The 288358-nt window shown below is 37.6% G+C and overlaps 15 protein-coding genes and 1 long non-coding RNA gene across 31 annotated transcripts; 13 read left to right on the top strand and 3 right to left on the bottom strand.

Annotated features, from left to right (window-relative positions):
• Nucleotides 1–12228: 12228 nt before the first annotated feature.
• ube2q1 (ubiquitin-conjugating enzyme E2Q family member 1) lies at nucleotides 12229–28806 on the bottom strand. 2 transcript variants are annotated; one of them, XM_027159295.2, is made up of 13 exons: nucleotides 28190–28806; nucleotides 25309–25413; nucleotides 23454–23576; nucleotides 23287–23343; nucleotides 22426–22581; nucleotides 19867–19951; nucleotides 19733–19793; nucleotides 19537–19627; nucleotides 18530–18588; nucleotides 18206–18254; nucleotides 17865–17960; nucleotides 16552–16618; nucleotides 12229–15291 (listed from the first exon to the last, which is right to left on the bottom strand). In XM_027159295.2, exons 1-13 carry the CDS (start codon nucleotides 28346–28348, stop codon nucleotides 15260–15262), a joined length of 1140 nt encoding a protein of 379 aa, XP_027015096.1. In that variant the 5' UTR covers nucleotides 28349–28806; the 3' UTR covers nucleotides 12229–15259. The 2 variants fall into 2 exon arrangements, with proteins under 2 accessions (XP_027015096.1, XP_027015097.1); XM_027159296.2 differs by having other exon boundaries at nucleotides 22441–22581.
• A 20304-nt stretch (nucleotides 28807–49110) lies between these two features.
• Nucleotides 49111–57763, top strand: chrnb4 (cholinergic receptor, nicotinic, beta 4 (neuronal)). The gene is made up of 6 exons (XM_027159224.2): nucleotides 49111–49432; nucleotides 51759–51904; nucleotides 52826–52870; nucleotides 53112–53221; nucleotides 54727–55780; nucleotides 56947–57763. Exons 1-6 carry the CDS (start codon nucleotides 49342–49344, stop codon nucleotides 57118–57120), a joined length of 1620 nt encoding a protein of 539 aa, XP_027015025.2. The 5' UTR covers nucleotides 49111–49341; the 3' UTR covers nucleotides 57121–57763.
• A 3423-nt stretch (nucleotides 57764–61186) lies between these two features.
• On the top strand, nucleotides 61187–72560 carry chrna3 (cholinergic receptor, nicotinic, alpha 3). Its single transcript, XM_027159253.2, has 6 exons — nucleotides 61187–61337; nucleotides 61865–62004; nucleotides 66485–66529; nucleotides 69174–69283; nucleotides 69410–70580; nucleotides 71673–72560. Exons 1-6 carry the CDS (start codon nucleotides 61268–61270, stop codon nucleotides 71799–71801), a joined length of 1665 nt encoding a protein of 554 aa, XP_027015054.2. The 5' UTR covers nucleotides 61187–61267; the 3' UTR covers nucleotides 71802–72560.
• A 2834-nt stretch (nucleotides 72561–75394) lies between these two features.
• LOC113650825 lies at nucleotides 75395–79556 on the top strand. Its single transcript, XM_027159385.2, has 11 exons — nucleotides 75395–75541; nucleotides 75628–75660; nucleotides 75775–76068; nucleotides 76206–76514; nucleotides 76664–76768; nucleotides 77320–77347; nucleotides 77441–77472; nucleotides 77604–77625; nucleotides 78228–78265; nucleotides 78393–78421; nucleotides 79279–79556. The coding sequence occupies exons 1-11, from the start codon at nucleotides 75517–75519 to the stop codon at nucleotides 79294–79296; spliced, it is 933 nt and encodes a 310-aa protein (XP_027015186.2). The 5' UTR covers nucleotides 75395–75516; the 3' UTR covers nucleotides 79297–79556.
• An 8780-nt stretch (nucleotides 79557–88336) lies between these two features.
• LOC113650780 lies at nucleotides 88337–90020 on the top strand. The gene is made up of 5 exons (XM_027159291.2): nucleotides 88337–88506; nucleotides 88613–88645; nucleotides 88916–89236; nucleotides 89322–89618; nucleotides 89777–90020. Exons 1-5 carry the CDS (start codon nucleotides 88491–88493, stop codon nucleotides 89920–89922), a joined length of 813 nt encoding a protein of 270 aa, XP_027015092.2. The 5' UTR covers nucleotides 88337–88490; the 3' UTR covers nucleotides 89923–90020.
• Nucleotides 90021–91488: 1468 nt separating this feature from the next.
• Nucleotides 91489–93582, top strand: LOC125146224 (basement membrane-specific heparan sulfate proteoglycan core protein-like). Its single transcript, XM_047822606.1, has 5 exons — nucleotides 91489–91766; nucleotides 91945–91977; nucleotides 92096–92422; nucleotides 92509–92805; nucleotides 93045–93582. The coding sequence occupies exons 1-5, from the start codon at nucleotides 91706–91708 to the stop codon at nucleotides 93344–93346; spliced, it is 1020 nt and encodes a 339-aa protein (XP_047678562.1). The 5' UTR covers nucleotides 91489–91705; the 3' UTR covers nucleotides 93347–93582.
• A 1575-nt stretch (nucleotides 93583–95157) lies between these two features.
• On the top strand, nucleotides 95158–97959 carry LOC125146221 (basement membrane-specific heparan sulfate proteoglycan core protein-like). The gene is made up of 6 exons (XM_047822588.1): nucleotides 95158–95421; nucleotides 95561–95593; nucleotides 95709–96035; nucleotides 96122–96418; nucleotides 96628–96927; nucleotides 97005–97959. The coding sequence occupies exons 1-6, from the start codon at nucleotides 95361–95363 to the stop codon at nucleotides 97130–97132; spliced, it is 1146 nt and encodes a 381-aa protein (XP_047678544.1). The 5' UTR covers nucleotides 95158–95360; the 3' UTR covers nucleotides 97133–97959.
• Nucleotides 97960–98700: 741 nt separating this feature from the next.
• On the top strand, nucleotides 98701–100727 carry LOC113650763. Its single transcript, XM_027159271.2, has 6 exons — nucleotides 98701–98977; nucleotides 99121–99153; nucleotides 99269–99595; nucleotides 99682–99978; nucleotides 100155–100454; nucleotides 100532–100727. Exons 1-6 carry the CDS (start codon nucleotides 98917–98919, stop codon nucleotides 100657–100659), a joined length of 1146 nt encoding a protein of 381 aa, XP_027015072.2. The 5' UTR covers nucleotides 98701–98916; the 3' UTR covers nucleotides 100660–100727.
• Nucleotides 100728–103065: 2338 nt separating this feature from the next.
• On the top strand, nucleotides 103066–104532 carry LOC113650764. The gene is made up of 5 exons (XM_027159272.2): nucleotides 103066–103216; nucleotides 103359–103391; nucleotides 103518–103832; nucleotides 103919–104215; nucleotides 104364–104532. The coding sequence occupies exons 1-5, from the start codon at nucleotides 103192–103194 to the stop codon at nucleotides 104507–104509; spliced, it is 816 nt and encodes a 271-aa protein (XP_027015073.2). The 5' UTR covers nucleotides 103066–103191; the 3' UTR covers nucleotides 104510–104532.
• Nucleotides 104533–105711: 1179 nt separating this feature from the next.
• Nucleotides 105712–106520, bottom strand: LOC125146216. The gene is made up of 2 exons (XR_007144723.1): nucleotides 106090–106520; nucleotides 105712–105883 (listed from the first exon to the last, which is right to left on the bottom strand). It is a non-coding gene; the product is annotated as an uncharacterized LOC125146216 (long non-coding RNA).
• Nucleotides 106521–107403: 883 nt separating this feature from the next.
• On the top strand, nucleotides 107404–115237 carry LOC113650820. 6 transcript variants are annotated; one of them, XM_047822174.1, is made up of 15 exons: nucleotides 107404–108185; nucleotides 108333–108365; nucleotides 108489–108803; nucleotides 108890–109192; nucleotides 109290–109397; nucleotides 111527–111551; nucleotides 111664–111707; nucleotides 112705–112735; nucleotides 112873–112949; nucleotides 113148–113178; nucleotides 113273–113349; nucleotides 113750–113792; nucleotides 113890–113954; nucleotides 114040–114070; nucleotides 114799–115237. In XM_047822174.1, the coding sequence occupies exons 1-15, from the start codon at nucleotides 108161–108163 to the stop codon at nucleotides 114842–114844; spliced, it is 1254 nt and encodes a 417-aa protein (XP_047678130.1). In that variant the 5' UTR covers nucleotides 107404–108160; the 3' UTR covers nucleotides 114845–115237. The 6 variants fall into 6 exon arrangements, with proteins under 6 accessions (XP_047678130.1, XP_027015183.2, XP_027015181.2 ...); XM_027159382.2 differs by having other exon boundaries at nucleotides 112693–112735; nucleotides 114829–115237; XM_027159381.2 differs by having other exon boundaries at nucleotides 107405–108185; nucleotides 112693–112735.
• Nucleotides 115238–116162: 925 nt separating this feature from the next.
• On the bottom strand, nucleotides 116163–184374 carry rec114 (REC114 meiotic recombination protein). Of its 6 annotated transcripts, none has more exons than XR_007144665.1 (9): nucleotides 184207–184374; nucleotides 180890–180979; nucleotides 179330–179413; nucleotides 178465–178638; nucleotides 175538–175609; nucleotides 175165–175347; nucleotides 168772–168849; nucleotides 168435–168571; nucleotides 116163–116414 (listed from the first exon to the last, which is right to left on the bottom strand). XR_007144665.1 is itself a non-coding variant. In XM_027159373.2 (7 exons), exons 1-6 carry the CDS (start codon nucleotides 184306–184308, stop codon nucleotides 175183–175185), a joined length of 687 nt encoding a protein of 228 aa, XP_027015174.1. In that variant the 5' UTR covers nucleotides 184309–184374; the 3' UTR covers nucleotides 116163–116414; nucleotides 175165–175182. The 6 variants fall into 6 exon arrangements, 4 of the variants coding, with proteins under 4 accessions (XP_027015174.1, XP_027015173.1, XP_027015172.1 ...); XR_007144666.1 differs by having other exon boundaries at nucleotides 168435–168495; XM_027159373.2 differs by lacking the exons at nucleotides 168435–168571; nucleotides 168772–168849.
• On the top strand, nucleotides 116235–129963 carry chrna5 (cholinergic receptor, nicotinic, alpha 5). Its single transcript, XM_047822172.1, has 8 exons — nucleotides 116235–116352; nucleotides 123643–123794; nucleotides 123958–124002; nucleotides 124544–124653; nucleotides 125710–125887; nucleotides 126148–126480; nucleotides 126686–127054; nucleotides 127918–129963. The coding sequence occupies exons 1-8, from the start codon at nucleotides 116286–116288 to the stop codon at nucleotides 128083–128085; spliced, it is 1422 nt and encodes a 473-aa protein (XP_047678128.1). The 5' UTR covers nucleotides 116235–116285; the 3' UTR covers nucleotides 128086–129963.
• On the top strand, nucleotides 130178–136121 carry ugt5f1 (UDP glucuronosyltransferase 5 family, polypeptide F1). 2 transcript variants are annotated; one of them, XM_047822171.1, is made up of 3 exons: nucleotides 130210–130321; nucleotides 130962–131054; nucleotides 133766–136121. In XM_047822171.1, exon 3 carries the CDS (start codon nucleotides 133787–133789, stop codon nucleotides 135371–135373), a length of 1587 nt encoding a protein of 528 aa, XP_047678127.1. In that variant the 5' UTR covers nucleotides 130210–130321; nucleotides 130962–131054; nucleotides 133766–133786; the 3' UTR covers nucleotides 135374–136121. The 2 variants fall into 2 exon arrangements, with proteins under 2 accessions (XP_047678126.1, XP_047678127.1); XM_047822170.1 differs by lacking the exon at nucleotides 130962–131054 and having other exon boundaries at nucleotides 130178–130321.
• Nucleotides 138518–173817, top strand: nptnb (neuroplastin b). Of its 4 annotated transcripts, none has more exons than XM_027159367.2 (9): nucleotides 138519–138913; nucleotides 151789–152136; nucleotides 155155–155338; nucleotides 157772–157866; nucleotides 162799–162935; nucleotides 164864–165137; nucleotides 171253–171262; nucleotides 171725–171794; nucleotides 173255–173817. In XM_027159367.2, exons 1-8 carry the CDS (start codon nucleotides 138835–138837, stop codon nucleotides 171783–171785), a joined length of 1188 nt encoding a protein of 395 aa, XP_027015168.2. In that variant the 5' UTR covers nucleotides 138519–138834; the 3' UTR covers nucleotides 171786–171794; nucleotides 173255–173817. The 4 variants fall into 4 exon arrangements, with proteins under 4 accessions (XP_047678131.1, XP_027015168.2, XP_027015166.2 ...); XM_027159365.2 differs by having other exon boundaries at nucleotides 171241–171262; XM_027159368.2 differs by lacking the exon at nucleotides 151789–152136 and having other exon boundaries at nucleotides 138521–138913; nucleotides 171241–171262.
• A 1711-nt stretch (nucleotides 184375–186085) lies between the features above and the next one.
• On the top strand, nucleotides 186086–282313 carry hcn4 (hyperpolarization activated cyclic nucleotide-gated potassium channel 4). The gene is made up of 9 exons (XM_027159254.2): nucleotides 186086–186354; nucleotides 186524–187210; nucleotides 221137–221560; nucleotides 235720–235881; nucleotides 237670–237888; nucleotides 263817–263963; nucleotides 265785–266025; nucleotides 274662–274826; nucleotides 279577–282313. Exons 2-9 carry the CDS (start codon nucleotides 186537–186539, stop codon nucleotides 281226–281228), a joined length of 3684 nt encoding a protein of 1227 aa, XP_027015055.2. The 5' UTR covers nucleotides 186086–186354; nucleotides 186524–186536; the 3' UTR covers nucleotides 281229–282313.
• The last annotated feature ends 6045 nt before the right edge of the window (nucleotides 282314–288358 follow it).

Genomic DNA, 288358 nt, shown 5'->3' with positions numbered 1-288358 from the left:
TATCACACCCATATGTGGATCTTTCCCAGTTGCCAAGAATTTCCCTTCACTGGGCCTAAAAGTATTCCAGCATAATAATGTACCAGCGCACAAACCAATCTCCATGAAAACATGGTTCATTAAGGTTGAGGTGGAAGAACTTGAGTGTCATACAAAGAACCATGAGTGTCCTACACAGGATCTCCTTGAACACCTTGTGATGAACTGAAACACTGACCCCAGACCTCCTCATAATCCCAACATTATTGTCTGATCTCACTAATACTCTCACTAACGACTGAGGGCTACTATAGGCTGACATGGGGGCAATACTATATTAATATCCATGGTTTTAAGATGGGATGTTCAGCAAGCATATACTGTATGGTCAGGTGTCCACAAATTACAAGGCATATATATATATATATATATGCAGGTAGAATGTAGGTCTGAATTGAAAAATAACCAAATTGGGAGAAGGTCAAAGATATTTTTAGATGTTACATTTCATTTCATAGCAAATCTGACATTATTGGTTTCCCAAACCCCAACAGCATTGTTCTATTTTATATGCAAACATCCTCAGCTGTAACTTGTGCAAGTGTTACAGTCCAAATCTTACAGCAGCAGATGGACAGGTTTAAATAGAATCTGCCAACAGCGAAAAAATTCATTGGCCATGATGGATAGACCATAAACATCCCCTGGGTTTTAATTTATTTCATAGTGTTTAATTTATCTGAGCCTTTACGAGCAGCTCACGGTGATTGGGATAATTAGCTGAGTGCTGGTTTACTCAGCTCAGGCTGATCCATGACACCTGCTGCCACATTACTTCCCTCCAGCACAGGTTTCAGGTGCTGTCTGTGAGCTGCCTTGGCATAAAACGCTTAGCTTTGTAAGCAGTGACAGCTTTTTGTTGTTATGAAGTGCGATGGGAATAAGCAAGGAACCTATCAGTGGTACATTCTGCCTGAAAGCATGTTCATCTTTCCAAATAACTACGAACATGATATGACATTTTTGCACATTTGCAATGATATGCATGCACCTATGTATTGCATTTACTCATTTGCATACCATTATATGAAATACTCATTCATTTCTGCTGACTTCATTCATTCAAATGCCTTCTAAATCTCCTCATTTTATCATTAATTGCAAGACTGTTAGGACCTCTCACCTCTTCTGGCTGAGTTTTCATCACTCGCAGAATGGAGGGTGTAAACATGAGACACATTTGAGATGTGTGAAGACTCCTGCTTTCTGAGAATGATATGACAGATTTGCATCTCAAAGGAAAGTGTAATGATAAGAACATGAACAATAAAGATTGAGTGAATGTGGAAATGCAGTTAGAAACTGGACGTGTCAGAGTGCCGCCCCCTGGTCTCGCTACAGTTCTGTAATTACCCACAATTCCCTGCAGGTTATGCTAATGACCATTGGACTATTAAGTAGGCTATCTATATGCACAGACTGTAATGGATTTGCTCATTATTTATTGTTAATGTGCAAATGCCCTATCGTGATGAGGGGAAACGAGATGGAGCTGAGTCTTATATGACAAGGAATGTGTGTGTGTGTGTGTGTGTGTGTGTGTGAGAGAGAGAGAGAGAGAGAGAGAGAGAGAATCATTGCTGGTGTGCACTGAGTCATGGCTATCATATCTAACTTTACCACCATTTGGGTTTAATGGAACAAAATACAATTAGAAGATAAAATGCAGTTAGGTCAAATGCCATTACAGCAACAGTACAAAAGACACTTGTTAGACATTACATCAATTTTAATACAAAATCTATGTTACATTGACAAGGGCATGCAGACCGGGTATTCATAAACATTTACATATATACATTTGGCAAACTCCCTTATCCAGAGCATCTAACATTCATTTCATTTATACATCTACGCAGTTGAAGGATAAAAGCCCAGCAATTGCAACTTGATGGTCTTGTGATTTGAACTCACAACCTTCTGATCCGCAGGCCAATTAACCAATCACATCATTAAATCTTCTTGGGGAAGTCTCGACATGCTTAACACATCTGAATTTGGACAGGTTCGAGTTTAGGCTTTGGCTGGGCCGTTCATAGACGTGTCCCAAATCCAGCCCAGCATTGTATAGGATGTTTGCTTTAGGTATTCTCTACATAGTTTGCTAAAAGTTGGTCCTTCATCCCAACCCAGTCTGATGTTGTGTGTACTCTGTAGCAGGTACTTATCCAAAACTTCACTGTATTTTGCAGCATTCATGCTTTCCAAATTTCAGTTGATGAGCAGTACCTGGTTTTGCCAGACAGGGTGCTTAGCCACTTTTTCTTCATGCTCTCAGTGTTAAGTGTCTATCATATCCTCAAGTATACTGGTTAGAGAGTCTGACTCGTAATCCTAAGCTTGTGGGCTCGAGTCTCGGGCCGGCCATGACTGAGGTGCCCTTGAGCAAGGCATCTAACCTCCCAACTGCTCCCTGGGCGCCACAGCATAAATGGCTGCCCACTGCTCCGGGTGTGTGTTCATGGTGTGTGTGTGTGTTCACACGTGTGTGTGTACTTTGGATGGGTTAAATGCAGAGAACGAATTCTGAAGATGGGTCACCGTACTTAGCCGCATGTCATGTCACTTTCATATGCCTTTGACTCTGAACCATAAAGGAAGAATTTTGCACTGATGCTCTGTTAGAGTGGCCATTGATCTCCTAGTGGTTTGAAAGTCAATGAAACAAGTTATTTACCGTTTTTAATCCAAACAGATTAAAAAAACTGAAATATGGAAGCAATATACTAAACAATAATGTAACAGAACAAGTTCATTAATATAAACTTTGTTGCCAGAAATACAGACAGAGCTGCTGTTATAGAGTTTAAGAGTTAAGTTTGATTGACATTTAAATGATTCCAAGCCATGTTTATGAAGCCCAAACTCCACCATCTCCAGTGGTCTGTAGAAGTGTGTCTATAAAATGATTGACAGAAGATGCATCCAAACACAATCACCTGGACCGCAAGTCATTTTCCAATTGGGGTTTTTTGGCATCATTTGTTGCTGTTTGTAGCATGTTCTACTGTACATACAGTATCTTTCAAGTTATTGGTACAATAACAAATAATAAATAAATAAAATAAATAAAATAAATAATAATAATAATAATAATAATAATAATAATACATTTTAAAAAAAATCAAGCACTACACCTGAATTCAACAGCACAGATTTTCATCCACAGCACGCTTGTCCTTTCTTTCGTCCTACACGCCCTCTACGACCCCCTCCCCCTTTTTTGTTTTTGCACCCTTTGTTGTAAATCCTGTGGTCTCGGTCTCACTAATGCCTCTCAGATTCCTGCCCATTTGGGCTGAAACCAGAGATGCATTGTGGGTAGCGTGCAGTCGTAAAATGAAAACATGATCCCCTTCCAAGTCTCTTGAGTCATGATAACAGCACAAACTCTGCCATCCAACCTACTTCCTTCAAAGTACCAGGTTGTGTGTGTGTGTGTGTGTGTGTGTGTTTATATGCAGGACACACATACTCGGTATCAATATTTGATCACAACTATACCACATCACTTCCATCCATTAACTATATTTGATTTCCACACAGAGGGCACATAAATGGGGAGGTTGAGTAGACGAGATAGAGGATGAGCAAGATGAAATGAGCACCATTAACACAATTATCAGTAAAACTAAGATGGAAGGAGGAAAAGCTCATTTCAGGAAAAAAAAAAGAGTTTAGGAGTAAACCTATGAGATACACAGAAACGTACTTGGGTGTCTTCTTCTTGTTCAATAACTGTCACACATTTGGAAAGAATGACTTCAGGTATAAAACCGTATTACTGTTAAAAAAAAGTAAATATTTCTTTTGCCATCTATCACATTGTTTAAGTCCATCTTTATTATTATTTATTATTATTATTATTATTTTTATAACCATCACAGCAGCCAGAAATGCAGCCGTTTGTCTGAAGAGCCACTCGAGTAAGAGATCTTCTTAAAACTTCTCAGTGCTCTAAACACACATTGAAATACAGATTGAGACCCCATTAATATTTACACTGACTGTGAAGCTGGAGAAATTGAATTGCCAACCTGGCCTTTTACAGTAATATATGCATCCTATCTTCTGCCCATGACACTGCTGCGCTCGGGGTGGCGAGCCGTGAATACATTTAAACCAAATTTATGAAAAAGCAACACGCTGAAATGACCGTGAAGGTCATTCTGTAAATGTTGCATCCTGCAATTACATGGCTGTGGAAGTGCTGATTTGTGTATTTGTACAGCAGCGAAATGAGGTTCCTTTGTGGAAAGCCACTTGTATTAAAAACCTCAGGCTGTAGTTAACTATTTGAGAGTGAGCACAATGTAGCAATTAGCCTCAATGAGCTAGGCTGGACTTGTTGTTTCTCTAAAATGCACTGTTCACTTTGGCACTTAAATTAGATTTTATTTTAGTCAAATGTTCGAATTTTTAATTGATTTAGCTGATAAAAATAAAATACAGCAATTTGATTCTAGTCCATTTAAACTACAGTTTTAGTCAATTAAAATGTTTTAGGATTTTTTTTTCCCCCCAGAAAGCGAACATGCTCATTCCAGACGTTTTAATTTCCTTCTAAACGGAACGACTGATCATTTCACAAATGCACATTACCATCACTGTTGTCTGGTCTGGTGGTGCAGTAGGTTTCATGGCTGTCTCACAGCTTTAGTGTCCAGGGTTTGATCCTTAGCTTTATGTTCTCTGTTTTCGAAGTTTCCTTTCCCCTCCATTTCGTGTGGTTTCTTCACACCGTCCAAAACATTCGCTTAGGCAGATTGGGTATAATAAATTGCCCAAGAGAGTGAATGAGTATGTGAATATATGAAAGCAAGGTGAATTCTCACACCTGCAGATTCACTTGAACAAGTCGTGTAGATTTTCTTGTCTATTTAACCATACATAGCTAACGCACTACATGGTGGAATGAAACTGTTGTTCTTCTGTAGCACCGTAGGCCCGAAGCACAAAGAGCTACAAATAACGTTTTAGCATAGATCGTTCTTGAAAGGATAAAAATCAGTAACTTTTTCATCTTTTTCTTTTTCCTAATTATACAGCATCATTTCACAATTCTCTACAAGTTATGCTAGTTTTAGCTAGCTAGAAACAGCAGGGCTTAAACGTTATATGAGGAATAAAACATGATGCTAACAGATTTTTTCTCTCGTGATGTACAACCGGTCACAAAGCTCTGTGCTTTTAAGACCTTCTCATGTCCGAGAACATAGTTACAGATTTAACTCTAGCTGCTACAAAGCACCGACAGTGGAACTCTTTCTTTAACTGCTAAACACCTCCTCACATATGAATAAAGTTTTAAAGTTTATCGTTTTATGTAGTGTGTTTCTGTTCATGGTGGAACATGGCATTACATTTAAGCAGGGATTTATTGTACAAGAGTGACTTTTTTTTTTTTGTCATAGACTTCAACACTGTTAAAATTAAAATGTAAACATTTGTCTGGAAATTTATGACCAGAATTCTCAAAGTTGAGGCCAGTTTAAAACTGAAATCCTGAGACTGTTTTCAGATTATTGTTAGCAAAACGAGACATTTTACTTCAAACTACTTCAACAGCACAGCCATCGCTAACAAACGCTCGGAAAGTTCCAGATTCTTGCCTCAGTCTAAACTGACTACACTGAGTATTCCCCTAAGACCTCCCCAACCTGATAGGACTCATAATGAATCTGTGCCCAGTTACTCAGAGCAGTAGGTCTGCTCTGAGACTATTGCTCCAAAGTAGATGAAGTGTAAGTCTGGGTAAATATATACAGCTGGTCTGGATGAGCGGAAAGCCGAACGGCACAGGATGCACAATCTGCTGGCTCGCATTCGAGTTTGTGTCACACACCCAAATTGAATTTGATGATATTTAATACACAAAGGCAAAACAGCAAGCAGGATCTGAGTCATCCCAGTCTGAGCCATCAAGTCCTCATTGCTGTAATAATACGACTGCTGATAGTGAACAGTGCAGCCCGCAGCAAAAGAGCTTGGATAAACGATCATGATTGGTCAGTGTGTGTTGAATTCGATTTAATTTATTTGTATAGTGCTTTTAACAATTCACATTGTTTCAAAGCAGCTTTAAATATATAAATAAATAAATGTAAACATTTAAACTTTAAAATTAAGTTACTATCATCTCTAACATTTATCTATAATGAACAAGCCTAAGGTGACTGTGCTGAGGAATATCTAACGGAGATGATATGAGGAAGAAACCTTGAGAGGAACCAGACTCAGACTCAGACGTGAACCTTGGCACTGAAGAATAAATAATTTAAATGTAAATAATGTTTTCTACATAAGTTTATATTCGAGTAGAATTGTGCAATCAAGAGCTCCTGAGGAATTACTAGGTCAGCGTAATTTCCAAGCTCACCACAGACCCAGCACTAATCCCTCCCTGCCGAAGTCTTCAAATGATCGCTGACGAAATCCCGACTGTGTTGACTAATCGTCTATAACACAAGGAAGTCACGTGTTTATCCACAGTTTTATTTCAATTGTTACAGGTTTAACAGCTTACACAAGACTCAAACACTACATGAACAGATTTAATAATTCATGTGATTGTAAAAGGATTGAAAAAAGGAACATTGTTCATCATGTTATTGGGAAAGAGTTTCCAGAGTTAGCATTGAAGTTTGTAAATTCAGAGTTTAAACTGTAACTTAAATTTAAAGTCTTTCTGAGGAAAAAAAACAGGGGGGAAAAAAAAAGAGAGATTGCCATGAAGCAACTGATACCAAGAACTTTTTTCCAAGACATTTCAAATATTAAAAAGACCTGTAAAAGTTGTTTCTTAATAAAAAGACACTTTTAGAATTCGCATTCTAAGAGGAATAAAACAATTTTTGCATTCTAAGAGGAATAAAACACTTCAAGGCATGCAGATATTTGGAAAATAAAGTGACTGTGTGGAGTGATCGGAGTTATTACCAGCAGGAAATGGATTTCCACTGGATATTTTCCACAGTGTAGTATTTGATTTTTAGCTACTTATCAGAGTTTATATTTATCGTATGTGAAACATCCACAAGACGAGTTAGTTCCTGTGACCACTTGTGTTATAGCAGCTACAGTCATTCCATCTCTAGTCTATTTTTTCCTGTCCTGAAATAATTAATAAAATAAAAAAATAAATAATAATAAAAAAGTTAGTGAGTCCTAACAAAGTCCTAACACTGGAGACTCCTTATAAAGTTGTTCACTGTGACAATGACAAGCTTCATAATCTGATTCTTAGTAGTCTTGGTTAACATGGACATGTTAACGCAATAATTCTAGCCTGCGGCATCGTCAGAGCTGCTGTTATGGAAAATGAATGACTCTTTTAGCGGTGCTGTGATATAATACAAAATAATCAGCTGTAAGGTTTCAGACCGTATCATACCATCCTGCCTTGGATTATTTTCCTATAACAGCACACCCAAAGTGTTTTATTCCTTACTTATGAAGCAGCAGAACCCCAAACTCAGTGGTATCTCTATTATATTTGTTTCTAGAATATTCTGGCATAATTGAAGCTCAGCTTACTCTTCAGTCTCTTAGGATTATATTATAAAAACCCCACACATGCTCAGAAATTAAGATGAATCTCAGGCATTTAATGAAGACTCTTTACTTTTCCTGCCAGTGGTCGATAACGGCCACCATCAGCACAACCGTCTCGGCCAGAGACAAGGCTGATCTCGATAATTAGCAATTAACCTCTTTATGCAGCTCTGCAGAGAGCCGTTCTAAACTCCCTTGACTCCGCCGACAGTGGCGATGCGCCATGTATGTCTGCCTTGCTTATAAGATTTGGGGCTCTGAAATATAATTAGCACGATCAATGTTTTATGATCTCAGATGTACTTTCATTGTCTCCACCGAGCCAGCGGCATCTACCGAGGGATTGATGCTTTCCTGCTTGCATTCCCCCCCAATCCAACATGCGCACAAAACACTCGGGGGCTTTTTGAAAGGAAAGACACTTGGTTGGAAATCTGGATAAGGGCTAGAAGTAATAAAAGCCTGATATTGGTTTTATAGGAACAGAAGATATAATAGGATTAGTAATAAGATGGCTAGGATTTTCCAATATATGGAATCTGGGGCAGTTGAATCAAGTATTTTATTCATTCAGCTGTAGAACTTGTTTATTTTGACAAGTCAGCATGAGCCTGAAATACACTGATTCATACACTCCTTTAAGTTGTTCATGGAAACTTTGAGTCAAGAATTCACTTACAGGATGTGGGAGGAAACTGGACAACCTGGAGGAGAAACACTTGGAAATAGGAAGGAAATGTGAAACACTCCAACTTGAGAAAGAGAAAACTATGGAGCTGGGAGGAAGCAACGGTTCTTGCTGCACCACTTAGAAATCAAGCTTGAACTCATAAATCCAGATCTAGACTTGTATTGAGCAAGACCGAGGCAAACATAGTGCGAAAAAGCTTCTAAGATTTGGAATATAGAAGAAATCTCGAGAGGAACCAGGTTTAAAAGGGAGGCAAACATCCGTCGCCTAAAAAGAGTTCCTCAAGAAATTGGATTTTCATTATTCTTTATATTATCCTGTTGTGCTATGTTTATGTTCTGTAAAGCTGCTTTGAGACGATGTCAATTGTAAAAAGCGCTATAAATATAAATACATTTGAATTGAATTTCAAAGTGACTTTACAAATCGGTCATAGGGTTAGAGAAACACACGATGTTTAGTATGAGAATAGTGTATTATCTTATAATGGTGAAATGTACATTCAAGTAGCTCCATTACAAAGGAGCACAGGGAGCCAGTGCACTGGTGCTACATAAAAATTTTACATTTTGGAAATTACATTTATCTAATTTATACAGCTGAGCAATTGAGGGTTAAAGGGCCTTGCTCAGGGGCCCAGGAGTAGCAGCTTGGTGGCCCTGGGTTTTGAACTACACCATGTCTCCACCCCATGTAGTAGGTAATGCTGCTGCTTTACAGCTCCAGGATCCCCGGGTTGTTTGGAACACTGTAGAACCTTCATAAAGGAACCATAGAGTCGGAGAGTGGATTCTCTTTTCTTTGAGTTTTTCACACCACTAGCTATGAATACTTAAACAATCACAACTGTTTATCTGTTAATAATTTTGAAACTCGTTTCCCGCTTCAGTAGTATGAGCTATTTTGTGTTGAGTCATGCATGACACAGAGGCTCTGGGACTGGGACTGGGTGGGGATTGAATACTGTAAGCCTTTTTTGCATAATGGTAATATTACTAAATTTGTTCATTTAGTAATATATCGCAGCATGTGTTACAGCATGAACACAAGTTGGCCAGTTGGTCGCTCAGTTGTTTCTCAGCCAGCTGTATGTTTCTGGGTCATTAGATCACACGAAGAAATGTGACACGTCAAACCGCACATGATACGAAGCATGTGTGAAGCATGGTAATACGGAAAAGCAAGCAGCCAGTGGAAGTGGACTATGCGTGTATTATTTGCAGAAAAGCAGTACAAAAAAAAATCTTTGTACTGTCATTTTAGTCAATTAGAAACAGAGAGCAGAATATACAGTATATAAACGAATCAGATGCTATACATATAATTACCATTAAACTCCAGCTGAGAGACTGAAATTGAAGCTCGAAGACGTTTTAATTAAAGAGTCAATGCTCTAGATGCCTGGTTAGAGTAAAGAGCAAGTATGTACACTCAGATCTGTAGTAGAAACCTTAAAGACGAGCTGTAAATGTTTTTCATCCTTGGTCTTATTGTGGAAAAATTAGACATGAAGATAGATTCATTGAATTCCACTTCATGAGGTGTTTGAGGACTATAACCTCCTAATCAATACACAATTGCTAGACTGTATCTGACCGTAGAAAGGACATTATTCATAATAACACTCTCTGGTGTTTATAACAGTTTATAATCACACCCTCCAGTGTCACCCAAATGAGGATGAGGTTCACTTGTGAGTCTGGTTCCTCTCAAGGTTTCTTCCTCTTCCGTCTAATGGAGATTTTTCCTCACCAAAGTCACCTCAGTCACCTCAAACGTAAATATAAGTCTAATATTAATCTTGAACTTTTGTATAATAATCTTTGTGTAATAAACTTTTTGTACTTTATTCCTTATGTTCTGTAAAGCTGCTTTGAGACGATTCCCATTGTTAAAAGTGCTATACATATACAATAAAATTGAATCGAATCATTCCTCTTTCTTGTGACATCATCTATCACAGCACAGTGACTTACCAACCTCTAAATTCTTTGTCTTCCTTTATCTGGACTAAGCGCTCGGTCCTGGTCAGGGTTATGGCGGATCATGAGAATGCTGGGTATCCCAGCTCATCACCGATCACCCAGAGGACAGAAGAAACCAGATAATCTGAAGGAAAGCCACATGAATATAGATAGAACATGAAAAACTCCACAGCCCCGGGACCAGGATTGAATTGGGAATACTGGAGCTGTAAACAAGGAAGCACTACCAGGTGTACCATCACCATATCATTTTCATAATCTCTGATGTTAAACCATATATACTATTATAAACCAGGCAATACTTACCAGTCAAATATACAATGTACAATTTCTTCTCAAAAAACAAACAAAACAAAAAACCCAAAGTAGAGCTAAAATAAAACTCAGTAAAAATTAAACAGATTTGATCCAGTTAACCTGTTAAGTATATTTGAGATGAATTCAGTTACCGTATGCATCCAAAAAAAAAAAAAAAAAAAAAAACAAGGAGAGGAAGCTTTCGAATGAAGGATATACAGGTGCTTCTTCATTCATCCATCTTCTACCACTTTATCCGAACTTCTCGGGTCATGGGGAGCCTGTGCCTATCTCAGGCGTCATCGGGCATCGAGGCAGGATACACACTGGATGGAGTGCCAACCCATCGCAGGGCACACACACACACACACACACATATTCACTCACACACTATGGACAATTTTCCAGAGCTGCCAATCAACCTACCATGCATGTCTTTGGACCGGGGGAGGAAACCGGAGTACCCGGAGGAAACCCCCGAGGCACGGGGAGAACATGCAAACTCCACACACACACAAGGCGGAGGGGGAAATCAAACCCCCAACCCTGGAGATGTGAGGCGAACGTGCTAACCACTAACAGGTGCTTCTTAATTTTTTAAAAGTTTTACTTTACTTTATTTAATTATTTTCACACAATGTAACCGTGTCGTGTAACCGCTCCACCTCTGTTATATAAATAAATTGCACAATAACAAGAACTAATAACACTGAATAAATCTTTTAATAAAACAATGCTTACATACAAAACTAATTAACGTCCCTAAAAACGTATGCAAGCTGGAGAGCAGGATCTTGTGTAAACTAGAAAAAACCACAAACCAATTAAAGTATGTTTAGAGGTGAAATAGTGTTTTAATTAAAAGATACTGCTGTGTGTAATCATGGTTATCACGGTCATGTACACAGAGGCGTCACAAGTTGCAGAAAAAAAATAAATAAAAAATGATGGTACTGCCGAAGCAATGCGGTCCGTTTCTTTTTCCTGCATCCTAATCTTGTTCCCACTGAGGGAAGAACTAAGAAAGAATGAGATGCAATTCCAGAAATGAGAAGTGCCCACAAGATGTTTTTTTTATACCCAAGGTTCTTTTAAATAAGACTTTACTGCCATCTAGTGGAGAAATATAAAAGACTCCAGAGAAATGGGGAAAAAAAATATTTCTTAAAATTCTTTATTCATAAACTTGATGCAAGTTTACAAATTGTATGTACAAGGTCAAAAATGACACGATGGAAAACAAAAAGCCAAAATAAAACCAATGCATGCTAACAGTGCATAACCCCCTCATTTCCCCTCCCCCTCCCACCCCCGACATAAACCAACCAGAACTGCTCCGAGTGTTAAAGTGAAGATTCAAAATCACAACACGACGTACACTTAAACGAAGATGATCCGATCTGTCTGGGCGCTTGGATACCTTTCTCCATATACTGTTAATGAGATATCAGGGATACGCTCAGCTAGTACGGTTAAATAACATGTCGCTGTAACGAAATGCCCTGTTCACCCGAGTGTGATTCCCTCAGCTTTTCTTTTTAAAATCTTGGAGTGCACAGATGAAGCTCAGACTCCGGTAGCACAGTTAACATGTTTTGAAGCAAATGAGAGAGATGTAGAGAAAAGAGTGTTTTTTTTGTTTGTTTGTTTTTTTTCTAAAAAAAAAAAAAAAAAAAAAAAAAAAAAAAGTCAGGTCCACCTAAAATCCAGCGGCTTGAGTTGTATCGAGGTTTTCTTTTTTCCCCCTCACATCACCTGCTGCTCTCAAGCTCGGTGACACACCCAACAAACAGGAGCCAACATGCCTGAGAGACTGCGGTGAGATGTTACAATCCAACCCACCATTCAACTCAAAAACATTGTGTAGAGCCAAACAAAACGTTTGCTTACTAAACAAGGCCTGGGCATCTGCTATTCCCGAGATCTTTTACGACACGGGTATTAAACTGATCTGGTGGAGACAAGTGTGTGAGCTGAACTTAAGGATGCGTTTAATTAAAAAAAAAAGACGTTAGAGAGGAACACTGGGAGAGAATCGGATTTAAAACGGGAAACGAAGCAGGACTGGAATACGTTATGTAAAGAGTCGGCTCTCTCTCGGATAGCAAAGATTGTGTGAGATGTAAAAGAAAAGTCTGCCCTGAATCAGGAAATGGGTTTAGATTAAAACACTTCAAGATTCAGGTGCTTGGTGGTGTATTTTTCTGAGTCCTGCCACTGGTTGTCTGCTGTGCGGATGTTTTTGCTAGTAGAGTTACAAAAGAATGGGAGGGAAACAAACCTCAAACAGGATGTTGGTCAGGTTATAAACCAAAAAAAAAAAAAAAACAGCTCATGTCCTTAACTCACCATATTCCAGCAAATTTCGAAAAGACCTTAATAAGATTTATATATTATAAAGATAAGATATATACTCCAGCCTAGAAATAGTGGAGGTTACAACACTGGTGCAAAACATTCGACTCACAGCTCCGGAACGTAGTGCAGCTCTACATAGGTGATGACGGGGTCACGGCAGAGACACGGCCTGAACGACTGCCGATCGGTTATCATTCTGAGCTCGACTGATGATGTTGAAAAGGTGGAGCTCTGGAAGCCGATCTGTCTGAGATGTGAAGGTGAGCCATCAGAACAGCGTTCTCGCCTAAAGCACCGCTGTGTCGCTCTCTTAAGAGAGTACAGATGCCTCGTGGGCCAAATCCCGCTACTTTCTTATCGGCAGGCAGCTGAACGGCATCGTGGGTTGGAAATAGTTTACAGAAGAGAAAACAATCCAACAGGTCAATGGGAAAAAAAAAATCCCTCAGAATTTAATTAGAATGAACATGTGACCTTCGAAAGGTGTCAGATTTATTATCAGAGAGCCAGGGTGGATTTTTCCTTAAATACACATTAATGACTTAAGGTTTTGGTATAAATAACCAACACTACACCCTTGCCTTCTCACCTTGCTGTGGAGATCATTCATTTTGCTCCCACCCCCCACTCCACCCCCCACCCCACCCTGCTTGCGCCATGTCTTGGTTTTTAAATTACATAAGCCACCGATCAACAGTAACAATGAGCTATTTAATGGTGCAAATAAAACCGAAACAGAAAAATAATACCAAAGGCATTTACATGGAGAAAGAGGAACAATGTCCAGGTGGATCACACGGTGATTTCTGGTAAGAAGAGACGCTAGTTTTAAACGACGTCCCTCTCGACACGTTTTGCTGGATGAGTAAAAAGAGTACTGATGTAAGAAGACAAAAAATTTCGCCCGACGATTCTGACGCCCGTCACGTTAGACAGAGCCTCCGGTTACGAATCGATCGGCTGCGTGTAGATTAGAAAGCTGAAGCTTAACGGGACGTTGTGAATTAGGTCAGTGACATTAAAAAGGATGTTTTTAAGGCAATAATGGTCATGTTACAGATTTCTTTCCCCCACAGGGATGGATCGGGGCATCATAAATATCTTTAGAAAAAAAAAAAAACAATTTAGATCATTTTGTGGCTTTCGTTAGTGAACTTTGTAGAATCTGCCTGACCGTTTAACACTTCTACCTTACTATGTGCCCGAGTTGACAGGGGAAAAAAAACAGATATATAACGTTTTACATAACGGTGTTGATGTAATAAACACAGCAGGAATCACACTGGTTAAAGAGGAATGGTCACAATTGCAGTTAATGACAGCGTAAGCCACACATCACTTCCGTTCTCACGAGGAGAAAACAAAACAAAACCCCCCCAAAAAAACAGCAGTAGTCATAATGTGTACATAAAACATGTTTAAGATATTCCTTTTGTCAACATGAGGATATCCATTAAGTAATTTATCCTTATTCTATTTGCAAGATAAATCTTCAGACGGACGTGCCGCGCTATGCAGGCATGTTTTGAAGCGATCTGGCCCGGTCTGAAATGCACAAGTTCTCTGCGATACATCTTTATAAGTTTTACTTACAGGCGGAAATTGATGACTTTACAGTGATCGAGTCCAATGGGCCTGGTCGGATTTTCATTGTGACCAGGAAAAAAAAAATCCCCAGAACAAGAAGATGGGGGTAATGATAGCATTTAGCCATCATCTCTATATATATTTAAAAAAAAAAAAAAGAAAAAAAAAAAAAAAGTGGATTCTTCATTACAAGTGTTGAACACTTTAGTCTCCTCCACCCAAATCTAGTCTCTCCATAGTTTCTTTTTCTCCATAAATGTTCACGTTTGAAGTGGTAGAGAAATAAAGGAGGTTTGGGCAAGTCGTGATATCCGAAAAGCCTGTTTTTGTGTAGTTAACGTGCCGGTGTTAATGTAGGGTGTCTCCGATCGTAGGACCGTCCATCCGTGAAGCGAGTGGTCACGGGCGCCACTCAAAGAAATATGCCGTTTTCAATTCTGCCAAACAAACAGCCAAAGAGAAAGCAGCGGAGAACTAGCGGGAGAGAATGAGCGGTGGCACGCAGTATAGCCAACATGGTAGAGGAATATGTTTTACCCGTTAACTCTCCAAACCACTCAGTTCAGAAGTCTATAATCCAGACATGGTGAATCTCCAACTAGCGAGACGATGAGAAGAAAAAACAAAAAGGAAAAACAAGGAGGTGGAAAAAAGAAAAAAAAAGGGGGAAAAAAAAAATCGATCTAAAAGAAGAACAGCTGTTGACTCCGTTACATTCTGTCCTTGTTTGAATGACCAGACGTCGTTCTTATCCATCTTCTTTGGGTGGTGTGTACCAGCCTGGAAGGATCAAAGTCACACACACACACACACACACACACAACATTGAGAAACCAAACAAACTGGTCTGGAAACTTTCACAAACAAAAGAGAAACATCAGAAAGTATCTATATCAAAACACGGGTGCTCTGTGACGCTTAACAAAATCTGGCACCGGCACGTCGTCCCGCATGTCGAGGTACAGGACCAAGCTACACTCTGAACTGACGCTATGCGTTTAGCCTTTTAGGCTAAATGGCTATTATTTACCTCCGGGCTAGACGGTGGACAGTCTTAAGTAGAATGTGAAGTGGAAAATAGACGTGATGACTGAACGTGAATCGCTACTACATTCAAAATGCTACCGACACAAAAGCATTACGTTTTAACAGAAAACACAGTGATCCTATTTTACAGCTGAGTTCGAAGATTCTTTTTAACTTGTGGATACAGATACCAAGAAACGTACCCTACTGAATTTAGGAGTCATACAATACATCCTTTGTGCTCTGTGTCCCTATGTGCAGGTAGCAGCCAGATTTAGGTTAGAAACGCCTCATCATTAATAGAATCATTAATAGAAGGCGAATGCCTGAGTGCAGAAGCATACGAGTCGGAGCTTCATTTACATATAAAAAAAAATGCTGACTAACTTGTTATACGCAGCACCTTGTGCTCGCTAAATATCCATGCTCTTCATTCAGGATGCTGTTTAAACACTATAAGTTGTATTAGCAGGTTACTTGGAAGTTTGTCTGATTGCGGCCATTGATTGTGAAATAAAGTCCTGATGGCCATCAGATCAGATTGTCTGTTCAGAAGCCAGGCTTTATGTAAGCCGTATCACGCCATCGCGTCATTTCTATTCATTTATTTTTGACAAACGTTGATTAATGAGCATGGAATGGGGCCTGTGCCCAATTTGTGCTTCAATGCATTGCTTAACTTTAAACTTGTAAGTAAACGTCACTGTAATTCAGCGCAGAGTAAAATGTGTATGTTTATTATTATAAAATACGGAAGCATTTACCTTCAAACAAAATAGTTTTCTAAAATGTGATCAAATGTAAAAGCACTCACTCACCTCACTCACTCCACCTACTCACTCACCCACCCACCCACCCACCCACCCACTCACTCACTCACTCACTCACTCACTCACTCACTCACTCACTCACTCACTCACTCACTCACTCACTCACTCACTCACTCACTCACTCACTCACTCACTCACTCACTCACTCACTCACTCACTCAAATAACACAAAAGCAATAGTTACCATTCTTTTCATGGATCTGCACCAGTGATTTATAAGACTGCTGTGCTCTGGCAAGATTGTATTGGTTCTAAGAGGAAAAACAGACAAGGATAAAAAAATAAATAAAAATTTGAACTGGAGAAACAGTGCGGAACAAAATATTCTTCGTGGCTTTAATTTTCAGTGCATGATGTTATAGGAAAATAATCAACAGTCTGATGCTGAGTTACTCTTAACATCCTGAAGACTGTTTTCCAATGATTTATTTTTCTTTAATAATTAAATTTGTTTTTTTAACTATTAAAGATCGTGTATTTTAATCACGTTAGTGCTTGTGATCACCTACGCTGTAGATTTAAACTGCTGTTCACTCACAAACCTCTCTTTCTCTCTCTCGCTATTAATAAAAAAGGCTTTTGACCATGTTACCAAGAAATCAGAAAGCACACAAGTCTTTTATCCTGAAGAACCTGGTGGCAGAAAACTGGTTACAGCTTGAACTCGGACTGTTTAAAGTGCCGAATACACAGACTGCTTCCTGAGATATTGATGAACATTGACTTACAGACAACTTCACTGTATAAAAAATGTTTTTATTTCCGAGCTAACTTTTTTTTTGTTTTTCTCATCATATTATTAGGACATTGTTACACAAAGTGTACATATTTCCCTTTATGCCACACTTATCCAGAATAATTTACATTTTATACAACTGAGCAATTGAGGGTTAAGGGCCTTGGCTCAGGGATTTGAACCTGCAACCTTCCAATTTCAACCTACACCACTAGGCTACCATATCCCCCAATCCCATAACGCACACATACACAGACAGGGGGGATGTCTTAGCTTAGTGGTTAAGGTGTTGGACTACTGATTTTAAGATTGTGAGTTCAAACCCACCAAGCTGCCAATGCTGGGCCCCTGAGCAAACACTTAGCCCTCAGTTGTATAAAATGAGATACAATCTAAGTCGCTCTGGATTAAGGCGACTCCTAAACGCAGTAAATGACCTACGCTCCATACAAGTATTAGTAAACTATAAAGTATTCATCCTCTAACCTGACTCAAAAGCACTTTGCCACCATCATTGTTGTCATCTAAAACTCAGAAAACCTTTTTTTATTAAAAACAAAAAAAAGAGAGAGAAATATCTAGCGGCTAAATGATGATAGTCTAATATCCGTAACTCCGTGCCTGGGAGATCCGGTCACTGTGAGCTGATTAATCAGCATTATCGAAAAGCTACTTTAACTTATTCCCATTAGCAGCTGAAATTGGGGGAAAGAGACAACAATCTGTATCCATTAAAATGTGTGTGGAGGAAATATAGCTACCTTATTGGCTCCAAACTGCACTCTGGCTTTGCCTTTGACTAAAGTGGCGTTAATCTGCATGATGACAGACTCGATGGAATAGGCACTGCTCCAGCCCTGTAGACGTGCGACAAACAATCAGTGCACATCCACATCTCAGATGAAATGTTGACACTATAAGGTTAAACAAACTGCTCGTCTCGTTAGGCGAATCTAGTCATTAAAAAGGTGAATGATCGGGTCTGTGAGAAAGGCCGTGATAACCTACTCAAACTCAGCTTAAGTAAAGAAAATGATGTTTTTTCCCCCCTCTCTGCGCAACAATGACAAATGACGCCAGAACTTGAAGGTATAAAACACACCTGCTTGGTGAGTAGTTCCATGCACAAGGCTCCTCCTCCAAGAACATAACTAAAGCAAACAGCAAAAACAATTATTCAGGAAGAAACTCATGCTTGGATTAACAAACAGTTTATAACTGTGCATGTTACACAACTACTAAATAATACGCACCGCATGTGACCTCGACCGGGATTATATTTTTAACGCACCGATTTATAATAGGTATCTATTGTGCCTTTAACGTCGAACTCAAAGACAGGAAAACCACACCTTTCCTTAACTTTACAGGTTATACAGAAACACCCATGCCTGCACAAGAGAAGGCAAAAATTCTAGTTACTCACCCTCCAGACAGCACAGGGGAAACTACTCGTACAAACGGTGGATCGAAGGGAAAGTTGTCCTGCCGGAAGGAAATACAAAACATAGTTACTTGTTTTTGTTCCCATCACTTCTACCATCATGAACTGGAACACACTGTAAACAAACAGCCATTGATTGACTGACTAGATGATACAATAATCGACAGAGGAATAAAACAATGCTGTAAGGAAATCTCGTGTCCTGAACCTCCCAGTGGTGGAAAACTCACTCACTCTTACACTGACACTGAAAACTCCTTCTATAGTTACTACATAAACGTCTCCTAACAAAAATCTTCGTTATAGCGACACATTTTGGTTTGTGGATGTATTATTATGCAGTGCAGTAGTAAGTAATATACAGTAGCTGCTGTTAAAGACAAGACATTAAAATGAACACCTTCTGGCCAAATAGAATAAATTCAACTGAAAATAAAGGATGAACTGAAGAACAATCGTGTAAAATGATTCGTGAACAATCGTGTAATTCATCACTATATTAAACATTTGCTGATACGTGTAGGCTATCACGTGCGTGAGCTCACATCGACCACAGCCGACTACTGTCGCAGTGACTGACTGACAGGAAAGGAAGCCCCTCCCACACGGAGAGCACGACCGATTCTGGTCTCTTTTACTCGGACAGCCGTGGCTTCACTGGAAATTATGATGAGAGGATGAAATGCTTTTCAGTTGCAACAATATCGCTTATATATATATATATTTTTTTTAAATAAATCAGCTAGAGAAACAAGTGAGTGAGATTTGTTGTGTAGAAGGATTTGGGTTCGATTACTTCAGGCTAGTGAATAATAAGCGATTCCGCCGCGGATAGAGAAAAAGCAAAGAAATGGCTCAGATGGTGAGTGGGTTGGAATCCTTGCAGTTTCATGTTGTTCTGTATTTGTTAGTGCTTTCTTCTCTCTGCACGTTCAGAGCCCACAGCGTACCGAGAGCTCTTGATGCCTACAGAGAAAAGAGAGACTCACTTTGTAGGAGAAATTGAGAAGGATGTAATCCATGCCCTCCTTCTCTTTCAGCACTTGAAGGTCACTGTGCAGAGGGCTGTCTGGATCAACTCTGCTCGGATAAAAAAACAAAAAAAAACCCACAACAATAAGGTGCTTGGTTCTCGTACTGAAACATGCAGAAAAGGAACTCCGAATGGACAGAGAAGATCCTTACGTTCTTAGCTTGACGTGCCACTCGTATAGGCTGTCGTTAACGAGCTCCACTGAATAAATTCCTGTAAGACGACAGCAAAACATGAGCCGTAGCTCTGCACTAATTAGTATGCGCACGTCTCATGAAGGACTTACCTGATTTATAACTTTGAGATCTGTAAATCTCACGGAGTTCCTTCATTAGACGATCTGAAGCTTGGACGGAGCCTGACACCGCTCCCTGCGACACAACACACAAACATGGACATAGTGCGGTTAGAGATGAAGAGAATCAACACGCAATTTACAAGTACAGAGAGAGGAACGTAGGTAACCAGCAAACCCAGAACTAAACCGGGTTTAATTTCAACAATGAAGATAATCTTAAGCCCTGCTGAGTGACTAGACATAATGTATGTGTTTAGACAAACCAGTTCTAGGTATGGCTAATGCTGAACATCGGCTCGATCGCTTCTAGTTCACAACGCTGCATCCCCACAACATGTTTTTAGGAGGTACACTTTAACATCAGGAGCATTATAAAGCAATTGGTAAACTTTGCAGGGAAATAAAAGCCTCTAACGGTTAAATGGGTTTTAGTCGAATAAGATTTGAATGATTACTTTTACCACCTGTGTACACACAGCCCCTAAAACCTCCAGTGGTTCAACTACCATTAGCACTTTAACTAGAATTACCGTTAGCAAGGAGTGTCGTGGCATCAGTTTCGAGTTCCAACTCTGTAAGCATGCACCTGTTCCTTAGTGAAGCGAGTGTGTCTATAAAACGACTGACGAGTCCGAATACAGATATTCCACACCAGATGTCAGATTTCCGAACTTGATCTAATCCAGTCACCCATATGAGGATGAGGTTCCCCTTTGAGTCTGGTTCCTCTCAAGGTTTCTTCCTTTACCATCTAAGGGAGTTTTTCCTTGCCACTGCTGCCTGAGTCACCTCAGACTTACTCATTGTAAAGCTGCTTTGAGACGATGTCAATTGTAAAAAGCGCAATACAAATAAACTTGAATTGAATTTTCGGTAATGTATTACACGGGTTCTGAGACTATGGCGTCAACTGTTTTGTTGTTGATCAGTTCACATTTTTGTACTAGTGAGAAATGAGACATATTGACTATTGCCCCTTTGAACTATTAACTAGTGGCCTAGATGTAAATCAGGGTGCCATTTTTCACCCTTTCTAATACACAGAAAAGACAAAACACATTATGCAAGAAATTTCATAGGTGATGTAAATGAGCCAAAATGTAGATGATAAGAGTCAGCCCCAGTCAAGGTTAATGTATGTCCAACACGTCTGGACATGAATTATAATCCAAGTGTAAGGAGGAGTGCATACAGCCTTCAGGATATTACAAAACCCCTACTGTCTCCTGTTTTCTTCCCCCACGAGAAGGCTATATAGGTTTTTAAGGTGCAGTATGAAATACTCACTCTGCTGTTCCTCTCTGCCACCAGGGCTTTTCTTTCCCAGTAAGCAAAAACATTGCAAACCAGAATCTTAGCACGCACACAAAAAAAAAAAAACAACCTTAGCAGATGCTGTTGGAGAAAACAGCAAGAAAACGATGTGGCAAACGTACGGTGTGACGGCCACTCTGTAATAAGCAGCTCTTTCATTTCCGTTTATTGGAAAAAGTCCACCGTCCTTCCTACCCACCTTCCCACCTTCATTTTTCTGCTTCACGAGACTGAGGCTTACTTTTCCTGCTCCATTTAGTTTGGTTGCTAAAATATGCAATACATTTAATTGCACTGTTTCTTCCTTTTCACACGCACGAAAAAAATAATAACATCATGCATATTTGCACTTATATTAACATTTAATGCACCAGATGCACACATTCACTCAAAACCCATCGTTTCAGTTTTGGTATTGAGGTCATTGAAATTGGTCTCATTTTAAATAAATCCACTGGTTCTCCTCCCCGGTTACAGCTTGCTAAAGAAACGAGTACAATACATTTTATTTAAGTTATTGATTTAAACATTTTCTACTTATACATTCTGTTAGCCAGACAGTTTTATGCCAGAGTGTTTTAAAATATCCAATGATCCAATCAGCTTCCTTTTGTCATAATTATAGTTTCCTTTTAACCCAAATTACAGGAATGGGTCACAGCTTATTTTTTATTTTTTGTTTCTAGCAGATTCTGCTGCAATCTATCTGGATGAATTACAGTTATAGCACTTGGCAGAAGCCCTTATCCAGATCGTGTACAAAAGTGCTTTCCCCCCATAAAGTGCAGGAGAAGGACCTGTGTGCTATGTCTCTTCGGCCTAATCCATGCTAACAAACCTGCAAATATTGCAAGGATACTAAAAATCTCAGTGAAATGTTTTAGCACTGCAACATGCAGCAAAAAAAATAAATAAGCTCAGTTTTAAAAGAATGACAAAGGGCACGTGTTCCAGTGCATGTTGGCACAGCCTGCAAAAAAAGTCTGCATTGTTAAATAAGGAAACAATTCAATACTGTTACAAAACTAAAAGTGCTAGTGCAGAATGATTAAGGAAAGCCCACTCTAGGTGTTTGCTTTGTCTGCTTTCGTACATTTAACGTTAACCCACCTACGGCAGACGCAGGCTCAGAATCACTCTGTGTCACTTTATTTGCTATAATGCATCACAAACATATAACAGCTTAGTTCTTATCCCCTGTGAACCCGCAAAGCATAAGAAAGGTCACCTTACCGAATGAGCACTTACGTTCAAGTGGTCCTGCCTCTGGTTCTTGCGGATTTTCTCGAGGATAGCCAGGTTCTCTTTCTCTATGCCGTCATCCTCGGACTTCTTCCCATCTACTGGCTCCTCCTCTTTCATCTCATAGTGATCCAGCTCCTCTATGTCCTGATGACAACACACACACACACACACACACCAAATCAGGGTTCATGTTTCACAGCAACGACATGTAACACCACATTCACCGTTGGGGAAAAAAATAAATAAAAATTTTTTCTGTAAAAACAATTTTAAGTTGTAAAACTTTGGAACCTTCAAGTGTGATAACATGCAATTATAGGAAAATAATCACCAATGTGTACGTGTGATTTAGATTTAGTGTGATTTACTTTCTCATTTCGTGGCACTAATCATTGAATGTTACCTCACCTTATACTGCGAATACTCCATAAAGAGGCAAAAACTGTTATAATAAAAGCAAAATTTATTTGCACAGGATTTGCTGTTAAATAAATCCTGAGAAATGCGACAACGCAACTCATGCTTCTGCTGTGACAACTATGAGAGACGTTAAAATGATCGAATGGCACAGAGACGGTGGTATCAAATTATTCATATACGATAATTATTAAGAGACACATTAGGTAAATCAGTCTTTTTTTTTTTTAAAGATCTCTAACAATTAGGTGGGTTTGACATTTGAATGATTCATGTCCATGGTGACAAAGCTCCGCCCACATGATTTATTTTGGAGTGTCTACAGGAAGCATAAAGAAACACACAACAAGCCTTCTGGGCTGAAAGGCTAAATGTTCAAGTGAGGATGTTTCTTTAAAATCGACTGACAGAAAAGAAAAAAAAGAACTGCACCTCTCCCATGTCTTCTTCCTCTTCCTCCTCTGAAGTTACTTCATCAATGGTACCATGCTGCATAAACAAAACAAAACAAACAAAAAAAGGAAAGAAAGAAAGACGACACTTAATAAAGACAAACCAGAACTACTTTAATGTCAGATATTTTTGTCAGGCCTGCGTACCTTTCTCTCTTGGTTGACAGGGCCAGCGGGGAGAGGTTGATCCAGCATCTCTACATCAGGATGCTGAGGTAGATTATACAGCCTACACAGGTCACAGATCAGCCTCTTCAACTGCTGCAGGAGCTGAAAGAAAGAACAAAAAAAAAAAAACACGATTGTTAGTCAAAAAAACTGTCCCTATGCCTTATGTACCAAATCACAAGCTGTCCAAAAATGAGAAACAAAAATGACCATCAAATCCTTTCAAGTCTTAACGAACCCTTGTGATATTTATTTTCTGAGCTCGTGGACAAATTATTCTTACCAGAGTAATGGAGCCGGAGTCACACAATCATAGCAAGCAGAATTTCCCTAATACACAGCGAGCATCAGCTCACACGAGAACATAAAATGGTCTCCACCAGGCAAACGCTAACTGGCTAAGATTATGACACGGAATAAACCTGGACTTGCCCGAAATAGCTGCCCTTTTGGGCCAAATTCAAAGTTTAAAAAATAAGCAAATAATGATAATAAAAAAATAATCCAATAAAAAGGTGGGGTTCTAAAATGCCCAGAAAAAAAAGTTATTACAGCAACATTTACCCTAACAGCAGAATTTGAATCTTTTATTCTTGTTTATTTCACACGCTATTTCTCAGAGCTTGCCTTCATACTGCGCGTTATGAATGTAGCCTCGGGAAACTCAGTACTGAAGAAGTTAGCAAATTTGTGGTTAGTCACAATGCCAAGTCGAGTTTTGGTTCGTTCCCGAACTTCACAAAATAATCAGAAAACCACAGACTATTGGAAAATACCTGGTTTTACAGGCAGTGTCCCAATTTACAGCACAGACGTCACGAAGAAAAGCAGAACTTCTCTCTGCTACTTTTTACATTTCACACTCGAGCTTCATTTGTCAATATTTACACGAGGCTGTGTGTAAATGTTGCATAACTACAAACTCGTGCCAGACTTACAAAAGTTACAGTAATGATGATTTTCTTTGTACTCGTGCGCTGATCCGTAAATCCTCAAGCGTGTTCTAGGCATAGCTGATTCACATTTACAGATGCCCATAAAAACCAATAAAAGCAAAGCTCACGGTGAAGGTGAGAACGACAAAATGGATGCAGCGATTCTTCCTAAATATGTCATGATAGAAATCTTCCAGTAACAAAGCTCAGCCACTGCAGCATGTTGGCTAGAAAAAGAACAAATGAATACTAAATTGTTTCACAGAATGCCGTTATTTGTGTCAAGGTTATCGAGGCACAGTTTACGTACGTTTATTCAAACTCGGAAGCTCTTGTCGGATACAAATGTTTGTTTTAAACTACTGGTTAAACCTGTAACACTGACCGCACAGGTTGTGGTTCTGAGACAGTAAATATGATTAGAATCTCATGATGACTAGCTTGTTGCTAATCTTATACAGTTGTTCACGGAGGAATCTATATGTACATAATTCCTAACCACATTCCTTGTGTACTTGATTGTGTAAATGGTTTATGAAAAAAAAAATTATTTGCATCCTGTTTGTTAATGACTTATCTGCAGGGTAAGAATGCAATGCGGCACGCATTCCCAATTTAAGCATTGGGGTCTCGGTGTTGGAAAATGTTCCTGCCGTGCTATTAAAGACTGAGAGTGGGCTATGAAGAAATCAATATTTGCACGGATATTTTTGTCGATCACGCCACCGTCGGGTTCACACGGCACCCGTGCCCTGTGAAAAATGCTGAGAAACTTCATTCTGCTGCCACGAGCCAAAAGGAAACGGCGAGGGTCTCGGACAAAAAGGAGAACGAGTAAATTTGCTAATCAAAATAATCCCAGCATCAATGAATTATTTTACAATAAAATAAGCACTTACCAGCGTGTTGCCTTTTCTTACATCCTCAAGGCGTTCCAAAATTTGGGTCAGACTTGGGTCATCGGAGTCCACAAACCATAATGGTGGCGTTGAAGGATAGGATTCCTACAAGACAGAAAAAGAAGAGTTATTGAAGTTAGTGTCATTTTTGATGTAGATCTGACCCAAAAAAACAAAAAAAAAAAACACCACCAACAACAATAAATAGAGCTGTGCGTTAAAGCTTTGTCCAGAAATTAAAACATCACAACCCGATAGCTAATGTCACATAATGGAAATACCTGACCAAGTGTCCTCAACCAACCATTCGGTATATGACAACCCCAGGTCATTAATAACCATTAATAACTCATTATTAACATCAAATGAGTTTCAATCAGTATTTATTTTGGAACAATCGACATCTATGTGACAGAAATTTGCTCAAAAAAAACACCAAAATGTGAAGATCTTTGCCTGCTGATATTCCTTATTTTTTCATTTCTTTAGTTGTCTGCCCAGATTCTCCTGATATCAAACTAACCAAACCATTGTTTTACTACAGTTAATGCCAGTATCCTGTCTATGAAAAACAGGGGGAAAATATAATAGTAATAAAAAAAGATACAAAAATCTCACACCATACTCCAAATATACTACGATGCAGCATGATTGACTTAATAAGCTGTGACTATTTGCAACTTCTGTCAGGCAAGTGTGAAGTTAAAATGTAAATGCGCTGTTAAATATAGCAGATGCGCTCACGTGTGATTTTTTCTCGAAGATTGTGTGTGTGTGTGTGTGCGCGCGCGTTTTATTTTTATAACATGATGACTAGATCTGATAAGAATCGGATCTCCCACATCTACAAACCAGAGAAAAGGTGTTCTCAGAGTTGTTCGAAGAGTAACTTTTCAGGAATCCTCAAGCATTTTATAACACTGACTAAGTCGAACGTTACTAACAGACAAAAAATAAAAAATCTTTAAATCGATTTATTATACCTCACTACGTTATTTATTCAGAAAACCCTGTGAGTCGGGTCTGTTACTGCCGTATGACAAGAATAAAACACCCAGGGGGTGGTGATGTAGGAAAATAATCAATAGTGGTGAGAAGCTACAGAAGTCACCACCCAGAAGTTACTTTCCAATAATACTGTTTACATCTTAAACAGCTCCTGTTATCGCTTATGTTATGGCAGCTATACGCAGTAGGAATCTAACGATGACATGACGTTAAAAAAAAAACCTGACAATATGCATCAGGAAAATGTGTGGTATCAATGTTCTAATCAATGTTCTAATACGGCAATTGGACTGGTTAATCACCAGATCCTCAAACTGAAGGAACAAACCATAAAGTTAAACTATACATAGGATAACGCTGGTCACATGACCGTGTGAAGAGTCTGTCAGATTCCCACCTCATTACAGATACAGGAATCACTTGTGATACGTTTATACAATTACACGACTATGTTACATGGTTTAAAAAAAGGGACATCTTGTAGTATTTAAACATCAGCACCCCCACATCAGCCTTTGTGATATATAGTGCTTAAGAAAGAGGCCAAGAAAACAGGTCATTTTAGCCAACTATAGGAACTCTTATTCTGTGAAAATGCTGGATCTTTTTTTAAATAAAATACCCAGGTCAGATGTTTAATCCATCACAATTTTAAAACACGTATAGATTTATTCATTTATTTTAAGATACAGTGAATCTGTATTGTTTTGCACTGTTGCAACTATGAGTCAGAAATAAAAATAAATAAATAACATGAAAAAAATTATCTTTTCAGTCATCGTTTTTCTTAATTCGTATTTTATGACAAATATATTAAATCAAATGGGGACTGAAATTCCTGCAATCTTTACGTTTTTGGTTTTACATCTCAAGGTTAAAAAGATCAACATTTTATCTCGTCGTGTTACAGAAAGCCTGAAAATCCTCTGCCTAAAACAAATAGTTTTACAAGGTGGAAACTGAACAGATTAACCCCGACTGTCACTGGATGCTTCTTACAAAAAAATAGTAATCCTTTCCGCAGGAAAAAACTTACAGAAACAACGATTACACTCATTTTAAACCGGTTTATGAAGCACAAACCCCTTTACACGCTGTTACTAGTTTAATCAAGAGCATTAACATAACCTGTGATTTGTCTTGTAGATACTTTCAGAGCAGGAACACATTGTGTTCAGTTTTTAGAATCAGAATCAGCTCTTTTATATATATATAAAAAAAATTGATAACATTAGCGTTGTCACCGTGTGTCATTCCGCTAAAACTCTACACACTGTGGTAACTAAAAAGAAAACAGCTAACAACTAGCTAGCTTAGCAAAGTCGCTCTGGTTAGCAACAACAAATATTGTCGAAAACTAGCGAAGTTGGCTGAACAGCTAATCGGCTCTTATTTACTTTGTCAAACAGCTAAATAAACCACGTTCACACTTCATCGACGTTTGTATGCTAATATGCCATACACGCTAGCTAGCTAACAATTTTTGTTTACTACGACGTTGCTAACGAAACGACACCTTTGAGATTGTTTGACATATTACTGTATGCCACGTCTACTTAAACACGAATACTTTAATTATTTAATCTTAATTACGGTCTGTTTTAAATCTACCGCTTTGACTTGCGCTTGAATTTTCCTTCGGGGATCAATAAAAGTATTAGCTAACGTTAGCTAACCTTTTAGTCTCTTAGCCTGAACGGCCGCCCTACAAACGGCTTGCTGTTCCATACGTAGTGCACTTCATAGGCAGCACGAGACGTTACGTGTAGCGATGTTAAGTGCGCCTAGAAAGGGAGTTTGAAGCGATTTGGGACGCGACCCAACTTTTCTTTTATACGCGAGCACCGTCGCGGACAAACATTGCGTTTCTTACCGTGATATTGCAGTGGATTATAAGCAGCTTTTCTCCGGTCACGTTAAACTGGCAGCTCAGCTCATCAGGCTTCCAGTCGATGATCCTGAAGCGTTCGTGGTTCGTGTCGAAAATGGACTCGAGAAACTTCAGCTCGGCCTTCAGTCCCGAAACCGACATCTTGCGCTCATCTCCGGATAAAAGCACAAGACAGGACCCTCTATATTCACGTATAGTCGAGTCCGAGGTGGATAAACGAGCAAGAGAGCAACAAATAAACGAAATATACGTTATTAAAGCAAACCTTTAGCTTGGGAGCTAACGACAGCTAACTTAGCTAGCAGGCTAATAACAACGCCTTCCTTTACTCGGTTCGTTCGGGGGTTTTTTCCGTCTGTTTTGTTGCTGTCAGAAGACCAACAAGCAACCAAATTAGCTTATACGGTATCCATAATGTGTCATCTAATCAATATCACCAGTTATTCACCTCCCCGTTGACTAGACTATGTAAAAATACAGACCTAAATACAGGGAACTATATATCTATCGCTGTGAATCGTGGCGCTAAACGGAAGAAGATTCTTTCTGGGGTTTAAAGATGACCGTTCGCCTCGTGAACGCGCATTCCCAGCATACTGTGCGCGTCCATAGCCAGCAAGAAGGCAGAGGGCGCGTCCCAAATCGCGCCCTGGTTGATACAGAGTGAGCTACGTAGGGGATGGAAGGCATTATTTCACTCCACGTGTAGTGCGCACAAGTAGGGAGGAAGGAGCCATTGTGGGGTCGAGCGAGTCGTTCTGGTTTATTCACTTTAATTGCGACAATTTGATTTTATGTATGACTTTCATCGATTGTTTACAGAGAATAATAAATACTACATGTAATAAATTTACTTTGACTAAATAAATAAATCAAATGTTAAATATCTTGTGTATTCTAGGTCTCTTAAAAAAATGCAATTTGTTTTAGTTCAGGCCCTTGAGGCCCCCAAATTGATGCATTTTTAAGCTGCTGCATCATTTATTTATTTGTTTGTTTGTTTGTTTGGATTTTCACTATATTTTCAGTACAGTAGTGAAACCAGCCAAAATCATTCTATTTACTGTTGAGTTGTTATTGTTGGTACCTGTTTGACTCTGTTATGGAATTGAATGAGTTCGGGAATAAATCTTGACTGACACTGATTGAATACATTTACATACTAAAGCTTTAAGAATTCCTTGTCTTAGGGTATTTCATACATTCCTATTTAGTACCCACTTTATCCTGGTCAGGGTCACGGTGGATCCTGAAAGCACTGGGACTGAAGCAGAAACACACCCTAGATGGGATTGCCAGTCCATCACATGGACAACTCGCTTCGCAATCATGGAACCATCCTCTAAACAAAAATGACTAGGTAGAACCGTAACCGTCTGTAAAAATTTCAAACACATGATCTCAGTGCAGGGGGATTTAGGTAGGTAGAAGGCCACTGCAGAAGGCCAAAGGGAGATGAGTAAAGGCTGAAATGGGAGCAGACAGGCGCGAGGAGGCTCACTGAAGCATGGCAAACTCAAAATGTAAACAGTCCCAGCATTCCCTGAGAAGTTAACCCCTTTACTGGCATGCATGTGTGAGTGTCTCACAATACAGGCCTGTCAGCCTGCACTTTGCCATGAAGGCAGTCCAGAGACTAAGCAGAGTGTTAGCTATATTTCACAGTGAGGAGGTGGAAATGAGTTGGGTTTTTACACAGTGGATATTATTAATCTGCAGACTATTTAAAAAATGAAATATATATATATATATATATATATATATATATATATATATATATATGTGTGTGTGTGTGTGTGTGTGTGTGTGTGTGTGTGTGTGTGTGTGTGTGTGTGTATTACAGACATCTGTATACTGCATAACTATCTGTATATCTGAACTATGCGTGTATTGTGTGTGAGTGTGTATATATATATATATATATATATATATATATATATATATATATATATATAGCTCAAAATCATGTTTGGCTCAGAGAGTTCACGTTAATTAATCATATTGAGAACTATTTACAGACCTAATCGGATATAAATATGAACATTTCTAAGCCGATTGTTAGACACTGCGATTGAGAGCCACAAGATGGCGTAAGAGACCACTATGATGTCATTTTGTTCTTTCAATCCGCTTTTGTCATTTATTTCACTTATTTTTTTCTCTCCCTCACGTTTCACATTTCTTATTAGGTCATATAACACACTGTAAAGTAACATTTATTTATTATTATAATATTACCAATATAATAAATAATAATTATAATATTATAATAATAATATTTATTGACTTTTATTAGTAACACGTATTATTGTATGAATTCCACTTTATTAGTAACACATGTGCATCTGCTTATTTATCCAATCAGTCAATCATATGTGCATAAAAGATGTAGATACGCTTAATGTTAAACAACAAAATGGGGGTAAAAATGTAATCTTAGTAATCTTTACCATTGGACGATGAGCTCCTTTAAGTATTTCTAAGACGGCTGATCTCTTGGGATTTTCATGCAGTCAGTCTCTAGTGTGTACACGGAATCATGTGGGTATAAACATCCAGTGAGTGGAGGAATGGTCTTATTGATGAGAGATGTCAAAGGAAAATGGCCAGGCTGTTAGTGGAGAAGTGACAGAGAGACATTAGTAATTCAAATAACTACACATTTACACTAGCCCTGCTGTGATCTGAAAAGTGTCTCAGTGCATCTCAAATCTTGAAGCGGACAGTCTAAAAATCTCTATGTGATATAAAAATATGTTATGATGCCATACTTTGATTTGTCATTTTCAAGTCAATGATGATGTCTGGCTTTACAATCCTTTTATTTTGCACAAGTGCACAATTACAGAATGTACACTGTTCAGTGCTATTTTGTGGCTAGAACAACTTACTTTATGTCTTTAGCTCATGGACCTGGAGAAACCTTGTTTCCATTTACTGTGTACTGTGTCATCTATATGTGGCTGTATAAAAGCGTCTTGATTTGACCTTTAAAGTGTCGTATTTTTAGTAAAGAAGCCTATGAACATTTCTGGGGTCATTTGAGGTCATTGTGATCCAAGACATCCACTAATATGAAGCACCAGTTTTACTAAGTGGGTGAAATGATGAAGCTCTTCAAATCAGTGACAAAATGTCTTCAAGATCAGACAAGACCAGTTGACTTGACTTCCGGCTATTAAACAGTGTGATGTCTTTTCCTGTTATGAAGGATGGCACTGAAAAAGCATACAGCCATGTTGAGGCCTCATAAATCTCTGACTGATAAATCTCACTTTAATCTCAGTTATCTACCAAAGCAGACTTTGTATGAGCTTTCTGGACAAATACTGTACACACTTCAGCTGCACATTAAAATAAACAATTATTATTCTTATGGATAAATCTCAAATTTACAATCATGAATTTTATGTCCTGAAATTTCATATTTGAACTCAACATAATGCAAAAATCACTGAATTACATGAAAGAAATCAAGGCAAAAATCACTAAATCATAGAGAAGTTATATGAATCGTGAGATAAAAATAAATGTTTATGTTAGAGTAAAGGAATCATGTGAAATAAAAAAAAAATCACATGTTAAAATGAAAGTATTGTGAAAATATATGAATTTAATAAAAATGTAATAAAAAAATTTAAAAGAAAAATAGTAAAACTAGATGATTCATTTAAAGCAAGCACACGTGAAAATCGATGAATTGTGTGAAAAAATATCAAGTATCATATGATTTTGCACTTGTAAAATTTGTGTGACTTTAATGAAAGGGTCAATCGCATTTGTGATCGTGCAAATCCTACAAAATGACATTATGGTCTATGATCCTGTGCATCCCCTTAAAAATAAAAGGTCCCAGATGTAACATTACTTTCTACAGGGTCTACAGGGTTATCAGGGAACTCTATGAAGGTGACAAGCTTCATGAATAATTCACACTGAAACCAAACAGAGCCTTCTGCCACGCACTGCATTACGGAGAGCTCCCTCCGGTTTGGTTTGACTGATTAAAAAAGCAATTTCCTAAAATGATTATTCTTTTCTGTACATTAAACTAATGAGCAAGCATATCCTGTTGTGAAAGACTGCCTTAATGCTCTGATTAGCACTACAGGGTGCCACATGGCTGTCCTTGATCAATTCTGAAGTGACAAACTCAGAGGGGAACAAAACACATGGTCAAGCAATCAAGGAAGGCCACTTCAGGCTCTCAGTATGGTTCGGACTCAAAAATATAAATTTTTTCTTATGTTGATATTTTAAAAATAAGTTCTTTTTCATGATAACCCAATATTTAAATGATATTAAATGGAAGGCAAACATTCACACATAGGGACCAAGAGGAAACCCATGCTTAGAATTGAACCCTGGATTTTGTAATTATTCATAAATATAGGACTGCTTCTCTTCTTTAATCGAATTCTCCAGATAAAAAGTAACGAAAGGCTCAGAAGGCAAAAAAGCCCCGAGGTCATTGACTGGATATTATTTGTTTTCACTGTGCGGAAGGTGGACGACATACTGTATATTTGAAGAAAAAAAAACCCCAGCAAAATGGATGGAGTGAAAATGATTTGGCCTTTATTGTCATCCCCCCTCCTCCTTTAATCCTTCCCTTACTGCCAAGGGTGCATCGGAGTGTACAAGATTAATGATAGGAAGAGGTCAGGGTATTGGTGGTGTCACTGCTGTAATATTTCAGAGTGAGCAGGTTCACATGAGCGGGTCACATGGAGAGAAATACAGCCTATTGGATTTGCGGCGTCTATTTAATATGGTAGAAAATGGCAACCGTAGTTTTGGGGTGCTGACAGTCCAGGACATCTTCTACTTGTGAAGTGCAGTGAATTCAGTGCAAAGTACATTCTGTTTATTTATCATCACTTCCGACTAAATAATCGTTCAGCGGAAAAACAATTCACAAACCCTGAAATTAAAGTAGAGTAAAGAAAATAAATCAAATCAAATAATTTATATATATATATATAGTTAGTTATAGTGATTCAAAGGTCCCATCCTCCATTTATTTCATTTGTTTATTTTTCATCTAGGTCTATACATTCTCCTCAACTGTCATTATTTTATACAATTTACCAATAATCACAATGTAAAATGTGATTTTTCTGGTGTAAATGGTGCAATCGAGAAAAAATGTATGATGAAAAAGAACTTATATTGATATTTAACAATATAACCTTGTATATAAAGGTGTTTATTTAATATTTTTGGAAGGCGTCTCTAGTATCAGAACTTTGTGAGCGGCAAATCAAATCAAATTAAAACGTTTTCTGACACAAGAAGGTCTTAAGAAATTAATTAATTCATTTCCATCTCAATGTAATGTAAATTAGTATGCATTGAAATCTGTTCAGATTCAATGACTCAAGCCTCCAATCAATGAAAATCAATCCCAAGGTTGACCTTCTACTCGATTGCTATAACATACTAATTTAATTTCAATAAAAACATACTGTGACCTTCTTTAGGTCATGTCCGCATGTAGCCATGGCAACCAGTCCACCTTACAGACTACGTACGTTCCTGTAATGTTTCTGAATGAAAAATATTGATTCACATGGAAGGTTTTCTCAAGAATTTTGCATAAACGTGTTTTTGTTTTATGACACTGCAAAGATTTCCCTTGATAATATTAGAAGCAGGTTTAGACTAGATTTTTAAAGTTCTTTGTGACAAACTTTGATGTTGGCTTGTCGGAGCAAGTATTCCCAGAGGCTGGTATGCTAGTGTGCCAATACTTTTGGAGGTGAGTGGATACGAGCATGAGACTCCACCCGAATACCCAAGTTGTAATTTACCTCATTGTGCTGAGTGTTTTGATATATCATATGTCCATTTTGTGGTACTTTTTTATTTGGGGGCGGGGCTGCATGTGATGTTACTTGATGTCATCAGAATACCTGTGAGGAAGTTCCCCTCATTGTTCTGAGTGTTTTGATATGACAATGTTATGGAAAGTTTTTTGATTTTGCATATTTGGGGGCGGGGCTGTGGGAAAATCAAAAGGCCAGTCGGTACACCAATTTAATCCTTTGTCCAGAGTATCACCCTAAAGAATCTGGCCGAGTTTGGTGTAGATAGCTCAAAAGCTTGACGAGTTATAAACCTCTAAAATGGTTGTCTTTTGCAAAAAATTCCAATTTGAGACCCGGTACCATAAGTACCGGTACTCGGATCGCTTAGAACGGTGGTGCATATGGCTCGAAAGCCCTAAGAGCAGCAATTAATACATTTTTGTCTATGAAAAATAAGCAAAACCGAATGTTGGCTTATACAATCTAAACAAGAACAGGAAAAGAGAAAAAGAGGAAAGTCAGACATTTTGGTCTGGGACCTCTATAGATGGCATATCAATGGATTAACAAAACATCTTCCATTATATTGATTTCTTCAATTCTACATGTGTTACATTTCTGTTAGTCTTAATAAAAAATCTAAAGAAATGAAAAAAGAAACTAATTATAACTAAGATACAGAATATAGGACTGTCATTTTTATGAAGTTCTTCTTGGATTAAATTCATGTATCTAATACAGATATAATTAAAGTGGAAAATGCACTTAACTGATGATTAAATGATCAGCATCAGCATGATGTGATGTGATGAGCTATTGTTAAGGTGATCATTATTTCTAGAAAGAGTATAACACTGGTGTAATGCCACAGTTGGAATTTGTAAGCAGTGCACAAAGAGGTCTTAGCTTGTATCGGCTAATTTCCCAGAGGCCAAGAGATAGAATTTGTGCCTGCTTGGTTGTGTTCATGTTCAACATTGAATGTCTTTGTTATGTCCCACCCCACAGTGGTGTTCATTGGGTTAAAGAAAAGAAAACACTCAGAGCTTTAAGAATTTTTACTTATTTACTTAGACTATTTACACATAGAAAGGTTCCAAAAAACAAATGTTTTTACCTTTAAAGTAAATGATGATTTCAAACCCAAGTTCCTGTTCATCAGTATATAAAATGAAGGCGTTATCTTCAACCACTAAAGTTCTGTGTAAGTTTATCCTAACAGAGGGAAATAGACGCGTCTCACACTGAAAGCCCACAGAGTCCTGACTCATTTTAGATCAGATGACCTGTAAAATAATTAACTTGTTTATACTGATCGAAAATTTCCAATAAGTGTTGCTCAAAAAAAACCTGTAAAACTTTATTAGTTAGTAATCTTCAATACTGATAAAAAAAATAAAATAAAAAAAAAGGCATCACAACTTGATGGTTAACCTTGGGTGGTGTATAAACACCCAAGATCCCCCCTACAAATCACAGCAAGCTTCATTCACATCTCCACTAAACCTGTCTGATTGAGTGACATTCCCAAAACGAATGTGCGAACTTTAAACCCAATTGTCTTCTGGGTCGTATTTTATGACAGTGGCATCCTCTTGTAGTTCGTCACCAGACAGCGTTCATGTCTTCTCTAATAAAAAGCCAGCCTGGGATTGCCATTGTTGATTTATCCGAGGCTGTTGTCCTCTCTATGTACAATACTGCTGCGGAAGATAACTGAAGCCGAGAAGCTCTTGCGTACTCTTAGGCGAATAGATCGAGCGACTGCATTTAGCTTCTACTGTTCTGCTTTATGATGCATAAAGAATCCATGCTTGAAATTAATGATTGTTTGCTGTACATAGCTGCTTTTTGTTGTTCAGCTCATAATCAAAGTCTGCTCTGAGCTGTAGAATAGCACAGTGGTCTGCGCCAGTGTTTGTGCTATTACAAGGTATTGAATTAGGTGTTAAAATCGAACATAATTTGTTATAATATCTTATTGTACATTACATTCTGTACATTATTGTGTAATAATATCAGCATGTAAGCTCATTGATATAAAACATTTCAGCTCTTTATAGAACAAAGACTCTTCTTGACCAACAGGAATGTAACCTGATGTGGTCTTCTGCTCCTGTAGTCCACCACCTCATAATGTATCTGGATGTGTTGTACATTCTGAGATACTTTTCTGATCACCACACACATACAGTAAATAGTGGTTATTTGAGCTAAATAAGCCTTCCTGTTATAGCAGTCTGGCCATTCTCTGCTGACCTCAAGGACACGGTTGCCTTCAGAACTGCTGCTAAAAGGATTATTTTTACTTGTTAAAAGCACTATACAAATAAATTTAAATTGAATTGACTTTAATCGTACTGCTGCTACACAATTGGCTGATTATATGCATGCAATATGTAACGGCATCCCAACAAAAGTGAACTTGGAATTTTTTTTTTAAATAGATTTTTCTAGCAAGGTAAAAACTGTTGTTTCCCAACTGCAAGCAAAAATCACTTATCGATTTCTCTCGACTTCACCAACCCCTGGCATTAAAATACTGTCTATGGATAATAGCCCAGCTATTATGACCATCTAATAACTTGGCTGAGCAGAGAACTGCGTAGTTCAGGAATTTCACACTATAGTCTAATGCCATTGCCTCTACAGGCTTAAGGTAATGGCGAGTTAAACCTACATCCCACACTGCCCAGAAATCATATATAAGCTGTCGGTTTGACACAAAGTCGATCTGTGTCATCATTCAGAATGAAAGAGGTATTCTTGCCAGCTTTTTATCTTGCGGTATGAACTTTTCCCTGGCTATTATAGATCTATAGCTTCATCAGATGTTTTATTGTTAGGTAAATGCTTAGTCGTACTCTTAACTTGCTGACTTTACTGATGTTTTTTAAAGTAGTTTATGTTCATGGACAGGATCCTTCCACAACTACACATCCACAACCCATCCGATCTTATATCAGTGATCAGTAGAAATGTATGCATGCTGAATGAATGTAGCAGAGATTTTGTTTTTGATGTATATAGAGGCAAAGATTTGCAAATGTGGCCTTTTTATATTTAACATAATACGTGTCAGGAAACAAGTGCTTCCCTGGCAACGCATTTCTGATATGGAGGGAAAAAAAATCATGGAAACATTTGGAAAAAGACTAGATGACTGAAATACAAAAATACAAACTCAAAACGGAAAACATGAAACCAGTAACCAAAAACAGGAGACAAATATGGGAGACAAAAGGCGGACACACAAAAACACACACATTTACAGCATTTAGCAGACACTTATCCACGAGACGGCAGGCATACTTCGGGGAAGTAATAATGTCCATCATGTCCAGTCAACTAGCTCATTACAGCTACAATTATGTTGCATTTCATTTTCAGACCCCCGTCGTCCATTTGTGAATTCCAAGACTAGAAATATCAACAAATCAAGACTTAAGATTGAGTCTTTGAGCAGGTCAAGGCCAAATTATGTTATGTCAGCGGGAGTCAAATTCAATACTGTAAATAATAAAAATTCATAAGAATTAAGCTCTTAATTTAACTGGCTGTTAATTTGAGCCAGTGACTGGGTTATGAGGCTATGCTTTCATGATAAATGAATCACTTCTAACTTTATGCATCTAACTTTATGCATTCTAAAAAGACAACACAAATTTACTAAAACAATAAAACAATATTTTATATCACATATAAACCATATATAGTGAGAAGAAGGGTCAAGACTGAGATAAGGTCAAGTACAAATGCCAAGAAAATAGTCTCCAGAAAGTCCAAATCAATAAAGAAAATATCCAGAAAACAGACTCCTATAGCACTACTATAAATAAATTACTATAAACATAATGTTTAAGATTTGAGGAGATAGTAATATTCAATAACGGATCGAATATATGATAGATACTATTATATGTAACCTCACTGTTTTTGAAAAATAACTTTTAATTACAGACTTGCAAGCAGATTTGATCCTTCTTGATTATGTTAAGAACTCAGACAAACGAGAGAGAGAGAGAGAGAGAGAGAGAGAGAGAGAGAGAGAGAGAGAGAGAGAGACAGAGAGAGAGAGAGAGAGATGCTATCTTATTTTTGTGCACTCCTTATTTTAAAGTCATAAGCTTATATATCCTTCTTTATTCCCTCCTAAACAAACAAAGGTGCTCATAATAATATTTATGAGCTTTCTACAGAAGTGGCTGTTCCTTAACCTAAATGACCCTCTTACGAAGAAGAGGCTTCCTATGTGCCAGACTGCACTAAATTACACCTCCTGTTGTACAGGTTCGTGACTTACTCCTAAGTATTATGAAGTCTACATTACTCATCAAGATGGATTACAGTGATTGTGTTTTACATTATGACTACTTAATACAAAAGGAAATGAAAAATGTAAAAGAGATTACAGAATTATGTTTTGAACACCATTAATAAACTTTTTGTTCATGACCAATAGCTAAACTTACATAGACAGCATACTAGGTTGACATTTCTGTGATATTTATATTTATACTCATGGGTAACAAGACACAATTAGACACAGATTCTATGCACAGGAAGTCAGGAAGGTTTACTGACCCTGGAAACTGTTGCCTAATAGAAAAAATGTTGGCTTTTTAAATGGGAAAATAAGCACACAGTACGCTCAGCGTTCCAGTCGTTAGTATTATTTAGAACAGTGCTAAGCACTGAGAAATATGGTGCCAGGCATGAGCATGCTAACTGTTGATGCTAATGCAAAGTATTTACATAGCTAGCACAAGTAAATTACTGAGAAATGACTTTATATTAGAAATATACACTGCACTTAAGCTTAATATCAACTGCTATGAGAATCAGAATCAGAATCAGGTTTGTTGGTCAAGTATGTTGACACACACAAGGAATTTGGTTCCAGCTGTTTGTGACTATGAAAAGTACAGTATAAAACATAACTAACACTATACTATACAAACTATACAAGACAATGCAGATGATGAGATACAATATGGACAGAATGAGTATTAATTAGGAATATAGAATATGACTGATCAGTTACTGTATGTACATAAAGTGTGGGAGTGCAAATAACAATATTGTGCAATATTATGCTTTAGTACAATATACAGCAGCAGTAGTGTGTGTGTGATATATACTGATGGTGTGATGACTGACAGTCCTGATAATGCAGTACTTATAGATATGAAGCAGGGAATATAATTATGGTGAGTTGTTGATCAGGGTGATTGTCTGGGGAAAGAAACTTTCTGTGTCTGGCAGTTTTTAGTAAACAAAGTTCTGTAGCACCTGCCAGAAGGGAGGAGCTGAAAGAGGTTGTGTCCAGGGTGTGAAGGGGCAGTGGTGATTTTTCCTGCCTGGTGGAGGAGTTGTTAATTCCATGAGTTCTGCCATAGTGAGAAACAACATGCTGTTAGAGCATGCTACAGTATTAGAATGTGATGCTGGCAGTAAATGTACATTCTAAAACAGTGAAATAACAGAAAGGTGAGATATTATTATGGATTTTCATGTGAACCCTATTTATTCATAGCATAATATTTAGCCTAGGGGTTGAACGATGGGAAAATACATTTGATTATGACTTCAAATTCAAAATACTCTAAGCCAAGACATACTCTGCATAATCATTATCTTCTAGAGAGCATTACCCACAATAGCTCTTAAATAATGCCATATAATGCTATCAGTGTGTTCATTATAGTTCTTCACATGCTAAACTGTCACTTTAATAGGAATATCAAAGGCTTGAAGAGCCCATGCAAAGTTATTTTTCAGTATGTTTGGCTTCACTTATTTTATTATACAGTATGTTTAAAGTAAAGCAAAACACCAATAAAATACACATCAGAGTTCAATGTCGTTTAATTCGAGGATTTTATATGACACTTAGAAAACATTTGGGAAAATCCTCTAATATAAAAGCTAAAGTTTTATACCCTTGTTTACTCATGCTTCGCCAAAAAGGCCCTCAAATTAATTAGTGCATGAAGACCGTTAAATGCATTTTGCATAAGTGGCATCTCCTACATTTTATACTAGAGGGTTATCATTTTAGGGCACCATGTAGTTTGAGCTGCATGGATCTCGAAGTGTAATAGAATAATGGACTGTGCTGGGGCTGCCTAATTGGATGATGGTTATCAGTACATCAGCAGCAGACACTGGGTTCTGCTTCTCTCCATCCTCTCTAACCATGTAAACAGCAGTCTAATCAAATCCTCTGCCAGAGTCTATTTACCTCACCAGCTAACGATAGCCATCAGATGTGTGTCTGTTTACATTCTGTGTGTGAGAGAGAGTTTCTTATAGGTTTAATACGAGTGAACCTATGAGAGTGCGGGTCTGACGCTAGCGTCACCTCTGCCAATCCATCAGTCACAAAGCTAATGCAGTTTATGGGGCCTGCCTGGGTCCTGACAAGCCGGCAATGAGGAAAGCAGCCTGGCTTAAATCAATTAGCTAAGAGGACAGAGGCAGCCTAAATCACGCATGGCTAAAGAGCCAGTTCAGTCAAGAGGAGATGAGAAGAAGATGGCTGTAGTGCTTAGTCAGGATAGTGCTGGCATTATTGGCAAAGGGGTGTGAAGATGAATCAGAAAGAGAAAGAGACAAAGAGAGAGAGAGAGGTAGAATACAAGAAGATAAAAACAGGGGAGAGTGAGATCCAATAAACTGACCACACTTATGTAAAATCGGTTTGGATGTGATATTAACAACAGTGTGATCTGCTGACACCAAATGGGGAAGGATTAAACAGTACACCTAGTGTGATGAGAAGTTGTGTGACTTTGCATCCCCACAACTGTCTGTGGTTTACATGATAGAGAGTGAAGTTTGCAAGAAAGTTATGCTTATGGTGTATAAAATCAATCTTTGCCATTGGCATTTTACTTTGTCTTAATTGGTCAGTGCCTCCTTCACAATAGTGGAAGTCACAATCACTTGTAAGCCAGTACAAAATACAGCTCTCCATGAAATGGTCTGTAAGTCACTGTGTTTATAATGGATTTTAACATCATTTGCCTCGCTATAGATTTCATACATTTTTGCAAATTGCACGTGATGCAAATGTGAAGATACAGTAAATGTACTTCCAATAGTCTGATTGAAATTATTTACTTGTACTTGTGTATCATCAAACACTGAAAGCATTAATTTCTCTTTTAGATTTTCAAACTTTGGTCAACAAATGTAGCAAAATACTGCAAGAAAGGAAGAAAGGAAGAAAGAAAGACATGTTGTTTGTCCTGAGAATCACAGTAGGACAATTTGCCACCTTTGCTTTAGGTAAAGAGTGAAGAGGAGGCCGTAAAGGTGAGGATGAGACTACATAGGTTTGGCCATCTGGAATCTGAAGGGTAGGCTGACTAATCCGGTTTAAATCATGGATGACTAAGAGAGAAAGATCCAAGATCTGCACCGAGAAGTGACAGGGCAGAGTAAAGAGATTAACATCTTGCAGCTTTGGATGAAGGTTAAAAACAATTTTATGTCAGAAAAGTTGAATTGACATTGCACAACCCAGCATGATCACACTAGAACTTCTAAGCAAAACAAGAAATTTCTACGAATTTCATTACATTCTCTAAATAAAGTTAATAAAATGATGAGGTCATGTTTGGTCAGCTAGTTAATGCATCCCCTGTAGTTAAATGACAGATTGTAGAACCTATTAACTAAAAGTTGTAGCACAGACACTTATCGGCTAATTAAATTTATGATTTTTTTTAATATTGTTGGCTTTTAGCGCTTTCATTTCATTAAGTAACACAGGCAAATGGACATTTTTTAATTCCAGGAAAAGGAATTCTGTGGACAACATCCAGATAATCAAGTCTTGTCATGGTGCCAAACCTACCCAAACCTACACAACTGTTAAGTAAAGAATTAAACATTACGGGGTGTGTTGTTATAAGAAAATAATCACTGAAGGTTTACAGTAATACTGCCTAGTGCAAAGTGGAGCTATTATCACCATCCTAAAAAGTATGACCAGTAAATGTGATATTCTTCTTACATCATAGCAATTTGTCAAAAATTATTTTTTCTTCAGTGCATATAAAACAAGTTAGTTCCTCTTTCAAGTAATCTCTAAAAAGCTTTAAAAGTTAATACCATAAAACGTTTTTTTCATGTTTCATGTCATGAAACCAGAAAGTGTAAAGTCCTCTGTCCCGAAGACTTACTGACTGTTCCACTGGACTAACACTAAAGACTACTACTTCCACACATTTTTTCTTTGTTAAATAACATGTTTATTAATCCATTATTATTAAGCATGGATTATAGTATAAGCAGCCACCTTAAGTCCCTGTGTAAGTTGCTATAAAAACAATAATGTATTTGAACGAACATGTTAATATAAACCTGAGATTTGCAGCTTGAATTATTTTCCGAGTTGATGTTACAGAAAAGTAATCGACACCTTCTGACCAATAAGATTTGAGAATTCAATAGTGCTGTGATAATATATCATTTCACACAACCCTAAAATAAAAGAAGAAAGAATACGAGAAAGTTACAAATGTACTCCAGAGCAAGGAATAGTATTAGAGTGCTCAGGTTCTCACTCTTATAACTAAGTGCCTTTCCTTAAGTGGAATATTTATCATTAATAGTAATGTATGTGTTACAAGAGCACCCCTCCCACTCACCCCCCAAAATCCCAAACAACCCACCCATTCACCATGATAAGGAAAAATCGATCAGCTTTTCTATTGTTATGTTAGATAAGATGTAATTGCATTTGTTCAGTGCCTTGAAATAGAGACCGGAGCCCATTATTTCTAACACAGCTCCATAGTTGTGGTTCATTATAACTAATAGTTTATCAGATTTATATATAAAGTCAATATATTCCATTTTAAAATGAAACCGTTGATGGTTTAATGAAGTAAAGATTAAATATCTCTTTTCTTTATTCACAAAATAAAAAAAACAGAACAAAATGGCAATCTGCAGGGTCCAAGCACGATCCGTTACGTAGAACACTGAAGAGTCCGTCGAAGTTACGAGTCTAGAATGTAAACATAGAAAGCATAAAGCATGAAAAACTTTTGCATTTACATTCCATGTAGGAAGCTTCTCGTTTCCATTAAACTGCACCCCAAGTATAAAATAGACATTTATTTTTTTCATGTGTATCCAAAAAGCCTTTTAAAAGTGTACTTGACACATTTATTACCACTACACCAAACTATCCTTAATGAATCGTAATTTCAAATAAAACCTTTATTGCAAGAATTAGAAATTCTAACTGCTAATATGAAGGAAACATTTTAATTAGAATGCCTACTAGGTGAGTCCTTAATGCATCATAGAAGCTTAGCAAAGACTTTTTTATTATATTTTATCAGTAGGCTAAGCAATAAAATGCTCCATAAAGTCACTGTGTTCAGCTCAGCGATTTTCATTATCATTTAGAGATGGCGATGCCTTATTATCATAAACCTCATAATGCATAATATACATTTAACCAAACACACAGAAGATTAAAGTAGGTTAGCAAATTTCCAGCCAGTATGACTCTTACTATTAAAAAGAATAAAAATGTAGAATTTACAGAACTAAGAACTTCACACAGATTAATGCTTGTATTAATACAAGTATGAAAAGTATACATAAAAAGAGTCCTCATTTTTGGTCATACTGTATCTTTCTGTGGTGATTAATGATTGATTAAGGTCTGTTTTGTGCAGTTATTGATCAGTTATTGAGTCATTGCGGACTTCGACTGTTTTTACTGAAGGTATAAACAGCTATTGAAGGCTACATAAATTCACATTAAGCTACTCAAAAGCCTATACGATTATGTTCCTCTGTAATCTGCAACTAAGGAAAGATTACAGCTGCTAGTTTAGTGTCATGTAAATATATCTGAATCATCACACACTCAATCCAGTTGTTAAATCATTTAAAATAAAAAGCCTTTATTTTGTCACATTTACATTACAGTGTAGTAAAATTATTTTCTTTACCTATACTAACTTGTTAGGAATTTATGGTCAAAGCACATAGTCAGCTATGATACTGTACATTGCGCCTAGAGCAGGTAGGGTTAAACGCCTTGCTGACGGGTCAAACTGGTGCAGCTTGGTGGTGATAGGGCTTGAACCCTAACTTCCTGATTAGTAATGCAGAAAATTAATCTTTGTGAATTAATTGTTGATTAATTGACAAGCCAAAGGGAAGACATGCAAAGCTGGGTTGGTTGCAGACCACATTGCAATGCCTTCCTTAATCAAGCATTCAAAGTGGCATTTCAAGCATGTTATGCCATAGGCTCAAGGCTCTTCCAGCCTGGAAAAAATTCTCTTCTAAGATTGGACTCCGTCAATCTTGTGTTTTTCCATTGTAACAAAATGTTCTTCTTGTGCCAAAAATATTGTCAAAAATGTATTGGTCTTATCCTTCCAGGGAACCTTTTTCCCCATGTGTGCTGAGTTTCCAACATGGCAAACTTGTGTTGATTTCATGTGTTTTTGTTTTGTTTGTTTGTTTGTTTGTTTCCAGTTTTGCCTTACAGCACTGAGATTTGAACTCATGTCCATCTAAACAGTAGTCCAGTACCTTAACATCTGACCTCCTTACCTGGTCACTCTTTGTGGACAGCCTCATCTAGATTAAGCTATGCTTGTTGTATGCTTTCCTTGTTTTAATAAATATTTTTAATGGTGCTCTATGGGCTGCTTGGAGTTTGCATTATTTTTTAATGAAATATTAAATTATTACAATCTTTTTGTAGCTTCATATTGTATTTTGAACAGTTTTCTGGTTTGATTCAGCAGTATGCTGAATTTTAAGATTTATTTTGACTCATCAGTAAGACATTTTCAAATTTGCTGCAGCTATTAAGAACCATCAACCTAAACAAAAATGTAATTTCCTGATTGTTTCCAACCTCAACTGTACTTTGAATGTGACATTTTTAAAAAACCTTTGTAAATCTTAGGCAAAATAGCTAATAACTATGTACACAATTTATCTGCAGTTTAGCGATTAGTTGAGAACAAGACTAACACTAACACTATGTATTTTCCCCCCTAACACAACACTAGTTTTGCCACATGTTAAGCATCTGAACATTCCTTTTTCCTTCACTGGTCACTCTGCAGCTACTCAGAGAACAATCAATACCTCACTACCATTTTCTGCTGCCTCTCAGCCATAAGAGCCAAGCACTTGAGCTAATGAACTGCCCGGCTGATATATCTGCCCTCGAACAGCATCACAGAATTACATCTCTGCCACAGTAGCAATTCTTTGATTTCTTTTTCTCCTCATAACCACCACAGGTAAAATGTACACTTGCACATTCATGCAATCTGCCAATCATGAAGTAACAAAATGCATAACGTTACTCAGATAGAGGTTCATTAATGTTCATATCAAAATTCAGAAATGAATGATGGTGCCAGATGATTTAAGTATTTCAGAAACTGCTGATCTCCTTAGAGGATCATGAGTAACCTTCATCTAGGGATGTACATGTATCAGCTCCAGTTAGATTCTGTGTCATGAGGATTCGGGCATTCAAAGAGAAACGCCAATTACAGTACAAGTGGCCTTAGAAGACAACAACCTCCTAATCAATACACAACTGTCGGACTGTATCCGGCCGTAGAAAGGACATTATTCATAATAACACGCTCCGGTGTTTATAACAGTTTATAATCACACCCTCCAATGTCATCCAAATGAGGATGAGGTTCACTTTTGAGTCTGGTTCCTCTCAAAGTTTCTTCCTCTTCCATCTAAGGGGGTTTTTCCCTACCACAGTCGACTGAGTCACCTCAGGCCTGCTCACTGGGGAAAAATACAAACATATTTAAATATATTTAAATATATATATTTATATATATTTATATATAATATTTAATACTAATCCTTAAATTTTGTCTAATATTAATCTTTGTATAAATACCTTTTTGTACTATATTTCTTATGTTCTGTAAAGTATGCCCAGTGATTGGCATTTCTATAGGCAGTAATGCCTAGCAAGATTCACCACCCTTTACCACCACGGTGAGCTGAAAAGCATCAAACACTAAACCTTCTGGAAGACCATATACCTATTTTCCTTTTTTCCACTGTTCATTCCCATTTCCATGTTTACTACATATGTATTTATTCGTATACACTATACAGTATATTTTGTATGTTTTGAATTAAAGCAAACACCAGATCATCTCATCTTGAACTCTACACTGGCAGGTAGATGTGCACATTCAGCAAATGTTCACTATGCATTGTAGTCTGAACACACATGACACTCCAGTCATTAGAAATCGATGTTTTCTTCGGGATGTAGAGCCGATGGTATACAGTCTGAGACAGTAAATCTGTGCCATTGACACGCACCAATTTACTCCAGGGTATGTCTTTAAATTGTGTGGCAATAAAAGATGGAGAGAGAAAGCAGGGTGTAAATACTAAAGAGTTAGAACCAGAGGCTGTGGAGGTTTCAACTTACATACATGGTTGTATACCATAACAGCTCACACATAAGTTTCTGATGTAAACCTTAGGGAATATGTTTCATCTTGTAAATGTATTGATGAATTTATTTAAATGAATATACAAATTAGGCTTTCAAGTGTAAATTGCTTATTTATTTAAAAACATTTAATGGTAATTATGTGAAAATCAGGGGTTTCATAACGATAATTTGAAAGAAAGCAATTAGAACCAATAAGCCTAGCTATACAAACAAGAAAAAAGTAATGGCCCCCTATAAATTGAGTTAATGTGTATCACTGGTAACTGTTCTTCTGCATTATTGGACATGTTTTGGTTAGGACATGCACTTTCATAATTTAGTCTTAATTTTGTAGTATTCAGCTTTCTGCAAGCATTTTGCCTTCTGTGCAGTTTTATATTCATTGTTAAATCTAAATCATTTGCATCATTATTGTGCTTGGTAAATTGCAGGTGATAGTCATTTATCACTTTACATGTGTCTACAAAGAAATTCAGTGTTAACAAAAGCTCTGTGAATCTATCTGGAGATTTAGTTTGGTGTGGTTAATAAACTAGCGAGAAATTGGCTCTGTGATTCAGAGATCATCCTGCTTGAGGAATGGCTTAACAAGAATGATGAAATTAGAAACACCGAGATTTAATTTTAAATCATACAACATAATATCAACCTACACAAACAACTTAAACTTTCCCAGCTTTCAGATAAACTCCAACAATTTCAAATCTATAAAATTTGCCTCAGGCAAATGCCTTGTATCCTGGTTTATGATAAATCCTCCATCCAAATCTGTCTCTGTAAGACTCTTGAAGATCACATGTGGTTGAACATTGATTAAATCTCTAATGTATATAATCCATTACAGGGTGGACTATGAGAGTGACCGAGTGTAAACCTGTAATTATCGGTCTTATATACAGGACAAATGGGGGAGGAGAGAAGTGAAACCGGAGATGGAGTGGGAGAGAGTAGACAATTAGCTGTGATTAGGTGAGTAGAGGCATGGAGAGAGAGAGAGAGAGAGAGAGTGAGAGTGGATCAGCTGGGTTGCTGTGTTGTCAGGGAAGGACACAAACTCTTATGATTATAGCTATAAGATAAATTGCCCAATTTATCTAATTCTAAGCTCATCTCTTACACATCATTTACTCTTGCAAGTGTACATTCAGTTTCTAAACATATACGTATCAAAGGTCTGTGATTTCAGCAAGCAGCAAAGAGATTTATCAGTTTTATAAAATTGTATGATTCCAAACATGTGGCCCGTACAGTCGGACATTTCTGCAATTTCATATGCACAATTGTTGGTCCTACTGGTAGTTAGTTCCCATTTACTAGTTGACACAAAAACAGAAGAAACCAACTAGTTTATGTTTGTTTGTTTGTTTGTATGTTTGTTTTTAAATAGGTCAGTTCAGCCATAAGACAGAAACTATAGTAAAATTTACGCTCATTAGGAAATAGAAAACTCTTTAGAAATCTTTGTAAGTTTTGGGTTTAGTATTAAATTAGTATTAATACTTTTAGTTTCAGATTCACAAAGACACAAATTTATCCCAATGTAAACAGGAAATGAAAACAATACTAAAACTCCTAAAAGTCGTTATTTATATCATGTAACCATACTAAAATCCTTTAAGTGAAAATTTTAATTATTCATTTTTACAAATTATAGTTAGAGAGAGAGTGAGAATGATTGAGTTAATTCAAGTTCTGTCTGTCTATCTATCTATCATTCAAGTCTGTCTGATAGATAGATAGATAGATAGATAGATAGATAGATAGATAGATAGATAGATAGATAGATAGATAGATAGATAGATAGAGAGAGAGAGAGAGAGAGAGAGAGAGAGAGAGAGAGAGAGAGAGAGAGAGAGAAACATAACTGACTCAGACCAAAGGTCAGATCAGTAGCAGTCCTGACCTCCCCTCCTGAGCTGTGACCTCTCCATCACCTCTCACAAAGTGTGAAACAGCTCTCTATACACTCAGAAGCTCAGTACTACCAGCCACAATAACTTCTAACTGGTGACATAATGACCCTGAGGAAACAGTGTGTTCGATAGATAGATAGATAGATAGATAGATAGATAGATAGATAGATAGATAGATAGATAGATAGATAGATAGATAGATAGATAGATAGATAGAAATAAAATGTTTAGCAAAGGTATTCAAAAAAGGGAACTGTGCAGAACAAGGGAAAAAGAAAAGAAAAGGGTACATTAAAAATATAAATAAGACCAAAAGAGCAGGAGAGCAGGAGACAAGCAGGAACGCAGGAGAAGAACAGAAGCTCAGGAAAAGAACAGGAGTGCAGGAGAAGAAAAGAAGCTCAGGAGAAGACCAGGAGCGCAGGAGAAGAACAGGAGCGCAGGAGAAGAACAGGAGCGGAGGAGAAGAACAGAAGCTCAGGAGAAGAACAGAAGCTCAGGAGAAGAACAGGAGCGGAGGAGAAGAACAGAAGCGCAGGAGAAGAACAGAAGCTCAGGAGAAGAACAGAAGCTCAGGAGAAGAACAGAAGCTCAGGAAAAGAACAGAAGCTCAGGAGAAGAACAGGAGCGGAGGAGAAGAACAGAAGCTCAGGAGAAGAACAGAAGCTCAGGAAAAGAACAGAAGCTCAGGAGAAGAACAGGAGCGGAGGAGAAGAACAGAAGCGCAGGAGTACATGAGTAGGAGAGGAGCGGAAAGGCAGGAGAGGCGCAGAAGAGCAAGTCTGCTGCTGTATATTAGTAGTGAAGGCAAAACCGCAGCTCCACACTGTGGATTTACACCGACAGAAAACAGCTGATCCGTCCGCTGAAGCGTCCCCGCTGCGTGTGAGCGCGTAATGGGAGTAAATGAACGGAGCGCGCACGGACAACGCGGCGTCGACAATGACACGGACCCTCGGCACCCTCCTTTACGCGTTTACCTTCGTCCATATCCAGAGTAAGTACAAATCCTCTCCATTCTCCAGTATATGTAGCAAAACTTTCCTGCAGACTTAAATAACTTCCGGTAGACATTCTGTAGGTAACGCTTCTCCAAGCTCATCTGTATATATCTGGAGTTCCTTCGGCATGTTACTACAGTATATTATGCAGCATGATATACGTTCATTTGAAGCTCTTGGTTTGTTCGTTCAGTCGTTATTTATTTCTAACAAGTGCATTACCCTGGTCACAGCACCATGTTGAATCTAAACCTAATCTGGAACCTATCACTATACAAATAGAGCATGGAAGTCACTGCAGATAAGTCTGTCTGCAAACTGTCTATGAGTTACTATACATTGCTGATAAAGACAACAATTTAGGGTAAATTGAAACACTGAAGATTCAGGACATCACTATTTCTCAGAGCAGACCTTGTACAAGTTCCAGCAGGACAATCAGATAATAATATATATTATCATATTATAATTATATATATATATATATATATATATATATATATATATATATATATATATATATATATATATATATATATATAGTGTGTGTGTGTGTGTGTGTGTGTGTGTGTGTGCGTGTGTGTGTGTGTGTGTGTGTGTGTGTGTGTGTGTGTGATCACAAGCACAATCATTTTAATCAATTTTTTTGCTACAAAAATACAGACAAAAAACGAAAATCAGTTTCAGGGTGTTAAATGTAACTCAATAATATCTTAGGCCTAATCACACTGACACGTCTGTTGATTATTCTCTTACATCAGCACACCCAGATCAGGTATTTATTTCTTACGTAAAAGCATATAAAATGGCCAGCCAATATGTTTCCAAACTATAGACTATAAAATCTAGACTATAAATGACAAGAAACAAACAGGTGTTAATTGACATTTTGGACTATTCAAAGATTTTGAACACTTTATACACTGCGATTTGGTAGGATGTGTTGTTAATCAGACAGATAAATTCAGCTTGTAACCAGGAAACCACCGGCTCTTACAAATTACACTGACACTTAAGACACTGACAATCTTTTGTAGATCAGTTTATTTTTAGGCTTATATTGTGTGTAGCACAAAAAGTCCCTGTGAATGTTCTGCACTAATATTAATCACCCATGATTAAGAACTTCTCATGCAAAGTTGTTGCTCAGCAATCATTGAGTGTACAATATATTGCTTATTGGCTCTTGTACCTGCTCACCATCTGTTCGAATCAAGGTTCTGCCACCCCACTACCTTGTTAATTAGTGTTGGATAAGTGTTCATTTGTCTGTGTTCTACAATTCCTGCAATCAGCAACACAAGGGCAAAGCTTTCAGTACTGCTCTGGTAACCACTAATTAATGCAATGTTATACAGAATCACAGCTTATTTGTATCAATTATCTACCCTTCATGCTTCAAGGCCAGAATCATCACGCAAATCATTAACAGTAGATTCAGAAGTAGACGAACATGGTATGCACAAACTTGAGCTTATCTGAAAACAGTGGTACAGTCAAGCCGTAAACATTACGACATTATGTACCTTCTCTTCTGATTTCTTCAGTGTTTGTGGTGTTCCTGTACTGTCATGAATTTTAAACATGGCTGACTGATTAAACATGGCTGACTGATTGTATATTCAGGAACAGGTCATTTGTTATATACTGTATAAGGCTGCAAAGTCAGCAGCGAGTCTCCTAGCAGAGTTATAAAACATGTTCCATGCTGCCGATGTCTAGACATAAAGAGGAGCAATGAGAGATTAAATCAGTGAAATGAAACGAATATTTATCAGACACCGAAAATGGCTCATGGAACTAAACTAAACAAAGGATCTCTTAAGTGAGATTATTGAACATATAAGTTAACATGAAGGAGCCATGAACTTCAAGATTAATAAAATATCTAAATCGAGCAACTATTGATGGTTTTAAAATAAATAAACTATCACAAAGACACCGAATTAACCAATGGTCACACTATTAAAGAGTAAAAAATCATTAACAAATAAATAATCTGAACACTTTACTGAATGCTTGTGGTTGTTACCTGGCAATCAAAATCAGAACTGAGATTAAAGCATCATTGTGCCAACATTTTCAACAAGAATCTTGAGTTTCATATGTTAAGTCATGGATTGAACAAACATTGCAAGTGTGCAAGTGTGTTTTGTTACCAATTTTACAAAATGCATGTTAGTCAACCACTATTAATATTGTACTACAAAAAAAGAAAAAATTGTAGAAATTAAAAGAAAAAAGTAGAAATTGGGCATTTGAATAATAACATTAAGAAGAAGAACAAGGTTAGTTTAGATTTTTGGTGTTTCTGCTTTCCAGGTGTAATCTGTGCAGACTCTGAAGAGCGTCTCATGAACTGGCTTCTGTCAAAAGAGCGTTATAACAACCTCATCAGGCCTGCTCTGAACAGAACCGAAAGAGTGACGGTGAGGCTGCAGGTCTCTCTGGCACAGCTCATCAGCGTGGTGAGGACAAGCTCTGCTCATAAAAAAAATAAATTATTAACATACTGATATTTTTTTTTTCATTTTAACCAAACACACTACATATTCCTACACTCCTTCACTTTTCTGTAAGACGTGCAGTGTGTATTGTCTCTCCTGTTCGTTTAAAGGAGCTATAACGTGAGCACCGAGATGAGTTTCCAGCTATGATATACATGTCCCATATCCATATACTTTTATGAGCCTGTTTCCCATCTGGTAATTGAATCTGTTGTTGCACATAAAGTTGGTTATTTGATTTGCATATCTCATTTATATTCACTCTTTAATTATAAAAACATCCAAACAGACAAACAAACAAATGAATAAACAAACAAACAAATAAACAAACAAACAAAAAAACACCCAGCTTAATATTTGGTGAAGCATCTAATGAACAGAAAGTAACACTGACAGTAAGACTCTTCTTAAAATGTCTAAGTAGAAACTTGGACACTTGGACTACTATCGCCGCTCAACTGGTCCCACCATCTCTCAGGGTAAGAGGTACTGTAGGTATACAGCAAGACTCTTTTCTGTTCTGGCACCGAGGTGGTGGAATGAACTTCCCCTAGATGTCTGAACAGCCGAGTCACTGGATGTTGCACTATTGTACGTCACTCTGGATAAAGACGTCTGCCAAATGCCATGATTGCAAATGTAAATGGAGGAACTTGAATTATTTATGCAAACGTAATTTGTCAAGCTTCTTTCATCCTTCATTTCCTGAAGGGTGACAATACTTTTAGAGTTACAGTATCTCTATATGTCAAGCCTACTCTAACTGTGGAATCCCACAATGCTTTAGTGTTAGAATTAAAATAAAAGGCTTCCTAGTAGAAAAATGTCAACAGTTAATTACTGATAATGAAATGATTTGAGGGTTTGTGTGTTTCCATACAGAACGAGAGGGAGCAAATCATGACGACAAACGTCTGGCTCACACAGGTAAGCATGAGTAGTCCATTATATGCCAATTATTAGCTAGTAATAAGCAACACGGCTTCGGTGTCCTTGCCATTGTACATGAATATATCCGTAGAAATGACCCTCCAATAGCGGAGCAGCAATCTGTCCCCCTCACTACCACTTATTAAAAGGATAATGAAGCGTGTAATTAAGTACCATCTGACTGCCAGGAAGCCATTATTTCAGACTGTAACACCAACTGTTTCTTTTCTTCTCTCAGAACTGGAATGATTACAGACTATCATGGGACCCATCTGAATATGAGGGAATCGACAAGCTCCGAATTCCCTCCAGACACATCTGGCTACCTGACATTGTATTATACAATAAGTAAGTTAAGCACATAGTATATTTTGGAGATAATTTAAACAAATCTCTGCATACTTAATACAGTAGCACAGCATTTTACAAAATATTTGTTTAAAAGTGTAGTGTGATGAATTATGGGTGAAATATTTTACTTAACAAATGCCTGCATTATATTTTGGATATTTATATTTATATTATATTTTATATTTATATTATATTTATATTTCTGTAAGAGATAAACTAGAACATGACATTGTTAGGAAATCAACAATAATGAACAATAACATTGATTGTCATCCTATAGCAGCATGTTTTGTAGTGTAGTAAACAACAGCAGTTTGCCAACAAAGTCTATTTTTTATTACGTTTTAAAGACTGGCATATCATACTTTTTATTCTATAGTAAACACTTATATTTACTGCATTGCAAAACAAGTTAGTTTGTGTTATCAAGTACAATATTTAATATAAAAATTGTCAACACACAGGCAAGATTGTGCTTATTAAAAGTTGATATTCGGTATTATTGTGCTCTTGCTCAGTTGATTTTGCTTTTGCACAACAATTTTTTGAAGAAGAAATTAATATCGAGTAAATGCTATTTCGGACAATATACGGCCGAGCGTTCTGTTTATTTTTGCTCCACTAGCGGAAATATATCAAATGAGCTACACTTGCTTTATAGTCCATCAGCTAGCGGATTAGCAAGCTGAATGATTCATACATTTTTGTTTGGGCACTTTCGGTAAAATCTGCGTCCCATCTTCCGTTTCATCCTCATTTGACAAGATTTTTATATTTAAATTCAAAATTACACAAGTGAGGCCAAGTGAAGTAATGCATCCGTTGAAACGTCCCACGTTCTACTCATCAAATTACTAGACTTGAACTAACTGCTTAATAATACAGCTATTAAATTAATTCAAATGAAAATGGAGCTTGCTCAAAAAAAAAAAAAAAAAAAAAAAAAAAAATTAAAAGCCTCCATTCTTAAACTTGTCCACTGTGAAAAACTTAATGGAACATTTTAAGATGTTACCAAATTCTAGAGACTCTTTCTATAAATGGTAAATTAATGTTTCTTTACAGGAAGCTTCATCATATCAAACAAATCAATGAATGATTTTATTTGGTTAAAAATAAATCTCTTTATTATTAGCCATAGATCATATTGATCAATGAATTTGAATGAATGAGCTTTAATATAAACATATGACTATTTCTCTTTTTGGTAAAAAAAAAAAAAACACCTTCTAGCCAATCAGAATCAAGAAGTTACCAGCAATGTGGTATACTATAATACATTGCCTGGTGTTATATTTAATAACTCTGAAAGAAATTATTCTATATTTCCATAGAAGTAGAATGATACTGCAAAAAAAAATATAATTTTTTCCCCCCTGAATTCCCTGTACAATTAAAAGACTACATGTCTCTTTAAAACCAAAAGAGATTGCAAAATAGTGAACCAAGCAAATAGATAATAATAATTTCTAAAATGATATTAGAACTTGTTTCTTTTCAAGCGCTGATGGCACGTATGAGGTGACAGTCTTCACCAACGCTATTGTGCTGTTCAACGGCAGCATCGCCTGGCTTCCTCCTGCCATCTACAAGAGCGCCTGCAAGATTGAGGTCAAGCACTTCCCCTTTGATCAGCAAAATTGCACACTAAAGTTCCGCTCCTGGACATACGACCACACAGAGATTGATCTTGTCCTAAAGTCTGGGGTGGCCAGTATGGACGATTTCACTCCTAGTGGAGAGTGGGACATTTTAGCTCTACCGGGAAGAAGAACAGTCAACCCTCAGGACCCGACTTACGTAGACCTGACGTACGATTTTATCATTAAGCGAAAACCTCTCTTCTACACCATCAACCTCATCATCCCCTGTGTTTTAATCACCTCACTGGCCATCCTAGTTTTCTACTTACCCTCAGATTGTGGTGAGAAGATGACCCTGTGCATCTCTGTTCTCCTGGCCCTCACAGTTTTCCTGTTATTGATCTCCAAAATTGTTCCTCCTACATCCCTGGATGTCCCTCTAATTGGCAAGTACCTGATGTTCACCATGGTGTTGGTGACGTTCTCCATTATCACAAGTGTATGTGTGCTCAACGTGCATCATCGATCCCCTAGTACTCACACCATGCCGAAATGGGTGAAGCTGGTCTTCCTGGACAAACTTCCCATGTTGCTTTTTATGCGAAGGCCTGAAGGGAACTCGTCCCGGCAGAGGCTACGTCAGCGGAGACATCTCAAAGATAAAAGAGCTCTGTTTGGGCTTAGAAGTCGAGCTCCCTGCAAGTTGGGAATGTCCTCATCCGCCTCGGTCTTGCTTGCTGCATCTTCAGCATCAGTTCTGTCTTCACCAGGGCACTTTTACAGCAAAGGAAGCAGCTTTTATAGAAAAGGTGATAAGCGCCCTACAGAGTTCCTGCCCAATGGCAACACCTTCAACCAGCGAGACATGAGAGGAGGTGGAGGACAATCAGACCTGGGTGCTGATGTTCAAGAAGCAGTGGATGGAGTTTGCTATGTAGCTGACCACATGATGGGAAATGACGATGACCAGAGTGTAAGTGATGACTTGAGTAACATCTGTATTCTTTTCTGTTAGAATGTGGAACTATATACGATTGGTTGGTGTACAGGATGAACTTGTCAGCAGGGGTTTTTAAGTGTTTTAGGTTCTGAGATAATGTTTAAAATATTTTAAGTCCCAGCAATGCCAGACAACCAATGTTGGGCTCTTGAGCATAACATTTAACTCACAAATATCGCTAAGTATAAATAAACAAACTAAGTATGAATAAACACAATGTATGTGTTCACTGATTTTAATTACATTTTTTACATTGAGTTTCTTTTGTCATTCTTTTGACAGCATTTTCTTATGTCTGTCAAGTCATTAGCTTTACAGAAAACGGACACAGATAGGCTTCGGTTTAACTATAAGAGAGCTGAAGTTGAGATGAGATGTAATGGAGAAACCATCTTTTGTCACAAATAAATCAGTTTAAGTGTAAAAGGCAGGCCTAGCTGACTAAAGTCACCAAGCATACAAGGGTAATAAAATTTTGCTTAAACGTCTTTTCACTCCGACATTACTCTGGGGCAGTGGTAGCTCAAGCAGTTAAGGCTCTGGGTTGTTGATTAGAGGATCAGGGTTCAAGCTGCCACTGTTGGGCCCTTGAGCAAGGCCCTTAACCCATTTTGCTCCAGGGGTAATGTATCATAGCTGACTCTGTGCTCTGACCCTAACCTCCAAAGTTGGGATATGTTAAGAAAGAATTTCACTGTGCTGTAATGTATATATCGTCGCTGTCCGGCAGAAACCTCCTATGTACAAATTTTGTCAATTTCATATTTCTCACATATCGATGCTATTGGTCAGTCCCCACGTGGGTCTGTTATTTTTACAAGTTAGTAACCAATCTAAAGTCTTGAAAATAGCTTGAGCGCAAATCTCTTAACTCCATTGGAGACTTCAACTGTCCACCTCTTCTTCACTTCATGGGGGAGCTTCGCGGCATATTTCTCCTCAAGAAGAGTCGCAAGGAATTTAGTGCAAGACAATCCACTGTAACGTGGACTAAACCATGTACATTGCAGATAAGATACGGCGTTTTTTTAATTTCCTGAAAAATAATGATTTTGGAGATACGAGGATTCCGCCCGACAGCGACGATATCACAAAATAAAGGCTTCTTCCTTGTCATATTCCTCCTGCTTTCTCAACAGGTTATTGAAGACTGGAAGTATGTTGCCATGGTGGTGGATCGGATGTTTCTGTGGATCTTTGTAATTGTGTGTGTGGTTGGGACATTGGGCCTTTTCCTTCAGCCTGTCTTCCAGAACCAGACAGTTCCTGTCCATCAGCCGAATGCTGAATCTTCTAGAAGGGATGGGATGTAAAGTATGTGTTGTTATGGGATGACAGACATCAGATTTAAAATTCCAAAAAATTGATATGTCATTTGTCATGATATTTGTAAGGTATTGAGAATGGACTTGTGGTATAATCAGCTATAAAGACAGTTTTCTGTTGAACTGAAGGTTAAATCAGATTGAATGCTGGATAGAAATGATAAAGCCTTTATAACAGATGGCTAAATGTCTTTAGGATTATAACAAAATAAAGTTAAAGACACTGTCACTGTTTATCTAAAAATATTACTTCAGTCTAATAAACCAGTGAATTAAAAATTTATCAGTTAATGTTTCATGGTTCATCTCTTTCTTTAGCTGTATCTGGACAATATGGTACTTTTACCTCAAATGTTCTATTATTATGTGGAATAATACAAATCTAATAAAAATTGATCTCCAATAGCAATGATCTGATTAAATGCTTCCCCCGGTTGTTGTGCATTTGTTTAGTCGTGTTAGATGGGAGGCTAAAATCCGATCTGTATCAATAACTCTACATTAAACTAATAAAGACTTACTGATGACAAAATAAGAATTATGTGGAGCAAATATGGAGTTAAAGACTGATAGAAGACAGCTGAGAGTCAGCTACATTTGTTTTTTTTTTGTTTTTTTTAAATGTTTCTGTAAATCCTGACTGGGTTTTTATGCCATGTCTTTTAAATGTCAAATGGAAAAGGTCAAGAGAAAAGTCCCTTACAAACCGAAAAAAAAAAATCATTACTTTTCGTCCTTTTGTGTGATTTGTGCTTTGACAGAATAGTGCGTGATTACTTGTAGTTTCCCTTTTTAAAGCATTTTATAGAAAAAAAGGAAAGAGTAAACCTCATCTATGTTCATTACACACCGGATTTCATATGTACCTACTCAATCACCGCTAATTACTCGTTAAGGATAAATCAGCAAAGATCCATGTTCGATCAAATCCAGGGGGTGAGTTACTCTGTGTAAGTATCTGACACAGCTGTCACTGACTGAAAGCAACCTGAATAAATCTACAGTTTGGGTTCAGCCCAAAGAAATCAGCCTCAAGCCTAATCTTTAGCTATTCATAGCAATCTGTGTATTTTTCATACAATTAATTAAATTAAATTCAAATTAATTTGTATAGCGCATTTAACAATGGACATTGTCTCCAAGCAGCTTTACGGAACATACGAAATAATACAAAAAAAATTAATATTATTCAAAGATCAATATAATACAAAAAAATATATATTACACTTAGAATTAAATTAAATTAATTAAAATATATATATATTAAATCCCAGATGAGCAAGTCTGAGGTGACGGAGGTGACTGTGGCGAGGAAAAACTCCCTTCGATGGAAGAGGAAGAAACCTTTAAAGGAACCAGACTCATAAGGGAACCTTATCCTCATTTTGGGTTGACATTGGAGGGTGTGATTATAAATATACCGTCCAACAATTGTGTATTGATGAGTAGGTTGTTGTCCTCAAAGACCAAATGTAGTTGGCATCTCCTCTCAGAATGTCTGAATACTTCATGAAGCTGAATCCTTTTAATCTTAATCTTTTATTGATGTATTTTATTCTTTTGAATGATAGATTCACACCAGACCAGGATTACTCTCACAGCTCACAGAGTATGTGATCCTGTTTGATCCTGAGATCTCAAAACATGTCCAGTAGAGGGATTGGTGATACTAAACAGCCCATAAGTGTGGCTGTGATGGATTTGCTTTGTACCGAACACTCCTATAGACTTCGAATGAAGGCTTTATAGAAGATGAATGAATAACACTGAGTGAAAAGTAAATTAACTTGACATTTATTCACATTTTCAAAGTCCACATAAATCATGCCAGGGTGCATTTTGTAATGTTATACATGTTTAATACAAATCCACTTCAGCCAATTTACTTTTGTGTGTTTAGCTAATGAGTTGGGCACGGTTTCATGCATAATTTATTATGCTTAATACAGCTTCTCTGAAAAAAATAAATGGTTATTGTGTACTGAAAGTACACTGACCAGAAGATCAGAATATATTCTACTGATCTTAAAAAAAAAGTGGCTCAAAGGAGTTTAAAGCAAATACACACATGTACAGCATGCCGTCACATACTACGCCCTCTGCTGGACACAAATAAGATATCTCTGCTTTGGTGTTTCAGAAAGTAATTCACATTAAGCTATTGTGCTGACAAGAGCATATTATATCAGTGTCAGCTTTTTGAAATACATTATTTTACACAATATCGCTTTAAGATTGTTGCAGTTCAAGTCACTGAACGTCTCTGCTCCAGCTATCGGTTCATTTTGCAGCTCATGCTTGAAGAAGAAAAGCCAGTTAAATGTTTTGCACGGCTTCTCGTGACGATCCTTTTATTGTCACATAAAAATATATAGGAAGCTACAGAACAGGATCATGAGATTATGAGCTGTGAACGTTTTGGTTCTAGATGTGGCATTTGACAGGAATATTTTTGTCTAAAATGGTTAACTCGTTCGTATTTAATCAGGCTAATATAAATTGACTTTATAGAAATGAGCATTCAGCATAAGTGAACCTATTAAAGAAAGACAGATCTCAAGTTGTGTGCAGTCAGCTGAACCCGGTCCAAGCTCTTGAAAAAGAGAAGAACCAATGTTTTTTTTTTAGCTGATTGGTGGAAATCTCTCTCTCTCTCGCTCTCCCCCCCCTCTCTCTCTCTCTCTTGCATTGACCAATCACTGAACACCATTGTTTCCAAACACTTGTATCTATCTATATTTTTATTTTTTATTCTATATACAATCAGCCATTACAGAAAAACTACAGCATTGTTCAACATAATCTTTGCCATGTACTGTATATACATTAACACTCAACAACTGTTAGAAACTACAGCTGCAATACTTTTACTCAATAAAAAATTAAGGGTTCAGGATGAGAAATTGTCGCAAAAGTAAATTAAATTAAGAATACCATTAGCCTTTTTTCACTTATTTCCATCAAATAATTAACTGGAAGCCAAGTATGACATTCCACAACATATTAAGTCATGGGTTGAGGTTTTATGGTTAATTAGTTTGTGGTCTCAGAATATTACCTCATGGCCTCGATATGCTGTATCAGTTTGTGTTAATGCTTGATTAAATAATATCTATCATGTCACCTCACCAACTCCCTGATACACAAACAATAAAGAATTTCGAAGTCATTTTCTTTTTTTTTATGTCGTTTTATCCAGCTGTCCATCACAGAAGCAATGCAATTTGTCCAATGAGTTTAAGTCTTAAGCATATGCAGTGCATTGCAACCTGTTGTTTATTAAGCTCACGTGTCTGTTTAGCAGTGTCGACAATTTCAATACTGTCAATAAGTGTTATGTAGTGATGAAGGATTTGCAGGTTATAAAACAGTTATTATAGATAGATAGATAGATAGATAGATAGATAGATAGATAGATAGATAGATAGATAGATAGATAGATAGATAGATAGATAGATAGATAGATAGATAGATAGATAGATAGATAGATGGATGGATGGATACGTAGATAAAAAAGCAAATAGTTTAACATATTAATTGGATGTGCACAGCATTTTTTTTTTGTTCATATGGAATTTTATCTATTTTTTATACTGTAGTAATGCACTCTTGTTTTTTTCTAAATATATATTTATGCCTTCCAAATGCTTTTAATCAGGTTAAAAATCTTGTAAAACCTAAAGAGAAAATTCCTCCCTCTAAGAAACTACCACAAATTTAAAGCTTTATTTAATGAAAATAACACCCATAATATTTTGTAACTAAAAGCTCCTCAATAAACATTTTAATCATTCCAAAAAAAAAGAAAGAAAGAAAGAAAGAAAGAAAGAAAAGAAAGAAAAAAGAGAATTCCAGTCAAATCTATTTTTTTATATGTATATAAATATTTGATTGGGAAGAAGTCCAAATTCCACTCTCCCTATATGATGCTAAATGTCCTCCTCTCTCTCTCTCTTTCTCTCTCTCTCTCAATTTTTCTCTCCCTCCCCCTTCCCTCTTTCCCCCACTCCTTATCTCTCTCCCTCTCCCTCCCTCTCCACTCAGTGCACACCGAGTGCTTCCTTCTTTCTCTCTTATATATTCTCCCTTTCAACAAGATTCATGGATTAACCTACCAGGACTTGTGTTGGATTTCATGATGAACACCACGATTTTTCTCGTCACCCCTGTGTGCTACTTTTTCCTTTTCTATTTCCTTTTCCACAGTGAGTATGGGGATTCATATGCTTTCCATTAGAAGATCCAGGGACTGTGCTACTTGTTGCTGTATAGGAGCATATTAAAATATAGCATGTCGATTATGTATAAAATATTTCAATGTTGTTTTGTTTGTTTGTTTATAAAATTCCATTTTATATCTGTCGGGAAGCGGCAGGGGAAATTGTGACTTACTCTTTCTATCTTTATGACCTACAACTTGTCAGTTTGTCAACCAGGCTTAACTGTAGAAGGAATAATCAGAAATATGTCTTTCCTCTGTCCTTGAGAGAGAAGCTGAATTACTGAGTGTACAGTAGAGGTAATTATGCAGTGTATGAATCTTTTTGGGATTTGTGACAATTATTTCCTGTTTCCTGTTGACTTGGCTGATGAAAAATATTTCAAACCAATCTGTTGAAGTGGCTTATATTTAATATTTCTCAGCAGATGGATTAAAAAAAAGATAAAAGATTAAGTCCTGATTACTGTGTTGTAAAATGTTTTAAAGCTAAAAATGTTGAACTTTTTACAGGAGGAATGTGTTCCGAAGCTGAGCATAAACTCTTCACTGTCATCTTTGCTAAATATAACCAGTACATCAGACCGGTGGAGAATGTCTCCGACCCAGTGATAGTCCAGTTTGAGGTGTCCATGTCCCAGCTAGTGAAAGTGGTAAGTATGTGAAAGGGAGAATACATTGACAAAGCAGTGTCTATTTTTATCCGGATTTTTTGTTTTAAAACTTGATTGCGATGTAAGTATGTGTTTTATAGCCTTATTTGCACAGTGTGGATTTAGTGAAGTGTGCAGAAAAAGGCTGGACTCTGTCACTAAGACGAATTATTCGGTGAGGAACTCATCTGGCAGAATGCTTTCATCAGACTAAATGGAAATACAATCAACTCTGATGTCTATGTAAATTGGAAGTGAAATAATTACCTGTGTCATGTGTTTGATATGTGTGTGTATCGTGCTTTCTGTGCTTGGTGTGTGCTCAGTGAGCTCAGTGTGTTTGTGTTTTCCTGTCCATCCGCTCGAATAGTTATGAAATTAGTCTGGGTCACAGGTTCCATCTTCAGATAGTAACACAGAATTGTGCTCTAAATTAGTTCTGCGGCTTTAACAGCCGGGTGCGAGCTGTCAGGTCTCTGAATGATTTGGCTGGATATCAACAAATCTGACACTGTCACTGGCTGTGTGATTGGCCAGGAGTAGACAGGAATTGTCAGCTTTTTTCTCAGCTCATTTCTTTCTTTCTTTCTTTCTTTCTTTCTTTCTTTCTTTCTTTCTTTCTTTCTTTCTTTCTTTCTTTCTTTCTTTCTTTCTTTCTTTCTTTCTTTCTTTCTTTCTCTCTCTCTCTCTGATTCTCCCTTTCTCCCTGTTTCTCCTCTCTCTCTCTCTCTCTCTCTCTCTCTCTCTCTCTCTCTCTCTCTCTCTTTCTCTCTCTTTGTCTCTCTCATCTCATCAGTAACTCTATCTATCTATCTATCTATCTATCTATCTATCTATCTATCTATCTATCTATCTATCTATCTATCTATCTATCTATCTATCTATCTATCTATCTATCTATCTATCTATCTATCTATCTAATAGTTTTTCATGTGTGTGGATATCTGTGGAGGAATGTGTCTGTATGTTAGATTGTTAGGGTGTGTGTTTGTGTGTCTGACTGTCTGTCTGTATATTAGTTTGCCAGTGTGTGTATATGTGTGTATTTAGGCTGTGTGTGTGTGTGTGTGTGTGTGTGTGTGTGTGTGTGTGTGTGTGTGTGTGTGTGTGTGTGTGTGTGTGTGTGTGTGTGTGTGTGTGTGTGTGTGTGTGTGTGTGTGTGTGTGTTAGTTTGCCAGGGTGTACACATAGGAGCAACAGACCAGTAACAGGACATGACGTGGAAAGCTAAACACACCAAAAAACATTGTCTGTCTGTCTGTCTGCCTGTCTGTCTCTCTGCCCGTCTGTCTGTCTGTCTGTCTGTCTGTCTGTCTGTCTGCCTGTCTGTCTCTCTGCCCGTCTGTCTGTCTGTCTGTCTGTCTGTCTGTCTGTCTGTCTGTCTGTCTGTCTGTCTGTCTGTCTGAATATTCTCTATAGAGCCACACAACAGTGTTACCTATTAAGAAATGCTTTCACATAAACTTCCATTAGAACACTAGAACCTTTCCAAAGAAGTACTGACAAACCTTTTTCACACAAATACACTTTTTTTATCTTTAATTTTTCCAATTGAAACATTTAAAAATTTCCCTCCTGGTTCAAGATTGACATTTTCTCAAAGAGAGCTTTATGTGTGTGTAATTTCAGCAAGTAATAATGTGCAGTTCTAATAAAGCACAATGTCGATGTCTCTCGGCTCAGCCATTTAAGTTCAGTATGCAATTATAAACAACGCTAATTATAAATTATTGGACATTCTTTAAATAAGACAGATTCAGGCGTGGTTGTGCATACAGCAGATACGAGAAAGATAAAGGTGAGCGAGAGAAAAACATGGTAAATTATTTGTGCCTAGTGCACAGAAAGTGAGTTTAAATGATGATGCAATGCTGGACACATCTCCAACTATTTCCCTAAGCTGTTCTGAGCTTAAATGTCATGACAAGCACTTTATGATGAATATTAGTGTTATTTCTCTCCACCAGTGACTGCATTCTAATCTCATGCACACAATTTCCTAGCTTAAATTTATGGCATTTTATTTTTTATTTTTTTTGCATATCTGAGAGTTCATTTCAGAAAATATTTTGTCCTCATTCCGGTAACCGAAATGTCCTCTCATAAATGTACCTCAGTAAAACAAGTATAGGAGAATACTGGGGAAATGACTTACCTCAGAGCCCCCCGTTCCTCAAAAGAAGGCAGCCTTATCTGAGATCAAGGTCGTGACTAGAATCTTCCTGTGAGAAACACTTCTGCTGTATGCCACTTAAATATATAATGCTATAGAGAAGATAGGATGGCAGTCACATTGGGAACAGGGGTTGGAGGTTTGAGGGTAAATACGGTACACAGGTGGCTATTCTAAAAGGGTAGCATTCATTCCATAGCTCTTGCATCGCTTCAGCTGTATGTTTAGTAAAAAACACCATCATCCATATTTTTTTAGAGTGATTGTTGTGAAATGTAACGTACAAACTCTATTGTTCTTAATAAAAAACAGACCAAAAACTCCAGTTTGGTTTAATTACAGTGACAAAGTGATAGGGCTCTGAATCGACACAAAGTGACACAAACATGCTGTTTTCCTTCACAGCATTTTGTTGTTGGTGGTGTTTTGGGGAGCTAAACTAATGCATGAGGCACAAGGTGATGAAGTGTTTTATATATTTAAAATATTGTTTTCAAAAGCAACTTGTTTCACAAATATTTCACATCATATGTGGGTTAAAGTGGGGGAAGTGTAAAGGAGGAAGTGTAGTTATTTAATAAATAAAAACATAGGCAAAATGAGCCTGTCGGATTGGCCAGGAGAAGGCAGGAATTGTCAGGTTTTTTCTTTCAGCTCATCTCTCTCTCTCTCTCTCTCTCTCTCTCTCTCTCTCTCTCTCTCTCTCTCTCTCTCTCTCTCTCTCTCTCTCTCATCAGTATATCCAACTATACTACTTTTTCTGCCTTCCAGTTGTCAACTGTCCATTGTATATGAAAACATCTATCTATCTATCTATCTATCTATCTATCTATCTATCTATCTATCTATCTATCTATCTATCTATCTATCTATCTATCTATCTATCTATCTATCTATCTATCTATCTATCTATCTATCTGTCTGTCTGTCTGTCTCACTTACTGTCTGTCTGTCTCACTTACTGTCTGTCTGTCTGTCTGTTTGTTTGCCTCTCGGCCTGCCTGTTGGTCTGTCTGTCTTTTGGTCTGCCTACCATCAAAAGAGCATATTCAGTATAAGACATAAGATAAGGTCTCTATGTGTCTGTACAAAAACATTGGCAAATTTCTGTGGTAGAGGAAGAATAAACCACATCAGGATTTATCCTACTTTATACCTTACTTATTACAATAATCTGTTTATAACTGATGTTTCCTCTGTGCTCAAAGTCTGATCGCTCCCATAAACACAATGAAACAGGACATGGATGGACTGATGATCTAGCACCAATCATACATGTGTGAATTTTCATTTCATACTATACAGGTTAAATAAAGAACAACATATTTTTTGCTCTTTTCGGTAATTAGCAATCTAACACATTAAATTAAGCTAATAGACATGACAAAAACATCATTTCCAATGACTACAGATTCTCCAGAGTGCATGAACATGTAAACAGACGGAAGTTTACATAAGGGATGAAGGGAAAGTAACATGGATTCAAATCTTTTTTGATATGTATGCCTTTCTCAGCCATCTTCTTCTCTCTGATCTGAGCTTTAGTGTCCCTACAGCAGCAGCTAGCATTTGGAGCCAACACATTTCACAGACTGCCCCAAGCTCCTGGTGTGCTGTGTTTAGTGCCTGCAGGCAAAAGGGCTCAGGTGGTCTTGGGTTCAGCTCTTTCCAACAAGGTCCATACCATCTGTGAGACATGGATGATGATTCCTCAGAATGATGTCTGGACACTGACCCTTTCTTCTTTTCATTAATTGATCCTGAGATGTATCAGGAACATTATTGCTATCCAATATTAGTTATTTGTCCTTATAAACAAATGCTCTGATGTTGCATAAAACGTTGGGTGGATGCTGAATAGACAAATGCAATCTGATCTGGACATATTTTATAGTAAATTAAAGCAGAACAGACTGGTTAGCAAAGACAAATTAGAGAATGTTCCAGATTAAATGAGTATGATGGCAATTGTGGGTGAGCAAAGTCATTGAGAATGTGCGCATGATGCTGAAGACACCTTGAGGTGTTTTTTTAACACCCACGCTGATACTTGCTTGCAAAAATATCTTCTTGTACAAAATATAGTGCAGCGTGACGAGATAATTCATTGTTAGCATGACACAACCATCAACCAGACTCAAATGATTCTTGATGCCATGATGTTTGATGTTGAATTTGTTACACATAAACATGTACCTGTTCTTGTATTGATGCATCCATATAATAATGCCTTATACTGCCTATAATTTCAGGAAATTGTATTTTTCATATCTTTTATCTGAGTTTCTTTCCTGTCTTTTTCCAAAGGATGAAGTTAACCAGATTATGGAGACAAATCTGTGGCTAAGACATGTAAGTTTTTGTTGTTGTTGTTTTTTAACATTAGCACAGATGCAGAATGGCTTATGTACAGTGATGATGTCTGAGAGTACGCTGCTGAATTAAAATGGATATGGCATGAAACCTATGTAACTTATTAATATAAACTAAATATAAGATCATATCTTATCTTATATAATGTAATATAAAATGAGATACATTCTTATGTACTTAATTTTATCATATGAGCAACTCTTTATTGTAGTAAGTACAAAGTAGTGACAAAGTAAACATCCATTGTAATTTTGAACTAATTACTCATTTATTGGCTGCCGAAACTCTCGGCGTTGGATATCGTAGGCCAATATTTCTAGCCAATTTTTAATTAATCGGCACAGGATTTGCAAGAGCTTTGGAAAATATGTTTTTTTTTGTCACATTTGTTGGAGATTTTCCCGGAGTATACAGTTTCAGTCCTCCCAAAGTATAAACAAATGAATTATTTTATCTCTGCAATTCTGAGATAAATTTAGGTGGCTTTCAGTGTGAGATGTGCGTTTTTACCTCTGATGGGATAACCTTAACGTCTTCAAATTTTAGATGTTTATGAAGAAGCACTTGTTCATAAACTCTCACAAGTCTCAGAGAGCAGAAATGAGTTTGATATCAACATTTACTTTAAAGATAGAAACATTTGTGTGAGAAAAATGAACCGTTTTTTTTTTTTCGATGAATATATTACCTGTAGTAGGTTCAGGCTTAATAATCCTTAAATGAGCTGCACCACTGTTTAAATGTTATTGTTTAAGGAACTGATTGATTGATTGACTGATTGATTGATTGACTGATTGATTGATTGATTGATTGATTGATTGATTGATTGATTGATTGATTGATTGATTGATTGGTTGATTGATTGATTGATTGATTGATTGATTGATTGATTGATTGATTGATTGATTGATTGGTTTGTTGACATTAAGGAATAACAGTGAAAGTGAAAATGCACAATCACATTAAAGGGAACTTGTTTATTTAATGAAGAAGAATTGTCTGAAAATCCAGAGCTATCCAAATGCCTAAAGGAGTGTATTCAATCTTCTATACAAAAAAAATACAAAATAAAAAAATTCACTGATCTAAAGCCATTACATCTCATTGTGCGACTGCTTCAATTACTTCATGAAGCTCTAGGGAATTCATTTCTGGTCTAAAACTTACAGTAACAAAAACAACAGTATCACTCCATTTAAACCTGACTGACTGAATACTGAACAAATAATTAAACAAATGTATAAATAAACACATGCATGAAAGTCATTACAGGCTATTCAATCAAAATTAAATGAATTTAGACAGGACTGAGATAAAGGAAGAGAAATATGCGAATAGACTGCCGTGTCATTAGAGCACTAATCAATTAGAGATGCTATGAACTGATTATCCTGATCTGTGTTTAGTTATCTGTTGTCCTCTCGTCAATGACAAAGCCTGTCTGTCAACCTGAAGGGAGACAAATAGGTCAGCGTCTGAGATATCACACAGGAAAGACAAGTGTACCGTCCTGTCATTGATCTGTGTGTGCTTAATAGTACACTAATTAGTGTTGTACATGTGGGCCATAACCTTAGAAGAGCCTTCAGGTCTGTGAGATAGTAAACAAGACGAATATGATAGTGTGGTTAATACAAATGAATCGACAAGCATCTTTTATTTGTTTTAGCTCATCTGAACACCACACAGTATTGTTACACACTTATATTGACTGTGAAATATAAAATATTACAGCACAGCATGTTTGAACATATATGCATTTTATTTATAAAGTTATACTATATTTATATAATCATATTCAGATTCATATAATGTATTATTTTTTTAATATAATTCCTCTATATATTTTTCCTCTGATCTGTACAGCTATTTCTATCTCATTTAATGAAATTAATTACATTTTTATTCTGAAATGGATGTTATACTGTGTACAGTTTCCCTGGATTATACTGTACAATACAAAAATGTTTCAAGCCAATTTTGAATTAAACAGTATATTAAAATATTTAGGAGTTTGCAAGTTGTTTTCAGTCTTCCTCTTTTTTTTTTCATAATTTTTGTAAATTGGACTGTGATCTGTAATTTCTATATAATTTCAACTATAAATATTTTTTATAGACAAATTTATTTAAAAAAAACATATATAATAAATGAATTATTTTATCTTTGCAAGTTTGATCTAAATTTACTTAGCATTCAGTGTGACATGTTTTTTACCTCTGCTCGGATAATCTTAGTCTCAAATTTGAGATAATTATGAACAAGCACTCAGAGAGCAGAAATGAGTTTGACATCACCATTTACTTTGAAGATGAAAAATTGAACCTTTTTTGTTTTCTATGTCTACAATTATGGACAATTCTAATAAATAGACGTCACTAATAAATTTTGAATTTGTTTGAAAACAGCAGCTCTGTCCGTAGTTCCATCTGTCATTCAAAACGGTTTATATTAATATGTTTCTGTTTACCAACAACTTACCACAGGGACAATGTACTTACCACAGGGACAATGTCTGTGTGCTAACCCCTGTCAGAATAAGACATTATGTTATCCTGTAATGTCAACGAACCTTTACCTGGATGAACGTACCTAAAATATCTAATATGTTCCTTTTTTACAGATATGGAATGACTACAAATTGAGGTGGAATCCCAAAGATTTTGGAGGTGTGGAGTTCATCCGTGTCCCGTCTAACAAGATTTGGAAGCCAGACATTATGTTATATAACAAGTAATGTGACAAAAGTTTTCAAGAATTATCTTAGATAGAATATTAGATAACAGAAAGGCTATGTGTACAAAAATAATTCAAAATTCAGAATGCTTTTGGTTCATCTGCATTTCTTCTGAATCACAGTGCAGTGGGAGATTTCCAGGTGGATGATAAGACCAAAGCTCTTCTACGCTACAACGGAGACGTGACATGGATTCCTCCTGCCATTTTCAAAAGCTCTTGCAAAATTGATGTCACCTACTTTCCCTTCGATTACCAGAACTGCACCATGAAGTTTGGCTCATGGACCTATGACAAGGCCAAGATTGATCTGGTGCTGATCGGTTCCACAATCAACCTGAAGGATTTCTGGGAGAGTGGCGAGTGGACGATTATCGATGCGCCAGGCTACAAGCATGACATCAAATACAACTGTTGTGAGGAGATCTACACTGACATCACCTACTCGCTCTATATCCGTCGACTGCCTCTTTTCTACACCATCAACATGATCATCCCGTGCCTGCTTATCTCATTCCTGACCGTCCTAGTGTTTTATCTTCCATCAGACTGTGGTGAAAAAGTGACCCTTTGCATCTCAGTTCTCCTCTCCCTCACTGTCTTCCTCTTGGTCATCACTGAAACCATTCCATCCACCTCACTAGTCATTCCACTCATTGGTGAGTACCTGCTCTTCACCATGATCTTCGTCACGCTTTCCATAGTCATCACGGTCTTTGTGCTTAATGTGCATTACCGTACACCAAAGACTCATACCATGCCACGTTGGGTGCGTCGTGTATTCCTTAGCCTCCTTCCCAAAATCATGTTTATGACCAGGCCTGAGCGAGACCTAGGAAAGCATAAAAGTTTTAGATCCCCTCATCCATCATGTTCCCTCCATTCTTCTTCTTCCTTCCCCCAGCATCTTAGTAAGCAACAGAGCCTTCCAGGCAGCCTTCCCCGACGCACTCAGCTCTTACTCAGCACCGAGCTAAACACTCTGAGTGAAGCTGTTAAGGCCAGCTCAAGCTTCTTGTGCAGAGATGAGAGATGTAGCTGCTACTTAAGGCAGCTCTCTACCAAATTGCCCACAGATGGACCTGGAGGGGCAGGAGTGGGCAGTTTTGGGGCAGTTAGTGGAGCAGGCATGATGATAGGTTGTGGAGCAAGAGGAAATAGCCCTTGTTCCAGCTCAGAGTCTCTGGAAGGGGGACTTTTGACTCTCTGCACACTCTCACCAGAAGTTCGGGAAGCTATTGAAAGCGTTAAGTACATTGCAGAGAATATGAGGCTACAAAATGAAGCCAAAGAGGTAAGATGTTTTTTTTATTCAGTTTGACTGTTAAATGAAAAACAATATGTAGAAAATGGTGGACTATCACAACATATATTGGGCTGTATTCAGAGAGTTATGTATGCATTGTGGTGAGCTGATCCAGCAAATATGAGCACCGTTATTCATATATGAAATATATGCAACATATAGTTAAAATATATGGAATATATAGCATATATTCTAGACCCCTATATGTCTGTTTAAACTCTTGCCACAGTATATATATATATATATATATATATATATATATATATATATATATATATATATATATATATATATATATATATATATATATATACTTTACATCATATTACATGCTTATAAAGTCTGCATCTTCTCTTCCTGATTTGTTTTTTAAGCAAGTAAAAAAAAATACTTGTGTTTAAATTAATTATAGACACTATTTGAAACATCCTGCCTCTGATACTTCCACTGCAAAAAAATCAGGCAAACACTGAGGTGTAAATTATATGATTTTTATAAACTGAAGCCTTGAAACATCTTTGAACAAAAGGAACTTGTAATTATTGCTGTAACTGAAGTTAAGTCACTGACTTGACTCTAAATGCAGCCGTTTGTGAGTGAACTCGTTAATATTCACTGAGCTGCTAGTTTTTTAGGTACGCCAACTAAATTTGTTGTTCATATATGCATAGAAACAGCTACATTCAGTAACTATATATATATATGTGTGTGTGTATATATATATATATATATATGTGTGTGTCCTGTATGGACAATTTACCAGATAAATGTTTGGTGAATATACAGTAGCTACCAAAATAAAGCAGGTGAACCTGATGAAAAAGCAAACTGAGTGCAGGATACGTTTCTGGACCGCAAACAGATGCCTGAAACTAGTGTCTGTCATTGCAGCTTCAAAGGAAATAAACACACATCCAATCATCCAGCAGAAATGGTTTCCTTTTTAATGTAAACATCACACTTTCCTTGATGCCTTCACATCCATTTTGGTGTGAGGATGAAATCCTCTTTGCTCTGCTGATCAGCCTTCTGAGGGGATTTTTCTAATTCATGTCTGTCGTCTCGCTCCATTTCTTCAAGGTCCAAGACGACTGGAAATATGTGGCCATGGTGATTGACAGAATATTTTTGTGGGTGTTTATCCTGGCGTGCATTCTGGGAACAGCAGGACTCTTTTTACAGCCTCTTCTAATGGTAGAAGACATGTGATCCTCCGTGATCAACCTTAAACAGACTTAAGAAATCTTGACTAAGTGGTATCGAGTGTAGTGCAATTTTAAAAACAGCAAAGCGAGGACGTCTATACATCACTCGGTCGTCCTTGTGCTTGTGCATAGCTTTTTTCTTTCTCAAGAAGACTTCTATGAAGCCAGTGGAAAACTCGATATATAGAAATGAGTCGAAAATATGTTTTTTTTTTCTTTTTTAAATTGAATTTTGATTTAAATGTTATCTATTGTGATGTGTATTGTTAAGCATCATTAAAGAATGGAGTTTCATGACTTCTTTCTGGAAAGAAAAAAAAATCTACAATTTATCAGACTTTTGATGCTGTAAGATGAGAATAACTGCAAATTCTGCCACATATTTGTCCAGACTTTGTGGACAGTGCCATCCAGTGGCATTATCAGGCATTATCAACCTGCAATGCATTACTGAGCTATGAATTATATTCATCTTGTATTATACATCACATTTTTTATTAAGACCTGACAACTGAATGAGGACATGGTTGCAGATTAATCTAAATCAAGATCCTTTGTGTTCCGTATGCTAGCACATAAAATGTCCTTTATTTCAAACAAATGACTTGAAGAGGAGTGAATTAAATGCCTTTAATGTAGTGAAGTGAAGTGACGTGACATACGACTAAGTACGGTGACCCATATTCAGAATTCGTTCTCTGCTTTTAACCCATCCAAAGTGCACACACACACAGCAGTAAACACACAAACCGTGAACACACACCCGAAGTGGGGGCGCCCAGGGAGCAGTTGGGGGGTTCGGTGCCTTGCTCATGGGCACCTCAGTTGTGGTATTGCCGGCCAGAGAATCGAACCCACAACCTTAGGGTTAGGAGTCAAACTCTCTAACCATTAGGCCATGATGTAAGTCAGGGGTGTTCAGTTTTATCCTCATAGGGCCAGTGTGAGTACTGGTTCCTCTGATCAAGCAGGAGCTACACCTCATTCCCAGTGGTTAATCAGATAAACTTGGCTTTAACTAGACTCGGGTGTTGTTTCTTCTTGGTTAGAATGAAAACCTGCATCTACACTGTCCCATTCTGTATAAGAATAAACACATCTGCTGTGGGTCATCTGTAAACTTTATATATTTCTTATTTAAAATCTCAAGTTATTTCTATCAAATCTCCTTTTTCCTGTAATATCTCTCAGAATTTCTTATCAATATATCACTATCACTTAAATCTAATATACGATTCAACTTTTAGTATCTTCAATAAAGAAAACTTTTCTTAGTACTGAGACAAGCTGTGTTTTTGTTGTTGTTGTTGTTGTTGTTGTTGTTGTTGTTGTTGTTTTGTCTTTTTTCCCCCCAGAAACTTCAAGAGTAAGAAAAAATTAGAAGATGATAACAGGAACTGACACGTTTCATGGATCTTCCATAACATTAAATATAACTGAAAACATAAACAATATGGAGTATTTCTCTTTATTAAATAATCTTAATAAATAAATAAAGGATGTTGTAGTAGTAAGTTTGAATCCCAGGACCACCAGGCTAACTAACCATCAATTGCTCAGTTGTATAAATGAGATAAATGTAAGTTGCTCTGGATATGATTTGTCATAAATGTAAAAGTAAATGTAAAACAAACAAACAAACAAACAAACAAACAAATAAATAATAATAATAATAATAATAATAATAATAATAATAATAATAATAATAATAATAATAATAATAATAATAATAATAATAATTGTAATTGTTTGTAGAATGCTGTGTCTATAAGATATAGACAACACTTCATGAAGTTCCAATAAAAAAATACTAATTACTTATTATTATTATGTACTTATTCCTTACATAATGTTATGTAACCAATCTTTATTCATAAAGCTTATAAGGATCATAACAGACTACTTTACCCTTGCTTGTAGCATGTAATGTGTGTATACGAACCGACAATCAGTTACTATTATTAAAAGATGTTATTTTTTTAATCATTATCCCATGCTAAATATCATTATGACAGTGGTGTGTGTCAGGAATGACTGGGATTATTCCCTGCATGGCCACTAGGGGGACATTCTGGCAGTTTTTGTGTGTCCTGTACCATTCAATTCAATTCAAGTTTATTTGTATTGCGCTTTTTACAATAGACATTGTCTCAAAGCAGCTTTACAGAACATAAACAATTGTAACATGTGCCTTTGTTTTTGTTTGTGTTCACGTGTGTTAGCCCTGCCCTTCCTCCCACACCTCTTCTTTCTGTTTTTTGTGTTTCTATTATTTCCTCCATTATTTAATCCTGTTGTATTGTGCTTTCTTTTGGCTGAGTCTCTTGTTTGTTGTCTTTGGTTTGTTGTCTTTGTTTTTTTTTGTTGTTGTTGTTTCCATGTTTTGTGTTTCCATGTTACTAGTGTTTGTAGTTTTGTGGTTTTCCCTCATTAAACCCCTTTTTTATGTTATCCCTGCACTTGGGTCTGTATTTTTCCATGAAGACACCTCTGACACATTCTGACACATTCTCTGACAGTATGACATTATAGTGGTGTCATTAATATTATGTCCCGACGTCCATCACAACACACACACACACACACACACACACACACACACACACACACACACACACACACACACACACACACACAAATAAATATATTTATTTACACAAAATATATATATATATATATATATATATATACACTGTGAAGTCTTACGAGCATTTTGGTGCTGATGGGAACAGCAGTACAGCTATAGGATCGCATTTAGATGATTAAAGCGTGTCTTGTAAGTAAAAGTAGAAGTAATGTGGTAGAAGGTACAGTGGTTACGAGTCTGTTGTGAAACACAAGCTTAGTGGGTTTGATTTTCAGCTCAAGGATCAATTTATTCAAGACTTTGAAAATATATGTTCAAATGTTGTGTTATCGTTACTCAGTTCAATCGCATGGAAACAATGTACGCAAGTTAGGCAGCAGATACTTTTTTCATTTTGAATCGAGCAAACGATCAGGATCTAACATAAGTCTTTGTGGTATACCACGCTGAGTCAGAATAAAAGTGAGCATGCTTTACATCAGGCAAAAAGTAAACTCACTCTTTTTCTGACAAACACACACACACACACACACACACACACACACACACACACACACACACACACACACACACACACACACAACCTATTTATACTGTTGTAAGAAGAAATAGAGTCTATTCGTTGTAGTCATTATAGCATTATAGACCTACAGTACAGAGACAAACAGGTGCATTAATATTTAGGCCGTTCACAGATAGCGCAATAATTTCAGCATTCCATGCTCTGCCCGAAAGACAAAGAACTGACAAACAGAATACACACAATTAGGCCATATTCTTTACCAAATACAAAATGAGGAAAATTATAAAATAAAGTCTGAATAGAAAACTTTAAATTTTCTCTAAAATGTATTTATTCAGTCCACATGTCTGATGAGAACCTTGAGTTTGTTCGATGAAGAGTAGAACAAAGTTAGCACAAATGTCTCAGTAAGAAAAAAATACATAAATGGAAAAACTCTTACATTATAAACACATTCGCTTGTACTGAATTATACTGAACCGTTTAACATTTCCTGCTCGTGTCTCAGTTATTTCAGTGACCTAAGGGTAACATTGCTTGCAGAGCAGAATTACCTTTTGCAATATCACCCCCTTGAACACACACAAACTGAACGCATCCTTCGCTACAATGCCTCAATTCGTCATTATGCTAAGTAAGTAACGCAGATATTTCTTTAGTACTGTTTTGATAAATTTAAGAATGAATAAATTACCTGCTTTTTTTTATTCTATTTAACAGTGATCTTGGTGATTTGGTTTTCTCAAAATCAAGGTATTGATTTATTTAAAGATTAATAAAGTACTTCAGCATTACAGTTACAGTTAAGCACGTGTATACAGTCAGTGTATTCATTTCAGGTTACAAATCTATGTCGTTCTTTTAAAGGTCGAGAAATCTATCCTGCAAAGATTTATTCAGATAAACACGAAGACAAACTGAAGTTCACATGCAGCATATTTGGGCTGAAGAACACACCACTGAACAACCAGTTCTATATTTACCTCTGTAGGAATGGTATTGCAACAGACATGAAATCGGGTTGTCAAGATGTTACGTTTTATATAGACGTCAATAGAAAGGACAACACAGGAAATTATAGTTGTGTCTTTTCAGTGCATAAGTATAACTTGGATCAAGTGATACAGAATGGCATAAATTTTATCCTCATTACTACAAATGGTAAGATTTTAAAAATTGCTTCATGTTCTGTTTTTTTTTTTGTTTTTTTTATCATATGATAGTTTACGATTAAATCCTGCTAATAATGCCTACAATTCATTTCCATTTTCTTTAATATATAACTGTATTCTGTTCAGATTCCTTCGTCCCGGCAGAGATAGCCTTGTCTCAGACGAACGTAATAACAGGATATGATGCTGAATTCCAGTGTACTTCTTTAAACTTACCTGATAGGATCCAGAAAGGCAACGTTTACGCCGTTCTGTATAAGAACAGCACTGTGATTCAGATGACTATTTGGGACATGACAAAGAACAAGGCAAGGTTTACTCTAAAAGAAGTCAGTATACAAGATGCTGGAACATACATCTGTTGTCTGATGTCAGAGCTTTTCCCTTTTCCTAAAAATGTACATGGTGTCAATGAAGTCATCCTTCATGTTACTGGTAAGATGCAGACACCAAACAAACTGAATTAATCCAAGAAAATCAATCCACCAATAATACGCCATTATATTCTAAATAAACGAACTGAAGTATTAGTCTATCTTATGTGTTATTAATTTATTGATGTTATTAATACTTTTTGTTTCCAGAGCAATTTAAAGAAACTCTGATAATAATTACTGGTGGTGCCGTGTCTGTGCTGCTGATTATTTTGTGTCTTGGACTTGTCTCTTTGAGAAAGTTTCAAAATCAAGGTCAGTTACAGTTTTGTGTATTAAAAGCATTGAAGACAAAAAGCTGTGGTCAGTATAAGATTAAAAACAATATATCTTATAATATCATATAATATAATATAATATAATATGGGTGCACGGTGGCTTAGTGGTTAGCACGTTTGCCTCACAACTCTAGGGTTGCGGGTTCGATTCTCGTCTCGGGGTTTCCTCCAGGTACTCTGGTTTCCTCCCCCTGGTCCAAAGATGTGCATGGTAGATTGATAGTTGATTGGCATCTCTGGAAAATTGTCCATATTGTGTGAGTGTGTGAGTGAATGAGAGTGTGTGTGTGCCCTGTGATGGGTTGGCACTCCTTCCAGGGTGTATCCTGCCTTGATGCCCGATGACGCCTGAGATTAGTAGTTCGGATAAGCGGTAGAAAATGAATGAATAATATAATATACTATAATATAATATACTATAATATACTATAATATAATATAATATAATATAATATAATATAATATAATATAATATAATATAATATAATAAACATGACTGACTTTTCTTATGCAATATATTTTTTTCAGTTGATTGCTTTAAAGGCCACAGTGAAAGGTTTGATACTCTTTAATTCAAAAAATACATTTATTGTGAATTTTGATATTTATTTATATCTATATTCACATTTGATGTTTCTGTTGAACACAGTTATGACCCAAGAGAGGCAGAGATGAACCAAGGTAATTTTTTTATCAGTTCATTTACAAAGTGAAATATGAAATATGAAATGCAGAAGTTGAAAATTTCTTCACTAATACTCTGTATGTAATACTGTCTTGAAATGATCGTTTATTTCCTTCACTACTAACAGATGAAGTGCAGACTGAAAACAGGTAAACTGATTTATTTATTTATTTATTTATTCATTTATTCATTCATTCCAGGTCTCAGTCATGACTCTAGAAACAAGGGAACTAGATAAAGCTAGATATCAGTTGTAAATGTTTAGTCACCCAAGGGTCAGCAGATACATGTGTGTCACTTCAGATCTCTGCTTTGGTTTACTGCTTGCTAGCTAAGAATAGCAAGGAATGAAATTCAGAGAATCATTTTTTTTTTGGGGTGTTCTTTGAAAAGTTAGTTCTTTGAACAGATCTGAGCACCCTACGTTTTCTATTTGAACGTTTTGTGATTGCAAAACTATGTCATCAAGTTTTACATAGCTACGTATTTAAGTCTTGCTGTCAATTTCTTTTTTCATCAAAGTCATTTGAAGAGCAAAAACAGTTGAGTTCAGAGACGGGCATCCACTATTTATCTGGAGTAAAAATATGCAGCTGGTAACAGGCCTTTCAATGACAAAATGCATGTCGAATACTTTAAATATCACTCCCTAGGAGCAATCCTGAAAATCTCCTGATGCATCTACACCTTTTTTAAGAGTGTACAGTATGTCTACAGCATTATAGTGTATATTTATTTACATCTGTTTCAGCTCTGGTACAGAATGGGATCAATCCTCCTCAAACAGTGGTGAGTCTTCTCTTCAGTAAGCTTTAATAATCAGATCTTTAATTGTTGCATCTTCATATGACCTTTGCTGTGAAGTTATGGAACAGATGAATGGTTTTTTTAAAGGTTTTTTTTTTGTCCCACACAGATAGTCCTTCATATGCGAACACTTACCAGGTAAGATTTTGTTTGTATATAGCTGTATATAGTTTTAATTATTTTCCCCCAAACAATTTAGGAAAAAAAAATATTGGACCACTTTCATCCTCATCTCTGCTACCTCCATCTCTGCTTCATGTCTTTTCCTCACTGCTACAGTCTCTAACCCATACAGCAGAGCTGCTCTCACTACCGTCTTCTACACCTTTCCTTTGATTCTTGCTGACAGTCGTCTGACACACGACACTCCTGACACTTTTCTCCACTGACTCTAACCTGCCTGTACTCGCCTCTTCACCTCTTTTCCACACTCCCCATCACACTGGACGGTTGACCCCAAACACATAGACTTTAAATCCAAGTCTCCGACTCTGACTCCGACTAATGTGCATCCTTGCCCCTACATCACACCCATCTCATCTCTGTTCATCATTCATCAATTATGCATCCCGACATGCAGCTGACAAAACAATTTGAATGCTATAAACAGATGGGTGACAAAGAGAAATAAAAGCTCTATGTTTTGTGTGGGCATTTATTAATTGTTCTGGCATGGTGTAGCTCCATGAAATGGCCGAAAGATGAAAGATAGAAAGGATGAGGATGAAAATGATGTTATATGATATGACCTTCACACTCACTGAAACTCAACCCAATTGAAGGGCACTGGGAAATTTTAGATTTTTTTTAGTGTCTTAGAGTTAAAATAAAATTAAATGACCCATTATAATCCATGCCAATGAGCATTTGAGCTCATCTGGTGGCTCGTGGTGGCCTAACAGCTTCCTATAGTTAGTTTCTAGCATGATAACAATAAGGATCTATCAAAGGTCCACTTGTGTGCATTCTGTATTCAGTATGCTGCTCTTTTCTAGGTGTGTGAAGAGCAATAACAACAATGGCTACACCGGAAACTGCAGAAACTTCAGGACTATTCTATACTCAAACCTGTTACAAACTAGTTAAATGTACAAATGTAGTTAAGTTTACTCTGCTTGGAAATACTGATCTTAGCAAAACGTCCTCAGGCTGGTAATTTCTAATACAAAGAAACCAACAAATTTTATAATGTTTCTTTTGTCCAATATAGTCTGCTTTTTTTTTTACTTTTAATAATGTAAATGTTAAATTGTTGGTGTTCAAAATAAATGAAACGTGCTGATGTTTGTGTCCATTTCTGTGTTGTTATTATATATATATATATGACAACATAATTTTAAGATTTATATTTACACTTAAATGACAATGGGCAATAGGGACACTAGAACTTATTTAGGTATCCAAAGTATGTTGTAGTACCAAACAAGGCTAATAAATTCCTAGGCAACGGTGTTAGGTTGGATAACCCTGTGAACACGTTATCTGCAGAATGCAACACATCGGGATGCTCTCTGTACTGTAGTAGGAAATAAATAAATAAATAAATAAATAAATAAATAAATAAATAAACAAACACTTCAAGCTGCCCATTTAGGACAGTTTGGTTATCTTGATCCATCTCTGAAATTATAAATACTGTGCACTTTTATCCAAAGAGGCAGTGATGTCTGGCCTGTAGCTGTCCTCTGAGATGTCCTCTAGGATGTCTTCTGAGATGTCCTCTGAGATGTCCTCTATGATATGGAGGCTATAAATGTAAAAAGTATGAGGATAAACAAATTTGGAAAATAGGTTTATTTCTAAAAATTCACAGTACTTCAGTGTAATGTTTTAACTGTAATGAATATAATAAAATGTGAATATATTTAGATGGTTTTATTAAAATTTTAAAAAAAATTTAATTTTAAATGAAGAATACAGCCATTTCAGCACATGGTATTTACTAATGTCAGACACAATGCAGAATAAGGAGAAGATTACATAAAGAAATTGTGATGCTGAAACGTGAGTTTTCTTGTGTCAGGAAATTACGCACAACCTCAATGAAGTCAACTGTCTCAGTACTCGTAAACTCATAAACCAAGACATCAATAACTGAAAGGTAGCAACATCACTGTAGGTATTTTAGGAACATGCTGTCGAAAAAAGCACATGCTTTGGTAAACTTTTGCTGAGAACAAACTCACAAAACACACAAACGTAGCAGTGAGAAAATCAACACAGGTCTCTGTTAACAAAAGCCATTATTTATGTCTGTACTTCTAAAAGTCACCAACAGCCCGTACCAAATTTCATGTGTGTGTAAAACCTGATTCTGATATGAGAAACACAAGTCTCTTTCTGGGACCAGCTCATGACATGTATCTACAGTATGGCTCATAAACAGATGAAAGTTAAGGCTTCTTGAAACTAGAAAGAAAAAAATCAAATGCCTGAATGCTTTTTCATTGTAATCACAGTTATGTAGTTTATTTTAATTAACATTATTTAAACTTTAGCAAAGATAGGTTTGTGGGTTTTTTCATTAAGTGTTTCTCCAAAAAAATAATAAATTGGCTATGAGTAGATTAGTAAAAAAGGCACTTGTGTGGAAAAATAAAATAATAAAATTTTATAAAACAAAAAATAGAAAGTAAATCAAATTCTTAAAAAAAATCTATAAAAGATAAGATCTATCTAAATGTAAAGCAGATATATATATATATATATATGTAAAGTAATCGATATATTGTTTAATTAATAGTACAATTAATAATGTAGGTACAATCTAAGGTTTATTGTAGTCGATTAAGAAGCAGAAACAAAGCGCTGGTAAGAGTCGTGTGCTGCTGCTGACATGGCCCGCAACCCGGAAGTGATGTTTCATATATTTTAAGACATTTTTTTTTCATTTATGTTCATGGCAAGGAGAACGTTTACAATGTTCAGCTAGAAGAGAAAGAGAAAGAGTGAGATACTTGTAAGGGAATGACTGTTAAGGCAGCTATAAGGTTGAACAGCATCTTGTACTTTCCACAACATTAAATCTAATTTGTGATGTGTTCTCTCAATAAATTAATCATTGAAATTATTTGTAAATCACTGACATAATCGAGGAATAAGACACTACAAATCATGTCGGAAGTACCGGAACTCGGATCGCTTAGAAAAGTAAGAGCAACAAAATTCAGACCAGGGTCTACAACATAATTTGGTGTATGTGGATTGAATGCTCTAGGAGGAGTAGCAATTAATAAAAAAGTGGTTAAGAATAATAATACTGTAATAAGGTTAAATAGGAAAACAGAATGTTGGCTTCTACAAAGCCAACATAAAAAAAGGCTAAGATCGGTTCAATGCGTGTCATCTTGCTGACGTCCAATGAGAAGAGTTGGGCTGGTTACAGCATAGTGACTACACTCATATAACAAGTGTACATATTAATGTGAAATTTTTGTGAGGTTTTTGAGCAATGATGGACAAGTTGTGCATTAATATCTGTGAGTACACTGCATTTAGGTATTTTTTAATTTACTCAATTTTTGATAGAGGGAAATTAAGTGTTAAACATTAAATGGTAACTTTTTTAAAATAGGCCATGTTTTATTGAGAATTCAGTTTGAATCATTTTAACTGAATGACTTTTGTGTCTATCTTTCTTTCTTTCAAGACATTACTTTAATGTTAACCTTATTGAGCTCTCCATCAGAAGGTACTTTATTTTATTTTCCTCAAAAATTACAAAGTTTGCATGAATTAAAAAAAATGTAATCTCAATTTCAAAAAAAAAAATAAAAATTGGCATGGATTTAACAATAACTCGCTTTTTAGTAATAATGGTCCTGACTGATAAAATAGCATTTTGCTTTATTTTAATAGGTGAGGCATTGGAAATTTTTCCGGCAGAAATTTTCGGAGCTTCCACTGCAAAAGCTGGTGAACATTTATTGTTAAAATGCAGCATTTCTCATATTCAGAGATCAGATCGATTAGTTCACATGTATTTGTGTAAAAATGGTGTTGGAGAGATATTAGAACTACTTGAAAATAAAGACGAGCACACCTTCACTCTGATTGATATTTCATTACAAGACTCAGGGAACTACAGCTGTGTTTACTCATTCACACGATATTATACAAAGAACGTTACAGGATCAGGAGAAAACTCCATCCATGTCCAAGTCACTGGTAAGAAATGTTTGACTTAGTCAGAATTTGTAGTTAAATAGAGTAATGCAATTGTAATGCAATAATAATATGATTAATAGTATTTGAACAATTAGATTAAATAATGAACAAAAGGTGTTTGTTTAATTCCCATGTTTTTTTTTAGTACAGAAATTTCATGTATGTACATGAGACTGTACAAAGGACTATTTTAATATTTTAGTTTTGATGATTATTATATTACAAGTAATACTGTAATTTTATTAAGTGCACATCCATTTATTGTTATAGATCCAAGAGATAAAGCTAAAACAGATGGTAAGGATGGCTATCACTTCTTTAGTCCAATGAAAAACTAAACTAATTCTGAATAAAACTCGACTGAGATCAGTTTCTGTTTTTGCAGATACTCTGTTGGAAAGAAATCTTGTACGATTAGTGTTCTCGGTTGGAGTGATCGTGTTCGCGTGTTTCGTCGTGGTGTTTGACTGCAAGACAAGAACACATGCTTCCAGAAAATTCACCAGCTCCGTCAAAACAGAGCATGAAATCGATGCGTAAGATTCAACATGTCTAGAGCGGGGTCAACACCCAGAAGGCTTATTCTTATGTATTATCTAGTATGTTTTTGTTGATGTACAGACAGGTGACAGTTTCAGGGCTGGAACTAAAAATCTTTTATGTGAATATTAAATAAAAAAATATATTCCTTTTGGTTAAACATTTTAAACAGAACAGAGGAAGTTGTTATATAATGTTATTGTTGATTAATAAATGAAAGAGGATATTTGTACAAACACACTGTATGTACCATCACTTTAGTTTTTTCCCTGTTTGTTTCTATCTGTGCATTGGAATAAATATAATGTGCTAAAAGTCTATTTATATTTCTATATGAAATTTAAGAACTAAGATCATTTATAAAGGCTTGAAATTTGCATCTATGATGAATATCTCCAGCTATATTTAGAGTGCAGAGACTTTTGACTCAGAGACACAAGATTCATTGAGTTTTCCAAAGTGTCTTTACTGAGATAGACAAAAGAGGAAATGTGAGAAAGAGCTATTTTGTGTAAGAAAACACCATGACCTTTACCTCATGAAAGCTTCAGCTAAATCGACTGCTTACTTCTGCAGGCCTACGAGTTATGTCTTATGCTAACTGTGGTCTCAAAAACAATGACAAAGGTGAATACAGAGACATCAAGGAAGAAATGTTTGGGTTGGTGAAACAAAGTTCATGAGGTGATAGCATGCCAATACGTTCAAAATGCATCTCAAAGTATCTACCTGGTCAAAGTCACAGTGGTTTTAATTAGGCTACATTTTTGTTTCCATTTTTTGGAGATAGGGTGAACTATTTTCAGTAAAATATAGTGTTACACTTCTAACTTGTAAAACTGAACCTGTCCTAAAACATTATCAATCTTTTAAAAATACAAATCATAAAACCAACCATGCATGTTATTATGTAATTTATATCCTCTACACTTTAAAACTCATTCGAAGCCCTGGTTAGTTTAACGTTTAGCGTGCCATCCTGTCATCATCCAATAAGAAGAGTTGGGTGTTACAGTGTGGAGACTTCACTGACAAACAGTGTACTGTATGTTAATATACACTAATGTGAAATTCATCCTGTGAAATTGTGACCAATGTGTTTTGAGAATTTCTTTTAAGGTTGCCAGTACTTGTTTTATTAGTCATTAATTTAATTAGTTTTTTTAAGTTCACCATTACCCATTTTGTTTTTGCAGTTCTCTTTTTTTTTTGAAAGATCAACATGAACTCTGGTGAAAATAACCATCACGATACCTGTGTGGTATTTCAGCTGCCTTAAATAACCTTTAACTGTCCGCTGGTAAAAGGTAAATAATGTATAAAAAAAAAGACATTTATTTTCAAATTGTGTACAAGAAAAATAACAACAAAAACACAAGACAAGCGTTTATAGGAAAGTGGTAAGTATTATAGGAAAGATTATTAAAAAATAGCCTATAACAATCTACAGGTCTGATCATTAACTGCCTGCAATATATGCCTTATATATATAGCTCTATATATATAAGGCATATATATAAAAAAGGTATATATATACCTTTTTTTTATCACTACAGGAATTACATGTATTATTTTTTTTAATTAACAGCATCAAACTGTATGTCCAGAAGTGTTTTTAAATGTATAACTTTTATAAAGGTTAAAAACTCAAACATGTCAGTTGAGTCTGTCAAAGTGTACAAATGAGCAGTAGCACTTCTGACGTTTAAACACTTCTTCCTTTTTTCTACACCTAACACTTCTTCGTCTTCTTCGAAGCATGTTGTGGACAGATGTATAGAGCACTACCGCCACCTACAAATGAGACGTGTCACTTTCCGAGCCATACACCTCATAAGCAGTGCAAATTAGCCAAAGTCTCTAGGCCTCAGTTTGAACCCAGAAGTGCTTTCTCCACTCAGGTGGCTTCCATCTTGTTAGCAGTGAAATCTACTCAGCCAGGGTAAAGCTCTCTGTCTCCGAGACACAGAGTGTGCTCGGCCTCATGTCGGCAGCAGACAGTGTTATCCCTTTGGGTCTGCTTCACATGAGGCCATTCCAGCTCTGGCTCAGAGGTGCAGGCTTTCATCCTCACAGACATCCCCTCAGGTTTATAAGGGTTAAGTGCCATGGGCTTCGTACCCTTCTTTTGTGGAAAAGACCCCAGTTCCTGGCCTTAGGTCCCACTCCAGCGTCATGTCACCATCACGGGACTCTTTCGACGGACGCTTTAAAGGCGCTTATTTCTTGGCACATAAATTGCCTGGAGTTGAGGGCTGTATTTCAAACATTGAAACACTTTCTCCCACACCTCAGGGGCTGCCATGTCTTAGTGCGGACAGACTGCACTCCGGTGGTGTCCTATATGAATCATCAGCTTCAGCTACCAGGGAGCTGAGGTGCTGAGGCCCCTTTGGGACTGGATGTCTTGGTATGGACATGGCCAAGGCTCTGTCTGCATGCCTTTTCCCCAGTAGCTCTCCTCCCGCATGTTCTAGCCGAGTCAACCTTCTCCTAGACTCACTCCTGAACGGCACTCCATGGGAGGTTGCCGTCAGGAAGTATCTCCTCTCTCAGGCAATCCTACACCCCCACCCCGAGTTGTGGAAGCTCTGGGACTGGCCCCTGAGGGGGACCACTTCTTAGAGGCAGGCCTCTCATCTGAGGTGACAGAGACTCTACTGAATGCTAGGGCTCCCTCCACTAGGATGCTGTATGCTCTGAAGTGAAGGCTTTTTTGCCTCTGGTGTGATGAACGATGTCCGGATCCAGTTCACTGCCTGGTCGGTACAGTGCTGGAATTCATGCAGTCTTGCTTTTCTCTGGGCCTATCCCCATCTACTTTAAAGGTGTATGTGGCTGCCATCACTGCAAACCACGGACCTGTCCTCGGGGCCTCCTTGGGTAGGCACCCTCTGGTCTCTTGCTTTCTGCGTGGTGTCAAACGGCTGAGGCCTTCTTGTAGACCACACCTTCCTTCCTGGGACATCTCTGTGGCCTTGCCTCTCGGCATCAGTGCTCACTCCACTAGGGTATCGCCTCATCCAGTGCCTTAGCCAGGGGAGTCTCCTTTGAAGATATTTGTGCTGCAGCGGATTGGTCCTCTACGCACAACTTTATCGGGTTCTATAACCTAGACATGGACCCCACTCCAGGGTCCGAGATCCTGCAGGGCCATTGATGTTCTTGTTGTAAAATATCTTAGTAGAAATAATTAAAATATTATTCCTTACAATACTATAACCAAAGTAAAGTATTAGGCCTTGCAAAATATTACAATTGCTGTCATAAGACATATGTAGGTGATATTGTAGGCCAAAGATGTTTATTGCAACCAGATTCGGGGCTGTCAGGCCTAGTCAGTCTGAGCACATTTGTAATAACAACTTGTTATGTAGAAGGGAAAAGACCATGGTTCCCAGACCTTAGCTCATAAATTGTTATGGAAAATGAAGAACACCATGGTTCTCCGACCTTGGTCCATAGCAATAACATGTTATGTAGAATGAAAAAAAAACAGTGGTCCACAGACCTAGGCCCTGAGAACTAAAGGGAGGAAAATCCATAAATGGGCACTTGGTGCTCATAAACATGTTGTGCAGACTGAAGAAGGCCCAGGTGTTTAGTCTAAGGTCATGAAAAATAAGGGGAGGAAAATCCATAAATGGGCATATGGGTGAAAGGTAATGGGAAATAAGGGGAAATTGGGTCAGTGTATTTAGAAAACATAGGAGGTAATGCTGGTAAATAAGGTGATATGGCACCTGGGCTCCTAGGAGCGCCAGGGTATATATTGAGAAGATATATGAGGTTTTTTTGGTTCTTCGGGGGCAAAGGTGTGTGTGCGCGGGTCAAGGTGGGTGTTTTTATTTTCGCAAGGATGTCGCGAGAGTTTTTGTTTCTTTTTTGATCGATTTGGCATGACATGCTCTTTTGGGGGTTTTAATTTGTTACTTTTAATTTGGCAATTTGTTACTTTTAATTTGGCAATTTGATACTTTTAATTTGGCAATTTGATACTTTTGTTTGATACAGTCTGTTCGTGCATGTGTGCACACAGACTTCCTCACAGAAGCATTCCCATAGCGTCAGCCCTGACACAGCGTCTCGTTCCCTTCTCAGGGAACCAGGTTACATACGTAACCTGGTGTAGTTTTCAAAAAATGGACATCAGTTCCAGACTGTGGATGCCCTTCGTGAAGCCATCATCACCATATGGAGCAATGTTCCCACCAGCTTCCTGGAAACAGTTGCAACAAGCATGCTGAAATGGTTGTATCTACACGAATGGTGGGGCTACTCACTACCGGGTCCTTTTTGATAGATAAACTTTTGATCAGCTGATTACCAGCCTGTTTGAGTTTAAATGCAGTTTTCAATAAATTGCCAATCTATGTTTTTTTTTGTCTCTTGCTACTTTTTTCTTTTGAAATTTTGAAAAAGTTCTTACAACCTGGTTATGATCCACCGGCGCAAAATGCAAATACTTGGAATGTTTCCCCCAGTGTTAAGATTTTGTTCAGTGTATATTCTATACTCTCTCTCTCTCTCTCTCTCTCTCTCTCTCTCTCTCTCTCTCTCTCTCTCTCTCTCTCTCTCTCTCTCTCTCACACTCACTCATTTTCTAACTTCTCGGGTCACGGGGAGCCTGTGCCTATCTCAGGCGTCATCGGGCATCAAGGCAGGATACACCCTGGACAGAGTGCCAACCCATCACAGGGCACACGCACACTCTCATTCACTCACGCAATATATTCTATACAATAATGCTTATTTTATTTGATAAATAAATAAATAAATAAATAAATAAATAAATAAATAAATAAATAAATAAATAAATAGTTCCCAAAAGGGATATTTAAAGCTGTCATCTCTTATTAGTGGCTCCCTGGTAGGGACTAGTTTAGTGGCAAAAATACTAATAAATCTGGTTAACAATCTTTTTGTAATTCATCAGGTCATCATTAAAATTCTACCTTTAGACAATCTAGTAACTTGCATAAAAACAGTGCACCAAAATTCAGCTCAAGTCCTGAAAAACAGTGAATTTAGCCATGCCAACTATGTATGACCATAAACAAACTTTTTGAATAAATTCGGTTCAAAGAATTCATTAACATGTGGTAGACATATTGTCAATAAATATCAATATGTTTTGAAAAATCCTAACATGTTAGCAAAATAGGTTTTGAATATCATGCAAATTAGCTAAAAGTAGGTGGAGTTAAACTTAAAGAGTGAAAAAACTTTAAAATGTTAACATATTTATTATTCAATTCTTAAACTGTATATGTCTACTGTATTTGAGTAACTTGTTACTTAGTTGTTTAAAATGTATTTTTTTAGTTTTTATATTGAACAAACTAACAAAAAGACCACTAGACCACTGGAAATTTCCTGTCAGCTTAAAGAACCTGACAAGTATCTGAGCGTAGTGACAGGATGTTGGATAGAGAGTCTTAGAGAGACGAGCCTTGTGCAGTGTACTGAACTACATCATTCCTGGCAAAATCAAATCAAAATGACGATCATCATATGTAAGTATGAATAATCTCTATGGAAGAGCTTGGGAGTGAGGAGAATAATATTATTTCCTGTATAAATCTTCTAACCAAGCTTTTGAATGTTGTTTTATTTTTTAAGTCCTTTTTTTGTTGCCTGCATCTCTTCAGGAAGGTAATGCAGTTTTCTAAGATTAAGTTTTATATATTGCATTTGAATACAATGCTGATTATGCACAAGTTTATGATGCAAAGTTTGCTTTTGTTCAGTTTGCAGTTTCCACTAATCCTCGTGTTTGTAATCTTGGTTACATTTACTGTCCTCTGATAAATTGCTTGCTGCTGCTCTTATTTGAATTAGTCCTACATGGACACTCCGATATCTTGTAGTTTTTCAAATACAGGTTAATCAAAGTTAATCCTGATCTTTGTTTTCCATAACTAGAAAGTCTGGGTCGTTTACATCCAGCATTTATTTACAATGGTGGATTGACCAAAGTGAACGAAGGCGAGAACATCACTTTTATGTGTTCAGCTGATAATATAACAGAAAGCACCAATTTAATAGAAATGTATCTCTTCAAAAATGGTGAGAGAGTCCAGAAAAAAGCTGTTGAAGCTAGAAGAAGAGACAATACAACATTTCCCCTTACCAGTCTTACTATAGAACATTCTGGATTGTACACATGTTTTTACTCTGAAGAGAAACCCGGTGTCATTAAGACAAAACAAACAGGACACAACTCCATCTCACTCGAGGTTTGGGGTAAGACACATTCCTGATTCTGTCATTCTCTTATTTTTCTCATATGTATGTGTATCTTTAATAATCGACATGCTTTGGTATTTAGGTAAAATATTACCAGCAAGGATTGAAAGTACAGAAACTTCAGTAAGAAAAGGAGAAACTCTGAAACTGACCTGCACCTTTACAAAAAGTCAAAACTGTGCTCAAGTCTACGTTTATCTCTGTGTCAATGGGATCGGAAACAGCGAGAAGCAGGTGAACTGTAACAACACGACCGTTTCCACAACATTTCACCTGATAGTCTCTGAAAACTCTGTGAACTACAGCTGTGTGTATTCAGTGTCTAACTACAATGTCAGTGAGGTGCGATATACAGGAGAAAACACCATCTTCGTCCATGGTAAGTGATTCCTCAGAATTTATAAAAAATAAAATAAAATAAAAAAAATACATATGTAAGATCAAAATTAAATAAAAAACATTAACCAATTTATGTATTTAAATATTGATTTAATATTTAATTTTATATATATATATATATATTGTTTGTTTTATCAGGGGGTGAATTCTCCCATATCATGGTGTTGAAGAGAAATCTTCTCAGGCTGATCTTCTCAGTTGGAGTGCTGATGCTTGCGTGCTTCATTATTATTTTTGATTTCAAGACACGTATTCGTTCAGAAGAACCAGAACTGCAGACCTAATGTCTGGAACGGTGCTTTTTCTGTTTTTTCTTTTTTCTTTGTTCTTTCTTTCATGTAAAAAAAATCAGTTCTATTAATAAACACTTATCTCAACTGAAGTTTTTGAGTAATAATTTTTTTTACAAAGATTAATTACCTGCAATTAGTAAACTAGCACCATAAACCTTTGACCAGAAGCTTTAAAGTTTTTGTTGGTGTTGTTAGTGTTTGTGGTACAACCTTAACATGGAACATTAACACCATAAGTTAAAGGAATTCCTCAGAAGAAACCTAAAGATTTAAGTTTTTTTAGGACTGAATGTGACCATAGTGTTGAGTTATACAGTAGAAATGAAAAGATTTATAATCACACACTTTGGTGCTATCCAGATGAGGATGAGTCCGGTTCTTTTCATGGTTTCTTCCTCATATTGTCTCAGGGAGTTTTTCCTCCCCGATGTCCCCTCTGACTTGCTCAATAAGGCTAAACCTACATTAACGTTTATAACTTTATTTATTTTTATGCAGAATTGTTCTATACCTGTAAAGCTGCCTTGTAAAGCTGTACACTATTCCTAATATTTTATTGAGTTTCTGCAGTACAGTTTAATAGAAAATGAACCTGAAAAGTGAAAGTGTATTTCTGTATTCTGTTTTATTATTATTTTTTTAAAAACAAGAAGTTGAACAAGACATTAATCAAGCATTATAGCATCAATTTGTTTAACGTTTCGTAAATATTTCTCACTATAATTAATATTTCTTGGGCAAACTCATCTGATGCCATAGACAACCACAGAAATAAAAAGAAACAGTAATATTTACAGTAATAAAGTCTCTCTTCCCTCTATCATGGACATGTACACCACATGCTGCATCCGCAAAGCTAACAGCATTGTGGATGACCCCACACACCCCTCACACACTCTTCACCCTCCTGCCGTCTGGAAAAAGGTCCCGAAGCATTCGGGCCCTCACGACCAGACTGTGTAACAGTTTCTTCCCACAAGCCATCAGACTCCTCAATAACTGAAACTGAACTGTACTGAGCACAACATACACACACATCATCTGTATGGACTGCACAGACCTACACCAAATACACTTCCATTATACATACATCAACATGTTTACATGCTGTTTACATACATCAAACTGTTTACATGTTGTTTTACACACTTTTTTGCTTTTTGCACACATTTCAGTCATTTTGCACATATTGTACAATATTTCAGTTGTTTGCTGTTTTGCACAATACTATACATTATCTCAGGGACCTGCTGCTATGAAACGTGTTCATTATAGTATTACTGCACGCAATATTGTTAAACACACAGTATTTACACTGGTCGGTCGGCACTGTTTCTGTTTATTGTCTTTTGTGTATTGTCTTTTTTGTATTTTATGTATTGCCTTGTAACTTTTTGTCTGCACTGTCTTTTGTCTTGCACTGTCTTGTCTGTCTTGTTCGTCTTGTCCTGCACTGTTTGCACCAGGTTGCACAGATGCACTTTTTGTGGCTAGGACTTACTTACAAGTCCTAGCCCTGTCTTTGTTTTATGTAGCACCACAATCATGGAGTAAAGTCTCATATCACTGTGTACTGGAACAGCAATATACAGTATGTTTGAAATGACAATAAAAGCTTCTTGGTTTGACTTGACTTGACTATGTAAAGAGTTCTACAGAGCTTGAATAGAGAACTGAGTTTGTGGGGCTACTGGAAGGCGTGGAAGTGGTTTAGGTACTGTAGAAGTTTGCAGTGTTCAGACCAACGTCAGTCTGGCACGTAAAAGACCCTCTGATGTGTGAGCATAAAAATATCTGTGTGGATTTCAAAATGAAGCCTGTTCTGATCGCAGTGTGTAAGTATAAATATATGTTGTTGTCGTTTTAACAACACAGATTGTGAATAAGATGAAAGGAAGACGAATATTTAACTTTTACTTTTAATCGAACTCACTACAATTTTCAATTTGGAAGTTAATTCTAAATTCATTCTGTGTGTTTTTTTGTTTGATTGTTTGTTTGTTTTGTTTTCAGTTTTTATCAGTTTGTCCACCTCTATTCGGGAAGGTAACATTCATTTTATCATTAGTTTGTTTGTTACTTTGTTGAAGAATTATTTTATTAATCATCACATTAATTAAGCTTATAATGTGAAATTACTAAGAAATCTTTGTTCCGTAACTAGAACGTCAGGGCCGTTTACATCCAGCGTATATTTACAATGGTGGAGTGACCAAAGTGAAGGAAAGTGAAAACATCATCTTTAAGTGCTCAACTTTTAATATAACAGTTAATAGAACAGAAAGCATAATCTCCATGTACCTCTTTAAAAATAATGAGAGAGTCAAGATGAAGGCTATTGAAGATACAAAAATAGACGACACAACATTTCTCCTTACAAATCTTACTGTAGAACATTCTGGATTGTACACATGTCTTTACTCTGAAGAGAACCTTAATGTCCTTAAGACAAATGCAACAGGACACAACTCTGTCTCACTCGAGGTTTGGGGTAGGACACATTCCTGATTCTGTCTTTACATTCTCTTAGATCATATTTATGTGCATCTTTAATAATCGACATGCTTTGGTATTTAGGTAAAATATTACCAGCGAGAATTGAAAGTACAGAAACTTCAGTAACAAAAGGAGAAACAATGAAACTGACCTGCACCTTTACAAAAATTCTAAACTGTGCTCAAGTCTACGTTTATCTCTGTGTCAATGGGATCGGAAACAGCAAGAAGCAGGTGAACTGTAGCAACAGGAACATTTCCACAACATTTCACCTTATATTCTCTGAAAACTCTGTGAACTACAGCTGTGTGTATTCAGTGTCTAACTACAATGTCAGTGAGGTGAGAAATACAGGAGAAAACAGCATCTTTGTCCATGGTAAGTGATTCCTCAGAATTTATAAAAAATAAAATAAAATACATATGTAAGATAAAAATGTATTAAAAATGTAACTTAAATGTGTTTAAAATATTGATTTAACATTGAATTATTATAGTAGTAGTAGTAGTAATAATAATAATAATAATAATAATAATAATAATAATAATAATAATAATAATAATAATAATAATAATAATAATAATAATAAATTGTTTATTTTTTGTTTGTTTTATCAGGAGGTGATTTTTCCCATATCATGCCAGCAAATATCATCCTAAGAAAAGTTGGGCAAAACCTCGACCTAAAATGTTCTATTCCCGGTTTAAAAGCAGAGTTCAAACAAATCCACATGTATCTGTGTAAAAATGGTGATGGTCTGAGAATGAAGCTACTGAGAGATAAAAATGAACACATCTTTATTTTGAATAAAGTCTCAGAAGAAGACTCAGGGATTTATAGCTGTGTGTACTCATTACAAAAACACAATCAAGACTTGTGCAATACGACACAATATAATCCAGGTTCATATCTATGGTGAGAGACTTATTACAAAACCTGTTCTTGTAAATGAATTCAGAACGAAGTTGGATTGTGATCATTCTGTCTTACAGGCCTGGTGTGGGAGAGAAATCTTCTCAGGCTGATCTTCTCAGTTGGAGTGCTGATGCTTGCGTGCTTCATTATTATTTTTGATTTCAAGACACGTATTCGTTCAGAAGAACCAGAACTGCAGACCTAATGTCTGGAACGGTGCTTTTTCTGTTTTTTCTTTTTTCTTTGTTCTTTCTTTCATGTAAAAAAATCAGTTCTATTAATAAACATTTATCTCAACTGAAGGTTTTGAGTAATCATTTTTTTACAAAGATTAATTACCTGCAATTAGTAAACTAGCACCATAAACCTTTGACCAGAAGCTTTAAAGTTTTTGTTGGTGTTGTTAGTGTTTGTGGTACAACCTTAACATGGAACATTAACACCATAAGTTAAAGGAATTCCTCAGAAGAAACCTAAAGATTTAAGTTTTTTTAGGACTGAATGTGACCATATAGTGTTGAGTTATACAGTAGAAATGAAAAGATTTATAATCACACACTTTGGTGCTATCCAGATGAGGATGAGTCCGGTTCTTTTCATGGTTTCTTCCTCATATTGTCTCAGGGAGTTTTTCCTCCCCGATGTCCCCTCTGACTTGCTCAATAAGGCTAAACCTACATTAACGTTTATAACTTTATTTATTTTTATGCAGAATTGTTCTATACCTGTAAAGCTGCCTTGTAAAGCTGTACACTATTCCTAATATTTTATTGAGTTTCTGCAGTACAGTTTAATAGAAAATAAACCTGAAAAGTGAAAGTGTATTTCTGTATTCTGTTTTATTATTATTTTTTTAAAAACAAGAAGTTGAACAAGACATTAATCAAGCATTATAGCATCAATTTGTTTAACGTTTCGTAAATATTTCTCACTATAATTAATATTTCTTGGGCAAACTCATCTGATGCCATAGACAACCACAGAAATAAAAAGAAACAGTAATATTTACAGTAATAAAGTCTCTCTTCCCTCTATCATGGACATGTACACCACATGCTGCATCCGCAAAGCTAACAGCATTGTGGATGACCCCACACACCCCTCACACACTCTTCACCCTCCTGCCGTCTGGAAAAAGGTACCGAAGCATTCGGGCCCTCACGACCAGACTGTGTAACAGTTTCTTCCCACAAGCCATCAGACTCCTCAATAACTGAAACTGAACTGTACTGAGCACAACATACACACACATCATCTGTATGGACTGCACAGGCCTACACCAAATACACTTCCAATATACATACATCAACATGTTTACATGCTGTTTACATACATCAACATGTTTACATGCTGTTTACATACATCAAACTGTTTACATGTTGTTTTACACACTTTTTTGCTTTTTGCACACATTTCAGTCGTTTTGCCCATATTGTACAATATTTCAGTTGTTTGCTGTTTTGCACAATACTATACATTATCTCAGGGACCTGCTGCTATGAAACGTGTTCATTATAGTATTACTGCACGCAATATTGTTAAACACACAGTATTTACACTGGTCGGTCGGCACTGTTTCTGTTTATTGTCTTTTGTGTATTGTCTTTTTTGTATTTTATGTATTGCCTTGTAACTTTTTGTCTGCACTGCCTTTTGTCCTGCACTGTCTTGTTTGTCTTGTTTGTCTTGTCCTGCACTGTTTGCACCAGGTTGCACCGATGCACTTTATATGGCTAGGACATACTTACTAAGTCCTAGCCCTGTCTTTGTTTTATGTAGCACCACAATCCTGGAGAAAAGTCTCATTTCACTGTGTACTGGAACAGCAATATACAGTATGTTTGAAATGACAATAAAAGCTTCTTGGTTTGACTTGACTTGACTATGTAAAGAGTTCTACAGAGCTTGAATAGAGAACTGAGTTTGTGGGGCTACTGGAAGGCGTGGAAGTGGTTTAGGTACTGTAGAAGTTTGCAGTGTTCAGACCAACGTCAGTCTGGCACGTAAAAGACCCTCTGATGTGTGAGCATAAAAATATCTGTGTGGATTTCAAAATGAAGCCTGTTCTGATCGCAGTGTGTAAGTATAAATATAATTTGTTGTCGTTTTTACAACACAGATTGTGAATAAGATAGTTAACTTTCACTACCATTTTCTATTTGGAAGTTAATCCTAAATTCATTCTGTGTGTTTGTTTGTTTGTTTGTTTTGTTTTCAGTTTTTATCAATTTGTCCACCTCTATTCAGGAAGGTAACATTCATTTTATCATTTGTTTGTTACTTTGTTGAAGAATTATTTTATTAATCATCACATTAATTAAGTTTATAATGTGAAATTACTAAAGAAATCTTTTTTCTGTAACTAGAACGTCAGGGCCGTTTACATCCAGCGTATATTTACAATGGTGGAGTGACCAAAGTGAAGGAAAGTGAAAACATCATCTTTAAGTGCTCAACTTTTAATATGACAGTTAATAGAACAGAAAGCATAATCTCCATGTACCTCTTTAAAAATAATGAGAGAGTCAAGATGAAGGCTATTGAAGATACAAAAATAGACGACACAACATTTCTCCTTACAAATCTTACTGTAGAACATTCTGGATTGTACACATGTCTTTACTCTGAAGAGAACCTTAATGTCCTTAAGACAAATGCAACAGGACACAACTCTGTCTCACTCGAGGTTTGGGGTAGGACACATTCCTGATTCTGTCTTTACATTCTCTTAGATCATATTTATGTGCATCTTTAATAATCGACATGCTTTGGTATTTAGGTAAAATATTACCAGCGAGAATTGAAAGTACAGAAACTTCAGTAACAAAAGGAGAAACTCTGAAACTGACCTGCACCTTTACAAAAATTCTAAACTGTGCTCAAGTCTACGTTTATCTCTGTGTCAATGGGATCGGAAACAGCAAGAAGCAGGTGAACTGTAGCAACAGGAACATTTCCACAACATTTCACCTTATAGTCTCTGAAAACTCTGTGAACTACAGCTGTGTGTATTCAGTGTCTAACTACAATGTCAGTGAGGTGAGAAATACAGGAGAAAACAGCATCTTTGTCCATGGTAAGTGATTCCTCAGAATTTATAAAAAATAAAATAAAATACATATGTAAGATAAAAATGTATTAAAAATGTAACTTAAATGTGTTTAAAATATTGATTTAACATTGAATTATTATAGTAGTAGTAGTAATAATAATAATAATAATAATAATAATAATAATAATAATAATAATAATAATAAATTGTTTATTTTTTGTTTGTTTTATCAGGAGGTGATTTTTCCCATATCATGCCAGCAAATATCATCCTAAGAAAAGTTGGGCAAAACCTCGACCTAAAATGTTCTATTCCCGGTTTAAAAGCAGAGTTCAAACAAATCCACATGTATCTGTGTAAAAATGGTGATGGTCTGAGAATGAAGCTACTGAGAGATAAAAATGAACACATCTTTATTTTGAATAAAGTCTCAGAAGAAGACTCAGGGATTTATAGCTGTGTGTACTCATTACAAAAACACAATCAAGACTTGTGCAATACGACACACAATCAAATCCAGGTTCATATCTATGGTGAGAGACTTATTACAAAACCTGTTCTTGTAAATGAATTCAGAACGAAGTTGGATTGTGATCATTCTGTCTTACAGGCCTGGTGTGGGAGAGAAATCTTCTCAGGCTGATCTTCTCAGTTGGAGTGCTGATGCTTGTGTGCTTCATTATTATTTTTGATTTCAAGACACGTAACAGTTCAGAAGAACCAGAACTGCAGACCTAATGTCTGGAACGGTGCTTTTTCTGTTTTTTCTTTTTTCTTTGTTCTTTCTTTCATGTAAAAAAATCAGTTCTATTAATAAACACTTATCTCAACTAAAGGTTTTGAGTAATAATTTTTTTACAAAGATTAATTACCTGCAATTAGTAAACTAGCACCATAAACCTTTGACCAGAAGCTTTAAAGTTTTTGTTGGTGTTGTTAGTGTTTGTGGTACAACCTTAACATGGAACATTAACACCATAAGTTAAAGGAATTCCTCAGAAGAAACCTAAAGATTTAAGTTTTTTTAGGACTGAATGTGACCATATAGTGTTGAGTTATACAGTAGAAATGAAAAGATTTATAATCACACACTTTGGTGCTATCCAGATGAGGATGAGTCCGGTTCTTTTCATGGTTTCTTCCTCATATTGTCTCAGGGAGTTTTTCCTCCCCGATGTCCCCTCTGACTTGCTCAATAAGGCTAAACCTACATTAACGTTTATAACTTTATTTATTTTTATGCAGAATTGTTCTATACCTGTAAAGCTGCCTTGTAAAGCTGTACACTATTCCTAATATTTTATTGAGTTTCTGCAGTACAGTTTAATAGAAAATAAACCTGAAAAGTGAAAGTGTATTTCTGTATTCTGTTTTATTATTATTTTTTTAAAAACAAGAAGTTGAACAAGACATTAATCAAGCATTATAGCATCAATTTGTTTAACGTTTCGTAAATATTTCTCACTATAATTAATATTTCTTGGGCAAACTCATCTGATGCCATAGACAACCACAGAAATAAAAAGAAACAGTAATATTTACAGTAATAAAGTCTCTCTTCCCTCTATCATGGACATGTACACCACATGCTGCATCCGCAAAGCTAACAGCATTGTGGATGACCCCACACACCCCTCACACACTCTTCACCCTCCTGCCGTCTGGAAAAAGGTACCGAAGCATTCGGGCCCTCACGACCAGACTGTGTAACAGTTTCTTCCCACAAGCCATCAGACTCCTCAATAACTGAAACTGAACTGTACTGAGCACAACATACACACACATCATCTGTATGGACTGCACAGGCCTACACCAAATACACTTCCAATATACATACATCAACATGTTTACATGCTGTTTACATACATCAAACTGTTTACATGTTGTTTTACACACTTTTTTGCTTTTTGCACACATTTCAGTCGTTTTGCCCATATTGTACAATATTTCAGTTGTTTGCTGTTTTGCACAATACTATACATTATCTCAGGGACCTGCTGCTATGAAACGTGTTCATTATAGTATTACTGCACGCAATATTGTTAAACACAAAGTATTTACACTGGTCGGTCGGCACTGTTTCTGTTTATTGTCTTTTGTGTATTGTCTTTTTTGTATTTTATGTATTGCCTTGTAACTTTTTGTCTGCACTGCCTTTTGTCCTGCACTGTCTTGTTTGTCTTGTTTGTCTTGTCCTGCACTGTTTGCACCAGGTTGCACCGATGCACTTTATATGGCTAGGACATACTTACTAAGTCCTAGCCCTGTCTTTGTTTTATGTAGCACCACAATCCTGGAGAAAAGTCTCATTTCACTGTGTACTGGAACAGCAATATACAGTATGTTTGAAATGACAATAAAAGCTTCTTGGTTTGACTTGACTTGACTATGTAAAGAGTTCTACAGAGCTTGAATAGAGAACTGAGTTTGTGGGGCTACTGGAAGGCGTGGAAGTGGTTTAGGTACTGTAGAAGTTTGCAGTGTTCAGACCAACGTCAGTCTGGCACGTAAAAGACCCTCTGATGTGTGAGCATAAAAATATCTGTGTGGATTTCAAAATGAAGCCTGTTCTGATCGCAGTGTGTAAGTATAAATATAATTTGTTGTCGTTTTTACAACACAGATTGTGAATAAGATAGTTAACTTTCACTACCATTTTCAATTTGGAAGTTAATCCTAAATTCATTCTGTGTGTTTGTTTGTTTGTTTGTTTGTTTTGTTTTCAGTTTTTATCAATTTGTCCACCTCTATTCAGGAAGGTAACATTCATTTTATCATTTGTTTGTTACTTTGTTGAAGAATTATTTTATTAATCATCACATTAATTAAGTTTATAATGTGAAATTACTAAAGAAATCTTTTTTCTGTAACTAGAACGTCAGGGCCGTTTACATCCAGCGTATATTTACAATGGTGGAGTGACCAAAGTGAAGGAAAGTGAAAACATCATCTTTAAGTGCTCAACTTTTAATATGACAGTTAATAGAACAGAAAGCATAATCTCCATGTACCTCTTTAAAAATAATGAGAGAGTCAAGATGAAGGCTATTGAAGATACAAAAATAGACGACACAACATTTCTCCTTACAAATCTTACTGTAGAACATTCTGGATTGTACACATGTCTTTACTCTGAAGAGAACCTTAATGTCCTTAAGACAAATGCAACAGGACACAACTCTGTCTCACTCGAGGTTTGGGGTAGGACACATTCCTGATTCTGTCTTTACATTCTCTTAGATCATATTTATGTGCATCTTTAATAATCGACATGCTTTGGTATTTAGGTAAAATATTACCAGCGAGGATTGAAAGTACAGAAACTTCAGTAACAAAAGGAGAAACAATGAAACTGATCTGCACCTTTACAAAAATTCTAAACTGTGCTCAAGTCTACGTTTATCTCTGTGTCAATGGGATCGGAAACAGCAAGAAGCAGGTGAACTGTAGCAACAGGAACATTTCCACAACATTTCACCTTATAGTCTCTGAAAACTCTGTGAACTACAGCTGTGTGTATTCAGTGTCTAACTACAATGTCAGTGAGGTGAGATATACAGGAGAAAACAACATCTTTGTCCATGGTAAGTGATTCCTCAGAATTTAAAAAAAATAAAATAAAATACATATGTAAGATAAAAATGTGTTAAAAATGTAACTTAAATGTGTTTAAAATATTGATTTAACATTGAATTATTATAGTAGTAGTAGTAGTAATAATAATAATAATAAATTGTTTATTTTTTGTTTGTTTTATCAGGAGGTGATTTTTCCCATATCATGCCAGCAAATATCATCCTAAGAAAAGTTGGGCAAAACCTCGAACTAAAATGTTCTATTCCCGGTTTAAAAGCAGAGTTCAAACAAATCCACATGTATCTGTGTAAAAATGGTGATGGTCTGAGAATGAAGCTACTGAGAGATAAAAATGAACACATCTTTATTTTGAATAAAGTCTCAGAAGAAGACTCAGGGATTTATAGCTGTGTGTACTCATTACAAAAACACAATCAAGACTTGTGCAATACGACACACAATCAAATCCAGGTTCATATCTATGGTGAGAGACTTATTACAAAACCTGTTCTTGTAAATGAATTCAGAACGAAGTTGGATTGTGATCATTCTGTCTTACAGGCCTGGTGTGGGAGAGAAATCTTCTCAGGCTGATCTTCTCAGTTGGAGTGCTGATGCTTGCGTGCTTCATTATTATTTTTGATTTCAAGACACGTAACAGTTCAGAAGAACCAGAACTGCAGACCTAATGTCTGGAACGGTGCTTTTTCTGTTTTTTCTTTTTTCTTTGTTCTTTCTTTCATGTAAAAAAATCAGTTCTATTAATAAACATTTATCTCAACTGAAGGTTTTGAGTAATCATTTTTTTACAAAGATTAATTACCTGCAATTAGTAAACTAGCACCATAAACCTTTGACCAGAAGCTTTAAAGTTTTTGTTGGTGTTGTTAGTGTTTGTGGTACAACCTTAACATGGAACATTAACACCATAAGTTAAAGGAATTCCTCAGAAGAAACCTAAAGATTTAAGTTTTTTTAGGACTGAATGTGACCATAGTGTTGAGTTAAACAGTAGAAATGAAAAGATTTATAATCACACACTTTGGTGTTATCCAGATGAGGATGAGTCCGGTTCTTCTCATGGTTTCTTCCTCATATTGTCTCAGGGAGTTTTTCCTCCCCGATGTCCCCTCTGACTTGCTCAATAAGGCTAAACCTACATTAAAGTTTTTAACTATATTTATTTTTATGCAGAATTGTTCTATACCTGTAAAGCTGCCTTGTAAAGCTGTACACTATTCCTAATATTTTATTGAGTTTCTGCAGTACAGTTTAATAGAAAATGAACCTGAAAAGTGAAAGTGTATTTCTGTATTCTGTTTTATTATTATTTTTTTAAAAACAAGAAGTTGAACAAGACATTAATCAAGCATTATAGCATCAATTTGTTTAACGTTTCGTAAATATTTCTCACTATAATTAATATTTCTTGGGCAAACTCATCTGATGCCATAGACAACCACAGAAATAATAAGAACCAGTAATATTTACAGTAATAAAGTCTCTCTTCCCTCTATCATGGACATGATGTAGATTAAAAACTCATGTAAATGTAGATTAAAAACTCATCTCTTCAGTCAGGCGTACACATAATACATCCCATAATATCATGCACCAGTACATCAGACCAGCGCATTTTCATGAACAGCAGATATGTTAATCCCTCTCCACTGCTTCTCTCTTTGTACCCATCCCGAGGCATCCAGACACTGTACCAGCTCCCAACGTCCTCTGTGGGACGAAGCCTTTGGACATCCACTGAGCCGAGGCCGACTCTAAGAATCCTGAGACATCTCCAGTTAGACTCTGTGGTACTCAGAAGATCAGAAGTCCTTGAACCTCACACCAATACAACATTTGTTTGACTGTATATTACAATCACACCCCCAGTGTCACCCATATGAGGATGGGTTCCCCCTTGAGTCCGGTTCCTCTCAAGGTTTCTTCCTTTACCAATTTAAGGGAGTTTTTCCTTGCCACTGCTGCCTGAGTCATCTCAGACTTGCTCATAGGGGAATAAATACATACACACTGTGAACTATATACATCTAATAATAATCTAGAATTTTTATTCTGTTAATTCTTATTTCTTTTATTATTCGTTATTTCCTTTATCATTAATTATGTTTACCTTCTGCTCTATGTTTATGTTCTGTAAAGCTGCTTTGAGACAATGTCTATTGTAAAAAGCGCTATACAAATAAACTTGAATTGAATTGAATTGAAAAATGGACATGTACACCACATGCTGCATCCGCAAAGCTAACAGCATTGTGGATGACCCCACACACCCCTCACACACTCTTCACCCTCCTGCCGTCTGGAAAAAGGTACGGAAGCATTCGGGCCCTCACGACCAGACTGTGTAACAGTTTCTTCCCACAAGCCATCAGACTCCTCAATAACTGAAACTGAACTGTACTGAGCACAACATACACACACATCATCTGTATGGACTGCACAGGCCTACACCAAATACACTTCCATTATACATACATCAACATGTTTACATGCTGTTTACATACATCAAACTGTTTACATGCTGTTTTGCACACTTTTTTGCTCTTTACACACACACTGTCCAACATTTCAGTCGTTTTGCACATATTGTACAATATTTCAGTTGTTTGCTGTTTTGCACAATACTATACATTATCTCAGGGACCTGCTGCTATGAAACTGTGTTCATTATAGTATTACTGCACGCAATATTGTTAAACACACAGTATTTACACTGGTCGGTCGGCACTGTTTCTGTTTATTGTCTTTTGTGTATTGTCTTTTTTGTATTTTATGTATTGTCTTGTAACTTTTTGTCTGCACTGTCTTTTGTCTTGCACTGTCTTGTTTGTCTTGTTTGTCTTGTCCTGCACTGTTTGCACCAGGTTGCACCGATGCACTTTATATGGCTAGGACTTACTTACAAGTCCTAGCCCTGTCTTTGTTTTATGTAGCACCACAATCCTGGAGAAAAGTCTCATTTCACAATGTACTGGAACAGCAATATACAGTATGTTTGAAATGACAATAAAAGCTTCTTGGTTTGACTTGACTTGACTATTTAAAGAGTTCTACAGAGCTTGAATAGAGAACTGAGTTTGTGGGGCTACAGGAAAGTGTGGAAGTGGTTTAGGTGGCAGTGTGCAGTGTTCAGACCGACGTCAGTCTGGCACGAAAAAGATGCTCTGTATGATCCTAAAAATATCTGTGTGGATTTCAAAATGAAGCCTGTTCTGATCGCAGTGTGTAAGTATAAATATAATTTGTTGTCGTTTTTACAACACAGATTGTGAATAAGATAGTTAACTTTCACTACCATTTTCTATTTGGAAGTTAATCCTAAATTCATTCTGTGTTTTTTTTGTTTGTTTGTTTGTTTTGTTTTCAGTTTTTATCAGTTTGTCCACCTCTTTTCAGGAAGGTAACATTCATTTTATCATTAGTTTTTTGTTACTTTGTTGAAGAATTATTTTATTAATCATCATATCTCTCTGAATTAAGTTTATAATGTGAAATTACTAAACAAATCTTTTTTTTCCGTAACTAGAAAGTCAGGGCCGTTTACATCCAGCGTATATTTACAATGGTGGAGTGACCAAAGTGAAGGAAAGTGAAAGCATCACCTTTAAGTGCTCAACTTTTAACATAACAGTAAATATAATAGAAATCCACATGTACCTCTTCAAAAATAGTGAGAGATTCATGATGAAGGATATTGAAAAAAAAGACGATACAACATTTCCCCTTACTAATCTTACTGTAGAACATTCTGGATTGTACACATGTCTTTACTCTGAAGAGAACCTTAATGTCCTTAAGACAAATGCAACAGGACACAACTCTGTCTCACTCGAGGTTTGGGGTAGGACACATTCCTGATTCTGTCTTTACATTCTCTTAGATCATATTTATGTGTATCTTTAATAATCGACATGCTTTGGTATTTAGGTAAAATATTACCAGCGAGGATTGAAAGTACAGAAACTTCAGTAAGAAAAGGAGAAACTCTGAAACTGACCTGCACCTTTACAAAAATTCTAAACTGTGCTCAAGTCTACGTTTATCTCTGTGTCAATGGGATCGGAAACAGCAAGAAGCAGGTGAACTGTAGCAACACGACCGTTTCCACAACATTTCACCTTATAGTCTCTGAAAACTCTGTGAACTACAGCTGTGTGTATTCAGTGTCTAACTACAATGTCAGTGAGGTGAGAAATACAGGAGAAAACAGCATCTTTGTCCATGGTAAGTGATTCCTCAGAATTTATAAAAAATAAAATAAAATACATATGTAAGATAAAAATGTAATAAAAAATGACCAAACTATGTATTTAAAATATTGATTTAATATTTAATGCATTTATTTTATTTATTTTTTTGTTTGTTTTATCAGTGGGTGATTTTTTTTATATCATGGTGTTGAAGAGAAATCTTCTCAGGCTGATCTTCTCAGTTGGAGTTCTGATGCTTGCGTGCTTCATTATTATTTTTGATTTCAAGACACGTATTCGTTCAGAAGAACCAGAACTGCAGACCTGATGTCTGGAACGGTGCTTTTTCTGTTTTTTCGTTTTTCTTTGTTCTTTCTTTCATGTAAAAAAATCAGTTCTATTAATAAACACTTCTCAACTAAAGGTTTTGAGTAATAATTTTTTTACAAAGATTAATTACCTGCAATTAGTAAACTAGCACCATAAACCTTTGACCAGAAGCTTTAAAGTTTTTGTTGGTGTTGTTAGTGTTTGTGGTACAACCTTAACATGGAACATTAACACCATAAGTTAAAGGAATTCCTCAGAAGAAACCTAAAGATTTAAGTTTTTTAAGAACTGAATGTGACCATAGTGTTGAGTTATACAGTAGAAATGAAATAATTTATAATCACACACTTTGGTGTTATCCAGATGAGGATGAGTCCGGTTCTTCTCATGGTTTCTTCCTCATATTGTCTCAGGGAGTTTTTCCTCCCCGATGTCCCCTCTGACTATAAGGCTAAATCTACATTAAGGTTTTTAACTTTAAAAATGTAAAAGTTTAAATTATTTTCATTCAGAATTTTTCTATACTTGTAAAGCTGCCTTGCAACAATATTCAATGTAAACAGATTTAATAAAGTTAAAAACAGGCTGAAATTTAAATACAATAAAATTAGTCAAAAATAGACAGAAGTCTGAAAACAGTACAACACAGACAATGAAAAAAACACACTAATCGAGATAAAAACCATGCTCAAACCATGAAATCAAAACAAAAGACTGTAGGGTGTAAATTGTGTGTGTGTGTGTGTGTGTGTGTGTGTGTGTGTGTGTGCATGTGTGTGTGTGTGTGTGCATGTGTGCATGTGTGTGTGCATGTGTGCATGTGTGCGTGCGTGTGCAGTCCCGTATTCGGCCCGCAAGGTGATTTGTTCTCAAGTAACCTAGTGTGAAAAACACATCTCTATAATAAATTTAGTTCAGTATGTCATGACACGAGTCTATTCCACTCAGCACAGAGCAGAAGCCACGTGATGTTAAGCGAATGGCACAAGAAGCCTCTCCTGTGATACATGATGACTAACAGGACATTTTTTCCTTCAGTTTTTTCACAAAAATTTTTTAGACACAATATTAACCCTATTCTACTACTCTAGCTCTACTTACTGTACAGTACACAAGCGAATCATCACTCTCACTCATGAATGACCTTAAAACGAGTAATCACACATCCCCCACAGCCCTGAACCTGCACCACTGTCTGTGTATATGTGACCTTTGATCCAAACTGGCCCAGTCTGACCCACTCCTCAACAGCACACACACTCAATGTGGATGATATTATCGTTTATTTTCTGCACACAGAGCAGTAAAAAGGAGAGAATAGTGAGTCTTTTCAGCCGGGATGCAGCTCCGTCCACAGCAGTTCTCTCTAACTCTGCTCTCAATATAACAAACAATTTACTCAATGTTGTATTTAACAAGACATAAAAATAAATCAAAATTCTGCAATGTCTTAAATTTAAATGTGATCGTATAGTGCATTTAACATTAATTATGAATATAAATCAAATTAGAACATTAGTACAGCATAACAGTTTCAATAAACATTTTCAAAACACAGGAAATACTATAAACAATTACCTGCACACAGAGCAGTAAAAAGGAGAGAGAATAGTGAGTCTTTTCAGCCGGGATGCAGCTCCGTCTACTCAAGAAAACATTGCACGCAGTTAGAGCACATGGGAAAATGGCGGACATTAGTGCATTCATGCAAACGGAAATAAAAGTATGAAAATTCCAAGAAACATATACAGAAAACACTCCAAAAATCAACCATTGCCCACTGTGTGCAATCTCTTACATGCATTGTCTAATATTCGAATATTAAACCAATATTTTATAACTCTTAGCACGGAGCTGCAAAAGAACCGACTCACCCACAGCAGTTCTCTCTAACTCTGCTGCAGATATTTCGAACTCAGCGCGCAATAGCGCCACCGGCGTGGCCAATAGGGTGCGCGATTACATTACAGCAGGATTTATTTAAAGAACCCTCTGTAATATTTATCCCGTTACATATAGACATGATTTCCCTGCTCCTGTGAAATCTAACAAATGTAATTTCTCTCATTAGAAAGCAACCTAAATGTTTGTCAATTATTGAGATGGCTGTTGTAGTTTAAATAGTCATGCTAAAATAATTTGACAAAAAATACCATGAAACCATGTTATTTTTCTTATCGTGAACATTTTTATTGTGTACACTTAAGTTTCTGTTAAAGTTTAATTCTAAATGAGTGTGATATGGCTCTCTGAGTTACACATTTGAATGTAGAAAATGTCTACTTAGGCGTCTTACAATGCACCGATGTTATGTAGTCCCAAAATATAACACAAGCATGTTAAACTGTAGGGAAAAAATCTTATTTACATCATAGGGGCCACTATATTGTAGTGTCATAACTCATACAGCACGCAATATCTCTCTGTTTATATCATGAACTGGCCCCATGACAAATTAATTGAATAGCCCTGGTGTAGTCCATGGTGGTCATGTTTTAGTGCCGGTGTGTTTGCTGGGAAATTACGTTTGTGGTTGAAAATAATGCAACAAAAAAAAGTTCAAGAAAAAGCATTCTTGCATTAAAGTTCAACATTCAACCTTTTTTCGATTCGCCAGGTATTTTCTAAGTTAATATAAATCGACAGAGATGTTTGAGATATAATGTTATTAATGTTTTGAGCAAAAGGCACATAGATAAAAGGGAAAGTGGATAGAATTGTTGAACTGAGATTAGGGTTAATAATGGATGTAGAGTACACTATGTGGTTAAACACATGACCATCACATCATGGGAATTTCCCATGAGGCATTGCTGCAAATCTGGAAGCACACAATTGTACATGATGTCTTTGAATGGTGTACATGTTCTACAATTTTCCTACAAACATGATCCATCATGACAGTGTACCTGTGCACAAAGCAAGCTCTATGATGACATGGTGTTGATGAAAAAGGCAAGGATTTATGTTGTTGTTGTTGTTGTTGTTGTTGTTGTCCAATTACTGTTGAAAATCTGCTATACAAGTGTTGCAGCATAAACATGGAGCTATAAAAGTGAAGGGTCTTATTTACAGAGATTTAAAACATTAATGCCCATCAACTTATATCATCATTTTACTTTTTTTTCTTTTCTTTTTTTTTTCTTAATGTATTTGGTGAATCTGGTTTTTAAACAATTTTTTCTTGAATGTTTTTTTCACACAGACTTTTATGTGTAAACTGTTCCTAATATTTTATTGAGTTTCTCTGCAGTACAGTTTCAAAGAAAATGGAACTGAAAAGTGAAAGTGTATTTCTGTATTCTGTTTTATTATTATTCGGTTTTATTTTTTTTTAAACAAGAAGTTGAACAAGAGATTAATCGAGCATTATAGCATCAATTTGTTTTACGTTTTTTAAATATTTCTCGCTATAATTAATATTTCTTGGGCAAACTCATCTGATACCATAGACAACCACAGAAGTAATAAGAAACAGTAATATTTATAGAGTTCTACAGAGCTTGAATTGAGAACTGAGTGTGTGTGAGGTTACTGGAAAGTGTGGAAGTGGTTTAGGTGGCAGTGTGCAGAGTTCAGACCGACGTCAGTCTGACATAAAAAAGACGCTCTGGTGTGTGATCATAAAAATATCTGTGTGGATTTCAAAATGAAGCCTGTTCTGATCGCAGTGTGTAAGTATAAATATACTTTGTTGTTGTTTTTACAACACAGATTGTTAATAAGATAGTTAACTTTCACTACCATTTTCAATTTGGAAGTTAATCCTAAATTCATTCTGTGTTTTTTTTTGTTTGTTTGTTTGTTTGTTCTGTTTTCAGTTTTTATCAATTTGTCCACCTCTATTCAGGAAGGTAACATTCATTTTATCATTAGTTTTTTGTTACTTTGTTGAAGAATTATTTTATTAATCATCATATCTCTCTGAATTAAGTTTATAATGTGAAATTACTAAGAAATCTTTTTTCCGTAACTAGAAAGTCAGGGCCGTTTACATCCAGCGTATATTTACAATGGTGGAGTGACCAAAGTGAAGGAAAGTGAAAGCATCACCTTTAAGTGCTCAACTTTTAATATAACAGTAAATATAACAGAAATCCACATGTACCTCTTCAAAAATAGTGAGAGATTCATGATGAAGGATATTGAAAAAAAAGACGATACAACATTTCCCCTTACTAATCTTACTGTAGAACATTCTGGATTGTACACATGTCTTTACTCTGAAAAGAAACTCAATGTCAGTAAGACAAATGCAACAGGACACAACTCTGTCTCACTCGACGTTTGGGGTAGGACACATTCCTGATTCTGTCTTTACATTCTCTTAGATCATATTTATGTGTATCTTTAATAATCGACATGCTTTGGTATTTAGGTAAAATATTACCAGCGAGAATTGAAAGTACAGAAACTTCAGTAACAAAAGGAGAAACAATGAAACTGACCTGCACCTTTACAAAAATTCAAAACTGTGCTCAAGTCTACGTTTATCTCTGTGTCAATGGGATCGGAAACAGCAAGAAGCAGGTGAACTGTAGCAACAGGAACATTTCCACAACATTTCACCTTATAGTCTCTGAAAACTCTGTGAACTACAGCTGTGTGTATTCAGTGTCTAACTACAATGTCAGTGAGGTGCGATATACAGGAGAAAACACCATCTTTGTTCAAGTACCTGGTAAGACAGATCTTATTTTCCCTGAGATATGACTGTGGTCTATTTCACACTATTAATTTTCTCTGTCGGTGAATGCTGTGTGATTTATATTCTACAGAAAAAGGTTTTGGTTTTTGGACTTTGATTATCGGTGTATCGGTTGCTGTGTCAGTGGTTCTGTTGGTTCTGTTGGGATTGTGCTACTGTCGAAACATTCTCTTTTTCAGTGAGTACATCATGAACGAGCTCTTCATTACAAACAAACATTTCATTTAACATTATTAACATTAAAAGTAATTTATTAAATCTGACTGAGGATAAATATTGAGTTCTGTGAAATGGTTAGTGTTGAACATGTTTCCCTCACAATTATTCATATTCAATTCAATTTAGTTGTATAGCGCTTTTAACACTTCACACTGTCTCAAAGCAGCTTTACAGGAGTACAGAAACAAAATCTAATTTTTAAGTTTAAAGTTTAAAATTAAGTTACTATTTATCTCTAGCATGTATGCATATTGAGCAAGCTTGAGGTGATGGTGGTGAGAAAAATCTCCCTTATGATAATGAGGAAGAAACCTTGAGAGGAACCAGACTCGGAAGAGAACCTCATACTCATTTGGGTAAAACTGGACAGGAAATAACATCAACGTAAATAATGTTCTTTCTACAACAGTTTGTAGTTGAGTGGAATTAAGCAACCAAGAGGTCCTGAGGAACTAACAGATCAGCATAATTTCCTAGCTCACCACAGACCCAGCACTAATTCTTTACTGCAGAAGTTTTCAAATGTTCAATGATGAAGACACGATTATAAAGCTGACCGAAACAACAGTAGTTCAGAACGCCGTCAATCCCCAGCAGAGTAAACACCAGGTGATGAGACTCCAACCAGTGATAGGGCTTCAGGATTGATTGATGAAGTGGATCCGGGAGAAGAAGCAATCAAACTAGGAACTCAGAACAGTGGGAGCTCAGGAGTGGCATGAGAGAGAGAGAGAGAGAGAGAGAGAGAGAGAGAGAGAGAGAGAGAGAGAGAGAGAGAGAGAGAATAATATTATCCATAATATTTTTATGTTCTGCTGCTTTTACTGCATTTGGTGCATCCAAATACAGAAAATGTAAACCTTTTTTGAAAAAAAAAAATAACAGTAAACAATATGAAGTTATTTTCATTTATTCATCAGCTATAAATATCTAAGTCATCCGTTATAAATGAGCAGTTACTGTATGAAGGTTTTTTTAGTGAGTGAACATATGGAGATTTACAACCAGGTCAATCATTGTCAGTATCATATCAATGCAGTGAAGCTACAGTATGTAAAAATAATGACGTATCTATTTTTGGGACGTTCACCAGCATGTGATGCTGTTATTCCACTTTAACTGTGGCTGCCTGAACTCGAGTCTCAGAGGCAGCACAAATTCTCTCTATTTTTGCCTCCAACTGTAAAGTGATGGCAAACAACCTTGACATAATGAGAGCTAAACAAATCTTTATATAATTATTTCTGATAATAATACATCTAAATTAAACAGCCAGTTAAGTTGTATTTAGTTAAGTGTGTGTACTGTAGCAGTGTGTGTATCAGTGAGGTGTACATGAACATTTAACTATATCAGATGTTTGTACATAACACAACATAACTTTCGCTTGCAATAATATTATCAAATGTGGTTATTCTAAAAATATCATTATAGTTTATTACATAAAAAATCTAATAGTAATTATATAAGCTAAACATAATTTCTACTGAAAGTGTTCTTTAAATTCAGAGAATTTTGCAATTAAATTTAGTCTATTATGAATTGTAATGGAATTTAATTAAATTTGATTTAAGAATTTCAATTTGGAAATTTGATTTAAATATTGGGATGCAACTTAAAGGATTTCCTGTGAGCAGTTACCTTACCACACATTAAGTACACTGATAAACTGATATTTAAATTTAGTTTACAATTGATTGAATTGGATTGAAATTTATTTCAGTTTGATTGAGAAATTCTTTTTAAACCTATTTGAGAAATCTTATTTTAATCAAAAGGAATTTTATTTGTATTTAGAAAATTTTTATTAAAACTTATAATGAAAAATGAAAATTTATTTGATTTTCAATTTTTTAAGTATTTTTTTGATTTTTTTAAAAAAAAATCATTTTTTTCATATTTATTTTAAAAAATATGGACGCAGCATTGCACATGATTTCATGTGAGCAATTAAAAACTACAGCTGTCTACTTGAAATTTTAGTCCTTTTATAATCTAATGAGATTTGGTACAAATTTTATTAGCATCCCACTCCTGCATTTTCCAATCTACTCAGTCATTAAGTCTTCCATCATTCTGCCTTTTCAGGGATGTGCCAAGATCCTGATGTAAGGTAAAACTATTTTAAATGGTTTTCAATCCTATACTGAGTTAAAGTGTTGTTTTATTAAACACATTATTGAATCAGTAAATAGGAATAAAACACTTTTCCTCTTTTCTCTCAGAAAAAATCCAAACAATGAGCATTTCTACCATGAGATCGCAACAGGTATTTCTCCCTGTTTTATCCACAACTATCACTTTTTCATTCTTATATCTAGGGATGTACCGATCCGATATTTTATCGACATTGTATCGACGCCGATCCAAGCATTTTGAGTGGATCGGGTATCGGTGGTGCGTGACCGATCCAAATCCGATACCCGTGGTCATGGGTATCGCACTTTTCAGAGCGCCGCCAGTCGAATCCTTTCCGCTTGAGGAATGCCCTAATATATTAAACTCCATTCCGCGTTTTACCTACAACATTGACCACGTGCCTGCTTCCTGAAATCCATGGGCGTCAGAACCATTATATGTGTGTGGGACAGGACACGCCCACTTTTTATTTGTTTCCGACGCCCATGTCCGTGGTGGTTGAATAATGTCAATTAACTAACTATTGCTTGAACTTATAAGAAAATTACACATATATTAAATTACATTAATGAAAATAAATATAATAAATATGTTGCACAACCGCCTGCGACAGACAGCAAGTTTAGCAGGCGTCCTTTCCATTTACCTCAGCGCGTTAAACATGTCACTCATTTGGGTGCAAGGTTTACTGTTCAATACAGTTTACATTGTGTTCCGAGTTCTAATATAAGATTCAGTTTAAAATATTGCCTTTTCTTCAGAAAATAATGTAATTTAATAATTGCAGTATATATGGTTTAGATTGTTATACCACTAACTGTTAAATGTTTGCTACTGCATTAATACTTTTTTTTAATTAAGGTTTCTTGTGTTTTAATTTTTCATTCAGTAATGGACATTTTTGTATTTCTTTGACAGAAACAAATAAATCTTAATAACTAAACGAGTTGTATACATTCTTTAGTTTTAAAGGTAGAAAAGAACACAGATATCGGATCGGTATCGGCCGATACTGGCAAACTCTGGTATCGGAATCGGAAGAGAAAAAATGGTATCGGTACATCCCTACTTATGTCATATGATTCCATACTCTCATATCTTTTTACACCTTTTAGACACTCCTGTAGATACATTCTACACTGTTGAAAATGGAGAGCTGTGAGTCTTTTTTTTCCCTAAACATCTTTCTTACAAATTTATATCATAAAATTAAAAAGCAAAATTTACAGAATAAAATTAAAAAGCAAAATGTATGTACAAATTGTGCTATTATTTATTTATTTATTTTTTATTAGACACTTTAGGGAAGGTCCGGTGGAAGATTTGGCTGACAACGTAAATAATCTATACAGCAAAGTACAAATGGTTGAAGGTAACAGCAGTTCATTCCATCCATCCATCTTCTACCGCTTACGCGACCCGACAGTTCAGTTCATTTCATTTTATTTTATATCAATGGTTCAAACAGGTATTTCTCCCTGTTTTATCCACCACTATCACTTTTTCATGCTTATATCATATTAATCCATACTCTCATATCTTTTTTTACACCTTTTATACACTCCTGTAGAAACACTCTGCATTGTTGAAAATGGAGTGCTGTGAGTCTTTTTTTTCCCCCTAAACATCTTTCTTACAAATTTACATCATAAAATTATGTATAAATTGTGCTATTATTATTTTTTTCTTTATTAGACACTTCAGTGAAGGTCCGGTGGAAGATTTGGCTGACAATGTAAATAATGCATACAGCACAGTACAAATGTTTGAAGGTAACAGCAGTTCATTTCATTTCATTTCATTTCATTTCAATGTTTCAAGTTTACAGAAATTTTAGATTAGATACCTATAAGGTAAGCAATAACTTTTTGGCCAACATGTCATAACTCTAACTGTATTATAAATGTATTATTTATGAGCGTGTTATAAATTTGCAAGTGTGAGTTCATGCTGGTATAAAAACAGGCTCATGCAAAGCAAACACATTTAAAGTAGGCAACTTACTTTCAAAACTTCGATCATTATTTACATTTGGAAAGTTCCTTGTATGCAAGCTCTGTAGATGAACTAATTATTCCAATTATCAAAAAGATCTTTGTGTACTTTAATATACCATAAACTAGTATTTACATCACTTGATTTAGTTATTTTTTATGACTTACTGTCTTCCAGTTCCTTCACAAGATGAACAACCTGCGGAGAAATTCGTGGACTCGTGAGTAATTTTCACTGACCCTTATGATTAACTTATTTTTTATTGTTGCTGTGTTTTTTTTAATTATCATTGTAATTCTCTGTAATGTTTCTAACAGAAATATAGATGCAGTCTGTTATGACACTGTAAAATCTCCATACGCTGCAATCCAGAAACGTAAAGGTAACGCAGGAGGTGATGGACATAATGTGCTTGTGCCTTGTAAAATATCGTCAGTGATGGCTGATTAAAACAGTCTTTCCTTCAGAAAAAACAGCAGATGAGCAGGCAATGCAAAGGTGAATGAAAACCTGAACACCAATGTGTATATAGCACTGATGGATTTTTTTCAAAATAATGTTAGAAATCCTTGTATTATGTACATTGCTTAACAATAGTTCAATATTATCTAATAATAATAATAATAATAATAATAATAATAATAATAATAATAATAATAATAATAATAATAATAATAATATATTTTAATTTCTTTATCAGCTAATTGGTTTATTTATTTATTTATTTTTATTTTTTTTATTTTTATTATTATTATTATTATTATTATTATTATTATTATTATTATTATTATTATTATTATTATTATTTCTAAATGTCACATAAATCTTGTGATTTTGCCCCTTAAATTTATTTAAAATTTACTTTTGGGATAAAAAAAAAGTGTAAAATCTGACACAAATCATATTTATGGAAACTACTGTATATATTTCATGGAAATAAGTGAATGTGACATTTTTTATATTTATGGGAGGAAAAACAACAGTCATTCTTAACACTTTTTACCATTAAATTCTAAAATCTTTGCAATATTAATAATAACTGAATGATTGTCTAGTCTGAGAAAGCTGACAGTCACATAGTTTAGGATGTTGATACTGTAGTATTTTAGACCAGTGTATACTTTTCACCCCTTTAACACATTGTCCTAAACAGAACAGAAAATGAAAAAGGGAAGACAGAATTTACTGTAGATGCCTGAGGTTTTTTTGTTGTTGCTTAATTTTAGCTTTAGTTATGAAACCAATGTGATCTGCAGAATGGAGAAGCACTGAGGTACAAAAGCCAGCAACCAAAACCACACAGGACATCAAACCGAAGACCAGTTAACCTTTCACACATACCCTTTTATAGTGAAAGCGTCTCTTTGTGAGAAATCGAGAAACGCTACGTTTCACATAAACAGGATGCATTATTCAAAACCACAACGTAGAGGAGTATTTTGTGTAGTAGATCTGTACTGAGTGCTGCTTTTTTTTAAGATTACACAGCAGATCATTGTTGTACCTCCCACCAAAGTACACCACCTTTAATATTTTATTCTGTAACTTTCATGATATAATTCATTTTTTCTTGGATTTCATGGCTTTGTAACTTATATAATTGACCATTAGACTAACTGAAATGTCATATGGAATAAAAAAGTCATTTGGATAAGGAAAACTTTACATTCTTCGTCTTTCATTCACTGCAAAAACGTCTTTCGTTCACTGCAAAAATATCTGAAATATAATCAATATAAGTATTTTATATTGTTTTCCTCTATAATATCCTCATCTGAAATTATTTAACATTTTTTCTCATTTTATTTCTATTAGCAGATCATCTGTTTATTTCAGAATAAAAGCATTGTTATCTGTCAGTAGAATAAAATCATGTAAAGCTTGAAATGAGCAGAAAATCATCACGGACGAATAGATAGATAGATAGATAGATAGATAGATAGATAGATAGATAGATAGATAGATAGATAGATAGATAGATAGATAGATAGATAGATAGATAGATAGATAGATAGATAGATAGATAGATAGATAGATAGATAGATAGATAGATAGATAGATAGATAGATAGATAGATAGATAGATAGATACTTTATAAAGCTTTATAAATTATACATTTCTCTTCATTTATATCCTAAGCACTAGGAATCACAGGCTAAAAAGAAAAAGAAACACTAGGCTAAGTGTTTGACCAAAAGGTGGCAGACTTTTTCCATATGACAGAAGGTCCTTAATCCTGATTGGCTGTCTGTTTGGCTTTGGGGGAGAAAAGACCCTTCGGGGGGAGATAAAAGAGCCTCTTTTGCAGAGTAGGAAGAGAAAGGAGAGAGGAGGAGGAGAATATCACAGCATGTATGTAATGTGTGTGAATGTGAAGCAGCAGGGAAACTCGGAACTACCAGGTGAGAGCGTGTGATGGGACGAGGAGGTGAGGAAACAGCAAATTTCTTTTTCAAAGTGCTTGTTATATGAGGAATGTAGGATGTTTCTGCACTTTCTTTGGAACTGAAATAGATTGGTGCGGTGATGTATTCACTTTATAGTAATATAGTAACATGCACTAAGAAATAATTAGAGTTGAGTTTCAAGATGTTGTATAAATTGTTTTATCATATAAAGTAATAATGTCATTTATAATAATAATGTAGTTGATCTTATTCAGTTGGGCAGATTAATAGCGTCACTGGAAGGCTGACGCTCTACAAGTGGTGACATGCTACGAGCTCAGATCTCATGTCCGGTTGTGCTCGCCTGCTTCTGTATCATCTGCTCCACCCTGGGTGAGTTCATGTCACATCGCTGAGATACGTTACCTTCTGTCTTGGTTCAACTGAAGAAGCGTCTGTAAAGGAACAAACATGAGACACGAGACAAGAATTTCACTTATCTTATACCCTGAGAAGAAAAACACTTGTTTCAACAAGTTTCAATCTTTACATACAAAAAAAAAATTCAAAACATAATTTAATTCTTAATTGTTTTTTTTTTAATATACACTTAAAACAAACAGGGAAAATAAGTGCTAGTTCAAGTGTTTCCAGAAGAAGTAGGTCTTCACCCATCATTTGAAGTCAGTGACTCAGCTGTTCGGACGTCTAGAGGAAGTTCATTCCACCACTTCGGTTCCAGACCAGAAATGAGTCTTGATATACAGTATACTTATCTCTTAGCCTGAGAGATGGAGGGACCAGTCGAACAGTGCTGGTAGATCTGAGGGAGTGAGGTGTAGTGTGAAGGAGTGAGGTGTAGTGTGAGGGAGTGAGGTGTAGTGTGAGGGAGTGAGGTGTAGTGTGAGGGAGTGAGGTGTAGTGTGAGGGAGTGAGGTGTAGTGTGAAGGAGTGAGTTGTAGTGTGAGGGAGTGAGGTGTAGTGTGAAGGAGTGAGGTGTAGTGTGAGGGAGTGAGGTGTAGTGTGAAGGAGTGAGGTGTAGTGTGAGGGAGTGAGGTGTAGTGTGAAGGAGTGAGGTGTAGTGTGAGGGAGTGAGGTGTAGTGTGAAGGAGTGAGGTGTAGTGTGAGGGAGTGACAAGAGCTTTGAGGTAAAAGGGAGCTGGTTCTTTGTAGGCAAGCATCAGTGGTTTAAATCCAGTAGAGGGAGCGCAGCAGCAGGGTGGTATGTGAGAACAGTGGGGTGGTAAATGAGAACAGTGGGGTGGTATGTGAGAACAGCGGGCAGGTATGTGAGAACAGCGGGGGGTATGTGAGAACAGCGGGGTGGTATGTGAGAACAGTGGGGTGGTATGTGAGAACAGCGGGGTGGTATGTGAGAACAGTGGGGTGTATGTGAGAACAGTGGGGTGGGTATGTGAGAACAGCGGGGTGGTATGTGAGAACAGTGGGGTGGTAAATGAGAACAGTGGGGTGGTAAATGAGAACAGTGGGGTGGTATGTGAGAACAGCGGGGTTGTATGTGAGAACAGTGGGGTGGTAAATGAGAACAGTGGGGTGGTATGTGAGAACAGTGGGGTGGTTTGTGATCACCGGGGGGGGGGTATGTGAGAACAGTGGGGTGGTAAATGAGAACAGCGGGGTGGTATGAGAACAGTGGGGTGGTATGTGAGAACAGTGGGGTGGTATGTGAGAACAGTGGGGTGGTATTTGAGAACAGTGGGGGGTATGTGAGAACAGTGGGGGGGTATGTGAGAACAGTGGGGTGGGTATGTGAGAACAGCGGGGTGGTATGTGAGAACAGTGGGGTGGTAAATGAAACAGTGGGGTGGTAAATGAGAACAGTGGGGTGGTAAATGAGAACAGTGGGGTGGTAAATGAGAACAGTGGGGTGGTATATGAGAACAGTGGGGTGGTATGTGAGAACAGAGGGGGGGTATATGAGAACAGTGGGGTGGTAAATGAGAACAGCGGGGTGGTATGAGAACAGTGGGGTGGTATGTGAGAACAGTGGGGTGGTATGTGAGAACAGTGGGGTGGTAAGTGAGAACAGTGGGGGGTATGTGAGAACAGTGGGGGGAGTGGTATGTGAGAACAGTGGGGTGGTATGTGAGAACAGTGGGGTGGTATGTGAGAACAGTGGGGTGGTATGTGAGAACAGTGGGGGGTATGTGAGAACAGCGGGGTGGTATGTGAGAACAGTGGGGTGGGTATGTGAGAACAGCGGGGTGGTATGTGAGAACAGTGGGGTGGTAAATGAAACAGTGGGGTGGTAAATGAGAACAGTGGGGTGGTAAATGAGAACAGTGGGGTGGTATGTGAGAACAGAGGGGTGGTATGTGAGAACAGAGGGGTGGTATGTGAGAACAGCGGGGGGTATGTGAGAACAGTGGGGTGTATGTGAGAACAGTGGGGTGGGTATGTGAGAACAGCGGGGTGGTATGTGAGAACAGTGGGGTGGTAAATGAGAACAGTGGGGTGGTAAATGAGAACAGTGGGGTGGTATGTGAGAACAGCGGGGTTGTATGTGAGAACAGTGGGGTGGTAAATGAGAACAGTGGGGTGGTATGTGAGAACAGTGGGGTGGTATGTGAGAACAGAGGGGGGGGGTATGTGAGAAAAGTGGGGTGGTAAATGAGAACAGCGGGGTGGTATGAGAACAGTGGGGTGGTATGTGAGAACAGTGGGGTGGTATGTGAGAACAGTGGGGTGGTATGTGAGAACAGTGGGGGGTATGTGAGAACAGTGGGGGGGGTATGTGAGAACAGTGGGGTGGGTATGTGAGAACAGCGGGGTGGTATGTGAGAACAGTGGGGTGGTAAATGAAACAGTGGGGTGGTAAATGAGAACAGTGGGGTGGTAAATGAGAACAGTGGGGTGGTAAATGAGAACAGTGGGGTGGTATATGAGAACAGTGGGGTGGTATGTGAGAACAGAGTGGGGGTATGAGAGAACAGAGGGGCGGTATATGAGAACAGAGGGGTGTTATGTGAGAACAGAGGGGGGTATGTGAGAACAGTGGGGTGGGTATGTGAGAACAGCGGGGGGTATGTGAGAACAGTGGGGTGGTATGTGAGAACAGTGGGGTGGGTATGTGAGAACAGCGGGGTGGTATGTGAGAACAGTGGGGTGGTAAATGAAACAGTGGGGTGGTAAATGAGAACAGTGGGGTGGTATATGAGAACAGTGGGGTGGTATGTGAGAACAGAGGGGGGGTATATGAGAACAGTGGGGTGGTATGTGAGAACAGAGGGGGGTATGTGAGAACAGCGGGGTGGGTATGTGAGAACAGCGGGGGGTATGTGAGAACAGTGGGGTGGTATGTGAGAACAGTGGGGTGGGTATGTGAGAACAGCGGGGTGGTATGTGAGAACAGTGGGGTGGTAATTGAAACAGTGGGGTGGTAATTGAGAACAGTGGGGTGGTATATGAGAACAGTGGGGTGGTATGTGAGAACAGGGGGGTGGTATATGAGAACAGTGGGGTGGTATGTGAGAACAGAGGGGGGTATGTGAGAACAGTTGGGTGGTATGTGAGAACAGTGGGGTGGGTATGTGAGAACAGCGGGGTGGTATGTGAGAACAGTGGGGTGGGTATGTGAGAACAGCGGGGTGGTATGTGAGAACAGTGGGGTGGTAAATGAAACAGTGGGGTGGTATGTGAGAACAGTGGGGGGGTATGTGAGAACAGTGGGGGGGGGGGGGTCTGTGAGACCAGTGGGGTGGTATGTGAGAACAGTGGGGTGGTATGTGAGAACAGTGGGGTGGTAAATGAGAACAGCGGGGTGGTATGTGAGAACAGTGGGGCGGTAAGTGAGAACAGCGGGGGGGGGTATGTGAGAACAGCGGGGGGGGTATGTGAGAACAGTGGGGGGGGGGTATGTGAGAACAGCGGGGGGGGGTATGTGAGAACAGTGGGGTGGTATGTGAGAACAGCGGGGGGGGGTATGTGAGAACAGTGGGGGGGTATGTGAGAACAGTGGGGGGGGGTATGTGAGAACAGTGGGGGGGTATGTGAGAACAGTGGGGGGGTATGTGAGAACAGTGGGGGGGTATGTGAGAACAGTGGGGGGGGTATGTGAGAACAGTGGGGGGGTATGTGAGAACAGTGGGGTGTCAGGTTGAAAACAAGTCATGCAGCTGCATTTTGGAACATTTGCAGAGGATGAATTGCGATGTACAATCATCAGCGCATTGCAAACTACACAAAGCCTTTCAAAACACACCATTTCACCCATTTCAGTATCAACCAGAAGATCATCTGTTCCTTTTTATGTCTGACTCCTTTCAAGGCTTTCTATCTTCCTCTTGGAGGGTTTTTCATGCCACTATCACATCTGGCTTTTTCATTATGGCTCCAAATCCACTTCCTGAAAAATTCTGCAAAGGGTCTTTGTGTCGGTGCCTGGTGTTAAAACAATGGATGCTAAACAAATACAATTAAACTGAACCAGAGTCGGTGTAACTACGTCATAGTAACATGAGCTTCGGCACACAGCTGCAAAGCAGAAGCAAAATTTTCAGTTCCATAAAATTTTTTAAAAATAAATAAATAAATAAATAAATAAATAAATAAATAAATAAATAAATAAATGGACCACAGTGCACCACTGTACAATGTAGTTTTGTAGCAACCTACAATCAAGGTTCAATTACTTAATATTTTAAGAGAAAATACCCAAAAGGCTGAGAGACGTTGGAGAACCTTTCCATTTTCTCCAACACTTTTATGGAGCTCTGAGATGTGTGAGCCTCTCAGAAACGTGTATATCAGCTATTTGTTTGTTTACTATGTAATCATTCTTACACAAATTCCATTAAATATTCCATAATGCTTCTGAATTAGATTCTTGGTAATATCACAAGCCTTATTAAATACTCGTTGAAGTGTTGTTACTGAATAGTGGAACCTCAAGGTGGAAGCAGTGACTCCGCTACGTGATGGCGGACACATCACACCGTCTTGTCTCACTTGTTTGTCATTGATTACTTTCCAGTTATAGCACAACCTGGAAATAATCAATGATTAGACAGTGTGATGCAACCAGACACCAAGCAGAGCTACTGTTCCAACAATAAAATATATTCACAAATGAGTTGCTTCTTAACATAGAATTCACTGAGTTGTACAGAATTTAGTCACTCATTACATACGGAAGTAAACAACGATCCTCCACCAAAACCAGATGTACAATTAGGGACAATGACTTTTCTGCCTTTAGTCTGTGTAATACCTCGGTTTTTGTTGCCCATAACATTTGCACAATTAGAGTCAAAAATATGATCGAACATCCCACTGTGTTATCAGATTTTAAATGTCACTTCCCCAGTTGTAGGTAAATGTCACCCCTCAGCCTACATTTCTTTCATAAAATGAAAAAAGCCTTGTCCAATGTACAGTATGTATAAGAAATGCTTGTAAACTTTTAGACAGAAATCAGTTGTATAATAACATTCAGTTTTGGTGGAAACTTAAATGCTATGTAGCCTGATTTCTTTATCATGGCTAATAGTGTGATAATATTTATATTACAAACAGTATATCATAGTTCTACATAATATAATATTGTTTAATTTTTTTTTTCATCTTGTTTAAAACAGAAATCTACTTTAATGGGGAAAAACATAACAATTAATTTTTATTCCTAATAGAAAAAAAAGAAAAGAAAAAAAAGATAATCCCTATCTGATAAAGTTAGGAATTAACAAAAATGTATGATTTTTTTTTGTAAATAAATAAATAAATAAAAAATCTTATACAATACATATACATATAAGTAACAATAAAAAAAAATACTTTCCACTAATAATCAAAGCCTCAAACATTGAAACTATTTTTCCAAATTTAAAAATCTTAATTTCACTCTTTGTAAATGAAATAGTGAGCACCAGAATGTTTTTTTCTTTTCTTTTCTTTCTTTGTTTTTTTTTTGTACAAGCAATATCATACGACAGCCGCTCATTAAACCATATCTAGACTTCCATCTATCATAAACCCTGCCTCATAACCAAATCTGTGCCTTCAGTAATGCACTTAATCTGACTAAATCTTGTTGAGCTTCCCACTGTAATTCATTGTGTAAGGGCAAAATTAGATTAGTGAGGACGCCACTAATGGAGGCTCTGGCTTTTTTTTTATCTCTGGCAGAGGAAAATTGGCCATATTAGTTCACAGTAACATGGATATATTTCCCATGTCCCCCTATAAAGTACAGCTGTTATTCTGCTTAGTCACGTTTTTACTGTTGTTTACCTTTGAAAGCTTTTTAAAGTCTGAACGTTTGCATTTGTGAAATTTTAGTTTATGATTACCAGGCAATGTAAAGAACAGTTCATGGAGGATAATTGCTGAGATACTAAAAGCTTGTGGGTAATTTGCATAATAGGGAGTTATTAAGCTTATGTTGAGTTTTAAATTCAAATACACTTGACATGATAGTCATGTTGTTTTGCCACAAATCCATACGCACCAATTCAAATCCAAAAGATTTTATAAATATTTTCCCCTTCTTTCTACAGCTAATTCTATATCTGTTGTACCTATTTGTATTCTAATTCTTTTTTTGACACGAAGAGTCCAAAAGCATTTTACTCTGTGTATAGCCGTGTTACTGTGTATAGTTGTGTAGGTGATGAGAAACATTTGAGTTTCATTTGATGAAGGAGTTATAAGAAAGGAACAATGAGAGGAATTAGATTCGAAAGGGAACCCATCATCATCATCATCATCATCATTTGGGAGACATCAGATAATGGGATTATTAAATCATTACAGACAGGAAAAGAAGGTGACTGATTCTGGACTAGTTTGGGAGACGGGCTTATAATCAGACGTTCGCTCATGAAGAAGAATTCGCTTTAAACTGTGTGTTGATGCTTCAATTCTAAATGTCACTTTTGTTCATGCAGGTTTCCAAACTCTTAGGGACTATTGTTTATTTTTTTAGCTTTATATATAATTTCACTGGATGTATGTGTATGTGATAAATAAAATTTGATTTGATTTGAATTTTTCTCTCATGTGGTGAAGATCTGAGCTTTTTGGATGCATGGTATGTCATCATACAGTACAAGAACGCCTGCGAACATTCTCGGTTTAACAGGATTTTATTCATGCAGGTTGGCACAAGATTTTATTCATGCAGGTTGGCACAAGATTTTATTCATGCAGGTTGGCACAAGATTTTATTCATGCAGGTTGGCATGTTTTATTCACGACATTCTCAGAGCAAGCACTCGCACCCCACAGTGAGCTAATTCCAGCCTTATGAAAGTCTGGATTTATATATCAGCACCATAATGACCCCTTCCTCTCCATCACAAGTATAGAAATAGTAGTTACAAAAGTATCGTGACAAGTTGAACCAATCACCTTTCTCAGCATGCATCACTCAGAGCTGCTAGCTTGATTCGGGTCGCAACATGTTGCGGTTTGAAGCAAGCCCTAGACTGCTGTTTTAAATAGGAGCTGGGATCAGTAGTCTAGACTTCTCTTGAGCTTGAAAACTGCTTTCACACTTCACCAAACAGTATAGTCTGTGCTTAAATGTTTCAAGAAATGCAAGTATGAAAACAGTATTCATGAAATTTTCAAATGAAGGGTGAGATTTTAAATCTCCAAGCAAAAACGTTTTGGTCATTATGTTGGGAAACATGCTCACAAATATACACCTTTTTTTTCTCTCAGCTTCCACCAAGATATCTTCGTATGCCAAATCTGAAGACAGGCTGTTGAATAATCTCTTTAAAAAATACCAGAAATGGGTGCGACCGGTGGAAAGACTGAATGGGACGGTGCGAGTCAAATTTGGATTGGCCATCTCTCAGCTGGTCGACGTGGTGAATACTGATTTACTTTGTAATGAAGATATTTTGTACTGTTTACTCATGGACAGGATTGCAGGAGATATTTTATCTCCAAAATGGTTTGTAGTATTGATTACTATATTGAGAATGTCAGCTGAAAAAGTGTAATTTAATATTTAAACACCTTCGTTCAAAGGATGAGAAGAACCAGCTGATGACCACCAATGTATGGATGAAGCAGGTAATGCTTTACATTAAATCTTTTCCAAACTCCAGGCACTATAATTCAGCTTGATGGAATTTTACCAGCAAGTCTCAATTTTAATGTTTTTGCTTTCCATCCTTATCCTCCTCCTCCTCTACCTCTTGTACGTCCGGCCCACATGTGCATTTTCCTGCCCTGACAGTTTTATGGGGATTGTATCTGGCCATTTCTGCTGGCGCTCCATTGTTCCCAGAGGGGTCAGGAGGTCGTAAGGATGCCTAGAGCAATTTCTTACAGGATTAGGAAAGAGAGGTTCTTTGGTTTATACATGGCTTAAGCGTTGATCCGTCAGAAAAGAGAAGCAGAATTAAAACGGGGGTGGAACTGTTTCTATCTGCTCTTGTAGCGCTCCAGCGAAGAACATCTCGGCATTGAGCTAGACGGTTTCCAGAAGTTATGACCCTCAGTAGACTGCATCAACAGATCGATAGAATAATAAAATCACCCTAAGCACTGATAACTGAAAGGTCCTCTCTTGTGAGTCTCAGACTGATCTAATATAATGTCTTGTGCTTAGGAATGGGTGGACACAAAGCTGCGATGGAACCCTAAGCACTACCAGGGTATCACGTATATCAGAGTGCCATCTGACTCCATATGGATTCCAGATATTGTGCTTTATGACAAGTATGTGCAATAGACTCACAATGAATTTGTGTCAAAATGTGCATAATTACAAAGAAATCGTGTGTATACACTTATAATATGCCACTGCAAGTGAATTTTGTGAGACAAAAATTGGCTTTTTACCAAAATATTTTTTACACTAATTGGACAAATTTTGAACTGTGAATTATTTTATAGCCACAAATCAGAACTGAAATCGCTCTAGTATTTGCCATGACAAATGTAACATAAGCCTAAACCATTCAACCATTCAACCATTCGGTCAGGTAATAAAGTTACGTTTATGTTTAAACGCTAATATAAAAGTGACATTTACCTAGACAGAGACACAGTTCAGTAAAGCTTGTAATTTTCATACTATGTGAACATTTTTCTTTTTCCAGGCTAGCACACATTTATTATTCAATCAATACTGTTTTTATTAAAGAAAGAAAAAAAAACAAAACAAAAAAAAACGGGTTGTTTTATCGACTGACCGATGACCTGTTACGTCTGCTGCCATTTTGTCTGGCATGTTTTCGTTATAATGTGCTGTCATGCGATATCAAATTACAGCTTCCAGATAAATCCAAGAAAGTCCAAGTAATAATTACGAGTCAGACAAATATATGAAAGTTTCTAGATTCTAGAAAGTTTCTGTAATAAGCTAATGATCCAAGGATGCTTTCACACCAGCAATCATCATGCTTTAAACATAATAACTTCATATTTCCTTCTTCATGGTGTTACTACATGATAAAGCTTGGGAAAGTAGGAAAGTTCAAAGAGGTTAAAAAGTACTAGGTTTAAATAAGGTATTAAATAATGCATGCTGTCGTAACTTTATAACCGTTTTTAAGTACATCACATTAAATACCTTATAACACTGGCTGCATTGACAGTGCAAACATAAGATTATTTGACTTAGGACTAATTAGGTAGCAGATATCTAGGTTAATAGTTATTATTAGCATTATTAGCATTATTATCTATACACTTTTCTGCAGTGAAGATAATTTGCAAGTCTGATCGAATGTCAATTAATGATGGAATAAATAATGAAACATGTTTTAATAGTGCAGACGGGCATTTTGAGGCCACGGCTACCAAAGCCATAGTGAAGCATGATGGCACCATCTCCTGGACACCACCCGCTAACTACAAATCAGCCTGCACTATTGACGTTACCTTCTTCCCCTTTGACCTTCAGAACTGCTCCATGAAGTTTGGCTCATGGACCTACGAAGGCTCACAGGTATTTTCATATATAAGTACGAGGTTATGGTAAGATGCAATGTGAAATTTATGAGTGAGATAAGATAATCCTTTATACGTCTCACAGTGGGGAACTTAGCGAGTTTACTGTTGCGATTTTTTACAGTTAGAATTGACTTGGAATTGAATTTTACTCTACAATATTCACACATGACAGAGCTGTAAATATCAGTGTTACCAAAATGTCTTATGAATGTAGATATAGTCAAGTAGTTAAATGAACTTATTCTTTACTTACAGGTGGACATACTCTTGGAGGATGTCCACGTGGACAAGCGAGACTACTTTGACAACGGTGAATGGGAGATTGTGAAAGCTACTGGAAGCCGTGGTTTGAGGATGGACATGACAGGCTTCTATCCCTTCATCACTTACTCTTTTATCATCCGGCGTCTTCCTCTGTTCTACACGCTCTTCCTTATCGTTCCCTGCATTGGTCTGTCCTTCTTGACTGTGCTGGTTTTCTACCTGCCCTCTAACTGTGGAGAGAAAATCGCTCTCTGTACTTCAGTTCTTGTCTCACTCACTGTGTTCCTCTTGGTGATAGAGGAGATCATCCCGTCATCCTCAAAGGTACTCTATGCTTCACATTCTAGGTTCAAGACCTGTCTAGAAGGTGGTATTTACGAGTTGAACGTGTAAGAATGCTACCACAAAGCCTTAGCCTAACCTTCACCCCCGTAACCTTTTTTGGATGGTACAAACTGGTACAAAGTTGTTACAAAATGTGACACCATGTTGTTTTGTTATATGTATATACTGAATTTTCTGTCCTTAGGTCATCCCACTGATCGGCGAGTATCTAGTCTTCACGATGATCTTTGTCACACTCTCCATCATCATCACAGTCTTTGCTATCAATATTCACCACCGTTCCTCCTCCACACATCACGACATGGCACCCTGGGTGCGCCGGGTCTTCCTGCACAGTCTCCCGAAGCTGCTTTGCATGCGCAGCCATGTGGACCGCTACGCAACAACAGGCGGTAATCATCGAGCTGGAGGTACAGCGGCGCTAAACTCTGGGAAGAGCTTAAAACAAGACAGCAGCCTTCTGCTAAACTCAGCAGCACACAACCTTCAAGCAGCACTGGACTCTATTCGATACATCACTCAGCATGTGGTAAAGGAGAATAAAGTCAGAGAGGTAAGAGGAGTGGCTCTCAGTGGGTTTCTCTTTCTGGGGAGTAAGTAATCTGTTGATGTGAGTGATGGCCCTTGTTGCGTACAGTAACATATTACTTTCCAACGTGTTCCAGGTTTTGTCTTCTTCCATTTGTGAGCTTGTTATCGAGAAAGATTGATGGCCTATAACTTGAAGCTAGTCAGTTAAGCGCATAAATAATTGCACAAATGAGTAGATTGCTATGTAGGGGGGTGGTCATTATACATCCTTAAGGAAATTTCTAAAGAAGAACATTCATATTCGTAAGAAAATATATTATTAAAGTCTGGTTAACGTGGGGGACACGGTAGCTTAGTGGTTAGCACATACGCCTCACACCTCCAGGGTTGGGGGTTCGATTCCCGCCTCCGCCTTGTGTGTGTGGAGTTTGCATGTTCTCCCCGTGCCTCGGGGGTTTCCTCCGGGTACTCCGGTTTCCTCCCCCGGTCCAAAGACATGCATGGTAGGTTGATTGGCATCTCTGGAAAATTGTCCGTAATGTGTGAATGAGTGTGTGTGTGTGCCCTGTGATGGGTTGGCACTCCGTCCAGGGTGTATCCTGCCTTGATGCCCTGATGACGCCTGAGGCACAGGCTCCCCGTGACCGAGGTAGTTCGGATAAGCGTTAGAAAATGAATGAATGAATGGTTAAAATCTTTATATTCTCTGTATGTTTAACATACAGAGGTGTGAGGTGAGTTATCTTGTATGATGGATTCATGCAGTTTTTTTATTTGGAACTTCACATACATGCCTTGTGTTTCTGATTCTAAAAAAGAGGTATGCCATTTGTGCATGTTAATTGACCCATTTTGTAAAAATCAACTTGTATTATCTCTTCACAGGTTGTTCAAGATTGGAATTTTGTGGCTCAAGTTCTAGACCGTGTCTTCCTGTGGGTCTTCTTGTCAGTATCTGTACTTGGTTCTGCTCTGCTATTCATACCTGTAATATACAAATGGGCTAAAATCGTTGTTCCAAATTATGGTGATAATTATGGTAACAACGGCTAAGCAGCCAAACTTACAATGGGGTGTATAGAACTCTTAATTTGTGAAAAAATGCGCAGGGATTTAAATATTTTGTCTTCTTTAGGACTGATTGATTGATTGATTGATTGATTGATTGATCCACATTATAATTAAACTATACCTAGCATTACACTGCCTTTCTTCAAAATGCAGCATCTACAGTATAAATAGTATTACAATTTTGGGAAATATTGCAATTAATAAAAAGATTTTTGCAATGTATTATTATTATTATTATTGATTTTAAGTACATAATTATTAAGTAATTAAATCATACTCAAATGCACAATTATATTTATTTAGTATATAAAAAAATGAATGATTTTTAATTTTATGATGTATTTCTTTTTTGTTTGTTAAACTAATTTCTGGTAAATGCTGTGTATTTGCTGATTTCTTTATTGAATTAAATTCTTTTGCGATGAAATTGAGATACTCAGTAACTAATTTCACTGTAATAGGCATTAGCCTCCATTTGAATAGGAGTTGCTGCAGAAAGGGTAAAACTGAGATAAAGATTAATCATAGTAGGTATTCTAGAAACTGTAAATATTAAATAGTTTAATTAGACAGGACATGGTGTAAAACCCCTTTTCAAGGCCATTTTTTTTTTGAAAACGAGGATGCTTACATTTCTTTGTGACGGGGGTTAAATTGAAAGAGATGGCTGAGGAAGGCAGGAAAGATGGCATCAATGTTTAAAAGAGGTTTCTTTAACTTTCCTGTTTCAGATGAGAATTCATAAATAATGTTTAGGTGAAAGACCAAAGACTGAACACCATTATCGCCAATAAGCAATCAATGAATACTTTGTTTTCATTGACCAATCACTGAACACCATATTCTTAATGAGCAATCAATGAATACTTTGTTTTCATTGACCAATCACTGAACACCATTATTCCCAATGACCAATCATTGAACACTATTGTTTTCAAAGACCAAACACTGAATGCCATTAATCCCAATGAGCAATCACTGAACATTATTTTCTTTGTTTACTTTGTTTTCAATAACCATTGACTCAACACCATTGTCCCCAATGACTAATCATTCAAATTTCCTACCTATGATTAATAAAGTTATATTTTATATGAATTTTAACCCTTTTTGTTCCATGTGACCAGTTTGTTCCTGATGTCATTTCACTAAACAGCATAGTACCCAGCAGCCAATCACATCAGTGTTACTTCCCAATGACCAATCACCGATCCCTGTTATTTTTCAGCAACCAATCACAGATCATCATAGTTTCCCAATTGCAATCGCATTGATTGATCATTGGGAAACTGTGATGATCTGTGATTGTTTGCTGAATATATACAGCAATAAAAATGACGTATTCCATCCAAATCCATTTATTTCATGACTGTTTCCTGACTCATCACTCCCACGGCTTCGTTTTGTCTGCATTCTTGATAGATTTTATAGTACATCGCACTCCTGTTTTTTTTTTTAAAATCCCGATAACGCCAAAGCCATCTGTGTCCAGGAGTCCAAGAGAGCAAAACCGTCCATGCTGTCTGAGTCACTCTTTCTTCTGTTAATCACAGCGACACTAGCCTTCATGGACATCTGTGTTTTCATGCATGCACAAGGACACATGTACGTTACACAGCCACATGATACAGCATGAGCAGCAGTTTGATATTTATTTTGTATATAGTATTTTGCAAACAGATCCATAAATACCATGAATAAATGATAGAGAAAATGACTGTCTGACTACTTTTAAATCATGTCTTCTTAAAACTCAATTCAATTAAATTAGCATTCTATGGTCAATTTTAAACTATTTAATGTCAATAACTGTTGTTTGTTGTATTGTTGTATTGACTTTATCATCACCACTGGACTGTACGGTGTCCTTGAGTGCCCTGAAAGGCGCCTTTAAATAAAATGTATTATTATCATTATCATTAATATTATTATACGCTTATTAGAAATCTAATTTTTATCAGAAACTAGTTCTTAATTGAAAACGTTTTAATATTTACATAATCATGACGATATATACATATGCAAATTAGTCTATTACGTAATCTAGCGACTTTTTTTTTTTTTTTTACCTAATTTCTCCTGAAAAGAGTTGTTGGTTTAAAGTAAACACCGCCTCCTCGGTCACGATACACACTTGATGAAAACACTGGACACAACAACAACACAACAGAGTCGGAACACACAACACAATAAGGACAAACTGACCTCGTCATAACAAGTAAGTAGTCTGTATTTAACAGAATATTACCAATACTAGACATCATTAACGCTGTTTTTCTGGGTTTAGCTTCTTACCTGGACTTCGACAGGCTTTGTCGTCTTAATAAAAGAAACGAACAGCCTTCTCGTTTTAAACATGCATTTTTATTAGTTATTTATAACGAGTCACTTTCTATGTTTAGCTCTCAATGTATATGCAAATACGGCAGGATTTAACAGAGAAACCCTGATTCAGGCGGTGTCTTCTGAATAGATCATAACAGACAGGGTTGCCAGGTCTCGACAAAAAATCCATAACTTCTATAATATTCTGAAAATATATATATATATATATATGTATATTTTTCTTTTATCAGTCTTTGTATATTTAAACACTTAACTCGTTGATGTTAGGGATATTATCCGATTTATATACATTTAGTTGTAATTTGCAGGAGACCATAAACCTTTAGCTGTTATAATGTCTGAATTTTGCAGACAAAGTGCACACCTGGCAACCCTCACTATACTCTGTAGAGTCAGAATGAATGCTCAGAGTTCCACATTTCCTCTCTGTGTTTCCTTCCATCTCCCACAAACATGTCTGTAAATGGCTTGCCACTGCTGAATAATTCCTATGTGTGAATCTGTGTGTGAAGTGTGTGCATGGTGACCTATGATGATTTGGCATCCCAGTCCCTGAACTCTACTCTAGGTACATCCTGATCCTCAACACTTTAAAGCTGTTAAAGGTGATTAATAATCTACTGCATTTAGATGTTAGATAGATGTTAATAATCTACTGCATTTAGATGTTAGATAGATGTTTGAAGTTGTGTTATTTCAGTCCTTCACACCTTCACAAAAGGGGTCATACAGTGGAAAAGGGTATGTGCAGTGCCAGGACATTTCTGTTTCTAGTTCCTATATATAAAACAGGAAGTGGTTCAGTCAACATGTTTCTGTTTATCTGCTGTTGTTGTTTTTTTTTTTTTTTCTGTCTCTCTCACTTTCATTGTTCGAAATTCTGGTGCTTATTCTTGTTAAACATAAATTGAGAATTTATTTTACATGAACAAACTACCACCAAATGTCAAACCAATGTCAGTTTACCTTGACAGTAAGCGAGGGCACTGCATCAGCACGAATCATATCAGAGGTGAAAATGCAGCGGAGATGAGACCACTGGGCAATATATATATATATATATATATATATATATATATATATATATATATATATATATATATATATATATATATATATACATTTTTTTTTTTACTAATGCCCAGGAGGGTCAGTATTAAAGTGTTTAAAACACCTACAACAACTGTCAATCATTCCAGTTTTATATGTCAATTGGCTCATCTGAAAAAAGGTGAGTGCTCTTCTGGCATATTTTTGATTGACAGCTCATCCTCATGTACTCTGGTATTAAAATGCAGAGCTGCTATTCAAAATGCATGAAGGTTTGAAGGTCTGGATATTTGCTTTAAAAACATCTCATGTACAAAGTTTCTTTATTTAGAAAAACCCCATGTAATAATGCTGCAACCGTCACCATGCCAACAAACAAAAGGACCGAATTCACCGAAATGATGAATCTATTGATCACCTCCAAGCCCACGGAGCATTTCAGTATCAGAGCTGACAGGCGCATTACTTTCTGGAAATGTCAGCCTCGCTGAGTGTGTGATCTGCTTCCTAATGGCAGTTGTGTCAGCAGTTAAAGTCAAATAGACTTTGCTTTTCTACAAACGCACATACAGGTCTGTGAAAAAGTGTATAGAGTTTTATATAAGGACTGAGACCACATTGCAAATCTGTGGGGGGGTTTTTTCATGTGAAGGTGGGAATACACAGAATATTTTGGAAATTTGAAATACTTCAAACAAATAAAAGTAAATATTTAATATGCATGTAATATGTAATCATTTCATGGTCTCTATCTTATTAGAAGCAAATGTGCGACATTAACTACGTGAACTGCTTTGTACAAAAGCCCAGATGTCTAATCTCTTCTGTTAAAGTGTGTGTTCAGTAGAAGTGTGATGGATTTGATCATGTGGAATACATCCTGGAAGAAATCCGTGGAATTAGTTCAGAACTTCTACCTACTATGTAATGAAAGTTGTATTAAATTAGAAAAGAATGCAAGATTTTTTTTTATTGACTGTATGCAAAAATTTGTTTGCAAAAATTCTTGTACCCCATATTTTTATTCATTAATTATTTTGAACATATGAAAGGATTTTCATATATATATATATATATATATATATATATATATATATATATATATATATATATATATATATATATATATATTACTAATTTCTCGAGTAAGCCGTATCACACCCAACACTGAGAACATTATCCTGGTCAGGTGGATGTAGAACCCATCCTAGGAACATCGGGACTATGAAAAAAGAAAGGAGCCAATCTATCGCACTCACACACACATACACACCACACGTATTCACACCTGGGTGCAATTTAAACTCACCAATCCACCTACTGCCATGTTTATGTGAGGTGTTAGGAAACTGGAGAACCTGTAGGACCAGAGCGGATAAATCAGAACGTCTAGAAAAAGCCTGTTCATAATAAACACTAAGGTAGACACAGGGGCTTAGAAGTAAAACATAAATAAAGCAAGGAAGCGAAAACAATAAGCTAGACTGAGCACTAGGAAGAAGAAAACAAAACAACGGAGGGACTAAGCACTAGAAATCAACAAACAGACGATTTCCCGAGGGACAGACGAGGACAGAATTTTAGGCAGGCTAGAGAAATTAATGAGAGCTCACGAGACAAGACGCAGGTGCAGAAATCAACCAGTGAGTGTGAACCCGGGCGAGGCTCGAGCTGAGGGGAAACCAGGAAGTGTGAAAACAAGATCATCTTGTTTTATGAATCATAAAGACTCACAAAAGCCCAGCTGTGGTTTTGCCTTCTTTATGTAATAGAGCAGACAGAAAGTCACCTTTTTAGTAATGAATTCGGAAACAAATATCTTTCTTTGTTTACGTTAAAATTCTGCTTCTTATGAACAAATGAAACTTTTTGACATGCTGTTTAATTCCAGTGTGTATGTTCAGAAGGAGTCCGTAGTGACGGTCCTTTGTAACAGACACCATCAGGACAGAAGGCTTTGTAGGCTTTGGTGTTTTTCCCCTATTTCTTTTTAACATGACAAGCTGCCATTTTTGTTTGTTTGTTTTTGTTTTATTACCTTCAAGAGAGAAAAAAAAGAACTTGTTTACTGGACGTCGACTTTAAACGGATAAAAAGTATATGGCCTCATTCTTTAAGAAATTGATTATTTTTAAAAATAAATAGCTTTTTGAAAATGGCTGTGGGATTAGATGACACTTTGGGACATGCAGTTATAGGAAAATATTTTTATTGGAATACTTGAAATTTATTTGGACTAAAACCTTATTTTGTCCTTCGTTTTCAGTTTTGAGAGATTGATACGACGATGACTAAAAAGACGTCTGCCGCCATTTGGAAAATCATCATCACCCTGACCTTGGCTGGCTCTATCCACTGCGGTAAGGTCCTGGTGTTCCCTCATGATGGCAGCCACTGGGTTAACATGAATATATTGATACAAGAGTTGCACAACCGAGGTCACAATGTCACGGTCATCAGAGCAGCTGACAGCTGGTACATCAAAGAGCAATCACCCTACTACCACTCCATAACCATCGACTTCTCAGTGGGGGTAGACAAAGCTTTCTTCCGCACCTTCGTCTCCAGGCAGCTAGAGGTTCGGCGAGAAGGAAAACCCTTTTGGACCAGAATCAGTCTGGACATGGAGATGTCAGCCATGTTTTCCGAAATGCACAGAAAGATGTGCGAAATGGTCATCTGTATAATCGAGGATCAAAAACTGATCAAGTCCATCAGAGAAACAGATTATGACGTGATGCTGACGGACCCTGCGAACGGCGGAGGAGTCGTGCTTGCGCATTTTCTGAACCTCCCGCTGGTTTTTAATGTCCGTTGGACAGTGCACGGAGAGGCGCATTTTGCGATCGCGCCCTCGCCTGCGTCGTTCGTTCCCTTTCCTTTATCCATGTTAACAGATAAGATGACGTTTTTTCAAAGGGTATATAACGTACTTTTCCATCTCAGACTCTACTTTTACAAGGGAATTGTAGGTCCTCATTACAGAGCTTTGTGTAAACGCTACTTTGGTCCAGATGTAGATTATTTTGAATTGTTCCAGGCAGCTGATATCTGGCTTATGAGAGTCGATTTCGTCTTTGAGTTCCCTCGCCCTACAATGCCCAACGTTGTTTACATGAGTTGCTTCCAATGCAAACCAGCGAAAGCCCTCCCTGATGATTTACAAGACTTTGCAGAAAGTTCCGGAGAGCACGGCATTGTCGTTGTGTCATTAGGAACGCTGATCGGAAAGCTCCCAGATGATATAACCAACGAAATGGCCGCCGCTCTCGCAAAGCTCCCTCAAAAAGTGATCTGGCGATACACAGGAAAGAAACCATCCACTCTCGGGAACAACACGTTACTTAGGGACTGGTTGCCACAGAACGATCTTCTCGGACATCCCAAGACGAAGCTTTTCGTGAGCCACGGCGGAACAAACGGGATTTTGGAAGCTATTTATCACGGTACTCCAATCGTTGGCCTACCTCTGGTTTTTGATCAACAAGACAATCTGTCGAGGATGAAAGGAAAAGGTGTAGCACAGGTCATAGATATAGCTACGCTAAATCAGAACATGTTTCTTGAGGCTATACAGGAGGTCATAAACGAGCCGACCTACGGTATAAACATGAAGAGGCTGTCCCGGCTTAGCAGAGACACACCCATAGAACCTCTGGACAACGCCATGTTCTGGATTGAGTTTGTTATGAGACACAGAGGTGCTGCTCATCTGCGGACCGAGTCATACAAAATGCCTTGGTATGCTTACCACAGTGTCGATGTTGTAGTGTTTTTGCTGTCAGTTGCATCAGGTACAGTCTTCTTAATCTTTGCTCTAGTCCAATACGTATGCTGCAGGTCATGTAGGAAGAAACGAGTAAAACAAGACTGATGATACACTGCCTAACACCTGATTTTCAGATCCCACCGTATACCAAAATGCACAGCCTACAATTTGTCAATCAGTACCTCATTTGATTAAGCGGTAAAAATCTACTCAGTCTTGTTTAAGTCAAGTGAAGAGATAAATAAACTAAGGAAACTTACTTATCTGAATTCAAGAATAAAATGATATTGGAATTAACTGTGTACATCTTTTTATTAGCAATTTTATGCCAAATCAGTATCAACGGGTCATGAGTGCTCAAGGCTCATTGGAGGCTAATGCAACATTGTTAGCTACCGTTTTCTAGCTGACTGACATTGGCGAATCCATCACTTAATCAAAGTGACATAGGTGTATGTAACAAATGTAAAGTACCAACTGAAATTATGCTGGTAAACTGCAGTCAGCATTTAAACTCAAAATGCTTCTCTAGCTGATTTGCATCTAGCTCTGGGCACCTGCATTAAGTTACCCAGAGAAGTGTGTTTATATGACCCGCTTGCTCTGTCGGTGGAACTCATTTACAAAGGAGTGAATGCCTAACTGTATCAAGCTGCTCCCAGTGTTAACTAAGGACATAGTCAATAAATTATGTGGAAATTTAGCCGCCGTTAGCTGATACCGTTATCCGATTGAACAATCACGATCGTCGTTGCTTGTCCGCCCATACGCTTCTTTTTTCTTTGTAATAAACTCTCTCAAGACTTAAAGATAATAAAAGCCATTCACACAAACAATAAACAATAAAAGTCTGTTTCCTGACTCTATTTTTTTCTACTTGCCTGTGATTACTGTAGCCATGACCAAGGTTGACTACTTTCTATTATTCTATTTTTTGATATAATGTTAGTGATATAATGATATCTGTTATATGATATGATTCATTCGGCAGCTTCTAGCATCTTTTTAAGCATGTATTAGCTCCTATCCAAAAATAGTGATATTTGGCAGCAAACTGAGACACAACGCCAAGCCTCTGTGAGAGAAGCATCAGCTGCAGAAGCATGGCATTCTCTTCACTCAGGCCGTCACTGCCAAGTACTGCAGGATGAGCCACACCACAGTGGGCATGAAGCTGGAGCCGGGCGTGTTCTGGAGAAAGGAAGCCTGGCAGCCCTGCATGAGCACATAGGCCATGATGTCTGGAATGCTGTGGGATGATGATGAATAAGACTAAGGAAAATGACTGGTTCCACACTGGACTGATTTGACACGTAAACTCCAGCTACATCGTATTCTCTCTCCAGACTTGTGAGAAGATGAAGCCGAAAGCCTGGGCCTTTAGAAGCTCGTTTCAGTTCATTTATCAACCAGGTTACATCGCTTTCTGCTTCCTATGCCAATCCCAAACTAATTGCATTAAAAGATGTTAAAAAACACAACAACAATAGCATCGCTTTGCAATGGACACATTTTCAGTTAAGTTCCTATTGGTAAGGTTGCCGTGTTAACCTCGTCCGTCTGTTGTCGTAGTGGGCGGAGCTTAACGTGAAGAGAAAAACATTTTGCATTTCCACTGAATGAGCAAACATTGCTGTATTACTGTAGTATAGAATGTACTGTATAATCATAAAGGTATGTAATAATATAGCATTTTAATACAGATTTCAAGAATGAAGGATATATATTGCATTGTAATTCATTTGTAATACATACAGTGGCAGCTGGTACAGAGTTGAAAGAGAGTCAAAGATGAAAAGACACTTTGTTTATGGCATTTACATCAGATTATCCGGAATCTTGGGCACCAGCAACACCACCTCCAATGGCTGCAGAGAAAAAAATACACAGAATGCACTGAAGACTTGAGGCTGATTTCCAGGAGTGAGCCTGGAGCCTAGACTTAAGCAGTTTATTAGTGATTTTTCAGCCCAGCTCACTAACACTTTATCAGCAGTGATCCAAAATGCACATGTCAAATACAGCAGCATATTCTGTGCATTATTTACTTTTGTTTCTTCACTTAGTTAACTAGGTTATATTTTAAAGAAATTTGCCACACGGTGTCCAAAGCAATCTGTACAAAATGATAAATAACAAACCTGTTCTGTTTAAAATGGCTGGTATTCAGCAGAAACACAGAGAGCGTAACGGAATTGGCGATATAATGATATAATAACTATCCTTAATCCTGATGGTTTCATTGTCAAGTTCATAAGAGAGCCTCACGTCTATCTAACACGACCAGCCGGCACTGAATGTTCACGATCAGGAGTACAATTTATTTCCATATGTACCACGGCCTGTTCGTTTTAACACACTGACATTTCTAACGTTTCCAACCAATCACGTGTAAAGGATTTAGCTTGGCAAAACATTACATAATTTATCATTGATCTGCAGGTATAATCATTACATTTTAATTCTTTTTAAGTTAATTAACTCTTCACTTCATCTGTCTCGTCACAGATTACATACCTTAAGGCCTTAATGCCTTAGTGACCCATTTTTACCCACATTAGCAAAGTGCGATATTTACGCTTGTCCACCAGGTGGCGTATTACGAATGTAAAAGCTATAATGCATGAAACAAGACTGACTGGGAGCCATGACAGGGGAATACTAACACGATTTGAACATATTTAATGTCATTTTCGCCTTCATAATTCACTCACAGCTCATTACACACATCTTTAAGGTCATCTGTAGAAGGCAGGGTGTGAGATGACACCCAAAATGTCCATGCAACATTCAATACAGCCCAAAATCTACAGAGTACAACAGGGTCACCTTGATCATGGGCCTGTATGGAAATCTCCACATCATCATTCGTGTAGAGATTTATTCTGTTTTTCAATGGAATACATTTCCGAGCAGTTTACACAGTATACATATAATATTTTTATTAAATGTAAACCATTTTTATTAAATGTGTCCATCAGTTTCACCTTTTTGTACACAAATGCAAAATAAGAATATTAGAAAAGCAATAGTTTGTTAAGTGAAAAGAAAAGAAAAGAAAAGAAAAGGAAAAAAAGCGACTATTGTGTGTAATTGAGATATAATCGAACCCAAGGCAGGCTGATTTGCGCGCAGGTCCTTGTGCGTAAAATGGGCGCAGAGTTTACGCGCTCAAATCACGCTGCGTGTTGAGTGGGACACACGCGCTCTCTCTCTCTCTTACACACACACACACACACACACACACACACACACACACACACACACACACACACACACACACACACACACACACACACACGCACTGACAGACTGACATCCGAAAGCTTTTCCTTCCACTGCAATGCCGTGAGTGACTCGATCTCAAATGGCTCGCTATCCGCTTCCATGCGCATCTTCCATCAGGAGCCGCATCGCTTGAATCCGGCGCTTATTTGGCTAATCGACGTTGGACCGGGTGTTTTTGGCCCTCATCTACGGTCGCATTTGCGCATCCTCATCCTCATCGGTGCCCTATAAGATCCGCTCACTTCATCCTCGACCCCTAAAAGATTATTTGCACAGAAATGTGTCCGTGTGCGACGATGCTGGCGACCGCTGTGTTTCTCGGAAATGTGATGCTACAATATGTGTCGTCTCAAAACGGTAAGGAATAAAAGGATGCTTTCCAGGAGGATAAAACAGTGCACATCTTATTCCTAGGCTCAATATGTAAAGGTTACTGTACCATCCTCTGTGGCTTCGAGCTCTGATTGCATACCCATATCATTCTTTTTGGATTTTTCTTTCCATTAGATCTTCATGCACTTTATTATTATTATTATTATTATTATTATTATTATTATTATTATTATAATTTTTTTCATCTTTAAATGAAGATCCGACTTATTGGGAATTAACTCATTATAGACAGTTAAACAGGGCCAGAGAGAAATCCCTATTCTGTGCACTATTATTTCCACTTTATACAGCTATGTGCACGAGCTAGTGGAACAAATGCCATGTTGTCTTAAATTAATTGCATTCGAGTGTGCATCAGTGGAATCGATTCGGAATCCCTGTTCTCCTTAATGCGTGTGTTTACACTGAGCCGCATTCGTTTGTGTGCATGTGCACTTAAGTTTATGGAGATTTTTTTTTCTCCCTCAACACACTAGTGTATTACTAGAGAACACTGTTCATGCTGGGATATTTCCTAAAATACTAAAGCAAATGGGATTAAATCTGGTTTTGTCTCTGTTCTTGTAAAAAAGATTGGCAGGATTGTTAGCAATACTGTATTTCAGGTGGTTTTTCCACAGATCGATGACCGTTAAACTGTTGGACAGTAGGAACTGTAGGATCTCCAGCATCTTCACCGAGCGTTAGTCAAAGGCAAAGTCTTTTATTTGTCGTTTGCACGGCTGACACGTGGAAAAACTGCAATTCTTGTAGGAGCTCCGCTAACAGATACTGGATATACACAAATACAAAAATTTCAATTGTATAGTATACTCTAAAAATAAAATAATAAATAAATAAATAAAAAGCAAAGTGTTAGTGTGAAAGCATGCCTGGATAAGAATGCTCAGCCATCAATTAACCAGCTGGGATCGATAAACCATGCTATAATTTGGGAATGAATTGAAATAATTTGCATAATATTTTTTTGTACATAACTTCATTTTATTTTTATTTGACTATTTCAAACTTCTCCTAAATGTATATATTGTGATCTGTTTTCATTTTATTACACATTATTGTCATTTGTGTGGCATCATTTTCTTCTTTTATTTTACCCTATGCTTTCCTATGACATTATTCCATTCCAACATGTCAGTTTTAAATGACTTAATCATACCACACTTTGAAGTCCCACATGTATGCTCTATAGATTTTGACATTAATATTATTTATTATAATTTATCAGAATAAATAAATTATTCTAATGTATTGTAACTATTCAGACTGTCTCAAGATGACTTACTTGAGCGTCTGGAGTGTTGCGATTGTAAAGCTGACCCGATCTGGTCTGTTACACATGAGCTGAGATATGCAGTGTGGGTAGAGTGATCCTATTACGCACCCTCGTGAATCGTACATGACATACAGTTTTAATTTCTATCCACGTTTCAGATTGTCATGCGTGTGTGTGTGTGTGTGTGTGTGTGTGTGTGTGGCAGCTGTGATGTTGGCTGTCTCATTCCTTCCCCACAAACGATTATCAACTGAGAGGCCTATTAATAAAACAGCTTTGCTGCAGAATTAAGCTGGTTGTAGAAAATGGTTTAATCAGCGTGTGTGGGGCGGGGGGAAGTCGTGTGAGGGCTGTTCCACTCGATGTGCGTGGACGGCCCTCAGAGGGCCAGATTCAGCAACAGATATCTGCAGGACTGTAAATAGCTTTGGTCCATCTCGCCGCATGTTTCTATTCTTAGAACAGAGACACGGGAGCGCAGGACTGTGGCTCCACAAATTTCTTCGGTGAAAGCGTGTCCATTAAATGTTAATAGACCGTGTTGCATGCCTTTCTGCCTGATCTTCAGCAAACAATGAATCTCAAAACATGAGGCCTGTGTGTCAGAAATAAAGGATTACTCCTATCCAAACTCTGGGTACTTAGTGTCACCTTGGGCTACGTCCATCAGTTTCCCTATTTTTATTTTTCTACACATTCACAAGCCTTACTGGAACATGGCTAAATATAACAGGATTTGACAATTTTTTCCCCCCAAAGCAACAACCTTGAAAGGAAAAAAAAGCATGTATGGCAGTGGCAAATTTACTATTTTATTTACAAATGTATTGCCAGGCTTAAATAAGATCGTACCTAGTGTTCCTGCTTGAGATTTACATCATTACTAAAGATAGGCATGATTTTCAGGGATGCCACTATTCGTATTTGCAGCTCAGGTGATTACAGGTCTCTGTGCCTAATCAGCGATGCACATCAATCTGAGTCGTCAGTCACGATCTGGGAACTGAATGCAGCAGGATTTTAAAATATCCTAAACCTTTCGCTTCTCGAAATGTACTCGCAGCTGTAGCGCTAAAGCCTGTGCGCCTTTGCGTTCATGCGATTATCCAATCGGCCGATCGTGTTGCATCATGGATGAAACCAGGCAGATGCAGGTCAGGATGCAAGATTTACCGAAAGCTGGATGGTTGTGTGTGTATGTATGTATGTATATATATATATATATATATATATATATATATATATATATATATATATATATTATATATATATATATATCACCTTTCGTGACTTTTTTAAATGTTCAATAAACTGTCCAGTTTATGAATCTGTGCACACTGTACCCTCAGAGTCCCGAGACCAGTGTAATGCTCTGCTCTTATAGCTCGTCCTCTTCAAGGTTCAATGTGCTTTTCTGCTCACCATGGTTGTAAAGAGTGGCTATTAGGGATGTGGTAGCCTAGTGGTTAAGGTGTTGAGCTACGAATCGGAAGGTCGTGAGTTCGATTCCTACATCCACCAATTGCTCAGTTGTATGAAAAAATGAGATAAGGGTCCCTCTGGAAAAGGGTGTCTGCTAAATGCTGCAAATGTAAATATTTGACTGATTATAGCGCTCAATCCAATCTGGCTGTTCTACTTTGCCCTCTGTTTTTTTTTTTCACACCATTTTGTCTAAACTCTAGATAACGTTTTACGTTATGTGTGAAAATCCCAGCAGATCATCAGTTTCTAAATTGCTCAAATCTGGCACCAACATCCAGCTCAGTCAGAGTGTCCGAGATGGCAATTATTTTTCCACGTTCTGAAGTTTGATCATTTTCTCAAGCTCTTGCTCTGTATCTGGGTGACTCTGAAGCATTGTGATGCAGCCACATTACTGGCTGATTAATTATAATAATTAAGATGAATCTTACCTAAATTTTACGTCTATATTAGATTTCTTTTACCAAATCAGACTAACCCGCACGATGCCGCTGGTAAAACCTTTGACTATTGCAGTATTGTTAGCTTTGCTGATAGCTAGATCAACCGTAATTCAATTTAGGCACGTCACATGACATGAAAGACAAATGGTATCATTTTGATGACACGTGGTTTGGCATCTAGCAAAAACCTGTAGCTTTTCTATAATCGGATTTAAAAGCGTGTTTCCACGAGCTCATGCAGATTTTAATTTCATTCTGTTCTCATTGCTTTCAGTGGGAGGTGGTGTGACTCAAATCCAGTGTAGAATTAAAGGAATAATGACACATTCTATCAGGAATTAAGCAACTGTAATTTTATCTGCAGGCAGAAATATCGCCAGGGTTAATTTTTAGTGTTGGTGAGCCTACGTATGGGAAGAAGAGAATTCCTTTCACAATTGTGTTCGTCTGGCCATTTGAAACTCGTACAGTAAGGATCAAATGCCACTGGAAATGAGAGTGTGTGGTACTGAAGCTCATGTCCATCAACAGAGTCGTCTTTATAACTCGATGGCTGGCCTTCCTACTGTAGGATGGAGGATGATTTGCTTTATGTTTGGGATTAGGCGGTCTAGTGGTTAAGGTGTTAAGCTACTGATCGGAAGGTTGTGAGTTTGAATCCCCGGTTGCCAGTGCTGGGCCCCTGTTCCTTAACCATAAAGCCCCTAAACACTCCATTGCTCAGTTGTATTAAAATGAGGTAAAGTCTCTCTGGATAAGGGCATGTGCCAAAATGCTGTAAATGTAAAATATAAATGGAGTGTCTCAGGAGTGTCTAAGATATTTGGTCTGCCCAGGTTGTTTATAGCTCAGGAAGTGACATCCCATAATCCTCGGAGGCACCTGAAAGCTAGTGGCTGTGAGCTGGCATGCAAACTAACCGACTGGGCTCGGACTCGAGATTTAACCCTTTAGTGCAGCTTCTAGTACGAGCGTATAATCATAAGCGGTGTTAACAGACACGCCTACGTTCCTTGTTAGTCCACCATGTACAGGTAGGTGTGCAGTGTGCATCTTTTCCCTACACAGTGTGTTAGTCATCCTCTAGCTCATCAGTGTCAGTTTCTGACCACAGCACTGCTGTAGTCTGGATATTTTGGGTTGGCAGACTGTTTCTCATCCCAGCGGTGACATTGAGGTGTTTAAAAATCCCATCATCACCGCTGTGCTGAGAGCGAGTGACACCTAAATAATACGTGGTTAGTGATGGTCACATCGTGCTCCCTTTCTATTGATCGCTGAAGAAAATGTGAGGGGTGATAAATTGTACGTAACACAGGCTCCGGTCAGGAACTGCGTACCTCGAAAGTGACATTAAAATCAAATGTATAGAGTAAACCGAGAACCTGGTGTTTCTAAAGTCTACTTTCTAAAGTCTTATACCAAAACAAATTGTTATAATTAACTAATGCAGGATACAGACGATTGTCTGCGTGGTCTGATACAGCATCCCATATCACGTGGGTCCGATCAAACCATTATTGGAGTAGTATAGTAAGGTTGGACAAATCAGTCAGTTATGGCTGAACGGTAATAGACGTATAACGGATAAAAGTTTAATGTTTTCCTTCAAAATTTGCAATGCATTTATTTCTTTTTTTGCTGAAAACTACTTGATTGATTGACTGATTGATTGATATATCCAGTCAATCAATAGGACAATGGGATGATGACATATTGCACACAATCTCACCAGTGCTATTATTATTATTATTATTATTATTATTATTATTATTATTATTATTATTATTATTATATAGGTTCTCTATACAAATATCAAACTGTCGCTCTGACATGAAACACAATAGTTTACCGGTCAGAAAACTGTCTTGATCTGTCTACATGTGAGCATCATAAAATAAAAAAATAACTGAGAAAAACAAACATTGGACTGCTGAGGAGTCCAGAGGGAGTCCAAAGGGAGTAATGGAGCCTGTGTTGCAAGAACATGATTTGGGTTTCAGTAATTCTGCCCACTGACAGGCAGCACGAGGGTTTGTGAAGCGATCTGCTGTTCTCAGGACAACTATTATTTCCTTCTGGGGTACAGTACGAGAGCGGAGCCCATGCCATGGCGTCTCAGATCTGACTCGTGGGGTACTGTATGCTGTCGGATCTTCGTACTCTCGATGGTCATTTGTTTCCATAACCGCATTGAAACGTTTCCAGTAGATCATTGAAATGTTCACTGACCAGGTGCACAAATTTTAGGCAATAATTGGCTCTGATGTGTCAAAATAGCCAACGGTCATCTCTCCAAGGCCTCAGTTTTCCTGAACACACAATAACAGGGCTATAATGTGTTGCTACTGCTACTTACACATGACTGAGTTTTGCATCTGTGTAATTTTGTTTGAGGCTTTTTCTCTTTTTGAGGTCTCGGATGCTATTTTTACTAATGGCAGGACAAGGTTATTCCCTTTGCTGTTCTTTTTCTTTAGACTACATCCATCTACATAAAAACCTCATCACACTAGCGACAAATGGAAGCCCAAGCCAGCTGGGGCCTGTCCTGATAAATCATTATTTTGTTTTGTTTTTATTTTTTTTCCAACGAAAATGGTGTTAACGGAGTAGTCTGTTCATCAGGCTGGGAACAGCTCGACACGCAGATGTCTCCATAGTAGGAATGTAATTCTAACTCTTATTAAAATACTCCAGACAAGGAACTAGGCTGAGTGAGCATTTTATCATACAGCTGTCTGGGCAGACTGAGTGTGTAGTTGCACGCTAAGGCCAAAGGTTTGTGGACAATCAGGCTCAGTTACTAGCATGACAATGCAGCTGTGCACAAAGCTCTTGCGTTCCATAAAGACATACAGTACAGTATGTGTGTTAAGTTTGGAGGTGAAGATCTTGATTGTCCTACACAGAGCCCTGGCTCTGACTCAACCCCACCAAACAAGCATTTGGATTGAACCCCCGATCTCCTCACCTGACCTCAGTGCCTGACCTTACTAATGCTCTTATGACTGAGTGATCACAAATCCGCCCAGCCACGCTCTAGCATGCAGCGGAAAGCCTAACCTGAACTGTGGAGGTTAACATAACAGCAAACGGGGAATGTATCTAGAATGCGATGTTCAAACAAACACATGGGTGAGATGGTCAGGTCTTCATGAATCTTTGGACATATAGTGAAGTTAAGTATAGTTAAGTTAGAGTTATAGTCCAGGGTCCGTATTCATGAAAGTGTAAAGAGTTTCTCCTAGTGACGAAATTCGAAAGAAATGACTTAGAAATGTAGGACGTTTGCCCTTGAAATTACAGAGAGGGTCCGAGTGAAGCTAAAAGTTTTTCATAAAACATCTCTTAAAGGAGCTCTTAAAGTCAAAAAGTGTTAGGAGTAGTGAGGAGGACTTAATAAGAGGATTAAGAGGTTCTTTATCAGAGGAGAAAATGACTGAAAGGTGAAGAGGGAGGAGAAACGTATTGTGTACAATATTAAATAATGATAGTGATATACAGATTATATCATGTTGGGATTAATTTTGTGACCAATCAGATACAACATATCCAACATCTTCATATATATATATATATATATATATATATATATATATATATATATATATATATATGTCATTTAGAGATACACTAACAAGAGCCGAAATGCCATAGCGACAAAAATGATATAATTGGTCTCTATGACATTTCTGCTCTGTGTCAGAGATGTTTACATTTATTACATTTATAACACACAGATGTTAGAACATCTCTAATAAGATCGGTCACAAGCGCAATCCCAACACGATATAGACTCAAATATCTTAACACAGAGACAGTGAAGGCTTATAATAGACCAGATTTTAAAAGCACTTCTGTATTATTTTTATTGGACAACCAATCACTGTCTTCAAAAGAATGTGTCTTACCTAGTAACAGGGTTAAGCCCCGCCTCCTCTTTAAGATGATAGTTTGTTGTATTTTCCTTGTTCAGAGTTGCTCTGAGATCACTGAGTGGTCCTGAATCACTCTTAAGATAAGATTACTAGTCAGAAATGTTTAAGCTAAATTAGGAGCTCCCGGAGATCATTCTTATTGGAGAGAAAGTTCTAAAAGTACTGTGTCAACGGATATCTACCTGTTCTGAACTTGTTACTGTAGACAAAATCCAGACAGTGTCTTCATTACAATCCGACAAATCTTACAAACTACAATGTTCTCGTTCTGTTCAATAGCGTTTAACGGAAACGTCAGGAATTACAGAACGATTTTAATCTAACTTAAAATTATATTTCAGTTATGGTTCAGTCTATAATTACAGTTCTGTCCCAGCGCTGTTGAATTCTCCATTCTGATTGGTTGATTCATTTTCCTATAACAGCGGATCGATCTGCAGGTAGATCTGCCTACACATGGAAAGCAGGTCAAAATAATATTTATTAATTATACATGATGAGTTATATTGTGATGATGTTCCCCAGTGCTGTTAAAGTTGTAAATGTGTACTGTCTGAAACTTTGAAGCTCTTGCTGAGAGTGCAGGAATTACTGTGGCGTTGGTAGAATCGAATAGAACTAGGGGCGAAAAGCTTTGAAATGTTCACAGGACGATAATCTAGTGTGGAAATATAAGCGTTTCACTGTATCGCTGTGCTAATCAATCATTTAACCCCTTCCATATACTGTATAAATCCTATAAATCCTTTCTGAAGCCTACAAAGGCTGAACGTATTTATACATGCAGCGTATTAGAAGTACAGGAAGAAGCTCCGCTGTTAGACCGTTTACATCTAAACAAAACACAATTTCAACACCAAGCAGCTAAAAGAACACGAAGAACGGTATAATAAAATATCACAGTGGTATAAGGATGAGAGCGCTCAAAAAAAACCAAAAAAACACCAATATAATAGTATCATTCATTCATTTATTTATTTATTTTCTACTGCTTATCCGAACTACCTCAGGCGTCATCGGGCATCGAGGCAGGATACACCCTGGACGGAGTGCCAACCCATTGCAGGGCACACACACACTCTCATTCACTCACAAAATCACACAATACAGACAATTTTTCCAGAGATGCCAATCAACCTACCATGCATGTCTTTGGACTGGGGGAGGAAACCGGAGTACCCGGAGGAAACCCCCGAGACACGGGGAGAACATGCAAACTCCACACACACAAGGCGGAGGCGGGAATCGAACCCCCAACCCTGGAGGTGTGAGGCAAACGTGCTAACCACTAAGCCACCGTGCCCCCCAATTTAATAGTAATATGGTTATATAAACTGCTATATATACTTATTCTAAGTACCAGAATCATTCAAATATACCTTGCGGTTTTTGAGATGTACTACATTTTAGATTGAGCATGTGGTTTTCAAGCAAGAGGCTCAAAAATAGGATTAGGGTTAAAAAGGATAAAAACACCCAACTTGTAGAACCGGAGACCAATGGCGTCAATGAAGACGCTGAGAAGAAGAGCCTAGAGTTTGTTGTTACTCAGTTAAAATATATACCCTTAAAATACGCCTCCAACATGTTTGAACCAACACCAGAATGTATTCGGCTCATCTCTCATGATCATTCCTACATTTAATGAGATTTAGATTTTTGAGCTATGGAGGAATGATTTGCTATTGATGGACTGACGGAAATCCCAGATGAGCTTAGAGTTCCCGAGCATGATCATGTAACATCAGTGTAACATCTCTGCATGACAAACAGGAAGGAAGGCTACTGAGGATAAATCATTTCAGACATTTCAGACATTTGACCTTGCTGTGCACATTGACCTTCTTATAAATCCCAAAATCTGATCAGTTCATCTGCAAAACCAAAGGAAACAAAATGAGCACATAGCTTTACAGTATAAAACTGTTCATCTTTTTACAGAGAGCTTTTCTTTATTCTTTTTTTTTAAGAAACACCTTTTGATAAAATGATAGCTGTACCCACGTTTGACGTACGTGACTCAAAGTGGGCTTTGGCTGAACACGTTTTTGGTGACATCACGCAACGTGTTTCGACTCAAATCTGCAGTAGATTTAATAAATCGCAAGCTTCTCCCGATATCTTAAAGTCGACTTGACTTCCGCAACCTCATTTCTTTTCTGTGCATCTGATAACTATTGAGTTTGAATAAGTTACAAAAAAAAAATGCCAGGAGTCACATGACAGGCAACAGTGTACAGTACCTTTGTTAGAGTTACGGTTGAGTTGCACTGCATTATGGGTATTTGTATTCAGTACACACATGTATACACCGCTGTCTCCGTGTCCAATTTTCCTGTAATTATTTTTTTCCTTTTCGTTACTTAGGTGTTAATAAGCAGCACGCACTTCGCTGAAATTGTTTGGTGTTGGATTTAATGAAGCTGAAGAGATGCACAGCGATTTGAAATAGTAAACCCTGTCTATGTGTACAAATGTTCCAGACAGCAGATAAGCTGACCAGTATATTATATATACTCTATGTATATATGTATATATATATAAGGTTTGAAGTCTGAGATGACTTGAACCCTTTTGACTGGTACACTATCGTTTCCATTCCACCGGCAGACTGGAAACCGACTTATGGGACATTTTCTATCAGTATAAACAAATAAATAGTTTTCTGGCTGTGAGTCTGATATAAAAATGATTCAGGACTCTTTGGCTTTTAGAGTCAAACGTTTGTTGCTCCTTCTGTTGGATGACCTACATACAGTAGCATATATATTTAGGAGCTTATGAAGAAGCACATGGAGCACCTCAGAAAGAAGAAATGAGTTGGATGTGATGGTTTTTACACCTGGTCACTTCATGCGTTTTCTGTGATCCGATAGCTATCCGATGGTAAAAAGACCAGGTCTAAATACGGTTTCAAAACATATATAAATCCGATCGCTCAAACCACTTCAGGAGGTGGTCTGGGACGCATTTCAGATGAAACTGGACAGGTGTAAATGAATGTGGTTGTTCAAGCCACATACGTCAGCGCTATACTCCTCCCAAACGGAAGTACGTCAATCGCGAGTCGTGCATCGCGCCAGAAACAAATATGTTTTCCCACCGGTGCTGGGTCCGATCTTTCACCCAGGCGTCTCATTGGGTCTTAAAATGCACTTCTGCCGCCAGCGAAAATGCAGCAAACAGTAAATGCTGTTTTTTTTGTAGCAACCGCATACACCAAAGCGTGTTCCATTTCAATTACCCCGGAAATGAGGTAAAATATATTTGCATATTGGGCGGGAGTAAATAGATCAGATTGATATTCGATTCGCCGAGACGCATTTATGTGGCCTAATGTAAATGGAACAGTTTTAACAAATCAGATAGCTATCGGATCAGAGACAACACATGAAGTGACCAGGTGTAAAAAGGCCCTTAGATGTGAAAACGTTTCTCTGGAACTTTTCTATAATGAATATATGGATACTAGTAAGCTGAGTAGAAACAGAAATATTTACGAAACATTACAAATTCTTAAAGCGCTGAAAAGTAAAGAGTGTCTACTTTCACATGAGCTTCATGTTAACCACCAGTGTGGAGTGAGACATGACAAAGACATTCAAGACTGAACATGGACACGACCAAACAGGCCTCTGGTAAAAAAAGAGTTAAACTGATCTCATCAGACTTAGATTAAAAAGCTCGACACAGAGAGACTCTTTTGAGCTGTTAGAGAAAATGACAGCATTCGATTAAATCACCATATCGGATCTTCACCGATGTTCAATACACTGATCTGATGCATCACACTGAGCAGCGACTAGCTCCAGATGACCCAGTGACTTTTTTATTACAGCTCATTCTGTTGGAAGGAAAAAAACTGGACAACCCCCCCCCCCCCAATTAATGCCAAAACATGACTGAAATCATAAGAAATAAAGATACTGTTTAAAATGGCAGCTATGCATTTATAGATTACGTCTAAATGCGAAAACTGTCATTGTGTCAAAATGTGGTGCTTTGGGGATAAATAAAATTTGTGATCGTTGTTAGCCAATCGTCGTGAGAGAGATATATATATACGAGGAATAAAACATGTTATTCTTTCTTTTAAAATGTAAAAAAAAACAAGTCCCAGCTCATTATTCAGACATTTATCTTCCAGCATGAATTATTCAGTATCTGCAGTGAACCTGATAGGAAATATATATAGTTATGAGTTCTAGAGTATGAGAAATGAAAGTCAGAACCCATCGATAGAGGTTATGATAGTGAAGAAAAATGACATCACGTACGTTTTCGACATTATTATGCTACAAATCTCGAATAAAAAAAAAAAATAATAATAAAAAAAAAATAATCTGTTTCATGCTTCAGTCAGATCAATATGATAATCAGGGAAAAGGAGAAAAGCAAAAAATTCTCAGGGGTCTAATGTTCTAACTAATGTTCTTGTGTGACTAAAATATCACTACACAACTACTGAGAAGCTCCACAGTGTGCAACAGACACGTCATATCTCCAAAAATAGAAAGCTTGGTTCTGGAATAATTTGCTCACTCTACGGTGGAGATATGAGTTTGTTACGTGCTCTCGTACAACATCGTTATACACTCGGGTCTTATCGTTAGGATCAGCGTATCAATGAGGAAAATTAAATTGTGGCTATGATGGATTTTTTTTTCTATTCAGTACTCCACTATTCCACTATGTCTGGACTTGATATAAGAGGTTTCATTTTTTTTATTTGATTTTTTTCAGGATCTAAATGATCCAAATGGTTTGTCTTCAAACAGGCTTCAAGATTAATCCGACATCACAACCTCACTAAGAACCAATGAGAACTTGCCCCCTTTATATATATATTTATATATATATATATATATGATTTACCTTTTCATTAGTAAAGCCCTGGATATCATATCACTAATCCCCATTTGGATCATTTTATTGAAGATATTATCTTGGTGTATAAAAGCTCACCTCTCCCTCCTGCAGGTTTCATGTTTCACTGTGTTATTTATCTGTTTACTTCCTGTTAACTGTACTGAAAATGAAATGAGCGATATTAAATGGTAGAAGGATGGGTATAATAATTATTTTGCGATTTCCAACGCTCCACTTTAGACGTTGGATGTATTTTGGCATCTTGATCTTTTTTTTTTTTCCGTGATATAGATCAAATGGTAAAATTCTACGTTTATCCAACGCCGTGTGATTCCGCCTATAATTCCTGGAGTGGAGTCCAGCAGTCGATACTGCTATAGATTATATTAAATAATTGAGCCTTTCTGCTTTATTTTTGCATCAGTGCTGGGAAAGCTTATTATCTCAGTTGAAAGCACTGAAAGCAATGTTCTAGCAAGCGAGACGAATCGCCAAAGTTACCAAGGGTCCATTAACTTGTTTTTTGTTTTTTTTCACTAATACATTCTCCTTTTTGATCTTTAATCATTGTCTTTTACTATAACCAAAATGTTTTTTTCCCACATATTTTTATAATTTTGGCCTTGCTGCTTATTGATTTGCTTTTGATCATTCTTCTTCTGTCTTTTTTAAACTGACCCATTTTCTTTTAATTTCCCCCCTGCATTCCTTGGCCTTTTCCATCCCTGCTCCCCGAACCCTGAACTTTACTCCTCTTTTGCCCCACCCCTTCCCCCCATCTCCCTTCCCCCATCTCCATCGCTTTGAAACCCTCTTCCTCTCCAGCTGGGTTTGTGAAGTCGCCCATGTCTGAGACAAAGCTCACGGGAGACACCTTTGAGCTGTACTGTGACGTGGTTGGTAACCCCACACCGGAGATCCAGTGGTGGTACGCTGAGATAAACCGCGCCGACTCCTTCAAGCAGCTGTGGGACGGCGCCCGGAAGCGGCGTGTCTCCATCGCCAACATCTACGGCACCAACGGCGTGAGCGTGCTGGGTGTCACACGCCTCACGCTCGAGGATTCCGGAACCTACGAATGCCGGGCCAGTAACGACCCGCGCCGCAACGACCTGCGCCAAAACCCTGCCATCACCTGGATCCGAGCTCAGGCCACCATTTCCGTGTTGCAGAGTGAGTGGTATACTTGTGCTGTAGTAGATAGATTACAAACTGTAGCTGTAGTTAATAGATCCAACTTCACCTTTATCCCTTAGCACATCCAAATGGCCCCCACATCAAGCCAAAAAACATAAAATGACACAAAAAAAGCAAGGAGAAATATTTGTTCTTTTTATAATGTTCTTGTGATTACTACAGTGAGTTAGATCTATTACTAGATCCTTGTGCTGCTGTCAATTCTGTTTTGGTTGCTTTTACTGTAAACTGTGATGCTATGTGGCATGAAAAAGTGCCCCACTACAGTCCCAACATCGAGCACAGATTTTTTATTTTTTTTTTGGTGGTGGTTAAAAATGTTGAGGCTTCTGTTAAAGTATAAAGTATCTTTCTGATTCTAGTTGACTCAAATGTTCCTATTGCCTTCTTTTAAACAGAATCTAAAGCTTCGCCCGTCTTGAACTGACAGTCACCCCCCAACCCCTTCTGAACCCCTTGAGCCTCTTGTTGTGGAAGACCACAAACCCAGACAAATGCCATAGTCTCTGTCTGCCCCTTTCTTCCTCATGCTGCCCTCCCTCACCTTACGAGCAGTCCACCCTGCATGTTCCCATGTCGCTTGCCTTGTCTAGTGTCTTTAATATACAATTGTTTTGTCATTAAATCAGCTTCATTTTTTAAAATTTTTTAGTTCGTTTGGATTTAGATGCTAGGATTCTTTCTTTCTTTCTTTCTTTCTTGCTAAATAGTCTTTTTCTTTAATATCCTTTCTGGGTTGCATAGATTTACTTCAAAGCCTGACATTATGTGCCCTGTCTGTAATACATAGGTCTTTTGGTGCTTTGAAGTCTTTAACATCTTTCTTTGTGCACTAGTACTGTGAGGAAACGGTGGGTAGCGAAAGAAGACGCAAGGAAGAGCCGCTGCTAGCTAAGACGATCTGTGCGGCGGCAAACGCGCTGTCACTACTCTTTCATTTGTAAATCTTAACAATATTTGGATACAGTGCTCCGCCTTGTGCCTTCTTTACAGTAAGTGTTTGCCTTCCAATCAGTAATGACATTATATCCTGAAGCTGCTTTCAAACACGGCGGCCATCACTGTTGGTCTGATTAATTGGTAGACGGCTCAGCTAACCGATCACTGAAGCAGCGGAAAATGCTGGTCAAGTTCATCTTTATCTCTTCGCTGCACTACAGGGAGCTTACAAAATGAGGAGTCCTCGTTCTTGCCTTCTCCCCCCCTCTCATGACAGCTAATACTCTGAAATCTTGAGAGACGTACTTAATAATGCGATCGGAGCAGCGCGCAAGTCCCATCACGCTGCCTGTACACTAACAAGAACTTCTAGTTCAAGCACCATCTCTAAATAATCTATATATAGCATATATGAGTGCAGGGAGTACCTCTAAAAAACATACTTTAAAAAAAAAAAAAAAACGAATGGGACGAAGAAAAAGGAAATATTCTGTCATTACTGAGAGTCAATGTTTTCATATTATATACATGTCATAAGCATTACAGTATGTCATGTATATAGCAGGCTATACATGCTGAAGTCATATGGAAAAGAATGTATAGTTTGTTCATGGGACGGCGTTCGAAATACATGCTGGTCTTGTCTTAGTTTCTTTGTACTTTCACTGTCAACGTGATGTAACCTTCCTGTCCGAACAAATCAGCTATCTTTTTCTAATCCCTGCTCCCATCAGTGCTCATCGAGGTGACACCGAGTCTTGAAGGAACATGGGGTCTGTTTTATTATGTACTTTTTATTGAGGCTACTGTTGAATAAATGTTTTGAAGTTTTCACAGTGGAGTCGTGGAGGAAGCAAAACCATCTCTCAGGGAAGTAATAGGATCAAAATTATCGATTTGCCATCGTCTCTTCCTCGGAGCAGGTGTCCTAGAAATGACCTTCTGATGAGGCTGCCGGATCGCATCAGCACGAGCGGCTTTGGCTGTCGCTATCGGATGAAGTAATCTGACTGGTTTTGTTTTGTATGCGTACGTAGGCTGATGGCTTGTGCTCGGTTACACGGGCTAAGATACGAGTAGGTGTTTTGATGCTACCCAGGAGGGATGGAGGAAGAGCGAAGAGGGGGGAGTAAGCGAGATTAAGAGAGAGAGTGAGAGAGACAGAAAGGGGAGGGCATAGACATAGAGACATAGAGACATAGATTCCCTTCAGCTATTGGGCATGCCAAACTCCAGCAGAAGGTGTTAGGATTGCTAATTGGAGTCACTCCTAATCCCCTCCCTTTTCCTCCAGAGCACAAGTGATCAAGGAGGTTTAATGTACAAGCGAGGAGAAGAAATTATGTCTCTCTCTCTCTCCCCTACTTCCTCTATCCTCCTTTGTCTTCCTTCTGGGTATTCTAGTTGCTATGGAAGGGCCGCCCCAGAATAACGAAGGAGGAGCTGGAGCCATACATGGGCACAGACAAAAGGACTGGTGTCAGCTTATTGAATTGAAATGCCAACTGATGCCTGAAGAGAGTATTTAAAGATACGGCTAAAGTAAAAATAAACAGTACTGGAATAGAATTGAATTTGATTCTATCATTCGGCTACGTTTCCCTGAAAGTGTTTTGGTTTTTTTTTGCCGTTTTATTATGAAACATTTAATGCATTATGACTAAAGGCTCCGGTATTAATTCAGAGGTGGCTCTTGCATGCAAAGTTTTCTCCTCATTGTATTATGTTCTTACGCCTGAAGGTAAGTGTAATCGCAGATAATGAAACAATAAGTCGTAGTGAATCGTGTTGGCTTTGCTTTAAAAGAATTTATGATTACAAATAAATAAATAAATAAATAAATAAATAAATAAATAAATAACATACAGGATGTAATCCTTCTCCGTTCCATTGAGTTTTTTTTTTTTTTTTATGTTTTAAAATGAAAGGTTTATTGCAGCTACCTGCACACACGGACCCTTTATCTGTGACGAAGATCACAGCCAGCAGTTACGAGTCTCGGATATTCATTTCTCACCTCTTTTGTAATAACTCGCAGGTTTGATTTCGTTTCAGAGCCAAAGATCAATGCTTCTGATCAGGAAGTTTTGCCGCCTAAAAAGCCACAGGAAAACAATCCCCCTGTTACCTTACAGTGTAACTTAACCACCGCTCACACTGCGCACCGGGAAAGCTTCTGGATGAAGAATGGTGAAGAAATCCCAAATTCGAGAAAAGGACTGAAAAACACAGAGCTTACGTGAGTTTGTTTGCGCCTGTATGCGTTGTTCATTTAACTGCAAATGTTTCCGTTTAGAAAATCGAACGTGATGCTAACCGTGTATCCGATATGAATGCTAATCCGGTAATGCTTCAACAGCAATTCAACATCGAATCTTTCATTTCAGTCAGCGAAATTCAGGGGTCAACACAAGTGGCAGTCCAAGTAAAGTTCTTCAGCTGACTGAACCTGGCTTTAAAAAATACTGTAGCCGGAGAACAGTTCTATTTCTGCAACTGCATTTTTTTTATTTTTTTTATTTCTTTATTTCTTTTTTTTTGTATACGTGACCCGTCGTGGCTTCTGTAGCAGATCCTTTGTTGTGGACATGTAACATGCTGTGAAAGAGTCCAAGAGTCCAAGTTCAGTGCTGGGGTCAAAACACGAGCAAAAACATGTCAAAACAACAAGAAAAATGATTTTGAAAGCAAGGAAAGTAAAGCTTAGAAGCTCGGATTCGACCGGTTAAGATTATGTGACGATTCCTGGACACAAGCAGACAAACTAGCACAGAAAAGAGGAACACAGTGAGGCAGAAAACGAATAAAAGGGCAGGTGTGGAAACAGGACTAGAACAGAAAGCTACTTTTTATCGCAGCCGATCGCGGGCGTTTATGCCCACATAATGGACTGGAGACATTGAAGTCATTGAAAAGATTTTGTAGAGATTTCCGTGTCATTCATTCTTTATTGTCGGATTAGTGAAGCGATGTTGTGGCTTGTACGAAAACAGAAACGTGTGAACAGATGTCCCACAAATGTCTCATCTGCTAATCAGACGTGCTAACGTGAAACACCACTGCGGATGAAGGAAAAACCCATAACCATAACCACTGAATATCGCTGCGATCTACTCAGTAATATCTAAGCACTGAAAGCTAACAGTCATTGAGATGATAGATGATGGATAGATACAGTATCCAGACTTCTCTAAACAGGGACTTTATCCTAGCTGGATCGTCTCAGAACTCTAAAGGGTTCTTCTGTTCTTCACTAGGTTCCTCTAAAGCAGGGGTGTCAAACTCAAAGTCACAGTGGGCCAAAATATTAAACTGAGATAAAGTCACGGGCCAAACTGAATATTTAGTGAAAAATGAATTGCAACTAATTTGTAATGTTCAACCTTTTTCATATGGAAACATATTTAGTTTTGCTTAAACACAGGATTTGGAACAACCAGAGCTTGTTATTACAAACACATAAGAAATTCAATTTGATATAAAAGACACATCAGTGGTGTTCATTTCACAAACTTTGACCATACACTTTTTGACAAACTCTCCCTCATTAAAGGGCCGGACAGATTTTGCTCTCTCTGCTCTACAGCAGCTTCACTTTTATTTTGCTTTCATGAACATAGTCTGCCGGGAAACCAGACTTTTTTCATCTCCTCTGCCTTCTGGAGCTTCTGCTTTACGTCCAGGTCCTTATACTTCTCATAATGTTTCGTTTCATAGTCTTCTTATATTATTTTCTTTCGTTACAGACACGTTAGCTCCGTTAGCACACAAGACAAACAGGTCTGTCCTTTATATCCGTGAACAGATAATCTGCCCCCCACCTGTCCTGTAAGCTCCTATTGTCCATCTTTCGTTTGGCCATTTTTGTGGAGGGTGGAATTAACGACTGTCAACGGAGAATGAGGGGAGCTTTCTGTTCGTGACTACACGTCCATACAGTGGCAAGGCATTCTGGGATTTGTAGTATTAGCGGAGCATGCGGCTAGTCTGCTGTAATGCGCATTTGATATGATCTCGCGGGCCAAATATAATTACACAAATTTGGCCGGCGGGCCAGAGTTTGACACCCCTGCACTAAAGGAATCAGTAAAGGACATACACACGATTTCCAAGCAAACTATTAACCTTCCATACACCCTATGAACAAAGCCCTTTTTTTCCAAGAGCGTCCGCTTTACGTGTAAAATGACGATATTTTAAATATATCCAAATATATATTACTGTGATGTAATAATCCTAATGAGGGTTTTTACTTAGCTCCCACCAATGCTGCAAGACCTTTTATAGCCAAATACAATCTCTGAGAGGAAATATCCTGTCAGATTGCATGCGAGTCATATTCTAGTGACAGTCATGCCTGGAGCAGACAGCATCATGCCAACAGCAATTCCACGGAGGCATCGCTTTGATTCTGCTACAGCTTTCCAACTACACTACTGTGGCAAAATAAACTTGTGCTTACTTCCATCGCAGACAGACTGTTCTATCTTCGTGCGTTGACTGCGATTAAAAAGAATTAAAAGAATCTCTATCCAAAGTGGTCGTAATTGTATGTGTAAACACATAACGGCTCTACTCTGGGGTATTGTATCATACCCCAGGAACAGGCTGGATAGTGCTATTTAAATCAACTTAAGATTGTTTAACCTTTTTATTCTTTTTTTTGTAACAGACTCCACAAACCGAGAGCGGAAGATTCCGGAGAGTATATGTGCGTCTACAGTTTTGACAAAGCCCCAAATGCCAACGCAACCATCGAAGTCAAAGGTAAGATATTTGTATACGTGAGTATGATGCTGTATATGTGAAGTAATACTCCTTTAAGTCTCTAATGGTGTTGATTAGTTTTCTAATATGTCGGATTCTAACGCATTATCAGTGAAAGAAATTCTACGTCAAAGCAATTTATAGTGTAATTGCTGATATGATGATGTTTTACATTATCGGCATTTATGCTGGCGACCTCATACAAAACGACTTACATTTGATTTATTTGTTTGTTTGTTTGTTTATTTATTTATTTATACTTTATTATACATTTTATTTTATTTATTATTACTCTTATTACTCAACTGAGCAGTTGAGGGTTCTGAGTGGTCCTGCGATTTAATCTGACAACTTTCTGATCAGTAGTCTGAAGTCTTAACCACGGCGCTGCCACTTCCCTGTGAGGAGGCTTTTCATTTTTAACAGGATTCGAACATCAGTGCTTTCTAACAGTCATAAGGAGAGCGGTACATTTTCTGGAACAGAAAATCCTACAGTACAGAGAGTTTTGTGGCAGGACAATCAACTGTTCTTGTCTTACTGACAGCGCCTATAACTGCAAAAATAACAGACACGTGGCAAAACGACAAGAAACGTGAACATGGAAGCAAAGAAAATAAGGCATAGACGATTGGATACAAACGCTAAGACTCTGCGACGATACCTTGGCACAAACAGACCAACTAATCAGAACACAACACAGAACAGGTGAACACAATCAGGAAGAAAATAGGGCAGAACCAGCAGCATGTTTTGTCTTATAGTTGGATTGACAGGTTGTGAGGTCGAACCTCAGGTCCACCGAGCTGCCTCTGAGCACCTTAAACCTCAACTGCTCAGTGTATAAAATAAAATGTCCCAAATGTGATGTAATGTCTTATTGACTTCAAGAAATAGAAGAAAATAATGCCGGTGACAGATGGACAGTTATATTTGCTATAAGTGATACCAGAAACTAACATCGTTATCCACAACATTAAACCTAACTCTAAAATAATTCAGTTGTATTTATTGCAGTTATTATAAAAGAATCAAATTTGGGGTGGGAACAACTCCACTTTTTGCTAGGCTGCGTTCCACCACCCCGTCGGGTTTTATCGCTAACTCTTACGAGTGATGAAATGACTGACGTTAATAGTATACTTTGCATCTCCAAAAACCAAACTGACAGAAATCTTTCCTTTATGTCGGCACATCGTGGCTGTCTGACACGGTCCGGTAGTGCAAGATAAGTCAATGCTCAGCACCTACAAATAACAGCATCGTGCCATAAAATGACAGCATCATAAAACAAAACATAAAAACCATTTGAAACAGTAGAGTGATTTCTACTGTAAATCAGCTCCGTAGCTCGACGTGTGGGAAAAAAAAAAAAAAAAAAAGCAAAAACCAGAGCTTTTCAGCACGGGAATAAATCCAGACAGTCACATAGAGAAAGCCTGACTGTGAGTGAAATAGTGCAGACATGGAGAGATCAAGTCTCATTAGTTTTCTCCACGGAGCAGATGAAAAGAGGTCTCTGGACAATGCCTGTCTTTCACAGTGAAGAGGGGTCGTTATAGTTTGAAATTCACAATGACACAAAGAGCTAATTTAGTTGGCGAATTTCACTTGTTTGGTAGTTTTCACTCAGCGTGACTTCATAGCCATGAATAAGAGTGATCATTTATTAGAACTATTCCTGTCTTGTTTATTGTATCTAGGACCGTTTATATTCGGCCGTCATTATGCCGTGTGATACAGTATTTTAAACGGCATAAAACATAGCTGTCTATATGTCGTTACACCTATAAGATCTAAAAGCGTGTTCGGAATATTACAAAGATTCAAACCAACAATCAAGTGAAGCGTTAACTACATGGTGCTCGTGCTGCTTTCCAGGCCAGCGCAGGCAGGAAGGAATCACCCCCCTGTAGCCACAGACCCGTGAAACACTCCTCACTTAAGCCAATTTGTTTTGACACCGCCGTCGTGCACACTGAGCATGCCCGGACTGTTCTGGCAGGCCTGTTTTAAACGTTGCTTGGTTGCATAATGCGATGATGCTGTTGTCCACTCAGCTCTGACTTTCCCACTCTCATCCTGTCATGTGACAGGACAGATGCACTGCACCGTGCGTCGCATTCCTTCTTTCGTGCTACATCTCCTTGCTAGAACAGATTCGACTGCGAAATACACAGTTTTTTTGGTACAAGTGACCAGCATGGGACTGAGTTCCAGCCAGTGGCAGCAAATGTTTACTGAAATCTAGTTTAAGCAAAGAAAGCAAAAAAATAAATAAATAAAACAAACGAGCTAATGAAATATGGTGCTTTATTTGTTAAGTTCTACGACATACTGATATTACAACTAAGATTTCTATTTGTCCTCTTACTGATCCTTCGATCTCCCCTTCATTCCGGATGAAATGAGTATATTTGTAAATATGTTTATCATTACTACCACTGCTAATACTATTATTACTATTTCTTATTTGGATTTTTCATTATTATTATTATTATTATTATTATTATTGCTATTTCTTTTGATATTGTCACCTTCCTCATACCCACATTTACATTTATTTATTTATTTATTTATTTATTCCCTTGGTTAAATTTACGTTATGTATTTTTTTGTCTTGTGTGATATTACTTATAATTATTATTATTTAAATCAATATATTTTCCTCTTTGATTTATGTGTGTATATATATGTATGTATACACACACACACACACACACACACACATGCACGTGTTTTGTTGGTCTTTTCTATTTGTATTTTGCATCTAATTAAAATAAAAAAATAAAAAAAGGTCTATGACATTAAATGTAATTATAAACATTAAAAGACAGCAATTCGTTTTCAATCTTAAAAAAAATTCAGGAAAAAACTGCAATCATTGTAAATCAGATTGTAAATAGGAATAAAACATGGTGTTATAGAAAAAAAGGATTAACCTCCAGGTATTAATGGCTTCAGTGCACCGACTTCTTGTTGATTATTTTCCAATGACTTTATGCCTTGTCATGTTTTATACCTCACTAACTTATTAATGAATTTCAGTATGCAGCATTGCGTTACACGTTCTCTTTACCCATTTTTATTTATTTATTTTTCCTGATAATCACTATCAGTGTATTTAAAACGATTCTGCATATTCTGTCTGCATCGTTTATTATTCGGCTTCTACTGCGTATCTCTAAGGAAACGAACAGGCAAGGAACAAAGTTTCTAAGCACACCCTGGCAGAATTTCCTTCGAGCTTTAAGGAGTTATTCTACATAATTCAAATGAGAATCGGTGTCAGTTATTTTATTCCGTTTGGTACGACTCAAAACGCTGAGAAAAGGAACTACATTGTGATATATTGTGATCTATCTTGCATAATAGAGCACAATTAAAGGTGAGGCCCTTATCAGAAGCTAAAAGCAGTCGAGTTAGAAAAATCAGGAAGGTAAGCTGTGCTCCTTTCTATCTTGCGCTCCACCCCCAGGCTCTCATGTCCTTGGCACCTCTCTCTCCAGCTCTCAGCTCTGAGGGAACAGATGGAGGCTTGTGTGCTGGGGTGGGATTAAGGCCTGTATCCAGTCCCAGCCGCTTCTAATGGCAAGAGTTTATTGTTCACAATGATAATCTGCTCCTACGTGCATTTTGTGCTAACAGTGAGAAAAAATTTTAAACACATTCCAGCATAATTCGATTTGGTGCGACGGCATAGTACGTCGATGTATTGAGTTGCTTTTGTTTTTTTTTGTTTTTTTGGCTATGCGTAATCTTCCAGTCATTATTGTGTCATCCTCTTAATTATTCGAGTTAAACTGCAAAACTAATTAGAAACATGCTTTCGTATTAATATTATGAAATTCATCCATATGGCTGGTTGTAAAAGTGTTGCTGATTTCTCTGTTCGTCGTTAGAAATTCATCATCGGCTTGTGAACGGATGCACTTGCCAACAGTATGTTCACTCGTTTTCCTTTTGGTATAGGTTACACCTTCTTCTTCTGGTAGGCAAAGACGAAAACAAAACGATGCGGATGAGGTTTCCCTTCAGATATCATGCAGAATGTGTATGTGTGCTGTTACCTATCTCTTTCTATCGGTGATCACAAGAGTAAAGGCCCACTTCCGTGAGGGATCAGGGTTTGGATGCAGGCCAGAATGACATTGAACAGCAGTGAAAGTCCTATCTGTTTAGAGAGGAGACGATTTACTCCCTGTCAGGGGAGAAGCGTGTGAGGATAATGCCCAACTAAGCTCCTACTCCATCCCCTCCCCACACACACACGCACATCCACACAATCCTCAGATGGCACGTGTGCACCACAATTACAGAGCGGTGATGTCGTCCGTGTCCCAGGTCACGCCTGGGCCGTCTTCCATGTTCGCGCTAATAAACACTCGCTCCAGGTCTCTTCCTGATCGTGCATAATTACATGGAAGAAACTATCATAATTTTAAAGATTAGCAAAAAGGAAAAGGCCGTTGTAGCTACCTGTCCATAATGGAGTAGTGTTTAAGAAGAGACTTTGTGGTCGATGGCCAAAACGGCAAACTCGACAGATTTTAAGCATCGGCAGTGTCTAATGCATAACTAGGCATCTAACTGGGAAGCTGATGACTCAGCACATCAGCTTGAAATGGTTCATGAGCAGGCATAGAGAACGCCGGAAAGCCTGCATTGAAGCAGGGATTTTATTTTATTTAGAACATGTAATTGGCTTCTTCTTTCGGGATTAAATTTCAGCCATGCATGCTGGCTTACCAAAGGAACTGTCGTATTTCAAACGTGTAAATAATTATTACGAATAAGATATTGCTTAATTAACGTTCCTACCCGTTATTTGAGAAATAAAACTGCCGCAATGCAAAATATAGATGCGATGAAATCTCTCTCTTTTTAATGAATGTACCAGCTTTTATATTGTGCTTTTTCTCTTCCATTCAGCGGCTCCTGAAATCGTCGGTCACAAGCGAAGCGAGAATAAAAAAGAAGGAGAAAGCGCTCTCTTGTACTGCAAATCTGTGGGATACCCACATCCCATCTGGACATGGCAGAAAAAAGTCAGCCAGGGATCATACGTAGTACGTAGCATGTTGTTTTCTCCTACTGGTATCTACATCGACTATATAATATAGTATAAGCAAAAGCTATGGATCTCTAAGGTGTACATTTTTTACTCGACGTTAAATACATATGTTGGCGTCCTTGTTACCTAGAATACAGATGATCTCTTTAAATATAAACATGGTATAACACAGATAGGTGCTAATTTACTGAACTATTTTTTTTGTGCAAACTTGACATCAAAAAATGAAGCTAGTTTACTTTATTTGGCTTGATGAATATACGGTTATTCTTATCTGAAGGCTTAAATGACACTAACCCATGGAACACTGTCTGAACTCTTTACTTGACATCCATCCATGGCCTTGGGGTAGTGGACATGCCCCGAAGTCAGTTCTCCCGTCAAAGTAATGCCAATCTTCTGCTGCACAGTTCAAGATAATATATCACACACTGGCAAACAGTGTTAGGGCTTTTAGCTTGGTCATGCTGCTGCAGACCAAACAGACTATGTGCCTGTCTGAACATGGAGAAAAGCTGCCAGCAGATAGTCAACAGACTAATGTGGACATTTCGGGGGTTGATGTTATCACATTACATCTGATGTACGGCAGCTCTCTCTCCACTCAAAGAACCCCCTTAGGAAGGCTTTCATTCTTCGGAATGATGATGAGTAAAGTAGAGCAATCTGCAGGGAGAAAACAGCACAGGGAAAATGGTCTCCAGTTGTTGATGTCCCCGTTGGCAACACATGTTCCTAGCCAATCCAATCTTGGAGTTGGCTTTCTCTCCAGGCATGACCCTGTGGTGAAGGAGTGGAGGCTCCAGCACTAATTGGTGGAACAAGTATTGGATTGTTTTGGCAGGCTTAACATAAATAAATTCACATCCGGGGAAAAAAAAACCTTATTCTATTATTACATTTCTTGAGAAAAGCGTATTTCTTGCCTTTCTTCAATTGGAGCTGCTGATCTCCAAATTGGAGAGGATGCATTAGGTGAGTTTGCCTCTCATACTAATGACCCCTGTAAAGGCTACTGGATTCCTTTCAACTCACAGAGATAACAATTTTCCTACAGTAGGCCAGGTGATTTAGCCCAACGTAGATTTGTAATACTTAGAAAGGGGGACCTTAGATTTAAAAGCTCGACATGTAATGCTGTGTCTGAAAGCTAAACTGTGGTGTCAAGTGGTATCTGGCTGCAGAACTTATTCGTCCTACTAGGCATCGAGGGGGAATTGCCAGAGGCTGACCTGTCCCTTATAGATTGGTGCTTGAGGGACATTGTTGCTCCCTATTTCAGCTTCTAACATCAGTGGACATAAAACATGTTTAGAGATAGAATTTCTCCCTGCTTACCTTTAGCAAACCATCTGGGGGGATTTCCATCCTCAATGGGATGTCAGTGGCAGACATTTGCACAGCAGCCTCTGGGGTTTCCCCACAAACCTCCGTGTGACCCTGTCTGTGGCTCCTTGCTACATGGACGTTGTGGAACTAGGACATTTTTCCCTTTTACATCTGGGCCATTTTAGCATCCGGATGTTTTTATCCTGTGTATGGCTCGCTCCATTATACTAATTGGATCAGGCAGGCATTAGGCCATTATTCTTCCTCCTTGGCTGCAGCTGTGCAGGGTTTGAATATATGCTCCGTATAATCCAAGATATACAGAGTGACTTGTCTAAAGGGGAATGTTAGGTTATGCACATAACCATTGTTCCCTGAAGGATAGGAAAAAGGCAAAACTCTAGCACAGCTCGACTGACGAGTGATGGCTGAAAGGAAAGGTGGCAAATGATTTGTGTTTTTAGCAGGATACTCAAAGCCATCCCATGGTATCCCATTCTATTTGTGTTATACCTTGTACCCGTCTTTTTGGAAACAGGGACTGTATGCTTATCCTTTAACATTTTCCTGAAGTACATTTCTTTCATTTCGTAGGACATTGACAACAGTACCGGACGCTTCTTCGTTCTGAACAAAGACAATTACACAGAACTGAATGTTATAAATCTTGACATTAGTACAGACCCTGGCGAGTATGTCTGCAGTGCCTCGAACGTCATTGGGTCTAAAGAATCCATTTCAATTCTGCGGGTGCGTAGTCACCTGGCTCCACTCTGGCCTTTACTCGGTGTGTTGGCAGAAATCCTCATCCTGGTGGTCATCATTGTGGTTTACGAGAAGCGCAAGAAGCCAGACGATGTCCAAGATGGTAAGTTATGCAAAATTTCTATTCTCCCTCAAAACTAGCCATTGATGTGATCGTATGCCATACATGGTGACACTGATGTTTCCGTTAAAATGTTTCCTACTTGGTTTTTATGTCCATTAACTTCATGACGATACGACGAGGAGCTGAACCTCAACTGTGGTGATTTATTACCCAATTAGTTTTAATGTCTACAACAGCCAGAAGATGTCTTATTGGAGTGTTTACAAGTTTGCTCTTGAAGCATTAACAGGACAGTGGCATTAATGAGTATTTATTGCGGACTTTTCTGGTGCCGATTCGGACTCTTGAAGCTTACGGAGCCTTTTTAATCTTGAAAGTACTCGAATGCTTGAGAGCATTAGTATCAATCTCATCATAGTGCATCTTAGTGAATACTGCAGCATCAACGCAACCTTGCAAAGTAAACTTGCACTACGTATTATCTCGGAGAGAGTTTCAGAACTCTGTACCCGCTAATCCCTTTCTAACAGATCTGTGAAAACACAAGGAGAAGGGGAACAGAAAAAACTAATCTCTGTAACAAGGACAGAGTCTATGATTCAGTGCCTCAATCATAGGACTATCCAAAAGCCAGTAGTCAGGCACAGATGCATGTTAATTTGACCTTTGGATCTACACATTAGGGCATCTCTGAGCCAGCGGTGGGCTGTACTTACCCTTTCAATGAGCTGAGTAATATAACAGAGATGGCAGATGGTTTATAACCTGTCCTTCATAATAGTATTAGTAAGCCGAAGCAGTTCATTAAAAAAAAAAAAAGAGTTGTAGTTCATTTCATTTGATGTACGTCTTTCTACACAGAATTATTGACATCTAAATGATCAGAATAAGAGTATATGGAAATATACGAATATGAATAATGCATGTAATAAGTGATATTCTGACCTTCTCAGATCAATTTTACACACAGAACATTCCTCGCTCCCTAGTAAGCTTTCTGTAAGGTTTAAATCCAGAAACTTCAACAAATCTCAGTGTTTGAATATATCTTGAAGCTCATGACCTTGTTGAATTATCCATCTATGACCAGGTCTTAACCTTCTGGCAGAGTAAATGAGATGCCACCAGTTCATGTACCACTTTCTGCAAATCAGTCCCGAATCATCAATGTGCCATGATTGGGGTATCTCCTCGGATACAGTCGCCCTTTTACACCCAACATGCTGAAGGTGTATAATGTTAGATTTTGGTCTTCTGCTCTCAGGAAGCTTCTTTCTTTTAGACCTTTCCTCTTGTTATGGGCTGATGTTGAATCGGCTAACCTGTACAATTTAGAAACTGCAATCTTTGGTGCAATCTTTGCCTTCCTCACCCTCTTCCTCACCTTGTCCCTCGTTTTAATATCAATGGGTAATTTATTTAAAGCACCAACATCCTGTTTTGACACTTATCCTTTGACTGAATCATAATAATTGAACGAAGATCTATATTTCAGCTGATTAAAACAGATTTAACTACAAATACATGTGAAAAATCTGTCGTTACAAGTGCAGTCTTGCAGTTTTGCTATTTCAAGCCTAACCGAGAGCTCAGTCACATCACATTAGCATGTTCCTGTAAGCCAAATCAACAGGATATATATATATATATAAGGTTTTGAAATACAAATGCAATAGTTCTGTAACAGCTGAAACTGTTAAAATGTTTTTGTTTTTTTTTTGTTTTTTGCTGCATTTGCTCTCTCCTACTAAGTTAACATTTCATCCTGGGATAACTTTAGTTCTGGTTATTTCTACTCGAAGGATCGCGGGTATTAAATGTTTAGTGTGGGAACGTTTCTGTTTTCACGGAAATGTCATCGCCAGAACACTGCACCGGATTACGGTATATATTTAATACTTTCATGACATTGTTCCATTCTTCTGATGAGATATTTCCTGCAACGGCACTTTTCATAAGTTTGTACGTCTCTTATTAGAGAACGCAATTAAAATCTGAACGATCATACATTATATACACTATTTAAACAAACTTTAATTCATTTTTGGTTAAAATTAAGGAAATTAATTCGCAGTTACGTGAGTAATCGAGTAATAATACCATAAAGTGAGTTTATGGTCATTCTTTTCTAATTACAGTTAGATTTGAGAGAATAGAATGGACGAATAAATAAATATCTAGCTGTTTGTGCTGACGGAGATTGCATTTGTCAGATCTTGAGGTCACAAATTGCCTTCAGCGAGGCTAAACAAGGCCAGTTGTTCTCCTCTGGCGGTTAACAGTGTGACAAATGAGTGTTGCAGGAAACAGGGGCCACAGCGATTTCGCTAGTTCAGATTCAACATGAGAGCATCCTTGTAAACGATGCTGCGGTAAACTGCATTTAAATTCAAGATTTTTTTCATTACCAGGCAAATCAAGCAACAAATAAAACTTGCAGGTTCATGGCCATATAAATATTTTCTGTATTTTTGCCAATTCTGTACACTGAACACTGGACACCTACACGACTTATAACGCCATAATAGTTTGCTTTACTAAACTTCTTGTCCTTAGTTATCAGGCAAATACGAGGTGTTCGGTAAAAACATTGTGCAACTACTGCGGTCTGTTGAAGGTGACTTTTTACATGACTATAAAACAATTCCACAAACATGTCCTCAGTATCTGTTTTGCACTTGAATCATCATTTTATTTTTCCTTGTGTGTCTCTATTCGATGCAATTCGATTTTATTTGTATAGCACTTTTAATAATGGACAATGGTCTCAAAGCAGCTTTACAGAACAGAAGAAATATAGTACAAAAAGGTGAAAATTAATATTCGACTTACATTTAAATGTGTTTGTATTTATCCCTAATGAACGAGTCTGAGGTGACTGAGGCGACTGTGGTGAGGAAAAACTCCCTGAGATGGAAGAGGAAGAAACCTTGAGAGGAACCAGACTCAAAAGAGAACCTCATTGAGGGTGTGATTATAAACTGTTATAAACACCGGAGAGTGTTATTATGAATCATGTCCTTTCTACCGTCAGTTGGACTTGAGTAACCGGGAGTTCCGGAGCAACTCATAAATGTTTTATGTTCAGTATTCGGTGACTATATCATTCCCGTAATAGCATTACTGTCCGCCTCACGCTACCAAATCCTTGTGTGCTTTCAGAGTCTTAACAAGTAAGCATGTATTTAATATAAAAAATAATAATAAAGATCAGTATATCTCTACTTATTCTGGCGTGAGATCTGAAACCGTAACTCAAACTAAGATGTGTGTAACCTTGGTGTTAATATCAGGATAAAATCATGCTCAGTACAACTTTGAAACAAATTGAATTACCTTGTTGTCTTTCTCTTCTCCATGTGGCACCATATTCATTGTTGGTGGTAAGTTTGAGAACCTGCATGTATGGAAAGTTTGCCTTCTTTCTGTCGTCCATTCATTCAAAGTGTTATTAACACTTCTTTATCTAATAACTGGGACAATAATAATCATTAACTTCAGATTCATTAATGAACTCTTTTTAACACATTGACCGAATAGAATATTTTGGAATTCCTATGATCTGTGTCTAATGTCTGAAATTGGTGTGATTTTATTTCGTTGTCATTTATTAGCTTCATTTTGGACTATTTAGAATGCATATGATGAGTACGCGGAAATGTTCAGCACATACGTTCGTTCGTCCATCCGTTTCAGTTCTGTGCTTTATCCTGATCAGGGTCCGGTAGATCCAGAGCCGATTCCAGGAGCACTGCGCATGAGGCAGGAATATACTAGTATGAGATACTAGTTAAATAACAAAGCATCATACACAAGCACACACACACATGCTTTCACACCAAAGGTCAGGTTTCTATTGCCAGTTGTTCTACATACAACCTAGAGGAAACAGGGAGAACATGCAAAACTCTGCACACAAGGGAGACCCTGGAGCTCTAAGTCTTTCCAGCAACAACAACAGCAATGAAAGGAAGAAGTAGATAAAAGATCAAATAAAAAGATAAAAGATAAATAAAAGATAAAGAAGAAGAAGATATTGCCACTCAAATCTATTGACAGTGATGAATTCTTTCTTAATTCGTTGCAAGTTGCAAGATAGATAGATAGATAGATAGATAGATAGATAGATAGATAGATAGATAGATAGATAGATAGATAGATAGATAGATAGATAGATAGATAGATAGATAGATAGATAGACACCTGAAAAAATTAAAAACTTCATTGCTCATCCATCAACAGTGTGTACAGTTTTAACAAAGCTCTATGCTCTGAACAGGATTTACCCAAGCAAGAACGCGAATGACGGATGGGGATAGATTAAGGCAGATTATATCCGAGATGAGAATGTAATACACTGCGTTCTGGTGGTGGCTCTCGCTGTCAACTTAGAAAGCTTTTTTTTTTTTTGTTTGGTTTTTGTTGTATATCTTATGCTTCTTAGCTGAATAGAACATTATATGACATAATATAAACATAAAAAAAAGTATATTGGGAAGTGGTGTTTTTAAGAATAGGAGCTTGACTGGATATTTCTCAGACCTATCATCCTGAGTTTAAAAAAAATTAAAATAAAAAAATACACCATATACCACATTTACACACAATATATCGCAATCTAAATACAAACACACACACATTAAGACCCCTCTAGCCGCTGTTTCAGATACCGTGTTTTCACTTAACCCTGTTCCAGAAAAATGAAATAGAAAATTCCAGAAATACAGTGAGCATTAATCATTTAGATTGTGCACCATCCTGAGTAAGATGATGAAAGCTTGTGGGACGTTAACCTTCCATTTGTCCGGTGTATCCACAGAGTATACTGTATGCTACCCAGCCTTCACAGCTCTCGCGGTACTGAAATGCTTATGTTCAAGTAACCCTTATTTTGCTTAATATGGGCCCCAAAGTGCAAGTGCTGATGCTTGTGAATCAGACGTCCCGAAGAAGCGTCCCAAAGGTGAAAAGTTTTGTGGGAAGGTGAAAAAATCTTGATTTCGTAGGGAAATTGAGGGAAAGTATGGTGAGGTTGCTACGGTAATCAGGAAAAAGTAATTTGTGCTACTGCTGCTGTCTCACAGTATTCACATTATATAGTGATCAGTACAATGTTAACTGGGGAGCTTGGAACATATCCCCACTGATACAGGGTCCTACTGTACGTACAGTATATAATCATAGAATGATGGGGGGGAGGGGGATGTAGGTAGAGGATAAAGCTCTGAAGCGGAATTCCGGATGAATTAGCTGATCAATCCATTTTGAGAACTGTCTGGACTTGGCGTAATTTTCTACTGAGCACGCTCGACTGACTGGCTTTTGTCCGAAACTTACTGAATTACAGAATTATCCCTGCAGGTTAGTTTTCACTTCCTTTCTCAGACTTGATTAAAGCCATGTTAGAAGTGACCTCAGTCGGCCGTGTTATTGATCAAAGTGAAGCTTACTCGCAGGTTACTCGAGATTAAGATCATGAGATAATAAAGTCATCGTGCATTGAAGTGCCCTTTGGCTTTAAAATCTTGCATGGGTTTGTTGGGAATGAGTGTATGAGTTATATCTAAAACAGCTTGACTGTGTGTCAGTTAATTGACTGGCAGCCATGTTGTTCCGTCTATAAATATGACCTTTTCGCCTGTTTGGTGGCTGTTGAATCAGGCTGCAGATGCATGCTGCTTTCACACACTCACACACCAACTAATCCTCCGTCTGTGTCTCAAAGCGTTATGCTATGTATACAGAAGTGTATGCTTGGTACTAGGTTCTTCTAATCATACGTGTTGAGAGACGTCAGCTGTGAAAGTCATAAGCTGAGTTTTATGCTGCTATCTTTTAGAATATATTTGATTCTTGCTCACAACTGAAGATATTTCCAAGCCCGAGACAAACTAAAAAAACTATATGATAAAAAGAGAATTACACGTCACTACGTAATAACGTCCTTTTATCCGTCTCATTCATCTCGTTTGATGTTAAACACACGGGACGAAAAAAGGCAGACAATGTAAACTCTTAAATAACCTACTTCGCAGTATAGAATAATAAAAGATAGGCTGAGAGCTTTTTTTTCTTCTAGTTATTAATTCATTTCCTTTATTTTATTTTCATATCTGTTCTCTGCTTTTTGTCTGGGATGAAGATGATGAACCAGCTGGATCCATGTAAGACCTGAGCTTTTCTAATTTCTATCTACGATAACAAATGCTTATAATAAATGCTTATCGAAGTTATCAGAAGTTGTTGAACAGACTGTACATGTTCAATGTGAATACATATTAAACCATGCAGTAAGCAGGAAACAAACATGTTAAACAAATCAAATTATTTAAGATTTTAATTGAAAGCATTTCTATTGAAACTATGCACACTTGGCATTTTCTCGGCCAGTTTTCCTTAAACTTTCCAAAGAAGCTGATATTCTTAACTGCTTCTCGGGAAGAAAAGAAGAAGCTACAAGAAACAAAAGACCTAATTCAGCCTTAAACGTCAGGAAATTTTTGAATGTGTAAATTATACAGTAAATCTAATGTGTTCATTTCGACTGGTGGTGTAATTGTAAGGTGCTCGGATTTTGTTGCCGTTCTATAATTCATCGTTTTCTTCCTTTTCTTTTTCTCTGACAGGAAAACCAATTCAACTAACAACCACAAAGACAAAAACCTGAGACAACGCAACACCAACTGAGCAAATAATGTGAGTGTTACTCAGACACGACCGTGCAGATGAAATGTTCTATGAAAGCGATGATTAAGAAAAACACAAGGGTTTTGATCGGGGTTTCATAAAGAACGTTGTGTCATTGCACAGTTTTTGACAAATACAATCACAGTGCATAGCTGGATGCTACAAACTAATACATGGAATATTACAGACATGAAAAAAATGAAAAATGTATTTATTTGTGATGGGCTAATTAAACAGGGCAACGTTTACAATCAAGGTCATAACTATATTCATCTATAATACATTCAGAATGTAAAGTATTCTTTATATATATATGTCTATGAATGCATTACACTCTATAGTAATGTCTATACAGTAATGTAATAAAACACATTAATAGTATAAGCGCACTGCCAATTTCACCACCAAGCTAAATGTGTTATACATGTGGCAACTGTTGCAATTCCGTGCTATTTATTTACCGTCTCTCTTTTTAGCGGCTTATTTTACGGAGTGAACATCTCTGAAGTGGGTTCTCGTAATCCCTTACGCCGTAGCAGTCGTTAACGCGCCAGTCCCTCTTTATTTAAACAGAAAATAAAAGAGACGTTAATAAGCTTATTCTTATATGATGTAATGTACTGCCTCAGACGTCCGTGTGTGTGGGCTGTTGCTACGGTACAGAATGGTCAATTCTGTGCTGTAATGGAAAACTAATCAACACCTACTGTGGTGTAACGAGCCGTATGCCACAGTGCAGCCGAATCCTTGAATCCGATTGGTCAGAAGGTGTGCGCTATTTTTGTGTGGCAGCTGAATCATAGACTGCATGTTAATATCAATGCACTTGTCCCATACGTTATTGTTCCTATACTAACAGCTCTTAAACAGGGACTTGTACAGCGAAGCTCCAGGAAAACTTAAGACTAATAATCAGTCTCGATTGTGAGCTTTGTGTTAAGTAACTTTTTTGTGTTTTGTAAAGTTTTCACAGAGACAGAAGAAGAAGAGGCTGGATAACTGAAAGACTCTTTATTACTGCTATAACAAACTTGCGATATTAAATCTACCTTTAAAACGGTAAAATGTGTGACGTGTTGTACAAGAATAAATAAACTATTGTGAAAGAACACACTCCAGACTGTGTGGTGTCGCATCACACCACTCCATTATGGACTCTTTCTGTATGACCGCACGTTCTGTCTTGTAGTCTTCGTTACACGATAAATAACAGAAACATCGCTATAAAGTGCAATGGATATGCATTAATAAATAGAAATGCATTAAAGCGTTTTAGGAACACGTTTTCACAGCAAGTGTTACCAAAACCCAAAGGACACATTCAGAATGAATACAAAATCTTCTAATTAATCTTATAACTGTTGAAAAACTGTCACATGTTGCTAAGGAACTATAATAAATAGATATAACAAGGGCAATAACGCACTACACGGTGTGCTTGTGTTAAACATTTGCTTGCTTTTCTACAGAATACTGACTGCACATCTTGACCGTATGAAGGTATCCAAGGAGAGCAGAAGTTCCTGGCTATTTCTAATAAAGCGTATCCTGCCTCACCTGGCCAACGAATCAGCAACAGCATATCACTGGCAGAAAAGTACAATAAGGACTGTCTTAAAGCATGCCTTATTCAGTCTAATGGTATGTGAGTATGTGTGAGCACAATTGATCCAACTCATTCAAAAGGTGTGCATATTCCTTTTACTCTTCTGTGCTGTTCTCTTTTTTTCCTTCCTTTTATCATGTCATCCTTCTGAGGCGAATCCTTTTGCATACTTGCATATCGTGTCGAATGCATGCAGTAACATAACCTAATAACATGCCATTTTTTTCTATTGATATCCTTTTGTGTGGTGTTGCTTCAGAGGATTACCCTAACTCTCTGTGTGTGTGTGTGTGCGGGTGTGCGCGCACGCGTGTGTATGCGTGTTTTTTTTTAAGAAATTCAAAGTGAGAAAAGAAAAAAAAAAGTCAGCTCCACTCATTGAGTTCTTTGTACAGTTCATCATCAGCTCATAAAAATTAAACAAAGGTGTTCTATGTAAAGCTGGACTGCAGGAGCCTAGCTGTGACTGGCAGAGCAGTATTTAATCACGGAGAACTGTCTATGTATTAAAGAATTTTAAAAGATGAATAAAGGTTATTTATTTTCTAGAATTACCTAGATGTCTTGTACAGGTTGAGCTGTAAGTGTTCAAATATTATAATAGCATATCTGTAAAAAGTGAAGAAGTTTTTTAATCCTCTATGTCCTCCGACCTTGTTTCTTTTTAGTCAGATATGAATCTTGTATAGCATGGCTATTATCCTATGCAATATGTATTCAAATAGAATTAATGGCAACTGTACGCTGGGCCGCATTCGTTTTGATGAGTTTCAGAGACTAAGCTTTAATGTTGTGGGATCATCGAGATGCAGGAACGACATAAATGCACTGCTGTAGTTGCATGACTACTTCTCTTAAAGAAAACGATGTATCAGTGTGTTGCAGTGCAACTGGACCAATAAGTAAAGATGGCACCTGCTGGAGCTAAAGCCATTACAATAATATGTGAGACCAACTGTTCTTTTTAAAATAAAGGCTCGAAAATATGAACCGCTGTGTCGTTTTGAATTGCTTGATTGATTTAAATGGTTGGTTAAAGGCAAAAGTCCACCCTGAAAGACATCACATTACGTCTTTACGAGATAACGGCTGACATTATCTCATTTTATACAACTGAGCATTGAGGGTTAAGGGCCTTGCTGAGGGGCCCAGCAGTGGCACCGTTGGTGCACCTGGGATTCAAACTCACAACCCTCCAATTTGTAGGCTAACACCTTAACCGCTCGGCCACCACAGCGGCAATAATCTTTAATAGGAAAAAAAAAGAAAAAAAAAGAAATCAAACTATGTGAAATATCTTCCTAAGAATCTTTTATTTATTAATGGAAAATCCAACTTGACAGTAGTAGAGATGTCGGTGCAAATGCTGGCCTTAAAGCCTTAGAATGCAGTACAATGCAGAGCTAGTTAAGGGACTAGTTAAGAATACTTAGAGTGCTTATCTAGCTAGTGATCTATGGACATGGTGATGCCATCGACGATGATCTTAATATGGAGGTTGGTCATTTGTGTAGAGAGTACATGAAGAAGAAAGAGAGAGAGAGAGAGAAAAAGATTATCATCAACAGATTTGAGGATAATGTAGGGTACCATTACCAGAACTGGAAAATAGACTGACATCAATAAAAGAAGTTTAAACTAAAAGAGTCAATACAAAATTTCATTACAACATGAATCTTGGACTCCGTTAAAGATGGCAAGTTTTTCAGAGTGGATTTTTCCTTTAATGTTCGTTTCATATGTCCAATAATGTAAATGCATGCTGTCACAAACCTTTATATGAGCTGTAACTCATTCTTGGATCAAGGCTTTTAGCTTGTTCTCCACCTCTTCTACGAAACTAGGGAAGCCAGAGTCGAGCAAACACAGGCGCAACAGAGCCTCCGTGTCACCTGGAGGCAGAGTGAAATGATGATATGCCAATGGCATGGACAGTCCACTCTCACCCAGGAAGTACTAAAGAAAAAAAAACAAAAAACACCTCTGTGAATGTGTGTAAAAATATAAATAAATAAAAAAATTACTTTGTGAAAGTGAGCTCAAGTAATATCTCCTTAAAACTGAATGAAAACTTATACAGTCATGTTCCTGGACACAGTATCTGTAATTGTCTTTTATCAATCAGTGGATGGATCTTCAGTGGTACCTGAGAAAGCTGCTTGATGGACAGAGATTCCTGGGTAACGTCACGGATCTCCTGCGGTGCCGCTACAGGAGTCTTAAGAGACACAGGGATATATGCGATCATTAGACTCTCAGGTTTCACACCAAAGAGATCAATAAAATCGTTACTAACTAAAAGTGCTCATCTTTTTTTCAAAACGACTTCGTTCTCTGTCTTGTTTCTGCCACCATATTGTAAGGGTGAATTTTGACGTGCAATACTTGCAAAAGATTTCACCATCCAGTTCAGTCAAATGAGTGCTCCAGCGTAACAGAATCTGCAAGAGCTTTCGTTCTTGTGTGAATGAGAATGTTCCTTCAGCACCATCTAGTGAAAACAAAGCTACACATATCTAGTCTCATCTTGTAGAACTGGTAAGCTGGAACCCTAAAGAGGTATAACCTGCATGGTTTAGTACACGACGAGGTACATTAAGTATTAAAGTGTGGAAACGTGTTTTTTTTTTAATGCCATGCTTGACATGCAGCGAGGCTTGTTTTAACAGTTCAACAGATCTACTTTGAAGCTAAACGTTCCCATTGAAACCACAATGAAATCTAATGACACTGAGGGAGGTAGAATGAGATACCATTGTATTCCGTTTAATTGAATCGCGCTGCTCTGAAGAGGAGGCTCCAGTTTATGGCTGTAATAAGGCTTAAGTGGTTTAGTTGTTATTAAATCTTTGATCTCTGCATACAGACTGCTGTTGGAAATGGAATCACATCCCACATGCCAGTCAATGGTCTTCCAAGCCACAGGTTCTCAAGTTCCATGCTAGGAACCCTTCGTCACATCGGATATCGCTGGAGCTGACAGTGTCTCCTCTGTGAGTGACAGCTGGAGAGCCAAGTCATTCTGTTTTACATATCACAGCTGAAACGGTTCATGCAACAATCTGAGTTCTTTTGCCTGAACATACGAATGAGGAACACACAGTATTCAAACGGCCATGTCTGTCCTTTTGTGCTTTTATTACTCTATGCCTTTAGGCATAGGTCAGCTTTAAGTACTAAACTATTTTAGAATTATCTTTAGCAAAAAGATTAGCACAAAGTCAAAAAGCATCCTAGAAAGAATACTACAACAGGTTAGGTTTATGTTATTAATTCCATGTTTTTACAGCTAGCCTTCGAATTAATCTATTTACTGCTGTTCTGTTTTGGTATTAAAATGCTTTCAAAAAGCTTAGAAAAAAATATACTGATGGACAAATATTCAAAGATGTTCGTTGCAAGGAGTACGGCATAACCTTAGACTGGACCAAAGCCTCACTATTCACCCATGTGTGACCTGCATCATCATCATCATCATCATCGATAGCCTCATTTCTCATCACACATGAACCACCAGAAACCTCAAAGCTGATTTAGAAACAATAAAATTACTCCCTACTGACAATATTCTATTATTATTAACTGTTTTGGATCAACTGCAATCATGATCCACTAACATTTTTCCAGCTTACTTGTTAATCACTGGTCTACAGGCACAGCTGTACAGTAAAAGGCAAAAATAACTGCTATTAGGTAGAAAGCTATAAGCATATTAGGGTGCACCGTGTCCTCCCAAAGTTAACAGAAAAGTAGTAATGTTAACGGCTGGTTAATTAGTCATGGCAATGTTTCTGTTGTTTTGGTGAAAACGACACATAAGACGCTTGCAAGAGACGACTGGTTTTATGCAAATGTGTCACTGGAGAGATTTGTCTGAATTGACTCATGCTTGGCATTCAGTTTGTACATTTAGTCATTATTTGTACAACAACTTGAAATTTTCAATTCAGTACTTAATGCTGAATATTCGGCACAATATCTGGTCCATCTCACTAAAAGTGGGTGTTTAAAATTCACCGCCAGCTTCGTGACATTGTTAATTCATTACGACAATAATGGGAAATTTATAGGAATAACCGCAGTGGCTGTCTGAATGCAAACATTAACACTGTTTGTACTGTTCATGATTCCAGATTATGCTGAAAGAAATAATAATGGGGGGAAAAAACATGATACCAATTGTACTAATTAGTACAATTTATAAAGCTGCAGCATAGAGATGCACACAGTATCATTGCCGACTCATCCTGTGTGTTGTTGCTTTGCAAACTGGATCTTTTTGCTCGGGGGAATGTTCTTATCTGTGAGCTGATCAGTTCAAAACATCGGATCAGTGTCATTGTGCTGAGAATAGGCCACAACTCACATAAAGCAAAAAAATGAATAATTAATTGGTCCCCAGTGGTCTGGTGATGCCACCGATATTGGACATAACTATTTTAGACATATCCACATCCACATGTGCTGTTTTATCCCCTTTGCTATTATAGCAACCTTCAATCTTCTGCGAAGGCTTTCCACTACATTTTGGAGCTTGGCTGTGTTGTTTTTTTTCTTTTTTTGCTCATTCAGCTATAAGACCATTTGTGAGGTCAGAACCTGGTGTTGATTCACGAGACCTGGACTGCAGTCTGCATTCCAGTTCATCCCAAAGGTGTTCAGTAGGGTTGAGGTCAGGGCTCTGTAAAGAGTTCTTCCGACCCGATTTGGCTATATGGTGTGTGTTTTGTGCGCAGGTAACTTGTCGTGCTGGAACACGTTCGGGGTCTTTGGTACCGGTGAAGGGAAATTGTACTGTTACTGCTTACAAAAACATCCTGTACAATAACGTGCTTCCAAATTTGCGGGAACAGTTTAAATGAAGCGCACATATGGATGTGGTGGTCAGGTGTCCACAAACACTTTGTGATATAATAAACATATGTTTTACATCCTTTTATCTGTGTGTGTGTGTGTGTGTGTGTGTGTGTGTGTGTGCGTGTGTGTGTGTGTGTGTGTGTGGAGAGAGACAGATAGAGATATATAGATATATACCCATATCTGTTTCTGCTTTTTGTTGTTCATGTATTGTACCTGCTGTTGCTGGATAGAGATTCCAGCGGTGTGAGTTGCAGATGAAGGCCCGGGCTGCTCCTGGGTGCCTACAGGCAGATATTCATTCAATCTCTCAACTGCCTTCCTGCATAAATCTACAGCTTCAGACCGGCTGCTGCCCTCAAACTGTACCCGTATCATACGACTCTCTTCCTGTGAAACACACACACACACATTTTTTCTTTTACTAACTGTTTGAGGACCTTTCACTAACATCATTATTAACAGAGCTTATTAATTTTATGCCTACATCTAAATCAATTCCTCAGTGACTCGTTGTGTTGTTTTAAATAAAAGCCGCAGCTTCTTTTAAAGTATTTACCAAGCAAAGGTCACCACAAGGTCAAAACTCTTAGGTATTCCTATCCATGATGGCACATTCAGTCTTCCACCCCCACCCCCCAACACAGACACGCACACACACACACACACAGTGTTTAACATGTACACTCTATACCATGCTTGCTCATGTAGGATTCTATTATATTCATTAGTCGTCCTGCATCAGTATTCATGTTTCTAGTTACAGACTTGCAGTTGGTGGAGAAAGATAATTGATTTAATAAACGAACCACAAACTTAAAGCCTACATCTTTGAGGCTTCAGCTCAAGGTCACAGAGGACAGATACTCCTTTACATTTGCATATTTTGATCCATCACAGCTAGGAATGAGAAGAAGGCAGATTCTGCTCCTGGGAAGATATACCTATCGTCTGTCATCTAACTCCTGTCTGCCTTGTTTAAATACTAATTATAGTTTGGTTTTGCAGCTAAACACAGCAATTTCAAAACACATATAAGCTCGTCAGTGAATTCGTGTTGTTTTGCTTTCCAATACCTCACCTTTAGTGTAAAATAGAAAAGCAGGCTGTCTGATTTCTGCTGGATCTTCAGAAAGCTCTGAGCGTTGAGAAGAGAGAAGCCTTCCTGCAAAAAAAAAAAAAACACAGAGGAAAACAATACCCAGTGTAACACAATGGCAAGAAAAGAGTGTCTGGAAGACTGAAAATGTGCCAATACTTAAGTCTCAGAAGTGTCTTTGTTCAACCATCCAAGTCATATCTTCAGTAGACAAGCCAGAATTACCAACAATTATTGTAATTATTGTAAAGCAATGTAAAACATTGTGAGGATTTACTGACTAAGATGAAATTCCTTAATATTCCTGCAGGGGGGTCTATTTCCATAAGATCCTCAACGGATTTTGTGGCTTGCTGGAAACAGGAATTTCCCCTTTGCCAGATGAAAAATCAGCTTCCCAAAAACAAACAAACAAACAAACAAACAAACAAAGAAAAAACCTATGTGCTCTGCTGCCAGAAAGCTCAAAAATTTGTGTTCAGAATCATAAAAATATTCATTACATATTTTGTAAAGCTTGTACCACTGGGCTTGTTTATCCAAAACAGGTTTTTCTGTAAACGTTGTGTATTATGCCTATACTATGTCTAGTATACACTAAAGTAAATAAAATAGCGCCCCTGTGAAGCTGGGGACATGATGATGAGGTCACTTGTCACTGAAAATCAATGCAAAGTCTTTCTACTTGAGTAACTTTTCCAGTTACAAAAATGGGGACATGGTAGCCTAGAGGTTATGCTGCCACTGCTGGGCCCCTGTGCAAGGCCCTTAACCCCTTTAATTGCATTACCCTAAATGGTTCAATGTTTTCCAGGACGACTCTGCCCCCATTCACAGAACAGGAGGGCTCTCTGTGCAGTTTAATGAGGATGAAAACAATATAAATTATATTTTATGACCTTCAGTCACCAGATTTCAACCTCTTCATAAGAACTGGCAGATTTTCAATACACTTGAAATAAACCTTCTTGCTAGGTATATTTATTTCTTTTTTTAAGACAGATATTCTGTGCATGCAAATCTAATCCAGATGACCCACTTGATAACTTCTTTCTCCACACACAAAATATTAGTCATGCCTCAAGAAAAAAGATTACAGGAGCATTTACTTGTGTGGATGGAGAAAAAAAAATTCCCTCTTTCTGCTCATACATTAAGATTATGGGTGCAATAAATCAGTGTCTGCTCTCGCTGGCTATCAAAGGACCCAGAGTTTTGTCCTGAATGCTCAAGTTGCCTTGTTTGGCACTACGACTCCTGAAAGAAAGAATTCTGTTCCGCTGCTAATTTCTCTTTGTTGTCCATGATTTCAGCTTATTGTTGTCACAGGAGCTCAGACACATGTGCCCTGGCAATCAGTGGGTTATACAGGCAATTTCTGTTCTGGCTAAAGAGAAACAGCACACTAAGCGGTTATAGTGTTTTCAACTCTATCTGCCTTGCACATACTGGATAAAATAAAATCCTGTAATAAGGAGCAAGTGCCCTGCTCCTTTATGTGCAGAATATGTAAATATGTAGAGCATCTCTTTAAGACCTTACCAATAGTTCCTGAGCCTGTGAGACAAGCAGATGACCAGATTCCAGGATCGTCAGCTCCAACGTGCCTTTGCTTTCACTGGACTCGAACACCTTTTAATAAATGCAAAAAAGTACCTTGTGTAAAAAATGATTTATGGTGTCACCCCCAGCTGTATTTAGCGGCTTGAGTAACTTATGAATATTTAAAACATGCAGATTTTCAAGCAATTACTTTTCAGGTTTGCCTTCGAATGCACTGTGGATGGCTGTATTTCCCATCTGGTAAGATTAGAAAGTCTTTACTTTTACATGCACCTAAAAAAGCTGACTATTTAACCAGTCTAATCTTATTGAAGATCTTTAAAATATTTTCTGCTATTGTAAGAATGTATTAAATAAAACTAACTGATGCAGATGTATGCCTAATTGTTTTCATAGCCTAATAATAAAATGGTATTAATAAAAGAAAAAAAAATACCTGGAACACAAAGCAGTAAAAGTTAGCAACCATATGGAAACTCCATTAGTTCTAAAGTTTTCAGCTTTTGGATGGTAAAGTCTTTAGTTTCCACGATTCAATGTTCTGCTCAGGTTGCAGTTTTTGTGGATTTTTTTGTGGACTAAACTACCCCTGGTAGTAACTCTGTTAATGTACATCATGGGTCTTCTAAAACTAATAGGCTATACGTGGATCACGGTACGAATGACCCATTTGAGCTGCTCTCTAACTTGTAATTCCTACTTAAAAAGTCTGAAGTTTTTAGAGAGCTCAAAGTTCTGACATCACTTCAACATGACAGCGTATAAAAAGAAGACGCAAAAATAAACGCCATTTCGTACTGTTTCTGTTTATATTTTAAGTTGCCAATACTGACAGATCATTAAAATGTTCGTTTGTATTCTGCAAGATTTTTTGATCAAATTCTATTTATTTTCAACACAGTGAATTATTAAGAGTGAATCGTCACATTCTCTGTAAATGCAAATTAAGCCTTAAGCACACTACTCTTTAATTCCTATTATTGTAGCCAGTGACAGAAGACAGAGGTTTTTCAGATGGCTGTGTTCACATCGACGCTCTAACGTGGGATACCGTATAGGAGGTTCCAAGTTCCCAGTATCATTCGGACGTTACTGCAGTGCATTGTGTGATTTAAGGAACCTTTTGTATATTTTGATATCTTGTAGTCATGATTTATATTATATAACAGTAACCGTTCCTTAATTACTATTGTACATTGAATAGAGTGTGGTTTTAGACGTACAGATTGTCTCATCATCATTCCACAGAGATATGTGGGCCAGTAATAAGTAGGGCTGAGCGATAAAACGATAACGATATGTATCGCAATAGACACTTGATAGATAACAATAAAAAATGTGTTCGATAAAACGTTCGATAATTTTTATTCTCCGTCGGAAGAAAACAGTGGTTGCGAAGCAAGTTTGGTTACATTAACAAAGGCACTCACTCTCTGGTAACCTAGCAACGTTGGGAGTGACACGCTAACAGCCAATCATGTAACAGTATCACGATTGGCTGCGCCATATCGTTGTCTCGTGCTGGTCTGCTGGATTCCTCTTCAGTAACTTATTCAGTAGAATAACTTGGAGTTACTTTTTCATATTTCTGCAAGTTTTATATATCAAACAATGTTACTGTAGTGTATCAGGTTTGTTTTTTATATTACAGATGTATCTCAGTCTACCTCAGTTTTATTTGTGTTTACAAAAAACTGCACATATTTTAAAACACTTTATTCATTAAAAGGTGAACAGCTAGTGAACATCCTTGCACTAAACTTGCACTAAATTCTCAGGTATCTCTATATTTATATTTAACACTTTGTACTATTTTATAACACTTTATTAAGCATTTCTTACATTTTCTTTCATTTTGCACCTTAAATGTTAAGAGATAATTGTTAAGTGTACATTGTGACTTTAGACTTATTAAATTTTGATTATTTGAGTTTTCCTGGTTGTTGACATTTCTGTCTTAATAACTGATTGGATTATGATCAGATGAAGGTTAAGTTTAAAATAAAAATGTTTAAATATAATATATTTTTATCTTGGTCCTTATTTTAAATGGGTCATAAAAAATATCAATAATTATCGATATCGACCGATATGAAACCTTGATATCGTGAAACAGTTTTCAGCCATATCAACCAGCACCTAGTAATGAGTGCTTAGTGTGACCCTGCACTGGATGGATAAGAAGGCAGGACTCTTCTGATGTTACTATTAGACGTGATTTCAGTCAGTACCGAAAAGAAATGTCAGCTAAAGTACCTCACATTAAATCGATGATTTTCTTAAACATCAATACCCAAGTCAGTCTTTACGGCTTCTTCGCTTTGGATTTCAAACAGGCAGAAGATGGAAAATGTAATACGTCTTAAATAGTGCTGAAGTTCTGTATCGAACGATTTTTCTCATCTGAGCTCACAGGGTTCATAAAGGTTGTGTGTTACCTAGCAGGCTGGGTTTACTTGTTCTCTAGTTCTGGGTTTCTCAAAGTGTATTCTGTGGACTCCAATGGGGATCCATCATTTCATTATTTTATATCAGGTGGATTATTAGACTTACGTCTTATTGCTCTATTCCTAATTGACTCCTAGCCACCATTATGAACATATTGTTTTAAGCCTAGTAGCTTTAAAACAAATATAAATCATGAAAAATATTAATTAATAAATAAATAAATAAATAAATAAATAAATAAATTGATTGATTGATTGATTGATTGATTGATTGATTAATTAATTGATTAATTAATTGATTGATTGTTTGTATAATTGATTGATTGTTTAATTAATTGTTTATTTTTAATTATTGGTGTAATTATTTATTAATTAATTATTTAATATAATTTAAGTTTTTATCCAGAACTTATAAAAAATATTTAAGAATATATTTAGTGTCCAAATTTTGGATTTCTGGTGGATTAAATTCTTTAAAAATAAATAAACAAATACATATAGACATGATTTGATTAGTAACTATTTAAATCTCTTAAATTAGTTCAAATACATAAAGTATATTAATAAAGTTTAAGCTAAGCTAACTTTTGAGAAGCCCTGCACTATTTACCATGCAAAGACAATTAAAACTTCTTTCTTTCCAACCCTAAATCCGATGTTTAATCGACTTTAAATACTTCAAATACCTAAAATTATAATCAAGACTAAAAACTAGTTTAAACTTTATAATATAAAGCTAGTATTGTTAGCTATGTAGCTAACGACCGTGTATTCCTTTCAGCTAGCTAGTCAGGCTGTTTACTGTACTTTGTTTTCTAGCTAAGCTAATTTGTACATTTATTTGTTTACCTTCCATGAAGAGCTTCCTCCGACATTTTTAGCTTTTGGCAGAAAACGCCCATAACGTTTTAACTTCCATAAAGCCTTGTTTGTTGTACTTTCTTCCGACATTGTTTAAATGAACTGAGGATCAGCTTGAAAACTTCGGCTACGTCTTAATCCCAGTGCTGCGGCTCTACAAAGTGCACTGTATAAAGTGAACGGAGTGTTTATTGGAGCACTATTTAGTCACCCTATCTAGTGTGCTAGTATGCGATTTAATACCGTCCTCGAAATGGTGGTTGCTTGTACTGGGAATTATATAAACGCGATTAAATAATATTGGATGCAAGCTGAACTAAATATAAACATGTAAAGAGTATGAAGTCCAGCTTCTAAACATTTAAATTAGTTTATAGAAGTGTTTGATTTATAGATATTAATTTACATACTTGGATGAAACTATAACAGTGACCATGTGATAGATTAGTGGAAAGGTTGTGAGTTCGAATCCCAGATCCACCAAGATGACACAGCTTGGGCCCATGAACAAGGCCCTTAACTCTCTGTTGTGTGAAATGAAGTAAAAATGTAATTCACTCTGGATTCAAGTGTCTGCTATATATAATGTAAATGTAGTACCATACTCTCCCTCTCTCTCTCTCTCTCTCTCTCTCTCTCTCTCACACACACACACACATACACACACACACACACACACACACACACACACACACACACACACACACACACACACACACACACACACACACACACACACACACACAATGTTTAATTCAGTTGTTTCATGCAGGTATTTGCTTTGCACATTTTCTTCAGGCGTGTGATGCTGCTGAAATACTCCAGCTTAAATCGAGCTCTGAGTTATAAACAGAAATGTAAAAAAAACCCATCCCTGTTCATATATTTTTTAAATATTTATATCTAATATTTTTATTCTTTTCTTTTCATTCATGAACTTTCCACTAACAGAATCCACTTTGAATCGAATAAACAGGATTTTTTTTTTTAGATTTATCAAACATGTCCAACTCCAGTCAATGCGACTTAATGCTTCAAAAGCTACAGAGCGATTACCTACAGCAAATATAACAATAGATTATAGTATTTACATTCATGCCATTTAGGAGACACCCTTATCCAGAGTGACTTACAATTTATACAACTGAGCAATTGAGGGTTAAGAGCCTTGCTCAGGGGCCCAGCAGTAGCAGCTTAGTAGACCTGGGATTGGAACTCATGCCCTTCTGGTCAAGAGTCCAACACCTTAAACACTAGGCTGCCACATCCCCTACCATAGTTATACGGTAGTCATCTCTAACATGACCAGGCCCACTATGGAGATCCAGCAACAATACAAACATAAAATAGCCATCAAGACTCTCATTTTAGAACCACAGATTTATGTGATAAGATTATAGTTCATTATAGGATGGATAATATATAGTAAGTTCAAAAACATAATTAATCATTTCTTTGCTGGGAGAAAATGGTTAATGATAATAATTGGGTCAGTTGTTTTCTCTTAACTGATGTAAATGCAAATCATCACTTGTAAGTACACTTTTCTCTGAGGAAGCTGATCTATGTCTGTGATGTTGGCAGACAATTAACCCTGACAAAAAGATCATTCTGAGGGTTTTAACGCGATCTGGCCACGCTAATCCGACACACAACGAGGACAAAGCTTTTAATCGATCAAGCAACCCGGTTTAGACCTTACGGGGATGGGAGGGGCTTGTTTGCCTCCATCGCTCCTATGGCAACCTGATAGATTAGCATCCTCATGAATATTCATGAGCTCGGTGCGAGCCTCTCAGCTCGGCGGACGGTGGTGATGTCAGCGGCGCTCTTGGCTGCGCGAGCGCCTCGCCTTGCCTTGTTGATTATTGACAGCCGATAGGGGGATCTGGAGGCTTGATGCCTCACTAACGTCCATGACCTCCGCGCGTCTCCTCTCCATCATTCCGGAGAGTGCATGGTGAGGGATCCCCAAAACTGCTTTGTTCTTATTCATTTTATTACGGGTTTCTTTTTCTTTTTTTTTTAACCTATGACTTTTCTATGGTCTTAACGGAATAGAGAAGCTCAGTGCCTTGCAGCTGGAGTGGGCATGTCCCGACTGAACGGGAGCGCGCAGATCATCTGAGCTGACAGGTAACGTCCGAGATGCTCTTCCTGCATATGCATGCACAGAAGCTCACGTTATAGACAGGTGTGGATAAACTAGAATAGACTTAAACAAATATACAGAATTAATAGAACATTTGTAAACAATGTGAACCTGTTCTGCCATTGACCTGATAGCCGATGCCACTGTGCACAGGTTGCATCCTTCCATGCGCAAAAGGCTTTACAGTTTGCCACAGCACGTCGGCCGGAACGCTTCGACCATGTGCGACGAAGACGGAGACCGGGATGCGCGCCGGAGAAGCATCCGGATGAAGCCGTTGCCGTCTCCGGGCGGCGCTGAGAGCAGCAGAAACGCAGACGGGGCGTCCGTGGCATCGGCGGCGGCGGCGGCGGCGCTCGCAGACCCGGAGGCGGCCCGGGGCGCGAAAAGCAACTCAAACGGCGACTGCAGGAGGTTTCGAGGCAGTTTGTCCTCGCTCGCCGGCCGCCACAGCCACGAATCGGACTCAGCCGAAGAGAAGCGTCTGATCGTCGAGGCAGATCCAAGCCCGAGCGAGGAGAGTCCGCCCGGAGCGAGAGGAGGAGGTGGAGGTAGTGGAGCTGGAAGCACTGCTGGTGGAGGTGTGGAACCGGGAGCGCGCGGCACTCCAGAAAGGTATCCAGGGTTTGCCAAGCTAGACGGCGGCATTGAGCATGTTCTGTCCGACGATGAGAGGTTCTGCCAGGCGGGTTTCATGCACAGGCAGTTCGGTGCCATGCTGCAACCCGGTGTTAACAAGTTCTCCCTGAGGATGTTCGGGAGCGAGAAAGCGGTGGAGCGCGAACAGGAGCGCGTAAAATCGGCCGGATTTTGGATTATACACCCCTACAGTGATTTCAGGTAAAATAACACACAAATCAATCAATAAATTAATATATAAATGGAATATAGTTGAAGTTGTGAAGCGTTGAAATGAGGTATATAAATTTGAGCATTTATAAATAATAATTTATATAAGTTTTAACATACAAGGTCAAATGTGCTTTCTAAAAGGTCCTTCATTATATTCCTTGGAAAAAAAATAGTATGTTTTCAACTTTAAACACGAAGGTGTGCCTTTCAGAAAAGGTTTCCACTAGTACCATTTATAAACCTGGAACAGTTGCTAAAAGTGTAAGGGCTACATAAATACTGTCACAGCTCTGTCTGGGAAAAACTAGACTACTCTACATGTACATTATTGTTCCTTTAAGTTAATTGTAAACTTACTCTTAAATTTGCAATCGTGGTTCTTTTATGTCATTTAACTTAATTATGATGATTCTTTACAAATATTTTTTTCTGTATCTAAAATACAAACTAGTCCTGTTGCCCTTGAGAGTGAGGATAAACAGGCCTATGTGATGAGAGTTGGCAAGAGAGAGCGATTAACCCATCGTAAGGAAGCAAACTTCAATTACTTGACAAGCCTAGTTGTACAGAGTAAAGATTACAGATCATTTACAGATAATGAGGATAATTTTTTTTTTCACCTAAACTATACAGTGACGAACGACGCGCCACACTGTGTTTCGAAAGTCAATTATGTTTTCCATTTGCTCAGTGTAGTTCAAGCGGAGAACATGTCCCAGTAGGGAGCATTTCTAATTTGTGCTAAGAGAACTTAATAATAAAGTATATAATTTTTTCTCACCTTTTCTAAATATGATGATGATAATATCTTTATTATAAAACAGCTTATCTGGTAAGCGAAGTCTTTCCTAGACGTTAAGACGTTAAAGGTGACATTAGCAGTTAAGCTTTACATCGCATCTGCTCACTCTCACTATTTAATAATGAAGTTGTGTCCTTGAGGATGACATTGACTCCATACATTAGATATGACAGTGGACAGATGCTTGGATGTAGGTGTGCGGGGGGAAATTATTACTGTAAAAATAAACATGATCGTATCTGGTCGTGTGATTTATACTGTAGGACCATATTGTTATTGCATACAGTTAGATAGGATATGAACATTTATTGTATATCTAATCCTTTTGGTCTTTTGGTACTTTTGCAAAATATTAACAAACAGAGAATTAAAGGAGTTAAACATTTCCAGGTTCTGTGGATATGTAGATTTATGTAGTTAGTTGTCTTTTAAGAAGATATTCACCATATAAATAGCGTGTGGACAAGCTATAAGCTTGAGAGTTATTTCTAAGTCTTATTGGCATCAGGTTTCAGGACAGATCTTACCTGATTAGTCTTAAATTGTGAGTACGGCATCGAGTGATTTTGGATTGACTTTGAATTGTTCTCATGAGCTCCTTAAATAACAGTCACTGATGGTGTCTTTTAGACAATTCACACAATGTCCAGGATTTATTACGGATTAGTCTTTTCCTTCCTCGTACATATTCCTCAGTAATTACCACCTCATATAACAAGGTCAAACTATGGGAGCTGTAAAATGGCAGGAAAGGACAATGCAGCATCATCAAAAATGCATCCAGTACATGAGGAATAAAGAAGGACAATGAATCAGTTAAGGATGGTCATGATATAAGAAGTGACGGCCAAAATTAAAGAACTGTCAACAGTTTAACAATGAAACTATTAGTGTTGAGAAATGTGTTGTATTATGAGGTCTGTTTGATGGGATAATAATGAGGTAACGCACACACACACACTCACACACCGTCTGGATAGTCCGGATACCGTGTTTCCACTGAATAACAAGCATCATACGCAGAAAGTTTTTAATCTACCAAAACTTACAGTTGTGCACTTGACTATCCTGTTGTATTGTTTCTACTTTTGACACTTCGTGTGCTTTTAGTTTAGATTACTTTTATTTATTTCTTCAAAGGCATTTTTGGGAAAAATGTATGATGAAGTAAATAATCTACCAAATAATGAAACTAGAAGGAGTGACACTGTGTAAACATATAATATGACATCAGAACATTCAACAACAGCATTGCCCTGTTACACATTATCTGTACAACTGTGCAGTGCAGCAATTTTCATTTCCTCCATCTGTCATGTTAAGGCATGTGAATGGGACATCATTACTTTCACACAAAAATCAGCTTTCATCTTTAAGATGCCTGTTTGGATTTGCGGTTAGTGTGGATGTACTGTACATGAAAGTCAGCTCTTTTACTCAGATCTAACACTCATTGATTCAGTCATTAGAAAAGCTGCAATTAAAATCTTCGCCTCTCACCCTGTCCGTGTGTGTCAAATTATCTGCATCACTGTAATTTAGTCATTTAGTTGAGGCATGGGTCATGAAGCTGCAGAATCTGTGATCAGCGAAGCGAGGAGTGTTTTCTCAGCCACAATGCTGCTCTAATGAGCTGCGCCGCATGAATAGTACACACTGGCACTTCATATGAGCTGGTAATAAGAGTAATTGGGTTTGTGGAATGTACCTCCGGGAACATTTTGGATGTGCATGATGAGGTTGTTGATGCTAAATGTTCTGGCCTTTAATACGTCCATTCCCAAACATTCACACTTGAACTGGGAAACATGAACTTAGTGAATCTGTAATGAATATGACCCAGGACATATGCAGAAGGGATTACGTCATAGATATTTATCAGGAGGTTTCTATGATCACACGTCCACGGTTTATAAAATTCCAAAAGTTGCACATTGGTGGAACTGGAGTTTACGTTTGTGTGCACAATAACTGACAGGTTTTATTAGAAGACTAAATACCAGTGAAAGCCGGTGTCATGCTTATAAGGGCAGTTCATCTCATTCCAACACATTTTTGCAGGTGCGAATAAACATCCTCGGAGATAAAAGACTGATGGGATGCAGCAATATTGTCCCATTTCAACCACTGTTTAATATATATTTGAGAGCAGGGCATCTTCTGGTGTAAAAGAGGGATTACATATGGCATCATAATCCAATCTGTAGGCTTGTTTCCAGCACTCTAGTCAAATGCTGTTCATTTGCAGATCAGTGAATGCAAGCGGAAATCAACTCCATCAGGGGTGTCATTACATTCATAACATAAAAGATCTCAAAGGTATTTGGCTGCAATGTAATACTCATATTTAATTTCTTTTCAACAAGGTCCCTGGACAACAGTTCTCACATATTCCATATCTAATGCTGCTACTGTAATTCAGTAGTGTGGCCAAGAATTCATTTTGGTGGAGATGAGAAAATATAATTATAACAGTGTGATCTGTACAATTGAACTGATAAGATTGATGGGCTCATGCAGTTTTATTGGGAATAGAAGTATTGGTGGTATTCAAAATTTCATGGACTTTTCTTTTGGAAATAATTTAAATAACGTTGTAGTAATAGGACGAATGCTAGCTTATAGTACCTCATAAAAGCAGACCTGTATCCAGTAAGTAATCGTTGCCGGTTAGTAGTTAGTACTTTGGTACAGTAGTTAGTAGCTACTTAGTTCTAACCAAAGCAGCAGGTAGCCAATAATATGTCAGCCAGAACATTAAAACCACCTGCCTAATATTGTGTAGCCCCTTGATAGCCTCCAAAGGTGTGCTGTTGTATCTGGCACCGAGCTGAAATACTTTAAGTCCTGTAAATTACAAGGGAAGCTAAAGATTTGAAATTTAGAGGCCCACGTCAACACTTTGGCCTTTGTCATGTTCCTCAAATCATTCCTGGACATTTTTTGCAGTCTGGCAGAGAGACATGTACAAGTACAGTACTTGGTCTAGAACACTGTTTAGGTAGGTGGCACATGTCGAAGTAACATCCACATGAGTGCCAGGACCTAGTGACATCACCCAGAGTTCTTATAGCGCTTCCTGAATCCATCTCTTTCCCACACACAATTTGCAACTAATGCGAACTAATAATCAGTGAGCTTTGGGCACCACATCCCTGTCACTTGACCACTGGTTGTCCTTCCTTGAAGCACGTTTAATAGCTACTAACCACTGCATACCAGAAACACCCTCATGACCTGCTGTTTTGGAGATGCTCTGACCACTCAGTTGTCTATCCATGACATCATTTGGCTGTTGTCAAAGTCACACAGATCCTTACGCTTGCCCATTTTTCTGCTTCCAACACATCAAACTCAATGCACATTTGCTGTCTAATATATTCTACCCCATGTAAGGTGCCACTATAACACTCAATAATCAATGTTTTCATATTATGGTTGATTTATTTATATGCATATATATATATATATATATATATATATATATATATATATATATATATATATATATATATATATATATTAATTGTAGATTAAATGGGCATTTCATCTGGGCATCTTGCTCTGGTGTTATATTGGATTAAATCATGTAAGCGATGATGCCGCAGGTATTGTTTCAGTCCCACAAATCCAGGATTCAGAGGTTGATATATGTGGAATTGCTACTTGAAATTGGTGTGAATAAGTGTGTGTTAGATACCCTGCCTCAGTCCTTACATACAGTACACACTGTGTAGCCAAATCCTACCTCATTGCTAGTGTTTTTAGGATAGGCTCTGGATCTGGATGGATGGGTGGATGAAGATGGATGAATGATTAATAAAAGCAGCCATGTCATTCCAGTACAGTGCTTTAAAATGGCTTTGTTTGTGTAATGAAATAGCTTTTAGGAGAAGCCGTATAGTCAGGAATGAAAATTCCGTTGTCACGTGATGGCACACAATTTGTGAATTTTCACCTTTTAAACCCGAAAGTGTCACGATGACAAAAACGTACAAAATATTACCACAGATGATTAGTCGCTTGTGAAAGTAACAGGAATTTACTGATCATTGTAAATGGTTGTTGTAAAGAGTTTTAGGAGTCTTAATCATTATCACAGCCATCTGTTTGCAAAGCATTTATATTCTCACTTCAAAATAAATTCATGGCAGTTTCATCTCACCTCACTGGCGTTAGCTGAGGAATTTAGCTTGTTAGCAAATTTGTCTTGTCTTGTCTATTCCTGTCTTGTTTTATCTTATCTAGTCTTGTCTTGTCTTGTCTATGAGTAGAGCATAGGCTATATTAGTTTTAAGTACTTCACTTTCTGATTTCCCTTGGGATAAAATTGAGACCTACTGTAGCTTGTTAGCATCATTACAACAGAAGTCCTCAGGGCTAAACTGTAGCTAAATTGATTACCCTAGCATAATATTTCTTTGCTTCTAGCTCCTAGGTGCTCCAGAAGCAGTTGATTTTAAGGTACAAGAGAACCTTATTGTTCACTTAGCATAATAATCATTTACTACTAACTCTTCGTGGTATGGACAATGATTTCTAGTTAGAATGGTTAAGATAAAGACAAAGCCTTGCTGTTGTAGCTTGAGACTTAATATGCACTGAACTATTTAAATGAAGTCTCACAATCTCTTAGAAATCAAATGTATGTGAGATTAGGTTAATCTCTTTTGGTGTTTTCCTTTTATTAATACGCCTCAGTCAAAGAATCAGTTTATTAAGATACCCAATGAAAATTTCTAATCACAACAGGATAAGGACCTTTTCAAATCAAATCAAAGCAAAATTTTTTATTTTTTTGGCTTGGTTTCATTTCACGCTCCCCGTCATGTACCGAAAACTAAAAATTACTGTATGAATGTCAGCAAGGGGATGCCTCTAACAGGTTAAAATTCCAGACCCAAGTGCAGGGATAGCCAATGTACACGATTTATTAACAAAAAATAACATGTTCACAAGGACAGGAGACACTCGGTAACACTAAGCATAAACTTTGTAACACTAAGCAAGAAATGTCAAAAACTACAACTGGAGGCACTGAACAGAAACCACAAAAACACTCGAAGAGAAGGATTCCACCCTGCAAGACGCAAGACTGCAGCTCGTTTTCCAAGACCTCCAGAAACACGCCCATTTTAGGTCTTGCTAACGAAAGCCCCGGAAATTTAGTGAATGCCGACCCTGACAAGATAAGCTGAAAATGTACTTGAATATTATTTCATTGAGTTTAAAATAGAATGGTTGCAAGAACGGTAAACAAACCTTATCTAAAATATGTGCAGAAATCGCCTGAAAATTCTGCAAAGTCACCTGAGCAAAGAGAACAGAAAACTGGTGCTGAAGAAATGAACAATTATATACTAGTTTTGTGACTCACATACAGCATTTATTAGCTTTCGTGCACTTCCTGTAGTCCATTTCATTTCTCAATCTTGGGTTTGACATTAGAGCTTTCAGTAAAAGCAGCATTCAGGATTTTTTTTTCGCTCAGGAAATCACAAAGTCTGACCATAGAGATGGGTTGCACAGTCTCCTTTGTCTGCCAATCAAATCTGATGTTACTGGCTGAATCTTCTTTACTCACTTCATTCATTCTCTCTCTCTCTCTCTCTCTCTCTCTCTCTCTCTCTCTCTCTCTCTCTCTCTCTCTCTCTCTCTCTCTCTCTAAGAAACTGCTCTTTTTATACCAGGCTTTTATTCGTCTCACATAACCAAAAATCTCTCCCAAAAGATCTGCTATGCATTTAAAAAAAAGGAAAAGAAAGAAAGAAAGAAAGAAAGAAAGAAAGAAAGAAAGAAAAAAAAAACAGGAAAGCAAAAAGAAAGTAGGTTTATTTTTCCACTCTTTTGTTATCTCAGGTGAATACATTAAAGCAAAGTTTTAGATTTAAAATATAGAATGTATTAACATGTATAACAGATAATATATATATAAAAAATGTATTTATTTATTTATTATTCTTTTTTTTGTGTGTGTGTGTATTAGAACTAGGGAGAGAGAGAGAAAACCTTGCATTTTGTATTCGCTATGCAAAGATATTCACTGTATACCTGTGTAGCGCCCTGTTCAGAGACTGTAAATAAAGTCGTTATTTCTTTATAGTGTAGAAATTGGTGTGTCATAGAAGAAAATGACAAATATTTCAGGATCAGACAGACTGTAGGGAATAAAATCTGCAACCATAAAGAAAATAAATAAATTACAAAAAAAAAAAAAACACACCAGATTCCCTCATAGAAGTTTCAGGTTTTTGAGTATTTCATCTGGAAATAAAAGTAGAAAGATACTGTAGAACATGATGCTCCTGATGCTCTGGGCTCTCCTGGGAACAAACAAACAAACATATTTAGTCATACTGATTAATTCTACATTCGTTATATTCAATTCAATTCAATTCAATCGCTTTTTACAATAGACATTGTCTCAAAGCAGCTTTACAGAACATAAACATAGAACAGAAGGTAAACATAAGGAATGATATAAAGAATTAACAAAAATAAAAATTCAAGATTATTATTAGATATCTACTGTATAGTTCGTAATGTGTATGTATTTATCCCCAATGAGCAAGTCTGAGGTGACTCAGGCAGCAGTGGTAAGGAAAAACTCCCTTGAATTGGTGAAGGAAGAAACCTTGAGAGGAACCAGACTCATAGGGGAACCTCATCCTCATATGGGTGACACTGGAGGGTGTGATTGTAATATACAGTCAGACAAATGTATTGGTGTAAAGATCACATGGAGTTCAGATCTCCTCTTTAGTATCACAGCGTCCAACTGGAGCTGGTAGATCTGTAGATGTCTCAGGATTCTCACAGAGTCGGCCTCATCTCAGTGGAGGTCCAAAAACTTCATCGCACGGAAGATGATCGGAGCTGGTACAATGTCTGGATGTCTCGGGATGGGTAAAAAGAGAGAAGCATATAAAATGTACAGTAAGAAGTATATGAAATGTACAGCATATATTAAAGTTGTTCTTTGTTTCTGGCTGCAATCCAGCGATACAGTTATATTCCAGTTATACTAGCGCAAAAAAATCATTCAAGCGAATCATTTTATTAGCTAAATCATAGCTAATTTGCGTAAATCTAAGAAAATCTCAACTCTCATGTCACTTGTCTTTCTGTCCCTTTGACTTTTGCTGCTGTCGCTCAATTAGATGTTTTAGAAGAAAACATTTTGTCGCTAGCTAGCGTTAACTCAATGTAACTGTTTCACTATAGAAAGGATTAATAATTTCCTATAAACTCACTATGGTTATCAGTCAGAGTGTGAAAGATGGAACACTGCTATATAGCATCACTGGTCCTACCCTATATAATAGCATTGCAACACTGACTCTTTTCTAAATTTCCTCATACTGATCTTCTGTACGAGTTACTCTCGACTTGTGTGATGCAGAGGTTCCTGCGTTCTCAATCTAACACCCATAATTATAATCAACGGATCATCATCACGTCCTTCGTGTACACAATCACATTGTGTTAGAGAGGAGAAATACACAACGCTGACACAGTTGTTCATGGTCTATTATCTCATGAAGAACGCTGATCTCTTGAAATCTTGTGATTTTCTTCATGTTATTCTTAGCAAGTGAATTACGTCTCTGTGTGACAGCCCTCGGATCTTGTAGCTTTCTGAGGTAGTGTCTACACACACACACACACACTCACAAACACTTGACTGTAGTTCAAATGGCAGTGTCTGATCCTCTCACCGGGGTTTGATTACGGTTGATTGTTGGCTGCATTACTCTATTGATTTGTTTGGGTCTGCCGAACCTGCCCTCATACTGATGGCTGAAGTGTCCAAAAATTGAGATGAGAAAACAAAGAAAAGCAAACATTCCTCCCTAGATATATCTGTAATTCCACACTAACACTGACTGTTGTTTAACATTCATACCAATAATTTTTTAAACAAATGCCCCTTATCTACACAGCAATCGTAAAAAAAAAAAATTCAATTTAGATTTATAAAAAAAAAGTAAAAACTAGCCTCACCCTTGTTGAACTTGGTTTCATAAAGCAGAGAAATTAAGAAGAAAAAAAACAAAACCAGAAAGCAAAACAGCCTGGTGCCTGAATAACACAGAAAATAGCAAATTATGCTGAAAAAAGTTCCATTTAATAGGATTTAAAATTACAAAATACAAAAAATATTTGGACCAGAGATTCTCTAAAGTAGGATCAGTGGACCTCCAGCTTTCCATACAGCAGAGTCAGAGGTCTGTAATGTTTCTATATATATTTGTCTTTTTTATTACACACTGGTTATCAAAACACAACTCACATAAATATACAAAATGAATACAATTATTTGATTTTTTATTAGTTCGGATAAGCGGTAGAAAATGAAGGAATGAATGAATGAATGAATGAATGAATGAATGAATGATTTTTTTATTGAATGTAAAATAAATTATTATAAATATTTTATTATTATAAAATAATTCAGGATTGAAATAAAAAGACAGAGTATTGTACACATTACAAACAAATTAAATATATTTGAACAATATTTAAATACTTGGATTAGGCTCATAGTTCTAGTCTTTGCTCTTTTTTTTTAAACTCTGACCTAATGTGTTTTTTCCCCCAGTTAAATTACTCTCTATACTCTTTAGATTCTTATCAGCCTAAATCAGCCTTATCAGCAGCCTTATCAGCCTTATATTCCTAAAATCCCATGACACATAATCGTAGCTGCAAACACATAATCCTGCATCATTAGAACTTTACAACAATGTTTCCGTTCTGATAAGAACCTGGGAAACATGAGATAAAACCCAAAAATATTAAATGGAGAACAAAAGATAATAAACGTCGCACAACAACAAGGATTCAGCAAATAAACAAACCCGGAACGACGGGTATAAATAGGGAGAGTAGTTAGTGATCTGAGAGAGCTCCTAATTTATCTCAAACATTCCTAATTATCTCAAGAGTGATTCAGGATCAATCTCAGAGCAAAGGAAAATACAACAACTTTTATCTTAGAGAGGAGGCAGGGCTTAACCCTGTTACTAGGTATGACATATTCTTTTGAAGACTGTGATGTGATCTGGTCTATTATAAAGGTTCACTTTGTCTCTATGTTAAGATATTTGAGACTATATCATGTGAGCATTACATTTGTGACCGGTAATATATGAGATGCGCTAACATCTGTATGTTATAAATGTAATGTAAATGTAAATGTAAACATCTCTGACACAGAGCAGAAATGTCATAGAGACAAATGATATCATTTCTAAGGCTATGGCATTTCAGCTCTGTTTCGGAGATGTTAGTGTATTTATAAATGACAGAGCGGCACAATATATATATATATATATATATATATATATATATATATATATATATATATATATATATATATATATATATATATATATATATTCTGGCATTTCTGCACTGTTCCCTGTAATATTATAATCTGATTGGTCACAAAAATAATCCCTACATGATCTAATCTGTATCATTTTATTAACTCACTATCATTATTAAATATTGTATACAACACATTTCTTCTCCCTCTTCACCTTTCAGCCATTTTCTCCTCTGCTAAAGAAACTCTTAAGCCTCTTAAAAGTCTTAAGTGTTAAGATGCTTTGGGAATAACTTTTATCGTTATTAGGATCTTCACTTTTCTAAGAATTTCTAAGAGTTTTCTCATCACTAGGAGCAATTCTTTGCACTAAGAATGTTCATGAATACAGGCCCTGGTGTACAGAGGCAGGAACTGGCTAAGGATCTGGCAGGGCATACACACGTGAGGACACAAAACATAAACAAACCAAAGGGAATTGTCCAAACCATCATGACAATAATCTCAGTATACTGTATATAAGGTACGCAGCCTGTTTGGGTCGTATTTGTTCTCTTGAGTTGAATGAGGTCCATGATTAGGACATGCTGATTATAACATCTTATTGCTTTTGTACAAATATTAGAAGAACTCCTGAGAAAGCTTTTTATCTGTAAAAGAAACTTATGACACACATTAATATTAGTGATGCTTATGTACACGTTTTAATACAATGATATAGAAGGAGGCTGATTATGTAGAAAACATTTTAGGGCAAGACTTTGTGCTCTTGCATTAAAGCCTGGTTTTATGATCTTCAATTGTTATGAAGGATTTTTTGGTAAACACTTCTAGGCTCCCTGATGAAACCTATCAGAGTGTATCAGACAATTCCCTATAATGCTCGGACAATTCTCTATAACTAATAAAAGAACTAATATTATATATTATGCTAATACTAATAATTATTTATTATTATACTACTAATAAAATAATACTAATATACAACATTTGTAGTAATGTTATGGCATTATAGTAACTAGAAATAATGATATATCATCATACACTGTACAAAGTGTTAGGAAAATATTGTTATATGGAAATATTACTGTACATTTACTGCACTGCATATTCTTTAAAGTAAATTATTAAAACAAAAATAAAACCGCAGAGGTCTGGAGCACTTCCACAGTGCAATTCATTCTCTCTTGCTCGTTGCTCCTTTTTATATTTTTTTTATATTGTAATCTTCTGAAGGGAGTGCACAGGATTACAGAGCATCCAGGATGGGCTGAAAGTGGGGTAATAAAAAAAAAAACAAGAAAAAAAAAAAAACTGCTGTGTCCATCCACCAGTATCAGGGACCCACATCAGAGAAGATTATTACAACTCAATTTATTTAATGGAACAGAGATAAGGAGTTGATGGAGGGATGAAGAGAAAGAGAGTACATGATGGAGGGATAGGGTAATAGAGGGATAGACATAATGCAGCATAGATAGACCTAGGCACACTTATGCGGATAGGAGAGATAGAGAGAGAGAGAGAGATAGATAGATAGATAGATAGATAGATAGATAGATAGATAGATAGATAGATAGATAGATAGATAGACAGACAGACAGAGAGAGAGAGAGAGAGAGAGAGAGAGAGAGAGAGAGAGAGAGAGAGAGAGAGAGAGAGGACACATTGATGTGTGTTTGCCACACAGATGCTGCAGTTGGGACTTCTCATGAGCCAGATGGAGGGTGTATGATGTCACATGGTGTAGTGTGGTGATGTTGTTGAAGTAATATTTCAAGGGGGAAAATTTAATGGAAATAAAATATTGCAAGTCGTATTATAAAGACATATTAGACATCCAGTGTGTGGTTATTTACTTCGGTACTGAAACCTTGTATGCAGAAAATTCTTAATTCCACTCAACTATAAAACTGTTGTAGAAAGAACATTATTTATATTTACAGTACATTATGTCCTATCCAGTGTCACTCAAATGAGGGTGAAGTTCTCTCCTGAGTCTGGTTCCTCTCTAGGTTTCTTCCTCATATCATCTCAGGGAGTTTTTCCTCACCACCGTCACCTCAACCTTGATCATTAGAGATAGATGTTAGAGATGTGTAGTAACTTTAACCTTTAAAAATGTTATGCTGTTTCTATACTGTACTTATGTAAAGCTGCTTTGAGACAATGTGAATTGTTAAATGTGGTATAAAAATAAACGGAGCTAAATAGAATTCTTTAATCCTTTTTATTTAGAACTTCAGATGACCTAGTCAAGTCAAGTCAAGTCAAGTCACTTTTATTGTTACATCACCACAGCACATGTGCCTTGGTGAGTGAAATTCTTAGGAGCAAACTCCAGGAATTACAGAACAGTTATGCAGATAAGATATAGATAATGAGTTGACAATAGTGCAATATGTGTGTACAAAAGTGAAGTGAAGTGACATACAGCGACCCATCCATTTGACCCATCCAAAGTTCACACACACATCAGTGAACACACACCCGGAGCAGTGGGCAGCCATTTATGCTGCAGCGCCCGGGGAGCAGTTTGGGGGGTTCGGTGCCTTGCTCAAGGGCACCTCAGTCGTGGCCGGCCTGAGACTCGAACCCACAACCTTAGGATTACGAGTCATAGTCTCTAACCATTAGGCCACAACTTGCCCCAGTATGTACAATTAACAAACATAATGAAATCAACAGGTGAAATGTCAGTACGATGTGTGTACAATATGTACAATTAACAAACAGATATGTGCAATATGCTCATACATATAGTCAGTACACACAGTGTACTATTGGGCATCCTTACAGTGGCACTACACATTATATGCAACATGTACTTATATATGTATATGTGTAAATATATGTAAATATATTATATATAAAATACTATAAGGTGCAAAACAGATTGTACAGGTACAGAAGTGACATGGATGTGCATCGGATGGTATCTAGTGGTAACAGATGGATTATGGCATTAAATGCAGTTGGATGCTGTATAAAATGTAATTCAATTCAACTCAACTCTGTTCAGTTTTAGTTGTGTAGCACTTTTAAGCTTTATATAAAAGTACAAATTCAGCACATGAATGATAAATGTATTCATTTATCCATAATGGGCAAGACAGGGTTGATGGTAGCATTGAATCCATCATACATTGAATCTGACCTGCTGGCGTAAAGACAGACTTGTAGATATAATTGGATGTGGTGGACTAGGGTTTAGGACATTGGTCTACCACTCAGAAGGTTGTGAGTTCAAATCCCAGGTCCACCAATCTACCATTGCTGGGCACCTGAGCAAGGCCCTTAACCATCAATTGTTCAGTTGTATGAGATAAAAATGTAAGTCGTTCTAGATTAGATCGTCTGACAAATGCTGTAAATATAAAATAAGGTGTCTTGATTACATCACTAGAAAGCTTGGACCTGATTTGAAGGTAATTTTCACTAAAGTCTTAATATTGCTGTCAATGTGTAGCGAGGTCAGTCTGTTCTCTTCGCTAATGTAAGGTTAGATTAGCATAGCTACCAGTAGCATAATTAGCTATTCAGCAAGTCTATGTCTAGCATATTGGTTATTTCCACTAGGTTTTACTGCTGATTACTTCAATTGCAAACGATGTAGCATCGTAGCATCAATCACGCGGCCAGCAGACTTAAACAGATTGAGGTGAAACACCATTCAGGTGAAATGGTTTAGTCGATTTTAACAGTTTAAAATGAACCTTAAAATGTTATTTCTCACATGAAAATATGAGAAATAAAATTTCATTTACTTTTTCATATGTGATATAGATTATATTTATAAGTAGCAAGTTTACCTAAGAACTTTTCAAAGATCGATACATTATCTATATTTTAACTTAAGTGTAATATTTCAGTACTTTTCCTTCACTCCAGGATCGTAAAAGTCGTTTTCTATCTTTACTAATTGAGCCCAAATTGCTGCCACATAAACACACACACTAACTCTTCCACCTTTTTTGTGTTGCCCATTAATTTCCCCCTAATTGAATGGCTAGGCTTAGTGTAATTATGTCTTTTTGTTTGATTGCGTTCTTCATCTGTTCGTGTAACCGAAACGATTAAGCCTCATTCGTATAGATTGCATTGACTCATCACCGGTTTCACCAGGTTCACATTAGTGAGACTTATATGTAAATTTCCCCAAAGCAGGCTATATGCTCTTGTAGAATTCAAAGGTTTTTCACTCTCACTCATTTTCTACCGCTTATCCGAACTTCTCGGGTCACGGGGAGCCTGTGCCTATCTCAGGCGTCATCGGGCATCAAGGCAGGATACACCCTGGACAGAGTGCCAACCCATCGCAGGGCACACACACACTCTCATTCACTCACACACACTCACACACTACGGACAATTTTCCAGAGATGCCAATCAACCTACCATGCATATCTTTGGACCGGGGGAGGAAACCGGAGTACCCGGAGGAAACCCCCGAGGCACGGGGAGAACATGCAAACTCCACACATACAAGGCAGAGGCAGGAATCGAACCCCCGACCCTGGAGGTGTGAGGCAAACGTGCTCACCACTAAGCCACCGTGCCCCCCTAAAGGCTTTTCAATGCTGGATTTTTTTCTTTCTTCTATAAATGCCCTTTTGTTCGTATCCAGTTAGATCGATGAGGCTCACGAATAATAATAAAAATAATATCCAAGCATAAATCATTAAGAAGAAACTATGAGTAAAAGTGATGGAATATAATGGGGAAAGTCTGCTTTACTCCGAGTGCATGAAATGTCTTGGGATGTTTTTATCCATAGTGTATTTCTGCTTCTGCTGTCTGCCCTTCCCCCTTTTCAGTGTCCTCTGCGATATCAATTTATAATCTGTCCAGGAGGACACAGTTGTGTCCTTTCTCCGTTCCCAACCAGCTTTTTTTTTCTTTTTAACACGTTTCAGTATACAGTAGTGAGTGTCTGTTTCTGGTGTGTGTGTGTGTGTGTGTGTGTGTGTGTGTGTGTGTGTGTGTGTGTGTGTGCGTGTGTGTGTGTTTCAGTTTGGCATTTGTGCTGATTTTTTCTCCCCGATGTGTGTCTGCTTGTGCTTTACCTTCCAGACATGTGTGAGCGTTCCCTTGTGGACTGCTGGTAAATATTAGATATGTCTGTTTCATTTATAATGGGACTATAAATTAAATATAGAGAGGGAAACAGATGGGAAGAGAAATCTACCTTTTCCCCATTTGGGCTGCGTTCGTCAAGGTCCCTGGGTTTCAGGCTGATGTCAGGTTGTCAGAGTGACATTTCGCCAGGCCTGGAGCAGCGTGCTGGGAATCCGCTGCAGATCTCACTCCAGGTCATTTAGACATGACACCTCTGACGGAGACGGCGAGATAGTTCTTTGTCGCTGCGTATGTGATGGTGTGATGGTGTGTCTTAAGGAATAAACTCATACACATCCTATTAACATGCACTCACACATATCAACGGAAATACATACGCCTATACAGACATATCCACACAACACATTTGTGTGTCCTATCCCACTCTGTTCCCAGGGCTAATCAGTCAGTCACACCTCTGGTCTCACCACTGGTGCTTGATGGCGGGATACGCTTGCAGTCTCATAAGTCAGTTGTCTTATAAGGCAGCAGTTTAATATCTTTGAGTTCCATATGAGCTTCGAAGGCCGTATACATCACCACATTATCAGGTTTCTTTTCTGACACGTATAATCACTAACCCTAAACTAATTTAGATAAGATGGAATAAACGATCGTTGTGAAAAATAGAGCGGATGTTGTACGGCATTTTCACAGCAGACTCCTTATATAGAAAAGTATATAAAGAGTATATAAATATGCATATAAAGAATTCTGCCAAACACAGGATCCTTATAGTTTTCTCACTTTTAGCAATTATTTAAGGGAAATAAATTAGAAAAAAAAAAGCGTTCGATCAGATACATAAGTCTCTATGAGAATTTAAGGATGTTTAGGTTCACTCTCAGGCTCTAAATGGAGTGTTTTATTAAAACTAATTGACTTGTTTGGAGGACGCACGGTGGCTTAGTGGTGAGCACGTTTGCCTCACACCTCCAGGGTTGGGGGATTGATTCCCGCCTCCGCCTTGTGTGTGTGGAGTTTGCATGTTCTCCCCGTGCCTCGGGGGTTTCCTCTGGGTACTCTGGTTTCCTCCCCCTGGTCCAAAGACATGCATGGTAGGTTGATTGGCATCTCTGGAAAATTGTCTGTAGTGTGTGAGTGAATGAGAGTGTGTGTGTGCCCCGCGATGGGTTGGCACTCCGTCCAGGGTGTATCCTGCCTTGATGCCCGATGACGCCTGAGATAGACACAGGCTCCCCGTGACCCGAGAAGTTCGGATAAGCGGTAGAAAATGAGTGAGAGTGAACTAAAATAACTAAACTAAACTAACTAAAATAAAGTATGTTTAAATTAAATATTTATTTTCCAAATCCACAGGGAGCCCCAGCAGAGTGATGAAAGAGCCACTTGCGGCTCCGGAGCCGCGGGTTCCCGACCCCTGCTCTGGTTTGATTATATAGAATAGAAGATTTTATTTTGTCACATATACTTTACAGCACAGTGAAGTTGTTTATTCGCATATACTAACTTTGGAGGTTGGGGTCAGAGCACAGCATTAGCTATGATTCAGAGCAGTGAGGGTTAAGGGTCTTGCTCAAGGGCCCAACAGTGGCAGCTTGGCAGATCTGGGGCTTGAGCACTGTTTCTCCAATCAGCAACCCAAAGCCTTAAACGCTTGAGCCACCACTTCCCCTGAATCTACTGAAGCAAGGCTGATGTGTGGGAAGTGCAAATCTTTAAGGTGTTCATGTTGGACCAAATACATCCACAGCAGAAGGTTAGAAAAGTGCCAAGCAGATGGGATGGATCAGGAGACTGGAGACTGGAGGGAACCACAGCAGAAGACACGTGGCAGGTATTTCGATAAACCTCCGAAAACCTTTAATTAAGATTTATTTTTGCCGTATCAGTCAGATGCTACGTGACTTTTATCTCCTGGATTTCTAAGTGAGTAACAAATCCAAACGATCTCACACACTATATAGTCATTCACCAGGAGAGAACTCTGAAAAAAGAGGGCCTGATCCAAAAATCCCAGAAATAAATGGGAAATGTCTATCATGACTTGTTAAGATGGAACCTGAACAACTGGCTACGATGGTAGATGCACAAATAAGAAAAGAATAGAGAACTAAGAAGAGATAACAACAATAACATAGTATCGGTGTCAGGTTGATACTAGCAAGAATTGTTTTTATTGTCTATTAGATAGCAGAAAAATACAAAGAACCAATTTAATCCGATTCTGTAATAATTGTTAAGTATCAGAATGAGATTTGGGAAAGGTTTTTTTGGTAAATGGAAATATTTACATACTGTACAAAGACTTTTTTTTAATGCTACAGGATTCTCGTTAGCATGCTAACTCGAGAACGGTCAGTTAAATGTTTGTCGGATTTATATGGAATTATTAGTAAGAATTTGATCCAAAACAAACAAGATAAAAGTCACAGCAAGGTCAAGCATCTGAATTTTTATATCTTCAGTAGTTTCCTTCTAGTTTGAAATATATTTGTAAAGGTATTTGAGGCATCCAGGTTAATACCTTGAGGAACTAGCCTTGTTGGCAGTGTTAGCATTCCTGAGTTCTGCTAGATGGGTTTTTTGGTTGTGTGATTATTATGTGTAACAACTTTAGTTAAAAAAAAAAAAGCTTAAGAAGTTTGAAGTCTGATGGTTTCTATATTGTTATCAGTACTGGGGAAAGAAAAATGACCAAAGTTTTCTACCATTCTATCACTGTTTTGTATATTTTCTGTTCTGGAAAGAAAACTGAAGGGATAATAGAAAGAAATAACTAGTTACTTTGGGGAAGTCGTGGCCTAATGGTTTGAGAGTTTGACTCATAACCCTAAGGTTATACTGTACCACAACTGAGGTGCCCTTGAGCAAGGCACCGAACCCCCCAACTGATCCCCGGGCACCGCAGCATAAATGGCTGCCCACTGCTCCGAGAGTGTGTTCATGGTGTGTGTGTGTTCACTGATGTGTGTGTGCACTTTGGATGTGTTAAATGCAGAGAACGAATTCTGAGTATGGGTCTCCGTACTTAGCCGTATGTCACGTCACGTCACGTCACATCACCACAAACAACTTAAACTTAAGAACCTTTGTTACATACTGTGCATCAGCAGGAATCTTGCTATCTTTGTTGCTCAATTAACAGAAGCATTATTAATTTGCTTATAATAGTTGTGTCTTGATATCTCACTGGTTGTTTATTGTTTATGTTTTGCTCCCACTGTGTGATTTATTGTGAGCATTTCCAACACGATTAAAGAGTCTGTGAGAAAAATCATGGCTAATAATCACACATTTTGCATCGTGATATCTGAGCGTTTTGACATCCACAGTCGTTTTGTCTCCTGCTTTCTTTCAGTTCCTAATTGATTCGGCTAAATGACTCATTGATAGCAGCTTTTCCTAAGCAGCGAAGTAGAGCTGTCTTCTTCACAAACCAACATGGCAGAGAAAACAAGTAGCATCTTTGTGCCTTCATGTGTGTCTGGGTCTCCTTGGAAATCTCAGATCTCACACATCGTGCAACAGCATACTCGCTCAGACATGCACGTATTACAGCGCACACACACACACACACACCTTTCTCCGGGGGACTCCCCGTATGCGCATGTGTGTGTGTGTAGGCAGTCTGCAGAAATAGAAGTATGCCTTCTCCCATTGCCTTATTTTGTCATTCAGGTAAATCCTTTCATGCATTTTATTTTCTTCGACTGAAAACAGAAAGGCTGTTCGTCATGGCAGCCGAGTGATCGGAGCGCGGTCAGATCGCATTGGAGCACACGCACTCTGGAAATGACTGACAAAACAAATACACAGCAGAAATCCCTCCTGTTCGATTCGACTGTCACTTTAAACCTCTGCTTTTTTCACGTCACAATTTAACCAACACACGTTTTATACATTCATTAAATATGAATTCATTTATAAAAAAATAAAAATCTTTACTATGAACTGGATCATTCGATGATGAAAAATATTGTATCTATGAAAATGAGTAATAAGGCTGTTATATATATATATTATATATTATATATATATATAACATTATATATATATAACATATATATCATTATCTAATACACATTATGTGTTTAATTTGATTCCATTTCAATTCCATCAGGAAATCAACAACACTGATGTAATGATTTACAAATCTGAACCTCAAGCCCTGTGTGTGTGTGTGTGTGTGTGTGTGTGTGTGTGTGTGTGTGTGTGTGTGTGTGTGTGTGTGTGTGTGTGTGTGTGTTGCATTATTTGTGGAATATTAATATTAAATATTTCATGCATTGACTGTGTTCAGGTTAGAGGGTTGAGTGAATATTGTGGGGTTAAAAAGGGAGGGACTGTTGTATAAAAAAGATTTGCTCTAAATGCTACATTCTCTCTCTCTCTCTCTCTCTCTCTCTCTCTCTCTCTCTCTCTCTCTCTCTCTCTCTCTCTCTCTCTCTCTCATTCTCTCTGTGTCTTACACTCTTGTTTTCTCACCTTCTCCTTCCTGCTCTACTTTCTAATTTCACATGTGGATCACAGGTTGCATTTTTTTTTCTATCTCATTCCATCTGTCTTGTGGTACCACTTTCCCACCTCTCTCTGTCACTGACCCTGTACCTCACGCTATCTCTCTCCCTCTTTTCGTCTCTTCCCCTATAACACATTATCCCATATCTCTCTTTGTTTCTCTTGTCTCTCATATCCTGTCCTCTCTCTCGATGACCCGGCGGATCAGCTCGGCTGAGAGGGATAGAGGCGTGTTTTTTTTTTTCACAGTGCTCCCTCCATTTGCTGATTACATCACCTGCTGGGGAAGATAATGGTCATCCACTGAGACAAGAGATGATACACAAATATGTGCATTTCTATACGCTTATTCTCCGTTCTTCACACGTGCTTTTAGATCGTTGTTAAAATCTACTCACGACACAGAGAAAAGCTAATAACAAAGGGCTTACATGAAATCACTCCATTCTTCTAGGAAGGCTTTCCAATAGATGTTGCAGCATGGCTGTTGGCATTAGTGAGATGTCTGGGGCTCTGATGTCAGGTGATGAGGTCTGGGGTTCAGTCGGTGTTCCAATTCATCCTAAAGGTGTTCAGTCAGGTTAAGTCAAAGTCAGGGCTCTGTGCAGGACACTCAAGATCTTCCACTCTAACCTTACCAGACTAACCTTGTCTTATGTCATGGAGCTCAAGGGCATTGTCAAGCTGGAGAAGGTTTGTGCATCGTAGTTTCAGGGAAGGGAAACTGTAATGCTACAGCATACAAAGACATTCTGTACAATTGTATGCGTCCAAGTCTGTGGAAGAACAGTTTAGGGATGAACCACAAATACTGTCGGTGCGATAGTCAGGTGTTTCGACAAACCCATTGCAATAAAATATATTAGAAGACATCTGGTAAAGTGTACGTTATATGTAGACATTTGATAAACATGGTGTTTGAGAATGATAAAGCAAAAGTACACACACACACACACACACACACACACACACACACACACACACACACACACACACACACACACACACACATACACACACACACACAATGAGTTTCACTGGGTTAGAAAAGCTTCACCTTAGAGGACTAATTCATACAGGCATGTTACACTGTTACCGTCTAATCCAACACGGCATCGGCTCTGTTTCTTCACCTCCCTGACTTCCTTCTTTCCTTCCTCCCTTCTGTCTCGGCTAGTCTCTAATGTGACATGAGGCATTATTTAGAGGCAGATGGCACATCAGCACATCTGAAGAGGATTCCACAAACAAACAACAGCCCAGCAAGCAAACAACTGACAAGAGCAAGAAAATGCATTATTCAATATTATAAAGGAGGGGGTGTTGTGTTCATAATTTATATTCATAAATGATCACATCAGTCACTTAGACATTCATATTCACAGAGAGAGTAAACACACAAACACACACACACACACACACACACACACACACACACACACACACACACACACACACACACACACACACACTCTCTCTCTCTCTCTCTCTCTGCCCTCATTCAGTCAGGGAAGGGTAGAGTGACGGGGAGCGCCTTCCTGTCTGTACACCTTTTAATGACAGACGACCTTTCTAGGGGCCATTTCATATCTCTCTCTCTCTCTCTCTCTCTCTCTCTCTCTCTCTCTCTCTCTCTCTCTCTCTCTCTCTCTCTCTCTTCTACATCCATTCCTCCTTCTGTAACTCCACCTCACCTCACTAGTATCCATGATGCTGGAATGTATGTGTGTATGTGTGTGTGTGTGTGTGTGTGTGTGTGTGTGTGTGTGTGTGTGTGTGTGTGTGTGTGTGTGTGTGTGTGTGATTGTCTGTGTGTGTGAGAGAGACTTATCATGTAGCTAGGAGCTCTCAGAAGGTGAAAACATGTCACGGATGTCCTCTGAAGGCTCTCAGAGAAACACGGCTGCGTCTCTGCGCTACTATCTGTGTGTCTCTGCACTGGAGCGCTGAAATGTCAAAGAGTCTGTCCAGAGACGGAACATGACCAGATGCTGTGTGTGTGTGTGTGTGTGTGTGTGTGTGTGTGTGTGTGTGTGTGTGTGTGTGTGTGTGTGTGTGTGTGTGTGTTTGTGTGTGTGTGGTTTGTAAATACTCCACTTTCTACCTGCACTAGGGTCTGGAAGTCAGAGTCCGCTACCGATTTCAGTTTTCATTTCATCACTCTTATCAAATTTTGTCCGATTCTCTTTCTCTATCTATGTTCTTCACTAGTAGAAATCAAGGCTGAGTTTTCTTATTGACATTCGAAGCAGTGAGCAGTGATTTATCCATAACAAAGGGAATCACATCTAATCCACAAGTACAACACGTTATCTTGAAATCTTAACAATAGAATACTTCAAAGCCCTTATTATTTTTGTGTTGATGTGCGACTCTGTTTAACAACAGCTTTTTTTCCCCCCATTTTTCTTACATCATATGTATAGTATATTTGAATGTCTTCATTCCATTAGCACATTTTTTGCTAATTCTATGCTATAAAAAATAAATAATGAATAAAAAATAAATAATAAATGTAACTTTCAGAGCTGTTAATCATTTAAGAGCAAAATCCTTATAAAATATCTTATTAGATTCGATATTGAAAATGAATTAACATCAGTGCCTGCGTGAACATGCTAATGCTACATAGCCAGCAACTATTAGCGATTGCTAAATTGTTTGTTATTCTGCAATTTTTTTTGTGACTTTTTAGTTATAATCAACATCCTTCCTTTTAGCACTTTTTGTAATAGCTATGTAATCTTTTCCGTGCTCTTTCTGCTACCTGAGCAAGTTTTATCGTCATCAGACTCTGTGGTGTTAGCATTAAGGCCATTCTTGACTTTCTCCACCATCCAGTTGCATTTTTGGCTTCGCCTCCTTAGGTTCAGACATCTTGTGGCTCACATGAGTGTAAAAGCACTGCACTATAATGAAGCAGGCTGAGCTGAGGTAATCCAGGGGAAATTACAGGCTAACAAGGTGCTTTCAGACAGCTACCTGTGGAACCGTAACACAGTTCTCTATAAATTCTCAAATCATCAGTATGAACATAAATTATATATAACAGTCTGAACAATTTCAACATTCTACATCATTACATACTGTATAACCTGAAGAAATGTTTTTTTTTTTTTTGTGAGTTTTTAAGCATCAGATATCGGGAACACGTTAATATTAAACATTTGGCAGGATCCATTTATCACAGCTAATTACAGCTAATAACATTTATATTGTTTCACTTTTGCATTTATTTTAAATTAGTAAAAGAGAACTTAAATGAAAAACGTCAAATCACACGTTTGCTAATAACCTTAATACATTTTAATACTAGTAACTATAATACTTTACATAATAAAGGTACACTAACACTACCAATAATAATTATTTTATTTATTTTATTTATTTATTTATTTTTACCCTCTTTTGTTTCTTACTTTTTTGTACTTCGTATTGTAAAGCTCTTTCAAATGTATTAAAGATGCTTTTCTTCTACGACTTCTTTTTCTTCATTTTCTTTTTTGTCTTCTGCTTCTTCTTCTTTTTATTATATATATATATAATTATCATTTTTTTTGTACTTCATATTGTGAAGGACATTTAAATGTATTAAAGATGCTTCTTCTTCTTCCTTTTCTTCTTCCTCTTCTTTTTCTTCTTCTTCTTATTATCCATTTGAAAGCTGTTATACAGTAAATAATTCCACAGTAAGATCCCAGGTGTTTATTCTCTAATTCCAACATCTTCCTTTTCTGTCCTTTCCCCATCTCCATTTTTCTCTCTGCTTTTAATCTTTCCCTACATCATTTCAGCTCTGCTGCTTGTCCTCTGAATAGAGAGACACCTCCATGCTTCTTTTGAGTCAGAGGACATTGCCTTTTATTGAAAAAATGCAAAGCACATGTAATACCAAGCGTGAGGTTGTGTGCCTTAGTATGCTTTTCTTTACCCTGAGATATTCACACACACACACACCACACACACACACACACACACACACACACACACACACACACACACACACACACACAAACACACACGTACTCACACGTGCGTACACTGCTGTATTTATAGAACAATGTTCTTCCATGTCAGACTTCCAATGCATTATAAAACAGCGAATGGATCGTTGCATACTTTGGACGAAGTGACCTCCATTAAGAAGCAATATTAGATGAGGAGAGGACAGACCTGATAGACACACACACACACACACACACACACACACACACACACACACACACAGAGAGATAAAGAGACGCACATGATCATAAAGTCCCTGGTGACGCACAACTCTGTTCGTGGAGCTGTAGATTAGCATCGAGTACACGACTGCACACCAAAACAAATAACGTGTACAAAGATAATATAATTACAAATACCTATTCTATCAGGAGATACATTTCTTCAACAGTATGCACTGACAACAAGCCTGCAACTGTGCAATAAATAAATAAACTACTTGAGTCATTTCTCCTAAATCAACGTAATTACAGACTATATAAAGAACGTTAACATAAGCTGGCTAGATAAGCTGCTAGGCTAATAGCTTGATAGCTTCCTCAGCTAGCTATGTTGTTCTAGAAATCTAGCAAAGATGCTCCATACACATTGTTCTTAGCATTTACTTAAAGCCTGTAGCAGCATTTTACATACAGTATATCTATCTTTAAATATTCTACCAAACATGGAAATTCTTCTAAACACCAATCTACTAAACACTACAAAGTGATAAAACATTTGGCTAGCTAGTAAAGCTCACACAGCTAGCTAATGGCTTATGAGTGCAGATTTCTCGGGGTTGGATGTTGAGCTGTAAAATGCCACATGATATCTCCACAGGGTTTGGCTCACAGAATTTGTAGATAATTATCATGCTGTTTCTTTTAATAAAGCATTTAAAAAGTGAAGATGCAGCACCAGATTAACAATGTCTACTTTGTCAGACATTGATAGTAAGCATTCGGTCAAATAAATATAGAAATACTGTCAGGAAACTGCTTTATTTATTATTCTGTTTTCCTATTTAAACTTAGACAAAAAATTATCAAGAGTAACTCCTCCTAGGGCTTTCGAGCCACATGCACCAAATTGTATGTTGTAGACCCTGGTCTGAAGTTTGTTGCTATTACTTTTCTAAGCGATCCGAGTACCGGTACTTCCGGTACTGGGTCTCAAAGTGGCCTTAGACTCCCATTCTAAACTTTGGAGGTTTATAACTCAGCAAGCTTTTGAACTATCTACACCAAACTCGGCCAGCTCCTTTAGGCTGATACTCTGAACAAAGTTTTAAATCAGTGTACAGACTGGCCTTTCGGTTGTCCCGCAGCCCCGCCCCCAAAATATGCAAAATCAAAAAACTTTTTACAACATGGACATGTGACATATCAAAACACTCAGAACTTCCTCACGGGTATTCTGATGACGTGACGTGATGTCATGTTATGCCAGGGGAAATTTTTTTGCACAACATGGGCATGTGATATATAAAAAAAATCAGCACAATGAGGGGAACCCTCGGGGGTATTCTGATGATGTCACGTGACGTCACGTGATGTCACGTCAAAATCAAAAATTAGCACAACATGAACATGTGACATATCAAAACACTCAGCCCAACAAGGGGAACTTCCGCAGGAGTATTCGGATGACATCATATGCTCGTCTCCACTTGTCTACACCCTAGATTTCTGTCCACTTGCCTCCAAAAGTAACACTGATCCTTATGTCCACTCGCCTGCAAAAAGCACCGGCCTTTGCGAATACTTGCACCGTCAAAGCCAACATCAAAGTTTGTTGCGACGAACTTTACAAACCTAGTTTTGTAATTGTCGTTGTTTAAATGATCACAATTGCACAATTATTTTAACTTACCCCAAATCTAGTCAATCAGCAAAGCATCATATTCAATTATGTTAACACATAATACAATTCCTTTCCCTTAAATACATGCTTGAATCTTTCTAGATTTTTAAAAGCACTGTACAAATAACAGTCAATGAATTGAAATGAATTATATACAGTATTTGTATTTTATATATATACTATTACAGTTGCCAAGAAGTCAAGAAGCTTTCGATTTTTTCTAATGTTGTATTGTTCTAGTCTGTTTTTGTTAATTGGACATTTATACAGACTTATTTTTAAAAAAAAAATTAAGATAGCATTGCGCTAACATGTTAAGGCACTGTTCATTTGTATAGACGATATATCTAGAAGTCAGTTTGTGTCACATGGTTTGTATACAAGTCAATAAACGACTTTGAAAAGGTTTTGAGTTAATAATAAAAATGAAAAAGAAAAACTCAAGATTAAGGGAATGTTTCTGTAACAACGTAGCTTCCACTTTTGTACTCTGGGCTACAAAAGTCTAGCTCTACCTCTTTATCAGACTTACAGCTAGAAAGGAGAGTAGCAGACTTATCCTTTAGCTCAGACAGACGTGTCTGCCAAACATCTGCGACAGTCGAGAGCCAAGCGTGATGTGCAGAGAAATGAAGGGAATGGCTCGGACTGACGGCACATCCATTACGACTTATCAAGGCCCTTCCCCAGCACCAGGCCTGCTTGTGTGTGTAATCTCAGTTCCCAGGGTTTGTGACATCGGCCAATGTGGGGGGAACATCGAGATTGGAAGAACAAATGTCATTAGCGCCAAGCAGGGGCGTAATCTTCCCGAAGTGTCTACCATCCTCTCGAGTTTTAAATCTCAACAAGAGCGAATGGTGTCAGGAACGTGGAGCTAAATATACCGCGAGCCGACAGGCACCCATAACAGTGGATACCCTGCTTACTTTGAAGAATTCCAATTACTGTCAGTGCTTCAAATGTGTGTAAAATTGTGTGTGTGCATGTGTGTCTGCCTGTGCTAATCCATCCATAACGTAGCCCAAGCATCTCAGGCAGCTGTGTATGTAATTTCCCCTGTAATTAGTGTTTATTCAGTGTAGTTTGATTTGTCCACAAAAAGCTGAAAGTTCTTCCAGAAAATAGAGGAGTGAATGTTTGGATTCAAATGCCAAATTAGTGTGTGTGTGTGTGTGTGTGTGTGTGTGTGTGTGTGTGTGTGTGTGTGTGTGTGTGTGTGTGTGTGTGTGTGTGTGTGTGTGTGCTTTAGGGTCTGTTTTCAATTCTTGGTCCCCACAAAGATTTTGATTTTCTGTGGACATTTGTCTGGCCCCAATGCAGCGACTTTTTAACCTTTATTTACTTATTTATTCATTTTGCAGCTTTTATTTAAAAAACAAAATAAAAGAGTCAACAGGTTTTGTAGATTTAGGTGTAGGCATAGCATTAATAATTCTCCATCAATAATTATGTCGTAGGAAGGTCCTCAGTAAGATAAACTTGAGGGTGTGTTTGGTGTTTTAGTGTCTGTTTTAAGTCTTGCTCCCCACAAAGATTTTGATCTTGTGGGAACATTTGGCCGGTCCCCATGAGGAAACTTTATTTATTTATTTGTTTATTTGTTTGTTTATTTATTTATGAAAAGAGAATAAATGTTTCTGTTTAGTTACTAAGGTTAAGGTTAGATGTAGGTGCAGTATATATAGGTGACAGCATTAATTTTGCTCCATCAATTATTATGTCCGTGGAGGGTCCTCAGTAAGATAAACCTCTGTGTGTATATGTGTGTGTGTGTGTGTGTGTGTGTGTGTGTGTGTGTGTGTGTGTGTGTGTGTGTGTGTGTGTGTGCGTGCGTGCGTGTGTGTGTGTGTGAGGAATTAGTTTGTTTTCAGCTTCCAAGATTTTTTTACAGGCAGTTCTAAACTTAGCAGTGTAAATCACCTGTTCACAATGCTGACCTTCTCTCTCTAATCTATAGCGCAGTAAGAATATATCACCCCACTACACAATGCAGCCAATCTGGATTTAATTACCGACTGGCCCCAGAGGGCAATTTATAACATGCACACACACACACACACACACACACAAACCATTGGGATGAAGGAGAGTATGCGTAGGTGGAAGGTTACAAAAAACTGGCTTGGTTTTTGCATCCTCCCAGGAAATCTGCTTTGGGAATCCAGACTCCTCAAGGATCTGCCCCAAATGAAAGAATTGCTGTCTAGATATTTTTCATACGATATTCATCCACACTCCCAAGTGGCATGTTGTTGTTGTTTGTTTTTTTGCTAGACGATTATTTGTTTGTGCTAATATGAACTGCTGTGTTTGATAGTCTGGGAAATGAAATCAATCAAATCAAATCAAATTTTATTTGTCACATACACATACATACAGAGTACGACATGCAGTGAAATGCTTTTTATGTCTGTTCTGTATTCGAGCATAAAAAGAAATGGAATTAAGGATAAAAATAAAACCAAATGGAGGTAGATAAATAAAAAGTATAAACTCTATAAAAATATATGAAAATATATGTGAAAAATATATGTCTATACATAAATGTGTATGGTTTTAGTGATTGTCCTTAAAGTGTCTATGTGCAGTACGGTGTGTATAAAGTGGTACTGTGCTGTACAAGTCCAGAGTTAAAGTGAAAAAGTGAAAGTGACTTAGATGGCTAAGTGTGGTGACTCCATACTCAGAATTTGTTCTCTGTGTTTAACCCATCCAAAGTGCACACACACAGCAGTGGGCAGCCATTTTTTTTATGCTGAGGTGCCCAGGGAGCAGTTGGGGGGTTTGGTGCCTTGCTCAAGGGCACCTCAGTCGTGGCCGGCCTGAGACTCGAACACACAACCTTAGGGTTACGATTCAAACTCTCTAACATTAGATCCTGGGTGTTTCCCGGTTTAAACTCTGAATGGCCTGGGGGAAGAAACTTCTCCTCATCCTCTCTGTGTTTGCTTTCAAGGAGCGGAAGTATTTCCCTGAACGCAACAAAGAAAAGAGTCCATTGTTGGGATGGCTGAGATCCTTTACATTCTTTCTGGCCCTGGTCCGGCACCGTGTGCTGGAGATGTCCTGTCGCTGTTGTTGAATTATGTGGCTGAACAATTTTTTTGGATTTGACATTTTGAGTTTTTTTTTAACTAGTATTATGCTTGGCATCTTGACAAATGGCCAAAAATATAATAAAAGAACTTTTATTTTGGTCACTTTCTAACCCCATATTGACATCTGCCTGCAAAGATTATGTCAGGGAACAGCTCAGTTGGTCAAATTTCAGTTTCCCTAAAGCAGGTTTGTCTAAAACTTTGATCGTTATATTTTCACAGTTAATTTCAAGGTTTGATCCAGTTTTTTTCAAGAACCTAAAGGTTTTTGCAGTGAAGTTTTAGAAGAACCTTTTTTTGTTCTATACAGATTTCAATCAATGCTTCTTCAAAAAAATAGTTCATTCTTAGTACCAAACACTTCTCAGAAGAACCTTTTATGCTCATCCATGGATGTTTCTGTCGTACAAAAGCTATTCAAGAACCTTTCATTTTAAGAGTGTACATAGTGTAGCTAAATGGATACAAGACTAATAAATTCAGTTTGGAATCAGATAGCAGCTTTGGAAATGAAATGAAATCCAAGTGAGAGGTTTCTGGGTTTATTTTAAAATGCTAGAATTTTACTTATGGTTGAGGTTCATACATTTCACTCATATGAGATTGTTGAACATCCCGTATCAGATGTAATATCTCCCACTCTCCTGGGAAGGATTGTAGAACATGGCTAAGGGGAAATTTTAATGGTATGACACAAAGTCATTCTATACAACTGGGTCCTTTCAACATTGTTGCACTAGTTTGGAGATGAACGATATATACTGTAGGTGTGATGATCAGGTGTCCACAAATCTTTGGGCACTTGATGTATTTTGTAGCATATTTCAGTTCAGACATGCTTTAAGAACTCTTTTAGTAGAAAATTTCCCAAGGGGTTTCCTAAACACACAAACCACATATATTTGATCAGCTGCTGTATGAACAAACTTGACCATTTGACATCAGCACGGTGTCTCTGAGTCCAAATTGATTGTATGACATCACTATGATGTCCGTGGGTCAACTGTGGAAAGGGTGATGTGATATTTGATCAGAAAAAAAAACACCAAAATGAACATGTAATACCACCAGAGCCTCACTGAGTCAACAAGAGCTAGAGATGGTAAAAGATGCGGTAGTTTAAGGTAAAGAGTGTCCCTGGGGCAACCTGGGAATCCAGTGGGGTCCTTGTGCTAAATTTGATTAGCCACTTACCAGGGTGATTATTTGGCATTGTAACAATGTCCCTGAATGAATCAATGAAGAGCTTGTACTATTTAAAAAGCAAAGCACTATTTCCTCGATGTTGGTCAGTTAGAGAAGATCTTCCATAAGATTTAGGTGTTATCATCAGCTAGTCAACAAATGAATAACTAAACACATAAAATGGCCATGTGGTCAACACAAGAAACATTTATAAAAGTTATGATACAATTGATAATTACCAATTAACCAAAATTTTCCGTAAGCTCTGGCCTTAATCCCGGTATTCCAGGTATACCTCTACAAATACCTCTTCAGGACATGGGGTTAGATACCGCCCTCCAATCTTACACTCCGATTATGTCCAGAACAGCTCGATGACTTCAGGGCTGTATGATAGAGAAGCCATTTCCATTCCATACATGACTGCATCACTTCTCACTGAGTACCTTTGATGGCTTTGTGTTGTATTGCTGGAATGTAAAGTGGCAGTTGCACACTGTCTGTCCGGAAGAAGTGGCATGGTTGGAGTATGGATTGGTAACTATTCCTGTTTACGATTCCTGCCACTTGATGGAGATGACCAACATAAAGACAAACATGACCTTCACAGTATAGTCAAAATCTTTCTTAAGTTTTTCTTTGCTAGTTAAAGAAAAATGAGATTTTAGTTTCAGGAAAATGCTTTTACATCAAACCTCTACAAGTCTACATCAACTTACTTGGGTGTATCAGTGTTGTATAAAGTACTAGAAAGCAATACTTGAGTAAAAGTACAAGTATCGTACTAGAAAAAGACTTTGGTAGAAGTGAAAGTCACCTTTTAGAATATTACTCAAGTAAAAGTCTTAAAGTATCTGATATTTACTGTACTTAAGTATCAAAAGTAATTTTCTGATATTTAATGTACTTAAGTATTTGAAGTAAAAGTAAAAAGCAAAATTTCAGTGATTTTCGGTAGGCATAAGAGCAGGGGAGGTTCTAGGGTTTCATCTTTAGTTGTTTTAGCCCTCAGTGAGAATTTAAAACAAGAAGAGTTTTATATTATATATTATATGACTACATAATAAGCCAAAAGTTATGGTATTATTAAATGGCAAAAGTGGACACCAACATTTTATGCATGATGTAATGATGCCAGTCTTGAATCAAATCAGTTCTTGTACAGTATGTGTGCATTCTCTACAAACAGTGTGTCCAATGAATGCAGTCATTAATAAACAAATATTCACAAGACAAAGACCAAATCAATAAATGTTATTTTTATTTGTATTGTATGGATTGTTTGCATTAATATTTTGTTTGTGCTACAACTCTGGTAATAAGATTAGTGAAATCTCACTGCTTTTGTTTGCCGTCTTTGCAGCTTTCCGCCGATTAACGTTATAGATAAACGCCTCCAGCTCTGACCGCGCGTGCACGCTGCGCGTACCTGTGCTTCTCCATAGAGCGTGCGTACTGTACGTACGTAATACAATCTAGGACCAGTGATTCGCCAAACCTCCCTTATTGCAGTCACACACATTTCTTCTGATTTTATTTTGTAGTAACGAGTAACGAAGCTTCTTATTGGAAATATAACGGAGTAAAAGTATACATTTTATCTAGGAAATGTAGTGGAGTAAAAGTGAAAGTTGACATAAATTTAAATAGCGAAGTAAAGTACAGATACATGAAATATTTCTACTTAAGTACAGTAACGAAGTATTTGTACTCCGTTACATTACAACACTGGCATGTATTACATGAATTTATCAGTTTGACCACAAAACACTTTCCACATCTCTTTCTCCAGTTCTCTTTCCCCTGTTTTTCACTCGCTGTAACGATTTCTTTTTTGTGTAGTTCTATTAGGAGAGGCTTTGTTTTTCGACATCCTGCCCATCAACCCTGCATTTTCTAAGCTTTTTGGACATGGTAGCTAATGAGACTGGCACCTGGCATGTACTTTTTTAAGCTCTGGTGTCGGGTGAGGACAGGTTTAACAGAGATTACAAAAGTGGGACAGTTTAATGTGTTTGTCCTCCTGAAGAGTGGTACTTTTTGACCTCCCACTTTTCTTTCGAGCTAACGCTAAACGATTTTCAGATATACATTAGTTATATTTTTATATTGGAAAAACAAATCCTTCTTAAATTTTAAAACGTCCCATGTAGCATGCACTGCTACCAAATGCTTCACTTTCCGATTAAGAAAAAAAGATGGAGACAGGCAGCCATGGCAGGTGGAAATATTAGGTTAGAGATATGGAAATAATACTAATGAAATGTTTCTTGAAAAAACACCGAAAAAAGAGTCATTTTCTTTATTTAATTTACAGTTTCTAATTTTACTTTTACATGTTTACATGAAATCTTAGATTTTTAACATATAATCAAGGCAATTTCCTCATGGGAAAGCAATAAAATGAAGTAATCAGCCTTAAATGTTTTATGTATGTCTATTATTTAATTGTATGAAAAAAAATCATGCGTATTTAATCGATAATTAATGTAATAAAATGATATAAATAGTAAACAATAATTATATAAATATTTGTGACATTATGATTTTTTTAAATGTACTTTAACACCTTTTTATGTTATTTTACATTACATTAGTACAGTCTAATGCAGACTACACCAAGTTGTTCTCACATGTGTTGGAACTCTGTTGAAGGGATCAGTAAGTTGTGAAAAATAAAAAGTAAAAGCACAATCTTTATTAAATAATGCAATTAACGAATCAGTTGTGCAATATTTCATTCCGAAAAAAATTTTAATTGTAATCAGGAAACAGTCATAAATTTTAAACAAATTAAGATTTTTATTATTTTTTTAATCTACCAGCCATAGTTAGAGCTAGTTATATAAAATTCTCTGGAAGAAAGCAGTAAACATTTGTTTTCCACCTAATGTTACCTTAAAGTTTCTTTGGATGGTTAACTAACAGAACCCTTTTCTGAAATGTAAACCATCTGTTGTAATTTTCCATGTAGAACAATTAAAGGTTCTCCCAGAAGAACCAACTGAAGAACACTTTAAGTGCCTGTTAAATTTACTTTTTCTAAATTTAGGCTCATGTTTTCAATCAATTGATTCTTTCATTTAATCTTCAGAGTCATATATTTTTTGATATAAATTTTAATTCACTTTGCACTGTACATAGTTTGATCGCAAAGTTACTGTGGGGTCATTAATTGCTTGGGCTTTGGGAAATAACAAGCCAAACCATTACTTTTTGAAATCTATGAGAGCGCGAGAGTTGTACTTATCGCTAATCCATTAGCAAGACTGTTTAATCGCATCCTTTTTTCTCTCTCTCTCTCTTTCGCTGTTAACAATTGCTTAGATAATGATATTTACCAAGTATGAGAAGTTGATAAAAGTTGTACTATGGAAGCTCAAACCTAGGAAATTACTTGTGTGGTTTGTAAGAATTACAAATATAATTAGTTCAGGCAATTTGTGCAGGAAAGGAATGATGGTATAATGAAGGAACCAAAAGCTTTTGTGCTTTGTGTTGGGTTTAATATTAATATGTCATTAATTAATAGTCATTCATATTCTGTTGTTCATACTCAGGAAGTTGTGTGGTTATGGATCAATTGAAAGCTTAAGAAATTGCAGCTAGTTAGTTACGGATATTTTCCTGCTAGCTAGCTTAGCACTGAGTACAGTACCTTTGTTTTAATAACTGTTATCAGTTTGCACTTAATGCATAAGCCTTAATGTTTATAAAAGTATAAGTATATAAAAGCATTGGTTTATTAAAACGTGTTTTTATTAAATTTGTGTTTGGGTAGTTTGCATGGATCAACATTGTTTTCCTTGTCTTGAAATAGCTAATAAATGCTTAAAATCTACACAGTGTACCGAATAGTAATTATTCTGTATGTACTGTACTGTTATTAAAACATTTCCTTGTTTTTTTTTCTGCAAATCTTAAAAAAATACATGGTGACTCCAAGCTTTGCAGAGTTGTAGTTTAACTTTGCTTTTCTTCTTTCTCTTCTTGCCTTTCGTCCCACGGTTGTTCCATCCTCTGCTGTCATGCCCTCTGTCCTCTTCAGGTTCTACTGGGATCTCACTATGTTGTTGCTGATGGTGGGAAACTTGATCATCATTCCCGTGGGCATCACCTTCTTCAAAGATGAGCACACTCCTCCCTGGATCGTCTTCAACGTCGTCTCGGACACCTTCTTCCTCATGGACCTGGTGCTCAACTTCCGCACGGGCATTGTCAAGGAGGACAACACAGAGATTATACTGGACCCACAGCAGATAAAGATTAAATATCTGCGCTCATGGTTTGTGGTGGACTTCATCTCCTCTATCCCAGTGGACTACATCTTCCTTATTGTAGAGACGCGGATCGATTCGGATTTCTACAAGACAGCGCGTGCGCTCAGGATTGTCCGTTTCACAAAGATACTCAGTCTGTTGCGTCTGCTGAGGCTGTCCAGACTCATACGCTACATTCATCAATGGGAAGAGGTATGACATTTTAACTACTTTAAAAGTGGATAAAGCTTCAGCATTATGAAGTTATTCAACTTACATTGGACTTAAATTCAGAATATCAGAAACGTAACAAAAAACCCTCAAAACTCTTCCATAAGTATTCACCCCCCTTTGAACTGATTCAATTTATTTCACACATATTCACATGTACTTATACACATACACATCCACTATATTAGATGAGTCTACACAAAATAAGCCAACATATACTGTAGGGTGGCACTGGAGGAAAAAATCTATAATGTTTACCGTTAAAAGAAACACATAATTATTAACCACCTTGCTGTGAACGCAATAAATTTACCCAAAATATCTGATACAAAGTCAAATATCTCAATCAAATATTTTTTGGTTTGTTGGTATTTAATTCAAGAGCACCATTTTTTCCCCATGTTGCTATAAATTTTTTTAAAACCTTTTTAAAATCGTGACACGATTCTCATTTTCTTGTCTATATTCTGTACTGTGCTATAATCTTTCGTGTCTTGAGTTAGAACCTATTTACTGTGGTTGGTGTTTTGCTGTAGTAGATCTTGCCAGACAGGTTAACGAGGCATGATATTAAATAAAGAAGAGGATTTTAAAGCATATTTCTTCCAGCAGTTTGATCCTGATCATGTGCTCTTAGTGCTCTCCCCGTGTCCGTGTGGGTTTCCTCTGGATTCCCTGGTTTCGGAATAGGTGGATTTGCCACTGTAAATTGTTCCTAGGTGTGAATGTGTGTGTGTGTGTCTGTGTGTGAGTGTGAGTCTATGCAGGGTGTATTCCTGCCTCACGCCCTGTGTTCCCTGTGATAGGCTCTATATCCACCACGACCCTGACCAGGATAAAGTACTTACTGAAGATGAATGAAGACAGGAAGTAAAGTCTAAAATAGATTAAAGTGAGCATTACAGTTGGCCTTTGGCTGTGATCCAATTGTCCCTCAGAACAAAGTACACTTCAGTGAGTGGACCAGAGACTAAAAAGTCTTGGAATGGAGGTTATCACCATGCTTGCTCTCCTCTTTCTCCTCTACGCTTCACACACACACACACACACACATGCAGTGCTATAAAATGCTCAGTTCAACTCCTAACGGATGGATATTTGCCACGGTATTTGAGAGCTCTATATTTATTATATCGAACAACGCACCCTTTTAATGACATCCATCGTTTAACAAAAGAGATAGGCTGTTATACTGAGTAATACTTTTACATAAATATATGCAGCTCATATATCAGTTCAGGAAGATAAACAAAAATTTTCAGATGGAGCCTGCTAATATTAGCTCATAATTCTGCCTTCCTTTCCTCCTGCAGGGACTGTGGGAGTGTAATTAAAGCAATAATTAGAAATGTTCCCACATCTCGAGGTGAATCCTTGAGCAGAGTCTCGAAGGTGCGGAGTGCGAAGTGAAACCTCGCTTCCCAGCTGGGGCTTCATTTAGTCAGGACACACTCTGCTTTGAGACGTTCCAGTTCGAACCAGTTCTCATTAAAACGGCACATTACATATCATTAATAAGGGGAAATCTTTTTGAACGTGATTGAGCTTTTTCACGTATTTCACATCATACTGTATTTCACAACGTGAATGATGCAGAGTGATGAGAAGGATGAAGATATTTCAGGGGAAGGGGGGTGGAAGCTAATTAGCAGTGTTAGCAAATATATATACAGTATATATGTACATTTTCAACCATCTAAAGAGAATTAAAATTAATCAACGAGAGAGTTAATCAGCTCAGAGATGCTACCTTAATGCTAGACTTGGACATGGTGGTTCAGCCCTAATTACCCTCAAACTGGTGTTTTATTCCTCCGGCAGAATAAAAATCACATCACTGGACATTTTTAATCAGTATAAACAAATGGTTACTTTTATTGTTGATCTAAAATGAGTCAGGACTCTGTTAGCTTTCAGTGCGAGGCGGTCGTTTTTTCCTCTTTTGGATAACCTTACACAGAATTATAGTGGCTGAAGATAAACACCTTCAGGTTTTAGCTGCTTGGGTAATCTCAGAGAGCAGAAATGGGTTTAATATCACCATTTACTTTCAATCCTTTGTGTGCAATAAAAGGAAAAATCTCCCGGATGCTGCTGTAGACTTAGTGTCCTCTGTCAGAAGACTGAGTTGTAAGGAAAGCTTTGTTTGATAGGCTTCCATGCTGTGCACTTTAATTTTCATAATGAATGATTTAGTAGCTATTTGTATGATGCTATTTGCCTTAAAAACAACTAGAGTGACATTTCTGGTTGACTGAATGATTTATAATTTGTGATAGGGATAAAAATATTTATGCAATATAAATCTTTTCATGACAGGACTGTGGCATAACTTATAGAGAAGTACCTCATTTTTAAATACAAGTTCCTCATCCTCATTTTAGTTTAGTTCTGAAGCATGATCTAGGAAAATAGCTACATTTAAGAGACTGACTTACATTTTGTATAACTCAGGGTTAAGAGCCTTGCTCAGGGGCCCAGCAGGAGTAAGTTGGTGGGCCTGGGATTCAAACTCATGACCTTCTGATCAGTAGATCAACACCTTAACCACTAGCCTACCACATCCCTTCTGCCCTTGTATTTATTTGTATAATCATATACTCAAATACTCAAAGGGGATGAGACCAATATAAAAAATGGATAGACATACAGCCCTTAAAGTCTGTTGACGGTTAATGGAGGTGAAGCTGAGCATCAAAATATATTTTTTTCTTAAGGTTACATTGACCTCTGTGATAATCATACATCATTTCTGTTTGATGACGTAAAATTTTTGTTGCATTTTTTTTTTTTTTTTTTTGATAAGCAACAGTGCCAATCATGACCTCATCTCACCCGCCAGGCCGTCTGCTCCAGATGCTCCAGACACCAAACAAGGAATGGCTTAACTGGTCATGCTACCAACTAGAGCTGGAAGATGGTGGGCAGCAATGTGACAGGGATAAGAGTGACAGAGATAAAATGCTCCTAAGTGCTACACAGTAAGCATCACACTGAAGAGGGCTGCCACGCTGCCCCTTCACTCTGACAGCTGGTTCACTGTAGCTGTCATATTTCACCGCAGCTAAAAATAAGACGTTGCCCGGATGTCCTCCTCCATCGACGGAGCATGGAGTGGAATCAAATTAGTCAGCATGTGATTAAATCAAATTCGAATCAAAGCACTAATGACTGACCTCCGAGAACAACCACTGCACCAGACGCTGGTGACGTCACGGTTCGCCCCATGATGGCTATCAGACCTGAGCTCTTAGGGTCGAGTGTCCATGGACAAGATTTGAGCGCATTAATGAAGGAGGTGTTTAAAATGCTGAAGCATCCCCTTTAGGCCAATATTGTTTTAATAACGGTGCTTAAACCCTCTCTTTAAGACCGCAAGCAAATCCCAAATCAGCCGAAAAGATTTAACAAAGATGAAGTAGGTGGGCGGGACCATGACAGACAATTATGCAAGGCGGCTTGATCTTGGTGTATGGAGCTTTGGAGGCTGGACCATCTGTATTTGTTTATGATGTGGAGGCACAGAGTCTATCTCTATTAATATTGTCATGTGGGAAAGTTCAGGTTTTATGGCTTATACTGCTCCAGTGCTCATTTTTGAGGGACTTATCCGACATGCCCAAACTCGCGTACTTCACTGGAGTGGCTGGCCGATTCTTAATATAATCACGTAGTTATTGAAGAAATTCCACTGATTAGCTTTTTAGGTTTCATTTTTACCCACTGACCTGGCACCTTTGTGAGACTCTGTCCAGTTTGAGATAATAGAAAAGCATGAATAGTGTATTGTGAGCTATACAAAGAGCCTTGGCAGTTCCAGTGACGAGTCATTCACAAGGGAAATGTGCCTTGACTGAAATTAATATGTTCAGTAAGCCGTCTCTCAATACTTACATAAAGAATATGCAAGGCCATTGCAGGGGTTCATTTCAGCATTACCTTACAAGCTACAACCAAAACACCCGCTTTTATTCAATTCATCCATTTATTTCTATCCAAAGAGGACGTAAATTTGCTTGACATTGTTTCGGCATATAAATTTGCTGGTTGAACCACACAGTGCATAACTTTATACACCCTTAATAATCTTCTACTTCTTTCGATTTTATCCCTTTAGGGATCACCACGGCGAATGATCTGTTTCCACCTAACTCTATCCTCAGCATCCTCTACTCTCGCACCAATTAACTTCATGTCCTCATTTAACACATCCATATATCTCCTCTTTGGCCTTCCTCTTTTCTTCTTCGATGGCAGCTCCATCTCCAACATCCATCTACCAGTATAACCATCTCCCTCCTCTGTACACGTCTATCCTCTCTACCTTGCCCCCAAAACAGCCAACCTGAGCTGTCCCTCTGATGTGCTCGTTCCTAATCCTGTCCATCCTCATCACTCCTAAATAGAACCTCAACATCCTCATCTCTGCTACCTCCATATTTGCCTCATGTCTTTTCCTCATTGCTACAGTCTCTAACCCATACAGCAGAGCTGCTCTCACTACCGTCTTCTACACCTTTCCTTTGATTCTCACTGACACTCTTCTGTCATACGACACTCCTGACACCTCACAACCCACTCCAACCCACCAGCACTTGCCTCTTTACCTCTTTTCGACACTCCCCATCATACTGGACGGTTGACCCCAAATAATAGTATAATAAACAGATGTAGGAGACTCTAATCAGTGATGCTTTCTGTTAGTTGATGTTTATTTACAGTAAGATTAATGGAAGGCGTCTCCAATGACAGTGCTTTCCGAGAGTCTTTTTCGCTTTCTGTTTTCCCGGTAACATTAACATGACAAGCTGCTTATTTCCTCTCATTAGCGTGGAAAGTGAGGATAAAGATAGGCTGTTAAAGGAAGAAGAGTTTACAGCTTCATGGTGTTTACATGAGTATTAAAAGGAACGTACATGTTTAAATGTGGTCAGAAAACATACATAGTTACAGAACCATAATTAAATTCAACAGTAAAAAATATGTGCAATGCGTACCTGTTTTCTTTTTTCTCTGATTTTCTCTGAAGTCTCATTTCAAATACACTTTTTGTCTTCATTAAGGATGTGTAAAAGATAAATGATTTAGTTTTCCGGCTGCTTCACGGCTCATGTTCTCACAACTGCCTGAGATCTTTCTTAGGGATGTGTGGATGCAGCACACGGCCCTTTAATATCGACCACAGCGAGGTTTATTCATCAGTTAAATAAATAACTATGACCTTTTGTTGTACTGAAAACATCACTACAAAAAAACTGAGACTGATGGATTATGCATAATAAGTAGAACATTGCTTACAGCACATAAAGTTTTAGAGGAATGGGCTTGAAAAGTTAAACTAGTGGCAGCAAACTGGGCTTCAACTGCGTTAGCGATAGGGCTAAAATAATGTGCTTATTATTTGGATGTGTTATTATTTTATTATTGTATATATATCTTAGATATTTATGAAAAGACTACAATAATGTCATGATACGTGTTATTTTGTGTAGATCTTGGTTTGTTCTTAATGGAGGGCAAGATTGGAGGGAAAGATGCCTTGCTCCAGGTCACCTCAGTCGTGGCCGGCCCGAGACTCGAACCCACAACCTTAGGGTTAGGAGTCAGACTATCTATGCATTGGGCCACAACTTCCTCAAATTACATATTTAAGTAGAATAAGATGAATTTCAAGAGCAATTGAAAAAAAAAAAAGAAGTGTATGTAGAATATTTGGGAAAAAAAAACATGAGGAAAATCTTAATATATGGATTTAATTATTTATTTACTGCTATTTTAGAATACAACATAGAACAATAAATAATAAAATAAAATAAAATAAATCAAAGATGGGGTTATGTGATGTGACAAAGGGAGTTGATGCTACTGTTTAAACAATCTCTCCTACAATCTCTCTCTCTCACGGGCTCATTTTAATTTCCATTCAACTTTTAACTTTATAACAAGCTTTACTCAGGAGGCTTTAAGAAAGTTCCCAAATAGACCAAACTCCCCACTGCTTGAAACAACTTTTTGTATTTTAAATAATTAAAAAAATGTTTTTGAAATCTGGGGTGCACGGTGGCTTAGTGGTTAGCCTGTTCGCCTCACACCTCTTGGGGGTTGGATTCCCGCCTCCGCCTTGTGTGTGGAGTTTGCATGTTCTCCTCGTGCCTCAGGGTTTTCCTCCGGGTACTCCGGTTTCCTCCCCCGGTCCAAAGACATGCATAATAGGTTGATTGGCATCTCTGGAAAATTGTCTGGAGTGTGTGAGTGAATGAGAGTGTGTGTGTGTGTGCCCTGTGATGGGTTGGCACTCTGTCCAGGGTGTATCCTGCCTTGATGCCCGATGACGCCTGAGATAGGCACAGGCTCCCCGTGACCAAGGTAGTTCGAATAAGCGGTAGAAAACGATTGAATGGATGAAAAAATTATGATGGGTGTGTCCAAATGTTTGCCTGGTAATGAAGGTTATGCACTTCTTTTTAACTCATTTATCTCAGGATTTGATCCATATTAGTTACTATAATTATTAATATTAATAATGATCTTTAAAGCAATACATTTCACTAAACATTTGCGTGATGGCTATACTTTCTTTTTTACTTTTTTTTTTTTTAAATTGCTTCACATAAATTGCTCTTGCTATTCCCATTACAATAAATAAATATATAAACATATATATCCTGTACCGCTCCCTTTCTACACCCACTCCTGTTGTGGAGATGAATCCCATTTCCCAAGTGTTAATGGAGGAGCTCTCCATCTTTGTTTGGCCTCTTTGTTTCTAAGACAGCACTAAAGGATTTTCGGAGAAGCTCTATCTGGAGCGAACATGAGCATATGACAACCAGTTTAATCCATCTGCCACATAGCGTCGAGACACCAAAGCCTTCTTTCTGAAGCTGTGAGAATGAATTCTAACACTGTTTGCTGCGCAGTGTGTGAGTAATTGTCTTGGAATTCACGTGGATCAATCACACCGAGCATTCATCATCATTAGTAACAGTGACAGCCAGCACCAGATGCTTCAGCATTGTGAATTTCCCCAGCTTATACTGAGATGAGCCAGTTTATTCACAGATCTGAATTTGCCAGTTTCAAATAGGAGTCCTAGTTGTCTTGCAACTTATACGCACTATGCATGTATCTCACTTTGGTTAGAATTTGAAATTCTATTTGGTGAAAACTTTTTTTTTGGATGACATTACTTGATAATACTATAGTCACAAAATCTCAAAAGGTACAGAGCAAAAGCCAATAACTGGCCAATGGAGTAGTTGGAAAAAATACTCCAGCAGAGCAAATAAATGTCTGTATATAATTAAATATACAGTGTTGCAGTGGGGCTCAATTATTAAGGTTCTGGGTTGTCAGTTGGAGGATTGTGGTTCAAGCCCCAGCACTGCCAAGCTGCCCCTGTTGGGTCCTTGAGCAAGGCCCTTAATCGTCTCTCTGCTCCAGGAGTGCTGTATCATGGCTGACCCTGTGCCTCCAAAGAAGGGATATATGAAGAAAGAATTTCACTATGCTGTAATGTATATGTGATATACACTTTTCTACACATGAACCGACTCGATTTCCCTTATTTTTTTACATTCATTCATTTTCTACCGCTTATCCGTACTTCTTGGGTCACGAGGAGCCTGTGCCTATCTCAGGCGTCATCGGGCATCGAGGCAGGATACACCCTGGACGGAGTGCCAACCCATCGCAGGGCACACACTCTCATTCACTCACACACTACGGACAATTTTCCAGAGATGCCAATCAACCTACCATGCATGTCTTTGGACCAGGGGAGGAAACCGGAGTACCCGGAGGAAACCCCCGAGGCACGGGGAGAACATGCAAACTCCACACACACAAGGCGGAGGTGGGAATCGAACCCCCGACCCTGGAGGTGTGAGGCGAACATGCTAACCACTAAGCCACCGTGCACCCCTTATTTTTATCCAATCATATACATTTATGTACTTTATGTAGGTAAAAGCAGAGTTTTATTAGACCAGAGACTAGCTACATAGCTAGAGGTGCCGGCTGATGAAGTGAAGAGATTTAAGTTTCTTTAGTTTAAGTTTAGTTTATTGTCCCTGAGCAGATTCAATACGTCTGTGAAATGTAAGTGAAGGCTAGTCAAATGTAAAGCACCCCTCTAACAAAACTGCAAAAATAAAAACTTCCATTTTATTATTTATAGTCATATATTATTCCATGATGGTTAAGACATTAAAATGTAACTGTTTGCACCGTACAGTTATGTCTGTTGTTTATCCGGGCCAAGAAGAGTGTTGTAATCTGAACCATTGCAAATGTTAGTTGAATACAGTACAACAGCTATAGACAATGATAGAGTTCTCTCTTGGAATAATATTTAAGCAGGGACACGTTTAATTGTTTAAAAAAAAAAAATGTCAAGACATAGTTTTGTAGTTCACTGTCCATCATCTCGCATGCTATATGTAGCTTTTTGAGATAAAGTGAATAGATAAACTAAGCAACAGTAGAAAAGCACAGAGAGTGAAAGAAAGGAGAAGCTCTTCCATACCATCTTCCGCATCACCCACTGACTCCATGATTTATACATTCCTAGAAAAGTCTCTCACTGTTTGGAGCTCAGATGTACAGAGTTGCATTAAATCTAATTCTTCAGACCTCAGTCGGTATAATAACCCGACATTACAGAAGATTTCAGCAATTTACCAAGAGAATTTTACTCTCTGATTGAGTCAAAGCCTCTCTTCACTTTGCGTTGCTAATTTATTAACTCTGAAGATCGACGAGTGAGAAAGTGAAAGCGACAGAGAGAAAGAGCGAGCGACAGAAGGATCAGTCCCTTAGCTGAACCCAATTACGTCTAATGGCTTCTGCTCTTTCATATTACCATTTTTATCTGAGATTTGCATGCTGTCATGCCGGTCTGGCTGGAGAGCCCTCGGGTCCTTATAAAAGTTGACAGAGAGGCTTAAGGACAGCTTATATTGAAAATCAAACGTAATCATTTTTTAGGCCATATTTCAGTTGGGTCTTGATCAACTGGTACGTTCGGAGTACTGCTGATCAGACATGGAAGAACTTGTTTCGTCGGTGGAGGTTCCTCAGGGTTCTGTTATCTGAAAACACAAACAAGAAATCATAATAATACTTACACATCCACACACTAGATGCTGGACAGGGAATTTAATGGTTCTTGTACTAAAAATACTTGAAATATTCTGTGAGAATTTCTGTGTATACTGTATAATATGTAAAGCTGCTATAACGTAAGCGCTAACGAGAACTTGCTTCACAACTTTAGATGCAGCTATCAACAATTGCTAAAAGCGTTTTCCTTTTGTACTAAATGTTTAATAATGTTAGCGTTGAACAAATTTCTGTGGTATAATCTGAATTAAACACTGTTTGTGCTGTTGAAGGAGAACCTACAACTTGCCCCATTGACCTGTATTGACCCCCTTTCCTTATCAACAAACCCTGCTGTGTTTAAATCAAAACTTTCCCCCACTTATCCAATCTCTTGCAGGAAACCACTGGGATTTATAGACAAGACAGAAAAATAGTTTAATTTTCTGAATTGATTTGTGTTTCACATGCGCTAAAGCAATCATATTTTATCCTGACTCTGTGCTTATTATTCATTTATTCATCCTAAAGCATATTATTCAGCAAGTAATATGAATTATTCAGTAACTAAATGTAGCTAAAAGGAAAAGGATGTCGTTACAAAAGAGCCCTGAGAGTTCAAGGGGTTAATTCAGCTAACCCGAGTTGCTTTCAGCCACAATCAGGAATTGACCGGATTTAAAAGACAGGGCTTTGTGTAAATGTGAGATTGACGTAGAGTTGTAGATTTCCTAGAGACCATAAACATCTCTTAATCTTTGTCCATGTTTCCATGTTGTGGATGAAATTCCAAGTGAATTCAGTGCTAAATATTATTAAAAAAATATTAAATAATCATTGAAATCAATTTTGAATGATAATATCCTGTTTTATTTAATATCCTTATTTAGCTTAGAGCTCTCTCTCTCTCTCTCTCTCTCTCTCTCTCTCTCTCTCTCTCTCTCTCTCTCTCTCTCTCTCTCTCTCTCGCTCTCTCTTTATTTATTTATCGATCTATTACTTAGTCTTTGTCTCATTGTCTCTGTTTTATCATAGTACCACAGAATCACTTCCTAATTAATGCTATCAGTGAACGCGTTTACAGCTAGTTAATGCTACAAAATGGAGTTTACTTCCAGTCAGAGGAGCCGAAACCGCATGCCGTTATGTGTTCGCAATAGAGCTTGAAAAGAGCAATTGGCATTTTGCAAAGCAAATGGGCATCTCATGCTGGAGGGGGGGCAGTTTAGGTAGATTGAGTGAAAACGTTGCAATCAGGTGAATGACTCCACTCGGAAAATATAAATGTGCCCGAGGTTAAATGCTTTGAATAAACACAGAGAGAGCTTGATGTCTTCTCTCATGCAAAAAGAGATGGAACTTTCTATCTTGTGCACTCTCGATACTCGTCTTTATGAGCTGGGGATTGGTATCTGGCAGTGATATAAACATGTGTCTTTAATATCACTGGGTATCTCATGCAGTATGAGCCATATTGCTACCACAAAAATGGAACAAAAATCATAATTTTGGTAATTTCCTGATTATTTACAAATATCCAAATGCTCATTCAATCGTGTCCCACCAATTAATTAATCATGGCTAGCAAAAATGCTTCTCTTAATTATAGCTAATCGAATACATTTGGTCTGCTTTGCTAATTCCTTCTTTATTTAGTTTAACATTTTTTGTTTGGAAATAATTGTTATTTTCAGGTTGTATGTTCTGAAAGTAACTGCAATTGTAAACATGTCAGTGATATTAGCAAATTTCCTCAAAGTGGCACATTTCTTTATAGGATAACTGCTAAAATGTTTGCCCAACTCTGATGCCTAATGTGTTAGCAACATAGCTAGTTATCAAATGATGGCAAGGTCAGCCATGTTTCCATCTAGCTAATGCTATCTAGTTCTTCACACTTCATACAACTAAAACTAGCAGAGGTATTTTAAAGTTCCTGGCTAGTGATTGGTTAGTTGTAGGTTCAAATCTCTTTTCATATCTGTTTGTGATGTAAAGAATAAAAGAGTAAAATTAACCAATCGTGACCACTTCACTTGGGTGTGATGCAGACAACGGCAAAGCATCGCAGAGTTACAGATCTCACAGTCTAATTTCAGTCAGGACCACTTGAGTCAAAATAAAGACAATTCTTTGAAATATTTACATTTTTTATTTGCAAGCTTATGAAATTTACATTTGGCGGTATGGCTCTGTTCTGAATTCCCCTTCCTTTTCATGAGCTCCATGAAAGCTAGTCAGGGAGCAGCAGCAGCTTTGTGGGGGGACAATCTCCCATTAACTGGGAAAGCAGTCTGACAAAATCCCCCCCCCCCATTTAGAACAGAGCCTGCATCAGTGACAACAGAATGACACTGATTAAGTTATACACAGTTCCAAGGCGGAGCTAGGGGAGGAGCTAGGGGAGGAGGTGGGTTGCAGCAATGCAAAGGAAACAGCCAAGCAGACAGACTGATAAAAGCATTTAAATAGGGCGCCCTGTTTGAAATGGACCAATAGCGTGCTTAGGAATCAGATCAGCTGATGGGCGGGGTTTGAAAATTGACATCAGCTGATAGCCGACTATATGGCCTGCCTGAACTGACGCTGAACGCTATATTTTTAGTCGTATAATATGTACTAAAGTGTTTTTTTAAAGAATGGCACAGCGTACATTTTATTTTTAGTTAATTTAATGTTAAGGAAGACGTTTGTGTTATTACTTATGTTACAAAGGTTACAAACAATCAGTCCATCACCAACCACTTTTTAGACTTTCCAGAAATCATATAAGGGAAATAAATAGCACTGTTATGTAATAATATCTTAATATAACTCACTTTTGTAGCTTCTAATAATGAAGGGACATCCGTGAGTTTTGTTAGCGTGAATCAATTTTTTTGTCTTTATGTCCTAAGGGTATGCAAACTTTCATTAGGTAGCGCATAATGCATTGATTAAAAGCCGATGCTTCTAATTCAATCTGTATTCTTTGAATCCTGTTGCACAAAAGAAATAAAATGAGTAAAAAACAAAGCATATGGAGTTTAATTACACTGACAGGTGGCAGGTGCTTGTATTGGACAAGAGAAAGAGATTCTAGGAGAGTTTCTATGACTTATATGAGTCACTGTAATTGATTTATAAGGCTCTTCCGAGAGAACATCGAGTGGATGAGTGGCTTTTAATATGGAGAGATGCAGTTAGCAGCACACGCCATGACCTAAATAGGATTAAGTAGCTTTAAATTGTGGCGTCCATTAACACTCATCAGCTTGCATGGGCGTCCGGGAGCATCCCATGGGTGCAGTTAACATTAGGATTAGCAGACCTTGCCTTATCAGCATCCCCCTTTCTCTCTCTCTCTCTCTCTCTCTCTCTCTCTCTCTCTCTCTCTCTCTCTCTCTCTCTCTCTCTCTCTCTCTCTCTCTCTCTCTCTCTCTCTCTCTCATTTGGGAGAGAAAAGTGGAATGACCCTGCACATTTTTGTTCTATTCTGCTGTCATTATTTAAGAGGTTCATTAGTGATCGTCTCCCTGCTCTGTGTAAGCTTAAGCCTTATTCTTGACTCGTGGCCCTAAAATGAGGTTTTACACACACATACACACACACATGCATATATACACACGCTCCCAGAACAGAGAGCCATTAGTGGCATCTGTGAAAAGCAGGAAAAAAGGACAGTGATTATATAATGGAGAGCTCGTCGTTACAGGCACCAGCGTTTTTGTGACTGAGAGCACAGTGGCCTGGAATTCGAAGCAGATTAACGGAAACATAAACTAACCCATTACAGGAAAAAGCCCTCACAGCATGAACCAGGAATATGACCTTGAGCAAGGTTTAAAAGCTTGAGAGTCTAAAGCGAGAGGGGGAAAATATACGAATGGAATGCAGTGTGATTTTAGCATTGAGGTTGAATATCTAATACTTGCAAGTGACACTAACGGTTTTCTGATCCGTCATACAGTAATTTTGGGATTAGGATAAAGAAATTAAGCTACATGAATGAATGAGTGAACGGAGTACAATTTAATTGAATACAGTTTAAATTGAAGCTCTATGTGTCTCAGAGGAAGCATGTGGTAAGCTTCACTCTCCCCATTTGGTAGATGTCATTTGATTATCAAAATTAGCTAGTATATACAGTAGGAATCGGTAATGACTACAATTATTTAAAAAAAAAAAAGAAGTTTAAAGTCAAGCAGCAAACAATGAAAAGAAAATCTTTTGTGAAATAAAATTGCAATCCTAATTTAAAATTCCGTGGCAGTGAAATTATGGGTTGAGAACCTATTTAATGTTGTGATTGATTGATTAGAGGGACAATGAGGGCATGGATAGGATTGTCATGACTGTGTGAAACCAGCTTTGGGCTGCTGATATAGTGCTTAAAAATGTTTGAAGAGGGTGGGCATTTTAGCCCACATTGGAGCTCGCTCATTATGTTTAATTTGATTCATAAAAAATGAGGAGTAATTACCAACATATTTATTTCTTTCTTTCTTTCTTTCTTTCTTTATTTATTTATTATATTTTAAAGATCAGACCTCTGTTTATAATTTTTTTTTTACATATATTAATAATGATATCAATTATTTTGAAATGTTTAGGATTCAGAAAAACAAAAATAATTCGACTTTTCAGTCATTTTTCCTTTGTTAAAATTTTGTTACAAATATTTTGAGAATCGAATCAAATTGTGAACACGTGATGGAATGAATAAATAGTGTGTGTGTTAATCATATCAGTTTATGTTATCCTACACCTGACACTTCTTTACTGTTTCTCTTTAGAGTCGTACTGGATATGTAGCCTCGATAGCAAAAATAAAACAGAGTTAATATTCTTGTCCATTTTTAGATCAGAATTTATGAGGAAAGTAAACCCACAGGGAGACAAACTTACTGAGCTCTTCAGATTTAATGACTCTAATAATTTACTATTTATTGCTTCTTAATTTTGTCTATAAACAGCTTCATTTAACATCAGAAGCCATTAGTGGAGAAATCAAAGACAGCAGACTCACCACTTAGATTTGTCTGAAATTTGTTTCCCAGATTTTCCATATGACATATGACCTGGCCAGTGCGATGGTGCGTATCGTGAATCTGATTGGCATGATGCTCCTGCTGTGCCACTGGGATGGCTGCCTGCAGTTCCTTGTACCCATGCTGCAGGACTTCCCTCCCGACTGTTGGGTCGCCAAAAACAAGATGGTGGTGAGTATTTTCAGATGGTTCCTTAATCTCAATCAGATTTTTTTTTGTTTTTGTAGAGGGTTCATGCTGTCTCCTCCTCATCTCATGTGATTTCTGTTAATTACAGTACTCAACCTGTGCATGTGCTCAAGCTGAGGTTCATCTGTTCTGTATTTCTTTCATCTTTGGTCTATTCCTTTTTGTACAGTATTTTCCGAGATTCATTTCAATAGACAGAAAAAGTTATCAGACTTTCTTGAAGGTGACATTTTACAAGGTGTGTTATTAAAATAAAATTGTCAAGGAGAAATGGAACAGATGCTAATTTTTTGTAAAGCCCTACTTCAATATCAGTCAAGTATTGACAATTTTCCAGTGAGCACCCTCGCTATGCTTTAATTTTGTGTTATTGTTAGTCAAGAGGTGTTCCTTTTTTGAGAGGCCCTGGTGCTCAGGAGAGTGACGAGAGAGCCTGGTCTCATTACAAACTCTCTTCCACCTGGTAATTGAGTTCCCTTTCCAGTTATATAAACAAGCTGCTGAACACCTGAGGTGTGACCCTGGATCACCTGCATGAGAAGGACTGGAGTATCCAGCCAGGGCTCAGATAAGAAATGGCTCGTGTGACATTTGATTTATAGCCAGAATTCACCAATGAGGCTTCTGGGAACTTGTGGGCTTCGGAGGTCTAATGGTGATTTGGTCATTACCTTACAGAATACCTAAAATAGCACAGATGCATCAGAACTGAGTTATAAAGGCTGATCAGATTGAATGTAGGTCACCCAAACTCTGAGGGTAGAACAAGTGCATTGTGGGATGATGAAGCATGCCATGGAGATTAAAGAAATACAAGGTAGAAATAAAAACGTGTTTAAATGACAAGAAATTACAGTTGTCCAAACATCCTCCAATTTTGTCCACACTTTGGTCACCTTACAGTTCTCACCCACCAGCTAGCTTTCAACCAGGTAGGGTAAAGACTAATACGTGCTTTCTCTGAGACACTTGGATTCACTTGACTGCATCTTTTTAATCATGCGGCATCATTGGTCAGCATAACAGACACAAAAGATTACAGTTGTAAACTAGCAGCATTGCCATTCTAATGGACAAGATGGGAGTAGAAGTACTGTTTTGGTTATAAATAGCCTATTGGCTCGCATTGCCATGATCATGAAAAGTATATGCCATCTTTCCCACTCAAAGAACAAATATGCTTCCTTAGCTCCTGGTGATGGACGGCTATGGCATTGTGGAGATCTCACAACAATAATGTGTTTCTGTTGTGCCATTGTGGAGCTCAAGTTACTAATGGTTTTGTTTTTTTCTTCTGTTACACCAATGTTATTAGATGCAACCCCAGTAATTAATGTACTTGTTAGACATATGCAGGATATTATTGCACCACGTCATCATTTCTTTTCCAATCTGGCAGCTCCTTTTTTGGAATTCACCTCTACACAAATTAGTTTGAAAGCAATTTGGACATGTCTCCTGAGGAAAGTACTGGTATTGATTTCCACATAGATCCAAAAGAAAAAAACATGTATTCAAATTTAGGGACGCAATAAAATCTGTCTAGCCAGCTGACCTGAATTCTTCACATTTTCCCGGGCCTTTATGTGTTTCATTCACATTCTGCATGCTTAGCATGTGTGGTGCATTTCAGGTTCTGAATGCCACGGTCCAGAAACACCTGCTATGGCCGCCTCAAGCGGCCCAGACCTCAGAGACTGTAGTGCTTGTTGACCTTTAACATAGTGTGTGTGATGGCCTCAGGGTGTGTGTCCCTCTTTCCCCCTGCAGAATGATACGTGGGGCCAGCAGTACTCGTATGCCCTCTTCAAGGCCATGAGTCACATGCTGTGCATCGGTTACGGCATGTATCCTCCAGTGGGAATGACGGACGTTTGGCTCACTATCCTCAGCATGATTGTTGGAGCAACATGCTATGCTATGTTTGTGGGCCATGCCACGGCGCTCATCCAGTCTCTGGACTCCTCACGAAGGCAATACCAAGAAAAGGTAAGTAAGTTGCTTTGCTGAAGGGAAATTATATCAAAACGAGTGGAAGGTCATGCTAAAAGGAATTCAGGAAGTAAGAGTTCATTACAGAATTTTGACTAATTGCTTCATTTAAAAATTAGATCTATCATTCTTCTCTAAATACTTTATAGTGTAGAACTAAGCAATAGAAATTGCATTATGAAAGATAGAAAGAATTAACACTGTGTTCAATATCATATCCAATATCATATTTTAACACATCTTGTTGCTCTCATTTTAACCCATTTTGACCCACTTTGGTTTCCACATTTACGTTTCTTTTTGGGTATGAAAAGAATGATTGGTTCCACTTGTTCTTTGTTTCAGTCTTTCACATTTTCCATGTCCCATGTTTACCTTACTATTCGATGTACGATGGTTTGTGTGGTTCTACAAATGATTTTTTATTGCTGTTATTTATTTATTTAGTGTTGTTAATTATTTCGTTAATTTTTTTAGATTTTCTAAGAGCTACAGTTTTCTGATTATTATGTAGATTTTTGGCTAGGTTTCCTGTTATGAATTTTCCTTTGCTAAACATTTCATCAATTTATTATTACATTTAAATGAAACCATTAAGTCAATTTATGCTACTGACCTCTATATCTTAGTAGAACATATGGTAATGAATTGCAAGTTTTCAAGTAGGGCATTTGTAGAACTTGGTATGAGGGAACAAACCTTAATACTGGATAGAATTAGTGACCTTTTTTTTTGTGGTAGAAAGACACCATTAAGGCTTAGCGATATACTTACTTTCACAGCTCAGCTTACACAATACAAAACTAATTACAATGCAATGTCAAATTAATCACCACAACCCTTATAACCTAATCAGTATACTATATGTCATTTATTTGGTATGAAAATTTATATAACATGGGAAAGATAAAAGACATATTCTTATAAAAGTTTGCTGGATTAGATCCCTGTGAGAATGTCGCAAAACATGAAACATACTTTTAGCATCACTGCTAACTGTAGCTTTACTGTTTTAAATTTTCAGAGGTTTTTCATTTACATTAAATTTGCTAGCATAACTGACTAGCAGTGTACATAAATGGCTAACTTGAGTATGTCATCTAGCTAGCTCTGCTATCTATCTTGGTATCTCTATTAAATTAGAGCTAAATTTATTTGTGTGTGTGTGTGTGTGTGTGTGTGTGTGTGTGTGTGTGTGTGTGTGTGTGTGTGTGTGTGTGTGTGTGAGTGTGTTTAAACTAAGCTGACTTTCAAAGTGTGTCAAAGAGTTAAAATGCTGCTACTTCTAATCAACCTTTCCACTTCCTCACACTTTAACTATATTAGCTTTGTATCTGTAGTGCAAAACTAATAAAACAAATGTAGTTTGGACAACAGCCATATCATTGTGGTTGACTGCATTATAATGATAGGAAAAAAATCTAATCCTTTAACGCATCCAGAGTTCCTAGATTAGAATTGATAGCAAGACACACGGGGTACTGTGAACCCAGCACTCACCTGAAGTGGTGGACAAAACTGCATGATGCCAGCATGTGGCAATTCTCCACTCTCTCCCTGATGCCTGCCTCACCCTGGGTATGGCAGGTATAATAACGAGTAAAGCTGCCAGCCTGCCACATGGCCCACCATCTGTGGAGTAAGCTGGAAAGATGGAAATGGAGAAGGGGAGATAGAGGGAGTGTAGGTGCTCACTGGGAAAGGGAAGGAGGGTCATATTGGGTGTAAGATGCTGCCAAAAGATTGATGGGAAAGAGTAAAAAAACTGCAGAGAGAGACAGAGAGGGGGGGGGGTGGATGAACAAGACGGGTGAGTTTGATAGATAGAAAGAGGGAGAAAGTGATGTAAATAAATACTGAACAGTTATTGAAGATTGTGGAAGGACATACAAGAAGAACTATAATTGAGTGTCACACGCAGTTATGCAGGTCAGTTAAAATCGTTCAGAACACCAAAAACAATGAGAAGCCAAAATAAAAATAGTGATAGCAAATGAAAAAATAATGAGAGTGGGTTTATACGATTTTTTAACTAACAGCTAACAGCTAGATGGATGTGCTCTTATAGGAAACTAAAGAAATGTGCTCCTCTTACTCTATAACAATTTGCCCAATGATTTCTTTCCATTTACAGTTACATCTGATGTTAAAGAAAAGCCATAAAGTTCATCATTTTTAACATTCCTCAAAGATTTTTCTGTGGCAAAAAACTTAAAAAGTTGAAACTCTGACTGTTACAGAGTGCAGACACTGGAGACTGCTCAGTTTTTCCTTCATCTAATACTTACATAATATGTTATACTTACATAACGTATTAAAAAGTTTAGCAGACGCAGAAGCAAGAATGAGCCCTAATACCGTCACTGTAATCTATCTGCTGTTACACATTGCTGCAGTTTGTATGGTGAAAGTTAGTGATTAGCATTAAGCTACTTTGTATCAGAGCTATTATCAAGATCGCTAACAGAGAATTGTGAGTAAAGCTGACCAGTTATCTTTAGTTAATATTTGACTAAATTCATGGGTAACTACTAGTTTACTACTAGTCTACTAGCGGTACTAGTTTAGGGTTAGGGGTTAAGGTTAGTGTTAAGTTACGGATAAGCATTAGGGTTAAGGGTGAAGTAACTGTTAGGTTAGGGCAGGGGTCGGCAACCCGCGGCTCTGGAGCCGCAAGTGGCTCTTTCATCCCTCTGCTGCGGCTCCCTGTAGATTTGGAAAATAAAAATTACATTTAAATTTATTTTAGTTAGTTAGTTAGTTAGTTTAAAAAAAGTAATTCTAAATTCTAAGATTATGATGCACTCGTAACATTAAAATAAACCGTGTTTAATTTTTTTGTCGCTCAAAATATGCGTCATAACTGCCGACTTGTGAAATCCGACACACAGAAGCCGGCAAGTTAAAATTTTGAGGTCATGCAGGGCTGTCAGGTGTCACACATTGAGAGTGACAGTCACGCATGTGGGTCTTTTATCGCGCTCTCCCGCCACACATCATATTTCTCATGCAGAAAAACTTTTTGACTATTTATCATATATTTAATAAGCTGCAGCGACCAAAATCCGCACCGCTGTCTGGAACCGCGCAGGAATCAAGCGCGTCTCCCCTGAAGTTATTAGTCGAGCCTGACACTTATCAGCCAATCAAAATAGAGGCTACACAATAGCCAATCAGAAAATAGCAATATCTGGGAAAGATTTAACCCAACAACCAATGAAAAAAATTGAGGTTGCGGGGGGTTGGAGATGTCACGCTTGCCTGTCTTCAAAACTTGAGAGCCGAAGATGACTCAATTAGACATTGAACATTTTATTTGAAAGTAACCTTCAACACAGCGTCTTTTTACTTAAGGTTAGTTCAAACTGTTCAAAATATTTTTTTAAATAAAATTTAGTTTACTCGGTAGCACTTCATTGATTTTATAAATGCAACACACTACTGTTTTTTTTCTATACTTTCCATAAGGGTAAAAAACGATATATGCAGTGTTCTCTTCATTTTAGATGTCAAATGGGTTTTGTGGCTCCCTGTGTTTTTTTTCTGTGGGAAACGGGTCCAAATGGCTCTTTGAGTGTTTAAGGTTGCCGACCCCTGGGTTAGGGGTTTGGATTAAGTTAGAGCTAGGTTAGGGATTAAGGTTAGGTTTTACACTTTAACTTGAATGAACATTTCAATTTAGGATTTAAGTTGAGTGTTTGCACTTTTTTCCAACTTCTGATGAATACACAAAGTATGAGGCATTTGGTGAGCAGCGCTGTTAGTCTCACCATAGACTGTGTTTCTATGCAGACCTTCTTATTTATACCGAAATACAGACACTAGACATGTGTTTATGCCAGACAGTGAATGTGTTTGAGAGCGAAAGCTGAAGGAATGAGAAATTAGAACAGAGAGGTGAGATATTCAGTGAGATGGTGAGAGAAGCCTTGAGTGTGAAGGAAACTGAAAATTTCCATGAGTCCTTGAGCTCTCAAAAGTATCAAGAAAAAAAATCGGACCTGCATATTTGCTATGTTTTGTTATGCAGGTTTCTTCGAAGCAAGGATTCAGATATAAATTATTAAAACCATCGGGTTGTTGATCATTTCGCCTGTGAGCCCATGAAGTGAATAAGTGAATGTAGCTGGTCAAAGTTACAGCAGTTGCCTGGATCCCTGACATCACTGGGTTTAATACTACTAGCTTTATATGCTACTCAGACTGAACTAAACCATAAAGAGTCATTGGGGACAATCAGGTGCTAATTCAGCGTTTCCTTGCTACTTTTGCTTATTGATTAAACTCTTTTTGCATGTGTATATCTCAGCATAAATGTTGCAGATTTACTTTAAACAATATCCTGCTTCAAGCTGATTTTTTACATTTTTAAATTAAGTCATATTAATTACTGTGGACTTTCATCCAAGTAGTATTTGTACCAAATTTGTATTCAGTTAATTAAGTTCATTAAGATTTGGTTCGTATAAATGTCATCGTTTTTGTGATAAAGGTGGAGCATTTATATTGCAGACTTGTGTCAAAATAAAAGTCTTCCATTAAAGGAAACATATATACTGTATGTGTGTGTATCCTCAATTTAAAAATCCCCTCTGATTCCTTTGACCACATTTCCAGATCATGTTCTGATTATTACATGATCGAATAATCGGTGAGGCACTAATAAGCCTTTTGGGGTTATACTGTACATGATATGTAATTCTAAAAGAGGAAGTCACCCTGAAGTGGAAAGTGAGAACATGGAGTTAAGATGAGGATGTATCTAGGACTAATGTGATATAATCTGCTAGCTTGGTTAGACTTATAGAGACCAATCAAGTATGGAGTAAGATAGTTTTATTAAAAAATACATGAAAAGATTGTATGGTGATTTATTGGTGAATACAAATTATTATTATTATTATTTTCCACATCCACTGCACATTACTTACACATATGACATTTTGTGCATTCAGGAATCCTGGGAACTAGTTTTTTATTGAGTATTTACGGAATAATGAGGTTAATGATAGTCCTAATACATTCATTCGTTCATTTTCTACCGCTTATCCGAACTTCTCGGGTCACGGGGAGCCTTTGCCTATCTCAGGCTTCATCGGGCATCGAGGCAGGATACACCCTGGACGGAGTAGTCCTAATACACCTCTTTTTTAATGTGTAAAAAGTATTTTATCCTTATTGTTCTCTCTTTGTTGTGAACTGGGTTCGATTCCCGGGTATTGAGTTAACTCTCAGTGCCGGTCCTAAGCACGGATAAAATGGAAGAGTTGTGTCGGGAAGGGCATCCGGTGTAAAACCTGTGTCAAGTCAAATAAAGAGAGAGAGAGTGCGAGATTTTATTGATCACGGAGCAAATTCAAGAATATGCGGACCAGGTGATCCATTGTGGTGACCCAAAGAGGGAGCAACGAAAGAACAACAACATCATATCATATCCTTATCAAATGTTGTCAAAGTGAACAATGTATTTTTCAGAAAGATAAATAAGTAATTTAATTAAATTTAATTATTTAATTATTTTACAAAGATTCAGGATCTCTAGCAATTTTCATGTTGAACCTGAGCAGAACAGACTGGTTCAAATGGTGCGCTTTGCCCAGTTGCCTCAGCCAGTTAACTGATTGACCGCACGCTATTAACGCTGTTACCTTGATGGCCGCCATTCCATAGCAACCTGCTCCCATGGAAACAGTGCTCGTTACATGTCTCATTTGTAGGCAGCCCCCTCGGGCCGGGCTGCCTGCAGAGGGGATATTAGTGTGGTAAACAGCGATTAATATTTCAGGTTGAGGCCTTTTAATTCATTTCTCTTTGAGCGTGGGTTATGTTGATTAATGCTACTTCACTCATCTTTTTGTCTCTGTGAGGATAAAGAACAAGAGGCTGGAGGGTCAGCCTGATACTCTGAGGTGTGTTTTAGCACATGCTAGGTAGGTAGATTTACCAGAGATGTAAAACAAATTGACAAAACAATAGGTAGCTTTACAGTGTATGTTAACATGGACAGGCCAGTTGTGATTATAACTGTTAGCTTTGTTGTCGCTAACAAACCCTTAGCTAGTTACTGTGCTTAAGAAGGTTTATTTTTTCTATCTATTTCTACTTTTCAAAGGAGTCACGAGTTCACTGTGTAAATGAGAAGATTCAATATGAACAGCCCAGAATCATTTTCTACAGACATGATTGTTTTCCGAAAGCTGTGTTCTCGAGTTGTGACAGATGTGTTGGTGTGTTCGAAATTCAGTCAGGAGTCAGTTTTAAGTGTAATTACTGTGTAATTCTTCTTATACAGTTCATTTTTCTTGATGTTTTTCTGTCTGAGGGAAATGTTTCTATAGCGCAAATGTCTTTACACTGTCTGTAAACATAAAAGCTATACGCAAGCTGGCTAAATAATTAACCTTATCATTAGCTAGTTTAAACCTGCCGTGTTCTCTAAACTTAAACCAGTTAAATGAAATTTTCAAAAGGCTCTAATTTTTTTCTTTGTTTTTATAGTCACTATGACATTACTCTGTGCTACATGCTAGCCAGCATAAGCCATGAGGCTTATGGAACATTTAGCCAGCGTGCTGACAGAAATTTACTGCTAATATAATGCTCATTTGTAAATAACTCAATTTTAAAATCTCAAACATTGAGTGAGCAATTTTTCCAATTAATAAAGAAGTAGAGAATTGCCAGTTGTGCCAGTTGTTTGTGAGGGTTTACCAACTTGACTAGCCTGGCCTGTTTTTTGTACCGTACACAGCTCATTTTTCCAGCAAGGAAGTCTCAAAATGTCTAATGAAGCTAGTTTATTAAAACATATGCCACTGACAGCAATTCTGTGTGTATTTATATATTTTTCATTTTTTTGTTTGAATGTACAAATGTTAGCATAGCAGAGTAGTTAAGTTATTTTCCATTTTACAGCTCATACCCATTAACAGCTGCTTCTGGAAATGACAGAAAATGTGTGACATTGGACCGTCACCTGCAAAAAAGAATCTAACTAATTCGGGTGGCCTGATTGGGTAAAAAAGCACTTCTCCTTACCATTTTGTTTTCACTGATGGAGTCTACATACTGTATGGAGAAATGCAAAGTGAGCAGTAGTTCAGAATATATAGATGAAAATAGATAGATGAGAAAAATAGACTCGAGCCACGAAGAAGTAAACAAATCGGTGAACTCATTTTTCTTTACTCTAAAAATTGTCGTGTTAGCAGAGAAGACAAATTTAGATATAGCCAGGAAGAAAGTGTAGCACATAGCTACTCTATATGCTGTGCATAATTTAGAAAATAGTTTTTCTGTCTTATTTAATTAATCTTTTCCTTATATATACTTAATTTAATTGAAGTTTGCTTGAGTTTGATTGAAATTATTGTAAAGATTGCTTGAGATCCCAGTATTAATTAATTAATCATAGTGACTGCGGAATAATTAATTCAGTAGTAACGTGCCAATAAAACTATTAGCCGCTAGCCATTTGCAGGTTATGTTGCTTAGCAACCTTATTGCATGATGCATACATTCATTCTTTTTAAATATCATTCATAATTAATTCAATTTTCATTGTATGTTGGATTTTATTATGATTGTTACAGAATCTTCACCAAAACCCAGACTGGCTCCATGATGTAATACAGTATGAGTGTTGGATGATTTATGCGATGATTACAAACCAATAATGGTTATATTTTATGGTATATAGATTTATTAAGGGATCCCTGAATGAGAAAAGCTCTGTACTAGAGTTTGATCTTAAATCAATAAGACTTTCAAGGGTGTGTTTTACTGTGGGTTTTTTTTCAGTCAAGGTTGTTCTGCTTGTTCTAGTAGTAGAGATGTGTAAGTATTTAGAGGCAGGATCCATGATCCTGATTTAATAACAGAATCAAGCCAGAACAATCCAAAACATAAAACAGGAGCAGGGTCGATAAACAGGCACAAAGTTAGTAATCCAAAGAGACCAAATAACAAATCAAATAATTCCAATAGGGCAAAAGAAGCATGCAAAAATAGGCAAATAGGCAAAATAATACAAATAGGCAAATTAGGTCATACACAGAAATCACAAAATGGCATAAAGCAATATAAAGGCTTGGTATGCAGTGGACGGACAATACTTTGCGACGATAAGAAGCTTCGCTGCTACTGTATATTTATATCTGCCAGACTGGAAGTGAACTGGAAGTGTGCTGCTGGAAGCTGAAAGTGTCAGTACCTGGGTGAGGGTTCCCTATGGAGGGCAGGAGGGGGGGTTTGCAGGTATAGTTGTAGCAAGAGGGTTCTCTCATTCAGAGAAGTTAATAAGGACAACCCCACTGGTGGTTTAGAAATTTTGTCTCTAAATTTATGCTTGTTGATGGTTTGATGATACACTATACACTTTACCGGCTCATATGTTATCACAAACGCAGACTGGTGAAAATCCTCTAGGGTCAAGATCCCAGATAGTTTAATCTTTCATCCAATTACCGCTCTTGTTAATATCAGATAGCCTGACTATTATACTAATCACTTTAGCTGGATCACCATTTATTATAAACTCAACTCTAATTCCTTCCTGCCGAAGTCTTCAAATGTTCGCTGATGAAGACCTGAGCACAAAGCTGACCGACACAATATATATATACACACACACAGTAAATAATTAACATTGCAGCATGCTAACAGTATACAGTATCTCTGTTTTACACATGTCTATCATATGATTATTTTTTCTTAACAGCACACAATGTTGTGTTACATTCCCTGCATATTGATAGCACACTCACTCCTACACATAAATCCTACACATAAATACTGCATAAGTAACATACTGATTATTAATAGGCATTAATCTGACAGACCTGTGTGTGTGTGTGTGTGTGTGTGTGTGTGTGTGTGTGTGTGTGTGTGTGTGTGTGTGTGTGTGTGTGTGTGTGTGTGTGTGCGTGTTGCTGCCAGTTTTAACATCCGGAGAGATTTCCACTTGCAATCCATTTGCACACACGCACTCAAAACCTACATCTCCAAATATAATGCAGCAGATCTGCATGGAAACTTCCTTCGGAAATGCGTGCATCTAATTATAAGGGAACAAAAAAGGAAACACCAGGAAGTGCAAGAAAGACAGTGGAAGAAATTATCATCAGAAAGGCGCGAGTATAATCTAGTCTGAATAGAGCATTCGATTACAGTGTGTCTGTGTGTGTGTGTGTGTGTGTGTGTGTGTGTGTGTGTGTGTGTGTGTGTGTGTGTGTGTGTGTGTGTGTGTGTGTGTGTGTCAGAGAAAGCACAGGGTCCCTTTAATTAGCTTTCTAATGAGAAGGAGACAGAGAGTTACTCTGCTATTCTCCCTTTGATTTCTCTTCAATGAGATTTTATTATTATTATTTTATTTTTTTTATTATTATTTATTTATTTATTTTTAATAGAAAAGGGTTAGTAAAAAAAATTAGCATTTGTGAAAGGAGTCTTCAGCATCAGAGTTCTTCAGCAAAGGTTTAAGTTTTCTATCTTGGTGAAAGTTGTCAGGACAGATTTAGATTATTATTTTTTTAATTCAAGAGTGATAAGAAATGGCTTTTCAAGGAAAGACACGCCATTAATGTTACTAGAGATGACTTAAAAACCTAAGGCTTTAATTTTCTGTATTGTTAGTGAGCAACAATATCTTCATACGGAAATAATTCAACACTAAGTCAAGTGTGGACTGTTGATAATTATTTACAGTTTTCTACAAATAATTGATCACAAGGTTTTGAATAGTACATGATATGGATTAATAGTTTTCTTTGTTATTCCTCCATTTTTTAAATTATTATTCATTAAAATACCATTGTAGGACACCCGGGGAATCGTGTTATCACAGAGCGATCAGCATCACTGGTCTGTGTTGTCAATTTGCCTGCAGCACATTTCTTTATTCTTACTGACTAAACAGCATCTGAGAGAAATTTTTCCCAGCTGCCTCAGGACTGCTCAGGTGCACGAGAGGTGACTTACACTCGTCCATGCCTGTCCATCAATCATACTCTTCCACAGCATTCTACATTCCCTTTAAACCCCAGCAGGAGCAGACGGTTCTCTCTGCTTCCTCCATCCGTGCTTTTCTACCACAGCATCTCAATCTGACTCTTGTGTTCTCGCTGCATCGATCATGCTGAAGCCTCAGACAGGGTTTAATATTGACGTTACATTTCACGATCTAATCATCATGTCTACGTTGTGTATGTGTCCCCTTTTAACCCTGGTGTGGACATATCGACAGCCCGGGCCACTAGGACAAGCAAAATTTCAGATCTGGGTTTTATCCCTATGTTTTTATTTTCCCATTCCTGGTTGCTGAGTTTAATTTAAAATATAAATAAATAAATAAATAAATAAATAAGAATATTATTCGGGTAAATCTTAGACATTTGAACACTTTCAACTGGATTTTATTGATTATTTTCAAATTCAACTCTTAGATTAATGGTAATGGTTCATTAAAGATTTTTTTTTAGTTACTTAGTTCCCCACATGCACTGGACAAGATTATGATTCGACCTTCCGTGTAATTATCCCTTCTATCAGTTTCAGTGCAAATGATATTATCAGCAATAACTTGAGAGAAAAGTAAAATCTTAGAAATATTTGCATGAATTTTAGAGATTAGTGTTAGGTACGCTCCATTTAGGTCCATTTGGGACACACTGTATTTTAATCGTGTGGAAAAATATAATGATGTACGTTAGATCTATTCAAATCTAACCAAATGTCATCAGAGACCTTAAAGAAAAGTATAAGATTCATGGAAAATCTTCTTTTAATGATGACCTACAAATTGTGTGAGATCTGAGAAACATAGTATATTCAATATTCAAAATCAGGACTTTAACCCAGAAACAGTTTGTTAGTGTCAGAAACAGCAAAGCTAAACAAAACACGTGGGAAATACATAGATATAATTATAAATCAATTACAAACAGGTGAGTAGCGACGAGTCACGTGACAAAACGCACGCTGACGGAACGCCCCCTAATGTTCCGGCAGAGAATGTCCAAGCAAAAGTCCTTACAGTTAGTTCTACATTTTCTTTTTGTTATGTACGGAACATAAACACTGAGGACTGTGTCTCATGAGTGTTGAGTCATCATGTGCCCTTATAAACACAGAGGCGTTATTGTAACGATAAATCTTAGTAATATCATGAGTAAAAGGAGCAAAACAAGGAATATGTTTATCTTTGTTTTTATTGATGTTTGTATTACAGTATGTAACTGAAGCTGAGTAATTGGGTCATTCCAAAAAGGACTAGTGCTGGTGAAACCCATGTCCGTTTTCCTCCTTGATTATTCAAAATAGCGCTCACTATAAGTCTTTGGGATAAAGGAAAGGAAACGAGAAGCCTGTATGTTCTGACATATACATTACTTTGGTGGTTGGTGTCAGAGCAAAGCGTCAGCCATGATACGGCACCACTGTTGCAGAGAGGGTTAAGGCCCTTACTAACAGTTGCAGTTTGGTAGTGCTGGGGCTTGAACAGTGATCTAACCATTTGAGCCACTTCTACCACAACTACTAACACTTTAGATTGGAATTACACTGACAAAAGTGTGGAACCGTGTGGTTGTTGAAGCTAATGTACTTAAATAGCTAACATGCTTTCTACATTCATGGCATTGGGCAGACAGCCTTATAGAGAGCGACTTACAAGTTGTACAACTGAGCAAATGAGGGTTAAGGGCCTCGCTCTGGGGCCAGGTCGGTGGATCTGGGATTCAAACTCACAATTTTTTGGTTCAGGTGGTAGTCCAACACCTTAAACACTAAGCTACCACATCCCACGCTTGCTAACATGTAATATGTTATTGCATTTTGTTAGCTGTCAATATTTAGTCCCTTCAGCTCGGTTTCTAGGCAACCAAATCATGTGACTGGGAACCACAATGTAGATTTCCTTGTCTGAGAGGCTACCGAATACTTTTAGGATTTGTCCACCCCGTTAACCTTCTCTAGTCTCCGTCACCATCACCTATTTCATGTCTCAGAAGCATGCGTTCACTGAGTCATCGGCAAACTGCAAGTATTAACGTGTGAGTGAAGAGAAAGATGGAGCAATTTCCCTGGTGGACTCCTTTTCCTACCTCTCCTTCCTATCCTTTACATTTTCTGTCTCCCTTGCTTACTCTTCTCTTTGTCTCTCTTCATCCGTCACATTTCTTTTCGCTTTCTGTACATGTTGAGACATATTTCGCACAAAGAAAATAACACTCACAAGATTGAGGGCAAAAACGGCCCATCTCACTCTCAGCATGTCCTCCCGCTTGGCTGTCGTCCTCCATTTCCGGTAGGAAATATTCAGAAAAACGGACAGAATTCGTCTGACGACAACAGCGCACAATTTGTATGATCACTCTGCCTTTCTGTATTATAGAGAAATTTTCCTGCCATCTTTTCAGCACTCTTTTGGCTCTGCTAGCTGTTATTACATCCAAATTGAGTGTCTGATTCAGAAGTCTGGTCAAGGGTCATGAGGTAGTTTGTGCTTGTTCTTTGTCCTACATGTGCTTTTGTTTATGTTTTGTAATCAATTTGGATCTAATCCTGTCTCCTAGTTTGTTCTTATAATTAATTAAAGTTGCATTTGCATGTTATGTCTCTTGGGACATAAAATCAGCTTCATAAATTGGTTGTATATCAGTTGAAGTTTCTGGGAAAACCCTTCACATTACTACATACTATCAACTCTATAAATATTTAGACAATGACAAAGCTGTTGGTAATTTTAACTGTATATAGGCATTGAAACTGATTAATAAGTGCAGGCTTAGCACTGATTTAAGTCTATTTACATCCAAATTGGTCAAACAATGTAGGAATTACAACAGGGTTTATACTGGAATCTGTTTCTGTTAACTCTTCGAATTGCTGTTACTGACACATAAAGAAGATCTGTCATATTTATAAACATTACATTACAATGAAATTCTTTTCTTTACACATCCCAGCCTGTTAGGAAGCCGAGGTCAGAGCACAGGGTCAGCAGTGATAGGCCACCGCTGGAGCAGAGAGGGTTAAGGGTCTTGCTCGTGGGCCCTTAAGTGGCAGCATGGTGGTGCTGATGCTTGGATCTCTGACCTTCTTATCAATAACCCAGAGCCTTAAGAAGAAAGAGCCAATGCAGACCACAGAAAAAACTGTTATAGATAGAAGAATAGAAGAAAAACTGCTGACCAGATCAATAGCACACACTATGAGGTAGATTATTTGTGTCAAAGTCAACAAACAGGAGAAGAGTCTGCCAGAGTCATTCCAGAGAGTTTAAGACAACTTTTTATACATTAGGAAGCCTCAGAAATATAGTTATTATTTTTATAGGAGCAATTCCTGAAGTTTTACCAACTTTTTTGTTCAAACTTTATATTTACATATATACAGCGACAGTAGGCCAGAGAAAATGCCGGCAGCTTCTTTTGGAGTTTTGTTCAGGGAATTGCTGAGCGGAACAGAAGACCTCAACTGCCAAGTGTTAATTAGAGATGTGGAGAGGAAGTGTAGGGAGGCGAATCAGCACCACTTTTCTGCTAATACCATTTGGGGCTGGCATGTCACAACACGCTGCTTAAGACACACACACACACACACACACACACACACACACACACACACACACACACACACACACACACACACACACACACACACACACACACACACTGACATCTTTTATATGGCATTCGTAATTTATTAATCTTACACTAGTTTAGGTACAACTAATGTCATGCTTAAGCCTATGAGTGAGCAAACATAACACATCAGGGGTCAAAACAATTTTAGACTTTGTGCAATTTATTGCCAGTGCTCTTCGAAAAATTTTTCAAAGAAGTGATTTAGTGCAGTGAGATTTACGGCGTGTTGCTGTCGCGGGCGGCTCCTCAGCGGCAGGGAGCTGACAGGGAGTTATGCAGAGGTCTGGAGGTTGAGCAGGCTTACGGCAGTGCTCAGGTAGCAGGCATACTGCGGTTTGCAGTGTCCAGGGGTTATTCAGCAAAGAATAATAATAAGAAACTTTAGTCCGATCATCACATCTTCTTCTTCTGGAAGGTGAAGAGTTTTGTGTTGGCTCTCTTTCTGACACACTTTTGCCACCCTGCCTCATACCCACGCACTTCCTGGCTATCCAAAACACTGGTGGTGCTGAAATGGCGCTGTCCATTCAGCACCACAGCAGTACTAGTGTGAGTAGTGGGAAATTTTTTGCAGTGCAGGCTTCGCCATCACACTACCATAATTTAGTGTAAAAGTACAGACTTAAGTGGTGCTTTGTAAAAATAAATAAATAAATAAATAAATAAATAAATAAATAAATAAATAAATAAATAAAACGCCCCATCTCTACCTTGTCTGTCAGTCAAACTGAACCACCACAGGACAACCTCTGAGCTGAGCTGATGTCTGACGTTATGGGGCAGTGTTAAATCAAATGATAAAGGTTTTGGATTGTAGATCAGACTTCAAGCCCCAGCGCTGTTAAGCTGCCATTATTGGGCCCTTGAGTAAGGCCCTTAACCTTCCTTGCTACAGGGGTGATGTATCAGGGCTGCCCCTGCACTCTGACCCCCAACCACCAAAGTTAAGATACGTAATGAAAAAAATTCACTGTGCTGTAATGTATGTGACAAAATCAAGTTTTCTATCTATCTTCTATTTTACTTCATTCTCACATTTCTATTCCTGTTAGAAACTCCAGCTTGGCTTTTTCCAGGTACAATTTGTGCTAATTATCTTCTGGCCTTCACCAGTGTCAGTTTCTGACCACAGCTTACTGTTGGCTGGATATCTTTGCTTGGCAACCCTGAGGTTTCTCAACCAAGCAGTGTCCCTGAGGTGTTTAAAAACCCAACACCAACAATGTATGTGTTATCTCAAACCAACACCTCACACAATTCCCACTAATTGGTGTGACTGCTGGTTAACATCTGGTTAGTACTGGTCTGTTTTTTCTAGGTATAGATCCTTTTCTCATGATATACAACAGCACCACCAATCATACTGATCATACAGTAGTTTTGTTCGTTATATAGCAAACTACAGACTAAATACTGTATAAAATGTCAAATTCTAGCCATACAAACTAGCATCTCCCTCTTATTTGTTGCTCACCTTGAGCCGGGGTCGTTGCTCTCATGATCCGAGTAATCCCAGACACGTTCATGGATTTCAAGGTCAGGACTCTGAGGTGTCCAGTGTATTGTTTTGAGTAAACCTGGAGATTTTGTCTAGAATGAGTGAATTGATTTATTTTTTTATTTTTTATATTTTTTTGCGTGTGTCATTAGCTTGCTAGAGAATCAATTTTGTTCAAAGTTAAACGTCATCCAGAGCATCATGCCAGACATATTAGTGTCCCAGTGAATTGGGTAAGATAGCGTTACATGTTTGAATGATACAGTTACAGGATATTACATGAAACATCCAGTTGATGAGACTGATCTGATTTTTTTTTTTTTTTTAATTTAAGGCAGTAATTAAGTAGACGATACAGATCGTCTCAAAGCAGCTTGACAAAATAAATAAATAAATTGAAAAAGAAATCTGGATGTGGATTTAGATCCCTAATGAGGAAGCCAGAGGCAACCGGAGATGACATGGAGAAAGCATCAGAGGAATCAAACATTTCTGGATAGTGAAATTATATACAATGTACACGGTTTCAAGAAATGAAAAAAGCGCTTGTTGCATAAGTATTCACTCCCTGTACTTTGGAAGCCTCATGTTTACACAGATGAAAGATATTGAGGACAAAATTGGCTTCTTTTTTTTTTTTTCCATTAAAAAAAAAAAAACTAGATAAAAGACCACCTTACATCAAGTAATTCCACTGCTGTGAATTCTCAGAAGCTTAAATAGAAATGAAGACCAGAGAGATTTAGGCAATTAGAGGTAAAGTCATCGATATGCACACGATAGAAAAAGACTATAATATGTGTCTGTGTGTGTGTTAGATCATTTCTGTCAAAACGCAGCATCAGAGCAAAGAAAAAGACATGAGACTCAGAGTTCAGTGGCCGAGATTGGATTAAAGGTTCGCTAGTCAAAAACATCACGAGTGCTGGATACAGCCAATCTGTATAGGAGGGGAACTAGAAAGAACGTATTACTGAAGAAATAAACACACCTAATGGCATCATTGCAAGCATGTTTTCTATCCAACAAACTCATACAGTATGTCTGTCATACTCAGGTGTACGGATATTTTTATTTGTGTAGTGTTTTTTATAGTTGGTTCTGAAACAGCAAAACATTATAAACCTGCTAAAAAACCTGCTATAAAGCTACAGTACAGTACAAGCCTGATTTCTCTAGGCCTGGGGCTGTTATTATATTATTATATTATGTTAGCACACCTACAGTACAGTACATCCCGAAAGCAGGACTAATTAATGCCTCTCGCATTTCTAATTCGGTTGGTAAGCTTAATAATAAAGGAACTGAAAAACACTGGAAAGTAGGTTAGGGTGAAAGAAGTACAGGGTTCGTTTTAAAGTTCCTTCTCTGCAGGGATTTTTATAAGAAGCTGCAGTAATGCCTCTGGTTGCTGGTGCAGTTCTGTCTGCCTAAAAATATTCTGTTGGCAACAGCTGTGATGGATTAATTCGGGTGGATTAATTTTAACCACCATGGTAAATAAATTTACATGTGAATGCGGCGTTTATAAACCTCTCTCTGAAAAACACAAAAGAGAGAGAGGTAATGTGCATTCTTCTTCTTCTTCTTCTCTCTCTCTCTCTCTCTCTCTCTCTCTCTCTCTCTCTCTCTCTCTCTCTCTCTCTCTCTCTCTCTCTCTCTCTGTGTGTGTGTGTGTGTGTGTGTGTGTGTGTGTGTGTGTGTGTGTGTGATTTTATGTTCTCTGCTTCACTGACTGATACAAAATTGTTGATTACATGTGATCGTGTGTGTGTGTGTGTGTGTGTGTGTGTGTGTGTGTGTGTGTGTGTGTGTGTGTGTACGTGTGTGTGTACATGTGTGTGTGTGTGTGTTCCTCTCTGAACAGCTTCCCTGAAAAAGTTCATATAGACATTGTTGCTGTGATTAGCCGAGTACAATTCCTCCATCCTAGAGAGAGGGAGAGATTAGAGAGAGAGAGAGAGAGAGAGAGAGAGAGAGAGAGAGAGAGAGAGAGAGAGAGAGAGAGAGAGAGAGAGAGATGAGGTTAAAAAGCAAAATAAATCTTTAAAAATTATAATAAAGTGACTGACATCTCTTTCAGGACATAAATTATTCATGACTTATTTAGTAAGTAAATTTGCATTTAGTGTTTGCGGAGCAAAGGCGGAGAGAAGGTTAGATTGTGGGCTAAAGGGTCTGTGTGTTGTATTGTAATTGTGTATTTAAGTGTGTGCATCTGTGTGTGTTTGTGTGCGTGAGTTTCACGTCGGCTCCCTCCTGGGAGGTTCGTACTGAATTGAGTTGACTGACAGACAGAAGGCTGTTCCCTTGTGACAGAAAAGTGATTACCACTCTGAGGCTCATAATGAATGGATTTTCTCCCGCAGGAATCAGAAAGAAGCTCTCCACTTCTGCAGGAGTGGGGGAGAGACAGAGGGACGGACAGACAGACACACAGGCTGACAGACAGACATACAGACAGACAGGCATACAGAAAGACACACAGACAGACAGGCATACAGAAAGACACACAGGCTGACAGACATACAGACAGACGTACAGGCTGACAGACATGCAGACAGACATACAGGCTGACAGACATACAGACAGACGTACAGGTTGACAGACATACAGACAGACGTACAGGCTGACAGACATACAGAGAGACGTACAGGCTGACAGACATACAGACAGACGTACAGGCTGACAGACATACAGACAGACATACAGGCTGACAGACATACAGACAGACGTACAGGCTGACAGACATACAGAAAGACATACAGGCTGACGGACATACAGGCTGACAGACATACAGACAGACATACAGGCTGACAGACATACAGAAAGACATACAGGCTGACAGACATACAGGCTGACAGACATACAGACAGACGTCCAGACTGACAGACATACAGACAGACGTACAGGCTGACAGACAGACAAACATACAGACTGACAGACATACAGACAGACTTACAGGTTGACAGACAGACAGACATACAGACAGACAGGTATACAGAAAGACATACAGGCTGACAGACATACAGACAGACAGATCTACATTCAGACAGACAGACAGGCATAAAGACAGACATACAGATTGACAGACAGACATATACTGTAGATAGACAGATTGACAGAGAGAGAGACATACAGACAGACAGACAGACTGACAGAGAGAGACAGACTGACAGACTGACTGACAGACAGACAGACAGGCAGACAGACAGGCAGGCAAGAGACAAACAGAGAGACAGACAGACAGACCGACAGACAGACAGACGGATAGACAATCCAACAGAGAGACAGTCAGACAGATTGCCAGACAGACAGACAGACAGACAGACAGACAGAAAGACAGACAGACAGACTGCCAGACAGACAGACAGGCAGACAGGCAGGCAAGAGACAAACAGAGAGACAGACAGACAGACAGACAGACAGACAGACAGACGGATAGACAATCCAACAGACAGACAGTCAGACAGACTGCCAGACAGACAGACAGAAAGTCAGTCAGACAGACAGACAGACAGACAGGCAGGCAGACTGCCAGACAGACAGACAGACAGACAGACAGACAGACAGACAGACAGGCAGACAGGCAAGCAAGAGACAAACAGAGAGACAGGTAGACAGACAGACAGACAGACAGACGGATAGACAATCCAACAAACAGACAGTCAGACAGACTGCCAGACAGACAGACAGAAAGTCAGACAGGCCAACATACAGACAGACAGACAAACAGACAGACTGACAGACAGACACACATATGCAGGCGAATTGAAAGGCAAATGAATAAACAAATAGATCATTAAACAGACAAAAACAAAAGAGAAAAAGCAGAAGGATGGATGTAGACAGACTGGTAGATACATACAGTGAACAGCTTCTGTAACTGAACTGCAGAGAAGTACAACAGTCTTCCAAATGCTATTGTTGATGATGGATAATGAAGGTGTTGATTGTGCTGATTGTGTTGGCAAAAAGATGCATTTATTTTTCAAAGCTCATAAACATTTACAAAATATATATATACATACACATATATTTACAAAATATATATACATACACATATATTTACAAAATATATATACATACACATATATTCTCGTTAATCCGTTCCGTTAGCTCCCGTGCCATGTGGATGAGGGATGAGGGTCGAGTCATCCTGGAAGAAACGACTCCCTTCAGAGTCAGAAGATTTAGACTAAAGCTTATGTTTAAAGAGACCTAAACAAAAACGTCAGCAAAAATAAACACAGAAATGAAAAAAAAAAACAAAAAAAAGATTTTTACCTTCTATTATGTATTAAATGAAGTTTTTCCAAATTGCTCACAAGACGAAAGCAGAAAATGAAAGTAAATGTCATTCACTTATCGTCTTTATCCTTATAGACATTTTTAATGAAAAAAAAAGCCAAACACAAATAAGATTCGTTCATGAACAGTTCCTCGTGCGCTTTTCAAACGATTCCTGTTCTGACCGCTGATTTTGATGTGTCACAGTAACGAGGGGAATTTGTAGCTGCTACAGATCAAATAATTCTTTTTAGATGTAAGTAGAAATTAGAGTCAGAATGAATTCATTAAACGAAATGTGTACTGTTCCAGAAAAAAAAAGGAATGAAGGTAAATAAAGGCAGGTTTTTTTTATTAAACTCGTTAAATAAAATGATATACATTTACAAACTTTATTTATTATAGTCACAAGGACACGAGGTCACTATTTGAAAGCTGCATGAGGCCGTCATCAGATTTTAGAGCGAGAACTTGATTTAATTACAACATTTCCATTCAAAGTCTGAAGCCCAATCAGATGGATATTGTTGCATAGGATGTTGGTGTGATTTTCGGTAATGATATTTTAATTTAGTTTAATTTTAACAGTCAACTGACACCATCATCATCAAATGAAAAAATGGAACTGAAACGTGATGAATAAAAAGTTATGGTTTATGACATTCTTTAATTTGCAATTGGATTTCTATATTTGATCCGTTTTGTGTGTGTGTGTGTGTGTGTGTGTGTGTGTGTGTGTGTGTGTGTGTGTGTGTGTGTGTGTGTGTGTGTGTGTGTCTGTGTGTGTGTTAGATAGAGTGTGTATACTCCTGGAATACGATCAAAGGTCAGGGACTGATTAAAAATCAACAGGCACTTAAGGGAGATGGTCTCTCTCTCTCTCTCTCTCTCTCTCTCTCTCTCTCTCTCTCTCTCTCTCTCTCTCTCTCTCTCTCTCTCTCTCTCTCTCTCTCTCTCTCTCTCTCTCTCTCTGTGTGTGTGTGTCTGTGTGTGTGGCCATCATGGTGGAGGAAATCTTGATTTAAAATCTAAACATACGAAAGAGGTGGTTTTATATTTCTGTATTTTAAACATTTTAATATGAATCATATACATTTTTCATCCCGTGCATAGAATCTATCTATGAACCGTGCTTTACAGCAAGTCTATTTTTATGCAAATCTAAGAGAGAGAGAGAGAGTGAGAGAGAGAATATGAATGAGAAAAGAAGAAGAGGAAAGACTATTCATTCAATGAAGATATGAGAAGAACAAAGCAACGAGAGGAGAAAAATAGACATGCTCTATGAGATCTTATTCAGCGCAAAGGAAGACCCAAGACTCCTGGGTCAAATCATGAATGAAACAATAGAAAGAAGAAAAAAAAAGGGCTAAAGATAAGGAGGTGGAGTTGTGTGTGTGTGTGTGTGTGGGGGGGGGGTGTACGGGGTTGGGGGGGTCGGGTACAAGAGGTGGCTAATTTCAGCTGCATGGAGGAAGAAGGGTTTCGGACGTGTTTTGTGCTCCTATTTTCTGGCACATTTCATATTCGTAGTGTGGTGCACCATAACTGTTGTTCCTCTGTGATTAAAGAGTGCTGAAGACATTAATAAACAGATAGAGAGAGAGAAGAGAGAGAGAGAGACAGAGAGAGAGAGAGAGAGAGTGAGAGAGAGAGAGACTTTTTTTTTTTTTACTTTTGTCACACTTTATTTACACAAGTCACATATCATTATAATTCATGGTGACTTAATAAATAAATAAATAAATAAATAAATAAAGAAAGAAAGAAAGAAAGAAAGAAAGAAAGAAAGAAAGAAAGAAAGAAAGAAAGATGTTTCTACAGTGATTAAAACATGGGTGATTAGTTGAACTCTGGTGCAAAGTTCAGTTCTCCTTCCTCCACAGAGCACAAAGCATTTTCCCAACACCACACACATTTAAAACCATCAACATTGTTCGTACTTTTGTAAAAATTAAAATCAATTAAAGTTCTTGATTTTATCAGCCTTTTTAATATCGTTGTGGCATCACAGTCAGCGTTTTGTGTAATCTGGTTTCTCCGGCTCAGATATATTGCCATCTTTGCTTGACCGAAGATGAAGTTGACCAGTTGGCACCTGAACCTTTTGTTTCCTAACGTACTTACACCCAAAAATAAAACACTGAACAGTAAAAACAACATAAAACAACCTTAAAATGCTCCATAAAAACACAAAGAAAGACTGTAACCTGGAGCAGTAAATAAAAGCTTGAAAAAAAGGTTCTCTCTGTGAACAAAAAGGACAGTCATGTGCAATATCAGGGTTTAAAACAGAAATAAAAGAGAGACCGAGAGACCGAGAGAGAGAGAGAGAGAGAGAGAGAGAGAGAGAGAGAGAGAGAGAGAGAGAGAGAGTTAGTTTTAGATTTAGAAAGAGATTAGTGATTGGTGTGTTTGTGTGTGTGTGTGTGTGTGTGTTTGTGTGTGTGTGTGTGTGTGTGTGTGTGTGTGTGTGTGTGTGTGTGTGTGTGTGTGTGTGTGTGTGTGTGTGTGTGTGTGTGTGTAATGTAATGAATATAATTCATTTAAACACGTTTATAAAATATATAATGTGTGCAATTGTTAATATTGTGAGGTTTTCAATGTGAAGACATTTATTTATTTATTTATTTATTTATTTATTTATTTATTTATCTACATTGGAAGGAGTCTCCAGTGTCAGCTCAGCCAGTGGAAACACTAAACTACATTTTTATTTGGGAAACAAATCGAGTGAGAATTCCTCCATAAACCCTTCAGATAATTTGCTAAGCTACATTCAGGTTTGTTTGAATTTCTCAGGTGTGTTAAATTTACCTCACACTAACACTAGAGCTGCATTTCATCTGAACCTTACACTACGCACTGTGTGATGTCTTGTGTTGCATCGCCTCCAATGGAACACGTCGAGTACATGAAGTGTGAAAATTGTGAAATTCCACGATTGTTTTTTTTTTAATATATAATATAATATATAATATTGCCTCATCCAGGCCTTCTTCTTGTTGGACTACATTGTATACTACAAAAAGGCACAGAGTTGTGTTTAAATATGCAGTTTGTTAACCACCACGAGCCACACGACCTCCTGTTACAGTATTAAAGGGAAAAAGTCAACATATAAAATGTCCTGTATGTATTTTATGAGAACTTTTACGGGTTAAACAACTATCTGACTTTTCAATTTGAAAGTGTATATGTTGTGTACACAAAGCCCCACACACACACACCTCAAGTCCTCGGGCAGTGTGTGTGTGTGTGTCTGTGTGAATGATGGTGGAAGATTGCACAATAAAGTGTGACTGCTTTGCCGTGGAAGAGCCACGTTTCTGAGTTTTCCCTCAGGCAGTCCTGTGGGCAGCTCATCACGGGGGGCTTCTCCTCAGGGAGCCAACGCATCACACAGACTCATTAGCTAGGGGAGGAACAGGTCTCTCTCTCTCTCTCTCTCTCTCTCTCTCTCTCTCTCTTTGCTCTCGTCTTTCATCTGCTGTCAGGAGATGTTCCACCTCATCCGTTCTTCATCTTGCGCTCACGCTCTACTCTTTTTATTGCTCTTTTTATGTCGCCTTTCGGGAAGATATTAGTATCCGGTCTGTTTTACAGAACTGACTATAACAGCTTTGTAGTGTTATACAAGGCAGAGCATCCCACTCCTCACTGCCCATCCCTCCATCCCTCCATCCCTCCATCCACCCTCTAAAGAGAACATTCAGAACAGCATCTGAAGTGTTTTTTTTTTAGTTAGTTATTTGTTTGTTTGTGTTTATTTATTCACCAGTCTAAAGGTGTTTCTAGGCGATTCAGTTGCATTTAGAGATCACTGGAGAAATAATTATATATCTTTGGAATATCATATATATCCTTTTAATATCAGAACGTTCTCATTGTACTCAATATTCCAAATCGTTATGTGTGAAACAGTGTGTCACATCCAGTTACTATAAATAAATAAATAAATAAATAAATAAATAAATAAATAAATAAATAAATAACATGCTATTAAAATAACATTTCTTATTTAGCTGTTACCTCGTTTCTAGGGTTTATACTATGCAAATTTTATTAGGCTTTAGGTGTGTGTGTGTGTGTGTGTGTGTGTGTGTGTGTGTGTGTGTGTGTGTGTGTGTGTGTGTGTGTGTGTGTGTGTGTATGTGTGTGTGTGTGTGTGTATGTGTGTGTGTATATGTGTGTGTGTATGTGTGTGTGTGCACATATTATGTATCATATCTTCCTTCCCTTTCTTTCTTTCTTTCTTTCTTTCTTTCTTTCTTTCTTTCTTTCTTTCTTTCTTTCTTTCTTTCTTTCTTTCTTTCTTTCTTTTCCAATTCCTTCCTTCCTTCCTTCCTTCCTTCCATCCCTCCTTCCTACATCAACTTAAATAATTCAAACCCATCCTAATCTTCTTTTCCTTCCTTCCTTCCTTCCTTCCTTCCTTCCTTCCTTCCTTCCTTCCTTCCTTCCTTCCTTCCTTCCTTCCTTCCTTCTATGTAAAATTAAGTGAGAAAGAGAGAGAGAGAGAGAGAGAGAGAGAGAGAGAGAGAGAGAGAGAGAGAGACAGAAAGCTCATGATCACGATTGAGAGATGGACTTAAAGCTTTTCCACACTCTCAGCATTACAAATCATGCACCTGGACTCGCAGTCACTCGCTCAATAATTGGCGCATAAAAACACTTCATCTGAGCTCTTTTGTTCTTTTTCACCGCAGTGAAATAATACACAATGAATTATTTAATAAAGAGAGTCCTCTGACTCGTTCACTCCTACAACCCTCACAACAACCATCTCTATTTCCAACATATCCTTTAGCCAGTCATGACATTTATATCATGAGGGCTATTATTAGTCCCTGTAGTGAGAGACAGATTAGAAAAAAAAAGATCAGGATTGTAATATGCAGGGGGGGGGGGGGGGTGGTTGTGGAATCAGCAAATCTGGATTCAGATCTGGGCAACGTATCGATTTGATTTTGTAATTCTGCTCTTAATGTCTGACTCGGGTTCGACTGAGAAGCTGCGGCTCACACAGGATTTATGCGAGGTCTTTGTTTTACATTCGGGAAGCGTTTTATGCAAAAAGGTCAGTGGGAAAATACGTGAAGGTGTTGCGTATGCTGAAGGTTTTTGATCTATGGCACAAATTGGTTTTTAAAGTCCTTATCACGGCCGTAAGGTATTAGACTCTTAACACTAAGAGTTTTTAGATGCTAATTATAGTAACTTTTTACATTCTGCTCTGTTCTCTGTAATCCCAGGGTTTGTTCTGGCACTCTTCCTCCTCTTCTTCTTCCTCCTTTTTCTCATCCTCTTCCCCCTCTTGAGGCTCATTGGACAACTTGTTCCTAGCACAAATGGCCCAGTTTCGTTTCTGTTAACATTCGATCCTAAATCTGTTTCGTTTCAAGAACTAAAATAGCTGAATTTAATATTAGTGATATTTATGATAATTTTTTAAGATTTTAAATAAAAACCTTCTTTCCTAATAAATTAAAGCTCATTGTAAGATATGGCAAAAAAAATCTTAAATCTTATTTGAAAAACATTTAGTGTGTGTGTGTGTGTGTGTGTGTGTTTGTGTGTGTTTGTGTGTATTTCATCATTAGCTCGTGTTGTTTTTAATTTAGTTCCATAAAACACAATCTCTATATAATGAGACATGCTACAGGATTAATATAAAGCATGTAGACATAGTAAACCATTAATAAGGTACTTATCTCTCTCTCTCTCTCTCTCTCTCTCTCTCTCTCTCTCACACACACACACACACACCACACACACACACACACACACACACACACACACACACACACACACACACACACACACACACACACACACACACACACACACACACACAATAATAATAATAGAGTCTGCATTATAGAATAATTGTTTCATTGGTGTGTTAGACAGCGACTTAATCAGATAATGTGACTTTTTTCTCTGGCATTTATTTTCACACCATCTGCAGTCCAGTAAACACTAATGATAGTTTTTTCCTTCCTTCCTATCTTCTATCCTTCCTTCCTTCCCTCCTTCCTTCCTACCTACCTTCCTTCCTTCCTTTTAGCTTTATTTACCTTTCTTTCTATGTCGAGTTAAATGTCTTTAAACTAAAAAATTAGAAACATAACTAGAATATTTTCCCCCATTTCTTTTCTGTTCTTTTCTTTTCATTCAATTCACTGTTTTCCTTCCTTCCTTCCTTCCTTCCTTCCTTCCTTCCTTCCTTCCTTCCTTCCTTCCTTCCTTCCTTCTTTCCTTCCCTCTTACTTGCCTTCATAATTTTGTCCTTAATTTTACCTTCCATTTTCTTTCTTTCTTTCTTTCTTTCTTTCTTTCTTTCTTTCTTTCTTTCTTTCTTTCTTTCTTTCTTTCTTTCTTTCTTTCTTTCTTTCTTTGTAACTATATTCTTTGAAGCTTACACAGTAGAAACCTTTGCATTGGCCTTTGTAACCTCTGGTTCTCTCACTCTTCCTCTCGGTCTTCAGTATAAACAGGTGGAGCAGTACATGTCCTTCCATAAGCTGCCAGCAGACATGCGCCAGAGGATCCATGATTACTACGAGCACCGTTACCAGGGCAAGATGTTTGATGAGGAGAGCATCCTGGGGGAGCTGAATGAGCCGCTCAGGGAGGTGAGCACAAACACATGAAGATATTTGACAAAATACAATACTTTTCTTTTCCAACAGCACTTCTGTGGAGGCGATTAGCGGAATTTTTGAAGGGTTTCATTATTTCTGATTAACTTTCATGTAATTTCATGTAATTACTTTATGTTCCGCACAAGATATTGGAAAACATGCCTAAAAAAAACACAAAAAAAAACAGTGTGTGTCACTATACTGTACAAAGCCTGTATCCTGCTCATTTCTAAGAGACATATGTACAGTATATCAGAAGTAAAGCAGACAGGTAGGTAGGTAGGTAGGTAGGTAGGTAGGTAGGTAGGTAGGTACAGTACAGTCCAAAAGTTTGGACACACCTTCCAAAAGTTTGGACACACCACCTTTCCAACAGGACAATGACCCAAACACACCTCCAGGCTGTGTAAGGGCTATTTAACCATGAAGGAGAGTGATGGAGTGCTGCACCAGATGACCTGGCCTCCACAGTCACCGGACCTGAACCCGATCGAGATGGTTTGGGGTGAGCTGGACCGCAGAGTGAAGGCAAAAGGGCCAACAAGTGCTAAGCATCTCTGGGAACTCCTTCAAGACTGTTGGAAGACCATTTCAGGTGACGACCTCTTGAAGCTCATCGAGAGAATGCCAAGAGTGTGCAAAGCAGTAATCAAAGCAAAAGGTGGCCTAGAAGAACCTAGAATATGACATATTTTCAGTTGTTTCACACTTTTTTGTTATGTACATATATAATTCCACACGTGTTAATTCATAGTTTAGATGCCTTCAGTGTGAATCTACAATTTTCATAGTCATGAAAATAAAGAAAACTTTGAATGAGAAGGTGTGTCCAAACCTTTGGTCTGTACTGTAGGTAGGTAGGTAGGTAGGTAGGTAGGTAGGTAGGTAGGTAGATAGATAGATAGATAGATAGATAGATAGATAGATAGATAGATAGATAGATAGATAGATAGATAGATAGATAGATAGATAGATAGATAGATAGATAGATAGATAGATAGATAGTATAAAGAAAATAATAACTATGTATGTCTGTGCAAATGTGTGCATTATGTAGATGTTCACCAGGATGATATACAGTGTATATACAGATAATATACAGAAATGGAGGTAAACTATGGTACGCAATGAATTTACAGTTGTATTCAGTGTGGAGTAGAACTCTAAGATGATTACAGGCAGTGAAGAGTTTTTAAAAAACTGGTCCTGAACCTGCTAATTCTTGTGCGGCTCTGTTATGGTCCTGTATCTCTTACTGGAAGGAAGACGGTTGAACAGTTTGTGACTCGGGTGAAAGGAATCCTTGAAAATTAAGACATCTACTGAGGCGAAGAGACTCAGTGGCAGGACGTTGGGTGCCAATGATGGTTTGGGCGGTTTTCATTATCCAATGATGCTCTGGAGTTGCCATACCATAGTGCGATCTAGTTTGTCACGATGCTTTTGACATGCTTAGAATAATAGAATCATTAAGGTCATGGTGTGTCTTTGAAATGCAAACTATTGTTCAGTAAACTAAGACAACTGCTTCTGCTATTGTTGGCGTGGTGTTTAGCATGTTTGGGGTTGGGGGAGTGTGTCCTTCAAACAACCTGTGTGAATGGAGTTTGCAGTTTTCAGTGGATTCCTCTTGGTACATTGGTTTCCTCTACAGTCCAAATGCATGTGTTGTAGGTCCAGATTGCCTCACAAGTCCCATGTCATAGGCTCCAGGTTTCCTTTTTAGGTTAATTGGTAAAGGAAATGGATGGATGGATATTTTTTTTATTTAATTGACATGATATCTTTTGAACCTCTATCTCACTTTTGCAGGAAATAATCAACTTCAACTGTCGGAAGCTGGTGGCATCGATGCCCCTGTTTGCCAACGCAGATCCGAATTTCGTGACATCGATGCTGACCAAGCTGCGCTTTGAAGTTTTCCAACCTCGAGACTACATCATCCGAGAAGGCACCATTGGGAAGAAGATGTACTTCATACAGCACGGAGTCGTTAGCGTGCTCACTAAAGGGAACAAGGAAACCAAGCTGTCAGATGGTTCCTACTTTGGAGGTAATGAAGCTTTAAGTGGAACAGCAACACCATACGGTCTGGGATGTACACACACTGACTCTACACACATTCAGCAAGGCATAACTGCTTTACTCAGTTGTGCTGGTAATAACACAAAAAGTGTGTTACCAAAAAAAAAGGAACGACAAAAAAACATACAGCTTCTAGACTCTAGTCGAAGCTTTTCTAACCATGAGTTAAGTATCTCAAGTATCAAGTACATTTGATTGACGTGGCCACAAGTATCCGAAAGTACTTAAAAAGCTAATTAATTAATTAGAGTTAGAATTAATTAAAAACATACTTTAATAGCCATATCAAATGTACTTTAATTGTGATATTCATCTCACATGTGGTTTTCAAATCGTAGCTTTCTGCCTGTTGTTGATTATTATTATTATTATTATTATTATTATTATTATTATTATTATTATTATTATTATTAAATACCTACTTATTTGTTATTAATTATTATTAAATAATAAACGCAATATTATTCATAAATAAATACATAAAAAGTATTTGTTGTTGCTATTATTGCTGTTGTTAATAACAATAACAATAACAATACTTATTACAATAGTTAATAATAACAGCAACAACAACAATATTATTATTATTATTATTATTATTATTATTATTATTATTATTATTATTATTATTATTATTATTATTATTATTATGTGGTGTATAAAGACCCTTCCGTAGTTTCTAGGAGTTATGTTTTTTGTTTTTGTTGTGTTTGAGGTTTTGTCATTACTTTAAGACGGAGTTTACACTGAATGTAAAGGTATCTAATGCATGAACTGACTAAATTTAATGCCTCCTAGTCATCTAGGATCTTCTCAGTTTTTCTTAACATGGGTTTATATTTCATTATTTAGATTTTGTCAGAGAAAAATGTCTCTGGCAATAGGTATGTAATTTTAGGAAAGCTAATAACTTTCAAAACAGTGGAAAAGAATTTCAAAAAAGCTTCTTTTTAGACGCAAAAGCTTTGATTTGAAATCTGTTGGTTGTCACTGATGTTTTTTTTAAACTCAGCAGTTTAAACTCGTTCGTTCATTTCTGATGCTATTTAAAACACAGGGGACCCTGAGTTCAATCAGAGCTGCTGTTTCAGTTTTATATTACTTTGTTTATAATGAATTCTTAAAATATAGTATTGTACTCTTTTTAGACTTTGGATCATCAGAGCCAAGTCACCTAAATACACAGTAAATTCCACTTTGTGTTATTTGTATCCATTAGTGTATGAGGTCAATGCTCAGCAATTCTTTTCTCATGTGCTTATTATAATTTTCTCACCATACAGTAATAATTCCATTGTTCACACAATGTCAATATATATTATGGTTCAGGCCGCAAGGTTGCGTTAATGGGTAAAGCGGCTGTGGCATTTAGCAGCATGTGACCCACAGGTCCACCATTAATTACAGTTAATGTACATCGTGCGAGTTCCCTGACCTCCTCTGTGGGAATCTGATCTATACTGTAATAACAACAAAAAGAGGTCATGCAATCCATCTCTGAGCATGCCACAATCACAGTAATCCACACATCCAGGCTGAATTTATAACTTCCCTCACTGGCAGCCATATTGACCCGGGATATATTATATCCCTTGTTATGATGTAAAAAGTATAGGATAGATATATTTGTTACTGATCTACACAGATCAGTTACTGAAAACTCAAGAGTTACTGACTTAAGTCCTAAAGGTATTTTTCACTAAAGTGGTGCCTCCAGCATGGGCGAATGCACAGAAGAAAGACAGGGGTTTTATTAATAAAATCACAAAACAAACACAGGAAAACAATAGGGGGGAAAAAACGACTAAAAATTAAAGGATAGCAGGATCGGGGGAGGGAGCAGGTTAAGGTTTGGGCGTGGCAACACATAAACAAAACATAAACAAAAGCACATGGCACAAGACAGAAAAACAAACCCTTGTCAGAACGCCCCTAGTGTTCCAACAGGGAATTGTCCAAGCCATCATGATAGTAATTATGTTAGGAAAGTTACCTGGATGGATGGATGGATGGATGGATGGATGGATGGATGGATGGATGGATAGATAGATAGATAGATAGATAGATAGATAGATAGATAGATAGATAGATAGATAGATAGATAGATAGATGTGAAAATATGACCCCTCTTTCCATCTATTAATCTTTGTGATCTGTAATTATTTCTTAATTGCATTAATATAGTAGCATGTAATGGTTGTGCTGGTGCAATTTTGGAGTCTCTATTTTCGCTCAGCATTTCCTGGCTGCAGTGCAGCTCTGGGAGAGCAGCAGGAACCATTGGGAATTTATAACAAACAGGAATTAGTCACTCATGAAATTAATTTGTGTGTGTGGAGGAGGGCAGGTGTTAAACAGGGCTGGTGAACTCTCCCAGTGATTGTCCACATCATGTAGGTTCATATGAATAATGCTTACTTTAACCTGTGTAAATCTCGGACAGGTACAGAGAAGGGTGAGGTTTTTATCTTTCTTTCTTTCTTTCTTTCTTTCTTTCTTTCTTTCTTTCTTTCTTTCTTTCTAAATGTAGCCTTTTAAATGAACAATTTATTTCTGTAAATATGGCTTAAATCTGCACATCTGCACAGGTTTTTTCTATGTAGCCATGTTTTCTTCAAATACAGAAACGCATATCTAGAACAAACATCATGTAACATTTTTGTGATGTTTGTGTCTTTGTCCACATTACTTAGACTTACTTAGAGGAATAAGAATCGACTGTGTTCTCTCAAATCAGTGTTGTCATCTCCTGATTGCAGCCATGTCACCCTCAACAAAGTGCAGTTAACCTGTGTCGAACTAGAGACCATTAGAGAGAGCTGTGCCACCAGAACGTGTGTGTGTGTGTGTCAGTGTGTGCTTGTGTGTGAGTGTGTGTGTGTGTTACAGAGAGAGAAGGTGTGATATAGACCAAGGTACCGTCTATAGAACAGCAGCTGTTCCTTCCTCGGAGTGTGACGTCACTAGCCTCTAGCATTTGTGCCGTGGATCCCGATAGAACGAGGTTGGAAAAGAGAGTGTTAATGCATGGATGGTGTGATGTCAGGCTATATTAGGCTCGCAGGGCGCTCACACACTCTGAAAGGTTAGTGTGTGTTCACTCGAGCTGCTCGATACAGATCTGAGCTGACAGAAAGGCTCTGAGCGCAGGTGAGCTTAGCCAGTCCTGACCTCACACACCTCTATCTACCTCTCCTGCGTCTGTGCATCATAAAATAAACACATTTTAAACAGTGAGCGAAAATAGCAGGATGAAACAAACCATTCTGAAAGATATCCGTAGCGTTTCACAGGATTTGTTTTTACCGGTTATAGCATTGGGTACACTATCGTGTAGCGTTGTAAACATTAGAAGCACTACTACTACCAGCATATACAGACACAGACTTACCTTTCCTGTCGCGGGAGACAAGCATAACAGCCTATTAGGCTCAGCAGGAGGTTGGCCGATAAGACAGTTTTGGATTCTGAGTGCACTGTAAGCCTGTTTAGGATTACACGCAGGATTTTATTCTTTTCTTTAGTGAGTCACACGCCAAGCTGAGTCAGAAAAGCACAAGGGTTCTGGCTCATAATGTTAATATGAAAGGTGTACTGTAGTGGGAGGTTTGAGGTTTAAGCAAGCAGAGACTAGAGGTCACAGTGACTTTACAAAAACACAACGGAATAAATCTGGTGTCAATGCCGAGCTACACCTCCGGGCTAGATCTGATACAGCCAAATGAAAACAGAGTTTGGGACTGTCAGGGAAAAGGGACACAGAAACTGTACAACACTGCTGGAAAATTTGAAAAGTTTAGATGGGAAAAGTTTTGATCAGATTAGAGTTTATTTTTTATGTAGCAAATAATCTGTTTCGTTCTGCTTGCTTGCTTGCTTGCTTTCTTTCTTTCTTTCCTTCTTTCTTTCTTTCTTTCTTTCTTTCTTTCTTTTTAGTGTACCAAATAGTCTTTTAAACAAACATTTTCTTTCTTTCTTTCTTTCTTTCTTTCTTTCTTTCTTTCTTTCTTTCTATCTATCTATCTATCTATCTATCTATCTATCTATCTATCTATCTATCTATCTATCTATCTATCTATCTTTCTTTCTTTCTTTCTTGTAGCAAAAGTCTCTTAAATAAACAATTTCTTTCTTTCTTTCTTTCTTTCTTTCTTTCTTTCTTTCTTTCTTTCTTTCTTTCTATCTATCTATCTATCTATCTATCTATCTATCTATCTATCTATCTATCTATCTATCTATCTATCTATCTATCTTGTAGCAAAAAGTCTCTTAATTAACTAAACAATTTCTTTCTTTCTTTCTTTCTTTCTTTCTTTCTTTCTTTCTTTCTTTCTTTCTTTCCTTCTTTCCTTCTTTCTTTCTTTCTTTCTTTCTTTCTTTCTTTCTTTCTTTTTAGTGTACCAAATAGTCTTTTAAACAAACATTTTCTTTCTTTCTTTCTTTCTTTCTTTCTTTCTTTCTTTCTTTCTTTCTTTCTTTCTATCTATCTATCTATCTATCTATCTATCTATCTATCTATCTATCTATCTATCTATCTATCTATCTATCTATCTTTCTTTCTTTCTTGTAGCAAAAGTCTCTTAAATAAACAATTTCTTTCTTTCTTTCTTTCTTTCTTTCTTTCTTTCTTTCTTTCTTTCTTTCTTTCTTTCTTGTAGCAAAAAGTCTCTTAAATAAACAATTTCTTTCTTTCTTTCTTTCTTTCTTTCTTTCTTTCTTTCTTTCTTTCTTTCTTTCTTTCTACAGTATCTATCTATCTATCTATCTATCTATCTATCTATCTATCTATCTATCTATCTATCTATCTATCTATCTATCTATCTATCTATCTATCTATCTATCTTGTAGCAAAAAGTCTCTTAATTAACTAAACAATTTCTTTCTTTCTTTCTTTCTTTCTTTCTTTCTTTCTTTCTTTCTTTCTTTCTTTCTTTCTTTCTTTCTTTCTTTCTTTCTTTCTTTCTTTCTTTCTTTCTTTCTTTCTTTCTTTCTCTCATCCTCATTTGGGTGACACTGGGTGGGTGTGATTATAAACTGTTATAAAGAGTTCATTATAGGTTCGAAACTAACTCCTCCATGCCGAAGCCTTCAAATTCTCAATGATGGAGATACAGCGTGTGCAGAATGTTATTTTGTACCGATTAGGAGTTTGTTATCCTAAGTCTTTATGTGGTCGAGGTCTCTTCGAACGTCGGACATCTTCATGAAGCAGAACACTGGCACAATCTGTAGATGCCTCAGGATGGGTAACAAAAGAGAAGCAAGTGGAGAGGAATTACTGCTCCGGGTGTGTGTTCACTGCTGTGAGTGTTTGCACTTTGGATGGGTTAAACGCAGAGAACAAATTCTGAGTATGGGTCACCATACTTAGCCGTATGTCAAGTCCCTTATCACTTATCAACTTATTGCTATTAGTGTCTGTTAACGGCTTTAAATATCTGTATCTGTGTTTATACAAGAATATTTTTTCTTTTTCATATATATATATATATGTAATATTTCATAATAATATATATTTCATAATATATATATCTATATATATATAAACTCTCCAATATGTTCTACTAAAATTTTAGCTCATAATTGTTCAAGGATATGCACAGTTTTTTAAATCCTTCTCAATTGATTAATTTTGTTTGTAACTTCCCATGATATATTCTAGAAATTCTAGTTGGTTCATTAAACCAAAATATACACATAGTGTTAGATGAATTTAAACCACCATGAGCCTGACCATGCAGTTACTACAAAATGAATGAAAGTCCCACGGGATCTCAGTCCTCTCTGGTAAGCTCTCCAAAAACATTTGCATTTGTAATCCATTTAGAAAACATTACCTGTTCTTTCTGAATAATGTATTCGGATTTGGTTACATTCCCAATGTGTATATGTACCTCATCTCATGCTGATATTTACACTCAGGCATGTATGTATGGTTCACTGAAAAAGACACACATATAAACACACATCTGAGTGCACAAATTGGACCCCTGTCACAACACGCCATGCTCAGACAGAAGTGGGTCAGGGATATTGGTTGTTCAGTGGCCAGATGGGGCATGTAATACAGAGTGGCTGGTTCTCCTGCTCCTCCCTGGTACTCCTCATGTAGAGAAGGGAAAAACTCGATCTCTGAATCCCAGCTGGGTCCTCACAGACCCTCCACATGCTGAACATTGTGGGAATTGTGGAGAGATCCAAGCTTTGCTGAGGTTTCAGCAGCCCACATGGTACAACATTACAGATGGTAAATGGTGCCTAATTTCCTTGAGTTGCCATGACAGATGAGTTCTGCCAGCCCCCCCACTCTGAAAATGGCATTACATGCTCCAGCATTGGATTATAGAAAATTTACAATTTACTGTAAAGTCTCTTTTTTTTTCTCTTTTATACAAAGTTCTGATTATTACTGTAGCTCTTTGTATGTGCAAGGTGTTTTAACATGAAAAATATTTCCATGTAGGAGTCTTCTGGCACTCAGGAGGATTTTTAAAAATGTCTAAAGCTGGATTAATACTGACATAGAGAACACATATAATCACACAGTCTGTTATAGAATTCAGCCAAGTTTTTTTAGGATCATCTCACACACTGTGATAAGTAATATGAGGCTGCAAAGTTATCCAGACAGAGCGCTATGGCATAAATACAGATCTCATATTTGGGTTGAGGATTGAGGTTCGAACCCCAGCTCTGCAAAGTTGTGCCCTTGTTGGGCCCTTTAGCAAGGCCCTTAACCCTCCTTGCTCCAGTGGTGCTGACCCAAGCATGATGTAAATACTGTATATAATTCTTACATACATTTACTTTAATATCGCATTTCTTTTGCTGCCAAATTTATTTTTACTTCACATAACTTCCAAATCATTACACTGTACATGTTCACTATTTAGGGTAAAACATAATGATGTTGCATAAGGTACATATGGCCTCTATTTTCACTGAGGTATAAAGTATTGGCACACCTAACGGCAGCCAATAAACCTGCCATGTCTTTCATTCATACCGAAGAGCCTGTAAGTTTAATTATGGCAGAAAAACTTTTAATTGAAAACTTCCTAGCAAATGGAATATTAACAAATTATAATTAGCATTTTACTAACCAGGTAAATGAATTTTTAATGAATACTGGATTAGTTTACTACTATGAAGACTTCTGCCCTTCACCGGAACACATGACAGCTTCATAAAACTTCACAGCTGTAGTAAGACAATGGAAACCTGACACCTTTTCGCAGCCAGGATACAAACTGTTAGTGATTTGGGTTGATAAATCTAAATCAATTTACATGTAGTTTACTGTCTTGAGGAAGAGTATTAATAGAAGTTTTAATTTAGGCTGGCTGGAGTCAAATGTAACAAATAGTTCTTTCTCTGGAAGAGAGAAAAACACCGAACAAATGGAAATGAGGAAACTATGCGACACAGATTAAAATGGTAACACACAATGATGACTGATTCAGGGCCACCATCACATGGGGCAACCCAGAATCACTTCTGTACCAGGATTGGTTCTCATGCTCTGTCTCTATACTATATACTGGGCAATCGTGGCCTAATAGAGAGTCTGACTCGTAACCCGAAGGTTGTGGGTTCGAGTCTTGGCCCGGCCACGACTGAGGTGCCCTTGAGCAAGGCACCAAACCTGCCGCAGCATAAATGGGATGCTCCAGGTGTGTTCACTGTGTGTGTGTTCACTGTGTGTGTGTTCACTGCTGTGTGTGCAGAGAACAAATTCTAAGTATGGGTCACCCTACTTAGCCGTATGTTACTTCACTTTCATAAGAAGTAGGTATCAAGTACTTTGGAAAAAAACACAATCTTCTGCAACAATGTACATTTATGCATATGGCAGACATTTTAATCAAGAGCGACATTTATCTCATGTCTGCCTTCCCTTGAGCAAGGCACCAGCAGTGGCAGCTTGGTGGTCCTGAGATTCACACTCACAACCTTCTGAGCTGTAAGACATATCAGTCTTCACCACTGATATGTCAGATGTATTTGCAATCTGTTAGATGTTTAATCATAAACATTGGCTATATCAACTGTTATAATATTATGGGATATGATCTGTTGATATGTTGAAGTCATTCATATGTGTGACGCTGTGTTGAGAATAGGCTCTAAGGTGTGAAAGTGAGTACACAAACTGTGTGTGTGTGTGTGTGTGTGTATGTGTGTGTGTGTGTGTGTGCTCGCATTTGTGTATGAGACAGACTGTGTGGGCAAAACACATATTTGGAGATAATTAAATGGCAGTGTTTGCCCCCTTGTGAGAAGTTTAATGGCCTCCCATCAGAATTGTTTTGATGCCAAATCTGCATCGATTTGGATAGCAGTAGAACAAGACACAGGTGAAACCCAGGTGACAGTAATAATTCAGCAGGGCAGAGCTCAGGCTAGAGTGAGATAAATCTGTTGCCAAACCAGAAGGTTCTGTGTAAACACTCAGAAAAAAAAAATCTATCTCAATAATAACCATAAATTGAGGAAATAATCCAGCCAAAGCCAAATGCCATGTTAGGGGACATTAAAAAAATTATATGAGCATAACCCTGATGAAACTGACTCTGACTCTGCAATTTTTTCTTTTTTTTACAGAGATCTGTTTGCTGACAAGAGGAAGGCGCACAGCCAGTGTCCGAGCGGATACATACTGCCGTCTCTACTCCCTGTCAGTTGATAACTTCAACGAAGTGCTCGAAGAATATCCTATGATGAGGAGAGCCTTCGAGACTGTAGCTCTGGACCGCCTCGATCGTATAGGTAAGACTTCCTCTGTAACATACGTTCGTACAAGGCCTCTCATATGTGATAATTTCATCAATTTAGACAACATTGTCTGATATAATCATATATTCTTATTTGGTTACATCCCTCTTACATATTTTTAAAGAAACCAAGAATAGATCAAATTCCATCTTTATGGGTTTTTCCTATCAGAAATCTCTCTATGTTCATCCACAAAGATCAGTTAGGATTTAATTTGAAATCATATCGTGTTTACAATTTTAAAATTTTAACGAACAATTTTTTTGGGCCTGGATTAAAGACGGCTTTTTTTTGTTAGATGCTAGATTTAGCAAGCTGCACCTGCTAAAGTGTTCTGCTAAAATATTGAGTGACTGTTGGTCAAACTAAATTATGCACATTTCTTCCATGAGTCATTTTGTATTGCCAGAGTTTTTGCCTATGTTTTTGAGAGACAACTTACTAAAAGTGTTTATGGTATAGATTTTACTTTATACAGTCATTTTTGATTCAACGTGACAGCTGCCAGTAAATCAGGACTATAGTGTAGTGTAGTTAGTATAGTATAGTACAGTGTAGTATAGTGTAGTGTAGAGTAGTGTAGTATAGTGTAGTGTAGTGTAGTTAGTATAGTGTAGTGTAGTGTAGTATAGTATAGTGTAGTGTAGTGGTCCACAACCTTTTTTTTTGCCGCGGACCGGCCAATGTTTGATAATTTTACCACGGCCCGCTGGGGGTGGGGGGTGGCGGCATGGAAAGTCGCACAAACCCGAGAGAAATACACCACAGTAAATAAAATGGAAATAATTTAATGTTCCTTGGGTGGTCCGGTCCCATTTGGTCCACGGACTGGTACCGGTCCGCGGCCCGGGGGTTGGGGACCACTGGTATAGTGTGTAGTGTAGTGTAGTGTAGTATAGTGTAGTGTAGTGTAGTGTAGTGTAGTGTAGTATAGTTAGTATAGTATAGTATAGTATAGTATAGTATAGTATAGTATAGTATAGCATAGTATAGTATAGTGTAGTACAGTGTAATGTAGTATAGTATAGTGTAGTATAGTATAGTGCAGTGGTCCCCAACCTTTTTTTTGCCGCGGACCGGTCAATGTTTGCCCGCTGGGGGTGTGGGGTGGCGGCTATACAATTAAATTCAAATTAATAATTTTTATTTAATTGTATTTAAACATGCCTTTTTAACTCACTACAACGTAAATCAATGAGAACCCTGAGCTTGTTTCTTTGCAACGAGACGGTTCCATCTGGGGTAATAGGAGACAATGACACCCGAAGTGTGTTGCTTATGTCCAGTTTATTCCGTTGTTTGTTTTGCTTGCTGTCACTGCAGAAAACCCCGCTTCACACAGATAGCATGTCGGAAATGGCAATAGGGATTTAAGTGCTGTGGTGGTAATCTCAGGGTATTCTGCCATGACTTTAATCCAGAACACCGGCAGAGTTTCTAACTTTCTAACGACGTCTGTTTCGTACTCATTTTTGCTAATTTGTGGGTTAAATTTGAGCAAACACAATATACACATACACCAAGCACTGTTAAACATGAGAAAGTACCGGTGAACAGAGAGAAGAGCGATACACACCTTCTCTCCACCAAAGCTACAACGCCACTGCCGCTTGCAGCCGCTCAGCTCCAGACGTCACCTAAACCCGGCCCGATATCATGATATTTTGCGCATGCGCGGTATTGGTGCGGTTTTAGGTGACGTCTCTCAGCTCCCGGTTAACCTCTCGTCCATGGAAAGTCGCACAAACCCGAGACACCTGGTAAATAAAATGGAAATAAATTAATGTTCCTTGGGCGGTCCGGTACCATTTGGTCCACGGACTGGTACCGGTTCGCGGCTCAGGGGTTGGGGACCACTGGTATAGTGTGTAGTATAGTGTAGCACAGTATAGTATAGTATAGTATAGTATAGTATAGTATAGTATAGTATAGTATAGTATAGTATAGTATAGTATAGTGTAGTATAGTGTAGTGTAGTGTAGTATAGTATAGTGTAGTGTAGAGTAGTATAATGTAGTGTAGTATAGTGTAGTATAGTGTAGAGTAGTATAGTATAGTGTAGTGTAGTATAGTGTAGTGTAGTATAGAGTAGTATAGTGTAGTATAGTATAGTGTAGTGTAGTATAGTGTAGTAAAGTGTAGTGTAGTATAGAGTAGTATAGTGTAGTATAGTGTAGTGTAGAGTAGTATAGTATAGTATAGTGTAGTGTAGTATAGTGTAGAGTGGTATAGTGTAGTGTAGTATAGTGTAGTGTAGTATAGTGTAGAGTGGTATAGTGTAGTGTAGTATAGTGTAAAGTAGTATAGTGTAGTGTAGTATAGTGTAGTATAGTATAGTGTAGTGTAGTGTAGTATAGTGTAGTATAGTATAGTGTAGTGTAGTGTAGTGTAGAGTGGTATAGTGTAGTGTAGTATAGTATAGTATAGTGTAGTGTAGTGTAGTGTAGTGTGGTATAGTATAGTGTAGTGTGGTATAGTGTAGTGTAGTATAGTGTAGTGTAGTATAGTGTACTACAGTGTAGTACAGTACAGTATAGTATAGTATAGTGTAATACAGGCTAGTATAGTATAGTGTAGTATAGTGTACTACAGTGTAGTATAGTATAGTATATGGCACATGGCATGTTTTGTTTGTCTGCTTCATGCCTGAAAGTTCAGTATAATTTCCCTGTCAGTTTCTTGAGTTGCTGCCCTTATTGAGTCAATCGACTGAAGGCTGAGCAGCTTCAGCGTCTGGCTGTGTTACCGCTGCCACAGACTACCACGTTTATCTGGCACCACAGGGAGCCATATGGCCCTCGCTGTAAAAACACTGACACTCAGCCCACTCACTACAGCAGAAACAACATACTGAATCATTTCCCACTAAAACAGTCTACACAAGTCTATGGCTCGTTACGAGACAAAATAGCTGAATGTGTTTTTGCTTATTTGCTTTTTATCATATAATATAGTTACTTTTAAACTGGATAAAAACTGATAAAAGATGTAAATTATCCTAAATATTTATAGTTGAGGCACTGACACATGTTTAAGGCTTTTATAGTTTTACTCTAATATTATCCTCAATCAGAAAAATCCTTCACTTAGCACAGCTTGACAAATGATTCTGTCATGTTCTTGTTCTAAATTAATTTTGCTTGTGCCTGTGTTTCTGTCTTGTCACTAGTCTGTCACCCAATGTGCACCTGATCCAATTCACCCTGTGATTAGTTTGTCTTATATGCCATCATATTTCTTTACCTCATCACAGGTTTCATACAAAACCTTGTTCTCTGATTCTGTATTTCCTGATTTTGACCTTGTTTATGATCTGAGTTTACGCTTTCGCATTCATCTTCATCACCTTCTCCATCTAGTAAATGAGATCCATCCTATTCCAAATATTTTTTTTTAAGAAATAAATTACTAAAAGTATAAATGCAATTAAACATGTTTTCAAACTATACTTCCTCTATCCAAGAAACCTTTTTTTTTTTTTTTACTTCTGGAACAATTTCTGATATTTTTATCTAAATGTGTCAAACCTCTAAGTAGAAGTGAAATTGTATTTCATAAGTCTTTGGTTTTAGTCAGTCAGAGTTTTTGTTTTTTATCTTAGATTTGCTTAATTTTTGCCAAAATATTAACAATGGCTCACTTAAGACTCAAAGATTACAGAACTCACTAATTATTTAGAGTGTTAAAAGCTCGGTTAAGGTTTGATTATATGAAGAAAAAAGCATTTTGTTTAGTCTGTGTCATCGACTAGCCCTCAACTAACATCCCAATTATCATCTCCTGGTATCAGAAAATGGCTTACCTGATTTTATTTCTAATTCCTGCTTTGATTGATAATGTTGTCATTATTCTAAATAAATCGTTCAAATGAAAATTCCGCTTAGTTAATTAAAGTGTAATAACTAAAATGTGCTGATATCAAATAATAGAAAGAGGTCACTGCAGTTTATGAAGTGCATTGCAATGCACCACGGTGTTTTCATTCGTAGCTCCTTTCTTCAGCATGATAAAGTTTTGTGTGTAACCTTCACCCAGCCCCATGAGACTTAGATCCATCATCCAGCAACTACCAAAGATGGAAAAGACCCCTGTGTCTGAATGGCCTGTGTCTCACTTTCTCCTATCAGCGATCAGCCCAAATTCGAGGCCATGTTTACTTGCTGATTACTTTCGCCCCCTTATCTAGCATTCGACAGTAAGAACTAGTCAAACACAGACTGGCCTGCCTGCAGGAGCCATCACACCCCCTACCAGGCTGTGCTATTTCCACACAGGTCGCCCCCTTCACTGTTATCAGCCTCTCAGCCTGGGGTATTCCCAAAGCTGTAGGCTTGCTGAGACTCAAGAAAAAGCGAGTGCAGTGTAAAAGAACAGAATAAAAGAGGTATTTAAAAAGACACATGATCATAGCAGCTCTTTAATATTCAACATGCCGCCTGAGGGTGAATAATGTCCTTTGTTTGGAGGTTATTCAAAAAAACCACTATTATAATTCAGCTTTTTTGTGGATAAGAGGAGCAGCATGGGTGAGCAAGCTAATGCTGAGCTTTGACCCAGGATCTCAAATAAATCATTTACCAGGTTTATATGTAAGTCATCCTGCATAAATGTGTATTTATGCATGAAGAATCCTAGAAATTGGTATAGGAAAAAGATAAAAAATCATGTCTTTCATCAGATTCTACATATTTGATGTGTAACTGTATGGTATGTCGTTTGACTGTTCTATATTTTTACCCATTAGGAAAGAAGAACTCTATATTGCAGCACAAGGTCCAGCATGACTTAAACTCTGGTGTCCTCAACTATCAGGAGAATGAGATTATCCAACAGATAGTGCAGCATGATCGAGACATGGCGCACTGTGCACACCTAATGCAAAACCAATGTTCCCCTGCACCACCATCCCCTACTCCAGTCATTTGGGCCCCACTCATCCAGGCTCCTTTACAAGCAGCTGCTGCAACAACATCAGTTGCTATTGCCTTGACCCACCACCCTCATCTGCCTCCCACGCTCTTTCGCCCTTCTACCTCTTCTTTGGGTTCAACAAAGGAAGCACCAAGAAACAGGTTCCAGGTTGTACCCACATCGACAGCTCTTGGTTCAACTGGAGACTCACCATTGAGCTCTCCTTCAAAGCCTCGTACTGGAGGGGACACTCCTTTACTTGCATCCTTCCGGGCACATCATTCAACAGTGCCATCTGGGTCAGGCAGTGGCAACCACCCGGCCTCCAGAAGCAGCATAAGTGGAGTTTCACATCCTGGGCCTGGTCGAGCTTCTGCATTCCCATCTGGCAATTACTCAAGATCTGCATCTCCCACGTGTAGTACTGCACAGCTCCATCCTCCACCCAAACACAAGCAGCCCTTCCCACCAAGTACCCCACCACTGTCCACTCATCTTCAACAAGGCAGCACAGGTGCTGGGACCTTGTCTGGGGCAGTAGGTGGTGCAGTGAGCATTGCTGTGAGTGGAGCAGTGGCAGACACACTAAGTGGATTGACTGCAAGTGGGTCTCCTGGTGGTACATTAGTTGGTGCCACTTGTGGGCTTTTGACCACACCATCTTCAAATGTTAGCCCTCTTTCAACTGGATCATTCGGCCAATCCCAGAGTCACTTCCTTCATGGTCAGCAAACACAAAATAACAAACAGCCATCTTCATTTCATCAGTTTGCTGGTGGGGGTGGCAGGACTTCAAGTACGTTAAACCTCTTCCATACACCCACAACTGGCTCCCCATCCTCCACTCTATCACATGTTACTCCAGCCCTCGAAGGCTCTCCTTCATCAAACACACAATCCTTTAACCTACAATCCTCCTTTTCTTCGCAGCTGCCTTTAGAAAGGTCAGCATTAGCATCTCTAGCTCAATATGGCTCAGCTAACGCTTCTCCCTGCTACACTCCTCTAGCCCCCAGCCCTACAGTCCAAAGTCCTGGAAGAACTTTCCATTACAGTGACCCCTCCAGTGTTTCAGGTTCCCACAGCTCTCTGCTTATACCCCAGCATTCCTGCCCTATTCAGCTACCTAGCTGCAACACTTCAGGAACTGAATCGCCGGTGGGCCGCTTTGCTGAAGATATGAAACTGTTGTCCAGCTCTCACCCTTTGCTAAGTGAAGAGGTGGCCCAGGTTATGGCTCACTCCTCCCCACGATCATCCGTTGAGCCTGGCTTCCGTATCTCCCCTTACTCCTCCCCAACACTGATGCCTAAACCGTGCAGCTCCATATCGGGTCACTTTGCTTCCCCCTTACAGACTTCTCCCAGTACGCGGCACCATGCCCCCAGCATAGGGACATCACCCTCCCTTACATTCCGCAGATCCTCAGAGGCCCATCCTTCTGAACTGGAACCCCTTTGCGCAAAACTTCCCTCAAATTTGTGAGGTTAGATCACACCCTCCTGTTCACCTGTGGACCTGTAACTGAGTAATAACAATCCTTTTTTTGTGTGACACTTTTATTTCATTGTTTATCTATATTACACTGTGTTTTAATCTTAATTTAGGATATCTAAATATTACTGTGATTTAAAAAAAAAAAAATGAAGGTGTAACCACCTAATAGAAATTTAGATTGATTGTTTTGCTTTGTCATTCTCTATTTTTTATTCATTAATATATAAGTAAAAATATCTATTTAATGCTATGTTAATTAACCAATAGGAGGGTGTGAAATACTCCGTTCATAAACGTTTGCAGCCATCCATTTTCCACAATTCATTGGTTTGTGCGTTTGAAACAGACCACACAGAAGGACTCTTCTGCAGGAACCTATGCACTGAAGCCTGCGTTCTGACTTTTTGTCTGTGTTCAACTCAATCTTTTTAGTCAAAAGAGAAAGGCTACACTTTATCGAGGATCACATATTGTTGATCCTTATATGTATCGATGGGATTCTATGTATTTATTCACTGTTTATTCACTTAATTTTTGCAAAAAATTATAATGTGTTGAAGAGAATTTAGCAAACCAAAAATAGTTTTCTTTTGAAATATTAATACACCTTTTGGCCTACACCTTATTGAATTTCTCTACAGTATTGTAGTAATATTGGAGTGGATTCAGGTCCTCTGTAATGGGGGGGAAATATAAGAAGAAATTCTAGATACAGGGAGTCTTCAACGGTGTCCTAAATATTCACTTTTGTCTTCCAGGTTCATACGGCAGATGCTGGAAATGAGTGGTGTGTGTATGAGTGATTTCTTAAAGTGGCTTGATGCAAGCAACAATTTTAGTTTTGCCTTTTAATATAAAAATAGAACTTCCATTGGCGCCTACATGTAGACATTACTAGGATAACGGTTTCAGAGACTCAGTAAAACTTACAGAAGATTACTTCATGTAGCATGCATGGAAAAATAAGTGCTGAATTTCAATACCTTCAGCATTAAAATGAACTTGAGCTGGATTAATGCCTGCGGTGTTCATATAAACCCAGGTGGACACAAAAAGCGTTAATTTAACACTAGCAATATTGCTGTGGTGTATACAGATTTCTTCTCAGCTTGGTTAATAATACTTTAGTCATGTAATTGTTTTCATATATATATATATATATATATATATATATATATATATATATATATATATATATATATATATATATATATATATATGTGTGTGTGTGTGTGTGTGTGTGTATATATATATATACACACACACACACACACACATATATATATATATATATATATATATATATATATATATATATATATATATATATATAGCACAATATATATAGCACAATATATATGTATATATTGTGCTTTAACGTTTTTTTCATAGCTAGTTGGTTCATTCACATTTAAGAAAGATGAATGTATTGTATTGAGGTAAAGGATTGTGAAAAGGTCTGCACAGTAACTTTAATGCAACAGAAATCGATGGAAAATATTCAGCTCACAAATATCTCCAATTGCATCCACACTCAAAAATTGTTACAGGAAATACTTTAGCTAAACATACTGTACATATAACTGACAGAAAATTAAATTAGTAATAAATACAACTGGCCAAATGAGCAATCGTCTGCTAGCTAAAGTGCTAAATAGCCATACAGTGTGGTATTACATATACATTTCTGTCATTTAGCAGACACCCTTATCAGGAGTTTCTTACAGTTTATTTTAATTTATACATCTGAGCAATTGAGGGTTAAGGGCCTTGCTCAGGGGCCCAGCAGTGGCAGCTTGGTGGACCTGGGATTCAAACTCATGACCTTCCAGTCAGTAGTCTGACACCTCAACCACTAGGCTACCACATCCCTTTGTTTTAAACGCTGTTATAAATTATTTTAAATAATGCTTTCACCCTCAACTCAAACATTTTTATTTAGCTCATAATAAAGTCATCTAGACTACATATCAAATTGCTGATGCTAGTAAATTAAAAGTTAAACAAAGCTAGCTAGCATGCACACTAAATTTTGCTAGTTTCTAATTAGACTATATTACCAACAAAATTTTTTTAGGTCATTGTTTTTTTATTGGATTACATGATCCACTTTGTAAGGTTTTCCCACTACATCCAGTGCTTCTAATTCAAAATGTGTCCTCAGGAAACATTGGTACTCTGGTGATGGGTTAGCAAAGCAGTCAATCAGTCAGATCCATCAGCTCGCCTCTGAGCTGTGATCTTAGCTAACCTGTATAGGCTAGGATATTAGGCTAGGAGTGCATTGAAACATGAAACACAATGTGTCACTGAATTAATTTACTAGTTGTTGTTTCTGTCAAGGAAACTTTGGTCATGAAAAGATCTGCTTTTTATCTGTCTTCTTACTGATAGAATTACTGACAGAAGATTTTTTTGTGCTGGACAGGTGAGACAATTTATTTCCCCTTTGAGAGAAAACACAGATATTGATGAGAAGCATTTGCTGTCAACCATCTGCCAGTCAAAAGCAAAAATAGGCAAAAATATATAATGTACCCACCTGAGGAAAAAAATAACAACGGTATCACCACCTGAGAAAACCTGACCTGAGTCAAGTTAACAAGTTGGGAATATCTGGCAACTTTTGAAAGGCTAGTGACGTTTGCATTGAGAGGGGCACAAATGCAACAAGACACTGATGCATCGAGGCGGTGATGTGTAGCGACAGACAGCCCAAGGTCTGACATGTAGACGAGGACCCCTGTGGGCTCTTCAGGATGAAGTGTTCCAGGAAGGTCTTTTGAGGCAGCTCCACTGCAAGTTATGGTTGTTTCTGAGCACTTGTAAAAACATCCTGAGGATGACAGGTATTGATTGCATTATTGGACACAGCTTTTGGAGGCTTTTGAGACCAAAAAGGGGAGTTATTTGTTTCAGAAAGAAAGAAAGAAAAAGCTTAATGCTTAACTTTGTCGGTCGATGGCAGTGGAGGGTCAAATCTAGAAAGACTGGAAAGAGTGAGAGAGAGCGCGAGAGAGATAGATAGAGAGAGAGAGAGAGAGAGAGAGAGAGAGAGAGAGAGAGAAGCAGTGAAAAGAGAGTGCATAAGATTGATTGATTAAATGGTAGACTGACCCAACCGAGAAACCTGATCATTAGCAGAGACAAGGACTGCAGTTCATCAATAGCGCCAGCCTGAAGCTGTCAATCAAGCATGGCTGTCATTCTGGCCTTGGCTCATCTCAGTGTACACCTCTCAGGCTGTATGAATCAGTCACTTCTACACACAATTCATGGTTAGTGGTGATGAAATTGTACACAGCCAAAACGTAGTGTCACATCTCCGCATGTATTTTAAAAAAGTGCTAGGTGTAATTCTGAAAAATGTTCCTAGATCTGTAATAATCACAGAGCATTTACTATAAAGCCATGCAAAGGATTTCTGTAGTTTATAGATGGCTTCTGATGCTATTTTTCAGCCCAGTTGAAGTCAAGGTCCTCAGCTCAAGCCCTTTTCTCTTGAAGGAAGCCCATTAGGCATAGACTCATAGAGCCAATGGTTCTAAGGAGTTTCATTATATTTATCATCTTTCATGGAACCTTTTTATTGTAAACATTTAGTTTTGAACATCGATGGAATATTTTTTCTAAGAGTGTACAGTATATAATAACGAATCACTGGCCACACTGGATACTGTATTGTGAATTTCTTCCTGTAGGTCAAATTAATTTAGGTGATTATGGCCCATATTGCTGTGAGGAGGCAAAGTCACTACTTTTTAGTGGATCAGTGAACAGTTAACTGAAGCTGGCTTGTTGTTTGTAGGTAATGAAACATTATGTTAACTACAAAGCAGAAAAAAAAATGCAGAAAATGGATATGTTTTTGGACGTGGACTTTTTCAAGGGAACTTTTTGTTTTTTTGCTAGATTTCCGACGTGGCCACAGGTTAAGGTAAAAAGCAGTAAACTGCTCATATAACTTTAAAATATACCCTAAGTCATCTCTGGTGTTGTTTACAACAATCATTAATTTTACTGCTACGCAAAAATAAATCAGGTTACTCAAGACCTCTTTAGGATATTTGTGTTGGTTCAGGCTTTCTAGACATTCTACATTTTTTAAAGCTTTTCTGAAAGGAACAGAAATTTTAGGAATATAAACCACACGTTAAACACACCCATGCTCATGCATTAGCCTCTTCGAGAAATGCAACCTGGAGACAATCCACCAGGGAGCATCAATTTTTCTGATTTGTGGAGGTTTTCATAACACAACACGTACTGATTCCAATTGGGATCGCTCCCAATTTTGGCACCTAATCTCAGCTTTGCGCCGCTCGCTTTTATGCCGTGTTGCTGAGCCGTGAGGAAGCGCTCATGAAGCTCGGGTGCAGGCAGTAATGAAATCGCTCAGAGTGATTGAGGATTAGGTCTCACACTAACAGGTCTAAAGGCTTAGAGTTGAGAGGTTGTAGGAGATGGGCTGTGTGTTTGGTGACTGGCACCATCGTAACTTATTCATACAGCCAGATTTATTTTGAGACATGACTGGCAGAAACATGGTGGCAAATGGATATTTGTGTCAGCAGGTGTAAAAAAGTGATGTGTTTGAGATCTAAATCGCTATGGGACAGTACCGATATTTGATTTTGCCGTTAGTAGGAATGTTACTCTAATTAGTGGAAATTTAGTCTAGAGATCTATGGTCTTGTCAGAGATCCTATAAGTATAGGGACAGTTTTTTAGAAGCACTGGTGCAAAAATGTAGACTTTAGCCTGCAAGCAGAAAAAGTAAAAAGTATTCAAGCCATGGCACAATCTTTTTAATCATATACCACTCAATTTTCCTTTCTTTGGCAGTAATAAAGAGAATGATTCATATTCGGATTTTTATCATTTTAGAAGATTTGCCATAATTTGTGGCTTTAATGCCAAAATTGTAGGTTGCCTTTAACTTTTCTGAACAATGAAATGCAAATTTACATGGTCAAACTATGACAGCTTTGTCTGTAGTGAGGTGAACTCCTTGATAAAATAAATAAATAAATAAATCTCCTTGATGTTGTAGCCATAATCATAGAAACTGAGCGATATTGAAAAGAGCGAGATTTTCTGACCTGACTATAACCATTTCCAGAAATGCAATATGCAGCCAGACAAGACAAGACTTTACTTTTTTTTTTTTTGATGAAAGCTTCGTTTGCTTTTGTAGTAAATCATCTTCAGTAATTGCTTTAATCCTAGTCAGGGACACAGTGGCACAAGGTAGGGGAATTTTAAGCGTTGTCCATTTCCATGTAGGTTTCCTTTGGGTTCTCTGGGTTCCTCCTGTCTAGTAGATGGATTGGCTAAGCTAAATTGCTCCTAGGTTTAATGAGTGTGTGCATGTGATGTTCTCTGTGTGTGCATCTAGTGTTCTCTGGATTAGCTCCACATCCATCATGACCTGAACCATGATAAAGCAGGTACTGAAGATGAATATGGGTTTCAGAGGACTAATGACTAGACTCAGACTGATGAGAGTTTTGCATTTTGCTAAAAGATAAATGGATCCCAGTGGATTTCAAGGACACTGGCAGACATTTCCTATCTCGGTAAGCCTCTAAATACAAACTTAACTACCTTCAGATTTTCCTGACAGACCTGGATTGGATTCCATTTCCTTCTGTTGGATTAGATAGCTCTGACTCAGACCTTTTGAGCAATTTGACTGTGTAGGCTGTCTGACATTAGAGACTTAGAGATTAATCAGAGATCATGTCATTTTATGGTGATGATCTGTTTATAGGCTGCCTGGAAAAAAAAAGTGCTGGTGTGTGTCAGCAGAATTAATCCTGAGAAAGGAGTGTGAACTTACAAAGACTCCGCTGAATCTTATCCTGGCTTGGGGTGGTTTTGACCGGGAGCAAATTAGGGCTCTTTCTTTCTGAGACACTATCCTTAACATCGGTTTTCAAACCTATGTCACTTACATAAAGTCAATCAGTGTATTATATTTATGTAAACAAATTTCTATATGGTATACACATATATTTACATTGGACATGTTTTATTTTTTCATTGCGTTGACGTTTTTTGAATGATCATGACACGTTTGTTTCGGTGTTTGAAGTGTGTGTCATTACTGGTTATTTCCTCAGAGGTGTATTGTATGCATTGTATAATCTAATTGAGGGAATTTTTGCCATTTCTCAATCACTTTTTCAGACGCCCAGTTAGCATATATAAATCTAATACTTTGTAATATACATATATATTTTTTGGTTTTATTTTAAAGATTATGGGAAATAGCAATAAGTATTATTTACAGGTGTGGTGAGATGTGAGACGTTTCTAGGACATTACAATGTCCATACACACACACACACACACACACACACACACACACACACACACACACACACACACACACACACACACTAGGTAGCGGCACTGTCGTCTGTGGCACACTTCACGGATGGACGCTTCTACAGAGTGGACTTATAATAAGCACACAAGATGGATATTATTAAAAGGTATCAAATAAATATTCTAATACAGTGTCATTCTTTCCCTTTGTGGTTATTGACGCTTTGTGTGTAATATTTCATATTCTGAGATTATTGTGTCTAAAATTATGTCTAAAATTCCATTGATTACATAATTTCTTAATTATAAGAAATATATATTACATATACATATTACCAGCTTTTGACTAATTTCTACCAAGGTTTTTGCTACAAGTGAAGGAACTGTAAGCATTAAATTTGTCAGGAGTGTGTGGTGTTATTTTCTCTGCAGGTGGCTGAGGTTTGTCGAGTTTTTTATTTAGCAGCCAAATGTCAAGAAAGTAGCTTAGCTCACTAATTCATGTTGTCCCTCCTTTAAAAACTTCCCCTTAGGAACTCCTGCGCACTGTGGGATCCAAACGAGTGAAAATGCTTCATTTTTCAGTGTATTTCAAATTTAATACAAAACATGAATTGACATATTTAGGGTTACTTTACATGAATTATAAACACTATTGACATGAATTTTAACCCTAAATATATGTATTGTAAACCTGCCTATATTAACTGAATTTTAACTCTAACACTATTTACATAAATTTTAACCCTAACCATATTTACATAAATTACCTTTAACCCTATTTT

The sequence above is a fragment of the Tachysurus fulvidraco genome, chromosome 13 (genome assembly GCF_022655615.1).
Source record: "Tachysurus fulvidraco isolate hzauxx_2018 chromosome 13, HZAU_PFXX_2.0, whole genome shotgun sequence".
In the NCBI taxonomy this organism is placed as follows: Eukaryota; Metazoa; Chordata; class Actinopteri; order Siluriformes; family Bagridae; genus Tachysurus; species Tachysurus fulvidraco.
The sequence above is the reverse complement of the archived record's forward strand: the minus strand, read 5'-3'. Positions and strand labels throughout refer to the sequence as shown.

Bases quoted from the DNA above. Each gene is read 5' to 3' on its own strand.
- ugt5f1 (XM_047822170.1), top strand. From the start codon at position 133,787: ATGACTAAAAAGACGTCTGCCGCCATTTGGAAAATCATCATCACCCTG.
- LOC125146221 (XM_047822588.1), top strand. From the start codon at position 95,361: ATGTGTGAGCATAAAAATATCTGTGTGGATTTCAAAATGAAGCCTGTT. The intron at 95,422-95,560 runs GTAAGTATAAAT...TTTTGTTTTCAG, and splicing joins GCCTGTTCTGATCGCAGTGT to TTTTTATCAATTTGTCCACC. The intron at 96,036-96,121 runs GTAGGACACATT...TTTGGTATTTAG, and splicing joins TGTCTCACTCGAGGTTTGGG to GTAAAATATTACCAGCGAGA.
- LOC125146224 (XM_047822606.1), top strand. From the start codon at position 91,706: ATGTGTGAGCATAAAAATATCTGTGTGGATTTCAAAATGAAGCCTGTT. The intron at 91,767-91,944 runs GTAAGTATAAAT...TTTTGTTTTCAG, and splicing joins GCCTGTTCTGATCGCAGTGT to TTTTTATCAGTTTGTCCACC. The intron at 92,423-92,508 runs GTAGGACACATT...TTTGGTATTTAG, and splicing joins TGTCTCACTCGAGGTTTGGG to GTAAAATATTACCAGCGAGA.
- LOC113650825 (XM_027159385.2), top strand. From the start codon at position 75,517: ATGCCTCAATTCGTCATTATGCTAA. The intron at 76,069-76,205 runs GTAAGATTTTAA...TATTCTGTTCAG, and splicing joins TATCCTCATTACTACAAATG to ATTCCTTCGTCCCGGCAGAG. The intron at 76,769-77,319 runs GTCAGTTACAGT...TATTTTTTTCAG, and splicing joins GAGAAAGTTTCAAAATCAAG to TTGATTGCTTTAAAGGCCAC.
- LOC113650764 (XM_027159272.2), top strand. From the start codon at position 103,192: ATGAAGCCTGTTCTGATCGCAGTGT. The intron at 103,217-103,358 runs GTAAGTATAAAT...TTTTGTTTTCAG, and splicing joins GCCTGTTCTGATCGCAGTGT to TTTTTATCAGTTTGTCCACC. The intron at 103,392-103,517 runs GTAACATTCATT...TTCCGTAACTAG, and splicing joins GTCCACCTCTTTTCAGGAAG to AAAGTCAGGGCCGTTTACAT.
- chrna3 (XM_027159253.2), top strand. From the start codon at position 61,268: ATGATGAACACCACGATTTTTCTCGTCACCCCTGTGTGCTACTTTTTC. The intron at 69,284-69,409 runs GTAATGTGACAA...TCTGAATCACAG, and splicing joins GACATTATGTTATATAACAA to TGCAGTGGGAGATTTCCAGG. The intron at 70,581-71,672 runs GTAAGATGTTTT...CATTTCTTCAAG, and splicing joins TACAAAATGAAGCCAAAGAG to GTCCAAGACGACTGGAAATA.
- chrna5 (XM_047822172.1), top strand. From the start codon at position 116,286: ATGCTACGAGCTCAGATCTCATGTCCGGTTGTGCTCGCCTGCTTCTGT. The intron at 123,795-123,957 runs GTGAATACTGAT...CTTCGTTCAAAG, and splicing joins TCTCTCAGCTGGTCGACGTG to GATGAGAAGAACCAGCTGAT. The intron at 127,055-127,917 runs GTAAGAGGAGTG...ATCTCTTCACAG, and splicing joins AGGAGAATAAAGTCAGAGAG to GTTGTTCAAGATTGGAATTT.
- LOC113650780 (XM_027159291.2), top strand. The intron at 88,646-88,915 runs GTAATGCAGTTT...TTCCATAACTAG, and splicing joins GCCTGCATCTCTTCAGGAAG to AAAGTCTGGGTCGTTTACAT. The intron at 89,237-89,321 runs GTAAGACACATT...TTTGGTATTTAG, and splicing joins CATCTCACTCGAGGTTTGGG to GTAAAATATTACCAGCAAGG.
- LOC113650820 (XM_027159381.2), top strand. From the start codon at position 108,161: ATGAAGCCTGTTCTGATCGCAGTGT. The intron at 113,350-113,749 runs GTAACAGCAGTT...ACTGTCTTCCAG, and splicing joins CACAGTACAAATGTTTGAAG to TTCCTTCACAAGATGAACAA. The intron at 114,071-114,798 runs GTGAATGAAAAC...GCTTAATTTTAG, and splicing joins GATGAGCAGGCAATGCAAAG to CTTTAGTTATGAAACCAATG.
- chrnb4 (XM_027159224.2), top strand. From the start codon at position 49,342: ATGAACGGAGCGCGCACGGACAACGCGGCGTCGACAATGACACGGACC. The intron at 49,433-51,758 runs GTAAGTACAAAT...TCTGCTTTCCAG, and splicing joins TACCTTCGTCCATATCCAGA to GTGTAATCTGTGCAGACTCT. The intron at 52,871-53,111 runs GTAAGCATGAGT...TTCTTCTCTCAG, and splicing joins CAAACGTCTGGCTCACACAG to AACTGGAATGATTACAGACT.
- rec114 (XM_027159373.2), bottom strand. From the start codon at position 184,308: ATGTCGGAAGAAAGTACAACAAACAAGGCTTTATGGAAGTTAAAACGT. The intron at 180,980-184,206 runs GTAAACAAATAA...ATTTATTAAAAG, and splicing joins GAGGAAGCTCTTCATGGAAG to GTGTTCGAGTCCAGTGAAAG. The intron at 178,639-179,329 runs GTGAGGTATTGG...TGTGTTTCACAG, and splicing joins TTTTCTATTTTACACTAAAG to GAAGAGAGTCGTATGATACG.
- nptnb (XM_027159365.2), top strand. From the start codon at position 138,835: ATGTGTCCGTGTGCGACGATGCTGGCGACCGCTGTGTTTCTCGGAAAT. The intron at 157,867-162,798 runs GTAAGATATTTG...TCTTCCATTCAG, and splicing joins CGCAACCATCGAAGTCAAAG to CGGCTCCTGAAATCGTCGGT. The intron at 171,263-171,724 runs GTAAGACCTGAG...TTTCTCTGACAG, and splicing joins GATGAACCAGCTGGATCCAT to GAAAACCAATTCAACTAACA.
- ube2q1 (XM_027159295.2), bottom strand. From the start codon at position 28,348: ATGTCGGTTTCGGGACTGAAGGCCGAGCTGAAGTTTCTCGAGTCCATT. The intron at 18,589-19,536 runs GTGAGTCTCTCT...TCCTTCCGGCAG, and splicing joins TTCTCAATTTCTCCTACAAA to GACAACTTTCCCTTCGATCC. The intron at 15,292-16,551 runs GTAACTATTGCT...TGATCCTTCCAG, and splicing joins GCAGATCCATGAAAAGAATG to GCTGGTACACACCACCCAAA.
- LOC113650763 (XM_027159271.2), top strand. From the start codon at position 98,917: ATGTGTGAGCATAAAAATATCTGTGTGGATTTCAAAATGAAGCCTGTT. The intron at 98,978-99,120 runs GTAAGTATAAAT...TTTTGTTTTCAG, and splicing joins GCCTGTTCTGATCGCAGTGT to TTTTTATCAATTTGTCCACC. The intron at 100,455-100,531 runs GTGAGAGACTTA...TCTGTCTTACAG, and splicing joins AATCCAGGTTCATATCTATG to GCCTGGTGTGGGAGAGAAAT.
- hcn4 (XM_027159254.2), top strand. From the start codon at position 186,537: ATGCGCAAAAGGCTTTACAGTTTGCCACAGCACGTCGGCCGGAACGCT. The intron at 266,026-274,661 runs GTAATGAAGCTT...TTTTTTTTACAG, and splicing joins AGATGGTTCCTACTTTGGAG to AGATCTGTTTGCTGACAAGA. The intron at 274,827-279,576 runs GTAAGACTTCCT...TTTACCCATTAG, and splicing joins GGACCGCCTCGATCGTATAG to GAAAGAAGAACTCTATATTG.